The 255,882-nt window shown below is 39.9% G+C and overlaps 3 protein-coding genes across 7 annotated transcripts in view; 2 read left to right on the forward strand and 1 right to left on the reverse strand.

The window, feature by feature from the left end:
• tspan15 (tetraspanin 15) overlaps positions 1–84,592 on the forward strand; it is a 297,343-nt gene extending 212,751 nt beyond the window's left edge. Inside the window, exons 6-8 of the mRNA XM_039737676.1 lie at positions 37,722–37,772; positions 42,179–42,295; positions 83,900–84,592. Of these exons, the coding sequence (XP_039593610.1) occupies positions 37,722–37,772; positions 42,179–42,295; positions 83,900–84,064 (333 nt within the window). The 3' untranslated portion in view covers positions 84,065–84,592. The remainder of the gene's footprint in view (positions 1–37,721; positions 37,773–42,178; positions 42,296–83,899) is intronic.
• A 23,979-nt stretch (positions 84,593–108,571) lies between these two features.
• rufy2 (RUN and FYVE domain containing 2) lies at positions 108,572–198,598 on the forward strand. Of its 3 annotated transcripts, none has more exons than XM_039737700.1 (18): positions 108,572–108,676; positions 126,085–126,258; positions 132,225–132,342; positions 141,223–141,324; positions 146,368–146,491; positions 151,747–151,811; positions 159,977–160,042; positions 160,129–160,198; positions 161,130–161,231; positions 162,930–163,046; positions 165,539–165,706; positions 166,629–166,726; positions 172,536–172,655; positions 179,627–179,756; positions 187,689–187,783; positions 190,117–190,165; positions 195,439–195,519; positions 197,593–198,598. In XM_039737700.1, the coding sequence occupies exons 2-18, from the start codon at positions 126,099–126,101 to the stop codon at positions 197,734–197,736; spliced, it is 1,809 nt and encodes a 602-aa protein (XP_039593634.1). In that variant the 5' UTR covers positions 108,572–108,676; positions 126,085–126,098; the 3' UTR covers positions 197,737–198,598. The 3 variants fall into 3 exon arrangements, with proteins under 3 accessions (XP_039593634.1, XP_039593642.1, XP_039593625.1); XM_039737691.1 differs by lacking the exon at positions 108,572–108,676 and adding an exon at positions 109,355–109,958; XM_039737708.1 differs by lacking the exons at positions 108,572–108,676; positions 172,536–172,655; positions 179,627–179,756; ... (2 more) ...; positions 195,439–195,519; positions 197,593–198,598 and adding exons at positions 109,337–109,958; positions 171,876–172,414.
• On the reverse strand, positions 180,751–237,772 carry hnrnph3 (heterogeneous nuclear ribonucleoprotein H3 (2H9)). 3 transcript variants are annotated; one of them, XM_039737720.1, is made up of 12 exons: positions 237,587–237,771; positions 226,297–226,395; positions 220,250–220,405; positions 219,923–220,066; positions 219,350–219,488; positions 216,934–217,175; positions 214,367–214,459; positions 212,314–212,429; positions 211,754–211,889; positions 211,051–211,107; positions 203,001–203,090; positions 180,751–180,832 (listed from the first exon to the last, which is right to left on the reverse strand). In XM_039737720.1, exons 2-12 carry the CDS (start codon positions 226,382–226,384, stop codon positions 180,819–180,821), a joined length of 1,275 nt encoding a protein of 424 aa, XP_039593654.1. In that variant the 5' UTR covers positions 226,385–226,395; positions 237,587–237,771; the 3' UTR covers positions 180,751–180,818. The 3 variants fall into 3 exon arrangements, with proteins under 3 accessions (XP_039593654.1, XP_039593653.1, XP_039593657.1); XM_039737719.1 differs by lacking the exon at positions 180,751–180,832 and adding an exon at positions 198,734–199,236 and having other exon boundaries at positions 237,587–237,772; XM_039737723.1 differs by lacking the exons at positions 180,751–180,832; positions 216,934–217,175; positions 219,350–219,488 and adding an exon at positions 198,734–199,236.
• Between the last annotated feature and the right edge of the window lie 18,110 nt (positions 237,773–255,882).

Genomic DNA, 255,882 nt, shown 5'->3' on the forward strand with positions numbered 1-255,882 from the left:
TTACTATTCTCAATTTACATGCTTCCACTGGGATCTCTCATTAGGAAACATCATGTTAATTTTCACTCGTATGCAGATGACATGCAGTTATACCTTTCATTTAGATCAAAAGAAGTTTCTCCAATGTTGCCTTTAATTAATTAGTTGTGTTAGTGAATTAAAGGAGTGGATGGATGAGAACTACTTGTCTTTAAACACAGATAAAACAGAGATGTTAATTGTTGGAGGAAATGATGCTGATCACAACAATATTCTGTCATCATTTTAATCATTTGGAATCACCATTAATTTTACTTAATCAGCCTGCAATCTAGGAGTTATCTTTGACTCTAGCATGTCATTTAAAGTACATATTACAAAGATGTCCAAATCATGTTTCTTCTATCTTAAAAATGTTTGGAAATTAAGGCGCTTTCTAAATAAACCGGGTTCTGAGAAATTAATTCATGCATTTATTTCTAGTAGGATTGACTACTGCAATGTGGTGTTCACTGGATGTTCAAACTGTTCTTTATACAGCCTCCAGTTAATCCAAAATGCTGCTGCAAGAATTATTACAAGAACAAGAAAATACTAACACATAACTCCAGTTCTTAAATCCTTACACTGGCTCCCGGTTAAGTTTAGGGCAGATTTCAAAATCCCTCCTTTTAACATATAAAGCATTAAATGGCCAAGGTCCGGCTTACTTGTCTGAACTTATCATGACTTACAGACCAGAGCGCACATTAAGATCTCAAGATGCCTGTCTGCTTCTGATTCCAAGGATTAAAAGAATAACAGTGAGAGGTCGCATTTTTAGTTACAGGGCCCCTAAACTGTGGAATGGTCTGCCTGCTACTATAAGAGATGCCCCTTCGGTCTCAGCTTTTAAATCCCGGCTGAAGAGTCACTACTTCAGTTTAGCACACCCTGACTAGAGCTGCTGATTAACTCTACAGACTGCATCTCTGTTGTTAGTCATTAGCACTAAAACATAAGTAACATGATAGTTATAATTGGATATTAACCCTCACCTATTCTGTTTCTCGGTACTCAAATGTGGCACTTGGTGCCACAGCCCACCTGCCAAGTTGTTTTGCCTGCTTCAGATAAATTGTATCCCTGATGGAGGATTGCAGGAATCATGGGATAGAGGGGTCCATTCAGCTATTTCAGCTGTAGAATGGCCAAATGGGGGAGGCAGCTTGATGGATGAGGTCTCCAGGGCTCTAAACAAATCCAAATCGTATCATATGTGATATCATCTACTGTTAAATTCTACTCCGTACTTCTAAAATTTTAATTTTTATACTGTATTGAGGATTTGTTCTGTGTATTGTATTGTATTGATCCCCTTTTTTTTGACACCCACTGCACACCCAACCTACCTGGAAAGGGGTCTCTCTTTAAACTGCCTTTCCCAAGGTTTCTTCCATTTTTTCCCTACAAGAGATTTTTTGGGAGTTTTTCTTGTCTTCTTAGAGAGTCAAGGCTGGGGGGCTGTCATGAGGCAGGGCCCGTTAAAGCCCATTGTTGCACTTCTTGTGTGATTTTGGGCTATACAAAAAATAAATTGTATTGTATCTAACCTGCTGACTCTGACACCGCCCCCCACATTCCAGTGTGTCATTTTGTCACTATGTGAGCTATTTGTTTCAGGCAAATCCATTATTTTTAAGCTGTCCTTGGACCTGGAAACCCTGGCACCACTCCAGCATACTCATACTTTTGTCTTAACAAGACAAGTTAAATTTACTTACTTAACAAGTAAGTTAAATTCTTAAGATTCACATTTTACTTTTTTGTATTATTATTTTATAATTTGTACATGAAAATGGCACCCTTACCTCATCAAATTGCCCCACACAGCATGGGTGGGGTGGGGCTTAACAATGATACTTGTGGGGTCTTAGTCCGGCTAAATGACCCCTGGAGCCAGGCTTGATCAAAACCTCAGTATCTGTACCTCTCTTTGATGTCCACTGAGAGTTCCTCTTGCCTGATGTTCCCCTCATGTTCTTTAAATTGTCCATAAAAACCAGAGGAGATAGTTCTGTTGACCAAGCGTGTTTAGTAGTCTGATGAATATATTGTCCCAATATCATATATGGGTGTTTTTAAAAGTTCTCAGGGTTGCTACTTAACCCACTCTGTAGGGTTTTTTTGGGTGACTCTTCAACTGAAAGAATGCTGCTGGATCAGTTTGATGAATGCCTTTGTGAATTTTAAAGACCTGGATTAGGTTCTCACACTTCCATCTCTGTTTAGCACTGAAGAGGTTTAATTCATTTAGTGTATAAAAGCAGGACAGGTCATTTAGTCCCAGAATGCACTTGATTGCTCTCCTCAAGGCAGCTTCTCGTCCTGCTATTACCTTTTGTAGTATGATGACAAGAACTGGCTAACCAATGCACTATATGGTCAAAGTATAATGTCCCTTACATTATTCTGCAAAGACTTCTAAGTATAATCAGCTTGTACCTCCTTCAGACCGCGAGAGGGCGACCGCCCTGGTTATGTTGGGGGCCACGGGTAAAGGGCTTGGAAGCCCAGCCCTGTAGGAACCCAGGGCCACCGCCAGGCGGCGCCCCGGTGCCTGTAGAAGTCTGGAGTGGCGGAGGTGCTGGGGGGAAGAAGACAGGGGACACCCGGAGGGCTTCCGGGTGCGCAGCCGGCATTTCCGCCACACTGGGGCGTGTTTTCGGAGGAATGCCGGGAAGCTGCTGGAGCCCATCTGGGTTCCTATTTAAGGGGCTGCCTCCCTTCAGTCGAGAGCGGAAGTCGGGTGGAAGTGGACAGAGCTGGAGAGAGGATTGGAGGCGGCCAGGAGAAAGGCACAAAGACTGTGAGGTCTGGACATTTGGGGAAACGGTGCTGGAGGCACTGGGAAGTGCACTGACTTTATTTGTGTAAATATTGTATAATAAACATGTGTTGGGTGAACATAAGATGTCCGTCTGTCTGTGTCCGGGTTCAAGTCCATACATTATATTTAAGCAAACACAACATGATAGAGAAGTGGAGATTGTGTATGGTGATTAGTTGGCCCTCTTTACATCCATCATTAAAATGTGTCTCCTGGGTCCACACTGTGATCCAAAGTCACTTTCCCCATGCAAAATTCAAAGCAGCTTAAATGTGCATGGTTGTTGTATGAGAATCAAAAAATGCACTTTGCGTTTACATTTGTGTTAATTGTGGCCACTGTCTGTTTGACCACCCTCAGATTACAGTCTGAACACAGTTGGCTTTAATGTGGTGCAGTACTATCCAATCATGCTCGGATCATCAGAAACGCATGTTAATGGCAGGTATAAAGGGGCTGGGTGTTACGCACAGCTGGTGACATTGATTGCTATTTGTACACTAAGATTTCTGTAGGCTACCAATTGATTTTCCTTAAAGTCTTTTATTAGCAGAATCTGAGGAAACCAGACAATGTCAAGCACCATCCATCAGTATACCCCAAACCATATGAAGCTTGCAAGAGCCTGGTATTCTCATTCAAAATTTTTGGGTCTTGTCTAATTAGACTGCTGCCTTCTAGAGGTACTCATCTGTTGTACTCAATCTAGGGGCCTAATCCATCACCATTTTCCATCACCATTTGGTTAATCCAACACCCTTTCACTTCATCTAATCAAGTTGGTGGCATAACGGCTTCACGTCTGAATGCAAGACTATTCAACTGCAGCTATCCTGTGAAGGAGAAGCTAAGCAGGTCCAGATTATTTAATGAAAATGCACATTTTCAAAAGACCCCAGACATGAGTCGATTGGGTGCAGTTTGAATAGCTTAAGACAGATCATTCCACAGCTTTGGTACAAGAACTGAGAAGCATTGTCCAGTGTTGACACATCTGGCAAGAGGAGGGATGGTCAGCAGACACACACAGGCAGAATGAAGACTTCTTGATTGGAGAGACCAAAGACCAGAGATATTGAGGAGCAGAACTGTTCTGAGAATCGTGGGCCAAGACAAGTTTCATGGATCCTTGAAGCAACAGGAAGCCAGTGAAGAGACAAAAGAAGATAAGTTGTAGGAGCTTAATGAGAAACGGACAACACCAGTAGATCATTCTGGAGGAGCTGGAGAAGTCAGAGAGAAGCTAAAGGACACTCTGCCAGGAGAGAGTTGCAATATTGCATTTGAGAGAGGGCCAGTGTCTGAACAAGAAGGTGCATGATATAATTAGTGAAGAAGGGTTGAATCCTCTGAATATTATGAAAAAAGAAATTACATGATCGGGTCATTGAAGAAAATATTCAGTGAATGAAAGTGACGAGTCCAGAGTCACGCCAAGATTCCTGACCATGTCTGATTGAGAAAGAGGGACATCTTCAAGAGTAATCTGAAGAAGAAGAACCAGAAGGCAAATATGGGCTGTCTGATTTTGAAAGGTTAAGTTGAAGATGTTGAGCATTCATCCATGATGAGAAGGCAGAAAGTCATCTGGAGATCTGGGCTGAAACCTGTTGGTTGTAAGAGGAAAATGAGAGAAAGATCTGTGAATCATCAGCCCAGTGATGGTAGGAGAAACCATACAGATGTTCTCATCTTTAATAATAAGGCAGTTGTGGCTGTTAAAATGACATCTGTCAGGATTTCATAAAATAAATCATTTTTGTTATAATGGAGTCTTTGCTACGTCATAAGCACCACCTTTTTGAACAGTTCGGTCTCTTAAAAAACAAACAACACTGGACACTTGGAGCACATGCTACATTATGTGTAACATTGTGGTGGCTGCACACCTGGAAACAAATCCAGACCTTACAAGATTTAAAAAAAAAAAAAAAAACCATCAGCTTTGTAATGAAAGTTTTGAACATTGTTCTAGTGGTGGAGCTCTGGTTATATCCTCGGTCTGGTTTAGGACTCGGAATTTCATGAACAGCCCTTAAATTTCTGGCTCCTGATCCATTAATTGAGTCCATCTGGACTTTTATGGAAAATTCTGACACAACTCTGGGCATCACAGTTAGCATCTTGTCCATTAGAAGATCATAATCTGAAGAGTCAAGCGCAATGCCATAATCTGTTTTCCGCTGTCTTTATTTGCTTCTCATTCAGTGGTATGCAGCGTGCACAGTAAATGTGGTATGTTTTGGCTTTGAATTCCATTTTTTCTTTTGTGCTACGTGTTTATCTGGTTAATGTTAACAGTTTTCCCCATTTTTCTCCAAGTTTTGGATTCAAGTTGTGTTTTTAAGCATTCCATTTCTGGCAGGTTATAACAGTTATTTAGATGTTTGTTTTGGATGAGCTTGTCTTTTCGTTTAATAATTAAAAGTGCAAAAGGTCTGATGGCTTTAAAACAAATCCTGTTGTGAAAGAGAACATATGAAAGCTTTGGTGTGTTTGCTTTGTAAAATCACTGGGCCATTTAAAAGTGTTTATATGTAATTATGGGTTGAGGTATTGCAGTGATTGCTGCTGCTACCTCACAGCTTCAGACTCTTGGTTGAAGTCAAGGGTCCTCTGCCTGTGTCCTTCCACGTGGTATCCAAAATGCCTTAAGGCAAGTGCGTGATTTAGGATAATTTGTGATTTTAATAAATTAAGGTGAATGAATGGGCCCTGTTGGAGCAGCATGCCATCCAGGATTGGTATTTGTCTTGTGCCTGGTGCTGCTGCTGCTGCTCAACCCTGCATTGCACAAAACAGGTATGTGGCCTCCAGGGGGTGTCTCAGCACCCCAAACCACAGACACAATTGCACCACCAAAGTTCAAGTTCAATTAGGCTGTTTTAATGGCAACAATACCTTCTGTACTACACTACACACTCCCTCATCCACCTGTGACTCCAACTTTGACTAAGTCTTAACTGTGAATGCTGAGTCGAGTGGACGGCCAGCTTTAACTCCAGACCTGAGAGAATATTTTCAGTAATCAATCTGTTATTCCAGGTCTGGCAGAGGACCCCAACAGTTCTTTTGCCGTCGGTATTCCACAGCTCCCCTGGCAGCCCCCACAGAACCCAGCAGGACAAGCCCCTAGGACCCAACTCCTATGCTGCCCTGCAGGTGTCCATACTGGGTCCCTGCAGATGGGATGCTGCCAACCAGTGTATGGGGCAACGCTCTGCCCATAGCAGGTAGTCACCCACTGTCTTGGCGTTCCTAATACACAAGCTCAATTTGTATGTCCTTCCAGGGTTGCTGGGACACCAACCCTGGTGTAGCAGCTGCTGCAGCATCTTCTTGTGCCCCTGCCCTGGTACAGCAGGGGAATATCACTGCTGCCAGTTGTCCCTCTTTTCCCATGGCCTCTTGGCCAGGTAAGAGAACAGAGCCAATCCCAGCAAGGACACACATTTGTCCCTCGCAACGGGTATTGTAATGCATGTTTTATTGTTTTATACAAAAGACAGAATATAGAATAATGAATGATTGCATTGAAGCTGTCCACAGAGCTTCTAAGTAGCACGTTGTTTTATATTCAGTGTAAAGTTAGGGTGGCATCTTGGGAGATGTGAGTGTTTCAGTAATAAATGGGCACGGCAAAAAATCTTTGTAAAAACATCTAAAGGGCTATGATTTCCTTTTGCTGTGAGATAACACAGTTATTACATTAAAGAGCTGATAAAAATGTTAATTGACTGTTTAATCTGGAATAAATCCCAAGATTTCAGTTTATAAAAACAGCCCAGAGTTCTTAGATGGCTTGACACTTAATTGTGATGCCAATGTACTGCCTCACAACTTCAAACTGTGGGTTCAAATCCAGGATCCTTTGACTCTGTGGAGTATGTGTGTATTTTTTTTTATTCTGGATACTGTTGGTTTTTGTGTTTTTCTTTGTTTTTTTTTTTTGTTTTTTTTCTCCTTTCAAATTCTAGCAAATGCTGGGAAACTAACAAGAAGTAGATTTATCTGTCAATGCATCATTCCAAATTTTGTGTAAGGGGGGCCCATTTGTAAAAGCAGTGCTATTGTTTGCGATGCACTCTCTATTGGAATGACAAATGCAGTGCATTTTATTAATAAAAGTGTTGGTGATGTGCCATCTTTTGGAATGACAGAGACCTAGCAACCAGACGGTCACACAGAGAGACACACAGACGGTCATCCTTTTATTAAGGTGGATGGAAACACCTGCATGCACCTGCATAACAGTGATTATGAAATGGAGTGATTATATAATTTGTTTGATCAAATAAGAACAAACGGTGTGGTTCTCTAGTTATATTGGGATGAAGTTCACGGCCCTGTCTGATGTCTGTTTTTGATTTTGAGTTATTAAAGGTGCCAACATGGACATCTTTCTTATGTTAATGTTACTCTTGTTTATTGTCTGCTTTGTTTTTTTTATGTTTGTGCTATGTTGCATTTGTTTTGTGGGTGGTCCACCAAGAGTTGAGGTCACCCGCCAATCATTGCCAGGAACTGCCCTTCGCCCTATCAATCCAGAGGGTCTCCCACAGTTCTTGGTGGTTTGTTGTGAATGTTCTGGGGAATCATTGAGTTTACTTGTTTTAATGGTTATTCTTTGATTTGTCGGATTTCTGAATTTTCGATCTTCTGCTCTCTTTTTGACCTTTCCTTGGATTCACGTTAGAATCCCTTTTTGACAAGTCTTTTATGCCTTTTATGCTCTTCTGAGCTTCGTAGTGTGACAGAGCATTTTTGTGAAAATACACTTTTTATTTTATTATGATTCTGTGTTTACATTTAAAAACAAGGTCCTGAATCTCTGTGGTCATTAAAAATCCCTGAGCATCCTTCATAAAGAGTAGAGTGTATCCCGATGTCCTAGATAAATTGCCTTCCAAGGCCTGGTCATTTTGGCCCCCTAATCATCCCCTGTCTCCAATAGGCTATCTCTCTCACCTCTTCAATGTCTAACAGCTCATGTGTGATTAGTATACTGGTGCAAAAATGGCTGCCGTCACATCATCCAGGTTATATGAGTTGTTGTATTAGTTGATAATGTGGAGTCTTTGCTAATGTCATATCCACCACCATATTGGAAACCTTAGTCATTTTGAAAATGCTTATCACTGGGTACTTGGTGTACAAGCTATGTGACGTGTAACATCATGGTGGCTCTGCTATAAAATGGGGCTGCATCTGAAGCAAATACAAACCTTACAAGATAAAGAATAAACTCTGGTAGAGCTCTAATTATATCTTTAGTCTTCTTAAGGATTTAGAGTTTCATTAACAGCCCTTAAATCTCTGCCCCCGATCCATTAATTGAGTCTGTCTGGATTTTTATGGAAAGTTCTGACACAACCATGGGCATCACAGTTCAGCATTTTGGCCTCTAGAAGATCACAATTTGAAGAGTCAAGTGTGACACCATATTATTTCTTTCCTCTTATTATTTGTTTCTCATGCCAGGGTTTGACAGTAAGTCACCCCCTTAGTGGACATTTTTGGTTTTTGGATCTCTCGGTTTATAACAGTAGTCATCTTTAGGCTGTAATTCATAAAATAAAAACCAGCACATTAGAATAATGTTCACTTGTTGAATACTTTTGGGCTAACTTTATTTGGTTGTGGCAAATGTTATTGAACTAGGAAAACCAATCCAGGTGTGTGTTTATTGCTTCATTGCAGAAAATGTTTGCTCTTGTTTGTCCGTGTTTTAGCAACACCTCTTGAAAATTCTTAATCACAAGGGCTAATATTGTGATTGAACAGAATACGTATCACAGGCTTTTTTGGCTTTGGCAAAGTACCATATGATAAACTTCGCACTAATGCCAGGTCCGTGCAGCTAGTACATAAAGAACCCATGATTCCTTTCTTTGACCTGATTTTTATTACAAGGTTCTTTATTTGTGTGGGCCTGATGGCATGTATTTGTTATGCAACAGTTGTTTTTTTTTTATTTAAAAGAAAGTACATATAGCTGATATGCTCTTGGATGGCTTCTATCCAAATGAAACTGACATCCTTCATTTATAGAATGATCCTTTTCAGAATTTGTTTGACCTACAACAGTTGGAATTTGGACTTGAAACCACTTTGCATGCATGTATGAGAGATTCTGTGCATAGTGAGATTTTATATAACATCCTTGAGGGCACTTTACATGGTTAACAAGATTACACCTCAAAGCAACAAAACATTGTCAAACTCACTTAATCAAATTTTGGGTCACAGTGGCCTGTCTTTGGTAGCATTGGACACAAGGTAGAGAATAGCTGCTGGACAGGGTGCCAGTTCATTTATAGGGCCTGCTTACACATGTTAAATACCCACAATCCTCTAGCACCAATATAAAATTGCCAATTCGTTTAACATGTTGGCCTTCAGAGAGGTGTGGGATTAAAAACCATGTAGACTCTGGGAGAATAGAGAGTAAATTTTCTCAGGATTTAGACTGAGGATGATGTGTTTGTGAGGTGGCAGCTCTACTCACTGCAAGCATGCAGTTAGATGGGGTAAAGGAAAGGGATGATTGGACAGACTTACTGTGGCATCGACTCAGGTTCTGTCATGGGGAGCCCACTGAGTGAGAGGAAGTGTTTACTCTCTTTCTCCACCAAAATCAAAACTTTAATCTTCCATAACATTATCTGTCTGAGTCAATAGGGAGTAGCAGTGGCCAGAACTGTGATGTGGTTCTATCTTTTAAATTTTCAAGAGGTTCTGGTAAGACACTACATCCACTGAGGCCTCACATGACCAGTGCATTCTGCTGCAAAAAATCACGTCCCCCTCATAGCTAAGGCTTTGTCAATTCCCCACTACTGATTCTGACATTTTCCAAGTCACTTTCCCTTCCATCGAAAAAGCAATTATGTTTAGGTGAATTCATGTAAAATGTGAAAAAATCCTGCTGTCTGTCCACACAAAACAACTGGATTCCCATTGGACCAATTTTGCTAAAATCTGACGCCTTTATTCTTCAAGAAAATTAATAAGAGAAGTTTAATTTTCGCTGATATACAATCTTAAATACGGGGTGCTGGACACATTTTTGAAATCTGAAAGACTCCCTTTGAAAAAGTATTGTTGAATTTTCAAAATCATCTTAAACTAGAGAAGTCTGTACAAACTCGATTACAGATTAATACTGGTTATTTCAGCTTGTGTATTTTGCATATTTTTTTTCTTTTATACATCCAGTAGTCACAAATATTGGGAAAGCAAATTCTCCAGTACAAATTATCAAAATGGCAGTAGAGCCTCATGTGCTGATGGGAATTCTACATTATGTCATTCAGTGGCTTACGCAAATAAATCATACCAGATTAGTTAAAAGGTCTTTCTAAGCAAGGAAATGCAGGCAAAGAAAGCAAAAACTCACTGGTGTAAAAAATAAATGAAATGTGAAAGGAGCTCTCTAAGGGTGGCCCGCTGAGCCGTTACATATGCAGTTCATGAACGTGTACTTGGCTTTTACAACCATCCATCCATTATCCAACCAGCTATATCATGGGGGTCTGCTCGAGCCAATCCCATCCAACACAGGGCGCAAGGTAGGAACAAATCTCACCGCATGGCACACACACACACCCACACACCAAGCACACACTAGGGACAATTTAGGATCGCCAATGCACCTAACCGGGCATGTCTTTGGACTGTGGGAGGAATCCGGAGCACGTGGAGGAAACCCACGCAGACACGGGGAGAACATGCAGGGAGGACCCGGGAAGTGAACCCAGGTCTCCTTACTGCGAGGCAGCAGCGCGCTACCACTGCGCCACCGTGCCACCCACTTTGTTTTTACATTGCACTAAAACAACCTTAGTGCTACATTATCTGCCGACTAGAATGGTTCAGTATTTTACTGAAAGGTAAGGTCAGGTTGGGGAACATGCATTGCCGCACCCACCACATGATGAAACAACTCGGGTACAATTACTATACAGTTAAAACTAAATGTGTGATCAAAACACTGAAATGTGGACTGAATTCATCCACGTCACTGCTCAGGAAAGTAAGTCAAATCATCCTGGCAGACTCTGCAGCAGAAATGATTCACCAACATTTTAATGATGAATAATTCTGAATGTTGGGGATTTCACACAAGAGATCAAGTAGGTATTAGGCATGTTGAATTCATAGACACTACTGGCTGGACTTGCTCTATCCAAATATTAATGACTTTAAAGATATACTGTGATAGACGGCCAGGAGCCTTGCCCCACCAGGACGCCTAGAGGAAGGAGGGACCGGGAGAGCAGCACTTCTTTTTCGTGGGCAACCGGATGGTCCTTGATCCTTGGGGGGCAGTACCCTCAGATCATTTTTTGACTGCTCAAATTAATTTACAAATGATTCAAATACAAAATAATTGTGTATCCATATCTATCCTGAATCAGAATAACGTTGTTAGACGTTAAGACTGAACATCGCTATTATGAAAAATAAAACAATATAATCAGACATCAGAGTCCAGGTGTTCGTAGGTCTATATTGTTTAAAAAAAATAAACTATGTCGCCCAGGGCCATTTCTGAGCAACAGGTTGCGCTGTGCATAGTGCAGACAGTGCAACCGCTGCTGAGGGTCACAGTATAAACATTTCATAATGTTCCGGTCCAGACAGATTTTACTAAACAAAATAAAAATAGGAATCTCTACATGGGGCAACAGTAATGTGCCCTGACCACCGGAAACTTGCCTAGACCACCTATGCCCAGAAACAGCCCTGGTTGTGTGTTAATGACAGCAAATGGTTCCAACTGGAATGTCATTAATCTGTTTTATCATTGACGTATTAAGGGGGGGGAGGGTCTTGTGCCTCTGTTTCTGATGACATTTTTGCCACGCCAACTTTGGATATATGATGCCGCATCTGCAACACTGCATTCCACACACCAGCAGCATGTAAGGATATGCCTTTGTGTCACTTTCGCAAAGGACACGTCAAGTATACAGTACATCTGACCTGATATAACCTAGCCTCACATTATCATAATACATACATCACATCAATTAATAATGTATGAAATACAGCCGTAGGCAAAAGTTTTGAGAATGACACAAATATTTATTTTCACAAAGTTTTCTGTTTTGGTGTTTTTAGATCTTTTTTGTCAGATGTTTCTGTGGTATACTTAAGTAAAATTACAAGCATTTCAGAAGTTTCAAAGGATTTTATTGACAATTACATTACGTTAATGCAAAGAGTCAATATTTGCAGTGTTTGGCCCTTTCTTTTTTCAAGCCCTCTGCAATTCACCCTGGCATGCTGTCAATCAACTTCTGGGCCAAATCCTGACTCATGGCAGATCATTCTTGCATAATCAACGCTTGAAGTTTGTCAGAATTTGTGGGGTTTTTTTTGTCCACCCGTCTCTTGAGGATTGACCACAAGTTCTCAATGGGGAGTTTCTGGCCATGGACCCCAAATTTTGATTTTTTATTCCCCAAGCCACTTAGTTATCACTTTTGCCTTATGGCATGTAGTTCCATCTTATATTATATTATATTATATTATTCTATAATAATATTATTATAGAATAATAATCCTTTATTAAAAATATTACTGTAATGTGTCTGCTTACAGCAGCATTTTGATTTCATTTATTGTCATGAAAACATGAAGTTGTTAGTCGGGTCATGACTTTATTTTAGTTGTAGCCTATAATTCCCCGCCATCATGTTTGAGTCAAATTGGCACCCATGGCTACCATTATATGTCAGATTTACCATTTAGCCTCATGACAGGAGCCACATTGTTGGTTATTACACTTGTCACAAGCACATGTCACTCACAGTTACCCCTGAAGTCACTATAATTGCTCAGCGTCTGGCCTTTGTGGTGATAGCACATGCAAAACTAGTCATTTGAACACTTGAACATGCAGGATCTCCTGTGCTGATATTCATGTAATTACACTTGTAGCAGAGCATCTAAATATAAATGTAATGTTCAGAATTGGCGCTTGGTGTTCTACTGTTGCCATCCTGTTGAAATCCGCTGGTATTAGCAGTGCTGGGATGGGGAAATGGGACAATTTCTGCCTCAGGGTTTGATGATCTACATGGGTTGGAAAGCCTCTGCGGGAGCAGAGGTGCAGTAATCATAAATGGGTCCCCAGAAATAGAAATAAGTGAAGAGTGATGTTGGGTAGGCAGTGTATCTTAGGAGATTAGACACTGAACTGTGAATATGCTTTATAAAATAAAGAGCCCGCTTGTATGTTTGGGGAGTTGGGGGTGCAGCTGGTGGTGTTTTTTTGTTTTTTTTTTGTTTGTTTTTTTCTTTGTCAGACTAACTGTGTTCTTGTATCCTGATGCCAATTGGATAAATACAATGTTGTTCAATGAAAACTACTATATGAAATAAAGATGCATTGATAGGGCAGAATCCTGTTTCTCGCTCTCACAGATTCCTGTGTAGGAGATGCCTGCAAACTCTTTGGCCACTGCCTCTCGTGATGTGCTTTGATTTGTTTAAGAGAGTTTACTTCATTTTTTATTTCTATTCGCTGCTTGCTTGTTGGCTCATTTATGAGATGGCAGCCAGGTGAGGACACAGTAATAAATCACGGTGCTTGACAGTACACTGTGGATTATTTTGAATGACTTCAAGCTTTCAGTCTGACAGGTTTTTCCAAACCTCATTTACCCGTTTTATTTCTACTGACCAAATCTGTCTCCTAATTTCAAGGCGATTCAAGTCATCTGGAGTTCACTAAACTTGTTTTTTAGAAAGTTGCCACTAAATAGGATGCATCCATGTAAGAAGGTCCTGCTTTGTAATTTTTCTCTTTCTGCTGTGAGTTAAGGCAGAGAGGGTTTATGGAGTGACTTATTTTGGTGGGGTGCTGTACCCCTTGACAGTTTTTCTGGCATGCGAGTTTAATGACAATGGGGCACGGTGATACAGTGGTTAGTGTTACACATGCACACCTCTGACTGGCTTCATATCCCGGCCTGCCTACTATCAGTCAGTTGCGTGTTCTTGTACCTGTGTAGGTTTTCCTCCTATGGTTAACTGGAAACTCCAGATTGATTTGATGTGACCGTGTGTGGCTGACTGGCACACCATCTTTGGCCGTTTCCCTGCCTTGGCTTTGATGCTTTTCAATAAACCATCAGTTCTAATAGATTGATGATTGTGGTGATTATACATAACCCTTTGGCAAGTCTATTAATAAAATGATTGTTCAGAACCGTCAAAAATGGCAGTCTGTAACTTTTTACTTCAAGCCCAAGAACATTAGTAACCATATCCAACTAGGCCTCTGCTTCCAGGTTTGCTTGTTTATATTTTTATATGAATTAAAAATTTTTCATTATGGTAGCAGAATATAAAGGGACAATAACAATAATACATCACTTTATAAATATTAATTAATAGAGTTACTAATATGTGATAAATAATAAAATATAACTAAATGAATAGCTTAACTCTCTTACATTAAGTTCTTAACAGTAGGGTATCGCGTAGTTGTGGACACTTTCCATATTCAACATGTTGATGGGCTGTGGTCAGAAGCTTCTCCTCAGTCTCTCTGAAATGGTCTTCAGGCAGTCATACTGTACTTCTTCATCAAGGTGCCAATTTGCTTGCACCAGGTCGGGTCCTCCATGATGATAATAGAGAGGTATCTGAAACTGTCCACCCTCACCACATGAGTGCTGTTAGTTCTGAGGGGGTAGTAGTGCATTTTTCTCCAAAAGTCCACATGCACTTTATAACAGGTCATCCACCTGAAGCTTAGCATGTTCGGGCCTGGCCAGTCCTTGGATGGTAGACCATCTAGGAAAAGCTTAGGTTGCTGATGAGGCCAGCAGGGGGCACTTAACCTGTGGTATGTGTCTGTCTATGCCACCAGATCATATGCTTTTATAATATCTTTTAGAAATAACTGCATTAAAACTAAATGATCACTAATTCATATGTCTCTGTTTTTGGATTGTATTCAGGACATGTTTGCATCTTTCCTTACAGTCAATGCAAAATGACATTAAAAAGCTTGAAAAATGCTAAAGAAATGTTGGAAATTTACAGCATTCAAGTGTATATGGACCTATACAACTGTGATTTCTTGCCCTGCCTGCTGAGACGTAATGCATATTAATGAAATTATATATTTATATACACAAGATAGATATTAAAGAAGACACAGGGTGTCACAGAGTCCCAAAACCTGGACACAACTGGCATGAACACAGTCATGGATCCAAATATAATTTATTTATACCAAGTACCTTTACATAACACTGTATACAAAGGGCTGTAGAATCCTTCCTCATTCTTCTCTTCATCCCGACTCCTCTTCCTCCTGACTCTGACACCCCGACGTAAAGTGCAAGCCTGCTTTTAACTCCAGATGAAGTACTTCTGGTTCAGGTGGAAGTGTCATAATGTAGGGATGGTCCATCCCTGCAGCTCCCCCGGTAGCATTCATGACACCCATCAGGACTGTCCCATGAGACTACGATTCCCAGCTTACCCCATGGTCTGGAAAACAGGAAAAGCGATGCATGTATTCTGCCCCTTAGCATGTTAGGGGAGTACAGTGCCATATAAATGTAAAGAATTATTACTTGTTATTAATGTATACTCTGCATAGTATAGCTCTCCAAGTCCTTCCATTATACTGTCCTCCCTTCCTGGCAAGAGATCCTAAAGGATTGACTGGCACCCTGGACACTATACATGGAGCCATAACTCCGGCTGGAAAAATTCTCGATTATTGTCTCAGTCGGGGTGAAAGATTAATGGATGGACTAGAGGAGACTGTTTTTCAAGAGCAGTTGCTTTCCTTGTATGATAGATGGCTGTGTTCCTCTGGCATGGTCCCAGTATGGATACTTGCAGAGTTACATGGGATTTGTAATCTCTGTCAGTGTCCTTATGTGCTGCCAGAGGGCTCTGACAGGTGAAAACCTCCCTGTTTTGTGAGACTACCGCATGACCCCGAAGTGCTTCTGTCATCTAGTGATAAGGTACCAGAAGTACTCTTGGATCCAACATAAAAGAAGACACCTCGCTTCAAATGTGGAATCAGTCATAAGGAGTTGGATGACACTCACTAAGGAGGAGTGAAGGAAAGCATTTATCACTGTGCATTGTGCTAGACTGAACCCACTAAAGTATTGTTATTTAATAAACTAATATTTTAACCTGGAACTGTGTATGAAGTGATTATTTCTAGCTTGGTGGCACCCCTAGAGGCCACAATATTATGAAAGTGGGTCCTAAGTTTAAAACAGTGTTAAAAATAAAATGTGAAATGCCCAATGCTCTAGCTCATGTGACCTTAATTATGAAAATAGATGGATGGGTACAATAAACAAAGTTTCAGAGTGCACTGTAGATTTGTCCAACATTTTGGAAATGGAAATGACCACATGAAACTCTGGGTTAAAATAATAAATGTGATTTATTTTTAACTTTGAGTCTAAAATCACCAGGGCCCACTGCAATGATGCTCACTCATCCTAAGTGTCGGGGAGCTTGCCAATTGCCTTTAAGCTCCCGAATTCTGTGACTCTCAGTGTCCCAAATAAATCGGCTAAAGGTGAAAAGCCATTGCAATGTTGGTGTGATGTTTCCATTCTACCAAGTCAAGGGTCTGGTTTATTATTCTAACAAATGCTAAACAAAACTGTTTAAACAAATGTCTGCAAGATTTATATTTCTTTACCGTACCGCAAGTGGAAAATCCTCACAGGGTCACATTTACTAAGCTCATGTATGGCAGCATGGGCCAGCACAATTCTCCCCTTTAAATGGCATTGTTAGCAGTAGAGACATTTATGTCAAGCAGCAGCTGCAGTCATTGGGACATATGAAACCTTTTGATTAGAAGAGGCAATTCAGTCTGTGAACTGCCATTGAAGTTACATCTATGTTTAATCAAAATAGAACATTATTTGTACCCATGGAGAAATTTGGCCGTTTATAGAATCTCTTTAAATAAATACATACATAAATATGTAAATAAAGAAATATACACATACACTCTGGTCTAAAAACACACCAGAAAAACTAAAGAGAAAGAAAATTTAAAAGGAAGAAAACTTCTGAATGGCAGTCCCAGTGAAGTATCATGGAGGTATATTACTATTGTTATAAAGGAGCCCCTGTAGCATTTCTTCACCCACTTTATCTAAAAGTCCTCAGTGTTAGGGTGTCAGAGAAAGGATGTGCAGCATTGTTCATAATGACACTGTTTTCTTTTAATTCTTTCCTCCGCTGTGACATCTAGGGGGTCCAGAGTGTGTCCCATAACTGAGCCTGCCCTTTTAATTAGTTTGTTGATTTGGTGAGCCTCTCTTGAAGTGATGTTACTGGCCCAGCACACCATGGCACTGAAAATTACATCACAGAGTCGTAGAAGATGTGAAGGATGTCACTTCCCACATTAAAGGAACACAGTCTCCTAAGGAAGAAGAGCCTTCTCTGCCCTTTCTTCTCTAGTACCTCTGTTTTATGAGGCCAGTCCAACCTGTCATTAATGTGGACCCCATCTTTATCCACTCCCTGAATAGTGACCAGACATAGACGCGGTTTGGTGCGGTGAAAGTCAATAAGCAGTTCCTTTAGTCATTTGTGGTCAGGTTGTGTTTCCCTCTTGGGTTTTACTCATACACACCCTGTTTTGTGTTTCTTCTCTTCCAACAGAATTCCTTTTGTGGCGTCAGGGTTAGCGTTAGGAAGTTGTGTTATTGTTGTTAGTGGCTTTCATTGTTTCTAAGGAAAATGCGTTGAGTGTTATCTTCTGTATTAAATTACAATGAGCACTTGCTCACCAAAAACAAACTGACACAGAATGCTTTTGATGTAGAAATGCAATGCATTGTTATGAGGAAATATGAAAATGTACTGGAGAAAAAAAATGAGAAAATGATTAGCTTGTGTTAAAAACAATGTTAAAGTAATCAATCAGAGAGCCATTTGCCAAGACACCGGCCTCTACGATAGAACATGAAGGCTAGAAACTGTCATCCCATACACCCTGCCACAGTCTAAAGCAGATGTTCTCAACATTTTTGGCCTTGGAGCCCACTTTAATCAAGTTATGTTCGGTGATGACAGTAATTTTAATGTAAACTAGCAAATATTTTTTTCCTTGAATGGCCTCACATTATCAAATAACAAAAATCACATATTCAACATTTAAATACAATGTACATGAAAGATGACATTTAGCGTTCATTTGACTTTTTAATAGCTATACTGGATTGTCCGATTTTCACAAGTCTGTCAAAATCAGAGGTAACTGAAGAGAGTGCAGAGAGGAATATGTTTTTGTTTGCTGGCAGCAGACTCGGATAGAATTTGAGCACATACATCATTGTACAAGGCAAGACACAATGGTCTGCAATAGTGTGAGGTTTCTTACAGACGTGGACAAATGTGTTGGTCCCTTTACAGCTGATTGACAATCGCACCCCTAAAAGTGATTAAATGAAAAGTAATTGTCCCAGGTAGACCTGCATGCCTTTGTAAAGTAAAGCAAAGCAAGTGTGACAGGAGATCAATTATTGGTTATTCTACAAAGATATTTTGAAATGGCCTGAACACATTTGTTGGTACACGCTAGAAAAGATCCTAAAAAATTGGATTTGAGGGATTTTTTCAAACTTGTAGTTTCTTGAACTAGTGTCACATTTGTCTTTATGTATTTGTCCTGGGTCTCTGTTAAACTGCATCCAGCCTGCAAAGTAATTCTTCAGCATGCAGGGAAATCATAAGGTTTGGTGGCAGGATTGACACTCTAGCCACCATTTTAAAAAAAAAAAAAAAAAAAAAAAAAAATTGTGCAACACTGAAATAACAGAAAGGACTCCTTTCTTCTCTCTATGGGAGTAGCCCTGCTGCTGCCGCACATAGGAAGGCTGCTCACATTTTGAAGGGGATGGGAGAAAACCCTCGGGAGCCTCATCTCCGGCAGAGTCAACACCGTTGGGTGAGCAAATGGAGTTGGGCCTGTTTGGGATCAGAACTGGTGTGGTGCTGAGGCGTTGCCCACTGCGTGGTAGCACTTGGGTCCCAGTTTGACGTGACCCATCCAGGTTTAAGCATAGAACGTCTTGTCTCTCTGACATGATGATCATCTTCCTCTGCTGTCGGAGGAGCTTTGTAAACTCCACATTACAGTGGCAACACTCTCTGAGGGTGTGCAGACCTGGGACTTACCAGATCTCTGTAGGTGGGTACACCTTTTATTGGTCTGGTCACTCTGATGGCTGTCATGCTCAGGGAGTAGCTGTTGCTGTAGCAGATCTGCTCCTTCGGATGGTGTCTGATATCGCTCCTTCCAACGAGCATATTATGAGGCTCAGATTAAGGCACTGTCTGGGTGCCTTGTCTGTTGTCTCAGTGTATGCTCCGAACGAGGTGAGTGATGTCTCGGTGAGGGAGACATTTTATGTTCATCTTCACTCAGTGATTAATGGGTACCCGCAAGGTGAGATTCCTTTGGTCATGGGTGATTTCAGTGTGACCACTGGCACTGACAGGGCTGGCTATGAGGATTGTGTTGGTCCCCATGGGTCTGGTGAATGTGGTGAAAGTGGCTCCATGTTTCTTGACTTTACAAAAGGTCAGTTCTTGCACCCTGAGCCGCATTGTTGGACTTGATACTCCAAGTTCATCTTCTGCTCAATTGACTTTTCACAGTAACAGCCATTTTAAACTAGTTAGGCCCAAAATTTTGCATGCCACTGTAGGATTAAGCATCTAAAGTGAGGTTCCTGCTAAGAGATTTTGGACTCTGTGCCCATTACTGAATTTATGAGAAAGTATTGTCGTGAATTACAGGAAGCACCATTAAAAAAGGGGAGTGCAGGAGAATTCCCATGAGGAGAATTTCTTAGAAATCTAATCAGCGTTTATCTAATTTTTTTTCCCCCCTGTGTTCTGTTCTCAGGTGAACTCATAGTATGGGACAGTTGACAGGAGCCAGATAAGGTAGCTGCCATGTGTAGTTAGGGTGCCCCATGTGTGTACGGTCTGGGTACAGACAGAGCCAGAACACAGTGGAGGGATTAGATATCTCTGTTAGTTTGAGATATACATGGAATTGTGCATGAGGAGCAGGAAAATGTTGAGAGGATGGCCTGCACAGTCCAGATTGGGAAGGTGGCACCGCATCCCTCACCACAAAACAAAGTGAAATGAATCAATAAGTAAGGAATTGGAAACCGTTGGCATGACCACCACTTAATGGCTTTAAAGATTTATTTGCTTTTGTAAAGAAGAATTATTGAATTCTGATTCATGAAAGGTTTCGTTTCATCCAGTTATTCAGATTATTTTATAAATCAGAGTGTAGATTAGAAAAATGTAAAACTCACATATTTTGAGGCACTTCTTCAGCTTGTCATTCTGTGTTCTTAGAAGTCTGAGGGTACTCAAGGTCTACTCTTGATGCTGCTGCTTGGCTTCTTGTTCTATTGATATACTCTTCTATGTGATTTCCTAACATTTGTTTGAATTGCATTTTACATAACAACTCGGATATACCCCATTTATCCCTTTTGAACACTTTTATCACCTTTTCTCATCTTAAAAGGTGTACACACTAGGGGGTGCCCCTGATCCCCATACACCAGATACAATTAAGATTCAAGGTTAGATAAAAAAACTGATTACTTTATATCACCTCCAGAGGTTTAAGTCAGTCCAGCACCATATTATAATCGGAATAGCCCCTTCATCTTTTCCTCCTGCTCCTCTGTGACTCTGACTCCCTGATACGAAGCAGGCAGCTTTTTTGCCGTTGCCACAGTATGGCCAGGCAGAAGCCCTCCTAAATAGCGGTTGTGCTCCCCTGCAGCTCTCCATAGTGGCACCCAAGTACCACAATAGGGCTGCCCTTCAGGATAACAACTCCCAATACACCCCGTGGGTGTACAAATAGGTGTTCCACCCGAAAGATGGTGCCACCTTATGTGTAGAAGGAATATACTGTATAGTTCCAAGTAGCCTCCATGTGTCCTTCCATTTGGTTTCCTGGCCAGGAACTTTTTCAACAATCAACCCAGACAGTATACTTGTCCATCCACATCCTTCTATTTTGGAATCCTGTCCAGGCAAGCAATCACCAGCTGTCTCCAAGAGGATGCCAGTCCCTTCATTATGGCATTCACAAAGGTTAAAGCCTCATTCTCCACAGTTTGACTTCTGACCTTCTCTATGGACCTCCTTGAGTTATGAACACGCAAACTCCCCTCAGATGTGCTTAATTTCACTTGTTTGTGGATGTTGTTTAACAGCAGTGTGGACAGTGGTGATCCACTACAACTTCCAGGTATTTCTTAATAAAGAGGCATTTCTAGCTCCTGTTGTGTCATTATAAAGAATCTTATTCCTACCTTTAGTGACTCCCAAGATCGTATGAGAGCATCTGCGTAGCATGTATACTGTCACCATTGTGTTTTATGAAGCAAAATCTTAGCTTTTAAGTCAGCTTTTGGAAACAATGATACAGAAACAAATCACTAGTGTTAAATGAACACTGAGAGCCTGTGTGCGCAGCTCTGTTCCCACAAGTCATTTTTAAAGGTTACCTTAATATTGTAAGAGTTCACGTAACTAGAATTTGTTGACTTCTTAACTCTTCTTATAGTGCCTTTCATAGTGATCACCATCTCGTAGTGTTGTAGTGGAGAACAAACCAAGGTGTTAAATATGGAGGGCTCCAGTTATTCCTATGGACCCCTTGAAAGCTTGAAAATCAGTATATTGTTTGGAGGTGGTTCTTGGCAATAAATAGTAAGTAAATAAAAATTTGTTTGTGGCTTTTTAAATTATTCTGTGCCTATTTCTGAGATTGTGAGAAAACATTGTAATGAAGTACAGAAAGCTTTCCAGGCTGGATGGAGACACTTGAGGGGCAACAGACCATCAGCGGTGGGGGGAGTGCAACAGGATTCAACAGTGAGAATTTCTTAGAAGAATAATTAGTGTGCTTGTTGGCATTGAGCATCATCATGAAGAGGGTGACTACGAGTGGATTGGTGATTCTGTAGTACTGACAGTGTTCGTGAAGGGCTAGCCACAAATTTTTTCCAGTTCATAATGTTTGTTTTGGGGCCTCTGAAAATGGGGAAATAAATTCATTGGTCTTGTTAGGCTCTCTTAGAGCGTGGTGTTGCTATTTTATCATTGTTAACATATAATGGCAGTGCCGCTGAGAAGACTTCAACTCTCAGTGGCCAGCAGGAGAGTGTAGGGGCTGACGTGATGAGGCATTGATCAGTGCGGCTGTCAGCACAGTGGCAGATTTACAGGTCACGGGGCCCTATTCACAGACCTAGTTGGTGCCCTATTGTTTTACAAAAAAATGACAGATTTTAACAGACAATAAGGACATCATAATGTAATAATATAATACTATATTTCAAATGTATTGTACACAATTTTTCCATAATTTAACAATGAAACAAGTTGCTATCATTCAATCATCAAAGAACAGTCAGAATCAGAGCTCCCAGTATTGTTTTTATATCAGAAACCTCAATACAGTAAACATTTAAAATTCCATCCTCATCAACATTACATTAATTTATTTCAATTAAAGACCAACATTTGGCTATGTTGGTTATATTGGAAAAGTAGCTATTGTTTTTAACTAAATATACACTGTTCAAAAAAAATCAAAGGAACACTTAAATTGCGTATCGGATCTCAATGAATAAAATATTCAAGTCTTCAAATCTTTGCCAAGTAATATTGTGTAATTTGTTGAGAACAAAATGCTGTAGCAAAGGTGAGTGGAAACCAAAATCCCCAACCCATTGAGGGCTGATTCAACATCACACTGAAAGTCAGAAATTAAAATCACAGGGTAATGCAACTTTAATGAATTTCATCACGGCAAATCCTCTTGTGACTCAGTAGTGTGTGTGGCCCCCACGTGCCCAAATTCACTCCTGACAGCATCTGGGCCTGATCCTGATGAGATGGTAGATGGTGTCCTGGGGCCTCTCCCCCCAGACCTGGATCAGGATATTAGTGACTCCTGGACAGTCTGTGGCACTGCTTTGGGGCATCAGATGCACCAATACATAATGCCTTAGACTTTCTCGGTTCAATTCAGGTCTGAGAAATGTGCGGACCAGTCAATGGCATCAGTGCCTTCATCATCGAGAAACCACCTGCACACTCTAGCCACATGAAGGCTGGGCATTGTCCTGCACCAGGAGGAACCCAGGGCCCACTGCACCAGTGTAAGTTCTGACAATGTCTATGAGGATTTCATCCTGGTACCTAACAGAAGTCAGGGTACTTTTGCCTAGTATGCGGACCCGCCAAGGATATGCCTCCCCAGACCATCACTGACCCACCTCCAAATCGGTCATGCTAGAATAATGTTGCAGGCTGCATAACGTTCACAATGGCATCTCCAAAATCTTTCACATCTGTCACATGTGCTCAGTGTGAACCTGCGCTTGTCTGTGAAGATAAAGAGGTGCCAGTGACAGCTGTCGATTTGTGGTATTCTCTGGTAAATGATAATCAAGCTGCATGATGATGGGCTGTGAGCACAGGTCCCATTAGAGGTCGTCGGGCCTTCATGCCACCCTCATGGAGTCTGATTTGCACAGTTTGGTCAGACATATGCACACTAGTAGCCAGCTGGAGGCCATTTTTTTGGGCTCTGGCAGTGTTCCACCTTTTCTTCCTCACACAAAGGAGCAGATACCAGTCCTGCTGCTGGATTGATGTCCTTCTATGGCACAGTCTAACTTTCCTCACATGATGTCCCTTCCATGCTCTTGAGACTATTCTTTGGAATCACAACAAACCTTCTTGCGATGGAAGGATGGAGGAGTCAGACTACCTGTGCAACCTGAATCTACTGCAGGTGCCGCATTGTGCTACAAGTAGTGACAAGGACACTAGCAAAACACAAAACCTGGAGAATAATCAGTCAGGAAGGATAAGGAGAAAGCAACTGCCTGTGGCTGCCATTCCCTTTTTGCGGTTGTGTTGCTGTTGCCTCCCCAGGTCACCTGTTACTTTCATTTTGCACCAAAGCAGGTGAAGTTGATTCACATTCACTTCCGCTTCCTAACTGGACAGATTGATATTCCTGAAGTTTAATTTTCTTTGTTGTTAGACGTTGCAATGTTTAAGTGTTCCCTTAATTTTTTTTGAGCAGTATATATTTTTTTCGTAATTTAAAACAGATTAATTTTAATTATAGACAAATTCATAAAAATATAGCAAAGTGTAACAATTTTGCATTTTTGGAATATAATATGAGGGAAAAAATCTAAATGTGGTGGATCAGAAGTTTTAAAAACAGCATGGGTACTGCAATATTTTTATTATATGCAATATTTTTATAGACGCTTAGTTTTTTGATACAGCATCATTGTCTATGGAAATATAGCAATTATCCTTAAAATTCTTGCACAATGAAACAATTAACTGATATTGGCAGCTAAAGCGCTGCTTAAATGTAAGTACTCATGTATTTACTTCTTTTAAAACATTTAAATGTTAATTGTACTGCTGACTAACTGTTAAAATATGCAGCTAATGTAATTATTAAATTTTTTTTTTTTAAATTGTGTACTAACTAATCATTCGTAATACTTGAGGTGTAATTATAAGAATTAATTAACATTTTAATTCTCGTTATGCAGTGCTTCTTTCTTACCAGTCTTGGTAACAAACAAAAGTAACAAGCTCTGTACATAACCCATTTTATTTTGACTGTTTTGTCAAATCTTAATATTGTGCAGAGCTAGAGGTGCTGAATTTGACAGAAGTTTGTCGGTTTTAAATCAGGGGTTCCCCGGGAGTGCGAGATGGGATTTCAAAAGAGGAAGGTTGTGTCACAATTTGAGTGAGGTACATAATCAGGCTTCATTGTGGTGCAGTCTAGCAGTGTCTGTCTAGCAGTGGGCTTTGGACTTAAACCCTGCTTCTGACACTGTGTGACCCTGAGCAAGTCAATTCACCTGCCTGTGCTCCAATTGGGAAAAGAAAAGAAATGCAACCAGTTGTGTCTCAGATGTTGTAAGTCACTTTGGATAAAGGTGTTGGCTAAATAAGTAAATGTAAATTTATTAATTTGTGTTCCTGTTCTATGATATGAAAAGAATCAAACATTGCACACACAGTTGTCACCTGTGAATGAGCCGCAGAAATGAGTTGTTTTAAGAGAATGTAATTTGAACCTTGTAGTGATCCATAGAGAATGGCAACATTATTTTTAGGTTTGATTAACATTTTTGCCCTGTACGGACGAGGGGGGCTGAATTGGATGTAACACCTGCTGTTTACACTCAGCCCATCTCTGCTGCTGGTGGTCCTGGTAGTAGTGCAGCAATTTGAACTGTGTGGTGTGTCTGTTTTTGAACTGCACTACAGGTATTATTTGAGGACAAAACTCATTGACTGTGTTTCATCTCTTAGCGGCATGCCGGCACCCATTGCTTCATTTGGGGTCTCCAATCCTTCAAACCCCTCAATCGTTGATCATGTGTCATTTTCTCATGGCATACACATACATGTTGATATACCAACCCCCAGATCCTTAGTCAAGTATGTAAGGGAGCACATTTATAAGGTTATTGAGATTTATAAAGGTAAATTGCTCAGTTTATATTTAGTTTTTTTAGTTCAATTTGTTCATCTAGTACTGTATGTGTTTCAAAAATTCAAATCAAATATTACTTTGGTAGGGGGTGCAAGCGTAAACCAAAAATTTCTTGGAGTGAAGTTTCATATAAAAGCTGCAGAACCACCGAGTAAAGGAATGGAAGTCATTTTGGACCCTTACTGGTTGTATGCTGAAAGACCTTTCACCGGTTGCATTTCATACCAGTTAGGGCCTCTCTCATGTTCTGTTTCTCTGGTCTTTTTCCATCTTTCACTTTGATTAATTTTTACAAGTTATGAAAAACAACATGGTGTACTGCAGAGCAAACTGCCAGGTTCACTCCGAGAAAAACATCCCTTGTGGTCCTGAGCCCCACCACATGGTGACTTGGAATGTCTTGGTCAGAAATTACTTTTCTACCATCTTTGCACATTGTCAGCAGACATCTGCACAACAATTATGCAAGACTCTGTAAAGATGAAATCTTGAAATTTCTTTCACAATCGCAGTAAGTACAGACTGCTCGGTTACTAGTACTGTACATATATTAACAGCAGGTCATTTTTATTTTATTTTTTTTTTATTTGAAGCTGGGGTCCTACTTCTGTACACAAATCTGCCTCTGTGTCCGCTTTCAGTGGGAACACCATCTTTTACACGTTCTGTAGCGTGAAAATGCACCCGTGTCATGAAAAGGGGCAGTTTTGCCTGGCGCTGGTCAGAAGTACAAGCTGGTGTAGCTTTAGTTTGCAGATTTGCTCATCCATGTGTGATGCGATTTGGTGTATCCTAGCGGATGGTATTCTACATTGCTAATTTATTGTGTATATTCCATATTACCAGAGTAAGATTTCAGTGTTCAGCCAATATTGAAGCACTAATGGGGCTCTTAAATAATAATTCTTTACTTTTTATAGCTCTTCATCTCACTAAAGTGCTGTTTAGTGAGTAGGGAGCCACTTCAACCACCACTAATGTGTAGCATCCACCTGGATTATTACTGCAGCCATTTATTTTTAACCAGTATGCTCATCGCACATTAGCTGTTAGGTGGTGAAGTGGTGAGTGAGAGCCAATAAGAGAAGGGGATGATTAGGAGTCAGAATGACTAGGCCGTGGTGGACAATTTAGCCAAGACATTGGGATACACTGTACTGTTTTTTTTTTGTTTTTTTTTTTTGAAGGATGCGCAGGGATCTTTTATGACTACAGAGAGTCAGGACTTAGGTTTTACATCTCATCTGAAAGATGGGGCCAGTTTTTACAGCACAGTGTCCCTGTCACTGCGGTGGGGCACTGTGATCCACATTCAGACCACAGGGTAAGTGCCCCCAGCTGGCCTCACCAACACTTCTTCCTGCAGCAACCCAAGCTTTTCCTGGCTGGTCTCCCATCTAAGTACTGATCAGGCCCGACCATGCTTAGCTTCAGGTGGATGACCTCTTCTTAAGTGCATGTGTGTGGCTGCTGACTCCCTCAGTACTTTAGGGGCTCATTTCCTATTTGGTGTTCACCTACACATCATGTAAACTGAAGACTTGGTGAATGCCTGTCCAATAGAGTATCTTCCGTACACTGCCCTGTAAAACATTTATGACAGTTTGGGTCACTCTGCCATTATTCATCAAATCCATATGCCACGTCAACACCAAATGTCACAGTACTAAACTAGGTTTCAAATGCTGTGCCTCTGTGCTCACAAATCCATCATGTAGCCCTTCTGCTTTGGCAGTTAGCTCATCCATGCACTGCTTTCTAAGAAGCCATCCACTTTCTACCTCATGCCTGGACTACGCTAAGTGCCTCCAAGTCTGGATTCTTGATAAGGAGCATTTTTGAGGAAATGAAACCAAGAAGCATTATGTTATTTTCCAGTGAGTGTCAGGAAGTCTTTAATAAGTTATAGACTGTAAGGGTTTTTTTGTTATTTATTATACTAGCTGTGCTGCTTGCCCAAGACAGGATGAAATCTAAGTAATCCACATGGACCCCATCCTTAATGTTTGCAGTGCACCATGCAGTGCATATATACAGTGGGTATAGAAAAGAATCAATAAAGGATCACCCCACAATGTCAATATTTTGTTGAACCACCTTTTGCTTTAATGACAGCCTTGAGTCTGTTGAGATACTTCTCTATCAGCTTTGCACATCTAGATTGCAATATTTGCCCACTCTTCTTTACAGAACTGCTCAAGTTTGGTCAAATTGGATGGTGAGCCTTGGTAGACTGCTATCGTCAAATCTTTCCACAGATTTTCAATGGAATTTAGGTCTGGGCTCTGACTGAGTTACATGAGGACATTCACTTTTTTCTCCTTCAGCCACTGTGTGGTCAGTTTTGCTGTGTGCTTCGGGTTGTTGTCGTGTTGAAAAGTGACCATTCTGCCCATCTTCAACTTTCTGGTAAAGGGTAGCAGGTTTTCCCTCAAGTGTTTGATGGTATTTTGCCCCATCCATTTTTCCTTCTACCCTAATGAGAGCCCCAGGCCATGCGGCAGAGAAACACCCACAACAGGATGCTGCCATCTCTATGCTTTACTGGAGGTATGCTGTGCTGTGGATGGTGAACTGCATTGGATTTCCGCCAGGCGTACTGTTTGGTATTGAGGCCAAATAGTTTGATTTTGGTCTTATCTGACCACAAGACCTTTTTCCACTTGGCATCAGAATCTTCTAGGTGCATTCTGGCAAAGTTCAAATGAGCCGTAATGTGGCCTTTCTTGAGAAGTGGCTTTTTTGTTGCGACACTCCCGAACAAGCCGTAATTGTGGAGCGCTTGTGAAATTGTTGTCACATGCACACAATGACGACTCTTTGCCATAAAATTCTGTAACTCCTTCAAAAGTGTCCATTGGCCTCTTGGTACCTTCTCTTACCAGTTTCCTCCTGTCTCTTCCATTCAGTTTGGAGTGACGGCCGGATCCAGGAAGAGTCCTAGTAGTACCAAACACTTGACACTTGTTCATTATGGATTTTACTGTGCTCCTTGGGATTGATAAAGAGATTTTTTGGTATCCATCTCCTGCCTTATGTCTGTCCACAACTCTGTCCCTGAGATCTTTTGAAAGTGACTTGCCACCCATAGTCAGTTGTTTGCTGTCAGTTGATCTACCAAGCAAGGGAATGAATGCTCCAGGAACAGCTTCACTAATTGATCACAGGTGAAAGGAAGCCAGTAACCATGGTCTACAATGGGAATGGTGGGTACTCACACCTGATGGAGTTTAGGAGGAGGATGATCCTTTATTAATCTCAGTATTTCTAGTTATTTATTTATTTTTTTTTAATTCATCTAAACTGTATCTGTGATATCTTTCACTTGGATGTTATAGATTGCATTGAGTAAGTAAAGCTTGGAAAAAATATTGGTTTGTGTGTTTTCATTTAAGGCTGTAAAGCAAAACAAAGGGGGAGATTATTTTCTATATTTACTGTATCTGTTCTGTGCCATTTCATATGGGATTTGTAAAAGAAGTGTTAATGTTTGTGATGTGCCACCTGTTGGAATGACAATTTCAATGCATTTTATTACTATGAATGTCTGTGATTCACCGTCTGTTGGAATGAAAGACCCAGCAACCGGACAGACATCCGGACACTTTTTATTAAGGTGAACCTTTGCGCTTTATAGACCGTAGTATCCCCAAAATGCATTTATTTTAATTACTACTGATGAATCCAGTCATTATCAGATTTCATTGCAGTGTTATCAGCAAAAAATTGACACAAGAGATCCCGCTGACTTGCTAATAAGCTGAAAATGATTTATTTTTTTAAAAAAAACTGGGATTAGCTAGTTTCAAATGGGAAATGTTTAAATTGGGACTCGCAGTTTGAACCCTCCTCTTGAACCCCCCTATGTTCTTGCTGCTTTGAGTCAGACATTCAAACTGGCGATCTCAGTGGTGAGCAGCTGGTGCCTCTGTGGTCTGAAAGGCTTCATTTTTGGTTTTACCTTTTTTATCTTTTGATTATTTTACTTGCATACACTCTGGAGTGTTTTGTTTGTGTGTGTGTGTGTGTGTGCACATTTATATATCATGCCTATAAAAAGTATTCACCCCCCTTGGACGTTTTCACATTTTATTGTTATACCACGTTGAATCACAGTGGATTTAAGCATTGACACATATCAACAGAATAAGGCTCTTTAATGTGAGAAGAGTTCCCTGCAAAGTGATCCACATTTATTACAAAGATGAAGCGCAAAGTGATTGGTTACATTTAAGCATTTGCCCTTTTCGTGTCAATATTTAGTAGATGAGCATTTGACAGCCATGACAGCTTTGAGTCGGTTTGCTTAGGTCCCTGTCAGCTTTGTACGTCTTCACTCTGCCATTTCTCCTGATTCTTCTTTGCTAAACTGCTCAGCTCTATCAGGCTGCTTGTGGATCGTGAGTCAACAGACATTTTTCAAGTCTGGCCACAAGTTCTCCTATCAGATTGAGATTTAGACTCTGATTTTCCCACTCCTGAATATTAACGTTTTAGTTCTTTAAGCCATTCCTGTGTAATGCTCTGGCTTTAGGCTTGGGATTGTTGTCTTGCTGGAAAAAAATTCTTGTAGATCACATCAGCTTTTCCTTCAGGATTTTCCCCGTATTTTGCTGCTTTCTTTTTACCCTCACAAACTTTAACAGGACCTTCTGCAGAGAAGCATCCCCACTTCTTTTTAAGCAAAAGGAGATTAAGAGGTGACATGATTGAAGTGAAATTATGAATGGAATTAGTACAGTGGATCGAGACTTGTATTTTAAAATGAGTTCATCAAGAACACAGAGACACAGAAACTTGTTAAGGGTAAATTTCACACAAACATTAGGAAGTTTTTCTTTACACAAAGAACTATATACACTTGGAATAAGCTACCAAGTAGTGTGGTAGACAGTAAGACTGGAGGGACTTTCAAAACTCGACTTGATGTTTTTTTGGAAGAAATAAGTGGATAGGACTGATGAGCTTTGTTGGGCTGAAAGGCCTGTTGTCGTCTCGAGTGTTCTAATGTTCACCGCCTGTTGCTTCATTGTGTGGATGGTGTGTTGGCACCCAATCTGGTGGTCAAAAAAGCTGAAATCTTCATGGTGGAGATGCTGTATTTTTGATAATGTGCAATGCGACATGCCGTTTAGTCTGTTGGTTAAAGTGTTCAATTTTAACTCCTCAGACTCACGGAGCCTTTTCTAAGCTGACTTCAGAGTCTGCCGTGTCCCTTCTGGCAAACTCCAGCTGAGATGTCATGTGCGTTTGTTTGTTTTTTTTTTTTCCTTTTTGCCACTCTACCATAAAGCTGTGACTGGCGGAGCACCCGGGCAACAGTTTTTGTCTGTATAGTCTGTCCAATCTCAGTCACTGTAACTTTTGTCAGTGAATTTCAGCAGGTTTCACTCCCTCTGCCCAAAGAAATTTCACTACGGTACATTGTTCAACAATGTTACAATCCCGCAGCGGAGCAACCATTTTCATTTGACCTTGGCTTCATCTAGACCAAAAACAGAGCGCTGCTCTGTGCATATTCAAACTACACACAAGCCATCACAAACATGTTATATTGCATAAGCTTCTATCCGTTATGGTTACTGTGGAATTTTCAGATTGCCTTTACTTTTTGATTTAACCTCACATAAAGTAAAGTAGGTTTACAGTTGTGAGTACAAATCAGCCAGGGATTACAGTTTGAGCGGGTCTTTTGTGTAAAGGGATACTTGGACCTCTTTTTTCCATACAACTGTTACACAAGTCCTGTATCTTAATATGCTGACTTCTTCTATCAGCAACCCGGAGTTCCTCCACACTATGTCAAAACAGTGCATGAGTTTCTTAATTAACAATTATCCAATAGGTGGACAGGTCAATGGGGCCAGTGGAATGGCCACCACAATCACCAGACCTCATCCTAATGGACTTCTTCTTTGGGGGTCGAAAGGTAAAGTCTTTTCACAAAAACCACATACTGTAGATGATGATACGATTCATAACATAACAGAAGCATGTCAAATTGATGACAATAAGGAATTACTGTGCTTGAGAGTGTAGCAAGTTGAGTACAAAAATATGTAAATAATGAAGAAAGACAATTTGAGTACTTATGAGATTGTGCCTAAGTGCACTGTGCCATTGTGACATTCTTTTGAGTTAATATAGCTATTGTAATAATCATAACTTGCATGTCTTTTTCCATACGGACAACTGTAAACCTACTGGGTTTTGAACAAAATTGATGCAGTAAATGAATCCGCTACCTGGATAAACTATATATTCTACAGGTAAAGATAGAGAAAATATTGTGACAGGCTCAAAGTTTGAATCTCACAACTGTATAAAGATAGTCGTGTGTTGGATGCACTACATTTTTTAGTATATGATTGCTCTATATCAGCAACACTTGTGCAGATTAGTTAGTGTCAAAGTGTCCCCTTACAGACCCTGAGTGCATTATGCCTACAGAATGCATAAAAGCTTTATTAGCCGCCCTCCGTTTTTCTGATGCAGTTTTAAAGTAGTTGGGGCCGAAATCCACCCCAGCAGTTTCAACCCAAGTTCAAATAACATGAGATGAATACAACCACACTTTTATTTTATTTCAGTTCTAGGACCTTCTATCACAATCGCAGACCTTCCAGACCTACCCCTCAGACATATCTTCATCATCAAAACCCTGCTGTTGGCTTATTGGCTGTTTTTGTCACACTATAGTTGCCCTGCATTGTTGGCCTACATTAGGTGGCTGTCAAAGGGTAGAAACTGTTGCTTGCCAGTTCTCAGCTTTGAATGCACCACATAGACCCTGTTCACACTGCCCTGCGTGTCCATAGTGAATAAAACTGCTTTTGGACTGGTCGTGTTAGTCAGTTTTTAAAGGTCTTAAATGTCTTAAACTTCTACTCCTCTCTCTCCCTCCCTACCCAAAGATCACCAAGATACCCCACTGTCTCTGTATCTGGTTCTGGCACCCAAGCTGCACTGAGTGGAAACTGCTTATTCTGCTTGAAGGGTCCAGTAAAAGAGGTGGCTGTTAACAAGTCAGTGTGAAGGACAGCACTGTGTGAGCCATTGAGAGGACATCCTCTATTAAGAGGAAGCATGACAGGTTGTGATAATGCAGAGTGTCTCACTTGCAGAATAATATTTTCCTTAGGTAGCCATGCAATTTTCCATTATGACACTCAAAGTGTTGGCTTGCAGCAGCAAGTGCTGTTCGAGTGCTAAAATAGAATTTCACGCTTCACGCTTTTCAGTATTAATCTTCTGCACAGAGCAGCGGATAATCAGCGACAGGCAAAGGCAGCAAGGTGGAAAAGGGGGTCTTTTGTGTCTTGTGTAATTTCCCTGTCACCTCATGCCCCAGGGGAGGAAGGGGGGGTGCGATGAAGGATGGCATGCAGCTTTTCTTATTTGGCCAAAGAACGCAGGTAACAGTGAGATGTGGCCAAGGTTAAAATGTGTTGTCAAGTTCCAGTAAAGTCAGCCTCCTTTTTATGTGGTTATTTACACAGGCACAGCAAGAAAATCACCGCCTTCTAATTCGCTGGCCCAAGCCTTGACAGCTATGGCTGCCTTGATCTCATCACTGAATTAATTGGAGACGTTTAGCACTTCGGCAGGCCACAGAGCAAGTGTCATTTGAAAATGTAGCTTGTTCAGTCAAACAATATGTGTCATCATTAAGTACTTTACAAAGCCAGCAGCATTGCAACACAAAGAAACAGACAATACAAATTTTGATTAGAAGATGCTGTAAATAATGGCCGTATTAAGACAGTGGGTGGAGCTTGGGAGATTCTGTTATAAAATCAGAATTCCAAATAAACAAAAAACAAACGCACATGGGGAGTGCAATTTAGTAGACTTAACCACACTTCCTGTGGTAACCGCCATTGTAGCTGACTTATCACATACCTGATGCCCTGTCATTGCTTTTATTATATTTCTATAGAGTTGTCCTAGCAGAATAGTCACCAGTACTTTTTATTTTCATATTTACTCAAAGCCACAGGTACATTTTAAAGGGGAAAGCATCTCCCTTGCCATCTTCCAAAAGCAATGGATTCTTCACAAATTGGATGGCTGAATATTATGGCTAACCACCTTGGAAGGAGAAGTTAGCTTCTGGAGTACCATAATTACCCCACAGTTTCCTCAGAATCATCAGTTTAGCTTACGTTTGAGTGAAAAGCAGATTTGGCTAGTACTGGGCCCATTCCTCTCTGGGTAGGACCATACCAGATTTCCAAAACGTTGAGTTTTGCCATTCAAGTCTGCTTGGTAGTCACTACTGCCCATGCCAAGCTCATCATGGAAATATTTCCTGTTTGAGTTGTGCTGGGCCACCATATTAAACTTCCTTCTGGTCCCAGATTTCAATTGGACTTAATAAATTTCAACATTTATGGGTGGACATCTTAAAATAAGGAAATAAGGGACAGCCTTCATATGTGGCTTGAAAACGCAGGAGCTCACATAGCAACATCTTCACAGAAAGACTTTGGGATAACAAGTCTGTCTTTTTAAGTTTGTGTCCAAGTGAGGGCAATGTGCTCATCATGTATGGTGCAGTCAAGTGCAAGGAAACCATCTTCATGTAGCACCATCCTATAGGTAAAGGAGTACCCTGTCAAAACATTTTTTATATATTTTACTTATTCTATGTAGTTTTGTTTTGATGACAGAGAAAATATTTTTTATATCCTGTTTTAATGAATAACGGACATAACGCTGGACTAGTGTTGCGTAATCCACATGGCCAGTCATCCAGTCAAATGCTCACAACATGCTTAAAAGTGGGTGGGTACAAGTGTGTCATAAGTGCAGAGAGCACATTGCCTGGTTTAAAAAATTTACATAACCTATGTTAAAAATAAATATAATCTGATGCAAGAGAAAAACCTTTTTGTAGTATCAGATTATACGCTGGCTTTTGACTGCATCAATGAACGAAGGGTAAACATGAAAGATATATTGTCACAAGTGTTGTGTGTGCCCTGTGTTGTGCATCATTACAATGGTAGTGTGGGAGTTGATGTAAGCTCGAAAGATTTGGCATATATATTCATGAAAATATGAACTGCAAAATATACATTTGAAGTAAACACTCCATCAAAAGGGTTTCTGTTAAGACAGTGGATAGCAAAGAGCCACATGTGATGAGAATTCAGTCTTCAAAACACCTGAATCAACACTTCTACCTAACAGCACCAGTAAAGTCAAGGAGAAGGCTGCACAGCTTCCACCTTCTGACTGCACATCCAAACAAATAACTAAAGAAATTTAAGATTGCTGTCTGATTAGAAATGCAAACATGTTATTACAAAAAAGGCATGGCATTTGAACATAGTCTATATCCATAGACCACAATGCTTATTTAAACAGTGTTTGCTGTTATGTCATATAGTGATGCAATAGTTAAAATGATAGATATTGTAGCAGATAGGCAAGTCTCAAATGTGGGGAGACCAGTAGCTGCAGTGATCTTACGTAGTGTGCGTCTGTCTGTTTGACTCCACTGTTGCAGAACTTTACACTGTTTAATAACTAACACTAGAGTTACCAAAGCCTATGAAAAAACTTGTAGATCCGGCCCACCTTAAATCCGTTCGCACCTCTCCATCAGCGTCTTTTGTCCTGTAAATGTGCCGATAAAGACGAGCAGCAAGCAGCCTGCTATTTCATCCCCCCACTGTCGCAGAACGTGCACAAAGCTCTACCAGCTCATGCCTTGTTTGATTATCTGGGAGTAAAGTGCTTGAGTTTTGGTGTGGAAATAATAGATCGTTATTTGGAACACATGCATTTCATGTGTGTTCCATTTCTACAGTAATCTGTGTAAACACATTTTTAAAACAAACATTTTTCATATTTTAGTAGTAAATGACAAAATGTAGGCATAAACTATATAATGTGTGAAGGCTGAAGTCCAAAGATCAAATAAACATTTTCACAAAAGGTTCAAAGATAAGACATCAGCTTCTGTGGCGTAGTGGTAAGATTTGCTGACTTGTAATTGAGAGTCCCCGGTTTGATCCCGACTGCCTCCTATATTTGCCATTTTCGGTAGAGAGCTGCTCTTATTGTTAATTTTATACAGTACACACATACATTTGGTTTGCGTCTATAACAGCCGATGTACATTTATAGGACTTGCAAAAGTTACCGTTTTTTTTTCACTTTTATTCTCTCAGTCATGAACACGATACATACTACCGCCCTAGGGATCTGACGCTGTTAGTTTTTATTTGAAACTGGGAATAACTGTAGATGTCAATGGTGTTTTGAAGCAATGGAACTGGACATTCTCTGATCTAGAGTGATAAAAGCTGACACACAAATGCTGGTGAATCTGCCGCCTTCGTATCTCACCGTCACTTGATTTTTTTTTTTTATTCAGTTTTATTGAGTGTTCCTGCTCACGCTGAATTCATATGCACCTTATAGTCTGTTGTCCAAAAAAAAAAAAAAAACTGAGACATATGTATATATGATTTTTGGAATTATTAATTTTATGACCTGTATAGTATATTTCGGAAAACATTGTGGCACAGATGCAACATCATTCATATTATCCATATTCATTTGCATAATATCTTGCGGTTGTAATCAGTGACTGAGTGTTTCGCATGTTTTTTTTTTGTTTTTTTTTTCCCCCCGATCTTGCCAGTGTCCACGTTGCTGTATGGTGGAGTTTCTTTTGTATTCCAGGACATACAAAGGAAAGAATAGTATAGACAGGTCAGTTCAGTGCTATATGCAATCATCAAATTCAAATGTTAACAGTTCACACACACGCCAGGACCGTCCTTCCTACATTTACGACATGTGTACCTGTTGCAATGCACACACTTCTGTCTATGCTGTGGTTTCTATTACACACCTGAAAGAGACAATGTATGTGACATTTCAAAGAAATCATTTTATGACCTGAATAGTACCAATCGGAAAACATCATCGCACTAATGCAATATTATTTGAAAACGAACAGTGTCAGATCGGGTGTGAATTTATGTTGGCGCTGTTACTTAGAGTCAGATCAGGAGGGTTGGGTTTGGGTGGGGGATACAGCGTGATTGTGATTGAGAGAATAAAACTGAAAAAAGCTAACTTTTACAAGTACAATAAATCTATACCCAATGTCCCATATATTTGTCTCTTTCTTTTTTTCTCTGTGCTGCGTTGACATCGACACTATTCACTACACACTTTTTAATGTGTTGTCCCCAGACGTGTGTTCTTGTTTCAGAATCCTCTCTGGCCCCACAAGACTACTTTAGCTCTCACAATAACCTTCGTGTACCTGAGAGTGCACATAACAATGAGGAGCTTGTGTCATGGTTTTATATAGCACATTTCACAGATCACACAATCTGATGACATCTGCATAAGATGGAGTGCTGCTGTGTCTGTATTCTTGCAGTGTGAACACACTGACCAGCCAAGGGACTCACACTTGAGATCACGAGACAGTTAATGGTGGGGGTCTAAACACGGGAAACTTGTGATTATATAGTACGTTTCATGGTAAGTGCCATCTATAAATTACCCAGGTAACTTACTGAATATGCATTAGCCATTATATTGTGAATCCTTATTTGCTTTGTAACAGACCACTGTCTAAAATGAAATTGTCTGGTTGAAATATTTAGTTTAGATATATTCTTCTAAGATTTAAACAGTTTTATGTTAAGCATGGGTTCGCTTGTTTTGGAGTGATGTAAAGTAGACCAACCCTAGCTTTTCAGTCTAATTAATGAAAAATGTTCATCATCAGTCATTTATTTTTCACTGCAGCTGCCACAAAGCAAATTACATTCCTGTTCAGGAATGAAAGCAGGCTTCATTCCTCAATTTGCCACCTTCTCTCTGTTACCTCATAGAGACTCTGGGTGTTTTTTTTTTTTTTTTCATCATTGTATTTGTTTCACTCGTCTTTCCCTGCGATGGGAGTCTGATAGGATCTGCTTGTGTTGGGCAATGTATTTCTCCCCTGCTTTATTATTAATCACATTTGTTTATTTATTTATTTATTGGCCCATCTCTTAAATTACAATAGACCTCTCTGAAGTTAACCAGAGTTATCTGTTTTATCCTACAGCTATCATATTCTGACATGTTTTGAATCCAGAGTAGTAAATAATGGGAATGTGAAGAGCCCCATCTTGTCTTCACCTCATCTTATTGTATTTCAGTCTGTGACACTTCAGTTTTTAGTTGTGCTGTTGCAAGTGACACTGACCAGAATTTTTTTCTTTCCAGAATAGCACAGTTGTCAACACAATGTGTGGATACAAAACACTGGATAAAGAGGTAAGAAACCTTAGAGTATGATACACAGTTTTAAAATTTTAAACCGTATCTTTATAAAGATCCCCAGCTAAATTCACAAGCATCATCAGCTGTACTCCATTTTAACCCTGACCTCTAAAGAATGTGTACCTCTTGAAGAGTTTATCACCTGCTCCCCTATACATAGTCTAAGTCCTATTCCTTGCCATTCTTTTTTTGCAAGTCCAGTTTGAAGGTGTTTGCTTCTGTGTCAAAATCGATATTTTACATGTTTGTTTTTGGCCAAAACTATTATTACCACTCCAAAAATGTTCTCGTGCACTTGTGAAGTTTCACTTCATTGTTGATAGCCCACCCAGAAAGCAGAAACTTTTATTAGTCTGCTGGGGTACATTATTCACCAATGTGAAGGGTGAGAAGGAAATTCCACCAATCAGGTGATCTTATATTGGAGAATGAATGCTCCACAAAAGCCAGCATCATTTTTGTGGAACAAGTTGGTACATTTATGTTTCGGTCTGTCCTGAAATGGGACATCCGTCACAAAGCTTTCCAAACTAACAAACTTCAGCACTATGTTATGAAAGCATGTTAAACATCAGGTCAGGTCAGGTTGGGGAGCATGCACAGGTACACTGCAGTACCACACCCACCACACGACGAAACAGCTCAGGATCCTGGTTGGAAACAGTCCAGGCCGACACGCGGTCCAGTCAAAGCAAAAATAAATACATAAACTTCAGGAACAAATTGCAGCACCCATAGACATCTCTGACCAGCACCAAACAATTTATAAACTACATTGATGGTACAATGTTATCAGAGAACTTGAACTCACTTTCAACCTAAATTCAGATTTATATAAATCCTATATGGAGAACACCAGCAACCTTTTAGGCACTTAGTTTACTGTGTATAGTTGTATAGTGTGTATACCATGCATAGTCTCCACCAAAGAATTTACTTACACAGGCTCTACATTGATCATGGCAACAGAGATGTTCCTGTAGCCGCTCACTTCAACAGCCATGAACACTGTGAGATGGACTTTAAAGTCGCAGTACTTATGGCAAACTTCAGAACACAACAAAAGAGAAAAAAATGGGAAGTTTAAACTCATGCTAAAATTTAACACATTACGATATGGTTTAAATCAGTGGTCTCAAACTCGGGTCCTGGAGGGCCACAGTGGCTGCAAGTTTTCCTTTTAACCCTTTTCTTAATTAGTGACCTGGTTTTGCTGTTAATTAACTTCTTTTGAATTAATTGTAATTGACTTGCTTTTGAAGACTCAGACCCCTTAATTATTTTCCATTATTAACAGTGAAACAATAATGAGATACAAATGAGCCAAAACATGACCAGCAAACTGTTTCCACCATACAATATCTGAAAATAAACATAAAGAGATGAGATGAAGGTCTCAGGAATGCTGATCTGCTCAGGTCCCTAAAACATTTTAGCAGTGCTCTTAGAAAAGAGAAAATCAAAATGTCTGCTATTGCACAATGAGAGTAACAACAAGCCATGGAATTAAAGAACGAGTTTAATTAACAACAAGACTCGGCGCCTAATTAAGCAACTGGTTGGAATGAAATTGGTTGGAGTTTGAGGCTCTGAGATAGCTGGTCTTTTGTTGGCTCACTCACTTCACATTTAATTTGTGTTTGGGTGTCATTTAAGGAAAGAAAGGAAGCAATTCAGAGAAATGATGAAGAAATTCAGGGGAACACATCTCAAAAAACAAGTCTATTAAAATGAAAGGAAAAGGAATTAATTAGCAGCAAAAATGGGTTGCCAGTTAAAACAAGGGTTAGAATTGAAACCTGTAGCCACTGCGGCCCTTCAGGACCTGAGTTTGAGACCACTGGTTTAAATAAAGACAAGAGTTTTGTGGCCAGATATGAGGATTGTTTGCATTTCTCAGACTGACCCAGGCAACGTGATTTACAGATCCACATTGTATGGAAAAAAGTCACCAAAAACTTCAAAAGACTCTGTTGGACAGTTATCCTATCAAAACATCTTGTCTATACATTGTTCTCCTCTCTTGCTAAATGAATCTTAGATTGGAGAAGTCAATGAATTTTTTACATCTAAGATGTCTCACTTAAAAGTTTTCCAATGCTGTATCTGTTCTAGTGTCTATGTATAAAAAAATCTTGCCTGAAGAGGGGGCCTGAGTTGCCTCGAAAGCTTGCATATTGTAATGTTTTTAGTTAGCCAATAAAAGGTGTTATTTTGCTTGACTTCACACTATGTGTATAGTTGGTAAATACAAGTGTGTACAATATACTGTAAAATCACTTTTGTAGAACCCCATGAGCCATCCAAGGATTCCACCTGTGAAAAGCAGGAGTACTTAAGGCTAGTAATGAAGAAACCCAGTAAGTTCACATGGAATGTCTGCTGTATTTAATAGCTCAAAGTACAAGTACAGTATATACCGTAACATTTTATTCTCAAACACATTTAATTAATTTCTAGGAGGCAGGGGTCCAAAGTCTATCTGGGCACCGTCATACTCCAGGCAGGGAACAGCCCTGAATACAGCAATAGGCCATCACCAGGCCCACTCATGCACATAGTCACATATAGCCCATTCCCTATATACAATTCCAGATCTGAAGGACCCCAATATTATTTATGCACACTGTTTGCCTTATATTTACCAACTGTGAAGCACCTCTGCCTGTGTTGTCTGCTGTGCCCACCTGCTCTTTACAGGAGTATTTAAGGCTGGCACATGCACTGCCTGGTGTGATTGACAGTTAGATACAGAAGTGCTTTATATAACCTCTGATATGAAGAACCCCAACATCACATATGCATATTGTTTGCATTGCCTTGTATTTAATCAGAAAAATCTCTGCCTTATTTAAACTCGGCATTTGTTCTGTCCACCTGCTAAGTGCAGAGGTGGACAAGGATAGCTAAGGAGATACCCTTAGTGGGCGAAATTTCAGCCATTTAGCTACACTGATTTTTGACACATTTTGATATCCAGTGACTCTCCTGGCTCATTGTGAGTATAACCAAGTTGTGTCTGAACTTGTGTTGTCAAATAAGTGCTTCTGGATAGGTAGAATTTTATTTGTTCCCGGGGAGATTTGGCTTTTTACAGAAGCTCTTTAAATAAATAATTATATAAACAAGTAGACAGATAAATAAATACACACATACTGTGGTCTGAACACACACCAGAATGAATAAAAAGCAAGAAAATTATAAAAAAAAAAAAATGTCTAACTTGATAGTCCCAGTGAGGTGCTATACAGGCTTATTGCTGCTGGTTTAAAGGGGCCAAATAGCGTCTCTTGACACATTTTTGTTGAATGATTCATTAGCACAAAGTCCTCATTGTTAGTGCATCAGAGAAAGGATGTGCAGCATTATGCATAATGGCACTCAGTTTTGTTTTCATTCTCTCCTTTGCTATGGCCTCCAAGGGGTCCAGAGTATGTTCCCTAACTGAGTCTGCTGTTTTCATTAGCTTGTTGATTAGGTGGACCCCTCTTGAACTGATGTTACCAGCCCAGCATGCTACAGGTATGTTGGCCATCACAGAGTTCTAGAAGATGCAAAGGACTTCCCACACTAAAAGAGGGAAGTTTCCTAAGGAAGAAGGGCCTGCTCTGCCTTTTCTTTTATAGCTCCTTTGTGTTCCAAGACCAGTTTAACCTGTCATTAATGTGAACACTCAAGTACTTGTAGGAGTGGACCTCCCCTGCCTCCACTTCCCCAATAGTGACTTGACACAGAGGCCCTATGGTGCAGCAGAAATCAATAACCAGTTCCTTGGTTTTGCTGATGTTAAGCTGTAGACAATTCTCTTTGCACCACGAAACAAAGTTCTCCACCTGACTCCCCTCCTCTGTCTCATCCCCCTTATCAATAAACCCTATAAGTGCAGAATCATCTGAGAATTTCTACAAGTGACATGACCTGCCGCTATATTTATAGTCTCAGGTGTACAGAGTGAAGTAAAAAGTAGAGAGGAATGTTCCTTGAGTTGCTCTCCAAAGTTCTTGAGTCTCAAAAACTGTGGTCTGCCCAACAGAGAGTCCATTATCAGGACAGCACAGGCTCTATCAACCTGCATGTCTCTAAGTTTACCCACTTAAAAGGGATGTCTGGATTGTACTAAAGGCACTGGAAAAATCACATTGACGTCATTGTCACAGTGCTTCCAGCTTTGTCCAGGTGGGAGTAAGGCTCGTGGAGCAGATAGATAATTGTAATTGACAAACTGCAGTGGTTCCAGGTAGTCTACCAGCCTTTCAAAGGTCTTCATGATGTGAGACATAAGTGCCACGGGTCTGTAGTCATTAGGTGTTACAGGCATGTACCTTCTTTCCAACAGGATGTTCTATTAGAAAAGGAGCTATTTAAAAATATACAGACTGATTTTTTTTTTTTTTCTGCAGCGCCTTCAACTCATTGATGTTATCTATGTGCGGGGATGTACTGATGCTGTCCTCATCTGGTTTTTGGACAACTACAACATTATGGCTGGGCTCCTGCTTGGAATTCTGCTGCCACAGGTAAGTTGTGTGTAGCATATGTGATAGGGAGTATATCAGACTAAGGCCATGATGTGTAGTATGTTGATGTCTTTAAACTCATCCTGAGTCAGAAAGAAAGAAAACAACCTTTTACTGGGAAGAAATCTCATATATTGTAAATGAAATGCACAAATAGGAGAGTCAATAGAATTACTGCACCAGGAACAAATACCACACATGTTTATAAGTAGCAGAGTGGTTTATTGATGCTGAAATAAACCAGGAGCAATTTAAAATGTAGGTGGCACAGGGGGTAGCATTGCTGCCTTGCAGTAAAGGAGACCAGGTTTCGCATCCCAGGTCATCCTTCAGTGGACTTTGTATGTTCTCCCCATGTCTGTGTAGGTTTCATCCAGGTGCTCCGTTTTCATTCCACAGTCCAGAGGTGAATTGGTCCAACTAAATTGGCCCTAATGTATGTTTGCTTGTGGGGGAGGGTGTATGTTCACCCTAACATTAACTGGCACCCTCTCCAGGATTTTTTTCCTGCCTTTCGCCCTCTGCTAGCTGGGATAGGTTTCAGCACCCTCTGCAACCTTGGTCTTGTTTAAGCAGATTAGATAATGACTTGACAATACAAAATGGTATATTAACAAAACCATCTGCTAAAAATCTCATGCAAGCTTTGTCAGTGCCTATCTGGTGGGGTGAATTTCCTGCTTCAAATATAGCAATAGACCTCCTATCAGCTCCTGTTCCATCTTTGTAACTGTCTAAGCAAAAATGTCCCTGAAAAATCAACTGTCATGCACTGTCATAGAGTTGAACACTCAGATTAGAAGTGGGTCGACAAAACTTCATGTCACAGAGGCCCGGCCCTCCTTTTTTTAAACTGCAGACAGGGCACCATATGCCTTTGGTCACTCACCTCTCTTAAAAGATGCTATTCCAGTGGGTCATTTTTTTCTGTTTTCTCAAGCACTATTTGATGGTCTCCTTGCCTTTTTGTGAACTTCTATTGTTGTCCTGTTAGGCTGAAGTTGTCCATGCATGAATGAAATCCTCCCCTTACCAGTAAAATGATGAAACTCCAGGACTGGAACCAAAAACATGCAATGGCAATAAATATGTGGTCTTTAGGCATACAAAGTTTCAAATTTCATATTGCCTTTGTTAAGTGTACTCTGTCACAAGGTGCTTTACATGTTCAGAAGGTAACTTAAGATGCTTATGTTCTACAATATGGGTACAGGGCTGTCAAATTCTGAACATGAAAGTGGTTGCAGGTTTTTATTCAAATTTGCTAACCTATTACTGCTGTTAGTGAGACATTTCAACAGACTTGATTTTTAAGATTGAGAACCCTTCATTTTTTCTTGTTTCTGTTTGCTGTCAGTTTTTCTGTCTCTGGATAATAACTTGGTTTGGAGGAGAATAGCTGCCTGTCTCTGCAATATGTGATCACGTTGCCCCCTTTCTATCTGCAGTGGCCTAGACAAAGCATGGAGGTCTGGCACTGTTCCTTAATTTTCTACTCTCTTTGCTGTCCACAGCCTGCTGTGGTGACCTGATAGTTTGTGTCTGCCATCTTCTCCCTGATGCTGTTGACCTGATGTGGGGACCGTGCGGCATCTCGGCTCTGTAACCCCTGTTTAGTTAAGAAGCAGAAAAATGTTGCTGTTATAGCACAGCAAGGATGAAGCTTTATTTTCTTTCTTGTCCTATACATGTGGACTCGATTCACCTGTCATGCTACTATGCGTTTCCTCTCAGCTTGTTTTTTCTGACTGGCAAGCCATTAACTGCAGATCCCTATGGTCATGTCTGAGCTACTTCATGAACTTGGCATCCTAAAGCAGAATTATACACACTGAGGATCTGGAATTGGAATTTCCATTTACTGAACAATTGTCTCATCACTCCTGTATTGTATTGTATTCAGTCGAGGCATGCATGCTCTGTAGAAACGGGCAGACTTAATCCTGTGGTCATCCACAACAGCATTAAAGTTTCAGATTTGCCATGTTTTGTATTCAGTTGCTGACAAACAAATCACTACTGGGAAATGATTTTATCATTCAGCACAAACAAAATTGATTTCTTATGCCTGTTTGAAACCTGGCGCCGTAGCGGTGACTTTTTCCTTGTGTATGAAGCCGCTCCAGTGGGCTATAAATATTTTGAATTTGCTTTGGTTTGTGGTCGAGTGGGGGAATGGAACCAGAGGTTTGAAAAATTACTATGTGATAGTGTGATTTGGGAACATGGTTTTTGTTAAGTTTAGCATGCATGCAGTTTTTTTTTTTCTTTTTTAAACTACAGAAGCAGATAACATCTTTTGAGGCAGTTGTTAGAAGTATAGCTGTGACTGAAACAAGGGCACCATCTCAATCTAATTGGAAGAAGGCAGAATGTGCTAGGGGAGACTAATGCACACATAACAGTGATCAGTAGAACACACAAATAGCCCACTGAATATGCTACAGTGGCACATGGCAGAAGTGAAGATATTTAAGGCCTGTCAAGGTGCGTGGAAACTAGAAGCCTGTCGACAAAGATGTGATGTCAACCCTGTGCCAACAACCTCCATCCTCTCTACCGAAAAAGAACTGCAGTCATCAACAACTGCAACCACACCCCCCCAAACATAAAGGACAGAATTATAATAGCATTGTTCCAAAACCTTCTCTTTGGCTCTATTTGTACAGTGCCCTCCATAATGTTTGGGACACAGACACATGTTTCCCTTGATTTCCGCCTCTGCTCCATAGATGTGATTTCACCTCAATGCAGACTTATGCAGTTGGGGTTTTCTTGTTACTCTATGGAGTAGCTGCAAATGGAGGATTTAGTCAACAAATCAAACCTTACTTCATATAGTGCTTTTCTATAATGAACAACATTCTTCCCATTTTCTTAACTCACTTATCCAGGGTAGGGTCATCAGAATGCTGGAGCCTATTCTATGACACCCTTACCAATATACAGAAAGAACACTATATGCAGAAAGTTATACACAGAGCCCTCCATGACGTTTGGAACAAACACACATTTTTCTTTGATTTCACCCTCTGCTTCACAGTTTAAAATTACAAATCAAACAATTCAGATGTGATTAAAGTGCACATTGCAGACTTTAATTTAAGGAGATTTGCATACATTTCACTCACAGTGTACAAATGACAACACTTTTCCTAGGAAGTCCCCATCCCCACCGATCCCAAACCCCCCTATTTCAGGGCAAAATCTTTTGGACACAGCAATGGTGTGTTAAAGCCATTGTCACTTTTATCACTTTGTCACATATCCCTTGTATGCACTGACTGCTTGAAGTCTGCAATTCATAGACATCACCAGGTGTTGAGGATCTTCTCTGGTGATGATCTGCCAAGCATCTAATGCAGTCATCTTCAGCTCTTGATTGTTTCAGGGGCTTGTTCAATTGTATTTAACCATTGTAGAAGTTTCAATTTTTTAGCTTTGGAAAAACTCCAGTGTTGCCTTAGCAGTATGTTTGGATCATTATCTTATTTGTAGAATGAAGCACCGTCCAATGTGTTTGGAGGCATTTGCTGGAATTTGAGCAGATCAGATGTTTCTGCGCCTCAGAATTCACTGTGCCACTGCCATCAGCAGTTCCATCACCAATGAAGATAAGTGTGGCAGGACCTGCAGCAGCTATACATGCCCAAGCCATAACACCCCCAGCACCATGTTTAACAGATAAGGTGGTCTGCTTTGGATCTTGGGCAGTTCCTTTTTGTCTCCACACTTTGCTCTTGTTGTCACTCTGATGCAGTTTTATTTTTGTCTTGTCTGTTCACAATACCTTTTTCCCAGAATTCTGCAGTCTCTATTAAGTCCTTTTATGCAAAATGTAATCTAGCCATCCATTTTATATGGCTTACTAGTGTTCGGCATCTTACAGTGTGGCCTCTGTATTTCTGTTCATGAAGTCTTCTGCTGATAGTCGTCGTCCTGAAAACATTTCTGATCTGTCAGACAGGCGTTTGGGGCTTTTTCTTGACCATAGTGAGGATTCTTCTTTGGCGTACCAGTCCCTTTGTGATTACGGAAGTCACCATTGAGTTCATTCTTCTTAATAATATTCCAGCCAGTTGATTTAGGTCATTCTAAGGTTTTACGTATGTATATAATGTTTTTTTCTTGTTTTTCGGCCTCATAATGGCTTCTTTGACTTTCTTTGGTACAGTTCTTGTCTTCATGTTGAACAATGGCAAATACCGGCTCCAAAGGGTAGAAGCAAGCCAAAACATCTTATGAAGCAATGAAACAAACCTGAGGAATTACAAACGCCTGTGACGTCAATTGTCCCAAACATTATGGTTCCATGAAATGGGGTGGGGGGGAGCCATGTATAAAAAGTGCTGTCATTTCTACACAGCGTGACTGAAATGTATGCAAATGCCCTTAAATGAAAGTCTGAAGAGTGCATTTTAATCACGTCTGAATTGTTTGATTTATAATTTTAAATTTTGGAGAAGAGGGTGAAATCAAGCAAAAATGTGCCTTTGTCCCAAACATTATGGAGCGCATCGTATGCCATTCTTCACTGTGATAACACTGATTGGCTTAAATCTCTAAAAAGACTGGGCTATCAGCTTGAGCGTAGGTGGAAAAAATCAGGTTTAACCGCTGATCATCAAGCTTTCAAGGAACATCAGCAATCATATTGTTGAGCACTTAGAGAGACCAGGAATAAATATTACTCTGTGCTTAGAAATGCTAATAATAATGACTCCAAGCAATTGTTTTCCATAATTGGCCACTTGATCACGCCAATCTATTCCAATTCCCTGGTCTCATCTGATGACATTTATGAACAATTTCAACAGCACTTTTATTATGAGATTAGAAATATTAAGGCGCAGCTAAAGCTTGCCATTCTCACTGAGGCTAACTTGACTCTCCTGTCTCTTAATTTCTGCCTGACCTGTTACAATCCAAGCTTCTTCTCTGAGTTTGTTCTCTGTGGTCTCTGAGTCTGACTTAGCACACATGTTGTCTGACATGAGCTCCTGTTCTAGCTCCATGGATCCTATTCTCACTTTTTTCTTATGAACCTGTTTGGATGCAGTTTGTCTACCGGCATTTCTTTGGTGCAAGTAGCCATACCACATGTTTGGACCCGGCCAGTAGTTGGATGAGAGACCATCTAGGCAAAAGCTTGGGTTGCGGCTGGAACATTTTTAGGTGAGGCCAGCAGGGGCAGTTACCCTGTGGTCTGAATATGGATCCTAATGCCGCCGTGCAGTGATGGGGACACTGTGCTGTAAAAATGCCGCCGTCCTTCGGGTGATACGTAAAACTGAGGCCCTGAATTTCTATGGTCATAAAAGATCCCTGGGCCTCCTTCGTAAACAGCAGGGTGTATCCTGACACACAGGCTAAATTGCCCACTACGGGCCTTGTCATTCTGGCTCCCTAATCATCTTCTGTCCTTAACTGGGAAGCTCTCTCTCACACCACATCACCATCTAATGGTAAATGTGTGGTGAGCATACTGGTGCAAAAACTGCTGCCGTTGCATCATCCAGGTGGATGCTGCACATTGTTGTTGGCTGAAGTGACTCCTAATTGATTATGTAAAACGCTTTGAGTAGAGAGAAAATTATGTTTTAAATGTAATGCCATTTTCTACTTTCTTCTGGCAAAGTTCCTGCTTCCTTTACACCTGTTGTCATATTGTACACTGGGAAAAAACTGAACCTTTATACTGTAGGGCTGTTTAATTATCATATCATCTCTCACCACCTTTTTTCTCCCAAAGTTCCTTAAGAGGCTGTTGCCTTGCAGTTTCAGTCTTACTTGGCTGCTAATGATTTATATGAGGTCTTTTTTTAAGTCTGGCTTCCGAGCTGCCCATAGTACCGAGACAACCTTGATCAGAGATGTCAATGATCTTCACTTGGCAGCAGATCCAGGGTTGTGCAGTCTCATTATTTTTCTTGACCTGATTACCGCTGAGAGACCTTGGAAGTCTCTAGAACTGTCTGTCTCAGTTTATAAGTTATCTAACTGGATGCTGTTATTGGGAAACGTAAAACTAAATCCTATGTTGTTTGTCCTGCAGTTTCACAAAAGTCGGTACTAACTGCCATTTTTGATCTAATTATTACCCCCCAAAAATAATTTCCATCAGAAATACAAATCCTTCCATTGTTATACTGATGATATGGACCTCTCCTAATGTCGGTTTGGCTCTGACCTGGGCTAATTGAATGCTGGGATGACATCTGAAAGGGAGTGAACTATCTGCACTTAAATGGTAGCTATTTCAGTGGGTGCTCCCTGCCAGATATGTTGTTGTATGCTTTGCCATTAATGGCAATTTGATTCTGTTTTCCTCTATGCTTACAGGTAATTGGTTTGGAAATGAGAGTGTGGAGTCAACTGTGACCCAGAATGCTGTGATCTCCAAAATTACATTTTATTTTTTAAGGAGCACTGCTCAACTTAAACCGTATTTAGAAATGCATGCTTTCTGGCCTCCAGAGATTGCAATGCGTTCAAAATAACATTGTATGCATTGTACTAGAGAACAACACAGACACACACTCCTATAACTCCAGTTTTATCATCCCATCACTGGTTGTGTTTCAGAAGTGGATTTTTATGGCAACTTTGCTGCTTATCTTCAGAAGCTGCTCGCCCTATACATTCACTGGGAATTTTCTTAGGACCTCTGTCCTCATACTGGGTAGGGCATCCTTTTGCTCTCAAAACATCCTCAGTTCTTGGTGGCATGGATTCTACAAGATGTTAAAAACATTGCTTTGAGATTCTGGTCCATGTTGACATGATTGCATCACACAGTGTCTGCAGATTTGTCAGCTGCACATTCATGCTCTACCACATCCCAAAAGTGTTCTACTGGAGTCAGATCTGGTGAATAGGAAGACCACTGAAGAAAACTGATACAACACAAGCCAGTTTGGGTGTATATATTAATGTTGTTGGTGCCAGTCTCTGACTGTACCATCTAAGTGCCACAGTAGTAATCAAGATTCATCAGACCAGGCTACGCTTTTTCCAGTCTTCATCTGTGCAGTTTTCTGTGCCCACTGCAGCCTCAGCTTTCTGTTCTTGGCTACAGGGGTGGAACCCAACGTGGTCTTCTGTCTTCTCAAGGTTCGATGTGCTGTTGCCACAGTTGTAGAGGTTTGTTATGTCAGTGTGGAAGAAAATAAGCCACAATATTTTAAGTTAACTAAAGGATGCCTTCATTAGCATTAATGCTAAGCTAGAACGTTAACATTAAAGTCCTAAATACCCAATTAACCCCCAAACCCCCCAACTATTGCCATTCCATAAATCAATCTCAAACTGCTTAGTTCATTCTATAGAGGAGTTAGGTCATGTATGGTGACTTTTTGGTGACCCTTAGTTAGCAAATATTTATCAGCTTTATTACTTACATGGATCATTAATAGTCTTGCCAGCAAAATACTGTCCTTAAACTCCAAGATACTGCTTTAACAAAAACAGGACAGAAGCCACATCACCTTCACATAACACTAATGGCCCCTGTGGAAATATTTCATAAGTATGATATCCTTAATAATTACCTATGAAGATATAGATTTGGTTGAAACTTAAACAAAATAACTAGCATGAAACCCAGTTCACTACTTTTTGTTAAACAACAACATATATTTTGTTAGTGATAGGATTTAAAGTTAACATATCCACATAAATACAATACAAATTGAGTATATATTCTTCCACATGAGTTACTGACGTCTTTCTGTCAGGTCAGCTTAAACCATTCTAGACTTTCTCCTCTGACCTCTCTCATTCACATTTTTTTTGGGGGTCAGTCGTTCTTTTTTTGGCTTCTCTGGTATTTTGACCCTTGTTTGCCTTTTGGACCGCAGTTTCTCATTTCTCAGTCCTCTGCACTCTGTTTGTCACAACACTAGTATCTAACCTTCCTCTGTTCATTTCAGCTTGCCAATTTCCCCCAGAATGGTGGCTAGGCACCTGGTGTAATTCTTACTGCAGCCTTAATGGCACAAACAAACACTTCAGTGATTGCTGTGATTCTCTCACATAATCCTCAATTGCCGCAAACCAACAGCTATGCGCCTTGTGGCAAGAAGTCTCTGAAGCGCCTCTTCTGAAAAGAACTTGCTTGATCCTCTCAGAAGTCGCACTCCCACGTCCTGCTTCTTTCACACACTTCTCTCCTCTGTCCAAGGTTCACCAATGGCCAGGAGCAATCTGAGACATGTGACCTAGTGAAGACAATCACGTTAAAGGATACATTCAGTCATTTTAAAGTGAGAGTAGTTTTTTTTCTCATTCATCATGCAATCTTTGGTCCAGCACTGTTAAGTGAAGCTGTATTTACAATTTTTAAAAAAGTAAATGAATTTCCATAGTGGCGTACACAGGCAGCCAAAAAAGTCACCTGAAGAAAATGAATAGAAAGTCTTAAAAATGAGCAGATACTATGGCATGCAAACGTTTAGGCACCCTCACTTAAAATCTCTGTTACTGTGGATAGTTAAGTGAGCAGATTATGAACTGATTGCCAAAAGGTCTAAAGTTATAGATGACTCATTTCATTTTAGCCTTTTTTTATTTATAAATGTTCAGTGAAAAAGGAAAGGAGCTCCATGTAAAACTTTGGGCACCCCAAAGTATTTGATGTCTCAGATAACGTTTCCCAAGGTGGTCTCAGACCTTCAATAGCTCATCAGGACTTGTTCACAGTCATCGTTAGGAAACCCCAGGTGATGTAAATTGCAAAGCTATATAAATTCTCTGACTCCTCACAGCTTGTCCCAACAATCAGCAGCCATGGGGTCCTCCAAGCAACTGCCTAGCACTCCAAAAATTAAAAGATTTGATGCTCACAAAGCTGGAGAAGGCAACAAGTAGATAGCAAAGCGTTTTCAGGTAGCTGTGTCCTCAGTTAGTATTGTTATTAGGAAATGACAGCAAGAAAAGTGGAGGTCAAGTAAATGTCTGAAAGACCACGGAACCTTTCTGAAAGAACTGTTCATTGGGTTGCCTGAAAGGCAAATAAAAAAAAAATCCTGTTTGGCTGCAAAAGACCTTCATGAAGATTTAGCAGACTCTGGAGTGGTGGTACACTGTTTTACAGTGTAGTGAAACCTGAACAAATATGACCTTCATGGTAGAGTCAGCAAAAGAAAACCTAATTAGCCACACACATCTGCACCCGAAGTTTGCAAATGGACGTCTAAACAAGCCTGATGCATTTTGGAAACAAGTCGTGTGGACTGATGACGTCAAAATAGAACTTTTTGGCCACAATGTGCAAAGGTATATTTAGAGATAAAAAGGAGCGAAATTCCAGGAAAAGAACATGTCTCCAGCTATTAAGCATGGCAGTGGATCAATCTGCTTTGGATTTGTGTTGCAGCCAATCATCACACCATCTGTAAAAACGATGAAGTTTTAAAGAGGATGGGTCTTACAACAAGATAATGATCCGAAACTCGCCTCAAAATCTACAATGGAATACGTCAAGAGGCACAAGCTGATGGGTTTGCCATGTCACTCACAGTCCCCCAAACCAAACATCTTTGAAAATCTGTAGAGAGATTGCAAAAGAGCAGTGCATGCAAGATGGCCCCAGAATCCTACAGAATTAGAAGCCCTTTTTTAAGGACGAATGGGCGAAAATGCAGCAAGTAAGAATTGAAAGACTCTTAGCTGACTACAAAAAGTGTTTACAAGCTGTGATACTTACTAAGTACTGACCACATTGGGGGCCCAAATTTTTGCGTCAGGCCCATTTATTTGGTGTTTTGTACCTGTGAATGACAGAAATAAAAATGTAATCTTGCTTAAAACATTAAAGAAATGTGTAATCTTGAACTTTATGGCTTTATGGCTACAGATCATTGCAAGATCTTTTGCGCTTTTCTGTGGCTCATTCACAGGTGACAACTGCACACTCAATGCTTGATTATTTTCATATCATAGAACAGGAGCACAAACTAATAAATGACCTACAAATGACAGCACAAGTCACCAATTCCACCACGAGAAAGTCTGACAACAAACCTCACTCCATTTTGGCAAATCGTGATGTAGCCTTCCTCTGTCACACCCCCTGAAATGCCGTCTCGCATCCCAGGTTGGGAAGCCCCTGCTTTAAAGGGACTGAATCATTTTTCAAGGTGCTATAATTTAAGCTTTACCTTTTGATTTGTAAGTGACTTTGTAAAAATGTGTTGTCTGAATTAGGAAATTTAAAGGATAAACTATGAAGCAGGATGTAGCTGAATGAATGATCATGAACAGAGGGAAATGGCAGAAGCTTTGAAGTCTATACATCTGTCAGACACGGCATCTGTGACACAATGCTGAACTGACATCAAAAAGCCAGCAGCCATGAAAGGAAAGGCTTGATGGGCTTTCTCTTCAATAATGTGGCTTCCTTCACCTGCCCTCGTTACTTCACAGAGGTATTCATTCCTTTAGCCCAGTGTTTCTTTAAGCTTTTGTTTTCCTTGTGACCCAATCTTGCCCTTCTTAGCGTTTTTAAGACCCAGTCCATGACGACCATCATCTTGGGACTGAGGAAGGGGAGTCCTTCTTGAAGAAACACCACTGACAGTAATCCCTGAGAAAGGTGTCCCCCTAAGAGATTTATCACCAACAGTCCTAGCAGAGCAATTTTGATTGCTTAACCTGTCTGCTGTGACCCTTCACAAGACACTTCAGAAACTGTATGCGACCCTTTCCTTTTGAATAAAATGGTGCGTTATGACCCAAAAGTCAGCAACCTATGGCCTAATTTGGGTCACGGCCCATACTTTAAGAAATTATGAAGTCTGATTTTTTTTTTCTTCCTTAATAGCAAATCCTGCACTGTAATTTCATTCTGTGAGATCTTAATTTGTTTTCATGAGACTTTTTTGGTCTTATGTGTTGCACGTTGCAAAAAAATCTTATGCAAAAAGCAGATTTAGTTTTTTCTTAAGTATACAGTATAATCCCAAAGTTTTAGAAGCTCTCTGTAAAGGTTAAGAAACAACTGCCTAACAAATAACACTGTGCTTCCAGTTGGCCTCCATGAATCATTGAAATAACCACCTCATTGTCTGGATAAAAATTCCATAGTTCACAAGGTCATTGTGAATCTGAAAGACCGCTATGACAATGAAGACTAAAGGGCAGTGGTGTTTTTGGGATGAAAATGGTATTGATGCCTACTAGAATCAACCTATAGGTGTGTGCAGACTTCTCTAATGTTTACTTACTAATCAAGACTGTCCCTCTTTTGCAAATGCCTAGTGAAAAGTTCAAGTCCACTTACATTCATGTCACAAAAACATCCGAACAATGGGATGTTGGTGCCTGGTTTGTCTGGATTGAGATCAGATCGTTGGGATACTCTCTGACGTCGTCATCCTCTGACAAAATACAGTTAAGTTAAAGGGCAGCACCTCTACTTTAAAATTCAATGGCTTTGAGGTAGAAAAAAAGAAGCCCCAAGAACAGAACACACAGGCTACAAACACTGCTCATCTCAAGTCGCATACTGCATGTACGTCGAGCAGTGGCACTAGTTATTGTGCGGCCAGATGTGTGATGTCCAGAGCAAGAGCAGAAAACACCATTTTCTACAACCCCAATTCCTAATAATGTAGGATGCTGTGTAAAATGTAACTAAAAACAGAATGCAATGATTTCCAAATCTCAAAGTCATAGTTTATTCACAATAGAACACAGAAAACATATCAAATGTTTAAACTGAGAAAATGTACCATTTTAAGAAAAGAATAAGGTCATTTTGAATTTGATGGCAGCAACACATCTCAAGTAAGTTGAGACAGGGCCATGTTTACCACTATGTAGCATCCTCTTCTTTTAACAACAGTCCATAAGGCATCTGGGAACTGAGGAGACCAGTTACAGGACTCTTCGGAGAGTAATCTTGTCCCATTCTTGTCTGATATACTGTAGGATTCTTGCTGCTCAACAGTCCTGGGTCATCTTTGTCATATTTCTGATTTCACAATGCACCAAATGTTTTCAATCATGAAAGGTCTGGACTGCAGGCTGCCCAGTTCATCCCCTGGACTCTTCTTCTATGAAGCCATGCTGCTGTAATAGATGAAATATGCAAGGCCTTCCTTGAAAAAGGTGTCGTGTAGATGAGAGCATTTCTTTCTCTAAATCCTGTATGTACCTTTCAGTATTGATGGTGCCTTTTCAGATGTGCAAGCTGCCAATTCTATAGACATTAATGCACCCCCATACCATCAGAGATACAGGCTTTTGAACTGAGCGCTGATAACAAGCCAGATTGTCCGTCTCTTCTGTAGTCTGGAGGACACGGTGTCCATGTTTTCCAAAAAAGAATTTCAAATTTCAATTCACCAGACCACAGAACAGTTTTCCACTTTGCCGCAGTGTATTTTAAATGAGTTTTTGCCCAGAGAAGGCAGCGGCGTTTTTGGATCAAGTTCACACATGGCTTCATCTTTGCAGGAGAGGGCTTTAACCTGTTTTTGTTAATGGCACAGCAAACTGTGTTCACAGACAATGATTTCTTGAGGAGTGTTCCTGAGCCCATGCAGGGATTTCCATGACAGAATCAGGCCTGTTTGTAATGCAGTACCACCTGAGGACCTGAAGATCACGTGCATCAAATATTGCTTTTCGGCCTTGTCCCTCACACACAGAGATTTCTACAGATTTTTAGAATCCTTTGATGATATTATGTGCTGTATATGATTAGATCCTCTTAAGTCTTCGTAATTTTATGTTGAGGAGCATTATTCTGAAATTGTTCCACAATTTGTAGATAGTTTTTTGCAGATTGGTGAACCTCTGCCCACCTTTACCTCTGAGAGACTCTGCCTATCTAAGATGCTCTTTTTATACCCAGTCATGTTACTGACCTGTTGCCAATTAGCCTAATAAGTTGCAACATGTTCCTCCCGCTATTTCTTTTTAGTACCACTTATTTTTCCAGCCTTTTGTTGCCCCTATCTCAACCTTTCTGAGGCTTGTTACTGCCATCAAATTCAAAGGGAGCAAATATTTTTTATGAAATAGTAAAATGTCATACTTTCAACATTTAATGTTTTCGGTGTTCTGAATAAAATATGGGCTTATATTTTTGCAAAGGCTTTTTCCAATTTAACGTGGCTGTCTTTCAGCATGGTGATTAGTAAATGATGCATTGCTGATATCGATCTCCTTTCTTCCCACAACCCCCCAATTAGGGCTGTTCGATATAACGATATATATCGGATGACAATATGAAAAGGTCTGTCGCTGCACATTACGCTATCGTTTGTTCCGTGGTGTCGCAAAATAAACTGTTTACGGCAATATTTTTTTCATTGTTTTGATGGCCACCACGTGGATGCAGACACACTAGCATGGCTGATGAAGACGAGGCAACAACAGGTAGCTCCACACAGAAGGACCTTGTTCCTAAACGAGGGGCTACCTCTGTAGTATGGAGATGGTTTGGATTTGAAGAGTCTGACACGGACCAGAAAACGGTACTGTGCAAATTATGCTGCAAACCGATCGCTACCACAGACTCCAACACGACAAACGTCTTCTACCACCTCCGCAAAAAGCACGTGAGCGAGCATGCAGAGAGTTTACAACTGAGAGGCAGGCCACGTAGGATATTACAGTTGTAAAGGTACTATTTAAACGAGCATGTTAAAAGCTTGGAAGATTAATTGCTACCAAAACAATTTGCTTAAGGCATAATTTTCCCTGCAGCGTTTGCTGCCAGTGTTAATCTTGTTAAAATTACGTTTACGCCACAACTGCATTAACACGGCAAATCTCCGTTAACGAGTTACCGCGGATCGCCCCGTGCTTGGGGTTGGACGGCATCAACACGTTAGCGCCATCCAGTCCCACGCACGGGGCGATCAGCTGTAACTCATTAACGGAGATTTGCCACACTACGATGTGCAAATTAACATTTTACTAGAATGTAGCTTAAAAAATATTATATTTAATATTATATATTTAATATATTTTTGTCGTAAGCCTTATTGCTGCTACAGTTTGAAGTACAATGTATACATTTGGTTTTGACAGTTAATGTTAGACTTGTATTTATTTTGTTTAAAGGGTTTATTGGCCTTATATAGTTTAGTTGTTAGTGCTTTGATCCTTTTATATTTAATATATGTTGTGAGAGTTATTGCTGCTACAGTTCACATTTTGTTTGTCAGGCATTTTATATAGCAGTATTTTATATTGGGCCTTTAGTAATTTGTTTTTGAAAAGTGTTTTATATTTGATACATTAACATTTTATGTTTACATTCTAAGTCAAACATTTGCTCAAATGTTCTAAATAAAAGAACAGAAATAATTACAAGTTGAGTACTTCTCATTTTTGATTTTTTTTAATTTAAATGAAAAAAAAGGAGTAGTGATTATATAAACTATTCACTGAATACAAAGAAAATGTACTATATCGTGATATCGGGATATGAAATGAAATATCGGGATATAAGATTTTGGTCATATCGCACAGCCCTACCCCCAATATTACTGTAGCTACATTTTAAAGGGAGCAAATGGTATTGGTCTTTTCATACCTCTTCACTGACATGTGCTGCATGGACTCAGCTAGGAAAAGCTCAAACTAAACATTTAAACATGCGATTAAAAAAAACCCTCAACAGGTGATCTTTATTTTAATACCACTGATGACGTTCATGCCCCATTGCTAAACTGGACAGTTCAGGTTGTACAAGTGTATAGAAAACACTGCAGGGCCAGTTGGTCCAGTCCCTCAACAGAAAATAGGCTTGCAGCACCCAGCATAAAGACAGTTGCACATAGTGCAAGAAGCGAGGTTTATCTAGATAAGTAATTACATTGAACATATGACAGAAAACTGGGGGGAAAAAAATCTGTAAGTAGACCACTGGCCATGCACTCACTACTGCCCCCAGGGGGAACTTTGGCTTTTACAGAATCTCTAAATAGGTAGATAAGTGAGTGAGTAAATAAATAAATATACACCCACACTTTGGTCTGAACACACACCAGAATGACTGTAAAGCAAAAAAATTAAAATGAAAGAGAAGTTCTGACTTGGCTGTCCCAGTGAAACATTATGCAGATGTATTGCTGTAGCGTTTCTTCACACGCTTATGCCGAGTGATTTGTTGACTTGAAAGTCCTCCGCGTTAGTGTGCCACAGAGAGGATGACACTCTGTTTTGTTTTAATTCTCTCCTCCTCCGTGACCTCCGGGGGTCCAGAGTGCATCCTATAAATGAGCCTGCTCTTTTAATTAGCTGGTTCGTTTGGTCTGTCTCACTTGAAGTGATGTTATCAGCCCAACACACCATAGCATAGAAAATCGCACTGGTCATCACTGAAAGATGTGAAGGGTGTCATTTGTCCCATTAAAGGAATGCAGTCTGGAAAGGAAAAGATTCAGCTCTGCCCTTTCTTATATAGTTCCTCTGTGTTCTGACACCAGTAAAGCCTGTCATTAATGTGGACCACCTCTACAACCGTTCCTTGAAATGCCAAAATGTCACTGCTGAAGAGCACTTAAAATAAGTTACAGATCAAATGATAAAATGAATAATTTTGGAAACTGGTACAAAACAATATCAAAGTGTTTGGAAGTCCCAGTTGGGGTGTCATGTCTCGGCTTGGGTTCAAATTAATATTAAATGTCATTTTTGTTAATTTTTTGATTATTTGTGTTGGTTATGTATATCATAGTTTAGTTTTTGTTTTCCCTGTTTTTAAGCTGCCTTTATGTTCATTTGTTTTGTGAGTTTAGTTTTTGTTTTCCCTGTTTTTAAGCTGCCTTTATGTTCCATTGTTTTGTGAGTGGTCCCCCAAGAGATGGGACCACCTGTCAGTCACTGCCAAGAAGTACCCCGCCCTATAAATCCTGAAGGTTTTCCACAGTTCCTGGCAGTTCATTGTGAATACACTTGTGGTTGCAAACCATTTTGGGTCCCGGGTTGCCAACTCAACATTGTATTCGATGGCAAAGGGTCACGTATAGTTTGTGAAGTATGCTGTGGAGCAGAGGGGTAAATCAAGGAATATTGTGTCTAAAAAAAAGTTCTGTATGTAAGGATGATAGGTGGTGGTGGTGGACTGCAAAGTGCAGAGGAAACATTACTGGGCTCTGCTGAAAATGAGCTTTGACATCCAGTGTGGTACTCAGCTGCCCTTGAAATGCTCTTCTTTTATAGCATTCTGGTTTTACTGTCACAACTTTGTCCATATATAAAACTGAATGCTTTTTTTGTTCTCGGATTTCATTATTTTCTGTGACGTTATGCTGCCATTGTTGAGTAAAATGGAGTGCTTTAGTTGCCATGCCGATGGTAACTATGAAAAGAGCAGAAATAACAGAGTTGCCTAAATGGTACACGCCGTCTTCTTGGAGCCTTCATCACTGGTAGAGGACGCATCCTATAGCAGTGAAACTGAAACAAAGCTGAAAATATGCTCTCTGTGTGTGTGTTGTATGTGTGTGGCAGAGAAATTCCACAAAATCCAGCAGAAAATAGCAAAGATGACAAGGGACACCCACAAGTAATAAGAGAGGTGGGAGTCGCTTCTTTGGGTCCAGGTGCCCAAATTCATGCTTTCATTCTGCTATCTCTGAATGGTTTCATTTGAGAGGCTACCTGTGTACCCTGGCATTACCGACATTTTTATATTCACCCTGGTGGTCCCTATGACTAAATCATAAAGCGTTGATCATCCCTGTTTCTCTCTGTTCAGGTTTGTGGCTGCTGGGCCTGTGTGGTCAGCTGCCAGGCTGCCCAGTGGCTTCCATTCAGCAGATGGGCCTATCAGACCTGGTATCTGGTGATTGTTGTTGAGCTCATCCCATGCAATGTGAGTCTCTGCCTGTGCACTAAATACATAGAGAGTAGTGTCCAGTGCCCACAGGATTGCAGAGCACAAATCTTGATTGTTAATGAGTGGATCCTGTGGTTACAGATGCAGTGCCACTGTGGTCTCCAGTGGAAATTAGTCTTTAGAGTGTGTTGCAGTGGCTTAGAAGTGTCTCTGAGCTGCCATCTGGTATAAAACACATACATAGAATATGTAAAGCACCAACTTGCTTTGTGCTGCCACAGGGGAAGTCAGCAACTCAGTCGTGAGACATGCAGCATCCACAGCACTTTTTTCCCCCCCAGGTTTCCATTTCTGTTATGTGCTGTGGTGGCATCGCACCAGAGGGTTGGAGTGATGAAAAGGTGTGAATACAGTGTGGCATCCTCACATACCTAATCTCCCCCACCGTGTTATGTTCATGCCTGACTGCTCGCTACTCTGTTCATCTTAAAATGGCACTTTCCAGGCATTTCATCAGCCAACACCTTTAAGTGGGGAGATAAGTTTAGCTGCCAGCTTTAAGAGCATTGCTTTATCACCCTCCGCTTTCTCCATTTAGGTTTTTTGGAGGCAACAATAGGATGCCATCTAAGTGGACAATACACTGGGCTTATCTGACTAACAGTGAATAGAATCCCTGTGCCTCTTACAAGAGCTTGCATTATAGTGCCCGAGAAGGTGTTGGCAGAGTGTTGCTAAGAGAGACTGATTAAGTTTTAGTGTAAAAAGCGGAAGATTTTGAATTTGTGAAGTTCCTTTCAATTTAGAGTTGCCTCTATTCAGACCATTCGTTGTATGAGCAGCATTTATGGTGCAGGTCCTGCAGCTGGGGGTGGACTCCAACTGGGCATTTTCACTTTGTGAGATTTCTTAATTGCTTCTCTTAAGAAAGATCTTCAGGCACCATGCCTGCTGAGCTGCCATTGAAGAAGCCTCTGATTATTTTCTTCTTGCCCTTTTCCACTGATGGTGCTGGTGTGGGACAGTTATTTATCAACTCCCAATTGATTTTTCTTTTTTCTTTGTGCCATCCTCTGATGTGACAGGGAGGTGCCTTTAATTAAGAGTCCAAGATAGAAGACTCTGTAACCTTATGTGGCATATCAGTAGCAGCAAGATGAGAAGAATGAAGAATCGTTTCTGAGAGATAATTATCTTGTTAACTGGGCGGCATCCTCAAAGAATTCAAACTGTTCACTCCATCACTCATTTTATTGCACTTGGTCCATGGGCACGTTACTGTATGTGTGTACTTATTTACACATGTGCATTTATTTAGTGGGGGGGGGTGGAGCAAAATTTGCTGACCAAAAAGGATTAAAAACTTAGGAGAAGAAATTGATTGAACTATTGTGTCACTTCTGGGGCTGCTTGAACCCAATTTGTGAGTTTATGCAGCATAATTCAAGAATAGATCGATAGATAGCACTCTATGTAATAGGTAGATATAACTTTATTTGTCCCCTAGGGGAAATTTGGCTTTTTACAGAAGCTCCTTAAATAAACAAATACATAAACATATATATATATATATATACACACACACACATACTAGGGGGCTTTGCACCCTGCTCGCTTTGCTCACCAACCCCGTTTTTGTTTTTCCAGATACACACTTTTAAGATTTTTTTTTCTTTGAATTGTTGCTATTTCATTAGTTTCACTTTTATTTCAGAACTTCTGTAAAAACAATATTTGGAATCTTTCAAGTCCCAATCTGCTGAATCTTTTAAATGAGGTCAGTGAGACATGTGTTTAATGACTTTGTACAATAATTCTGGATAAGTTTCTCTGTTTGGAATTTCAGCACAGACAAAACGGATCTTCATCACCAGCAGTTAATAATTTTTTTGCAAAGTAACCAATAAATGCATGTGAGGTAAACCACGTTTTTGAAATTCTCTGACTTAAACTTCAAAGCCTAACAATATTTAAATACTTCTGACATATCACCTATAGTGCATCTGGAAAGTATTCACAGCACATCACTTTTTCCACATTTTGTTATGTTACAGCCTTATTCCAAAATTGATTCAATTCATTTTTTTCCTCAGAATTCAACACACAACACCCCATAATGAGAATGTGAAAAAAGTTTATTTGAGGTTTTTGCAAATGTATTAAAAATAAAAAAACTGAGAAATCACATGTACATAAGTATTCATAGCCTTTGCTCAATACTTTGTCGATGCACCTTTGCCAGCAATTACAGCCTCAAGTCTTTTTGAATATGATGCCACAAGCTTGGCACACCTATTCTTGGCCAGTTTCGCCCATTCCTCTTTGCAGCACCTCTCAAGCTCCATCAGGTTTTATGGGAAGCGTCGGTGCACAGCCATTTTAAGATCTCTCCAGAGGTGTTCAATCGGATTCAAGTCTGGGCTCTGGCTGGGCCACTCAAGGACATTCACAGAGTTGTCCTGAAGCCACTCCTTTGATATCTTGGCTGTGTGCTTAGGGTCGTTGTCCTGCTGAAAGATGAACCGTCACCCCAGTTTGAGGTCAAGAGCGCTCTGGAGCAGGTTTTCATCCAGGATGTGTCTGTACATTGCTGCAGTCATCTTTCCCTTTATCCTGACTAGTCTCCCAGTTCCTGCTGCTGAAAAACATCCCCACAGCATGATGCTGCCACCACCATGCTTCACTGTAGGAATGGTATTGGCCTGGTGATGAGCGGTGCCCGGTTTCCTCCAAACGTGATGCCTGGCATTCACACCAAAGAGTTCAATTTTTGTCTCATCAGACCAGAGAATTTTGTTTCTCATGGTCTGAGAGTCCTTCAGGTGCCTTTTGGCAAACTCCAGGCGGGCTGCCATGTGCCTTTTACTAAGGAGTGGCTTCTGTCTGGCCACTCTACCATACAGCCCTGATTGGTGGATTGCTGCAGAGATGGTTGTCCTTCTGGAAGGTTCTCCTCTCTCCCCAGAGGACCTCTGGAGCTCTGACAGAGTGACCATCGGGTTCTTGGTCACCTCCTTGACTAAGGCCCTTCTCCCCTGATCGCTCAGTTTAGATGGCCGACCAGCTCTAGGAAGAGTCCTGCTGGTTTCGAACTTCTTCAACTTACGGATGATGGAGACCACTGTGCTCATTGAGATCTGAGATCTTCAAAGCAGCAGAAATTTTTCTGTAACCTTCCCCAGATTTGTGCCTTGAGACAATCCTGTCTCGGAGGTCTACAGACAATTCCTTTGACTTCATGCTTGGTTTGTGCTCTGACATGAACTGTCAACTGTGGGACCTTATATAGACAGGTGTGTGCCTTTTCAAATCATGTCTAGTCAACTGAATTTACCACAGGTGGACTCCAATTAAGCTGCAGAAACATCTCAAGGATGATCAGGGGAAATAGGATGCACCTGAGCTCAATTTTGAGCTTCATGGCAAAGGCTTTGAATACTTATGTACATGTGCTTTCTCAATTTTTTTATTTTTAATAAATTTGCAAAAATCTCAAGTAAACTTTTTTCACGTTTTCATTATGGGGTGTTGTGTGTAGAATTCTGAGGAAAAAAATGAATTTAATCCATTTTGGAATAAGGCTGTAACATAACAAAATGTGGAAAAAGTGATGCGCTGTGAATACTTTCCAGATGTATATACACACACACACAATATAGTCTGAAAACGCACCAGAATGACTAAAAAAGAAGAAACTTCTGACTTGGTTTTCACATTCCCAATGAGGCACTATATAGAATTTTTGCTGTTGGTATAAAGGAGCCACAGTTGCGACGTTTCTTGACACACTTTTGCTGAATAAATGGCTTTGTTCATAATGACACTCAGTTTGGTTTTAATTCTCTCTTTTGCTACAACCAACAGGGAGTCCAGAGTGTGCCCTGTAACTGATCCTGCCCTTCTAACGAGCTTGTTGATAAGGTGGGACTTGTGACTGTGTGGTTCGGCTCCTAGCTCCCTCTTCCTTTTTGGGAGCCTCTTGAATCCAATACCATCAATAACGTAACCGAATGAGCTGTGCAATGAGGACATCACACAACGCAAGGGGAAGGTGCAAAAGTGTTAAAATGCTTTTATTAAAATAAATCAAAAGCAGCGTTCAAATAAATAGTACAGTGTTTCCAAAACGTCCATAAGTAAATAATCCATAAAAACGAGTAAAAGTGGAGGTTAAAAATTAATGCATATTCATTAAAACAAGGTTAAAATCAATTGGTTGGGAGTTGTCCTTTTTAAAAGCCCAGTGCACTCTCCTTTATCTGGCGGCTCCTCTGCATATTCCTCACGGGCCTCGCAGCAGAGGAGTAACACAAACAGCTGCCGACCTCACTTTACCACAGGACTCTATTGAAGTGATGTTACCAGTCCAGCACCCCACAGTGTAGAAAATCACACTGGCCATCACAGACTTGTAGAAGATATGAAGGATGTCATATTCGTATTTGTATAATTAATACGATCCTACTCTGTTTTTCTGTATTGTTCCTCTTTGTTCTGAGACAAGTCCAACCAGTCATTGATGTGAACCCCCAAGTACTTGTAGTAGTGGACCACCACTTCATCCACTCCCTGAACATTGGCTGGGCATGGAGGCTCTTTGGTTTGTCAGATCATGTCTGTGTGTGTTTGTGAGTGTGTCTATCTATCTCTTGATCTGTCTCAGAGTGATCTCAATTAATTATAAATATAAAACATAAAATTGTTGATTGTCAATTCAAGGTTTAGTTGATGCACCTTCAGCTGCCATGACAGCCTTGAAACTCTGTGCTCAGGTCTCTGTCATTGTTGCATATCTCCACTCTGCCATTTTTCTCAGTTCAGCATTTCTCAAGTCCAGCCACACATTCTCCATTGGACTGAGATCAGGGCTCTGACACGGCAGCTCCAGGACATTCACATTGTTGTTCTGAAGCCATTCCTGGCTGCCTTTGGCATTATACTTGGTGGTGTTGTCTTGCTTGAAACAAATCTTCTCCCAAGGCACAGGTTTTTTGCACACTGTATCCTGTTATATATACTCTAGGAATTCCCAGAATTTTACTGAATTAATTTTCCCTTGTACCCTCACAACGGGAGATTTTTGAAGTCAACTGGAAGCCCAAAATTGAATTTTTTGGCCTTCAAACTAAACGCTGTGTTACACTTTACATATAAAAAATCTCCATGCTCGCCACGACGCATGGTGGTTACAGCATCGGGCTGTAGTGATCCTGCTCTGTGCCACACCCTGGAAATCTTGTCAGGCTGTCATAGCTACCAAAGGTGCATTTATTAAATACTGACTAGAAGGGGCTGATGATTTGTGCGATCAATAATTGGGTTGTACTATAAATTTAAAATTAATTTAGACCACTTTGCAGAAAACTGCTTTCACATTAGGGAATCTTTTTCTGTGGATCAGTGTCATGCCAACAAGACTCTATTTCATAAAGTATAATTTATAAAAAATGTTACCTTTGTCTCTAGAAATTATGTTTAGCAGCTGACATACTCAGTCCAGCATAACATTTGGAAAGCCAGTGGGCAACCCCGCTTAATTTTAACAAAGCGACAAAATGTTGGCACCCCAACACTTCTTTAGAATCGCCCTGTGTTCCATCCACACACGTAAATAATTTTTGCGAAAAAGTTTAATTTACACGTAAGTGATGTGGGGACCATTCCATACTGACTTTTTTTTTTTTTTTTTATTATCTTGGTGTCATTTTTTTGTTCTTAATAAAATTTTAAATAAAAAAAAAAGCTAGACACCCTGTGTGTATTTAAACGAATGACGTGAGCCTCCTAGGATTCCTGACAGCACCTCATCATCTAAGCCAGCCTCAGTCTGCGGGTTTAATGGCTGTTTTATGGGTTCACCAAGTTGACCCATTGCCGTTCCTCAAATATAGTAGTGGAACAATGCTTTTTATAGAAGGATATGCTTCCTAATGCCAGCACCCTTTCTTCGCCTTTTACTCATGCATGGGGAGGGTGACCTGATTCTAATCCCAGGGCACAGGGATACAGGCGAGTCTCTTGCCATAAAGTAGTGCAATTTTTGGCATTTCTGTGATGTGGTTCCCTGGCATAGCAACACAACACAACGCTGTGCTACAGATCTGAAAAGGAGATCAGACTTATGGGCATATGATCGCAAGTTGTATCTTGCAAAAGCTGTCTTTGGGGATTGGTCATTATTGTACTGTTGAAACGGTGTTTGCAAGAAGCCCCATTTCTGAATTAAATGAAATTCAAAATAGTTGCAGAAAATTCACCTGGGTGTTTGAGGGGCGATCGTTGCTTTTTTAGTCCTTGCTGACATTTCAGACTTTTTGTTCTGTGACATTTCCCTGTGCCACTGAGGTTTCTTTGAACCCTTACTGATGAATAAAATTCATTTTGTTTCGTAGTTTTAAAGCTGATTTCAGTTTTTCATCACAATTCTAATATCTGACACACAGGTCTACTGAAAAAATTGCTGCACAAAAGAAAAAAAAATGATGACCTTGTGCTTATGCAGAAAACTCAAGTTTTTACATCTGTCATCTGCTTTTCATTCCCTTGTCCTTCAGCTTCAACTAATGATCCCATCTATAAGATCTGAACTCCATCTGTCGTCTTGTCATCATCTAACAATTGCCTAGTAACTCCCACAAGTGCCTGATCACGCACATGGCCTTCACATTGGCAGAACTTGTTAGCATTTAACAGCAGCGTGGGCAATGGCACTCTAATTCCTGACCATTAGCAGTGCAGGTATGACAAGACACCTCATTTGCCCATCATTACCATTTTAGCTGTCCTCCATTTGTACTTTTCCTCTGATTTGGCTGCTTGAGAATATACTGCACTCTTCCACCACCATGCGCTGGGGCACGACTGCTACTTTTGAACAGAAGTGAGCTGAAAACCTTAAGTTCCCTTCACCTTTCCCCCGACCATTCATTTGTGTACCCTTATGTTGTTTAAATCAAAAAGTGGGCACCTTTAGCAGGAGAGTCCTGCTTTCACAGGCCCGGGTCTCCACAAAACATTAAAATGCATGTCTACATCTCATGCTGATAATCGGGTTGGGCGAATGACACCCTGTGTATAAGCTCCTCACAGTGCACAGTGCAAACGTTTAGGCCCCCTCTCTTAAAATGTCTGTTACTGATCACCAAAAGTCATCAAGTTAAAAATGACCCATTTTTATCAGCATTTTATGCAAGATTAGTTTATTGTTTTTGTTGTGTACAACTGTGCAGTGAAAAAAGAAAAGGAGTTCCATGCCAAAGTTTGGGCACCCCAAGATATTTGAGGTCTCATAACTTTTCCCAAGGTGGTCTCAGACCTTCATTAGCTCATCAGGATTGATGAGGTCTCTGGTCTGATGAGACAAAAATCAAACTTTATAAATCACAATCACTTTGTAAATGTGTATTCATGAACACACCTCAATGCTAATCAACCTCATATATATACCTTCCTTCTGAAGTGTTGAGTCCCTGCCACCTGCATTCGAAAGCATCCGCCTTCACCTCTGCAACTGAGCATGTAGTCCGTGATTCATTTATTTTAAGGCAATGTAACTTATGCAGATCTCAGTTGTTCATATGTTCTGTGCCATTCGTTGCATCAGCTATTGTGTGATTACATGTGGCAGGTGATAGTGTTTGAAAATCGATGGGCAAGGTAGACACTGGGGGCTTCTTCAGAGGCAACCTGGCCAAGAAAAACTTGTTCAGAAAAACTCAAGGACAAGTGGCAGTGAAATCAGCAAGACCCAGCAGCTGTTTGCCTTTATACATTATTCACCATTAGAGGAGTCTGAATCCATTTTTTTTGGATGACTCTTCAAGAGTGAGCATGGACACCTGAATTAACAATCTATGAGCTGATCTCCTATACATCATTGGGTGCAAGGCAGTAATGAATCTCTACAATCCGTTGCAGGACACTCTCGCATCCTTTTTTTTTTTTTGGTTCAGCCCAATACAGTGACTTGGGCCTATCTGGAGTAGATGCCAATAATATGAATTGAAAAACAGAAACAAACCTTAAATGGGATGCCAGCTAACTTAACCTGCACACTTTCTGATGTGTGCAACACAACTGTGTACCACAAAGTGGAGATGCAGCATCTGAGCCAGGCTTTGACCCCAAGACCCTGGAGCTACGAAGTACAAGCACTAACCAGTATGCTAGCACCCACACTGGGTAATTCCAAATCATCTCAATAACAAACAAACTCCACAAAGAAGGCAACCCAAGCAGCCATCAGGCTCTGAGCCTGACCACCATGAAGAAGCCATACTAGCTGCTTTTCTGGTTAGTTTCTTCATTGTGGCTACAGATAATGAATAAAGCCACATGCAGTGACTGCCATCCTATGATTTAGTGAATTTCTGTCTGGTGCGGGCTACTCCTGAGCTCCAGGGATTACATAACAGAAGGATGAAGTGAGTGCAAGGCACCCCCTCATTCTCACATCGAGATAAAATTCATAAGGTGTCCTGAATGATATAGTTGGCCTTTCAAGCACACAGCCATTTTATTCATGCAGTTCACGGCCTTTGTTCCTTTCTTGATACGTTTTCAGCTTTATCAGTAACCAAATGCATTAACACTTCTAAACTATTTTCCTGCGTAGGGCTGACTATGCTGAGCAACGGTGTCATGTAATTAAATAATGCACACAGCAACTCCAATTTCTTCTAAGAACTTGACTAAAGGCAACCGATTTATCCACAATTAAGTATTCAGCTACAGGCCTACACTCAGCAATTTGGCAACAGGACCGCAAGCCATAGTCTGCGAAATCACTGGAAAGCCGCTCTCTCCGTTGGGTGAAGCCCGCGCGGTCGCGCTTTCAGCCACTTTCTCTGTAATTACATGCTGTTAAAGCAGTTCATTTTACTAAATGTCAGAAATAATGTTGCTTACAGTTTTGCATAATTATCTCCAAACTTGCTGCAATGATGATTGCCTTTGGGATACACCGACATACACACAGAGGCCAAGAATTTGCTTGTCGTCATTTGCTTGTTATTTTCTTGTTGGTTTTCCTGTTCATCTTCATAGCCACTCTACCCAAAAATGTAGCAGGAAACACTTTCAATGAAATGGCGAGTTGAAATTGACCTGCTGGGATGGTGGGTGTAAGCCCAGTGATGGCTGGCTGGGTTCCTGCTTTGCACCCATTGCTGCTGCACTGGGCATACGCTCACTGTGAGCTCATCATGTAAAGTGTGACTCAATAAGGGATGTAATTAGATTAAATAAACTTTATTAATCCCAAGTGGAAATCTCATTAAACTTTATTAATCCCAAGAGGAAATTCAAATGCATACAGCAGCAGAAACATAAAAAAACTAGCAAAATACCCACACTTCGCAGCAGAGAGGTATTGTGTTAAAGAAGTTATGAAAAAGAAAAGGAAACATTTTAAAAATAACGTAACATGATTGTCAATGTAATTGTCGTAGGCTTATTTTAGTATTGAAAGTGAATTTGATGATTGTAAAGGGTTTAATTTATGATTCAAAATGTTGCGTGTGAGAAATGCACATTTTTAGGATGGAAGGATCTCTTTGTTATCGACATTTGCAGTTCAGCCCTCAGGCTGCAAAATGATTGAGCAGTCTGCTGAGCTTACTCTTGAGCATGCAACGTACAGTTGGCCACGTGACATACAATCTTGTGTCAAGTCAATGCCGACCTTTTTTTAGAGTCTGGCCCTGTGACTTATTTATTGTCATAGCGAAGCAGACCCTTACTGGGAATTGGAGGCGTTTGAATTGGAATGGGAGGTCAGAGGATATGAGAGGGATGCGAGGAATAAATACAGTCTCCCCTGAGCCTGTTCCAGTGAAGACTCAATGAGTTTCTTGTGCAGAGATCTGAAGCCTGGTGCCGTTACAAAGTTTTGTTGGTTGTAAGTTTCGTAGTAACATAATTGGTGCGCTGACCTTCAAAAGTAGAGTATGCGGAAGCATGCCCGGAGGATTAAGAGTGTGAAGAAACTAAATGAAAAGGCAGGAGTCGCCAGCAGGAAAACGTGAAGCAAGGCAAACAATAACAGGCTTGAAGCGGTGGAGTAAAGGAGAAGGGAGCAGTGAGCATGACAAACAGCTGAGGAAAGTAAGGAAGTGAGTGAGGAGGCACATGAGCGTGGGATGTTGTTAATGTATATAGGCAGGGAGCCAACCACGTGATAGGTGTGCGGACAGCAGCTGTGCGGAAAAAGGGCGGGGGGCGGTCCTTATTGGTCTCTGCTGTGAAATCAATCCTCTGTTAACAGAAATAAGGAATGAAACCACCAAAAGGAGATGTCGGTTACGAAAGTTCCTTACAGCACAATGGTGAGAACTGCCAAAAAGAAGACTTATTTTCGAAAGTTCGTTACAGGGCACGGCGCGAAATAAAACATACATAACGTTTGTAAGTACAGTGTAAAGGATGAGCATGGGAAATTTGGGCTTCTTACTTATATTGGAAGTCGCAGGAATAGTGAGGAGGGGTTTCCCCTTTCTACATACAGTGGACCCTTGACTTACGAACTCAATTCGTTCACGAGGGCTGGTTGTAACTCAAGTTGTAAGTCAAGACAATTTTTCCCCATAAGAAATAATGGAAGTACCCATAATGCGCTCCGAACTTCCCACAGCAACACTTACTTAACCTTTTCATAATAAAAAAGGGTTGTATAATATGCATAATTTACCAAAACACCAATCATTTTTCTAATGTACTAACCAAAAAGTGCCTAGCCTACCAGAAACAACAATTTCATACTGTACTCGCCATTTAATTTGACATCTTTGGGCTGCAGGAAGGGAGGAGGAGGAGAATGAAACGGAAGGTGGTTATTGTTTAGAAGGAGCCTCCTTACGCAAATGTTTTCTTTGTAAAATTGTCAAGATGGTGGATTTCGACATGCTGTACATATTAGCGAGATCGGTCACGACCGCCACTCTCATATTTCCGCACAATTTCCTTCTTCATTTCAATTGTGGTCGCTGTTTCTCAAATTAATAATGACAGTAGTTGAGCACTCAGTTCAAAGCTGGCCGCGTTGTGAACTGCTGTAATAATACACTCCAAAGCAAGCCTGTGCTGAGTCAGCCCGCTAGCTAACATCCCTTAACAATCGCTTTCTTTACCTTCGTTACTTTCTCTTCCTTCCTTAGCAATTATGCGTCTTGCTTGCCATGGTCTTAGTGAATTATATATATAGATAAATCACTGCACTGACCGAAATTACGTCCACAAACACATGTATCTGGGCTCCAACTGACGCTTACGAACGCTCTCGGCTGTTTGTTTACAATCGCACAAGCGGATACACGTGACCGCAATTGGGTCATAACACAAGATGTTGGTCGTAAATCAAAACAAAAATTTTGGTCGTAAATCAAGTTGTTCGCATGTCAGGCCGGTCGTATGTCAAGGATCAACTGTATACAGTTTAGGGGGTGCACCCGTTACCCCCTTGGGTGTTGCAATAAGACATGAAACATACCTATTTTTTGTAAGTACACTGCAAGGAATGAGCATGTGAAATTTCAGCTTCCCACCTAAATGGAAAGTGGGAGAATTAATGGTGAGTCAGTGAGGGCTTTGCCTTTTATATGTATAGATAAGAATGCAGACTCAAAGGACAATAAGACGGACAATCAATCAATAAATAAATAAATAAAAATAAACTTGAGTACAGCGGGTGGGAGCTTTGAATTGCCTGATGGCACTGGGCAGAAAAGACTCCTGGGGGGTGCATCTTATCTGCATGTTTGTGTGAGCAGTCACAGTCATTGCAGCAGGAAATGTCTGTTGCCTTAATGCTTCGTTTGGCATTTTTCTACTCTATTCTCTTGTACCCACAGTGCCTTTAATACGTATTCGGCCCATTGTATGTTTTCGTAGCTTTTTGTTACTTAACATTGAATCACAGTGGATTTAATTTGGCTTTTATGACACTGATGAACAGAAGAAGGCTCTTTAATGTCAAAGCAAAAACAGATCTCTGCAAAGTGGTCTACATGAATTACAAATTATAAAACACTAGGGCTGACGTAGGTGATTTGGTAAGTGCGTGTCAAAGGGCTACATTTATATAAAAAAAAAAAAAAAACTGGAAATCATCTCAACTGATGATGGACACCATCACACACAGAACTTCACTCCAGTAAATCAGGGAGGAGGTTCACTTTGATAACCCTCACAGAAAGTCTTTTTAATAAGGAATACCAGAGATAGTAATACATAAATTCCAGAAGTATGACATTTTTCTTATGTAATATATACTAATTTTAGATAAAATGTCCAATCAAACTGTTAGAAGTTTTAACATTTTTCGATTTTCTGTGTAAGTTTTAACCTGTCTTGTCTTTTTTTGTTTGTTTTATTTCTTTCTGTCTCTTATTGGATGCAACTGAGAAGGAAAATTTCATGTTTTCTTCTTTAAACATGACTAAATAAAAACTTTGATCTTTGACCACTAAGTAATTGATTGCATTTAACTCTTCATGTGGTAGATGTGCCTGCCTTTGTCATCCATGAAATCCACAAGTCTGTGTGCTCAGGTCTTTCCTTCACTCCACTCTGCCATTTTTTCCCCATTCTTCATTGCAAATCTTCTCAGACTCTGTCAGTCATCCATGGAGATCATGTGTGAACAGACCAGCTAGAAATTCTCATCTGGATTGAGATCTGGACTCGGCCACTCCTAGACATTCACATTATTGCTTTAAAGCCATTCTTGCATAGCTTTAGCTTCATGCTTGTGGGTGTTGCCTTGATAGAAAATGAATCTTCTCCCAAATTGCAGATTTCTTGCAGACTAGGTCAGTTTTTCCTCCAGGATTTCCCCATATTTTTCTGCATTTACTTTACCCTCACAAGCCTTTCAGAACCTGCTGCAAAGAAGCATCCCCAAGGCCTGATGCTGCCTCATGGTGGGGATGGTGGTGTGGGATGGTCTTGATAATGTGCATTTAACCTGAAAGCCAAAGAAGCTCAATTTTACTCTTATCAGATCATATAACCTTCTTCCAGCTGACTTCAGAGTTTTCAGTTTGCTTCCTGGCATTTTGACATTAACCAGTATTTTTCTGTTCATCAATTTTAAAAAAGCCAAATTAAATCCACTGAGATTTAATGTTGTATAACAAAAAGTGAACCATTCCAAGGGGATGACTACTTTTTTATAGGAACCGGTGACCTTAAATGATGCCACACCCATTTGGAAGCTTGTCATTGTGTGAAACTGTCATGGTTGGTGATAACAAGTGTTGTGCCATACAGGTACCATCAGGTGACTGGTAGCATTTCCTATAACACGTCATGCAACTGGTCCTCCAGAGTGACAAGGGTTTATGATGGGTATGGAGTATGGCATGTCTCACGTGCCTTATCTTCATAAAGTAGTCATTCCCCGGAGATGTCAGGCAATGTCCTTTTGGAATAAGAACACCATTCAGGCTTCTCACAAATGGTTGTGAACTGCATTACACAGTCTGCTCTATACAACTCCCAGTCAAAGGAGTGCCTCATGTGTGATGGTGCCCCTCCTTGACACCCGCTGTTCTGATGGGGTGTCATTTGAGAATGTTGGCCGGATTCCACCGCAACATCTAATTGTGAACCTGAAGACAACTGCTGTAAATGAGTAGCTATAGTAAGTAATATTGTCATGTGTACAGAGTACAACGGAATGACACACCTTCTATCTGGCGCCATGATGACCAAAACTTCATTTAATTTATTAAACCATAATTCAGCTGGAGGCTGACAGGCAATGTATATTCTTGAACGGTCTTCAAAGTCCCAGTAATTAGTTCAGGCATGCCTTGAGCTTGCAGTTTATTTATATGTGAAACCTATACTGCATTTTGTTCCTGGGATGGACTGTCAAGGTTTTGTTTCTAATTCTAACCCCCCAACCGTGACTCAGGCCTGGATCAAGTGGGTTGGTGATGGAGAGCAGACATTGATGTTGAGGTTCCAAATAGTTACCCCACTGCTGCATCGACATCTCGGTAGACATCCTAATGCATTATGTGTTGTCATGTTTGGCTGACCACTACATCCACAATTCCAACCTATAACGCACGTGAATGATGATCCTCATAGCTAAGGCATTCTTGGTGGGCTGTAGAGCCATAAAGTCATTCCCAACATAACTAAAGCTGCCCGTTTATTGGCTCTGACAACCTTATGGACGTTGAGAGCATGATGGACCTGTAAAGCTGTAATTTCTTATAACTTTTTTGGTGCACATTGGTCTGCTGCTTCTAGACTGTCACCAAGTGGCATTAATGGTGAAGACTAAGCCTAAAATGTTGTACCCCATAGGTTAGCACTTTGGCCACTCAAAAATTGGCACTTGCATCCTCCCGTTGAGGCAACCTCAGCATTATGTGAATGTAATAAAGGATAGCCATGTCACTCTCTGCCGTTCAGAGCTGTTGTGTGGCGTCACTGTCTCGCCACTTGTGGGTCTGATGACAAAGCATGAGAATGGGAAAGCTGGTGCTTATCGGCTGTTAGCACAAGCAAATACAAAAGCAATTTCTTGGTCCTTTTGTAATTTGGTTTACTTTTCCAAACAAAAGAAAACAATGATAAGCACCCAAAAAGAGGCCACTGCATACACATTGCTAATCATGGATTTGAACAGGCGGAAGACTGGAGTGGTACAGTTTATTTGCAGAGGCCAAAGCAAACAATGAAAAAGTAATTGTTTCTCGTTTATGAGCAATCGGAACTCATTACTCCGGGAAATGATTGCTTACTCAGCAGTTAATGAGACTTGCAGCAGTGGGGGAACGTAAAAAAAAAAAATCACTCGACCAGCTGCCCATCAGGTTCAGGACCTTCAGGAATTCCTACTGCTCTGCCGGGTGGCGTTAGGTATGACAGAGCTGCCAGCGTTGAACTTTTTGGGCGTGCTGGAGCAATGGTGATATGGGTTTGTCTTGTATGGAACAGGCTTGTAAAAGAAGGAGATAAAGTATAAGGGCATGCAAAATGGTTGAAGGTGCAGGGAGTACTGCCACTGGTCCCAACCCCTATCATCATCTACAGGTCATTCTGTATATCTGCATACAGTATGTATTGACCTGTCCAGTCCACCACTGACATCAAGTGTGATTCTTAGTGTGTCACTTAACCCGACCATGCTCACACTGTAGACATGTGGAGAAGATGTACTGAGCCTGCAGAGTACTCTGGGAGGGAGTTCTCTGGAGAAAGACATTTTCTTGGTTTCTACCTAAGCCCTCACCATGAAATGACACTGTGGTTTTGAGTGGAATTCTTAACCTACCACTAATCACACTATAGAAATGGGAATAAACTGTTGTGTGTTCCGTTTGTTTTTTTATTCTCTAAAATACAAGACTAGTTACTCTTTCTTAGCTTCAAAGAACTTCAGACAGACTTCCCACATCACATGACTCACTCCAGTTTGTCTATTGCACAAACAATTCCACTGAAGATCCTGACTATTCTTCATCTTGGCCCTGTCCATTTGGACAAAAGAGACACTTATGCTTTTCATTGACTTCAGTTCAGCTTTCCACACCCTCAGAAGCTCATAGGCAAGTTGAGTCTTCTAGACTACAACACTTCCCTGTGCAACTGGATTCTGGACTTCCTGATGAGAGCCCCCAGACAGTCCGCGTCAAAAACACCATCTCTGTACCATCTCACTAAGCGTTTGCAAAACAACAAAGTGCAGCAGTATTTGCACTTCCTTCTGTGACTGAAACATCAATACTACCTCCCACCATTTTCACTACATTTACAGGGGCCACCATCGAGAGCATTTTCACCAGCTGCAACCTTGTCTGGTTTAGAAACTGCAGTGTCTGACCATAAAGCCCTACAATGAATAATGCACACTGCAGAAGAAATCATCGGGTCCACTCTGCCCTCCATTGAAGACATCTTTGTAAAGCATCAAAAGCGTTCAGTTTTATGAAGGACCACTCCCACCCCTCACACAGTGTCTTTCTCCCATTTTCATCTGGCACGAGGTACTGTAAAATCTGACCAGTTCTTCCAGGTTCTTCAACAGCTTCTACCCCTTGGCTCTCTGTGCTACCCCCTGCCTTCAGATCTGCCTCTAACAGCGAATTTATCTGCAGTACATATGTCACACTTCTTACTAGTGGTGTTTTTTAATTATTAGTTTTGTTGTTATACTTTATTTATTACTATTTCAAATGATTACTATCCACTTGTTATTGAAATATGTATCCATCAGTTTATAATATAGAATAGTTCTTTACCTCGCACTTTATGGATAACCTTGCACCACGGCACTGGAAAATGTTGTTTTGTGCCACTGTATGCTGCAATACAGTGTTTGGATGGTGTGACAACAAAGCCATGATAAATTAAACAGATATTCACAGAACAAGAGAGTGTTCAAACACTTCCTAAATACAGTAAGGGAGTCAGCAATGTGGATGGAGGTGTGCAGCTTGTTCCACCAGCTAAGATCTATTCACAAAGAGAGTCCAGGTTGGTGTTTGATGCCACACAGAGGTGGTATCACCAGATGCTGATTGCTAGGTAGGTGAGAAGTTGTATAGGACCACATTAGTGTCTCTATATTTGTGGGTGCTTGACCCAATGAGTACCCAGTAACTCCGTAACTTGCTGCTCCTAGAATCTGAAAAGAAGAGTGACATGTGGCCATCTTAGCTGGTAGGACATATACTGTTGTGTTTTAAATCATCTGCAGTGGCTCGGTAGCACATGCAGGTGCCTGTATTGGTAAGGAGTTACAATAGCCAAGCACTGACAGGACTAATGTCTGAACCAGATGTTGGGCTGCATCCTCCATCATGTGTGGGCTGATCTTGCAAATGTTATACAGAGTGAATCTGCATGAATGGGAGACCATTGCAGTGTGGTCAGTGAAGGACAGCTGGTGAATCATCGCCCCAAGGTTGCCTCCTGATGTTGGTGGGTGTTAGCGGGAATGTTGAATAGAAGGACTGGTTGGCATTACAAGGAGCAGCAGCTGTCTTTACCAGGTTAAGCTGAATATGGTGTGTCTTCATCCAGGGTAAGATACAGTAGATTCAGAAAGTATTCAGAATCCTTCACTGCCTACGGTGACCCATCGTAAGACACTTGACCACTTTTACATGACCCTTACCCATTGAATGCTACAGTGTGTCACCACTCTATATGACCCAAAAGGAGGCAAGACCCCTAGTTTAAGAATCTGTGCTCTAATTCTACACCATTGCTCTCTTTCCTTTTAGTCCTATTGGTCTTTATGTACAAAGTATGTTCCTTAATTTTGTGGTTCAACGAAATTTTCTGTGGTTGCTCATGGCCAGAGTGCATGGATATTGTTTGGTTGATGCATAGTAAGACTTGAAGTTTAAACTAGGGAAATGTCGTTTTTTTTTCTTCTTCAAAAAAAATAAAAAAAGAGTATATACGGTCGAGTAAGTCCTAAAAAAAAATTACAAAGTGCTTCTTATGTGGAATATGAAGACCTCGAGTCAGATTCTGATCACAGTGTTGGCTCTGTTGAGAATGAGGTGTTAGCTGAAGGACTCCATGCTACTCTTGATTTGTGAGTACCGTTTAGTATAACTTTGAAGTGTCGCAATGTGCAGTTTTACAGTTCAAGCATCATGGGTTCAATTACCGTACCCGGATGCTGCCTGCTGTACATTCTCCCTTTGTCAGTTTTCTGAGCAGTGCTCTTCCTGTTTCAGCTTCTTCATTACACTGTTCCCACCATAGCTAAAGTGTGCCACTCTGTTCTATGAGATTTATCCCATAGTACATAATTTTACTGAAAACTGAGTCCATGAATTAAAACAGCTGAAAATATAAAAACTATGCAAACCAGCTAATAGGGAGAACCTGACAGGAAGATGGGAAAGAGATAAGTGGAGACCGCTCAGGCAGACTATTAAAAAGTGCTGATGTGCTCCCCATTTGGTGATGACTAATGTATGGCCAACAGCTACTTTCTGCAGTTTAGAATTTCAGTAAGAATGAATCTCTCATTTGGCAAATGCATGTTCTTATTTTGGAAGCTGAGAAAATCATAAAGCTCTGGCAACTGCACTGAACATGAGAGCTCACCTACAGATGGATGGAAGACATCACTCCTGCCGTACCTAGGAAACGTGCCTCCCACACTCATGAAGTGGCCATAACCAACTGCAGGCGCCCGATGACTGCATCACGCTTTCGGCAGTAGATAACCTTCGAAAATTGTATTATTGTTATTGTCCAGCTGATATTAAAAGGAGCTAAGTGTATTCTTTCTTTAACTCTTTGAGGGCTGAATATTTTTTCCCAAAAACTCTGTTTTCTGACAAGCACACAAAGCAATGGTTTCACACATACGTCAACATAAAACGTCTGTTGCTATGAGCTGTGGCTGCATGTTTGGCATCTCTGGCGGCAGTGGCTGCATGGAGGCACCTCGATGGTCAGCAGCAATGCACAGTGAGCCAGCTGCCTGGCTGTCTTCGCACAGCAGGTGAGTGGCACTAATGGTCTCCGTGTGACGCACTATGCAAATATGCAAACACTGCTGTAGGCGCATCAGCTGCACAAAAGTGTTCAGCATCACGATCAGCTGGGGAACGATCAGATGATGCTGGTACCTCACTATCATTATTGATATACATCTCCAGATGACTTGCATCAAACTCGGAGTCCGACAAGTCAGAATCCTGTTCACCGAAATTACGTAAAACATCCACAGAGTATTTTGCTTTGCGCATTTGCTTTGGTCTCTCGCTAGATGTCGGTGCCATTTTAGAGGTTGTTTGCTCTTCGCTACTCAGGCACATATAGGGGATCGAGGTTCAATCAACAAAGCTATGTAGCTTCTAGCAAAGAGAGTCGAACTAAAACGTAAGGGTGAGTTTCGTTGCAGTTTACAGCTGATTACTGTCCTCTACTCCTGAATTTTGGCAAAAGTCGACATCAGCTCTGAAAGAGTTAATGTTGTTTCTTAGAATCACTCCATACCACTAGGGAATAATATAGTATTTTATTATTTATAATCTATGCTAACTGGCCACTGTATTAGGTACACCTTGCTAGTACTGGGTTGGACCCCCTTTTGCTTTCAGAATTTCTGTAATTCTTCATGGTATAGATTCAACAAGGTGCTGGAAACATTCCTCTGGGATTTTGGTCCATATTGATATGATAGCATCACACACTTGCTGCAGTTGAGATATGATGACTGTGGAGGCCATTTCAGTACAGTGATCTCATGGTTTTGTTCAAGAAACCAGTTTGAGATGATTTGAGCTTTGTGACATGGTACATTTTCCTGCTAGAAGTAGCCATCAGAAGATGGGTACACTGAGGTCATAAAGGGATGGATATGGTCAGCAACAATACTCAGGTGGCATTTAAACAATGCTCAAGGGGTACTACATGGCCCAAAGTGTGCCACAAAAATATCCTCCATTACACCAACACCACCAGCCAGAACCGTTGATACAAGGCAGGATGGATCCCTGCTTTCATGTTGTTGACACCAAATTCTGACCCCACCATCTGAATATTGCAGCAGAAATTAAAGGCTCATCTGACCAGGCAATGTTTTTCCAATCTTCTGTTGTCCAAGTTTGGTGACCCCATTTGAATTATAGCCTCAGTTGCCTGTTCTTAGCTGACAGGAGTGGCACTCGGTGTGGTCTCCTGCTGCTGTAGCCCATCTGCTTCAAGGTTCGACGTGTTGTGTGTTCAGAGATGCTCTTCTGCATACCTCAGTTTTAGTGAGTGCTTATTTGAGATACTGTTGCATTTCTATTTGCTCAGACCAGTCTGACCATTCTCCACTAGCATCAACAAGGCTTTTTCGCCCAGACAACTGCCATTCACTGGGTATTTTCCTCATTTCCGACCATTTTCTATAAACCCTAAAGATGGTTGTGCGTAAAAATCCTAGTAGATAAGCAGTTTCTGAAATCCTCAGACCAACTTGTCTGACACCAACAACCATGTCATGTTCAAAGTCACTTCAATTGCCTTTCTTCCCTATTCTGATGCTCAGTTTGAACTCCAGCGGGACATCCTGACAATCTCTACATGCTGAAATGCATTGAGTTGCTGCCATGTGATTGGACAATTAGATATTGGCATTAACAAGCAGTTGAACAAGTGTACCTAATAAAGTGGTATATATTACCACTTTTAGTTTAGTAAAAGCTTCAATCTCAAACCTATTCCCTGAGAGTGTCTGCCCCCTGCTGGATGCACACGCTCAGACTTTCATTTGAGGACCTCCACCTCACCCCCAATGATCGAATATCACTGAATCCCTTCGTGATGACCTGCCCTTCAGTCGAAATGTATCTGTACTGTGCCATGCAATGTCACTGCTCACAGTTTCTCGTAGGAACCCCCTCCCCCATACTATGATTGAATGGCACTGTTCCACTCCACTCTTTCTGAGTGTGCCAGTTTTTGAGTTTCATTCCAAAAGTGTGCTCTTTAGGTTGATTGACCCCTTTGTGACTGGTTTAGTTGTACGTGTGTGCCCACTCCTGGGCCATTTCCTTCTTTTTATTCAGATGCAAGTTAAGGTAAATGCTACGATGAAAGTAATTCTTTAATGTACTCCACTCTCATAAAGGAGTTTAGAAAACCTTTCCTAATGGGGCGATAAGGATCTAAACCTACCACATCAGTGTCTTTCCAGGCTCCATTCTTAAAATGCATCAAGGGCAGATGGCTCTGACATGCCCCGAGTTTTCTTGCCAATCTTCAGTATGTTAAGTGTGCTGGCCATCACCTTCCATTAAGGCAATAGTTGGCACAGTTTGTGGAGTGTGTAACAAAAACATTTGATCCTCTTGGCAGTAGAAAAGTTTACACTAACATCCATTTTATTAATTAAAGACAAGGACTAAGACTCACAGGTATTCAGAATTTAGGGATTTGTCACTGGGAAGAAGTCGCTCACTTCATGAGGCTGGCCCTGAATCTGAACCTGGGGCATCCGAGGCCATAAGCAGCAGCAAATTATGTCGCTCCAGTAAAGGAGAACTCGAGTAGTACAGTGACACAGAGTAGGCTACCACAGCTGCCGTCATCTCATTGGAGACTGGCTCAGGGGTAAGAGGTACCCTCACAAATAGAAACCTTTTGGGTTTCAGCTCCACTGAATGGAATGCTGCTTCGTGACTTTGAGATCCCAGATTCATGGTCAGCCTCTTAGCGTGAGGATGTGAGTCAGAGAGGTGCAGGGCTCTGAGTGATTTCTTGCAGGTGGTATACAGTTCTATGGTCCTTTAACTAGACTTCTGAATGTGCACCCATCCCACCCCGTACTGTGTTTGCCCACCTTTCCATCATCACCTGCTATACTAAAACGGCTAATGAACTGGCATATTAACATATACTTCCACAGTAACATTTGGACACCCTGGCCCACCTTGGACTTCCCACACCCCCTCATTCCAAGTTGTGATTTTGAGGAGTGATGTGTCACAGAATTAATTAAAATGTCAGGGGCAATAAACACAAAAAAAAGAAAACATGCTGTGCCTGCTGGGGTTTGTTTCTTCCTTGAGAATGTAACATCTCACCAGTCTGAATCTTCTTCATAAGCATTCACACTAATGTTCTGCTGAGTGGTACGCTTGATTAGAATTGATATCACAGCTGATCCTTACCACAAGCATTTACATTCACATTCCATCAGCATTTAACCCACTCCGCACTGCGTGCGTTTGCCCCAGAGAAGCACTATGACATGGCCAAGGGCTCATGGAAACGTAGTGTGGCAGGTGGAATGTCCAGCCATCCCTGAGCAACTGTGTGACTCATACAGAGATGCCCTTTCTCCCCTCTCAATGTCTTCATCTAAAGCCAATGTCACTTTACGCAACTTCTAGCCAGACTGGACTTCAAACCTGACCACTGCAGTTGCTGACCTCATCACCAGAGGATATGATTAGAAATTGAGGGCATGTGTCAAAAAAGATGCAGAAGGTCAGCAAACCTTGAGCACATACTGTCAACATGTCAGTCATGTTCAGGTGAAGGCATGACCAGATCTTGGCTGATGTGGCAGTGGACCTGAAGAAAGAGAGGGCAGAGAGTCAAAATAGCATCAAAGCCAAAGAACTCTACCTCATCGAGTTTTTGATGCCAGGAGAAAACTCTCTAGCAGGTCATCAAATGACACAGGAGTCCTGGCATCATCTGCTGTCTGGGAGAGAAGAGTGGAGCTCAACAAGTAACTGAAGTTCACAGATGAGATTATCAATCAGCTCAGTGCTCTATACGGACATACCTGTACTGTAGCTCTGTGGTCTTGGGCAGCAAAACAAAAGTGGTGCTCTTTGAGGTGACTGGACCTTGTGAGAAGTGGAAGGAGGAAGCCCATGAAAGAAAGTGTTGAAAGTACCAAGCACTCACCTTTGAATGCCAACAGCGATGGCTGAGCATGGATCCTGTATATAGGCTGCAGAGGATTTCTGAGGCAAGTCACTGTGGAGAAACTTTTCCATTTTGGAGATTTGAGGGTCAACATGAAAGAAAAACCCCAAAAAATAAAATCTGCCTCAAGGTGGCTGTGGCTGAAGTGAAGTGAACACTGGAAATCTCACTCAGGTGGAGTTGAGTGGATGTGAGGCGTGAGATGCTGGGATTCTCTGTCGAGGATCTCGGAAGTGTTGTTTGCTTAACTCGATGAAACACCTGGGAATGAGAGTTGCCATCTGAGGGCTCACACTATGAAGCTCCGCCAAGAAGTAAACTGGTGAAGGTGTGATTACTTGCTATTCATGCCATGCAAAGGTGCAAGCAACTTCCCTACTGATTAGACAACAACAATAATATTTATTTCTACAGCACATTTCCATACAAATGATGTAGCTCAAAGTCTCTTACAGGATGAAGAAAAAAAGACAAAAAATAAAATTAGGCAATACTAATTAACATAGAATAACACAAATTAAAATAGCATAGTAAGGTCTGATGGTCAGGGAGGAGACGGAAAAAACAAACAAAAAACCTCCAGACAACTGGAGAAAGACAATCATCTGCAGGGGTTCCAGGCCACGAGACCAACCAGCCCCCTCTAGGCATTTATCTAACATAAATGATCACCATCAGTCCTTATGGTTTTCAGGCTTCACATGGAAAAACTTGATGATGATGGTCAAGTGGACCTCTGGCCTTCAATCCATCAATGTAGGGACACCACGGTGCTTTGATTGGGTGGTCGAGGCGCAGATCAGCACCACAGAAAACCGGAAAAAGAACAGCAGAGAAAGTAGGGGGGACGGTAAAGATGAACTCATTGTATTCTAGGTATTTGTGTGTGTATGTGTGATGACTTCACAGCACAGTTTCACAGTGAAAAGCATCATGAACTTGCTGCCTGGTAGAGCTGGTGCTGTGTGAAGGCTTTATAGGCATAGCAGGACTCGCCCTGACGCCATTGGGCAGGCTCTGTGTGCATGTGAGAGCTGACAGCCAATGAGTGTTCAGCTGGAAGTACAATGCATATAATGGAAGTACAAGGAGTAAGGAATGCAGGTGTTTTGGACCTCGCAAACAGAAGAGAGGCTCATCTGCCTGCTGTCGCATGTTTTACGCACTGCAACAGAATGGGGGGAAAAAAAAATAAAGGGCTGAACTTGCCGTACCTGTAAAGCATTCAAACCACATCAGCTGTGTCCAGCAGCACATTATCGGCTGTCAGATAAATGGGACGAGCAAAGGATGCTTTGGAAATGTGAGACTGTCCTGGAAAGTCATCACGCCATTATATAATTTGTCACTCCCTGTGATTATTAGGCACGCAATTTGACGTCCTCGGGTGACTAGAAAAGCGACTGAAGCTGTCAAGTTTGATCTATTCGAAGTGACATCACATGGCATCGTCTTTAGCAGGTCAATTAATTTATTAGTTAACCGTGTTTAACCATCACAGTGCCAACTGTCACAACAGGGGGCTCCAGAAGTGGGCCAAATAACTGCCCATGTGGCTGTTCACAGTGTATAGCACCTTTCTGGTGAACATTACTATGTGCACTGTGCCAGGTTCCTGAAGTGAGCCAGGGACAGGCTGGGGGTCCCAATCCTTCACCTTGGTGTAGTAATGAACCAAACCAGTTGTAGAGCTCTTCACTGCTAGTCATTGCTTTGTTTCGCTTTCTGCTCAGGTAGTGCCCGGGTTTGGTACAATAGGGCAGCATTGCCACCTCAGCGTACTTGTGCTCCTCCAGACAAGTGTCCCTGCCATTTGGATTTCAAAAGACCTGTAGCTCAGACTCGCACTGTCTGGACAGCTGTCAGTTAGTCAGTCATTACCCAACCCGCTATATTCTAACACAAGGTCACGGGGGGGTCTGCTGGAGCCAATCCCAGCCAACATAGGGTGCAAGGCAGGGAACAAATCCCGTGCAGGGCGCCAGCCCACCGCAGGGCACACACACCAAGCACACACTAGGGACAATTTAGGATCGCCAGTGTAACTAACCTGCATGTCTTTGGTCTGTGGGAGGAAACCCACGCAGACACGGGAAAAACATGCAAACTCCACACAGGGAGGACCGGGAAGTGAACCCAGGTCCCCTTACTGTGAGGCAGCAGCACTACCATTGCACCACCCTGCTGCCCCTCTGGAGAGCTGGCATCTACTGAGTGCTGTAGTGTGCATTTGCTTTTGCTGATGGCGCCCCCTAAAGGCCGAACAGTACCACAGTTGTGAGTGAGGCTGACTTGCCCTCCATCTGCACTTTGCGTCCACAGCTTCTCCACACTTGGATCAGAACCCATCCAGGCCTAACCCCCATTCTCAATTTTGTGTCTTTCAGCTGTTTGGCATCATCATCACCTGGCTTTACGTAACCCGAGTGGAGGATGCTATTAATGAGTATGGCACCATGAGGGATGGACTGCTGGAGGGAGCACCACCGGGCAGTGGCGGCCAACCACAACGCAAAGGAGGGTGGTGTATGTGTCTGCCGGACGAAGAGTAAGGTGACAAGATCTGACCATTCAGCTGGCCTCCCAACGCTGTCACCTGCTACCCTCTGTGACCCCCCCACGAGACTGAGGAGAGGGGTGCTGCCCACACACCTCGTCTGTCCTACATGTTTCCCAGAATACCAGTGTGAGGGTAAATTTTACTGCAGACCACCTTTATGTCCCCTACGTACTGCTACCATTTGTTAGAACTGCAGAAGCAGCAGCCCACATTACCAATTCCATGCCCACACAAGGCTGGCACTGTGTTTGAACCCACACTGTTTTCAACTATGCAGACTGGGAAAAGACATTTCAAAGTTTCCAGGGATGAAATCACAAAGAATTTCACCGCATACTAGAAAATGAATTGTGTTTTTTTTTAAACAGTTTACATTCGGAGGGGGGCTGCTAATGTTTTCTTGAAAGGCGCTATATTTTAATAAGCAAAGGGAAGGGCAATTTTTTAAAGATGTGAGATAATCGGATTGTAGGGTTTTGTGTTTTTATTTTGGAATTACTCATAAACAGTTACAAACATGGCTGCCTGCTGTGAGTTCCTTTGTCCACCCCAACGATGTCTGCTGCTTCTGCCTTTGTTGTTGGTCTGGAAGACGTGTCACTTTCACGGTGGTCTTTGTGTCCACTTATGCTTATATTGCTTTTATGTATATAGTGCCCTTCACGGTTACGTTTACCATATAATACTTCACAGATACTGTATGGGACAATACGCCCATTCTGTGTTTGATAGGGCATCTTTCGTGATAAATCGGGCTAAGACTCAACGTGGCCCTAAAACTGGAGCGACTGGTTCAGTAGATGAAGGAAAAAAAACCACAAGACCCCTGAGCAGGCCAAGGAAGGTCTGGGTTTCCATGGTAACATTCTTGCACTCTCGTGTTGGATGGAGGTAGCCATGGCGATTGTGTCCATCACCTGGAATACCAAGTGGCTACCGGAACGTCTTAAGTGACCGGGCATCTTGATTGATGAGGTGATGTGGCATAGTGGGGCACCCAAAGGGCACATTTACAGCAGCAGGCTGACCACGGCCTTGTCTCTAAGGAGACCCTCCTGCTGGGTATGATGCTAAGAGGTGCTGGACACTCCAGTCTCGTCAGTTGTAGTGCCAGTCCCCATGCCACAGCATACCATGTTTCTCAGCTTGTACAGAAGGTGCCGATCTGCTCCATCACCCACCCAGGTTTTCATGCCGCACTATTCAAAGATTGGCAGACTATTACTCATTTGGTTGCCCACCTCATTCTCTTCTGCATAGCTTTTGGTGCCAGCCTCCTTCCATAGCTCCTGTGTTGCCAGCTTTCAACTGAGACTCATTCTTACTCCTCCAAGCTTGTGATGCTCACCCTCCACCAACAATGCCCAACAGATGCCAACCTCACTTGACTGCCCCTCCATTTAGAGTCTGCTACCAGCTTCATTTTTTTTTGGTGTTAGGCTTACTGCGCCTTGGTAAATAGCCACTTGATGATGCCAGCTCTTTTTAATGCCAGCCTCACCAATACATAGAAGTTTCCAAATTTCACCAGAGGAAGTGCCAGTCAGCAGTCCTTTAAAGGACGTATCGTGGTTCGCTGCTGACCATGCGATTGACCCTAAGCCCCTGTGTCTTTTGAAGTGTTTTCCTCATTTTAAGATGACATCCTGGGCACTGTAATGCTGCCTGTGACAATGCGAGTTCGGCTCCACGCTCCCATCCGTGTTCGGGACCCCTTGAACCCAACACCATCGATAGATATAACCGAGTTGAGCTAGACAGTGGAGGCAACAACTGAGCAAGGGGATGGTTCAAAAAGTGCAAAGTGCTTTTATTAAAAAGACAATCAAAACCAGTGTTCAATAAATAGTGCAGTGATTCACAAATCTTCATTAAATAAATAATCCTTAAAAGTCAAACATGGAGGTTAAAATACCAATAGAAAAAAACAATCCTTTAAAAAACGAGGTTAAAACGTTCTACAGGAAGCAGTTTTTAAAAACAAGCTCGGTGCTTCTTTTAACTGGTGACTCCCCTGCTTCTCCCTGTCCAGGCTTCGCAACAGGGGAGCCACTCTCTCTGCAGCTGCCCTTTTCCATTCACATCCGCCCGAGACTGGAGACCTCCCGATCCCTGGCTTCGGTCTGGCACTCATCCCAGCCTCGAGACTTGGTTCAATCCAACAGCCAGGACGCTCACATTGGATACTCCCCGATAAAGCCTCCCGACTCCCGCTGCCTTTCCGGCCTTCTGCGGCCAGTCGCCTTCCCCTGTTCACTCCCACTACCTGCTCGCTCAGCGGGAGCAACTTCCAACTCCAATGCCTGGGTGTCGGCCTAACACCCAGGCCCTCGCAGCTGCCCGCAAGCGCTCACCCACATGCTCTTTGTGGCTCTCTTTCTTGCACCGACATGCTTCCCTATAACCTCCGTCTCCTCCTTTTCTCTCTCGTTCTTTCTTCCTTCCTCTCTTCCAATCGACTCACACTTCTTTTATACAGCGAGGGGCCATAGCAGCTGCAGCACATTAACCACGGGAACAATCACGGATGTGGGCAGTTCCTCTCCTGTGCACTCGGTTAGAAACGCCCACACCGCAGATCGCCCCGTGGCTGGCTATGGCCCAACGCCCCCTCACTAAGCCGTGAGCGCGGTGATTATTTATTTAAAAACGGCCTTTGCTAAGCGAGCTGTGGACCCATAACACTACCCTGCCCTGTGCTTGAAGTGAACTTCCATCCAAGTAAAGTATTGAAATGTGAGCCCACCAGAACTGGGAAGACTGTGAGTGGCCCCTGTATTTGAGGGTGGTGATCTGACCTTCATCGCCTTGCAGGTTTAAGGGGGGAGGCCCCACTTACCCCACACCGACTGACTGAAAATGGCGATCAGCCTAAGGGACTCTCCACCTGGGTGTACCTTGTGGAGTGGTCTTGAATAATGGACTGCCGATTAGATACAAGACCCCCTACACCCCCATGGCATGCAAAGGCACAGCAGACTGAATCGGGTCACCGCCATGGCCAAGGTGTGTGGCCATCGAGCTGAAGCCTTCTGGGGTTCTCTTATGGAAACCTCAGTGGTGATGACGTCAGCGTGGATGGCACCTTTGTTACCAGAAATAATAAATAGGACGGTTCAACCAAACGGCCCATCTGGGCCACTGACTTAAGTTGGCAGCAGGGCTTGACCACCTGTCGATGCTGCCTCCAAAATACAGAAATGGGGGGCTGGAGTCGCATTGAGGCTGAAGAGTTGAGGAATCGAGGTGGTCAGTCGATGGATTACTTTCAGTGGTCTAGTTGGACTAAAAAGTCAGCAATGGCTAAAGGAGCCACTCCTGTGCCAACATCTCAAGGAAAAGTCAAGAAGACACAAACGTCTACAGTGCCTTTATCACTTAGCCTGGGCACTGTAAAGGGGGCAAAGTGTAACGTGAACAATAGGGGAGGGTACAAGGCAAGGACTGGAAGGGGAGCCCGCTCTGGCACGCTGGCATATTTATTTGGTATTGTTTTGCTATTTGGTATGCTGTATTAATCCCTGAGGTGACATTGTCTTTTCACATGACCTTTGGGGCTCAGAGTGTGGGGAATATTTAGAGGTGTCCGTCAACTAAAGATACACATCTCTGACATGGGAGAGGAGAACTGGAGAACATGCAGGCTCCACATAGATGACAGTCGATCCGTGAAGCAGCAGGGTGAAACCGCTTTCCAGTCCTCACATGTTCTCCTCTCTGAAATGACAGCTCATGTTTGCCTAATAGTAACAGTTCAAAGATGATGTCTTCCATTTCTTTCAGTACAACAGGTAAAATCATACTGGGTCTGGGGGTCCTTAGGTCTGCCACTGTTTGAGGGCCTGATATGAAATTATAAATATAATAAAATGCATTACTACAAATGTTTGTGATGTGCCATCCATTGGAATGACAAATGCAATGCATATGTCTCTGTTATATGCAATTTGGTATGGGATTCATAAAGGCAATGTTTGTGATGCGCCATCTGTTGGAGTGACAGAGACATAGCACCCTGACTGACACAGTTTTTTTGCAGCAATAAAATGCATTACTACAAATATTTGTGGTGCACTATCTGTTGGAAAGTGGTACTCCTGAAAGGAAGAGGAAAAAAATTGAGTATCCACGCGTAATAGGAAACGTGTGCAGACCGTGCAGCGACCAGCATGTGCCGAAGAAGGTGCCAGTCTAGTCTTCAAGGCACCGGGATTCAAACAGTAGACTTGCATGAAGGATCTGGGCACCTAAATATGCGTCACATAAAACCTCCACTGAACCACAAGCCCCTTTCCTTGTTGTTGCCATGGTAACTGCCTTCACACAGTCCCACCCTTCACCCTCCGTTGGCCTGGTGATAGAGGTGGCAGTTGGTTTGGGCACAGGATTGAAGAAGGGCGAGAAGAATCAATTTCATCAATAACCTTGAAACTCCATTTTGAGGACCTCGCTGGGCATCACGTCACCCATCAAACACACCTGCCGTCACCTGTGCCTGCAGACAAGTGACCAAGCACTGAAACAAGCGCCCGGAGGTCCATCTTTCTCTTACAAGGATGTACGGGAGCAGGAACTGATGGAATGACATGATCCATTGAGAAGAGTAATACAAGCAAGACACGGCCCCACCGATGGTGAGTTACTGGAGGACACCCCCTAAACCTGCTGTGTGACTCCAGCTTTCTTGTTCAAGGCATGGAGGACAAACGCCAAAACTATCAGATGGCATCCAGCTTGGTAACCTCAAGAAGATTAAAAATTCAGTTGGGGACACATGGAGGTGCACCTCATCCCTTTGCTTTCCTACTGTAGCAGTGCCCACCATGAGCCCTGATTAACATTAATACAGTTTTGTTTTCAATCCTATTTTTGGTACAAATTGATCTATCTGTATGGAATGATTACAATAAAATTATAATAAAAAAAACATTAATACAGTTAATGTTAATACAGAGATGTCACAGTGCTGTGGGGTTCAAGAGCATGCAGGGCTCCAAAGAGTGAGGGTAATACTTGCTTAAAGAGAAAGTGAAAAGTCACGGGCAGCAATCCAAACCTGGATCGGTGGGTTGAAAGGTAAGTCTGCTCACCATCACATTCATCATGGCGCAGCTTCTCTGTCAGCATCGCACTGGAGTGTTTATGGGCAGGGGACCAAAGCTGACTTACAGTGAACAGTAAGCCTGTGTGTGGCTGGTGAAATCATTAAAGAACTCTTGGGATTAATAAAGTATCTATCTATCTCAAGCAGAAATGATGTTTAACAAATACACAGGTGAAAGACATTATATCAAATACTAAAGGGTAGATCAAGGGTAGGACTTTGTGAAGCACCAGGCAGTGAAGGGGGAGTCACACGTGATCAGGGTTCAGCAGCCCTAGCATTCTATATCTAGTGACGCTACTTGAAGGGAGGTTTGTGGCGCTCCGTTTCTTGTGGGCTTCAGGACTTGCTGAAACGGCGGTCCTCTGGCTCCCTCTAGTGCGCATTCAAGAATATCGACCTGCGGTCCGCAGGCTCCATTTAGTGCGCGCACAAGAATATCGAACTGCGGTCCTCTGACTCCCTCTAGTGCGCATTCAAGGACATTGCAAGATTAACTTTTTTCTTCCGTGTTTTCACCGGTCCACTCCGACTCTCTAGACTGCATTGAAGTGTGCCACTGGATGAGAGCATTTTGATTCAACTAATTTGCTCAAAATTCTTGAAAAATGCCCCGGATGATACCTCATTTTTTGTTTGCCTGGTAAAGAGTAATAGAAGGGAGGCCTGGGGTGCAAGACAACTGTGTTTTTAATCCTGAAGGTAGGTAGGCTCAGCCTGTTTTTAGACATTCTAAAGGTACGGCATGACTTTCTCCACTTTATTTTATTTATTATTTTCTCCAGCCTAACTGGAGTTTTTTTTTTTCTGTCCTCTGGGCCATCCGACCTTACCTTTTTCTTTCTATGCATGCTGTATATTACTGCCTAATTTTGTTTATGTTTTATGTTAATTTCCTTTTATTTCATTTTGTAAAGCACTATGAGTTACAGTGTTTGTATAAAAACGTGCTATAGAAATAAATGATGCTGTTGATAACTCTTTAGGAAATCATTTCCTTTGATCTTTTATAGCGCCTTGTTCAAGCACTCTTTACAGGAAGAACACTTACAAGCTAAGTGTATGAGCCAGTGATGCGATCGGCAGAGAGGACCTTGTGATTCTCCGTTAATGCAGACTTGTGTTATGGCTGTCTTGTCTTGTCTTCTATTCATAGGTGTGCTGGAGTAGCTGTGAATGGAGGATTTAATCAGCAAATCAAACCTTACTTCATATAGTGCCTTTCTATAATGAACGAACTCCTCCCCATTTTCTTGCGCTTATCCAGGGCAGGGTCGCCAGAATGCTGGAGCCTGCCCTACAACACCTTTACCAATACACAGTAAGAACATTTGTATACACAGAGTCCTCCATAACGTTTGGGACAAAGACTCTGCTCCACAGTTTAAAGTTACTAATCAAATAATTCAGACGTCGTGATTAAAGTGCACTTTGCAGACTTTCATCTCTATTCATTTCAGTCCCACCCTGTAGAAATGACTACGTTTTTTTCCCGGGGGAGCACAGTTCAACAAATAAAAGTAACAGGTCACAGCACGTGGGCAGAATATCACATTTACCGACTGAGCGCCCAGTACCCTCGCGCTCGTGCTGCCTGATGTGCGAAGGGTCAAAAGCTGCAGCGCGTCCAGCCGCAGTCTCTGCTCATTATTTATTTTTTCCATTATGTTCCGGCGTGTAAACTCTGAGACATCAGACTGATGAGCTTCTCCTCCGTCTGTGAGAGGTTCTTTGTTCCGCCTCATCCCATTCGCTGAACGCTCATTGATTCTCAAACGGCCGGCGAGAACAGCGGACCTGTTTGATATTATCCTGAATCATTGGTCTCAGTAATTGGGTGTGTCACATGAGATGGGGGCGTGCCACCAACGAATGCCTCCGATTGGCTAAGACGATGTAAATGAAGGCTACGAGTGAAAATCGCAGGAAGAGCCGCCTCGTCATGTGTAGCGGCGGGCCATCTGATGTACTTTTTTGGGGAAATGTAAATAAACAGAAGAGGAGGCGATTGTCATTCGAGACAATGATACAGACAACCTTGTGATTCGCTGATATGCTCGATTTTATTTTTCTGTCATTCTTAAATGTTAAAGCCGTTAAATTTCCCATGTATGTACAACTGGTTGTCAAATTTTCCACTGTTCTTAATAATAGTTTTTTTTCATCTACAAACCGGATTCCAAAAAAGTTGGGACACTAAACAAATTGTGAATAAAAACTGAATGCAATGATGTGGAGATGGCAGATGTCAATATTTTATTTGTAATAGAACGTAGATGACAGATCAAACGTTTAATCCGAGTAAATGTATCATTTTAAAGGAAAAATATGCTGATTCAAAATTTCATGGTGTCAACAAATCCCAAAAAAGTTGGGACAAGTAGCAATAAGAGGCTGGAAAAAGTAAATTTGAGCACAACGAAGAGCTGGAAGACCAATTAACACTAATTAGGTCAATTGGCAACATGATTGGGTATAAAAAGAGCTTCTCAGAGTGGCAGTGTCTCTCAGAAGCCAAGATGGGTAGAGGATCACCAATTCCCACAATGTTGTGCAGAAAGATAGTGGAGCAATATCAGAAAGGTGTTACCCAGCGAAAAATTGCAAAGACTTTGCATCTATCTTCATCAACTGTGCATAACATCATCCGAAGATTCAGAGAATCTGGAACAATCTCCGTAAAACCATACTGGATGCCCGTGATCTCCGGGCCCTTAAACGACACTGCACCACAACCAGGAATTCTACTGTAAAGGAAATCACAGAATGGGCTCAGGAATACTTCCAGAAACCATTGTCAGTGAACACAATCCACCGTGCCATCCGCCGTTGCCAGCTGAAACTCTACAGTGCAAAGAAGCCGCCATTTCTAAGCAAGATCCACAAGCTCAGGCGTTGTCACTGGGCCAGGGATCATTTAAAATGGAGTGTGGCAAAATGGAAGACTGTTCTGTGGTCAGACGAGTCATGATTCGAAGTTCTTTTTGGAAATCTGGGACGCCATGTCATCCGGACCAGAGGACAAGGACAACCCAAGTTGTTATCAACGCTCAGTTCAGAAGCCTGCATCTCTGATGGTATGGGGTTGCATGAGTGCGTGTGGCATGGGCAGCTTGCATGTCTGGAAAGGCACCATCAATGCAAAAAAATATATTCAGGTTCTAGAACAACATATGCTCCCATCCAGATGTCATCTCTTTCAGGGAAGACCCTGCATTTTTCAACAAGATAATGTCAGACCACATTCTGCATCAATCACAACATCATGGCTGCGCAGGAGAAGGAACCGGGTACTGAAATGGCTAGTCTGCAGTCCAGATCTTTCACCTATAGAGAACATTTGGCGCATCATAAAGAGGAAGGTGCGACAAAGAAGGCCCAAGACGATTGAACAGTTAGAGGCCTGTATTAGACAAGAATGGGAGAGCATTCCTATTTCTAAACTTGAGAAACTGGTCTCCTCGGTCCCCAGACGTCTGTTGAGTGTTGTAAGAAGAAGGGGAGATGCCACACAGTGGTGAAAATGGCCTTGTCCCAACTTTTTTGGGATTTGTTGACACCATTAAATTCTGAATCAACATATTTTCCCCTTAAAATGATACATTTTCTCAGTTTAAACTTTTGTTCCGTGATTTATATTCTGTTCTGAATAAAATATTAGAAGTTGGCACCTCCACATCATTGCATTCAGTTTTTATTCACGATTTGTATAGTGTCCCAACTTTTTTGGAATCCGGTTTGTATTAATTTGGGGTAGATTGAGCATGATAAACACCTTTATTTCTTTAATACTTTTTTTTAACACCTTCAGTTGAAGCCCCAGTATAAAATTGCAACTCGGCTGTCCTCCATTTATATTCTGAGTTTAAACATTTTATTTTGTGCTTCACCTGAACCACAGGCACTGCTTTTATTTACAGAGATGGTGCTATCGTCGTTATAATGAAGGTGTTGCTCAGTGGCAGACTTCACCATCACACTCTGCTGAATCTGAAAGTTGGACCACCGCAGATGTCTCGGCGGAGACAAGTGACACGAGAAGTCTGCCAGGGTAAGCAGTTCATTTGTTTTTCACCTCGTCCTCATTGTATGAAACTAGCAAAGCAGTCTTGTTCACCTGTACATGTATCTTACGTTAATTAAGCATTGTGTGTTTTTTTCTTTTATATTTACATACACAGTGAAGGATATAAACCCTAAACACATTAGGGTCCGGATAACTGTACTGTAGTGGCGGCCTGGCTTGTCACCTCGTAAGCTTCTAGAAGAGGTAGGGTGATGCTGCGCACTCTTTATTTTATTATCAAATCAGAACGCCAGCCTTCTTAACAGATGTACACCTATTCCCATGGAATAAAATGTTTATTATATATATTTTTTATATTTTTATATACAGGGAGTGCACAATTATTAGGCAAGTTGTATTTTTGAGGATTCATTTTAATATGGAACAAACACAGTGCTATCAGTCAATCCAAAATGTTAATAAACCTGAAACCTGAATGTTTCACAATGGAAATGTGAGTGTGAACATCATCAGGGGAATACATATGTGCGCACAATTATTAGGCAACTATTAGTGTGCAGATTTATTATGCAACTAAAGGAAAAATGAAATTTTTCCCATCTCACTTGTTTATTTTCATCTGTTATAGTGAGAATAATAAACAAACACCTCAAAATTTACAAATAAACATCTCTGACATTTCAAAATCAATCAATCAATCAATCAATCAATGACCAATATAGCCACCCTTCTTTCCAATAACAGTCATAAGCCTTTCCATTCATGGAGTCTGTCAGTTTCTTGATCTGTTGACGATCAGCTTTTTGTGGAGCAGTGACTACAGCCTCCCAGACACTCTTCAGAGAGGTGGATTGATTTTCTCCCCCGTAAATCTAGCGTTTCAGAAGTGCCCACAAGTTCTCGATAGGGTTTAGGTCAGATGAGGAAGGGGGGCCATGTCATTATTCCTTCATCTTTAAGGCCTTTACTGGCTGGCCACGCAGTGGAGAACTTCGATGCAAGTGATGGAGCATTGGCCTGCATATAAATCATGGTCTTCTTCCTGCATCACTGTTTGAAGAAAGTGTCTTCGAAAAACTGGCAGTAGGTTTGGGAGTTGATTTTGAGTTCATCTTCAATGCAAAAAGGTCCAACTAGCTCATCTTTAAAAATACCAGCTCATACCAGTAATCCACCTCCACGTTGGAGTGGAGCTCTGTGCCCATTACTGATCCACAGGTCCATCCATCTGGTCCATCAAGAGTCACTCTCATCTCATCGGTCCATAAAACCTTTGAAAAAAATCTGTCTTCAGATATTTCTTGGCCCAGTTTTGACATTTCAACTTATGTTTCTTGTTCAGTGGTGGTTGGGTTTCAGCCCTCCTTACCTTGGCCATGTCTTTGAGCACTGAACACCTTGTACTTCTGGGCACTCCAGGTAGGTTGCAGCTCTGGAATATGAAAGTACTGGAGGATAATGGGTTCCTGGTAGCTTCACGTTTGATTCTTCTCAAATCTTTGGCAGCTAATTTGCATCTTTTGTTCTCAACACGTTTCTTGCGACCCTGTTGACTATTTGCGACAAAATGTTTGATGGTTCTGTGATCACACACCAATATCTTAGCAATTCCAAAAGTGCTGCATCCCTCTGAAAGACTTTTTACAATTTTTGACTTTTCAGAGTCAGTTAAATCTCTTTTTTGGCCCATTTTGCCCGAGGAAAACTAGCTGCCTAATAATTCTGCACACCTTGATATGGGGTGTTGATCTCCTTAGGCCACACCCTCCCTCATTACACAAATACACATCACCTAGCGTGCTTAAATCCAATAAGCATTCAAGTTAATACAGCTTGGAGTTGGAATATACGCATTAAAATGATGATATGGTCAAAATACTCACTTGCCTAATAATTGTGCACACAGTGTATTGTTGCACATGTGCGCATGGGAGACTCAAATGGATGTAACTTACATGCCAGACCAGGGGGTGGCTGTGTTCGCTGATCCTTTCTCTCTTTCCTCTGAAGACCAGCCGAAGGAAACCCCACCCGAGCCTAAGGATGTCACTTCTGGTTCCGGCCCTCCCAACATCACTTTCTCTAGTGCCCCGGTGTGACCACCATTTTCATTTTGTTACACAATTCTGTTTTGGACTCCAGTCTGGAAAGACATCATTTGCTTAGTAGACAGGATGGCCAACCCAAACCTTTTCCTGTTTTCTTGTTCTTTTTATTTCCACAGTATATCTATACTAATAAAAGGCAAAGCCCTCACTCACTCACTCACTCACTCACTCACTCACTCACTCACTCATCACTAATTCTCCAACTTCCCGTGTGGGTGGAAGGCTGAAATTTGGCAGGCTCATTCCTTACAGCTTCCTTACAAAAGTTGGGCAGGTTTTATATCGAAATTCTACGCGTAATGGTCATAACTGGAAGCAGTTTTTCCCCATTTACTGTAATGGAGATGAGCTTCAACGCCGTGGGGGAGTTTCGTGTGACATCATCACGCCTCTCACGTAATCACGCAGTACATAGAAAACCAGGAAGACCTCAAAAAGCGCTGAAGAAAACATGCATTATATAATTGAGAAGGCAGCTAAACAATAAGAAGCGAAGCGAGTGACATATACAACCATATTCATGAGTTCTGCTACTTCGGAAACAAAGCACGATGTAAACCTACACTTTAAATTAAGTTCATAGACAGGCTGCGCTGGCGCTTGTAATTTAGTGCCTGCCCATATAAGGCCGTCCGTCAGCGCAATCCAATAGCAAACTGCCACGGGTAAATATTCACGGGTGAAGGACTGTGCTTATGGAGAGGAAGATGAGATGGTCAGGGTGGTGTTTGACACAAACTCAGTGAAACTGCGAGAGAAAGTTTTAAGTGCCAGGACTAAGGTAACATTAAATACAGCCATGGACATAGCACGAGATGGCACCAGCACAGCTGGGAACCTTCGATGCATGTACACCGAGTGGCTCACGGAACTGACGCAGTGCACAGATAAAAGCAACAGTTCCAAAGAGCTGAACAAAACGAATTACACAATTGAAAAGGCAGCAAAAATATGAAGCGCCTCATACATACAAGCATATTCATAAATCCAACTACTGCGGAAACAAAGCACACGTTGGAAAAAGTCAATGTCCCGCTAAAGGAAGACAGTGTAAAAACCCGTGCATGCAGTGTGTCAGGTCTCAGATAAAGAAGAAGACGAGCTGTTTATTGATGCAGTAAGAAACGAATCGATGAATGAAACCTGTCATCTTTACAACGATTGACAAACACGGAATGTAACTTGAACACAACACATCCTACAAATACGAACCTGATTGAAAGAAATAATGATAATCAAATCCTTGATGACAGCAACACTCAGTAACACTCACAAAACAAATACTGTATATTGACAGTCATGTTACGCTATTTTTAAAATGTTCCCTTTTCTTTTCTAGCTTTTTAACACACTACTTCCGCTGCGATACGCTGGTATATATATATATGTATATATATAACCCGATCTACATACTCAATAATGGATACTTTATTCGCCATCAATGATTGTTTTGGTAAAGCCATACTCAGTGTATTCATTAGATGAACGGTAAAAAAGTAAGGGCGAGGGGAGGATGCAGGCTGTAGTGTGCGTCAACTCTATCTGAATTGCGCGATCACATTTGAAAAAATATATCTTTTCAAGTTCTATTTAGTCCATATGTGTCAAACTCAAGGGTCAGGCCACATCCGCCCGGCGTAATTATATCCGCCCGAGATCATTTTATATACTGTATTATTGTTATTAAAGCCCGGTATATGAAGCGCTGGTAACACAATAAACTACAGATCCCATAATGCAGCGCTTCAGCTGCCTTGCCAACACTTACCGCGTTAATCAAGTCTAGCTTATGATGCTGCAAGTTATTGCGGCTAGCTCACACGATGCTGAAGAGAAAAGTTGATTCTGAAAATAGAGCCTTTAAAACCGATGGGAGGCTGAGTATATGTTTACTGAACCCGTGTGTCTCATTTGTGGAGCTAATGTGGCTGTAATTACAGAATTTAATCTAAGACGGCACTATAAAACAAAACATCAGGGTAACCTGAAAGACCTGAATGCAATGCAGAAGATACAGAAAGCAGAAGAATTAAATAAGAATCTGACACTTCAGCGGACGTTTTTACCCGTGCACAATCACAAAGTGATTTCAATTGAGCTGCTTTTATGGGAGACACAACCACTTGCCCCACTTTCCCTGTTGCCAAGTAATGTTAAACCAAGTCGTCACTACGGTGTTCCCAAATACGCACTTTGCTGATAAACTGAGCGCACTGAGTTTGCACGGCGCTTTGGTGACTTTGAAGAACACAAAAAGTCCGTCTACATGCGGCTCGAACCTTGTGCATGTTTGGTAGCACATATCTGTGTGAGAAGCTCTTCTCAGTGATAAAGACTAACAAAACAGCACACAGGAGTCGCCTCACTGATGAGCACCTGCAATCCATCCTGAGAATCTCCACAACACAGAACCTCACACCAAACAGAAACGAACCTGTGCCAAAAAAGATGCCAGGCGTCCAGCTCTAAAATGACATATGAGCAAAGACAACTGAATGATTTGATTTGTTATTGCTGAAAGGAACACATTTTATTTATATTTCTAGGTTTTGTTATGCAGCATGTTCATATTTGAATTTGTATAATTTTGACAGGATATATTTTTATGGAGAGCAAAATCTTTTGGGATATTTAAAATCTAAGTTTATTTTTATATATAAAATTACATAAGAGTAAAGAAATTTGAATGTTTGTTCTTTTAATGTTTACTTTATTTCTAACTTGTATAATTTAGACAGGATATATTTTATGGAGAGCAAAATATTATAAGTTGTTTAAGGTTTGAGTTGATTTATTCAGGAATAATATTCCTGTCTGTTTTTACCATTCCTACCAAAGATATTTCTGTCGACTAAATAAAAATTCCTTCTATTTAAAATTTAAATAGAACTTGAACAAATACGATAGTTCATAATATCCACGCAGACTTGCACGTAAGAGCGGAGTTATCCGTTTTAACAAGCAGCGTATTGCACTGATCTGAAATAGCTGTGTGTGTATATATGTAGATATGTATGTATATGTATATGTATATGTGTGTATATATGTGTATATGTATGTATATGTATATATATGTTTATATATGTGTGTGTGTATGTATGTATATATATATATATGTATTTGTGTGTATATATGTGTGTGTATGTATGTATGTATATATATATATATGTTTGTGTGTGTGTGTAAATATATATATATATATATTTATATTTATATATATATATATATATGACAGCAACACTCATCACTCACAACAGTGACAAAACAATAACATTGACAATCATGTTACGTTATTTTCAAAATGTTTCCTTTTCTTTTTCATTGCTTCTTTAACACACTACTTCTCCGCTGCGAAGCGCGGGTATTTTGCTAGTTTTTTAATATATCTCTGGATTATAATAAAAAAAAAAATCCTGCGACGAGATGAGACTTTGGCCATGAGATTTTCACAAGTCCCGCCCTCCTCTCAACCATAGAAAACCACGCCCACGGTCCTCTCACCTCTCATTGGTCTGAATGCTTTTTTTTGACAGACGCAGTTCTTGCTCTCTCAGCTCTTATAAATTTTAACATTTTCCTCATTTTAAGTTCCCAATTAAAGAAGATATATTATGTCCAAATCTTATTGAAGAATTTCATCACGAAGGGTTATCAACAGAAAAAATGAGTACACGGGCAATCCTAGCATGAGAAATGGAGAAGTCAAACGAATTAATGCCAAAAATGTTGATCGGTTACACGGCAAATTGGTTAAATGCGTATCAATAGACTCTGCTGAAACGGTTGGTGGTGATGGTGTGGAAGATGAAAGCATCAACTTACGATATTACGAAGAATAACTGCAACCATTAACACCGTCTGGTCATCCACCACACGAATTACTGTAGAAAGAAGGACGTATCCAAGAAAGTAATGTAGTACATCTTCAGGGGATAATGTTAGACACCAAAGGAGATCTTGATATGCCATTTGTATTAAAACGTTTTTCAGTTTCCCGTTAGAATAGCTTTTGCAAAGGCAATTACCAAATCACAGGGACAAACATTCAAAAAAGTCGTTTCTTTTAATAGAGAGAAAGAAACGAAATTCAATCACGGGCAGTTACACATTGCGTTGTCACAATGAAAGTCCAAACACAAAATCAAAATTCAATGCGATATTGAAGAAAAGTTAATTAAAAAAATTGTTTTTACTGAAGTTTTATAATAAAAATTTAAGTTTATTTTTCATGTTAACTTAAAAGCCAAACAGAACAAAATCATATTACGCAATGAATAACTGTAACACAACATGAAACATAATTTACTTTCAAATTATTATCCATCCATCCATTTTCTAACCCGCTGAATCCGAATACAGGGTCACGGGGGTCCGCCGGAGCCAATCCCAGCCAACACAGGGCACAAGGCAGGAACCAATCCTGAGCAGGGTGCCAACCCACTGCAGGACACACACAAACACACCCACGGGCCAATTTAGAATCGCCAATCCACCTAACCTGCATGTCTATGGATTGTGGGAGGAAACCGGAGCGCCCGGAGGAAACCCATGCAGACACGGGGAGAACATGCAAACTCCACGCAGGGAGGACCCGGGAAGCGAACCCGGGTCTCCTAACTGCGAGGCAGCAGCGCTACCACTGCGCCACCATGCCGCCCTCGCTGTAATGTAAGATAGTAAATTGTTCATCCACATCCCCATACGCGAGCGGCAGAACTGCAAAGAGTCTGGCACATAGCGCAGGCCAGGGGGTTGGTGAGCGAAGCGAGCAGGGAGTTCCCTAGTATATACAGTATATATATATATTGTGAACGATAGGGGGCGCTCTCGCTCCCTTGAACCCCTGTCCACGACTCCAGACACCAGGTAAAAGTCCAAATGTTGACTTTATTTTTCTTCTAACTAACGACAGAATCTGAGAAGCAGGCTTTATTGACCCCAAGAGGAGACGCTTTACCTGCTCCAGCAGCACATCAAAACATTCACTCAATGCAGAATAAATACAGCTTGACAAGTGGATTACTGTATATGTCACTAGTAACAAGTCATTTTTCTTTTTCATAGACATTTTTGATATTGTTTGCTGTTGTCCACTGCTGGTCACCATCAGTGTCAGGAGTAGCCTGGCAAATGGAATGTGCATTATGTAGTCCGATTACATTTTAAGTAACAAGTAACCTTATTTGATTGAAACAAAAATATCTCAGTAATGCAGAGTTTACTACGTAAACTTATTCCCACCATGCATTGCCTTTTTCGCCTGCAGATGCTTGCTCAGGCTGTCTGGTGGCAGCTACTGAATGAGAGGTTAAGCCTGTGCATAGCATGCAGTCGAGTGAAAAGAACTGAACAAATGTTACAAGTACACATTTAATCTTACATGTGCTGACGGGCAAATTTAATCAGCCCAGTTTAGGGTCACAGGGAGCAACACTGGGAATGAGGCACGAAGCCACCATGCTTGATGGTACGTCAGTCCTTTGCTCAATCGCACAACTAGTCAGGAAAGAGTGGGCTGCGTGTGATCCAGCAACAGAAACCTGCAGATAAAGGATGTGTTTAGTTTTAATCCACCAATTTGCTATTGACAGGTTGAAATATTGTGATCCGGTGGTGGAACTGCCGGTGTTCATACCGTAAATCTTCAGAAGCTCACATTGAGGATGGAAAAAAGGGGTGAATGTTATTTACTTCACAGCACATGAAAGACTAAATGTGTTTATAAAACACAAGAAAACGACCAAGTGTGGCGGTGTGTCTGGTCAGTTTCATGAGGGTTCACATACAGGATTAGGATTTAATAACAAATGCTGGTCAGTGAAATGTGCAACTTTTTACACAAAAGAAGTAAAAAAAAGCAAAAGTAATGCAGTCTGTAAAGCATACATTTTATAAAAACTGTAGAAAAATGTAGTTACTTATGTAAAGAGCAATGTAATTAAGTTATTATTAAACTAGCCGTCCCCTGTGGTTCTGCCCACATAGAAGTGAAACAGGACAGTGAGGAGAGCCCTGCCCGGCTCCCCACTCCTGACGTCATGCTTCCCTCTCCCCTCGGCCCGCAGCCTCTGTCTCGGATTACCATGAATATATCACTCCTGCAGGCGAACTATGATTCTTAGCACGATGAGAGAAGTCGCAAAATGAACCTGAATGTTCGAGCAAATTATAGAAAAAAACCTGATCAAAATCCGTTAAGTACTTCTCTCGTGAAAAACGGACAGACAGAACGACAGACATTGGATTTTTTTATATATATATATCCTTATATATAATTTGATACTATCCGTATGTATGGTGTTCGCGTCAATACCTCGACTCAATACAAGTTAGAACATGACGTGGCAAACGCGGACGTAGTATTACATGATTGGCTAAGAATGTTTGAATGCTTGAGTGACGCTGCTGGACGGCCGAGTATAGTAAGTCGGCGTTGGTTCGAGCAGATAACAGTAAGTTCGGTTGGTTTTTGGAACGTTGGTTTGGTGGGGCGTACTTTCCAGGACTAACATCGTCGACTGACCTAAACCCTTCAACAGTTCCGGAGCCGTAAGTAATTTAGAACGTATCGCCATTTGCTTGATCAGTCAAAATCTATCTTTGGGCAGTTCGGTTTTGGCATCCATCCTTCTGACATCTACTGTTATTACTCCGACTCTAATTAGAGTCGTAAAATACGGTTTGTATTGAAAATTTGTTTGCCGCAAAAAATCAAATGAGGTGCGCAGAAGAGCTGAGTTCACGTCTCGCAGCCCCGTTTAAACAGGAAGCTCTTCATGACATTGGCCAAAAGGACTATTTTAAGCACAAATCAGTGCCATGAAAACAAAATCATTTCAAGAACTTAAAAAAACAAATAATTTGCGAAGAAGTAGTGTGTTAAAGAAGTTATGAAAAAAAGAAAAGGAAACATTTTAAAAATAACATAACATGATTGTCAATGTAATTGTTTTGTCACTGTTATGAGTGTTGCTGTCATATATATATATTTTTATACACACACACAGGCACACACACACATATAAACATATATACATTGTCAGGGATGCCAGGGGCCATGACCCGGCCGGGACGCCAGGAGGGACCGGAAGAGGGTCAGAGCCCTGCCTGGATCACGTGGGGTTCGCCTTCTGGGTTGCTTTGGGGGCCACGGGTCAAGGGCATGGAAGCCTTTCCCTGTAGGGGCCCGTGGTCACCGCCAGGAGGCGCCCCAATGCCTTGGGGACCTGTTAACCCAGCACTTCCGCCACACCAGGAAGTGCTGGGGGGAAGATTTATGATGGCGCCCGGAGAGCAGCCGGGAGGACAGCGGCACTTCAGCCACGCAGGGGCGTGGCCAGAGGAGGAATGCCGGGAACACCAGGTGCTCATCCGGGTCATCTATAAAAGGGGCCGTCTCCATTCATTCGAGGCTAGAGTCGGGTGGAAGGAGGACGAAGCAGTGGAGAGTGGAGGCGGCTCGAAGAAAGGCATTGTGGCCAGGACTTTGTGTGTGATTTGGGGTTTGTGCATGTGTCTGAGGTCTGAGTGACCATAATTGAGGTCTGAGTGACCATTGGACTGTGTCTTAGTGACAAAATACTTGTAAATACTGTAAATAAACGTGTGGTGGTTGTGCAAAACAAGATGTCTGCCTGTCTGTGCCCGGGTGCCGTTGACATCTGGCGTAGTCGGCAGGATGCTCCGCCTGTTGCAAGGGGGACCTGCAACAAACAAATTTGTTGTTGACGGCCGGGCGCAGCAGGGGACACCACCCACGTTCCGCAATCCAGTTACACCACAATAATGTACAACCCCACATGTCTTTGGTGACACCACAGGTCCTCGCACAAATGGGACGGTCAATGCTGTCACATCTGTCTTACAGCCCAGGGGCCTCATGTATAACGCCGTGCGTAGAACTCGCACTATAACATGGCGTAAGCACAAAGCGAAATGTGCTTACGCACAGAAAACCCAGATGCAGGAATCTGTGCGATCTAACTTCCACGTTCTTCCGCTACATAAATCCTGATCAGCGTGAAAACTAGCGCTCGTGCACACGCCCAACTCCTCCCAGAATTATGCCTCTTTGAATATGCAAATCAATTTAAATTGCCCTTAAGCGCAGCCTTCTGTGAAAAGACAATGGGAAAAGCACGGGGAAAATATAAGAATTTCAGCAAATACCAAGTGGAGGCAAAGGAAAAACATACTATTTTTTCAAATAAACGGTGGTATAATCAACAAAAGGAAGTTGATCGAGTGACATAGCGTGTTGGAGAAACTTGAAAGCTCACATTCACAAAATCGCACAGTGCCGGAAATAAAAAAGAAGTCGCATATCAAAGTCGCCGTGAAAAGAAGAGTTGTAAGCCCACTGTCTGAGTGTCATATGAAAGTTTATTAGGGTACAGAGAAAAAAGGCACACGGTGGGGAAAAAGCACGAAATGTCAACTTCAATCTCGACATTTCCACTTTAATCACGTAGTTTATTTTGTCATTAAAGTAGAACATCATAAACTTCATCTTAAAATCGTTTAATTAACCAGTTTCTCAAGTCACATCGTAATTAAAGTAGCAGGTTAAATGCTTTGTTTTGTATTTGATCTTCTATGTGCTCTATGTGTGTGAATCACTACTTGCTTCTTAAACCGACTCTCTTCCTCCAAATGGACACAGAATCCATTACATTCGTGATATTACAGCTCTCTGAATAACTAAAATACTGAGATGTATACGTGATGTCATTTTCATGATGATAGTTAAAGCATGTTATTAAACATGGGAATACGGTGACGCAGTGATTGTGTGTGACCTTCGATGAAATTATTTATTGCAGCAGTAGGCGGCTCTAGGCTTGTGGCGGCCCTGGGCAGAGGAAGAATCGGTGGCCCCTTCACTCGCCGATGTCAATATGGTATCTTATGCACGGTGGATGGCCACGTCCGTTGCAGACACTGCATAGCCGCCTCGTGCTCATGACACAAGCTTTTAACTTTTGCTGAAATTTGCCGCTGCATTTTTAGCCATGTTGTTATTTTCTCTTTCTGTTTTATATTTAATATATATTGGCGTGGCCACCCCTGCAGTCAGTGCTTTTCTTTCCCCAAGTAACCGATCGCCACACAATCAGCTCTGTAATAGACGTTAAGCCATCTGTAAGCTTAGAGCGCCGATTCTTCAAAACATTTAAGGATCTTCGTAGTACATGTTTAATTATTCTATCCTTCACGTCAGTCCCAGTGAAGAATATAGATTATTTAAATGAAGTTAAAGTTTTATCTGTATAATAAACATATTTTGCTGCATTTCACCTTAAAAATGATATTGTCATCATATGTAAATACGCGCTTTATAAAGTGGCTCAGGTTGTGAGATATTATAACTGTAGTGCAAGTTTACAGTGGGGTGATTGTACTTATAAGTACAAACAGTTCTACAAGGAGCAATTGATTGAGTGCGTTTATAGTTCTTTGGATGAAACTGTTTCTGAACCGCGAGGTCTGTACAGGAAAGGCTTTAAAACATTTTGCAGTGGCTGAGACAGCGTGTGCTTAAAGCTGTATACCGATAATTCTCTTTCCGATCAGCTGCTGCTGTGATTCACACTCAGATACAGTGACATAAATACTCCGAGTGGTGCAGTGAGAGTAATATGGAAAAAGATGATCCGCTGTGGCAACTGCTAACGGGAGGAGCTGAAAGAAGAAGAAGAAAAAGAAGAAGAAGTGAGAGTAACAACGCTAAAGCAGTTATGGTATTTGGTATACTGTGGCTGTTCCCTGGACCATTATATTGTTACAAGTTAATTACAATCAGATGCGTTACACTAATAAACAATATGCGGTTAGTTTCAGTGTATTTATAAAGCCGCGTCATGAAAATAAAGATGTAATCACACAGGAACAGTAGCACTGCTTTGACGCTGGGTGCCGGCAGTCTGCAAAACTGAGCGGAGAACTTGCGTACAACAAGGTATGAGGTACCGTGGAAAAGTGCGTGGCTTTACGCCACATGTAGGTTTTATACATCGCGATTTGAATGTGGAAAAGTTCTTACGCAACATTTCTGTGCGTACGCACCGTTTATACATGAGGCCCCAGGTCTGGCACCCTCAGCCTTTCACTTGTTTGGTCAGATGGGAAAAAAGCCCGGTAATGGTGCTTCAATGATGTAGGCAAAGTGGAAGGAGCTATCGGACACTGGCCCAGGAAGTGCCTAAAACAGGTTCTTCCAAAGTGGATTTGTCATGTGGGCTCAAAGGTGGTGCAAATTCATCACCACTGGTGGAGACTATTTTGTACAGAACCGTGTTGCAGACAGAGAGTGTTACTCTACAGAGGTTAATAATTGTGCATGTCTCATGTTGTTAATGAAGGAGATCTGACCTGATAGGCATTACTTTCAGCAGAACCCTTGTACAGGAGCTACGTAACATACACAGAATACTTTTTGTATGGAGTACTAATTTATTTCTTCGGCTAATTTGACAACCCTAATATGTTCTGTGAGGCTGATATGCATAGCTTAACTTCATAGTGTTGACTGTGAAGTAATTCAATACAGAAGATCACCATGAATCACTTTTGTTGGCTCTGTTATTAAACATAAAGAATTTTTTTTATTAACCATCTTTTAAATTGACTGATTGATAGAACTTCATTTGTCCCCAGAGGGAAATTTGGCTTTTTACGGAAGCTCTTTAAAAAAGTAAATACAGTGAAGGCTAGGGGGTACCAAAGTGCCCCAAACACGAATATACAAAGACTATCCCGGGTTCAAATAAAAGGCGTTTCATTATACAATACCTCAGTGTTAAGCACAAAAAGAAGTTGTTGCGTCTTCTCCAATTCAACTCTCCTCTCTCCATCGCACTGCCCTTCTCCAGCTGGGTGTTGCCTGCCTTCCTTCCTTCTTCCCAGCTGTGACTCACTTGGACGAAGGAGTGCAGTCTCTTTAATTTAGGACCTGGGAGTACTTCTAGTGCCAGGGCTGCTGCCCGCTTGAAGCACTTCCGGGTCACACTAAAGTCCCACACAGCAAGGAGTATATCTCCCTGCAGCACCCTTTTGTGGCACCCATGGACACCAGCAAGGTTGTGCTGCTGGACTACAATTCCCAGAATTCATTGCTAAATCCTGAATAGGTGCCATTATTGAGGGCCGCTGCCATCTAGCGACTTGGAGGAATAAACATGAGAGACAGTTCTTCCCTAACTTTGCTTTCATCCTGGCCAGGGAAGGTCCAAGAAATATGTCCAGTCGGGATGCCTATGTGTCTGCCTGCCTGGGTAAGGAGTCTTTTTTTTCCTGGTCGGGATATCCGGCCATCCTCCCGAGAAGACCTCTTTGGGTCTGGCACCTTGCTCTCCCTTGGCCAGGATGTCTGTCTGCTTGTCCTCAAGGATCCTCCCACCTGGGTAAAGTAACCATCCCCTCTCCTGGTCAGGATGCCTGTCCATCCTGTGTGGCACGTACAATACATAAATATATAGATAATAAATATCGATGACCTGAACACACACCAGAATGACTAAAAAACAAGAAAACTTTAAAAAGACTGTCAGTCACAGTGAGGCATTAAAAAAGTGTTACTGCTGTTGGTATAAAGGAGCACCCATAGATTCTTAACACACTTTTTCTGAGTAATTTGTTGTCCGAAAATACTTGGTGTTAGTGTATCAGAAAGAGGATGTGCAGCACTGTTCACTTGGCACTAAGCTTTGTTTTAACTCTCTCATTGGCACTCCAGCCACCATAAAAAAACCTCCCACTGTTCCATTCCATCTGAACTGGTGTGGTGCTGAGGTGTCACCCGTTGCATGCCTGGACTCAGGTGCTAATGTAAGAAAAGTCAGAGCTGACTATACTTTAGAAGGTTGGCGTCCTTCAACATCTGCAATAAGATGTTCTACCAGACGGTTGTGGTGAGTGCCCTCTTCTATGCGGTGGTGTGCTGGGGAGGCTGCATAAAGATGAAGGACGCTTCACACCTGGACAAACTTGTTAGGAAGGCAGGCTCTATTGTAGGAATGAAGCTGGACAGTTTGACATCCGTGAAAGAGCAACGGGCGCTAAGCAAGCTCCTGTCAATCATGGAGAATTCATTGCATCCACTGAACAGGATCATCTCCAGACAGAGGAGCAGCTTCACGACAGACTGCTGTCACCGTCCTGCTCCACTGACAGACTGAGGAGACCCCACACTATGCGACTCTTCAATTCCACCCAGGGGAGTAAACGCTAACATTATTCAAAGTCATTGTCTGTTTTTACATGCATTGTTATTACTATTTAATTTAATATTGTTTTTTATCAGTATGCTGCTGCTGGATTATGTGAATTTCCCCTTGGGATTAATAAAGTATCTATCTATCTATCTCTCTATCTATCTAATCTAGGATCCTGAGTTGGTTTATGATGTGGTGGGTGTAGCAATACACTGTATCAGTGTGTGCTCCTAACCTCTCTCTCTCTCGCTCTCTCTTTCTGCACTAGGACCTCCAGGGGGTTTCCAAAGTGTGCTCCATAACTGAGCCTGCTCTTTACATCAGCTTGTTAAATCAGTGAGCTTCTCTAGGAGTGATGTTACTAGCCCAGTAACACCACAGTGTAGAAAATTGCACTGGCCATCACAGAGTTGTAGAAGATACAGTATGAAGGATGGCACTGTCCACATTAAAGTCACGCTGTCTGCTAAGGGACAAGTGCCTGCTCTTCCCTTTCTTCTCCAGTACCTCTGTGTTCCGAGACCAGTCCAACCTGTCATTGATGTGCACTCCCTCTGCAGCCACTCCTTGAATAGTGACCAGACATAGAGGCTCTTTGGTGCAGTGAAAGTCAATAACCAGTTCCTTGGATTTGCTGGTTTTTAAAGATGCAGACAATTCTCTTTGCAGCCAGAAACACAGTTCTCCACTCGACTCCTCTCCTGTCTCATCCCCTCTATCAACACACCCCAAAAGTGCAGAATCATCTGAGAATTTCTGCAAGTGACCTCACCTGCTATTATACAGTATTTATTGATAGAGGTGTACAAAGTGAAGAGAAAAGGTATAACATTATGTTACTAATAACATTTATTTTATTTTTTTTAATAAAACGGATCAGGCAAACTTTAGACCTAGAACTTTGCGGCAGTGATGAGCCTCACAGAACCTTTGTCCTGCTGTATATTCAAATCCCATTTCCAGCTGGCATAGAATCCGCGCATTCACTCCGCACCTCATTAAATATGTGCTTGTAATGGTAATCTGTCACTCCCAGTTGGCCTGTGGCTTTATGTGTCAGTGGGCCTTGGACGGACTGGCAGCAGACTAGGGCTGGTGCCCGTGTAGGCTCTGCGCAACCTTCGATTGGATTGAACAGTGCTGGGAATATTACGTAAGTAAGCTGCATTTTCATAGTACTATGTATACACTACCAGAAATTTACTTGCTATAAACATTTATTATTCGAAAAATAGTTTGATTTTTCTCCCTAGCCAGGGCAGGGCAGGGCTTGGCTTATAATATTAAGGAACAGCCCAAGTCAGCATGTACGAAATTTTCCCTGGACGGTTGACTGAATCTTTGCATGAATAGCAAAAGTGTCTGTAGGTGTATTATGTATCATATATTTTTTCCTCAACAGACGGAACGAATCGGAAAAGTTAAGTATATTTTTGAGAGTAAGTAAATATTGGAGGATTTGCCTCCTGTAACGGCGCTTACTCAAAACGCGATCTTAAATCATGTTATGTATTGCTGGCCTATATCGTCACTTAACGATCGCAAGCTAGTCTTCAACCTGCCTACTATAAAAAAGCAAAAAAAAAATCATAATCTGCGCAAACAAACATTGAGAGATTGTTACCCACCTTTAATTCTTTCCTGAAGGCCGACTCCAGTGGTTTAGAATAGTAAAATGAGGAAAACGGCGAAAAAGTGTTTTTATTTGAATTGACATTGCATTTATTTATGTTGGTTTTCATTTCGGAACAGATACCAAAGCGAAAAACTGTACTCGCTTATCTTGTAATTGTACAAAATCTGAATTCCAACCGCTGCCTGGGTGACGTCACGTCATGAATTTGTTTCTGCGGGCAGTAGACATCGTTGCGCGCGCTCGTGTTTGCTCCCGAGGCGCCTGTCCACGCGCCCATTACGTATTGCTTTGTGTCCGCGGCCCCGCCTCCCCCCGAGTGAGCTGTCACAGACTTCCAGCTGCAGAACCGTAAACAGGAGGAGCGGCAGCCACCGGCGCGCGTGCAGAAGCGGACGCGGGTGGAGAAACATGTAGAAAGCCACAACAGGCGCAGATAGACGGCTCCCCCACAGCCTGGCATCGGTAGGGGCCGCCTGTGCAAGTCCTTCTTTACCATCAACGCCAGCGTGTTCCTCAAATGGTGCGGGAATAATGGCGTCCCCGGCGGAACAGGAGCTTACCTTGACAGAAGCAGAAAGTAGCAAGGAAAAAGACCAAGTGTTCGGCGTCCTCCGCTTGCAAGAGGAAAAGGCGAGCGAGAAAGCAGTGGGCAGCGGGAAGGCGGCCGAAGGAAGGTGGCAGGCGCCAATCTTTGCTCTGGCCAGGAAAGCCTCCGAAACGTTGTCGGGAGGTATCCATGTACTGCCCAAAACGGCCGAGCACAGGACGGCGTCGCTTTCAGAGGACTGGGGCGAACAGGGTGAGTAACCGAGGGGTGGCCTTGTGCGTTTAAAGGTGGGTCCATCATGAAATGCTGTGCGGCTATAGTTAAGAGACAGGCGCAAACTGACGGGAGTTTAGTGGTCGCTCTTACATCATCTTCTGCTTTCCCGGGAATAACAAGACTGTCAGGCCTACTTACGCCATATCAGTTGATCAGGGCTGGGTGGGCTGTCGTATTCTGGGCGGATTCACCTGCTGCCTACCTCATTTGCACGATTTTCTGAAATCACTTTTATTCGGTTTAGGATTCCAACTGGTACAAGGCCCTTACCCGCTACTACTGTATGGGCGCAAGCTGGAATCAAATCAGACAGCGTACACCAACCTGTCTGGGATACACTCTCAGACTCTAGTAGGTCATGACGATGTTTAACGTATGCATCTATTTTAACTTGGTTTAACTTGAAATGATCATGTTTGCTCTTATCACAAAGCAGTTTCTAGATATCTTAACACCATTCTCATAGATGTCCCATTAACACAATTAACTGACCATGAAACAAAGCCTTTAGAATAATTTCTTTTAAACAGAGGCATAATTCATTTCAGGGGTGATGTCATCATTCACTTATTTTAAGGTAATCATACTCAAAATTAAATTTTTATGCACAAAAAATTATACAGTATGTCAATTTTCACAGTACATAGTTAAGTTGGTTTAACTTAAAAAATATGTAGCATATAACTATAACGTTTTGCATATAGAAACACCCCAATTATTGCATTGTATTCCAAGAAATCCCCAGCACTTTGTACAAGTGAAACAAAAGTTAAAGACTTCTAGCAAATTGCTTTTTTCCCCAAATGCCTTGTCGATGCTGATTTATAATCTTTTTTTATATACTCCCTGGCAAATTTGTTGCCCACCCTAACATCACAAACACATTTTTTCTTTCATTAATTCTGGGATTACACTCCAAAATCTGTTTAAAAAAAATTTAAGACCATCGTCCTCTTTCCAGATGTCACGCCAAGCACCCTTCTTGCTGTCATTCTTATTACATCTGCTGTAGTTTCCCAGCTGTCTGGTAACTCTTCACTGCCACCCAGTACTTGTCTCACCTCCTCCCTAAAGTCAACCTTGCAGTCTTCATTTTTCAACTTCCACCATTTGATCCTTGGCTATGCCCTCACTCTCTCCCTCTTCTTGATCTCCAGTGTCATCCTACTGACCACCATCCTATGCTGCTTAACTACACTTTCCCCTGTCACTACTTTGCAGTCTTCAATCTCCTTCAGATCAACTCTTCTGCATAGGATGTAATCTACTTGTGTGCATCTTCCTCCACTCTTGTATGTAACCCTATGTTCCTCCCTCTTCTTAAAATACGTATTCACCACAGCCATGTCCATCCTTTTGTCAAAATCCACTATCCTCTGACCTTCTTCATTCCTCTCATTGACACCATACCTACTCCTCATCTCCTCTGTTCCCTTCACCAACATGCCCATTGAAATCCGCTCCAATCACCACTTTCTGTCTCTTGGGTACACTGTTCACCACTTCATCCAACTCACTCCAAAAATCTTCTTTCTGTCCAATTGCACACCCAACTTGTGGGCCATATGCACCAACAACATTCATCATCACACCTCCAGTTTCAAGCTTCATAATCATTACTCTGTCTGACACTCTTTTCACCTCTCACCTTTTCACTCTTGAAATACTGTTCCTTCTTAATAACTCTTACCCCATTTCTCCTCCCAACCATACCATGATAGAACAATTTGAATCCACCTGGCCTTTCTCCCCTTCCATTTAGTCTCTGCAAGCACAATATATCAACCTTCCTTTTCTCCATCATATCTGTTCACTCTCTCCCCTTACCAGTCATACTGCCAAAATTCAAAGTTCCTAACCTCAGTTCCACTCTCTTTACTTTCCTCCTCTCCTCCTGCCTCCAGACACGTCTCCCCTCTCTTCTTCTCCTTCTCTGGCCAACAGTCACCCGATTTCCACCAGCACCCCGTTGGCTAACAGTACTGGTGGCGGTCGTTGTTAACCCGGGGCTCGACCGATCCGGTATGGAAATTTGTATTGTTGTCCGCATATTGATTTGCCAAAATTTTACACCGGATGCCCATACTGACGTAACCCTCCCCATTTATTCGGGCTTGGGACCGGCACAAAGAAACACACTTGTACATTTCTTGAATAAATTTAAAAATGTTTGATTTTTGGTATCTCTTTCATGTCTGTACCCTCCGTGTTCCTCCTATGCCTTTCCTTGGTATCTTCATGTGTCTCAACTTCTCTTGCTTGGTGCTTCCTCTCACAGTTTGTTCCTGCAAAGCGTGCTTCTCAGACTCTGTTATTTCAAGGTGTCTTGCTTTCTTCCTGTACACTTTTGGACTACCATCCATGGTAAATGGCCTCCCCATTACAAGCTGGGAAAATGCCGTCTGTGTTTTTACAATTGCTTCCTGTCTTTGAAGGGCAACAAAGCTTGCACCTCATTGCTGTTTGGCCACCCATTGTTATTGTCGATTGAAATGCTCTTTTTTTTTTTTTTATACAAAAAAGTGAGGAATTGAACTTTGCATCCCTAATGTTTCTTGTCATTATCCCTACCACTTAGCGACCAAAGCCAAACTGACATATCAGATTTCTCAGAAGGATCAGACACACACATTTTATTATATAGTAAATATATAGATTATACAGTCATAAATAAAATGTGCTGCATGTTCTTTATTACTTGTGTTGATAAGAGTTTAAATGGTGGGTCTGAATAAAAAAATATCTGAATGTTTATTACCAATGTACCTGCCCAGCTTTAAGTAACCTGAGCGAGTTGTCATTTTTGGCATTGCTGAGTCAAATACATGTAGATTAACTAACTAATTTTATCATTTTCATATAAAATAATTGTATTTTGTAAACACAACTTATGTTTGAGTTGGTAGATTTACTTGACATGATAAAATTAATCACCTTCAAAGATTTACTTCTTTGAGTGTATCAGGGACTAAATCATGACAGGATGCCTGTGTACTACTGACCACAGATACCCACATGTATAAACCAGAGGCCAATGCTTCTTGGTAACCAACCATCTGGCCCTCTTGACAGGCTTTGAACTTTGGGCAAGCATATAACTTAACCAGTTGAGGGAAAGGGAAAGCAGCAGAACTAGAGCAGTTGTGTTTAAATTCTGTCCTGAGGACCCACCATGGCTGTCAGGTTTTTGCTCTAAGAAATTTCATAATCCATGAGTCATTTTATTTCTAAGTGATCGTATCTTTTACTTAACCCGTTTTTTTTTTTTTTTTACTTTTTCTGCATTCTGAAAAGCACAATAGTTTGAGGTTTACGTTTAAAAGAAATTTAGATATAATTGTATTAGGGATGCTCCGATCAGGTTTTTTAAGGCCAGTACCGATCACTGGATTACGTGTTACTTGATTGGCCAATTCAGACAATGATTCCGATATTGTTTAGTTTTTTCTGTAATGTACCTATCTGACTGCGGTGGGTTGGCACCCTGCCTGGGATTGGTTCCTGCCTTGCGCCCTGTGTTGGCTGGGATTGGCTCCAGCAGACCCCCGTGACTCTGTGTTCGGATTCAACGGGTTGGAAAATGGATGGATGGATGGTACCTATCTGAAACAAGGCAAACAGTAGTTTTCACCAATTCTCTAACCAAGAAAAAAATATATATATATATATATATATATATATATATAGACACTGCGGACAGGCAGACACATTAATGTCACCCACAACACGTTTATATTTACAAAGGTGCAACACACCCCCAAAGTCCTGGCCACAACACAGTGCCTCTCTCTCTTCAGGCCACCTCCAGCCATCATATGAAGGGAGGCAGCCCCTCTATATATGCACCCGGATGTTCTCCAGGTGTCCTCCAGTGACCTTCCGCCGACACGCCCCTGTGTGGCGGAAGCACTCCGGGTGTCCCTGATCCTCTTCCCCCGAGCACTTCCAGGTGTGGCGGAAGTGCTGAGGTCCAGGGCTCCAAAGGCACAGGGGCGCCCCCTGGCGGTGACCATGGGCCTCTTCAGGGTAGAGCTTCAAAGCTGTGTACCCGTGACCCCCAAAGGAAACAGGGCGGTCGCCCCCACATGGTCTGGGGAAGGCATAAGCCTTCCTCTGGTCCTCCTGGGCGTCCCGGCGGGGTCGCCACCTCCGACAATACATATATTGCGGAAGATTCAGCCTCGGATCACAGACAGACACAGGACACCCAAGTCCAAAACACACACATTTATTGTTTGTCTGCCTTCTACAGTACCATACAGTGCACAAACCCACAATGCTCAGTCCTTTATTTTCCTTTTCTCTTTCTTCACTGCTGCCTCCACTCCTGTTTTGCAAGCTCTATCCTCTACCTCCTGACTCTGGCTCCTTGAATGGAGTGAAGCGGCCTCTTTTATACTGCACATGGAAGGGCTCCAGGTGCTCCCCGATCATCTTCTGGCAGCACTTCCGGGTGTGGTGGAAATGCTGCAGACACAGGCTCTGGAGCTGTCCAGGTGCCCTAATGTAAACCAGGAGGGCCAACCTCTCGAGTCCCAGGGGAGGTACTGCTGTTGACATGTCCTCTCCCCTGGTCCTCTCTTCAGTAGGGTGTCCTGACTGGGCAAGATCCCCGGAGATCTGTTACAATATATATATAAATTATATGTTGTAAAAGATTGCCCGGCCACAGACAGACACGACTCCAGATGTCCACAACACACAGTTTATTTACACTATTTACACAATCCGGTTCCACCAACTCACACACGACTACTCAGTCCCTTCCTCTCTTAGGCCGCCTCCACTCCTCTCTCGCAAGCTCCATCTTCCTCCTCCCGACTCCAACTCCCCAAATAGAGTGAGGCTGCCCCTTTTATAATGCCCCGGATGTGTTCCAGGTGCTCTATGATGGTTTTCCAGCAATGCTTCCTGGTGTGGCGGAAGTGCTGCCCTTGCACCCGGAAGCACTCCGGGCGTACATAGTTCCTGGAGGGGCAGCACTTCCTAGTGTGGCGGAAGTGCTGTCCTCCAATAATAATAATAATTCTTTGCATTTATATAATGCTTTTCTCACTACTCAAAGCACTCAGCAATTGCAGGTTAAGGGCCTTGCTCAAGGGTCCAACAAAGCAGAGTCCCTTTTGGCATTTTACGGGATTCAAACCGGCAACCTTCTGATTGCCAGTGCAGATCCCTAGCCTCACCACTCCAAGGCTCTGGAACCATCCTGATGGAAACAGGGGGGCTGCCCTCTTGCACCCAGGGGAGATATTGCCCCTCTCCCAGCATTTCCCTGCTCCAGGCGTCCCAGTGAGGCAAGGTTCCTGGTCGTCTACTACAATGTATGTACAGTATGTATGTATGTGTATATACACATATATAATATACAGGTACAATTCTGTTACAATGAATATCTTTACAACAAAGTATTTTTATGGTCTTGACAGCCTCCCCATATGACACGAGTCTATAGAAATCTCGTTACTACGAAGTACGTTCAGCAGATATTTTCATTACAATGAAGTGCACAAAAGACCTTGAAATGCCTAAATGAATTATCCACAGAGCGGTTAGTTCTATGGCCGCAGCTCAGTTGTGCACAACGATCCCCAAACAGAAACACAAATTTTTTTTTCTTTCTTCGAACTTTCCTTGTAGTTTTTTTTATTTTGCCTTGTTTGTTTTCAGTGATACCTTTTGCTTATTGTTTGTCAACATTTGAAAAACATCCATTGGAATTTTACTCATTGTCACCCTCCTATAGAAACGGCAGATATGAAAAAACGATAACAGTTCATATTAGAGAGAGAAAAAAAAACTTACATTTTTTGCATCTCTCGATTGCGGCAAAAAGAAAAAAGACGTTGCCAATGAATTCAGAATTTCACCATCGACACTGTCAACTGTCACTGTCAAAGATCGAGCAAAAAAAGAAGAAAAATCTCGGGTTGCAAACATATGTAAACTGCTGCATTTGAAGTTGTCAAAAAAGCAGTTTTTATGTGGTTCAGAGATGCTCGTTCAAGAAAAATTCCGATTAATGCGGCAATCATTCAAGAAAATGTGAGGTTTGTAAATTCTCTTGGGAACCCCAACTAGACAGCAAGCCGAAGTGCGAGCTCCGAGTCTGTACAGGGCAACAGCAGACTCTCACAGCTATGCTGCGTCTCTCTGCCAAAGTAAACAGAAAAGAACTCAATGGGTGATGCAAGGTTAGGAGCACGGACATTGTAAATGCAGATAACAGGATTACTTAGTCACTGACCTGGCCATGACCCTGCCTGACTGCTGTGTCTGTGTATAGCAGAGTGGCACATCATGCTACAATAAATAACTGTGCCGTTCCTATTTCAAGCTGAATAAAGCTGATTTTGTTAAAGTACTGAGACTAAACCATGTGTTTTGAGGTGCAAGACAGGGACCTATAGCACAACGCTGATTTTTTTTATGATTAGCTTCTGTGGCGCTTCACTTCACTGCTATGGCCCTGCTCCAGCAACGGACAAACAATCTTCCACAGATGCTGCAATCGCGCTTCAGGACGCACTTCAGCGTGTAATTCCCATTTGGTGGGGGTGGGGGGGGATCCCAGGATCCCAGGATCCCAAAAGTGTTCAGAAACCACACAATATGAAGAAGAAGAAAAGGATGATTCAGCTTCTGATTGATAACTGTGCTGCACACAACATGTTTCCACATGTAGATAATGTAATCACCATGTATCATACATACATTTTTGCTGTGTTCTAGTAACAATGAGCTAACCCAGTCTTTCTAGATTGATATCAAAACATAGAAACTGGAAAATAATACATTACTAAAGCAGAAAGCCAATTGAAATTGGAAGTTGTTGGGATAAAAGCTTCAAACCTCTTTGGGCCCTCAGGATTGTCTGTAGCTTAACATCAGCAAAACCAAGGACCTGGTTTTTGACTTTCACTGTACCAAAGATCCTCTTCACCCAGTCGCTATTCAGGCATTGGATGTAGAGGTGATGCACTGCTACAGGTACCTGGGGGGGTTGGGGGGGTCTAAATTTAGAACATCAAGAAGAGGCTAGACTGGTCTCATTATACAGAGGAACTACAAAAGAGGGCAGAGCACACTCTTTTTTTCGTAGAGGGTTATGTTCCTTTAATGTAGGTAGTGACATCCTTTACGTGTTCTACAACTCTGATGGCCAGTGCGTTTTCTCTGCCACAGTGTGCTGGGCTGGTAGAATCACTTCAAGAGAATCCAACGGAATCAACAAGCTAATCAACAATTAAAAAGGCAGGCTCAGTTATGGGATGCATTCTTAGTCTACTGATGGTGTAGCAACAAAAGGAATGAAAACCAAACTGAGTGCCAATATGAATACTGTGACTGATTGCTCTTTTTATCTTTGACTAAGTAAGAAATTTTCCTCTTTAGTTATTCTGATGTGTATTTGGGGGCAGGGGGTGGTGTTGTGTGTTATACTGTTTATTTATTTATTGAGCTAAATTTCTAGTCTAGGACAAAGAAAGTGCCATTTATCTAACTTGAGAACCACTTTGCTAGAGTAGATGGTAATGCTTTGTGTTTTTTTTGTTCTCCTAGAGGACGGTGTATCTTTTTCAGTAGAAACCAGCTCTGGAAGGAGTTCTGTATAAGCTGGCCAGTTTAGACCCACCAATTACGTGTTATCATTTTTATTCACGATTGAGAAAAACTAGTATATTTTAATGTTTTAGAAAGATTGTATGATATAATGTTATTTCCAGCCTTGTATCCAGACCTATTGGGTTAGGGTCTGGCCCCTCAGTATATCCTCAAGCAGATTTGAGAATATTTGGGTATATTATGTAATACATTATCAGTAATGTCTAGTAGGTATTTTTGCCTTATTTCGTGTGTGGTATTATCCAAGGATAGCTCTGGTTGGCAGCATTTTATTAAATCGTTCTAATCTAATAACTTTATGAACTTTTATATGCTCTTCAGGAGCTGTAATTTGTCCTGTGCTTATGACAATGGATGGATAGACTGGTCTTAGAGAGCTGCAGTGGCCACTTGTTTTCATTCCGTGTAGTTTTACAATTGGAAAATAATGTTAAAGAAGAGTGCAGTTTAATTAGATTGTTTCTTTTATATCATTTTTGAGATGAAGAAGGAAAATATATTTATTAAAGCACCTACTTCAAAATAAACAGTTTGTATATTGAGGCTAAATGTTACCAGCTACATTCTACAGTTATTGGCTTGTTTTTACTGAACGGCATAATCTTTTACACCTAAAGGCATTCCCAGGAGTATACTGGTATATTGCCAGGTCAAGGGCTACATGCCAAAGAGACCAGGTCCTGTGCTTTTTAAAGTGGTTCATTTGCACTTCACTGGAGGTGCTTGCTCTGAAAATATGCTTTTACTTTTTTAATTTCTGGGGTTTTATAATATGCACTGTAGAGGTTTTACAAAGCGTTAGCTTGTTAGGATAAAGAAGATTGGAACTAACCATAGTGTAAATTACATACTTAAAATTGACCCTTAGGGTTATGTCCTGGGTATGTCTGTTGTACAGTACACTAATAGGACACAGTTGACACAAATAACACCTCTTGCTTTACTGGACTTTTCTTGTAGTTGCTTAGTGTTTCTTTAACAAACACATAGATTTATCAAGATCCCTAGTTTAATGTTTAGTCTCTTCAGGTTAAGATGGGCTACTTCTTTTTTTAAAAGTCCTTCTAAAGCTATCAGTGTGTTGTAATGTTTCTGTTTGACTTCTGATCGCACCCCCAATTTCTCTAGTCAACTCTTCATGGTCCTCAGTGTTGGGCCTGTTCCTGCTATGTTACCGGTCAGTTCTTCCAACTTCGAGCTTCATCATTGGTCACTTCACCTCTGTCCTCACCACATAGCTTATTTCATCCACATGAATCATTTCCCTTAGCTGCACTCATGGAGAGTGCCAGAGGGGCTTATTTGTAAAGCTGAGTGTGGTCCACATTCCACCTTTGCTACTAACAGTAAGTCTGTGTCCTAATCTACATTTTATTCATAAGCTAAGTATAGAAGAGTGTTACTTCATTGTTTAAAACACCCCATCTCTGAAGAGCTAAGATCACAATTGCTGTATGAGCATCCAGCACATCTTTTACCAAGTAAAGAAATATAAATGCACACTTGCCATATTCACAGTAGTCTTGCATTCTGAGGGCAGTGGTTTACATACCAGCTTTTTGTGCGAGTATATTCTCCTTCATTTCTGATTATACTGTTATTACCATGAAAAAGCATCCATTATTGCCCCTTACACTGCTTTGGTCACTACATCCTTAATTATTATCTATCGATCAGAACAGAAATGTTCCTCTAAAATCATATTTTCACTATTAATGATAATAGTTTGTTGGAGTCATTATCCACTGATCTGTTTAAGAATAGATCTCTAACAAAATGTTATAAGTTACCAGTACAATATTTGGAACACCTCAAAATGAAACATTATAAAAATGTTTTGTTTTAAAATAATACAAAATATTATTGGATGTCTGTTCTTGCTGACAGAGTAATCCAGTGACAAAGGCAGACATGATTGCTTTTTATTCAGCACAATATTGACTTAATCCTTTTTTGTAAAGCCATGTGCTTTATTCAGAGTTGCAAAGTTTCACCAGGTTTGTACTTTGGAAATAAATTACTCTACAGAGATACCATGAGTACTGCAAAGACATGCAGGGACCAGACATTAGACATCCAACCATGAATTTGAATGTGGGTACAAAAGTGCTTTCCTTTGGGCGTCTCAAAGTAAAAGTTCAAAACTGTACAGCCGTGAAGTCACTGCACCTGAGGAAGAGTGGTACAGGATACTAGTTTTCCAAAAATGTCAAAAGTTTATTTATTAACTATTTATTTATTTATTAAGTTAATTTATTAACAGATTGATTACAGCTTTCTTTTAATGAGGGTTCAGATTCTGTGTAATTTTGGGAATCAAGCTGTATTTTCAAAATTGTGCCTAAAAGCTTAAGGTTTTTTTTTTTTCTTTTCTAAACTATCTAAAGTAATATTGAAAATATATTCTTTGGGATTTTGACTGAAAAGTGTGACATAATAGTAATTTGTTGGTCAGAAGCTTGTCCCGTCAGTCCCCAGTACAGACTTAATTGTGTCACTTTGAGCAAGACACACCAGTCACTTTGGCTAATCAGACTGGCTGTATTATTATTATTAATATTAATATTAATTTTAGTAATAATAACAGTATATTTAATTTATATAGCAACTTTCAAATGTGTAAATTAAAAAAAAATTCTTACTTTTTGGCAAAGTCATTTCTTCTGTGTACAAAAAAAGCAAATATACAGGGAAAAAAAATGTATTTATCTATAGCAATTTGAATTTCAGTGTTTTTCTGAAATACTATAGGTAGTTCAACTCATTTCTATTCCAGTACCAGTTTCTTTCTATACCACTAACGGATATTACAACCGAGAGAGTTTTGTGCATGAAGCCTCTACAAAGGTGTGGCTGTTCCTCTTTTAGCTCGACATGAAAAACCAGACTAAATTAACACTTTTAAACTGCTTATATATGCAAGCCTGTAAATTACAACCTGGGTTGGAAGAAGGAGGTTTGTGTTTATAAGATTTGAAGCAAGCTTTACACACACAGTTTATTTACTCTGTAGTTAGGGCACGCTTGTCTGAAAAGCGCATATCAAAATGGCAAAGTATTAATTATGTTTAAAGCTTGTATCACCTAGTCTCTTATTGTAAAATGCAATATGCATAAACCTACAATTCCTGAATATTTCACATGACCGCTAAAAAAAGGAAAATAAAGTGGTCACTCTGTGAATTTATTAGATGCCCCTACCTAATAATGAGTTGTTTTCTCTTGTGCTCCCAGAAAAGCTTGCACAAGATATTTAGCATTTAGCCAGTGATGACTACAGTTTTTCTCATAATTATTGCTAATACAATGTTGTTGTATTTCTAGTCTAAACTTCTGCTCAAAATATTTACAGATGAAAACATTGTGGCACTAAAGATGTTAAATTGGTATACACCGATATTCAAATATTCTATAGTATTCAGATCATTCTCTTTTTATATTAAGAAACCAAACATGAAAATGCATGCTGCACCATTATATCCTTAGAAAAGTGGATCTATAGACCTTCGAGCTTTTTCTGTTATCCTGGTCTTCCTGTTTTGATGAATTAGTAAAAAGTGAAATGCTCCGTGCCCGAATGATGCTTTTGCTGTTGGTCATTCCTTATGTCTGACTCCTTTTCTGCAATCTGGTAGTAGTTCTACAATTGGCTGATGGACAGATGTTGTTGTTTTTCATTTATCAGAATTCGTCTCAATTTGTTTTTAATGTATTTAAAGAAAAGCCAAGCAAAATGACACCTTTTATTGGCTAACTAAAAAGATTACAATATGCAAGCTTTCGAGGCAACTCAGGCTCCTTCTTCAGGCAAGATGTCATGTATTTAAACAAATCTGTATCCTAATATGTGACAGTGAGTGGTGTAGCAGCCAAAGTATAAGGCAAGATCAAGCACGGGTAAAACGCGTGCCAAAAGAAATCTGTCTGTCCAAAAGTTTGTTTTAAAAATATTTACTGATAGTTAAAGGCAAATAATCCACACAAGAATAAAAAGAAAAAATAATTACACATGTAGAATAAAAGGAAAAATGTATCTTCTCTAAACTTAGCTTTTCTTGAGAAACTTTAGCTATTTCTGTACTTTAAAGTTCTTTACTTCTTCTTTTATAAAGATTCTTAGTTTCTTCTTCTGTATGCTTTAAACGTACGGCTATGCGCTTAAATAAGGGCTGTTTTACATTGCTTCACGCACTCAAAATGCCAGTTGGCACGAGCATGTGCCCAGGCATGTTTTAAACTTTATGCCTTCTACACCTTACACATGGCAAGACTGGTCACTAACTGAAGAATTATGTTTAGTCACAGCAGATAGAAATAGCCAGAATATACCAATTTCACTCAACTTATGGGGGTTTTAGGAACCTCCCATAGATTATGCTTTGTCATCTAGTAAAATATTCATGAATCTTATAGTCTTATACTTCTTCCTTTTTTTTCCATACATGTTTTTTTCTTGTATTAGGGAGTCAAGGCTGGGGGACTGTCAAAAACAGGGGCTGTTAAAGCCCTTTGAGGCATTCCTTGTGTGATTTTGGGCTATACAAGCAATAAATTGTTGTTGTTGTCTCTTGGCTGTCTGTAATCATGCCATGTTTTTGCTGACAAGAATTGAACTTGGTTGGTTTGCTGGCTGCCATACCCCAGATGCAAAAATTTGTAGTAGACTTATTCTAGTACCATTTCTAATACATCTGTTTTCATTGGCATTGTAGTCCGATGTAGTTTGACTAATTATAACACTTCTTTTACCTTCCCTACATTTAAACATCTTCTGACTAGCATTTTTATCAATTGCCTCTGTCTCCCTTTTATTTGGTTAGTGGACAATTATCAATACTCCTCTAAGTGATGTACAGGTACAGTGGATATAAAAGTATACACACCCCTGCCAAATTCACAGATTTTGTGTAATCAAAAATGAAACCAAGATAAATCCTGTCAAAATGTATTCCGGCTTTATTACAAATTTGCATTCTATACAAAGGTGAAAACAAATCAGAAACTGTTTAGTTCTGACAGGATTTATCTTGGTTTAAATTTTTCTTCACACAAAACCTGCAATTTTGGCAGGGGTGTGTAGACTTTTTTTTATCCACTGTACTTTAGCATTCCTCCTTTGGACCCCAGCATTTTTAAATTAAACAGTGCATTAATCTTAAAAAAAAAAAATCATCCTGATTGAATTTTTGAAGAATTGACTTGGTTGTTTTATAAATATTTCATTTTATAGTAACATTATTTAGATGGCTTGGTTACAAATCACAGGCTCACAGTCAAAATGTTTGGTTGTTAAAGCACAAGCAGGTGAAAAGATTTGCCAAGGCTCACACAATGACGCGTTTGTGGACATTTTGACTGAAAAATTAAGCTGTTGACAGCCATTATGGCCTCCTGTCTCAGTAGAGCTAATCAGTTATTTATCATATGATCCAAGAATAGGTGCACAGTTTAAATGGATTTACATTTCACCAAATGGGCCATTTTACCCAGAAGCACAAATCATTGGCTTTTTTTAATCAACAGCACATAGTGAACAAGTACTAAGACTACATTTCATTTTGTGTTGCCGATATTGAAAATCATATGATCAGGTTTTACAAGTCTGTCAAGGGAATTTCCTTTTGTTCTTGATATTATTTAAATTGCAGAGGCAGGAATTAACGAACTATATTCTGTGATCTGTAAGCAGGGGAGTATAAATCCTGACCCTTAACTGCAACTGTTAAAACTAAAATATAACAAATGTAAACAATGAAATGAGCAGTAGCGATTTACATCACATAAACAAATGAAGTGCTTCTGGCCTATTCTCCTATATGTAATTTTCTTTATTATTGATTAAAACATAGAAATGTCAACATATTTATTTTGTGCAGTTTTATCTGTAATCTGTGAGGCGAGACAATGTGCCCTCTGGCACTGAACAGTCTCTCTGGTGGTACACTGGTTGCCAGAGCATAAAGCTTAATATATCGGCCTTGGCAAGGTGAGGTAGCTCTGATGCATGGCTCTTCTAACCACATAAGTGGATCCTTTTCTGCTTTAATGGATGGCAATGAAAGATAGAATGTAATCTCAACTTTCACCTTTTCTTCAAGGGGTGGCAGGTTACACACATATAATTAAATTCAATATGTTTAAATTTATTTATAGTGTTGGTGAGAAAGGTTTTTTTGGGTAACATTAAACCAGCCATCTCCTCAAACTCCTGTAATTAATTCACACATTCAGCATGGCCTTAATTTATGAATATAGCCGTTATGGAAAATCACAAATTTTCCTGTTTATATATAAAAGACCCTTTATACTTTTATTAGCTTCTTTAGCAGTTTCTTTTATCTATTTTTAGTTGTTCACCTTCTTATACACAGCAAGTGAAAACACCCAAAACATAAATATGGATATAACCCTCTAATATTCCCTATGTAATATGTTACTTAAAGTGTACACCACGTTGTTCAGTCAGATCATTCTTTTTCAATGTGCATGTTTATTTGAATGTTTTTAATTGGAGTTTAGCTCTTTGTCAGTTCATAAAGCTGAACTTAAATGTAGGGTTTATTCTTACTTTGCGCCCGCAATCACTGACACAAATTTGCAGAGACACTGTCAGATCTTCTGTGTATTCACAGAGTTTAGAATTTTTCACAGTGTGTATTGGTCTTCTGTTTGGGAGATCTAGGCCAGCAAGTTTTGCAGCTTTCTCAGACAATTTAAAGCCTTTCGTACATGAAGGTAGCAAGTGAGAAACAAAATAAATGATTGCACACTTATGGGAAAACTCTTAACCAAGCCTTAAGACAGAATCATTTTTAAAAAATAGCATATTTATGAAAAGCATGCGTATTAGGGCTGGGATGATTCTCAGATTTGGCCAAAGAGTATACTCCTAGTTAGCTTCAGTGTACTGTAATAAGCTACAGGGGTATCCCAATTAATGTAGAAAAAGGACAGGTGAATAAATTAGCACCTAGAAAGAAATTAGCCTGACTAATCTGGCTAAGCTTTTCTTCCGAAGCAAAATACTGGTTTACAGAAGTAATCAGAAAAGAATGGAGGAACAACTAGACAGAATAGTTAAGTTAAAATCAAAGGTCCATTTAGTAGTAAATGTTAGTATTCAGTTACAACAGCTGTATGGCTTATATGTTTAGAAATGTATGTAACCAAGCCCTTCATGTGAATAAATGTTTTTTAACTATATTAAAAGTACACGTTTCTTACTAAGTCACATACAGTATCTCAGCCTTTAATTTCTCCCAAAAAGCAAATGTATCAGTGCAGATGATCAGTTATAGCCTAAACTAAAATTAAGAGAGATCCGTTTTGGTTGTAATAATTTGTGTCAGATTCCTTTGAGGCATTGATGGGTGTATATGACTTATCAACTGCCCTTCCATTTCCTTTCATTGCCAACCACAATTTCATGGAGTCACTTCCCTCATGAGTAACTGAAGTACATTTACTACCCAGGGTAGATAACAAAGATAAAGATCTAATCAAAAGCCAGCATTAGTAGCCATAATATCACTGCAACACACTTTTCAACAGGCATATAAATTATTTTCACCAACTTGTGCCTTCTCTGCAAAGGCTTCAGTTTTTCTGTATACAGTTGAGACATAAGAGCCTGCTTTAAAAGGAGTATTTACAATGTCTTCTATGACATGGTTTAAATCTTTGACAAAGTAACATTCATCAGTGACGCAAGTAATCATTCATTGATTGCTGGTAATATTGTTTATCAGCACATGTATGCTTAAATGAAAATGAGCAGAATGCAACATTGTAAATTTATGGCCTAGCCCAAAGCAAATACCAAAACTTAATCACGTGGGAAAGGAGTCTGCCACATGATGATGTGTGTCTTTGCATCTGGTAGATTATCAGAAACTGCTCATTGGTTGCTGAGAGCATTCAAGGCTGAGATTGTCCATCCTGCAAACGTTTCAGTAAGCTCTGGCTTCCTTTTTTTTTTTTTTGAAAAATAAAGTACAGAAAATTGATCTACATTGTTTTGTTTTTTTGCCATACCATTATTAAAAGTTGGACTAATGATGAAATAACTAAATAGCAGGTGGTTCCGAAACATTATTTCTTAATTGACACTATATTGTGCTTTTTTTTTTTTTAAAATGTACTGTAGTTCAACCCAAGAATCATACCGTATTTGTATGTTTTTTAATGCCTTATGGTATGTAATTATGGAAGAAGAGCACTCATGAAGTCTGCACAGGAAAAAATACCCTATATTTATGTTTTGTTGTAGTGTAGGCAGTGGTATATTTACCATCTACAAAATTTTGTGTTTAATTTGTTAGGTATCCACCTTTACCCCAGCTTTGTGTTTTGTATATTTCTTCATCAAAATTTTAAGGTTTTTTTTTTTCCCTTATTTTAATTATTTTTTTTATTTGAAAACATTATTAATGCTGAACTCTGGAGTACGCCTCTCTGACTCATTTTTCTTTTCCAGTTTTAAGAGAACCCATGGCACTTGAGCGAGCCAATTTACTAAACATGGCAAAGCTTAGCATCAAAGGACTGATCGAGTCAGCACTAAGTTTTGGCCGGACTTTGGACTCTGATTACCCACCTCTGCAGCAGTTTTTTGTTGTCATGGAGCACTGCCTGAAGCATGGCCTTAAAGGTAATTTAGTTTTCCTTTCTGTTTTGAACACGGATATCATTTACTGTATGTACTTATTTGAAAGCATTTATTTAATACATCCTATATGAAATAATGATTCTTTGTTGAGTATGGTGACACGTTTATTGATTTTACTTTCTTGTAGATTTTGTTAACTGGTAGTTATTGGGTGTATTATTTAACTATGGCTTATGTAACAGATGATGTAAATATTTATTCATCAAACCATTAAAACAAACAAAATACAATGAAATACATTATTTTTCATTATAGAAAGCAATGTCAAGTAGCTTTGCACTAGACTCAGAGCACTCTGTTAACAGGCTTATTAACCTTCAGTACTTTTATCAGTGGAAGCAGTAACTCCGATATTAGGGTAGGTTATAGTTAGGGCTATTGTTCTGTAATGTGGGAGTAATTATAATAATACATCTCCTGCGAAAAGGTAATTGCAGTTATTTACACTTTACTCTCAAGATGGCACAATGGTTAATGCTTTTGCCTCACACTAAAATGAATGCATTTCCATTGTAAACCTACAGCACCTGACTAAAATATTTGTGTATGATGCAGTTTAAATTGCAGCTATCGAGAACAGGTGGCTAAGGAATAAAAACTCCAGACTAAAATAATTTCAGCATTTTGTTGTGTTTGCTTAAATGAAATGGAGGTGTGGTCGTTTATCATTTTAAGCTCCACCTTGATGTTTAGATCTGTATGATAGGTGTGAACCAACCAGTTAGAATACAGAAACAGAAAGCAGTAAACGTCTGTCAGACCTGAGGCTGTACTTGGATTACTGTGAAAGAAAGGAGCTAAAGGAGTTTTAACAATATTGAAATGCCCTTTAAAATACAACTTTTGAAATATCCAACAGAAAAATAGAACACGTGGCATTTATTTTCCATTGTGGATGATTAGAAAGCCTGCTGTGATGCTTATTTATAAACAGAATACCTGTAAGTCAGACATCTCAGGCCTAAGGCAGTACTTATGATCTGTTGTCAAAGGCAAATTAGCTGACATTTACAAACACAAAAGTAACCTAAAAAAAATCAAACAAGTGAATATGGCTTGATTTTATTTGTCAGGATATTCAAACATAGCATGTATTATATTATCAAGATTTGTTGAATTTAGACAGGTTGACACAGCAACTAAAACTGGCAGATTGGATGTCAGTAAAATACAGCCAGTTCCTTCAAGAATATTGCACCATGTGAGTGAAAGTGAGCAGCCCCATGAACAGCAGTTGTTGGTAAAATTCTGACATAGAGAAGAGTAAGTCTCCTGGGACAATCAACATTTTGTGTTTAGAGCCATTGCAAAACCTTTTTATTCACAACAATTCAGTACACCAGGGGCATTTGTGAGTTTTTCTTTAGAGTGCTTTTCTGCAACATCATTTAAACCCATCACCTTGAAGATGGGTCACAAAATGCATTTGTAAAATTTTAGCAAAATTTCTGCCAAATATGGAGGTAAGCATGCTGAGGCAGCAGAAAAGTTTAAACTGAGGTAATGATCACAACTGAAACTCATAAGCTTCCACAAAGAAAATATAGAGATGTATTTTTTTTTTGTTTATTTGCGCTTGCTTCATGTAGTTTTTTCATGTTAAGGATATCTTTTCATAAAAGAAAGTGTTTGCATAAATGCAAGTATTTATAGGCTTTTAAACATATACTTGTATGAAGCAGTCCTAAATGTATACTTAGGGTTCTATTCACTGTACAGTTCATTTTTTTTAAGTTTACAAAACAAACTGTTTACATTTTGTAAAAAAAAAAAAATCACATTTGCCTGTTTATGCCATATTTCTAAAGAAACATATCTAACTTAGATATTTTTTGTTGTCTGGAGCTTTGCTGTGTGTGTGTGTGTGTGTGTGTGTTTGTAAAATATGTAGCTGGAAATCCATTATGGGAGAACATGAATTGCGTATCTTAAAGTAGTTTTTTATTCTTAAGCTTTCAACTCCTATCAGGAGTCATCGTCAGAGGAAAATGATTAGACATACAGGAATCCAAGGCAATATATAGCATATATGATCAATTCTTTGTCTCCTCAAGCAAATTGCAAGACTCTAGTAGCCTCTTTAGCATTAGACCCGAGCGTTACTCGGACTGTGAAAACCGCACTAAAAGCATTAGTCCCAAGTGTCACTTGGAACAGATACAGTACAGATGCATCTTGCGTAAGAACCGAAAATCACATGAGCTGTAAAGTGCTGTCAGTGCTGCCGTTCTTTGGAGAAATTATTATGTCTGAGCACAGGTTTTTTACTAATTATGAAACATCTGTACTTTACCAACAATGAAGACTTTGATGAGAGTACCCATCCAGCACCCAAACTGAAGAAAATTTGGGAGAAATACCAGGTCATTGTAGCAAAATTTCAGAGCATTTACATTCTGGACTGTGATGTCAGCATCGATGACAGTCTCATGGCTTATAAGGGCAGACTGATATGGATATAGTACATAGCATCAAAGAGAGCAAGATTTGGCATAAAGTTTTATATAAATGGGAAACATCTGGAATTTGGTTCTGTACACAGGGAAAGAGACAATGTTTGATATGAAATAAGATCGGTATGGCATTGCTACGTCATCAGTGCTGGCTTTGATAGATGCTCTACTTCATCAAGGTTACTGTGTAACCATGGACAATTTTTATACTTTGGCAGAGCTATTTCACATGTTGCTGTAAAGAAAGATTGGTGCATATGGAATAGTGAGTCCCAATTTGGCAGAGCTAAGTTACAGCGAGGTGTGCAAGTAGCTGGGCAAAAGGGTAAAGTGTTTGTGCTGAAATGGAAAGACAAGAAAGATTTTTATCTTAGCACTGTACATAATGCAGGTATAGTCACTGTACAGGCAAAAGGCAACAAGAAGGTTACACAGTCTTGTGCTGTGGTCGACTACAATAGCATGATGGACGACATAGATCAAGAATTGATTTTCTATCCCGTTATGTGTTTGTAACAAAAGAAATACAAAAAGATATTTTGTCACCTGGTGGAACAGTGCATTTGGAGTGCATTTGTCTTGTACAAACAAAAAGCTGGTGAAACTCTATCTCATGCAAACTTTACATACCAGCTTGTAGAACAAATCATTGCCACATGTCCACCGTCCACACAATTGCTAAAGAGATGCGGTCGATCCAGCACATCGCAGATCAATCCAGAGCATCTTATTGGTAGACATTTTATTGATTATGTACCTCCAGCAGATTAAAAAACAGAATCCAACTCATACCTGTGTAATGTGCTGTTCAAAAACTGATAAATCTGGAAAGAAAATCCAAAAAGAAGCACGCTATTGTCTTGGCTGTGACGTTAGATTGTGCCTTTCAACGTGCTTTAAGGTTTACCACACAAATAACTCATTTTGAGATTATATCCTGTTTTGGCATCATTAATAGTAGTAGTATTACTGTTATTTTTGTTTATATTGTTCATTTCATATTATTTTTATTCATCATTACTATTTTTATTTGTGTTATTATTATACTTTTGAGATTTAATAAAAATTTGATTTTTCATGCCAAAAAAAAAAAGCAACACTTTTTACATGCAATGCTAAGGACGTTAAGCAACTAACTGAGGATTTGAAAAATAAACTTATTGATGCCTACAAAGCAGGGGAAGACTATAAAAAGTTACAAAAACACTTCCACCTAGCCATTTATTTCCCCAGTCTGAAATACCTTTAAGAAATGGTTGTTAAGGGGAACCCTGTTGGTCAAGACAGACTAAGAAAGTGACAGATGGAACCGCTTGTATGGTGTTCAGGAAGGCAAAGCAAAATGCAAATATGACTGCAAGGAACCTGCAATCAAGTTTATCTGAGAAAAGAGTAGTGGTGCACTGCTCTACTCTGCAGTGTTACTTACTCACACCTTGAATCATCAGAAGAAAACTTTACCTTCAGTCTCTTCACAAAAAGCAAGGTCCTTATTATCTAAGACAAAATCTGCATAAGACTCCGACATTTTGGAACCAAGCACTATGTCAGTGAAAAAAAGAGGAGCAGAAAAGAACACTTTGCCAACTGTTTATTACAGGGGTGGATCTGCTATGTTTTGGGGTTGTGTTTGAATAAAGAAAGAATGGATCCTACTAAATATTAACAAATCTTTCATGAGAATATCAGTCCACCATGAGTCTTAAGCTTAAAAAAGGATGGTTTACGCAACAAGACAACAATCCAAAACACAATTTAGAATCAACTATGAAGTACTTTAAGTAACAGAAGCTGAAGGCTTTGGAATGGGCCTCTTCAGTCCTCAGACTTGAACATCATTGAAAATTTAGTGGATAATCTTAAACATACTGTACACACGAGGCACCCCTAAAATATCCCATAGCTGGAAGTGATTGATGGGGAGGAGTCCAAAAGAAGAATTCATAGAGTATAACAAATACTTTTGCAAGCTGTGATTTTTTTTTTTTTTTTCAAATAAATCTTAACTATACATTAACATTTTTATCAACTTATTTAGTTTGTTGGCTGTCTAAAGATTTTTTTTTACAGTTATTACTACAAATGCCAACAATACAACTATGCTACAGTAGACATTTAAAGAGAGACTTTGGAGTAATGAATCCATTACTTCATTATTTGCACAGTGTATATTTTACCTGTTTATGGATTGTTGTGCCATCCTTAGTATTTTTTCTATGTACTTGTAATAAAGTTCACAATTCTCCGTGTTTAGTAATAGTCCGGGTAATCTGATTAAAGCTGATTTAAAGCCCTACGTTTTTTAAATACAAGCAGAGAATTGCTTTAAAAAAATGAATAAACTGTGTGTGATGCAGACAAAAATTTGTCGAAACACATTTTACAGCAAGTTTGCAAATGTATACATGTTACATTCATTTGTGTCTTGGGACTTGGTTAATTGTTTTGAATGAGCATTATAACCTTTTTTAGTTCATCAAAGAGTTACTAGTTATGACATTCTTGTTCTTTAAATAATTTTTGCAAGAGTGAGTCATATTCATAAGAAACAGTGATGATACAGTGTAATGATAAGTGTTGGTAGACTGCAATAACTGCATGTTTTTAATAGTACTTTACATTATCAGTTATTTCATAGCAGTAATAACCATTTGCAACATTAGTAATGCCTTGGCTATATATTTATATCAATTTAATGGTAACTTGATAGAAAAATATAAATTTCTATCAAAAACATGAACATTTCTGGAAGAACCTAAACTTTTGAACATTTTTAGTACCCAATGGAGAGTTATATTAAATGTTGAGCTAAAATTGTTTGGCAGCATTGGGTCGTGATTATTTATGGATCATTGTGGCACTTTGTCAGTGTTAGAGCAATACTGAATTCTTACAATCTGCAGGTAATGCAACAGTCCGCTTGTTTGTAGTGTAACGTGAATGTTGAGTACATATTTATTCACTGTATGCATAAGGTGTCGACGAGACAGGCTAAGTGAGCTTGTTTTCGCTTTCATTCATTTCTACTTAGGTTGCTTGCCTTTTTTAACTTTAATGTCACAAAGATCGTTTCGCTTATTTCAAGCTGCTAGAGAAGTTAGCTAGTATGATTTAGACATGCACAGGTTAAAACTGCCACCATTACAGTCAGAGTCGGGCATAAGTCGCTGCTCGCACCGGAGTCTTTCTGTTTTGCTGCTTTCAATCAAGAAAAAAAGCAAACTATAAAATTTTAAAGTTGAATTACCCTCTCACAAAGAAATTTGAAACGGGAAGTCAATCCATAATCTAGGTTGCACAGATTGGACCATTGGGAGCCAAGTTGTAACGTGAGGACAAACAGAAGGAGTGTTTTTTTACATTATAAGCAAACATAACTAAAAAGTGATGCTGAGACTTCTTAATCCATTTTAAATACATTGAAAGCGCCTTGTGATATTTTTTTTTAATAAACTTCTGTTTTACCTGAATAACAATATGTTCCTCTGTTCATAGTAAAGAAGTCTTTCCTGAGCTTTAACAAGTCACTGTGGGGACCACTTGAACTTGTGGAAAAGCTGTGCCCAGAAGCAGGGGAAATCGCAGCAAGTGTAAGGGACTTACCGGGGCTAAAGTAAGCATTTTTGTTTTCTGTTAACATATTCCTTTCTTACTTTTTGTTTCCTGTTACATGCTTATAATTTAGTGCCGCTGCCTTGCGGTATGGAGACTACAGTTTGCATCCTGGGTTCTCCCTGTGTGGAGTTTGCATGATCTCCCTGTGTCTGTGTGGGTTTTCACTCTAGTGGGAGTGTGTGTGTTCACCCTACAATGGTTTGGCGTCTTGTCCAGGTTTTGTTCCTGTGTTGCGCCCTTTTCTAGCTCAGGTAGGCTGTAGCGGTTTAGAAAGAAAATTGCATGTTTTCTTGTAATGAGAATATTTTGTTTACCTCATCCTAAGAGGCATGCTAGTTCTTGGGTGTTTAATACCTATGTAATAGTGGACTAGTAATGTTCCAAAGAGGTCAGTGCTAGTTTCTTACTGTGTGGGTGGAAAAAATAGACAGTTGTTCTGTTAATGTGATATGTAGCTTATGTTAGCCAACATTTTCTTAACATTTTTAGTATTTTTGAATAAATTCTCTGCAAAACATGTAGTATGTAGCACAGAGGATGAGCTGTTAAAAGAAAAAAACTGAGAAGAAATTCCCAAAGGCTTGCCTCCCAGAATAACAATTGAAAAAAATCTACATTTCTTGAATGTCTATCAAAGGAAAATAAATTGTTTTTGTAATTTTAAACAATGCTATATAAGAATTGATCAAATTGAGCTGAGCTGAATTAAACTAAACTCTCAGTGTATTAAAAACATAATGTAAATGTTCAAATAAAGATTTTCTCTCTGATTTTAAGTAATTCATTTTACATTAAAAGTTCTGTATTTACATTTCCATAATGAGTATTTGGTTGACCTTTGTTTAAAGCAAAGCTTTTAGAGTTTGTTTTTATTATTTTTCAATTATCTTTGTTCAGAAATTATTCTTTTTTTAATGATTTGATGAATAAAATAATGACATTTCCTTGAGCCATCAAAATAGTTTATATGTAAGTCTTCTTACAGGTCACAAGACTGTTTAAAATTGAATTAGATAATTTTGTAGTCAATGTTATATAAAACAGTTTAGGTACCACTGTAGCATTTGCAGGCAGTGTGAATAAAATAACAATATAGAAATCTAAATTCCAAGTCAATTGGACATAACTGAGGCCTTGTTAATTTGTTCTTCCAAGAAATCAAAGTAGATAAATAAATAGCTATCGGTAAGGGTTGAGAGATTTACATTTACCAGCTATACTGTTCAGTGCTAAAATTTCCTTATCAATTAATGGGAATAAAAGTGAGTTCATACATCCAACTGAATAAGGATATAAAATTGGGAAGGTGATGGTTATGTTCAGAGAAGAAGACAAGCTGAAGACCAGAAGAAGATGATCAGATAGGCTAAAATGTTTTTTTTTTTGGGGTTTTTTTTTGAGAATATCATAAACAGAATGCAAATATGAAAATTCCCTTTTTACTTGGTCATAATCTGCAACACACTGGAAATGGTTACATATGTAATTGTGTTTCCTATGACAAGATATAATTTTATGAATCCCAACACAATGAAAGAATGTTGACAGCCAGGCCATAAGCCCAGACATTGAAAAATGGATTTCCAAAGAAATGGATATATAGCTGAGACTGGTTTAATAGAGGGATTGACAGAGATAAAAAAAAATAGAGCACAGGGTGAATAGGAAAGATCAAGAGAACTAAGGGAATGAGTGAAACTAAAAGTAAATAAAGGTAGAACTGCTGAATCATGTTTGAAAAGTGGAAAAAGAGGGCTGCAACACTAGAAAGATTAAGAAACACTGATATAAAGCAAACTGAGGAAGACAGCACATTAAACGCAGATAAAGGGCCACATGACAAAGGCAGGTGAAGGCATCAACCAAAAGTAATGTTATTCACTTCAAGCAGATCAAAACCTAATCTAAACAGTAATAGACATCTTATCAAAGCCTTAGTGTTACTAAACTGTGTTTCCTGTACCAAGACAAATTAAAACTCTATATTGCTGATAGGCAGCTGTGCTTTCATTTTCTCATATTTAACTTTTACCGTGCATCAAAGTTAGTAATAACTGTGACAATTAAACCTCTAACTTACATACTTTTGAATTTAAAATGTCAATGTAGAATACAAGAGGCCATACATAGCTTACTAGTAACATACGTTGGTTCAGTAGTTCTTGGAAAAAAATATTTTTTTTTATTATATTATGAGTACTATTTAAAAGATTCCTGACACCACTTTTGGCACTAACACTGTTAATTTTAACTTTGGTAGGGATCATTTTGTACAAATGCGGCAAAGTCTAAAAGAGATAAACTGGTATGAGCTTTTAAGTGTGGAGACAATCCTGGAACAGTGGAATAGGTTTAAAAACTATTAGGCATATAAGACTAATAACTCTAATGCTAATCTTAGGGCATATTAAATGGGTATAGATGGGTGCAGAATTGGCTAAAAGACAGGAAGCAAAATCGGGGTGCTTAAGGATGGTGTCTCACAGAGGTCAGTGCTATGGCCACTACTATTTTTTTATATATATATATATATATATATATATATATATATATATATATATATATATATATATACTAATAAAAGGCAAAGCCCTCACTCACTCACTCACTGACTCATCACTAATTCTCCAACTTCCCGTGTGGGTGGAAGGCTGAAATTTGGCAGGTTCATTCCTTACAGCTTCCTTACAAAAGTTGGGCAGGTTTTATTCGAAATTCTACGCGTAATGGTCATAACTGGAAGCTGTTTTCTCCATTTACTGTAATGGAGATGAGCTTGAACGCCGTGGGGCGGAGTTTCATGTGACATCATCACGCCTCCCACGTAATCACGCAGTACATAGAAAACCAGGAAGACCTCAAAAGCGCTGAAGAAAACATGCATTATATAATTGAGAAGGCAGCGAAACAATAAGAAGCGGCGAGTGACATATACAACCATATTCATGAGTTCTGCTACTTGAAACAAAGCACGATGTAAACCTACACTTTAAATTAAGTTCATAGACAGGCTGCGCTGGCGTTTGTAATTTAGTGCCTGCCCATATAAGGCCGTCCGTCAGCGGCAATCCAATAGCAAACTCCACTAAATATTCACGGGTGAAGGACTGTGTTTATGGAGAGGAAGATGAGATGGTCAGGGTGGTGTTTGACACAAACTCAGTGAAACTGCAAGAGATAGTTTTAAGTGCCAGGACTAAGGTAACATTTAAATACAGCCATGGACATAGCACGAGATGGCACCAGCACAGCTGGGAACCTTCGATGCATGTACACCGGCGGCTCACGTGAACTGGCGCGTGCACAGATAAAAGCAACAGTTCCAAAGAGCTGAACAAAACCGAATTACACAATTGAAAAGGCAGCAAAAATATGAAGCGTCTGATAAGCATATTCATAAATCCAGCTACTGCGGAAACAAAGCACACGGTGGAAAAAGTCAATGTCCCGCTAAAGGAAGACAGTGTAAAAAAACCCGTGCATGCAGTGTGTCAGGTCTCAGATAAAGAAGAAGACGAGCTGTTTATTGATGCAGTAAGAAACGAATCGATGAATGAAACCTGTCATCTTTACAGCGATTGACAAACACGGAATGTAACTTGAACACAACACATCCTACAAATACGAACCTGATTGAAAGAAATAATGATAATCAAATCCTTGATGACAGCAACACTCAGTAACACTCACAAAACAAATACTGTATATTGACAGTCATGTTACGTTATTTTAAAATGTTCCCTTTTCTTTTCTAGCTTTTTAACACACTACTTCTCGCTGCGATCGCGGGTATATATATATATGTATATATATATATCCCGATCTACATACTCGAATAATGGATACTTTATTCGCCATCAATGATTGTTTTGGTAAAGCCATACTCAGTGTATTCATTAGATGAGCGGTAAAAAGTAAGAGCGAGGGAGGATGCAGGCTGTAGTGCGCGTCAACTCTATCTGAATTGCGCGATCACATTTGAAAAATATATCTTTTCAAGTTCTATTTAGTCCATATGTGTCAAACTCAAGGGCGCGGGCCACATCCGCCCGTGTAATTATATCCGCCCGCGAGATCATTTTATATACTGTATTATTGTTATTAATGGCCCAGGTATATGGTGGTAACACAATAAACTACAGATCCCATAATGCAGCGCTTCAGCTGCCTTGCCGAACACTTACCGCGTTAATCAAGTCTAGCTTATGATGCTGCAAGTTATTGCGAAGCTAGCTCACACGATGCTGAGAGAAAAGTTGATTCTGAAAATAGAGCCTTTAAAACCGATGGGAGGCTGAGTATATGTTTACTGAACCCGTGTGTCTCATTTGTGGAGCTAATGTGGCTGTAATTACAGAATTTAATCTAAGGCGGCACTATGAGACAAAACATCAGGGTAACCTGAATGCAATGCAGAAGATACAGAAAGCAGAATAATTAAATAAGAATCTGACACTTCAGCGGACGTTTTACCCGTGCACAATCACAAAGTGATTTCAAGTGAAGCTGCTTTTATGGGAGACACAAATGCACCAAGTGCACCTTGCCCCACTTTCCCTGTTGCCAAGTAATGTTAAACCAAGTCGTCACTACGGTGTTCCCAAATCGCACTTTGCTGATAAACTGAGCGCACTGAGTTTGCACGGCGCTTTGGTGACTTTGAAGAACAAAAAGTCCGTCTACATGCGGCTCGAACCTTGTGCATGTTTGGTAGCACATATCTGTGTGAGAAGCTCTTCTCAGTGATAAAGACTAACAAAACAGCACACAGGAGTCGCCTCACTGATGAGCACCTGCAATCCATCCTGAGAATCTCCACAACACAGAACCTCACACTAACAGAAACGAACTTGTGCCAAAAAGATGCCAGGCGTCCAGCTCTAAAATGACATATGAGCAAAGACAACTGAATGATTTGATTTGTTATTGCTGAAAGGAACACATTTTATTTATATTTCCAGGTTTTGTTATGCAGCATGTTCATATTTGAATTTGTATAATTTTGACAGGATATATTTTTATGGAGAGCAAAATCTTTTGGGATATTTAAAATCTAAGTTTATTTTTTATATAAAATTACATAAGAGTAAAGAAATTTGAATGTTTGTTCTTTTAATGTTTACTTTATTTCTAACTTGTATAATTTAGACAGGATATATTTTTATGGAGAGCAAAATATTATAAGTTGTTTAAGGTTTGAGTTGATTTATTCAGGAATAATATTCCTGTCTGTTTTTACCATTCCTACCAAAGATATTTCTGTCGACTAAATAAAAATTCCTTCTATTTAAAATTTAAATAGAACTTGAACAAATACGATAGTTCATAATATCCACGCAGACTTGCACGTAAGAGCGGGAGTTATCCGTTTTAACAAGCAGCGTATTGCACTGATCTGAAATAGCTGTGTGTGTATATATGTAGATATGTATGTATATGTATATATATGTTTATATATGTGTGTGTGTATGTATGTATATATATATATGTATTTGTGTGTATATATGTGTGTGTATGTATATGTATGTGTATATATGTAGATATATATATGTATGTATATATGTGTATATGTATAGATATGTATATATATATGTTTATGTGTGTGTGTGTAAATATATATATATATATATATATATGACAACAACACTCATCACTCACAACAGTGACAAAACAATTACATTGACAATCATGTTACGTTATTTTCAAAATGTTTCCTTTTCTTTTCATTGCTTCTTTAACACACTACTTCTCCGCTGGCCTTGGTATTTTACTAGTATATATATATATAGATATATAGATATAGATATATAGATATAGATATATATAGATATAGATATATATAGATATAGATATAGATATATATAGATATATATATATAGATATAGATATAGATAGATATAGATATAGATATATATATATAGATATAGATAGATATATATATATATGAGAGAGAGAGATATGAGAACAACACTCATATCAATGACAAAACAATTACATTAACAATCATGTTACGTTATTTTTAACATTTTTCCTTTTCTTTTTCATAACTTCTTTAACACACTACTTCTCTGCTGCGCAGGTATTCTGCTAGTATATATATATATATATATATATATGCATATATATATATATATATATATATATATATATATATATATATATATATATATATATATATATATATATATATATATATATATGTATATATATATATATATATATATATATATATATATATATATATATATATATGTATATATATATATATATATATATATATATGTATATATATATATATATGTATATATATATATATATGTATATATATGTGTATATATATATATGTATATATATATATATATGTGTATATATATATATATATGTATATATATATGTATATATATATATATGCATATATATATATATATGCATAGTTGATTTGTATAGGAATATAAGCAGATAATACCAAGTTATGAGGATTGCTAGATAATCTAGAATCTATTGATCATTACAGAGGGATTTAGACAGCATACAGGCTTGGGCAGATTAGTGGCAGGTGAAGTTTAATGTAAGTAAATGTAAAATATTACACATAGAATGGGAGGTCTGAAAATTATAATACACCTTATGAGAAGGATTTAATAGTTGTGGTGTACTTGTCACTGTTAATTTCCAGATAGTATTAAAAAGTCATTAAGAAGGATAATAGAATGTTAGGTTACGTCCTGGATAATGGACTATCTGTTGGGCAGACTGCAGCTTGTGAGACTCGAGGACTGTGTTTTTGACATGGATGTGAGCAACACTAGAGCACCATACACAGCAGTCCTGTGTCCTTTTCTCTTCACTCTGTACACCTCAGACAATAAATATAACACCAAGTCATGTCACTTTTAGAAATTCTCAAATTGTTCTGAACTTATGGGGTGTGTTGATAACGGAGATGAGAGAGTGTAGGACTCAGGTGGAGGAGTTTGTTTGTTGGTGCAAAGAGAATTGTCTGCATCTTAACATCAGCAAAGCCATGGAACTGTTTATTGACTTTCACCGCACCAAAGAGCCTCTATGTTTAGTCACTATTCAGGGAGTGGATGTAGAGGTTGTCCAATGACAGTTTGGATTGGTCTGGGAACACAGAGGAACTATATAAGAAAGGGCAGAGCAGTCTCTTTTTTCTTAAGAGATTATGTTCCTTTAATGTGGGAAGTGACATCTTTCACATCTTCTACAACTCTGTGATGGCCACTGTGATTTTCTATGCTATGTTGTACTGGGCTGATACTATCTCTTCAAGAGAGGCCCACAGAATCAACAAGCTAATTAACAGGGCAAGCTCAGTTGTAGAATGCACTCTGGAACCCCTGGAGGTAGTAGTGAAGGAGAGAATTAAAATCAAACTGAGTGCCATTATGAACAAAGCTGTACATCCTCTTTCTGACACATTAACACTGAGTACCTTCAGCCAACAAATTATTCAGCAGTAGTGTGTCAAGAAATGCTGCTGCTTCTTTTTTATGCTAACAGCAATATGTCTGCATATTGCCTCACTTGGACAGCCAAGTCAGAACTTTGTTTTCAATCTTCTTGCTTTTATAGTCATTCAGATGTGTGTTCAGACCAAAGTGTATGTGTATATTTATTTTTTTAGCTAGCTATTTATTACTTATTTATTTAAAGAGCTTCTGTAAGAAGCCAAATTTCCCCCTGGGGATAAAATAAAAGGTCTGTCTGTCTGTCTGTCTGTCACAATCTATAGAGTACAAGTCAAAGGAAGAAGAAAGTGTGTGGGAGGGGGTGCATAATGCTGATGTGGTTAAGTGTGAAGTTAGATAGCAGCAGTGTAGTTACAGAGAAAGTTGGATGATATTTGTAGTGCTGAATGGAGTGAGGGCACATCAGTGATAGTTCGGCTGAGAGGTGCATAGAATAAATTCCAGCATCTGTTCGCCATTCAGACTTCTAATGGAGCCTCGCATGCATTGAAGGGAAAAGTTCATGAAAACTGAGTGAAGACTTGTATGCTCTGTGGATTGGGACCTGGTCTATGAAGGTAATAAAGGCAGAGCATGAAACAGAGCTGGGATGAACAGATATCAGAATGATCAGGTGGATGAGTGAAATTACATCCAGCATGTGTCACCAAGTCACTGCAAATTATTCATATTGCAGCCCCACATCTGGTGTTCAACCAGCCAAGGCAGCTGCCTTCTAAAACCATATGCTAGCCTTCTCCCTTTTTCAATGATGTAGATGGCTAGATACTGTCCTACAAGAAATGCACAAAATAAAATTAGGCCTTTTGTCTAACACTGAATTTACCAGAGTTTGTCAGTTCTCCTTGAGACAAACGAATAAACTAGGTTTTCAAGATCTGCTAACATGGTGAAACCAACTTCGTTTTGCAATATTTTTAAGATGGAGAAAGCAGATTTTTAAAAGTATAGAAATGTGACAAATGAATCACCCCAGGTGATTTGAGTGCCATTGTTCGATCAGGGCGTTAGAGGCCTTGCGGAACCCTGGGTGATTCAAGGGTGATCGTCAGAGATGTTGATTCATGAGTGATCATCGTAATGGTTCCCCCTTGATTATATGAGTCCAATCACAACCCACTGCCATTATAAACAAAACCAATTCTGGATCCACAGGTTAAGAAACACTGCTTTAGGTGACCTAAAGCTGAACCTGACATTTTACTTAAGCAGAAGTCTGTGTACACTTTGTAACATCAAATCTTGCACAGAAGAATTTTTTTTCAAAACCTACATTAGTTGGAATGCAGCTATTCATGGAATGTACAATATTTTACTAATACATGCTTTAAAATAAAGGAGATAGACTATTAAATAAGCTGCATATTTCTGTTTCATCATTACAGGACTCCCTTGGGCCGGGCACGGGCCTGGATTAGACTGGCTCTAATGCAAAAGAAACTGGCAGACTACCTACGGTGCTTAATTACAAGAAAAGACCTGCTCAGGTAGAGTATGTTGTGCATGCACAGGAAGGTATTAAAGCAATCCAGCACAGATCATTCCTGCCCCTGGTTGACACTCAAACTGCTGTTTGACTGCCAGAGGCAGAATGCTGTTTTTGTTAAATGAAGGTTCTCTAAAAGAAATAAAAAGGGACTGAGTTCATATAGCACAATCCATGCAGTATGTTCTGCCTGGTTCACTTCATTTCTATGTTACTACATGGAAGGTTTTTAAGATTATTATAAGAAGCATTGCATTTATACTCACCTGCAGAACTGTTATTTTCTTCTTTTGTTCTCCTTTCCTGACTAGGCATGCAATATGCAAACTATAGGGCAAATGCCCTATACATCATACTAGTTAGCTTCTTTGTTAATCAGGAGGCCAGATTGCAGCCATATCATTTCATAGGCATGATGTTTAGGTAGTGATGACATTTTTCCTTACCTAATTGTACTTTGTGCTGATATCTCTTTTCGTGGTAAATTTATTAATAAGAAAAGAAAACAAGCAGTCATTGGCCAATAATATACAAATAGCACATTATAAACGACTCCCAAACCCTATGAGCTGATAACTTTTAATTTACATTTTGTGATTTTTGACTAAATATTTTCTGCAGTTATCTTTTTAGATTTGGTCTAGCCCAGGGGTGTTAAATGTAGATTCCCGAATGCCACAGTGGGTATACTGTAGGTCTTCATTCTAGCCACATTCTTACTTATTAACCAGCTACTGCTATTAACTGAAAATAGTTTTATGTTTTTTAGAGCCATAACCTACCATTCAGCCACAGGGGGTTCACAAACCAGTGTGTTTCTTCATGCCAGTTCTAAGCCCAAATAAATGGGGAAGGTTACATCAGGAAGGTATCTAGTGTAAAATTTTGCCAATTTTAGAAATTGGGCTACTGTTGGCCAAAGAGGGAGAAGTTGTTTCCAGAGTCAGTTGGAGAGGAAGAAGTGAGGGAAGGGAGTAAGGCCAGGTGGATCTGAGGTGGGTTCAAATTGTCCTGTCATAGTGTGGATGGAGAAGAAATGGGGTATGGGTTATCCTGAAGGAACAGTATTTCAAGAGTGTTTTGGAGGTGAAAAGAGTGTCAGACAAAGTGATAATTATGAAGTTGGAAATTGAAGGTGTGATGAATAATGTTAGTGCATATGCCCCGCAATTTGGGTGTGCAATAGATGAGAAAGAAGATTTCTGGAATGAGTTGGATGAATTGATGGACATTGTACCCAAGGGACAGAGAGTGGTGATTGGAGCACATTTCAATTTACATTTTGGTGAAAGGAACAGAGGAGATGAGGAGGTGATGGGTAGATATGGTGTCAAGGAGAGGAATGCAGAACGTCAGATGGTAGCGGTTTGTGAAGAGGATGGGCATGGCTGTGATGAATATGTATATTTAAGAAGAGGGAGGAACATAGGGTGACGTACAAAAGTGGAAGAAGATGTATACAGGTAGATTATATCCAAAAGAGATTATAGAATGCAAAGTGGTGGCAGGGGAAAGCGTAGTTAGGCAGCATAGGATGGTGGTCTGTAGGATGACGGAGATCAAGAAGAAGAGGAGGAGAGTGAGGATGAGAGAGAGGATGGAAGCTGATAAAGGAAGACAGCAAGGTTGAGTTCAGGTAGCAGGTAAAACAAGCACTGGTTGGTACCAGTCAGCTGGGCAGCTACAGCAGAAGTTGTAAGGGTCACAGCAAGAAGGGTCCTTGGCATGACATATCTCCACATGGGAAGGAGGAAAAAGAAACCTGGTGGTGGAATAGGGAAGTGCAGGAAGGTATACAGAGAATGAGGTTGTCGAAGAAGTGGGGATAGTCAAAGAGATGCAAAAAGTAGACAGGAGTACAAGGAGATAAGGTGAAGAGAGAGGTGGCAAAGGCTAAAGAAAAGGTGTTTGATGAGCTGTATGAGAAGCTGGACACTAAGGAGGGAAAAAAAGGACCTGTACGAATTGGCAAGACAGAGGGACCAAGCTGGGAAAGATTTCCATTAGGTTAGGGTGATAAGGGATGAAGATGTAAACATACTCACAAGTGAGGAGGGTGTGCTGAGCAGATGGAAAGAGTACTTTGAGAGGCCGATGAATGAAGAGAATGAGAGAGAGAGAAGGATGGATGATGTGAAGATAGTGAATCAGGAAGTGCAACAGATTAGGAAGGAGAAAGTAAGGACAGCTATGAAGAGGATGAAGAATGGAAAGACCATTGATCTAGATGACATATCTGTGGAAGCCTGGAGGTATTTAAGAGAGATGGCAATGGAGTTTTTAACCAGATTATTTCATACTATCTTGGAAAGTGAGAGGATGCCTGAGGAGTGGAGAAGAAGAGTACTGGTAATGATCTTTTTAAGAATAAGGGAGATGTACGAAACTGTAGTAACTACAGAGGGATAGATTTGATGAGCCACAGCATGAAGTTATGGGAAAGAGTAGTGGAAGCTAGGTTAAGAAGAGAGTTGATGATTAGCGAGCAACAGTATGATTTCATGTCAGAAAAGAGCACCACAGATGTGATTTTTGCTCTCAGGGTGTTGATGGAGAAGTATAGAGAAACCCAGAAGGAGTTGCATTGCATCTATGGGGACCTGGAGAAAGCATATGACAAGAGTGCCCAGAAAGGAGTTGTAGTATTGTTTGAGGAAGTCAGGAGTGGCACAGAAGTATTTAAGAGTGGTACAGGATATGTACGAGGAAAGTGTGGCAGTGGTGAGGTCTGCTGTAGGAGTGATGGATGTATTCAAGGTGGATGTGGGATTAGATCAGGGATCGGCTCTGAGCCCTTTCTTATTGGCAGTGGTGATAGACAGGTTGATAGATGAGATTAGACAGGAGTCCCCATGGAGTGTCATGTTTGCTGATGACATTGTGATCTGTAGCAAGAGTACAGGTTGAGGAGACCCTGGAGAGGTGGAAATATGCTCTAGAGAGGAGAGGAATGAAAGTCAGTAGGAATAAGACAGAATACATGTGTGTAAATGAGAGGGAGGTCAGAGGAGTACTGAGGATGCAGGGAGTAGACTTGGCGAAGGTGGATGAGTTTAAATACATGGGATCGACAGTTTTGAATAAAATGGGGACTGTGGAAGAGAGGTGAAGAATAGAGTGCAGGCAGGGTTGGGAAGAGTGTCAGGAGTGATTTGTGACAGATTGGTATCAGCAAGAGTGACCAAATAACAGGAGACAGAGTTGGAGTTGACAGAGTTAAAGATGTTAAGAATTGTATTGCGTATGACAAGGATGGGACAGGATTAGAAATGAGTACATTAGAGGGTCAAGTCTGGTTAGACAGTTTGGACACAAAATAAGAGAGGCGAGATTGCATGGGTTTGGAATTGTGCAGAGGTGAGATGCTGGGTATATTTTGAAAAGGATGCTAAGGATCGAACTGCCAAATAAGAGGAAAAGAGGAAGGCCTAAGAAGTAGTTTATGGATGTGGCCAGAGAAGACAATGCAGATGGTGGGTGTAACAGAACGAGATACAGATGACAGGAGGATATGGAAAAAGATGATCTGCTGTGATGAACCTTAATGGGAGCAGCCAAAAGAGGAAGAAGAAGCTTCATTGTTTCTTTTTTCCTTAAATAAAATACCAACAAAAATGTGATGCAAAGGGATCCAGCAGATGATCAGATAATGTTTTCTCACTGAACCTTTTAGGTCTTCATACCTATCTTGATTAAATATTTTAAAAGGAAATAGTGAAGCTTTGAGAAATATTTGTTTGCTTTGGTCAACAAAACATTTTGATGTTGCTCTAAGTAAATAAAGAAAATAAACAGTTTCAGAAATGCCTTTTGTGGCAGAATGAGGACACTTACAAGCCATAAAGTTAATTGTTTTATTAATAGCAACAATTGGCTTCTAATTAATAAACTGGATGAAGTAAAAATGAGGGTCCTTCTGGAGCTACATTTTAGACCCCAGAATTAGCTGGTTAAGAATAAAAGAAACGATTAAGAGTTGAATCTTATAAAGCAAGCCAATTAAAATTAAGAAAAAAGATGTATGTTCCCTGCGGTGGGTTGTCACCCTGCCCAGGATTGGTTCCTGCCTTGTGCCCTGTGTTGGCTGGGATTGGTTCCAGCAGACCCCCGTGACCCTGTGTTCGGATTCAGCGGGTTGGAGAATGGATGGATGGATGGATGTATGTTCCTTTAGCATTAGTAACTGATTAATGATGTTAGTGATGTTGCTGAAATGAAAACCTGCAACAACTGCAGCCCTCAAAGATCTAAATTTGACACTACTGGTCCAGTCTAAGTTTTAATAGATAGATAGATAGATACTTTATTAATCCCAATGGGAAATTCACAAGAATATTTTATTTTTTATTATTAAAAAAAGAAGCACTTGAAGTTGACTACTTGAATAGACGAGTCTCGGTGTGTAAAAATCCATCTCCAAGTAGTAAAAAGCGTCCAGGGAATGAGTCCACATAAAAGAAAGTGGTAGGAGTTAACAGGGAAATAAAGAAAAGTAGAGAAAAGGGTAGAAAGATAAAGACTTTAAAGATAAAGTCATACACAGAGCTGCTGGAAAGGCTGACACTCGCATCGTCGCCTGAATCATATATATTTTGCATGTTAATTGTGTTGTTAGTATGTTAGTTTTACTAAGTAACTTTTTTTTAACCAACGTAATGTTTTCTTAATTCATTTACAAATAATCCTCACTTAATCTGACCATTATGCAAAAATGCTCAAACAAGTTCTGCATTTCAACAAGATAAGAAATCAATTTCTACTACTAAGAAACCCCAATAAAAAAAACCCTGCTTATGATGTTAATAAATCGCCATCAGTAACAATATGTGGGGATAAGGATGTTTATATAAATGTTAAATGAACACCAGGGTACAATTTACCATTATTCAGTTGGTACATGCAGTGCAGTTGATGTCCTCTTTTGTGTTCTGACACTAGCTACTACAAAAGTCTAAAACTGTTCAAATTTCTACAGATATTTGCTGTTTTTTTTTTGGTTTATGTGTAAACATTTCAAAACTTATCAATTCCTTTTGTATTTTAGTGACTTCTATGAGCACTATGCTGTCATGGTAGAGGAAGAGGGGGCTGTTATTGTTGGACTCCTAGTTGGGCTGAATGTGATTGATGCTAATCTGTGTGTGAAGGGAGAAGACCTTGATTCTCAAGTAAGTCTGCATTTTTCTCTGTGGTGTTTGGCGGGTTCCCCTTCCTCTATCCAATTCCTTTTTTATAAGCAGTTTCATAAGCAGTTGTCAGATTTGTTGCCAACAAAATAAACATTACCTTCCTCTAGAAAGGTTAATGTTTATCAAGAACCACTAAAGATGGTTGTCTGATTGCAGTCAGGATCTTTTCTAAATTGACTTTAAGCAGTGTCTCATATTGCACTTTGACCACTGTGTGTTGTCAGCAATGTGTAGTTCAGCAGCTGCACATTTGCATACTTTTATGGCTCAGCTGCATTACTGCACAGGTCAAATAATTAATTTCTTCAACAACAAATTTAACACCATGTCCTTCAAGCAATTATATCTCTTTTGTTAAGTGATGGTGTGTTTAGATTAGATTAGATAACTTAATTAATCCTAAGGGAAAATTCAGATGCATACAGTAACAGAAATATAAAAAACAAGGCTACAGATTAATAGGACAAATAATACAATCAATCAATAAATGAATAAAATATATTGTGAAAATGCAAAATGTACTGCATTGGATTGCCTGATAGCAGTGAGCTAAAGAGATTCCCAGAGGCACTTCTTAGCACACCATGATGGAATGAACCTGTGGCCAAAATTACTCCAAGATGACACCTCCCGGGGGGGATGGAGGAGATTTTTCAGGATGGAATTCAATTTTACCACCATCCTCTTTTCCAGAACAGCTTCCAGTGTGTCCCAGGTTTGCCCTGTGATGGAGCAGGCTTTCCTGATAAGTTTGTTCAACATCATGCATCTTTTGACCTCAAGTTGCTTCCCCAGGAGAATGCAGCATAGAACAATGCACATACACATTTCCAGCAGCTTGCTACATACATCGAAAGACCGGAGTCTCCTGAAGAAGTTCCGCCTGCTCTAGCCCATCTTGTACAGCACCACTGTGTTGTCACACTCACACCAGTCCAGTTTGCTATTTATATGGACCACCAGGAACTTCTAACTCTGCGCCATTTCCACATCCTCCTCCTGGAGGGGCTCTTTGGCACACTGGAGGCCACCACCAGCTCTTTTGTCAATGAGTTCTCCCTGCACCACAATACAAGTTCCTGCACAACCTTTCTGTACTCTGATTATTGCACTGGAAGTCTATTGTGTAGAAAGTAAACGGAATGGAAGGCAGGACACTTCCCTGAGGCGCTCCAGTATTATACACCATCATTTCTGTCCCACTGTCTCTGAGTCTCACAAACTGCTGTCTGTTGGTCAGAAACACTATAATCCAGGAGATTATGGGAGCATCAAGATTCAAAGCCTTGACCTTTTTCCTCAGTTGATGATGCAGAATGGCGTTCAAGGCACTGGGCAAAATCAAACAACAATATCCTAGCTGGTGCCAGCCTTGTGCAGGTAATGGTAGGTTCTGTGGAGTATGTAGATCAGAGCATCCTCCACTGTGTCTGACTGCAGAGGATCCACATGTTCTGAAACTAGGGGTCACAGCTGTTCTAGGGCCAGCCACTGAAAGGTATTTGTGATGTATGAAGTAAGAGCAACTGGTCTATAGTCCTTGGAGTATTTATGGCTTTATGAGCTTTATGGCTCTTTGGCACTGGGGCTACAGTGGATCATTTCCACTGCTAGGAAACCTTTTGCAAACTCTGGAAAGAGACAGCAGGTGCTAAAAGACTCATTGTATCCAGTCCTGCTACTTTTTCATGCAGAGTTTTTCCAGCTCTCTCCTCACTTCATCGTCAGAGGCAGATAGTCCTAATCCAGGAAGTGGAAGGGGGCTGTAGACCAGAAGTGTGATAGGGGAAGGTCATGCAGGTTACAGATGACAGTTGGTAATCGGGAACCACCTCAGCTAGCACCCAGAGGCTTAACAGTATTGGGAGAAGATGTTGACTGACAAGGGTGAGTCAGACTTGTCGAAGAACTGCTTCAGTTCATTAGCTCTATTCTTGTTCCCATCCTCTGCATGTTTTACTGCCTCTTTGTAGCCAGTGGTAGTCTTCATCTTCTTCCACACTTCCCTCATGTTGTTCTCTTATAACATGTGCTCCCGTTTGACCTTGTAGTAGGCTTTCCCCTCACAGAACTTCTTCCTATGTTCTGACTGCACCTGTTTGATTTGATCCTTACATCTCCAGACCTGAAGGCTCTCTTCTTTTTATTTAGTAGGGCTTTCAGTTCTTTAGTGATCCATGGTGTGTTGTTAGGAAAACGAGACACTGTCCTTGTGGGAACTGCGTTATCCACACAAAACTTCACGTAGCCTGTGATACAGAGGCTGAGTTCCTCAGTGTTTTCACCGGGTGACTTAACAAAGCATGTTCCAATGAGTAGTCTCAAAGACATCCTTTAAAGCTTCCTCAGCCTTCGTTGTCCATTCCTGTTCAGTCCTGGTGATGACTAGCATTTAGTAATATTATTAACAGTCACATCTTAGTGACATATAGTTGTGGCTATACAGTGCCAGAAATCCATTTTTCCTCTTGCAAGCACTGTGTTTCAGATGTGTGCTTATGACAACAAACCAAGTGGGCAATAATTATTTTAATTGCAATTTTCTAGCGTTTTCTTTTCCAAAGGGAGGATACTTTTTTTAAAAGACTTAAATTGGCTAGCTTATGAACAAACAATAGATGTGTGAAAGATACCTTGAGAGCTAATGTGACTCTGACATTGCAAAGTCTGAACATAATACCCATGTGCAGAATATAAAAGTAAAATCTGCAGCAGCTTTTATTGTCCGCCTTCAGGTTTTCTGTTATTTTAAAATTGTGACTTGTAGCACGTAAGTTAGATATAAAAGGAACATTTGGTAAACATTGAGAAATCTAAAAAGTTTGTGTTGCCCACTCTTAGAAGGACTGTACAAGAGAAGAAAAAATATGTTCCTTGTTGTCTGGCTTTTAAATACTTCCGGCAATTCCAAGTGCTGTCCAAATGAGTTGCTGTCCTGTAGCAGAAAAGGGAAATTGAAAAAGTAATACAGTATATAGTCTGCAGCATTTGCTAACATATTAAATAGAGACTTGTGGCTAGCACATAGCAGCTGTAATCAGGAAAAAATATATCGGAGCAGTACATAAACTTTGCAATACCAATAATGTTATCTGTCTGTCTAGTAGGATATGATGCATTATGTAGATTAACTCACAATAGATTGTTCTTATTGTGGTGAAGATGTTGTGTCTTAGTATCTAAAGCAATTTTATTTTTGGACTTTTTAATACATTTGAGTGCTTTAAGAAATTAATGAAGGTAAAAGACAATGTCTCTTTACATTACGTTAACAGACTGGAGTAATACAGTTGACTCCAATCAAATACCAAACTAGAATGGCTTCCAGAAAACATAGACATATGACATAACAATGGTTTTACTGGATTTCTTAAATTTATTTCTTTATATACTTTTTTAATAGAAACATGTCTCAATCAACAAAATATATATATATATATTTGTAATCTGACAAATATATTGGTTATTTACATGTAGCTAGTAGCATGCGCTTTTTGTTCAGTTTTTAGCATTTAATAATTTTTGAAGCAAGACAACAAGATGGTTTAGGGGCTAACGGTTGATCCAAGTCTATGTACATTGTGCACATTATTCCCATGTTACTTGAGTTGATTCAGTGCATGTACGTAAATGTGAATTCTAATAAACAGGTACAGTGTTCCAAATTGACAACCAGCTTTATGGCTCAGATAGAAGTTACACTGACTGGCAATTCAAAATTGTTTGGTGCGAGCAAGTGTTGGTGTACGCAAGACTGCATCTTCTGATGTACTGGCGACACATTCAAGGTTGGTATGTGCCCTGTGCAGATGCCTAATGGCCTAGATTAACCCCCCTCCATCCCTGCAATTAAATAATGAAATGCAGACAGTGCATACTGAAATATATACACTTTCATAATTATTTTATGTATCTTGTAAATAAATGAGAATTTAAATGTACTTATTTTGTAGAATCCAGCTATAAAATATGTTATATAAATTACTTTCCTTAAGGGTATTTGTAAAACATGCAGATAATGGTGTCATGTAGTTTGCTGTGCTAAATCAATATTTAAATACCTGCATTGTTAGTCTAAAACAGTACTTACAGCACTGTGAGGTATACCCTCATATTGGTTCTTACCACACCAGTACAGAAAGAGTATTGTATTGAAACTAACTCCAGTGTGCCTAAATGCTGCTCTGGAAAATGTAACAGCACATTACATTCAGATTTTTTTATTATTTCACCCACTTGTTCATTTCAGTGATGTGGGAATCTGGTAAAGCAAACATTTATGTGTTTCAGTAGAGAGTGTATTCATTTTTAACAGTGGTTTAAGTACTAGATGACAGTAAAACATTTACTGTCCTTTATAGAGTTTTATTTGTGCATTTGTGGTTTGTTTGCACCTTAAACCTTTGTACAGCCAGCAGCTTCTCACATTATTTAATGATGCAAACAGTTGTCTATGATGTTACTTTGAAATCTCCATGCCATATAGCTACTACTTGGGCATTGAATCTGTTTATGTATCCTATCCCATCAAACATATCTACAAACACACATAATGCTACCAGCTTCATGCTTGTGAGCAACAAATTTGAAAATTACACATGTATGGATAATTTTTGAACAGCAGAAATAAGCATTTGTAAAAAGTCACCTGAAAACATACTGTATATAGCCTGACTGGTGGAACCACAATCAAAGTACTTTTGCAAGTTCTGCTTTCAAAAAGGAATTTACCAGTAACTATGACCTTCAGAGAGAAATGTTCGTATGTCTGTTATTCAAAGAGTAATGTAAAATGATTTCCATACTTGTTTTATGCTAGTTATAGAGATGTTTTGTTTTTTTTTTAAATTAACACATATAGCTTCACTTCAAACAAGTGTCTGGGTAAATTAAACTATGCCAAGGTTCAATCTCAAAGATACTAAATTTATCCTTTAATCCATCTTAATTACATTTCTTTGGAATGCTTAGGTACAGATCACTGCACAAAAGCCGAATAGAACTTTTAATCAGGTTCCTGTTTCTTCTTTCAGAAGAGTTTTGTGTGTGTATTTTGGGGGGATGGGCTTAGGAAATTGAGGCAAAGTGGATTAATCAAACGAAACTCAATAAAACAGTCATAGGATCTGGAATAGAAGAACAGGCTAAACATATAGTGCTTCATGTTTCTTTACTTTGTGAATAACCATTCAGGAAATAATGGGCTTTAAAATCTGTTTTTGATTCCCTTATAGGTGGGAGTCATTGATTTCTCTGTGTACCTTAAGAATGACATTGATGATTACAAAACTGAAGAACGGTAATATTTACATTTTTTTTGAATGCTTGAACAGTTTACTAATTTCCCTTTACCATGCTAATGATGTATAGATTCAATTCAAATTATTGTCATGTGTAGATAGTGAAATTGACAGCATGCAACACATAAATATACAATATATATTTGCAAGATGAAATATTTATACATACTTCTTGTTATGTTACAGTATTTCAGTTGTTATGAGTGACTATTCAGCAACCTTACAACTTTTGGGTACAAGCTACTCCTGAATTTACTAGTGCCATTGGTCCTGTACCATATGTCTGATGGGAAATGTGAGAAAAATTTCTGAGTTCTTTAATTATACTGTTTGCTTATCTAAGGCAGATAGAATTATTTCTGAACCTGAAGAGAAGCCATCTGGGGACTGGTAATATTCTGTGTCGCCTTCACCACCCTTTGTAGTGCTTTTACGATCTTCAGCTAAGCAGGTGTAATATCAGGAGGTGAAACAACCAGTAAGGATAGACTCCACTATGCACCTGTAGAAGTTTATGAGAAAATATGGAGAAATGTGAGCTGTCCTCAGAAATCTGAAGATGTAGAAGAACCGGTGAACATTTTTTTTATAATGTGTGGTTAGTCACTCTAAGAAATTTTAAGCTGCTCACCCTCAACAGTATCTTCGGTTCTTGGGTTTGGTAATATTGATTATATTGGGAATAATGAATCAGCACATCGACCTTTTCCCTGTAACCTGTCTCATCATTGTTCGTGATTAAGCCTATGATGCTGGTGTTATCAGCAAATTTGAAGATGCTGTTGGGAGCTATGTCTTGCCACACATTACAATGAACAGAAAGTACTAAAATAGAACCTTGTGGAGTGCCTGTGCTGAGGGTCAGCATGGAGGATGTGATGCTGCCAGTCATTACATGCCGATGAATTTTGGTTAGGAAGACCAATTATAGAAAATTGTGCTAAATCTTAAATTGAGGATTTTGGTGGTCAGCTTTGATGATACAACAGTGTTAAATGCCAAGCTGTAATCCATAAACGCCAGGGGCCTCATGTATAAGTGGTGCATATGCACAAAAATGTTATGTAAGCCTGTTTCCACGTTCAAATCGTGATGTATAAAACCTAAACTTGGCGTAAAGCCACGCACATTTCCACGGTAGCTCATTCCCTGACGTACGCAAGTTCTGCGCTCAGGTTTTGCAGACTGGTGGCACCCAGCCTTACAGCAGTGCTACTGTTCCTGTGTGGTTACCCTTTCTTTTTTAGATCCACATCCCTGACGCGGCTTTATAAATACACTGAAATTAACCGCATATTGTTTATTAGTTTAATGTTACAATCTGATTGTAATTAACCTGTAACAATATAATGGTCCACGGAATGGCCAAACTATTCCAAGTACCATAGCTGCTTTAGCGTTGTAACTCTCACTGCACTTTCTTTTTCTTCTTTCAGCTGCTCCTGTTAGGGGTTGCCACAGCAGATCATCTTTTTCCATATTACTGTCACTGCACCACTCAGAGCAGCTGATCGGAAAGAGAATTATCGGTATACAGCATCAAGCACACGCTGCCTCAGCCATGCTGTCTATTGAACTGCTCTCACACGGCAAACGCTTCAAAACCTTTCATGTATGGACCTCGCGGTTCAGAAACAGTTTCATCCCAAGAACTCGAAACTCACTCCATCAGTTCATCAAGTGCTCCTTGTAGAACTGTTAGTACTTATTAGTACAATCACCTCACTGTAAACTTACATTACAGTTACAATCTTGCACAACCTGAACCACTTTATAAAGCGCATATTTATATATGATGACGATGATATTTTTAAGATGAAATGCAGCAAAATATGTTTATTATATTACACAGATAAAACTTTAACTTCATTTAAATAATCTATATTGTTAATAATTAAACATGTGAGGACACGGTGTCGCTGCGCTAGCAAGGATCTGGCGCTCCGTTGACTGATTGTTCCTGCCTCACGCTGTATGCTTGCTGGGACTGGTGTGTCACTGGAAGCATTGAAATATCTTTGTAGTACATGATTAATTATTCTATGTTCCTTAAAAGTTTGAAGAATAGGCGTTCAAATTTTACAGATGGCTTAATGTCTATTACAGAGCTGATTGTGTGGCGATTGGGTATTTGGAGAAAGAATAGTAAGGACAGGAATTGGAGTTGAGTACATTTGAAAGTACTGCTGTAATAAATTATTTCATCAAAGGTCACACACAATCACTGCGCCACCGTGTTCCCATGTTTAATAACCTGCTTTAACTCCTATCATCATGAAAATGATATCAAGTATATATCTCAGTATTTTTATTATTCAGAGAGATGTAATATTACGAATGTAATGGATTCTGTGTCCTGGCAGAAGAAGAGAAAGCCCAGAAGTGCGTAGTGATTCACACACACAGAGCACGTACAAGATCAAATACAAAAAAAGCATTTAACATGCTACTTTAGTTAGGATGGGATTTGAGAAACTAGTAAATTAAACGATTTTAATAAACTTCATGATTAAAGTGGAAATTTTGAGATTTTGTGCTTTTTTTTCCCCACTGTGTGGCTATTTTTTTTTCTCTGTACCCTAATAAGCTTTCATATGACACTCAGACGGTGGGCTACGACTCGTCTTTTCACAGCGACTTTGATATCTAACAACTTCTTTTTTTATTTTGGGCACTGTGCGACTTTGAGCTTTCCAATTTCTCCAACACTCTATGTCACTCGATCAACTTCTTTTTGTTGTTTATACCACTGTTTAAACCAGTGAAAGGCAAGCTTATTCGAGTTGCGGCGCACTAAGTCCAAAAATTTTCTTTCGCGGTGCACCTGAGGGACTGCCCATAAATAAAGTCGTGGCGACACAATCTATGGACAATCGCCAATAAAAACAGTTAATTTTACAAGTTTGAAAGACATTAATAAAGGAATCAAAGGATAAATCTTAAATTTAGTTAATGTGAACGCTGAGATTGTTTTTCAGCACATATGAGATTGATGCGAGGATCAATTTTTGAAAGACAGACGCGCATTTCTTTGTCGATCATTTGAAGTGTCTCGCGATTCTTAGACTTCATTTCCGTAAGTGTTCCATTATCTGTTTTTCCAACATAAAATTTTTTTTTAAACATTATCATTAAAAAGATTAATGAAAATTCCACGGCGCACCGGTTGCCTGACAATGGTTTAATCCAACAAATAGTACGTTTTTCTTTGCCTCCACTTGGTATTTGCTGAACTTCTTCTGTTTTCCCCCATTCTTTTGCCATTGCCTTTTCACAGAACGCTGAGCTTAAGGGCTACTTATATTGATTTACATATTCAAAGAGGCGTAATTCTGGGAGGAGTTGGGGCGGGACAGCAGGTGCGTGCATGTGCGTTACTTTTCACGCTGACTGGGAAAGAATGTGGAAGTTGATGCTCACACAGATTTATGCATCTGGATTTTTTTGTGCGTAAGCACATTTCCACTTTTGTGCTTACACCATGTTATAGTGTGAATTCTACGCATGCTGTTATGCATGAGGCCCCAGGTGAAGCAGGGTAGTATGAAGTCCATGAGATGTATCATTCGCTGTGGACCAGTTGTAGCATTATGCAAACTGGAGGTGGTCATGACTATCTGAAATATTCTGTTTAATATTTCCCAGCGCCAATTTGTTAATGTACTTTGTCACAACTGTAGTTCGTGCCACTGGTCTATAATCATTTAGATAGTGCAGTTTTGTTTTATTAGGCACAGGGATAATTGTCATTTTGAAGCAGTGAGGGATAACAGAAAGTCCAGTATTAATTATTTTAAATATGTCAGTAAAGATGTCAACTAATAGGTTGCTAAAGATTTTTGAGACACATCCTGAAATTCCATCTGGACCAGATGCCTTGAGGACATTTACTCATTTGAAAACTCCTCCTTACATCTGAGATGAATTATGCTTACTCAGTTTACTATTCTTAGTGAAGCAGAAACACCATGTATGCCACTGAAATATTCTATATACTTCTGTATTCTAGTGTTGTACAGGCACAATACATATGGGGAAGTGATACGATATATACAAAAACAATACAGCAAAAACTGCCTTCAAAGGAAAATGAAACATGGTTCACTGTAAACTACTAACTGCATTTGGGGAAGTGTACTCCTAACCCTTTAATAAAGCAAGTAAAAGATATATATTCCTGAACAACAGCAAAAGAAAAAAAATATAAAACATATCTATTAATATCAAACTCTGGGGAAAATAAAATAACTGATTTCTCTTCAGGTAAGAAGTAGCATTAAACAAACTTGTAGATGCAGTTGCCCTTATTTATCTGATGAAATCAGCCTTGGTAGGGAAAATTGTAATGTATGACACAGGCTGAGCACCAGAATTATGAACATGTCATCTGACACATTTTCCCTGGAAGTCAACCCTAACATTCATTACTAATTATCACTGTATAAGGTCTTTTTTCACATTATCTATTAAAATCCACACTTTACTGTAGTTACTGTTTCAGGTTTCTTTTTCCCCCAAGTAACTGCCCATCCTACAGTCTTGATTATATGAAATTATATTATGATTATGTAATTCTACAGCCAAACAAGTTAGAAAATGTATGAAAAAGTACAAATGTGAAAGAGCGTATATTTTTGTTTTAGTTACTTCAAGACTCGGTTATCACAATTTTGTTCAATATTTTTGTAACAGTGAGTCATTTTTAAAAATAGCAATAATGATAGAATGCAATTTCATGTGGTGTTAGACTTCATTAAATATGTGCCTTACGATGGCACTTTCCAGTGTCATGTACTGTAGTTAAAGATGTAGCTTAAATAGGCTGTGGAGGCTCAGCAGCTTTCGCACACAGCGGATTCCAATTCAAGTAATGTAAAAATGGTAGCGCTAGTGGTGGAGAGTCTATGACTAACTTATCTTAAACATTACATTTTTAAGAAGTATGCTGGGACTATACTTTCTCCAGTCCTTTTCAGCCTATATACATCGGACTTCCAATACAACTCGGAGTCCTGCCACGTGCAAAAGTTTGCTGATAACAATGCTATCGTGGGCTGCATCAGGAGTGGGCAGGAGGAGGTGTATAGGAACCTAATCAAGGACTTTGTTAAATGGTGCAACTCAAACCACCTACAACTGAACACCAGCAAAACCAAGGAGCTGGTAGTGAATTTTAGGAGGACCAGGCCCCTCATGGACCCTGTGATCATCAGAGGTAATGTGTGCAGAGGGTGTAGACCTATAAATACCTGGGAGTGCAGCTGGATGATAAATTGGACTGGACTGCCAATACTGATGCTCTGTGTAAGAAAAGACAGAGCTGACTATACTTCCTTAGAAGGCTGGCGTCCTTCAACAACTGCAATAAGATGCTGCAGATGTTCTATCAGACGGTTGTGGTGAGTGGCCTCTTCTACGCAGTGGTGTGCTGAGGAGGCAGCATAAAGAAGAGGGGCGCCTCATGCCTGGAAAAACTGGTGAGGAAGGCAGGCTCTATTGTAGGCACACAGCTGGACAGTTTGACATCTGTGGTGGAGCGACGGGCACTGAGCAGGCTCCTGTCTATCATGGAAAATCCACTGTATCCACTGAACAGGATCATCTCCAGACAGAGGAGCAGCTTCAGCAACAGACTGCTGTCACTGTCCTGCTCCACTGACAGACAGACTGAGGAGATCGTTCCTCCCACACACTATGTGACTCTTCAGTTCCACCCGGGGGGGTAAACACTAACATTATACAAAGTTATTGTCTGTCTGTTATACCTTCATTGTTATCACTCTTTAATTTAATATTGTTCTTTATCAGTATGCTGCTGCTGGAGTATGTGAATTTCCCCTTGGGATTAATAAAGTGTCTGTCTATCTGTTTAAAAAGTACCCAGTAAATACAAAGAAAAAAACTGTTAAAATCACAGTTATATCGCTATTAATATTACCCTTTGAAATGAGTAAAGCAACTGAAATAAGTTCCCCATCTAACTATTAATATTAGTTAAAACACAATAGCTAAATAAAAATTATATAAATAACTAATGACTATGAAATGACCTAATTTATTGTATAACAAGAATACCAAAAGGTGAAAATTATCTTAAAAGATTTTAATTACAGTCTGAGGAGAGAAAGAGAGTAGCCACAAAATTTTCTCAGTTGTTATTAAATTTATTCAAAGTCTTTAAATTTATGCCCTAACTGATTATACGTAATGTAAAGTAAAAATGTAAAAAATCTTTAGCTTTAAACAAATTAGTTTTCTCGTGTTTTTAAGAAGCTTCTGACATTTGTTAAAATATACTGCTCAAAAAAATTAAAGGAACACTTTTAATCAGAGTACAGCATCAAGTCAATGAAATTTCTGGGCTATTGATCTGGTCAGTTACGTAGCAGAGGGGTTGTTAATCAGTTTCAGCAGCTTTGGTGCACTAATGGAGCAACAATGAGACGACCCCCAAAACAGGAATGGTTTAACAGGTGGAGGCCACTGTCATTTTTCCCTCCATCTTCTCTGACTGGTTTTTCCCTAGTTTTGCATTTGGCTACTGTCAGTGTCACTACTGGTAGCATGAGGCCATACCTGGACCCTACAGACGTTGCAAAGTTAGTCCAGCTTCTCCAGGATGGCACATTAATATGTGCCATTGCCAGAAGGTTTGCTGTGTCTCCCAGCACAGTCTCAAGGGCATGGAGGAGATTCCAGAAGACAGGCAGTTACTCTGGGAGAGCTAGGCAGTTACTCTGGGAGAGCTGGACAGGATGGTAGAAGGTCCTTAACCTTTCAGCAGGACTAGTATCTGCCTCTTTGGGCAAGGAGAAATAGGATGAGCACTTCCAGAGCCTACAAAATGACCTCCAACAGGCCACTGTGTGAATGTCTCTGAATAAACAATCAAAAACAGACTTCAAGAGGGTGGCCTAAGTCTGGCCTGAGGACCTGACGTCCTCGAGTGGGCCTTGTGCTCACTGCCCTGCACCGTGGAGCTCGCCACTAGTAGCACTCTGTGCTTTTCACAGATGAGAGCAGGTTCACCCTGAGCACATGTGACAGTCGTGACAGGTTCTGGAGAAGCCGTGGAGAATGATATTCTGCCTGTAACATCGTTCAGCATGACCAGTTTGGTGGTGGGTCAGTGATGGTGTGGGGAGGCATATCCATAGAGGGACACACAGACCTCTACAGGCTAGACAACGCCATCTTGACTGCCATTAGGTATCGGGATGAAATCCTTGGACCCATTGTCAGAGCCTATGCTGGTGCAGTGGGTCCTGGGTTCCTCCTGGTGCATGACGATACCCGGCCTCATGTGGCAAGAGTATGCAGGTAGTTCCTTGAGGATGAAAGAATTAATACCATTGACTGGCCCCCATGCTCACTCGCCTGAGCTCAATCCAGTATTACACCTCTGGGTGGGACATTATGTTTCGGTCCATCCGACGATGCCAGGTTGCACCTCAGACTGTTCAGGAGCTCAGTGATGCTCTGGTCCAGTTCTGGGAGGAGTTCCCCCAGGACACCATCCCTTGTTTCATTAGGAGCACGCCCGATCCCCCCAAACCAAACCCTCAACAACCCCCCCACCCCCACCCCCGATGGGGTCAATAAAAATTACTGAGTACAATTTGGAGTTGCTACAATGAAATTTCAGCAAAATGGACTGTTCCGCCGCATCATTTTTTCCCTTTGATTTTAGGGGTGTCTTTGAATTCAGCCTTCTGTATGTTGATCATTTTCATTTCCATCAAACAATGTGGTATCCTTTCGTTCCTAACACGTTACCCAGGCCATATCAGTAGAGATATCCAGCAGGATTTTTTTTTCCCCATTGAGATCTGATGTATTTTTCAAAGTGTCCCTTTAATTTTTTTAAGCAAAATTTTTTAAAATTATTTAAATTTTTTGCCAATTAAGGAATTTTCTTTAATTACACTTGTTTCTGATTCTGAGTATTTCACTGACTTTGACATGAAAATAATAGCAGATAGAGCAGTAGCTCATTTAACAGATCATCCTTAGTATGGTTTTTAGCTAGTTTGTTTTAATTAGATTTCACATAAATAAATGTGGTATTCCTTTATATTTAACTATCATTTAGAAACAAATTCTTCAGCATGTTTTTTAGATAACGTAAAATATGCATTTATTTTATTTTTGTGTTATTTTGCAGAACTGGTCAAATTGCTGCTATTTTAGATCAGAAAAACTATGTGGAGGAACTGAACAGACAATTGAAGTAAGTATTATGTTGGAAAAGACCTCCAACTCCACTTTAATGTGGAAAATAATGACGTCTTTTTCTCATCTTTTTTAACTTTTAAGCTCTACAGTTCAGAGCCTTCAAGGCAGAGTTGACAGTCTGGAAAAATCCAACACTAAATTGATTGAGGAGGTATGTCTTTAACATCTACAAAAATACATTTTTGACCTTGTTCATTTGAAAAAATGACTTTTTAAAATGTGGAATTATGTTTACAAATCAGACAATTAGGTTTGTGATTTTCAAATCCCGTCTTTCACTTCCTGTGACAATACACTTTACTGGCTTGGTGAACTATTTGGCAGGATAGAGAGAACAGGCTGTTTTCCTGGTAACAGTGGATGGCTCCCTTGTTGCTGTACTAATTGAGGCATTTATTCTAAACCTTTTGATGTATAGAGAAAGGAATCCAGCATTGTAGAAATAAATGATAATAAACACTATAAAAAGATTTTTAATATTTTTTTATTGTCTGATCTCTTTCCACAAGGACAAGATTCATCACACTAGTTAACGTTTTTTTTTCTACAATTGAACAAGCAGATTAAAAGTTGTTAGGGTCACACAGTGGTGCAAACAGCATTGTGGTTTAAGATCAAATGCTCTATATGCAGCACTATTTGATTTACAAGAGTGCAGAGTGTTTGCATTTTTAATGTACAGGTTGTTTCAATATTTAATTCCTACCATTTCAACTGCATTGTATGATAGTTTATTCCAGATTCTTGTAACAGTTTTTATGAGAAATTGTTTTCTCCTCCTTAAATCCATTTCATGGCCAGTTTCCTCAAGTGCCCTTAAGTAATGCATCATTTTAATCAATGCATTTCAGAACTTTAAAGAAACGAATTGTGTTTTCTGCTCAAAAACTAATGAGATTCAGCTGTCTTAGAGTAGGATATTCCCTTCATTTCAAGAATGTACTTAACTTCTGCTCTCTACAAAAAATAAATAAAGATTAATCATTTGTACTGAAAAATCAAACCACTCTTCTTTGGTACTTATGCCATACCCTCGCATATTTACATGATTGATTGCATTATTGTTGTTTATTTTATCACAGCTGGCAATAGCTAAAAATAATATAATCAAACTACAAGAAGAAAATCATCAGTTAAGAAATGAGAACACTATCATTTTAATGAAGGCACAACAACACTTGGAGGTAAGTGCTTTCTGCAGTGGAGATCCTTATGAATGTTTAATTGACTGGGATGGAAAAGGGAATGTGATTATTCATATCACAATCCCTTACATTTTTATGGTACTGTATATTGGTATATATGTTGTGTGTCTGTCCTGCCAAAGTAGTTTTTTTTTAATTATTTATTCTGGAAAACCATTGAACAATTAAATGTTTAGACGGGATGTCTCAGGTTTTTTTCCTGGAAGTGTGGGGAGACTTAGACCTAAACTGGAAAATGTGGTCGACAAATGGAAACCCTGAAACTATTAGAGGACCGAAAAAATCCCCTGTCAGGCCTTAGGACAATTTTTATGGTTAAGAGTGCATCAGCCTTTAAAAAACACTGGAGTGACTAGGTTGCTTGGTGGTTGAAAAGCCCTGCACATTGTATGGATTCCTTTGATAAAGCATACAATAGGATTACCCATTTTACTCACAAACAGACTAGAAGTCTTTCACAAGCATTGAAAAGCTGGATCAAAATGTACAATGCCTTAAATGATTATTTGGGCAAGAATTCAAAAGGGAAATATTATTTATAAGGTTGTGTTTTTTTATATTAGTGAAAGAGAAATAATTATAACCAGCCTAGTTTGATGGATGGATAGTTTGAATCTTTCTGTTGTTGTCTTTCTTTAACAATATAAATTGTAATTTTATTTTTGCAAAGCAGAACTTTTAATGGCATACGTCTCAAACAAATAATTACATAACAGAGCAATTTACTTCAAAATCATGTTGTCTTTTGTTTTTGTGCGTTTGTACTTGTCTATCTTCTATAATTCTTGTATATCAATTATTCATTTTCTTTTAATTATTAAGTCTTTGGCCCCTCAGAACAGAGGATTAGAAAACAGTTATGTGGTTTGCTGTGAATGAAAGCAAATATCCATAAATCAAAAGTCATCTTTTACCCACAATGGCAGAGCCAGTGCTCTCAGCGTGGCAGATTAGAACTACCCTCAGTTTTTAGAAGGGGCAAAGAAGTTTGTTCTGTTTATTGAGCGGTCGTGCTCCTCATTCTCTCTATAGAAGAATCATTGCTCAGTAGTCACATCTCAGATCCAATGGGAGCAGTGTGAATTCTGACGTGGAAATAAAACACTTTAGTTGTTGTTAGTTTTTGTGTTTTTACTTAAAGCTTTATGGGAGTTTGCCAATCCTGTATACTCTTTAACTTAAATAAAGCTTTTGGCTGCAGGACCTCTTGTTATCTTGTGGAAGGGGCTAAGAGTATTTTAAAATAATATTTTCTGTTTACCAATCAACCTAAATTCCTGACTGCAAACGTTATAAGCATTTAGTGGCTGAAAGAGTAAGGTTCTAGATGCAGATGGTCAGATAAGATTTCTGTATAGAGTGGATGTGCTTGCTTTCTTTTATAGGGTAGGGAAATGGAAAATCCAGCAGGACTTTAGAGTAATGCCACACTTCACCTGACTGATGCCCTTCAGATGCCCATTGGTGGAGAATCATGCAGGGCCTATAAAGCAGAAATCACAGTGGTGGACCCAGGATAATTATATTATTAGTTAGATATTATTGGGAATAGAAAAGCCTTGTCTGGCAACCTCGCTGTAGTGCCATCATAGCCCTCATTGGGGAAAAAACAGAATAGACAAAATTATTTGTTTCAAATATGTAAAGTGGCTAGTTATACTTCTGTTCTCTTTTTAGGTATCACAGGTTGATGTAGATGCTGAGCTTGATACATACAAGCAGTCAAGACAAGGGTTAGATGAGATGTACAATGAAGCTCGCCGACAGTTGCGGGAGGAGTGTCAGCTTCGTCAGGTGAGTAAAATAATGAGATTAAAAGGCTGAAGCTAATTATACTTTCACGCTTTGTAAAATAATCAGTCTTTGTATTTGTTTCTCATAAGGTTTACTAAGTTACTTCACACTTGTGTTAGAAAAGATAAAGCAAATATCCTGTGTCTGCTTATCTTATCCTTTTCTTATTGTCATCCAAGAGTCTCCTTAAAGACTGTCACATTCGATGACTTTTCCAGTGATTTTTACATTTCTTTCTTAGTGGAAAGCAGTTGGCAGTGCAGGCCCATGAAGTCCATCTGTTAATGTGACATACCCAATTTCTCATTTCAATTAGTCTGTAATTGCCCCCAATAAAATCAAACCGGTCTCATTTTGTCTTGTTTGCATGAGAGCTAACAACCAAAGAATTCTTATCTAGAAGTACAATCCATTGAATGCAGTGACATTGGAATAAGGAAAGTGGGTGTTTTGGACCTCACAAATAAAATAGAACCTTGTCTGTCTGATGTATTGTGTTTTACATAACCTGTCAGAATGGAACAAAAAAAGACGGCTAAGATTGCAGATGAACTTGCCATAGCTGCTAATCCTTCGTATAGCAGCTGCTCCATCAGGCAACATGCTATTGGCCGTCAGGAAATGGGGTGACTTTTTTTAAGCCAAGGCCCCCCAAATCTTTATACCGTCTAGTTAAGTCCCCACTAATATAAACCTGATGCTGCAAAGTAGAGCATAATCCTGGACCTTTGTTACTGCTAACAGTTCTAACACAGTATGATTTGGGATAATAGTAGATATAATAAAATCAAAGTAAATGCTTAACTACAGTGCAGTAGACTTATGGGTCAAATGTTTGAAATCTCTAGGCCAGGGATTCTCGTTTTTTTTTTTGGCATACCCCCTCCAGGAATTGAATGTTTCAAAATACCGCAATTTGTTTGGTCTAATAATGTTAAATACTGAGCTATAACTAGGAACAAAAACTAATGGTGACATTTCTTAAATCCTCCATCCATAATATTGTATTTTGGGATTTTAATAAGTGATTACTGATAGGTTTTGTGTGGGAATGTGTCTTTTTAGTATTATTATGTAAGGCAAATTTTTTTTAATCGATTATTGTTTTATGTAAGAATAGTATTTTAATTTGATATAGAATAAAACAAATTGAAGGACTAAAATGTTTGTACTTTTAAAATACTAAAATTATACAGTGAAGGTGTGAATTCAGATCAAAATTATTTACGTACAGTGCTACTTGAGGTCAAAATAGCAAAACGGCTAAAAAGTCAATATGCAGGCTGTGTCTGCCTCTTGGTTATAGTCCTGGAGGGTCGCAGTGGCTGCAGGTTTTTGTTCCAACCCAGTTGCTTAATTAGAAACCAGTCCTTGCCAATAATTTAATTTCATGGCTTGTTAGTGCTTGTAGGAAAGATCTGTTAAGAAGCTATTTTTCTCCAAAATCCCTTGGTTTTTACACATGGTAGTGTTGCATTTGGGTTTGTTGAAAACAGGTGGGAAGTGAGAGGGTGGGGTTGCCGCAGACCCCAATTAAACAGAAGGAGACTTTTTTTGGAACAGATGTTGAATATGGGAGTGTAGTCTCACGGTAGGATCACAGTGAAATGGGGAGGAGCGGTGGAACTGAAGCATAGCCAAGGTTTAGCCACAGTGTTAAGGGCTACTTTTTCCCACTGTTATATTTTTTTTTGTGTGTGTGTGCACGCACTGCCCTCACTCTTCACTGAAGTGCTGCTCGTGTGTCGCACAGAACACAAGCAGCTCTGTTCAATAACTACATTGATATTAGGGCTTGTTTAAAGCAACAAGTGAAGAATATTTTGAGTTATGGTTACTTAAAATATAACTAGAACTAGTACAGGCATGAATCAGCCAAATTCCAATTTGGGAAACATCACTAAAATAAATCAATGTACTGTATATTAAAGGAATTCTCCACCTAACAGAGCCGAACAGCTTGTCACAGTCTTGTTCATTGTGCTCACCATGAGATGGTAGCCTACAGTGCACATAATTTTTGCTGTCCTGCAGAATACTTTGTGTTTTCTTTCCTATCTCAGTGTAGTGCAGATTAAAAGTGATCATGAATCAAATTGTATGAAGCTTGCCAAAAAGATGTCTAAGCAAAGTGTTATCCATTTACACTTTGTGGGAAAATCATTCAACATAGTCAAGGAACTAGGAGATTTGTGAAATATGTTAGGTTCCTGGAAATTGGTTTTCAATGTGCTGAATCAAAAAATTCAATTGATGTAAAAGGATAGATTAAAAGTCACTATATTGATTTAATCTAACGGCTCTACTTCTAATATCATGCTTCTCTGTAAGAGAGCCGCAATAATAAATACTGTATGGGTAATATATTCATTATTATGTTTTACCAAAGCAGATGCTATATCAAATTAAATTTCAGCTAGTAAAGTAATTTAAGTTTGGTTAATCTTTCCCATTTTTTGTTATTGGAATTTTGCATATTCTTTGTTTGGTAGGATGTGGAGAATGAGCTGTTGGTCCAAGTCAGCATGAAACATGAAATGGAACTTGCAATGAAGCTGCTTGAAAAAGACATTCATGAGAAGCAAGACACATTAATCGGTTTACGACACCAACTGGATGAAGTGAAATCAATTAATATTGAAATGTACCAAAAAATGCAGGTATATCAGCAGTAATAAAAATGAAATTATGCCAGTAAATAATGATTAATACATAGTTCTCTGGTGAGGTGTTTTAAGTATAACTAAAACTAACTAATGCTGCATTCTGGATACTTTCACTGAATGATTGGTCAGCTGCCTTTCTTTCAGATGTCAGAAGTTGTCTATCATTGCAGAAGACCAGACACATTTAAAGCTACTCTAAATATACAGTATAACTGCTAATTACCAATGGTAAATGATTTAGAACAATAGCAACAGATAGTGACATACTGTGAGGAGAGTTAAAAAGGAACAAAGTGGTATCTGTTGGCAGTCTGAAAACCTGGACACATTTTCTGAATCAGTGTTATTAATATCCTGGAAATTATTTTGAGGTAATAATATAGTTGTTTCTTCATGGAAGTAAAAAAAAAAAATGAACGAGTCAGTAATGACACTAGGGCTGGTATAAGTGCTGCTAGCTGTGGAGTAACAAATGTGGGATTTGCTGGTGAGGGGCAAGTGGGTGAGCACTGTCATAGCATCCCTAATACAGTCAATATCCTTACCTATTTGTAGAACATATTTTTTCTTTGTTTTTTCTTTTTCCTGCCTATACACATTGCATTCTTTTTACCAGTACTTAGTGGTCTTCACATGGCATTATGAGAATTTATTTTTAACAAGATCATAACATAACTAAAAAATTTAGTATAAGTAAGGAATCCTTTTATCTAATACCTTAGCTGTGAACCAAGAATAAAAAAGTATATGTAAGACTTCTTTTAAATCTCCATCTCACTCATGTCTTTGACAATTATGCATACTGTAGTATATATTTATATTCTTTGCAGTGTTTATTTTTATAGTTGTTGGGTTAAATGATTTTTTTAAACATTTTGTAAAATGGAATTTAAAGTAGTCTTGTGTAAACTTACAGTGTTCAGATGACAGTTTAAAACAGAAAAATGATATTATTAGTCGACTTGAGGAGAAGACAAACCAGATAACTGCTACCATGAAACAACTGGAACAAAGGTATGCAAACTATTTTGTTTCTTCATATCTCAGATATCTGATTTTTTTCCTTCAGGCTCCATGCATGATTTCAAATTGTAGCATTATTAACACTGCAGAAACTTCTGGTGCCAGGTAATATGGATGACATCTGATTTTAGAAAATACCCCCTTTATTATGAATACTAGTGAAGCTTATAGTAGGTTTATAAGTGTGAAGAAAATCTTTTAAGGAAAAAAAACACTATAAAATGAAATCTAGAGGCAGCTAGTATCATTACCCAAAACTAACTCTTCTTTTGAAGAGGAATCTAGATAAATGAGTACGAAATGCATGAGGCAAGAATTAGGTACTTTGACCTCCATGCTTTTAAATCATTGTCTTTCCTCTAATAAGAAGGGCTTAGTTTTTGTAATGGGATTGGGAATATTGTGTGTTTTAGATATTTTAGATATATTGATGATGTCTTCGTAATAAAACAGATTCAGTGTATGTGTGCCTCTGTCACCTATAATTTACAGCTAAAAAAACAGTTTAAAATTTTGCGACTATATTTAGAAAGACTGTGAACTGGGCAGTGCAAATTTTGAGAAAAAATGTAAATGTCGGTGAATTGCTTTAGTTGCCATGTGGGCATATAAAAACATATCTGCATGACCTAAAACAACAACAGCATTTATTTCTATAGCACATTTTCATACAAACTATGTAGCTGAAAGTGCTTTACAAGATGTCAAAGTAGTTACCTGAAAATAAACAAATATAGATGAGAATTCTAATGCATAAATAGTAGGTAAAAAGATAATCCACACGTACATTCGCTATATATATATAATTAAAAGAAATAGTCCTTAATTATAGAATTGTTTTTTTAAGCCATTAAATGACAATCCAGTTTTCAATCCAGAAAAAAACGAAAATAAAAAAACACAGGTTGGGGGAAAAAACAATCTATAGGGGTTCCAGGCCAAAATACCAACCAGCCTCAACTGGGCATTCCGCCTCACATAAATGTTCTTAAGTATTTATTTATTTATTTATTTTAGACTTCGTCTTAAAGGATGCGACACAGTGAGTCTGGTGGCAGATTTGAGTATCCACTTTCATTCAAACATCACAGGCGGCTGCAGAGGACTTTGATCAGGTGGTGGAACTAACATATAGTGCAAAGGCCAAAAGCGGGTTTTTAGGAAGTTGTTTTTTTTTTTTTTTTTTTAAATATAATGATTATCAGCACTTCTTTTACGCTTGGCTCTTAGAGTAATAAACGGACAGCTATTGGAAGAATATAAAATTTTCAGGTGTTTCCAGGATACACACTGGGTATTAATTAGAAAAGAAAAATCATCATCATGTGTTAAAACTTGTGGTTTTGGGTTATTTATTGATCGTAAAACAATACTTCAAGAAAAGGTTGATAGCAGTCTTAAAATGTTTTAGCATGCATTCAGAGGCTTTAAAAATGTATAAATCTGCTGCTATTGTGATAGATAATGAAAAGACTGTTCACAGAATATTTAACTTTTGGAGGTTTCAAGGTTTGTACAACAAATACTTTATTAAAAATTATAGCACCTGTATTTCTCAAAAACATAATTTAATATTGATTTGTAATGGCACAAGATTATTTCTTTACTCAATAATTCGGTTATTGAAGTCACAATGATAATTATGAAAGAAACTCAACAAACAGCATTTATTCTCCAGATACCTTTTCATTCAAGTCGAATTTCAGAACTTTCATCCAAGATGATTATGTTTGCATTTAGCCACTTTCTGCTAATGTTAAAATATTATTTCTTCTCTTCACAAAAAACATAATTACTTTTAAAGGTAAAAGCTCAATTAAAGAATGCTTTACAATAAGTGTAAAACAGCTAAAGAAGAAATCACCACATCATTACATTTCAAGTGAAGAGTAATTGTATTTTTGTTATGTACAATTGATCTTTATGTAAAAAAGGGCAGTATTGCTTAACCACATCTTTTTGCTGTAGATTTAAAAATGAGCCATTGTAAACTACCACTACCCCATTCACGTATGACGTAAATACCAGTATGTCGCCCAACTCTAAAATGTACACATATAGGAGTGCAGTTCCTTTACAATTTTGATTTGTTGCTTAATGATAAACATATTATTTTTTAAAAATACTGTCTTTATAATTTAAATATAATGTGAAAAGTGTGCTTATTCGAATGATTTCTGAAATTCAGCTAACATGGTTAGAAACATCAGCATATAATGTAAATATATGACAATATGTTCTGTTGTCATTGTTTTGTGTTCTATAAAGCTTTTTCTTATGTTGAATATCATACATTGTCTGTGACGAATGTGACAAAAGCATTGATCTAGATTATATGAAAAGTGGCATGGTACTCTGGAGTAGTCAGGACAGCAAGCGATTTGGTTGTCATGTCCACTAAATGTCATGACTGCTGCTAGAAACACATGTATTAGAATTGTGATAAAAGGGGAGTAACCAGACTGTGTCAGATCATAGTAATCTTAGGAACCTGGCACTGCCACTGAAGCACACCAGCAGTATCTCAATAACGTGATTGTCAGTTGTGCATTACCTCATTTTTTATTGCAGTGAGTTATGTCACAAAGCAGCTTTCCGGCCTTAAACCCCAAGAAAAAGGTCTAACATGTCAGTGATAAGGAAGGTAGGGAAAAAAAATTCTTGGATCAACACCAGATAATTAATGAACAAAGTAAATGTCAATATTATTTTACTCAATGCAATAGCAACTTTAAATGATAAGACACACAGAAGTGGGGATTTTGAATATTTACTCATAGGCCTACAAATGCCGCTTCACGTATTACTGTTACATACTCCGTGTACAAAAGTCATGATGCACAGATGCAGATTGTGATTGTTGCAGGAAGGCCAAATGTTTACTGTAGATAGATCTAGAGCAAGATCATTTTATTGTACATTTAGAGATTTGGAACTTCAGGGGTAGAATGTCTTTTTAGTCATACAACATCTGCTTTTCATTGCTCACTGTCACCATCTGTGTCTAGGCTACGGTTGGGTTCAGGTATTCTGAAATAGCATGAACTGGTGTCGAGACTCTTTTCACACAGTTACCTACCTCTTCATTAAGCCAGCCAGTTAATCTACTATATAATAAAAAACTAAAGGGCTGTGTTTGAGCCCAGATCCTCAGAGCATTCTGATTTGTCAGAGAAAGTGCAAGTGTGAGATACATAAGGAGGAGTAAAAACGTACAAGGCATGCTGAGAGATTTACTGCAGCAGATAGACGGTAATTTCTGGGGGGTGGTACTGGACCTCATGTCTTTCTGGGGGTATGCCACCCAGGATCCTGAGCTGTTTCGTTGTGTGGTGAGTGTGGCAATGCACTGTACCAGTGCATGGTCCCCAACCTGACTTGACCTATTAAATGTCTTCAACAGGTAGTGTGGATAGCATTTAATAAGTACATATACTGGTGAACACAAATTTAATTATTGAATATGCATTTTTAGATATGTGTTACAAATACTAAGTGTGACAGAAGTGAGATGAAGCCATGTCGATTTTACAAAAGAGTTATATCTTGATAGTGTTTATTATATTTGAAAATTATTCTGTTAGATTGGTGGAAGATGGTGCAAGGATATGCAAGATCAATGCAGCAGTTCGTTTTAAATATTAGCAAGCATAACATTTACAAGAATGCAATGCAATTAAAGTTTTGCCCACATAACACAGATAAAATATATTATTATTGTTTCTCAATAATGATTGTGAGATCAATTGTCTAAAGGCTGCTTTATATATTTTATTAAAAAGATATTAATCAAACCAGAACGGAAATCTGACTTCATCCAAGATCTTCCATTTCTCTGCATCTTGCTTTTCTGAACTGATTATGTGTTAAGCATTGCAGTTTTAGAATCTTTGAAAACAAATTGTCACCCTGTCTTTTAAAGTCAACTGATACTTCACTGGTGAAGTAGACCTAAACCGGTCCCGTACCTCATAAGGACTTAAACAATTAATTGTGGACATAAAGATAGTACCAGTTTTTTCTATTGTAATTGGAAGGTAACATTTTGTGGGTATTTTCTTTTATTACAGTTTATGTATATAAACACAAATATTCTTGGTTGAGACACCATGTGACTGCACATTCTGTACAGAAAAACACCCACACATTAAAAGGGGTATAAATAACATCTATACATGTGTACCAGTTTTTTCCATTAGTGGATTGTAAGCACTATGAGTCTGTTTCATATATATCAGACACACAGTAGAAATAACACAAATATTTGTCAAGTGCACTGGATATCACACTCATACACATATCCATACTTGTTACAAGGCCAGTTTAGTGCTGCCAGACAACCTAATTTGTATGTATTAGCAATGCAGGACAAAACCAAAAATCCAATTAATAGAAGACAGAAGTAGCCATGCCAGGATTTAAGCCCATCTCCCTAAGCTTGGGAGCCAGCAGTGTTCACAGGTATATGTTGTTCTGTAGTATCACCAATATCAGAAGCAGCATTCTCTATATCCTTTGAATTGTAGAGACAAAAAAGTTCACTGGTGGTGCAAAAATAAATACATCAGGGAGTGACTGAGATAAAGTGAGAGAGAAAGCAATGATTGACTGAGCATTTCACCTGCTGTTTGTCTTGTGTTGAATCTTTTGTTAGCTTTTTGTGAGAGTGATTGCTAGTGTACAATTATGTAGGAAAACAGGCAGATTAACAGGTGGGGGTTGAAACAGTATATATATTTATGAATATAGAGTATGATCTAATCTTTAATGCTAAAATAAATTTAATACAAGAAACACTTTCTGTCTTTCTTGTAAACTGCTCTCTTGACTTCCTTGTTAAACTGCATCCATGGCTCAATCACATTTCTATCAACTTTACCCTCTCTTGTCTGTTTATGATGTCATCTTTTGTAATTTTTTTTTAACTAATGGCTCGTATAATAATATGTTAAGGCTTTTTAGTAACATGAATTCACTGATATTGACATCCTCTCTCCCCTGTTTTCTTCCTCCACCCCCATCTTTTTTTTCTCATTTTATTTCATACATTTTTACTTTCTATGCTTTTGGTACCTTTCAACTTCCCCGATTTCTGTACCTTCTCTCTCACTCTATCTTTCGCCCCCATTGTGTGGTGTAGTGACAAAGATTTGTTGAACCAGACCAGAACACTTGCAATGTCATTTGTGAAGTGTGCCAGCAATGACACTGAGCACCAGTACAAGCTTGTTAAAGATATTTCATTCTGAGCATCAACAAACTGGATACAATCAGTCAGGGTTGCACAAACATGCAGTTTTAGCAGAACAATCTGATTACATAAAAAGGGAACTTTTATAATGTTTTTAAAGTTTTATAGATTGGAAAATAATGTGTCCTCAATGTTGTAATAACAAAATGTGTAAAAACATGTAGTAAACTAGTGCGCCATTAAAACAATAACAGGTGTAATCATGTTGAACTGTTACCGTACTTTTACTTACAGTTGAATAAAATTAGCTGTTTTTACCTTAATCTTTTTGTCCATTGAGTGCCCTATTTAGAAGGAAATAAAGTGTGCTGACATTGTGTGGGTCTTTGTCATATTGCTGGAATTTACTGATCTTCCCTGAAGCCTCTTCCTCAGCCCCCGTTCCACATACTATGCAGTTTGTTTTTTTTAGAAATGTTTCAGTTTCTTTCTTTTTTTTGCCTTTTTTGTGAGTGTTTTTGTTTTTCCTTCCTTTTTTGGTTTCTTCGCTCCTACATCCTTTGTTGTTCTAGCTTCCGTTTTACCCAAAGTTGATTTGAATTACACCAGATTGCAGCATACTGAGAAGGAGCGGCGAATGGCAGAAGAAGGAGCCAGGAAATTCAAACAGGATTTTGCCAGTAAGGCCGAAAACCTACAGAATCAGATTTTCCAAAGAGAGAATCAGCTGTAAGTACTTGATTGAATGATGCATACCAGAAAATGACGTAGGAGGTTGGAAAATATCAGTAAATCAGCTCAGTTTATATTGATGATCCAATAGCCAAGATATTTTATAGATTAAGTGTTTGGCATTGCCACACTTTTTATGAACTCATTACGTGTACAGTGGATTCGGGAAGTATCCAGACCCCTTCACTTTCCACATTTAATTATGATGGGCATTTAATTTTAAAGAGATAAATTTTAAATGTATCCAATTTTTCCTGGCAGATCCTCTCAACTTTTGTTAGATTAGATGGGATGCATCTATATACTGCTGTCTTTCGGTCTCTCCACATATTCTATGGGGTTTTTCTGTCTAGGCTATGGCTGGCTACTTGAGGACAGTCAGAGATTTGACAAGAAACTTCTCCAGCATTGTCTTGGTTGAATATTTTCGGATCGTTTTTGGGTTAAAGATGAAGCATTGTCACTGTCTGAGGTTGCATGCACTCCAGAGCAAGTTTTCTTCAAGGACCTCTGTGTATCTGGTTGTATTTATTCTTCCCTTAATTCTTACCAACCTCCCTCTCCATGATGCTGCCACCACCGTGTTTCACCTTAGGAATGGTATAAGACAGGTGATGAGCATTGCTTGTTTAACTAGGAATTTAGTTTTTGTCTCATCAGACCAGAGAATCATTTTCCTCATGCTCTCAGAGACTTTTAAATGCAATTTGGCAAACTTCAAGTGGGAGTTAATCACCTTAAACACCTAATTGATGAAGGGCTGCTGAGATTTTCGTCATTTCAACTTGTTCTCCTCCCACCTCAGCAGAGGACTTCTGAAGATCTGTGAGAGTAACCATTGTGTTCTTGGTCATCGCCCTGATCAAGGTCCTTCTCACCTGGTTACCCAGTTTGGCCAGATGGCCAAATCTAGGAAGAGGCCTAGTGATTCCAAACTTCTTCCATTTCACAATTATTGAGACCAGTGTAGTCATGGGAATATTCAAAGCTTTAAAAATGATTTTATACATTTGCCACAATCTATGCCTCACCACAGTTTGACAATGGAAGTCTGCAGAGAGTCCCTTGGACTTCCTAACTTTATGTCCCAACATGATGTATATGTAGAGGGATCTTATATATTAATTAATTAAATTTACAGCACAGTAAAGTGTGTGGAAAGGGAAGGGGTCTGAATGTTCTCTGAATCCTCCAAAGTGTAAAGCATTGTTGTTCTGTGATCATCTGTATCCAACAATCACTGTGAATATAGTTTTTCTGCTCAGAAAGCCTAAGATATTAGTGGAGGTGTGCTTCTCTAAAGCAGTGAAAATAACCAGTATAAGTATTATTACACTTCACAAAATCCCTTAACATTGTGATCAACATTGTTGCATTGTATAAAGAAATCAATTGTTTTATTTATGTTTGGCTTGTTGTCTGTCGTGTGACTGGTGTGTTACATTGAGGCACCTCCTCTTAGAATGTTGCAAGTACTACAGACAAGCAGTCTATTTCTACAACTCCCATATTCATCTTGTCAGTTAGTCAGCCATTTTCTAACCCACTTTGTCCTGAACAGGCTCACAGGGGTCTGCTAGAGCCTAACCCAGCAAGCACAGGGTGCAAGGCAGGGAACAAACCCTGGACAGGGTGGTGTGACGATGTGGGTTCTGCTTCACGCTCCCACTTAACTTTTGGGAGCCCTTGAACCCAACACCATTGGTAATGTCACTGGATGAGCTGGTCAATGAAGACATCACAACGAAGCAAGGAAAAGGTGCAAAGTGCAGAAATCCTTTTTATTAAAAACAGTAAAACCCATGTCATTGACCAAAACAGTGCAGTGCTTCTAAAAGTCAATAAATAAATAATCCATTAAAAACAGGGTGAAACAGAGGAGGTTAATATTTCCATTAAAAGCGAGGTTAAAATAATAGCTGGAAGCAGTCCTTTAAAAGCAAGATTTGGTGCCGCCTTCTGCTGGTGGCTCCCCTGCTTCTCCCTCCTGAGCTATGCACCAAGGGAGTCACCCTACCTGCAGCTAAACTTCTTCCTCTGGAACCCTTTTGGTCCCTGGCTCCGTAGGGCTCCGCCAGACCAAGACTTGGGTTCCCCAGTGACCAGGGCACTCACGCTGGGGCTTCCACCTCCCAAGCTTCCAACTCCCGCTGCCTTCTGTGACCTTATGCGGCGAGCCAACCTCCTTCCTGTCACTTCTGCTCCTCACAAGCGCTCAGCAGGAGCGACCACTACTTCCTGCCCCCGAGTGCCGGCCAAACATTCTGCTAGGGCTCTTCTCCGAGCTGCACTATTTGGGTCCGGCCAGCAAATTGGCCATATGTCATTCACAAAGTGTCATTGAAATTGAGACCTTGTGGGTCGCCGGTATGCATCCTTTAACTGCTGGTATGGAGTAGCAAAAACTGATCTTCAAATCTTGGTGGATTTATGCTGCATTTGTTAAGGCGGTTCATGCTGGGTACATAAGAATTACCCATGTGTAGCAGAACTGCTCAAAACAAACCATGAACGAGTCACAAAACATGTGAGACACTATGAAATAATAGTAATAATAATGAAAGATTTGTTACCATTTACAAGGCATTCCTGTGTTCTTGATGGAAGGAAATAAGTGTGAACCATCTGCGCTTCAAAAAAAAAAATACTGCATTAACATGTAAGGGTTGAAACCATATATATTTATTAATAAAGTATAATCTGTTACATTTGTGTGTGATAATTAGAAACACTGAGATCCATTCTTTAATGATAAAATACATTTAATATGAGAAATACTATGTCTTTCTTGTAAACTGCTATCTTAACCTCCTTAAACTGTATTCATGGCTCGATCATGTTTCTGTTAATTTACCCTCTCGTCTGTTTATAATGTAATTAATTAATTAATTATTTATTTTTTATAACTGAAAAATACTACGTTACTCTCATTGTCTCTCTGCATAGTATATCTTTCTTTGGCTGACAGTGCTGCTGCAAGTACTTAATAAACAAAACGCGTGTGGCCTTGGCACCCTGTTGTGGCTGGTTTTGGCAGTTGCTAGAACAGTATTATCCTATTATTTTCCTATAGCCCTTGGCCTTAAGTACAGATGGCCACAGCTTGGCCGTAAATCGGTGCATGAATGTGGTGGCAAGTAACTTAAAGAATAAGATTATGAGTAACATTTTAGAAATGTAACTCCTGTTCGGGATTACTCGGCTTCTTCATGATTAAGTGAAAAGTAAGCATAAGTAAACCCCGTGGAATACATACTGTCAGAAATGTTTAGGAACTTTGTCAAACATTGTGAAATGGGTTAAAGTTAATGGAGAAGGAGAAACTGAACTAGTTCTGAGTGGATTCTAATAGTGTCATGGTCTTAAGTGTCCCTGATGGTTAGGGAAACATCTGCCAATTGTGCTGGACCAGTTATTGTGGCCAAAAATCTGACCTGAACTGTGGGAAGAAGTGCTAAACCCTATACCACCATGCTTCAAAAAACAGAAGATACAGAACAATAATCGCAAACAAAAAACAACAAATCTCCACAAACTACAAATTAAAATCATTGCGCTTACAGAGTTTCAGGGCACTGATTGGCTGTGCCATTCAGCATTTTTGGAAGTCACGATTCCAAACAGCTGACATGTCTTATTTTTTGTTTCTGATTTTTCCATCAAAGAAAAAAAATGCCTCGTAATCTGTAATAAATCTTTCGTTATTATTATTATTATGGTTTATTTAAGATTTGTTTTGCTCCATTGCATGGCTAATTACACAAGCTTTTGGCTGGCATGCACAGTTAATTATGTGGCCCATGGGCAAGTAGGTAAGTGAGCGAGTACACAGGGATCTGTGTTGTATACTTGGTGACAGTGCTTGATTTGCACTGGATTCCCCATTTGAGCATCAGAGTATTGATAGTAAATGCATGTTTATCAGCACATCCACAGAGTGAGTAGTGCATGAGATCAGGATTGTACAGTGGGTTGAAAAAGTATTTGACCCCCAAGACAAAGTTCAGATTTCCTGTAATATTTTTCTTTGAAAATGCATCTTTAGTTTGATACTGTTACATATAAATGAGGTCCTCTTGGACAATACATTTTCACTAAAAATCATGAAAATCAAATTATGCTGCAACGATAAAGAACATATCAGTGAAATCTGCTGTTGAATAAGTATTTGACCCCTAATAGCTTGTAGACTGTATGATTGTTATCAGTGCAATAAGGGTAATGTAAACAGGTGTAAACAATCAAGCCATTAATCCTCTAGCGTGTTGACTGGTCTAGAAGTGATTATATAGGGCAGGTCTTAGGAACGTACAACTGAGAAATCAGTACAAGTGGCTTATTTGGTGAAACCTCAAAAACTGACCAAAATGAAGACAAGGGAACTTTCTAATGACTTGAGAGCCGCTGTGATTAAGAAGTTTAAAGATGGCAATCGTGCCAAGAAGATTGCCAAGCTCCTTGGCCTCAGTGTGTCCGCTGTGAAGGCCATCATAGTGAAGTGGAAGACAACTGGAAGCATAGTGAACCAGCCTAGGTTAGGCTGCCCTATTAAAATAGGGCAAGAAAATGTCAAGAAAACTAGTCAGAGAAGTAAGAGCAAATCCTTAGGTGACTCTCAGTGATCTGCAAAGCGCAGTATCTGCAGCTGGAATGGATGTGCACAAGACTACAATATCAAAGGTTTTGCAGAGAGAGGGGCTGTAGGGCAGAGTTGCTGGAAAAAAGCCACTACTAAAAAAAATGTCATCTGAAATCGATTTGAATTCATTAAAAGACATCTTGACAAGAGTCCTGCATTCTGGAGTCATGTACTTTGGTCTGATGAGACCAAAATTGAACTTTTTGACCTCAACACAAAGGTGTTTGTCTGGTGGATGGAAGGGCCTGCCAATGATCCAGCAAACACCATACCTACCATCAAGCATGGTGGGGGGAGCATCATGCTTTGGGGCTGCTTCTCTAGGGCAGTCACTGGGTCCCTTGTCCGTATTGAAGGAAGAATGGATAGTAAGAAGTATATCCAGATTTTGGTAGAAAACCTTCAAACGTCAGCCATGAAGTTGGGACTCGGATGACAGTACGACTTTCAGCAGGACAATGATCTGAAACACTGTGCAAAAGTAACCAAAGCATGGTTTGACAAAAAGAAGATCTAGGTTTTGCAGTGGCCTAGCCAGAGTCTGGATGTGAATCCGATTGAAAATATGAGGCGTGATCTCAAAATTGCAGTTCACAAACTAAAGCTTTCAAACTTTGCCCAGTTGGAGCAGTTCTGCAAGGAAGAATGGGAAAAATTGCATCCATCCAGATGTGCTAAGGGTATAGATGGCTATCCAAAGTGATTGCAAGCAATTATTGCCACAAAAGGTGCTGCTGCCAAGTACTGACTGTGTGTCATGTGAAGGGGTCAGTTACTTTTTCAACACCATTTTTCACAACATGACTGTCAGTTAGGATTTGTTTAGTTCACCACGTTTCAAAATACGTACACAGAAAGAAAAAAGTTCTGCATTTGTGACTTTTATAGGTTGTAATGATGTAAGATGGAAATACAGTGGCTTTCCAGAGGAGGTTGAATACTTTTTCAAACCACTGTATACTCGTTGAGTTTAGTATTGATACTATCATTGTCATAGCTCGAACTGCCTACATAGTGAGGAGCATAACCTGCTTAATCCAGCAGTGAAGACATAACATACAATGAATCTTTGCAGAACAACAAAGTATTTTCATAATGTTCTTATTATGGTCCACTAATGCAGCCCTCAAATGAAAATACTGCAAGTGTTTTATTTATTTGTTTGTTTTTTAAATACATCCGGGGCACAAATCTAGTTGGAGTACCAATCAAATAGTGACATCATGCATGCGTGAATATGCTTTAAATTATTCAGTATGTGCGATGCAGATGGGCAGCGCCGTAAAGTATGAGGTGAAGTACACTTACATTATGCATGAATTAAAGTTCTGTATATGAACAATCAGGTAGTGACATCCCCATCCAACATGGCTGCTACGGCTCAGTGATATAATGCTGGCCTCACAAAGCATCATGGGGTATTGGAAAAAAAATATTTGCCTGAGCCGGCAGATTTTCAGGAATTATTTTTTGAACAAGGTCGCTGGGTGAACTCAGCAAATTTTTTACAAAAAACACTTTGGTGACTTTTACCAATCAATAGTGAGGAGTTTAATATTTTAGCAGGAACTTGTGTTGTATCAAAAGAAAATGCTTTTGGCATGTAGTGAGAATACTTATTGGGTGCCTACTACAGTGAATGTACTATTCATGACCCACAGGAATAAGACTCACGTTATCCTGGAAGGGTGACATTTGTCTGGTGGTCTGGGAGCACCAAGAAATTATTTAAAAATACCTTAAGGCTGTTTGATAGTCAGGGCAAGTGTTTTTTAGAGGAAAGTGCATGTTTTATTTTAGCTTTTCGTTAAAACTTTAAACTCTGTAGTCAATCCAGAGTTTTAAATTACACCAAGGTATTTTGGTGCTAACACGAAAATCTCCCACATGATTTTTATGATCTCAAATGAATCCAGGTCATTGGTGTTTCTAAACAGAAGTTATGTTTTTTATGATTTTATGATGACTTTGTGTTGCTGATGTATGAAAAATATTTACTGTTACCAATCTGTTAAGATGTAAACAATTTCTGCTTTTTTTTTTTTTTGCCCTATGCAGACTGTCGTTGAAAGTTCATGATATCTTTTTCCATGTTAGACAGAAATGTTGATCATATCACACATGGATTGCGAAATGATTTTATGATAATTTAGGTAAAAGATTACATAGCACATCAAATATGAAGTAGAATAAAAATATGCATAGCATTTTGACCTCATTAGACGTTTTTTGTTTAATAGGTGTCTGAACATCTTACACCCTTTCTAATGAAGCTGTATTTTTTATTATTTTTGTTTATCATACTCTGTATATTTTTCCCATTTTGCAGCACTCAACTAGAGACTGACCTAAAAATACATGTCGAGTGGAGGCAGGTGCTTCAGAATGATCTCCAAGCAGAGAAGGAAGCTGTTTTGCAATTGAGTACAGAAGTGCAACAAATTCCACGACTTAAAAAGGTAGCTGTATGATGTGTTTCGCCCCCGTCTAAAACTTTTCCACTTTGTTTTGTTATTACCACAGTAATTAGATACGTGTTGAGCTCTTGATTCCTAAAATTTGGTCTAGTGTCCCTTCATTTATTGAGGTAGTGGGGGGATGGATGAATGGGATCTTCAGGATAGCGTAATTGGCACATTTGAAGATCTGGGAATCGCAAAGTGTTTTTTTCCCCCAAGATTTTTTTGTTTTTATAATAATTATAAAAAAGTAAAAGATGGGAAAAACTAATATCAACCAAGCTCATTTGTGTAGCCAAACACTAATCTCTCATCCAGATACTATTAAAAAGCAGTCAAGTTTTCTGCTTCAAATAGATGACACGGTAGTTTGTCACCGTTCTTTGATGCAAAGAATTGTTTCTTGTTTTAAGTTCACTTTCTGTTTATTTCCAGCTGTATCCTGGAGTGTGCGACTCACTATTTAACCATGTAGTGAATATTTTAAACATATAGCTCAGGAATATTGCTGTGAATGTCCAGATGTTAATGAATAACATGTTACTTATTTATCAGAGCCTCATTGCTTCTTTCAAATACACTTCACAATGAGAAGACCAAGTACGCAAGTTAATAATATTTATTTCTATAGCACATTTTCATATAGCTGACAAAGAAAAAGAAAAAGATACAGGCAAGAAAAAAAAAACAAATTAAAATTAGATAGGAATACTAATGAATAAATAGCATACAAAAAGTCAATAATACACACCTACATAAGATAGATATACAATTAATAGAGAAGTAAAGACCTTGAAGAGTGACCTGGTTTTTAAGTCTCTGAATGTGAATCTGATGATCAGCTCAGGTGGCCAGGGAGGACAGAGCTGAAGGAAAAAAACAACAAATATATCTGCTGGGGTCCCAAGGCCAAAAGACCATCCAGCTCCTACTGGGTATATTTAGGCTTTGTCTTCAAGGATTCAACACAGTGGGTTTCGTGGGAAATTAGGGGGTCCACTTTCAATCGAACATCATAGGCAGCTGCACAAGACTTTGATGATGTGGTGGTGGCACAGAACATCACCATGAAAGTACTGGAAAAGAAAACAGAGAAAATTAAACATTAATAATGAGTGCAGATTCATTGAAAAGTATGATAATTCTTTGCATATCTATGTTAAGAGTAGAATTATATTAAAGCTACAAAAAAAGCCAAATTAAAAAGTTGGTTTTCAGGAGGTTTTTAAAATGTTCCACAGTGTTAGCCAGGGTTATCATTATTGGTAAAATGTTTTTAGTGCATAACAGAAAAAGGCCGCCTCACCACTTTTTTTTTTAATACTTGGCTGTTTGTATGATATGCAGACCACTATTAGAAGATCTAAGGTTATAACTTGGAATGTAGGAAGGAGCAAGATTATTTAAGGTGGTATATACCAGTAATAGTATTTTAAAGTCAATTCTAAAGGACACAGGTAACCAATGTAACATGCAGAAATGGGTCAGATATGCTCAGATTTGCGACATTCTGAACTAACTGCAACCAACTGATGTCTTTCTTAGATAGACCAGTTTTGAGTGCATTACAGTAATAAGTAATCTAGGTGTATAAAAATAAAAGTGTGACTTCATTTCTCAGCATCTTTTGTAGTGGTGTAACTTTTGCAGTGTTCTTCGAATGGAAAAATGTAGCCCTAGCAATATGGTTAATATTCAGTTTAAAGCTTAGGTCAGAGTCCTTGATTGCACCTAAATTGTTTACTTCTGCAGACATTAGATCAGAGAGTCCATAGTATTGGGGTTATCTGGTGCTTTGGATAAGTAAAGCTGTGTGTCATCTGCATAATTGTGGTAGTTTGTTTTGAGATGATTTGGCCTAATGGGAGCATGTAGATTGAAAATAACAATGGGCTCATAAACAGATCCTTGTGGTACACCGTATACAATATCATGGATCCCTATACTACAGTCACCACAACTAACAAAGAATTTTCTACCTATTAAGTAAGACTGAATCCAATTTAAGACACTGCCTAAGCTGTCCACCCATTGGCTAAGATGATTTTAAAGAATATTATTGTCTGCTTTGACGAATGCTGCACTCATGTCAAGTAGAACAAGAACAGATATGTGGATGGTGTCTGCACTAACCCTCAAGTCATTTACTACTTTCACCAGTGCAAATTCTGTGCTATTATTTTCTCTAAAACCTGATTGAAATTTGCCAAGAGTAAAATGTTTGCTTAAATAGTAATTTATTACTGAAAAAATGCTTTTTTCTAAAATTTCACCTTAAAAATGCTTGTTAGAAATAGGTCTAAAATTGTGACGTACAGAGGAGTCGAGATTATTTTTCTTGAGCAAAACTTTAACTGCTGCAGTCTTCAATCAAGACTGTATCTAATGACAAGTTCACTATGCCAAGTACACTATCAATTAGTACATCGGAGACTTCTTTGAAAAAGCTCTTCTCTTCTCTTTAAAGGAGTGCGCGTCAGGAGCAGAGAATGTCAGAGACAGAAAAGCAAACAATCAAAAAATCAATACGTGCTTTTAAGTATGCCAAAGCACCGCAATAAAGCGGCATTTTGTAGAGGAGTGTCCGTATCCTCTGTGCAAACAGCCCCTCTGCTCACATCCCCTCCGTCAGGCAGAGAGAATGAGAGAGACAGAGAAGAGGAAAATCAAGCACCACGCGGGAAGAATATCGCATATCATTGAGGAGTTTTATTTATTATGTAATACATGCTCTGATTAGGTAGCATCTCAGCTATCTGCCAATAGCGTCCCTTGTATGTCAGTTGGCAAACCAACTGAGGAAGCATGTACCATAAATTAAAAGACACATTGTCTGCAGAAATCCGCGAACCAGAAAAAAATCTGTGATATATATTTAGATGTGCTTACATTTAAAATCCGCGATGGAGTGAAGCTGCGAAAGTCGAAGCGCGATATAGCAAGGGATCACTGTATAGCATTTTCTCTAAGATGTGACACCCTACATTAGGGCTGGGCCATATAAATGATATGTACACTTATCATCAGTCAGTCAGTCATTATCCAAGCTGCTATATCCTAACGCAGGGTCATTGGGTTTGTTGGAGCCAATCCCAGCCAACACCGGGCACAAGGCAGGAACAAATCCCAGGCAGAGTGCCAGCCCACAGCAGGGCACACACACACTAAGGACAATGTAGGATTGCCAGTGCACCTAACGTCCATGTCTTTGGACTGTGGAAGGTAACCTACACAGACACGGGGAGAACATGCAAACTCCACGTACAGTTGTGCTTGAAAATTTATGAACCCTTTAGAATTTTCTATATTTCTGCATAAATATGACCTAAAACAACATCAGATTTTCACTCAAGTCCTAAAAGTAGATAAAGAGAAACCAGTTAAACAGACGAGACAAAAAATATTATACTTGGCCATGTATTTATTAAGGAAAATGATTGAATATTACATATTTGTGAGTGGCAGTATGTGAACCTTTGCTTGCAGTATCTGGTGTGACCCCCCTTTACAGCAATAGCTGCAACTAAACATTTCCGGTAACTTTTGATCATTGCTGCACAATTTTAGCCCATTCCTCCATACAGAACAGCTTCAACTCTGGGATGTTGGTGGGTTTCCTCACATTAACTGCTCGCTTCAGGTCCTTCCACAACATTTCGATTGGATTAAGGTCAGGACTTTGACTTGGCCATTCCAAAACATTAACTTTATTCTTCTTTAACCATTCTTTGGCAGAACTGCTTGTGTGCTTAGGGTTGTTGTCTTGCTGCATGACCCACCTTCTCTTGAGATTCAGTTCATGGACAGATGTCCCAATATTTTCCTTTAGAATTCTCTGATATAATTCAGAATTCATTGTTCCATCAATAAAGGCAAGCCGTCCTGGCCCAGATGCAGCAAAACAGGCCCAAACCATGATTCTACCACCACCATGTTTCACAGATGGGATAAAGTTCTTGTGCTGGACTGCAGTGTTTTCCTTTCTCCAAACATAACTCTTTTCATTTAAACCAAAAAGTTCTATTTTGGTCTCATCCGTCCACAAAAGATTCTTCCAATAGCCTTCTGGTTTGTCCACGTGATCTTTAGCAAACTTCAGACAAGCAGAAATGTGTTTTTTGGAGAGCAGTGGCTTTCTCCTTGCTACCCTGCCATGCACACCATTGTTGTTCAGTGTTCTCCTGATGGTGGACTCATGAACATGAACATAAGCCAATGTGAGAGAGGCCTTCAATTGCTTAGAAGTTACCCTGGGGTCCTTTGTGACCTCGCCGACAGTTACACGCCTTGCTCTTGGAGTGATCTTTGTTGGTCGACCACTCCTGGGGAGGGTAACAATGGTCTTGAATTTCTTCCATTTCTACACAATCTGTCTGACTGTGTATTGGTGGAGTCCAAACTCTTTAGAGATGGTTTTGTAACCTTTTCCAGTGTGATGAGCATCACCAACTCTTTTTGTGAGGTCCTCAGAAATCTCCTTTGTTCGTGCCGTGATACACTTCCACAAACATGTGTTGTGAAGAGCAGACTTTGATAGATCCTGTTCTTTAAATAACACAGGGTGCCCACTCACACCTTATTGGCATCCCATTGAGTGAAAACACCTGACTCTCATTTCACCTTCAAACTAACTGATCATCCTAGAGGTTCACATACTTTGTACATTTGCCACTCACAAATATGTAATATTCGATCATTTTCCTCAATAAATAAATGACCAAGTATAATATTTTTGTCTCACTTGTTTAACTGGTTTCTCTTTATCTACTTTTAGGACTTGAGTGAAAATCTGATGATATTTTAGGTCATATTTATGCAGAAATATAGAAAATTCTAACGGGTTCACAAACATTCAAGCACAACTGTAGGGAGGACCTGAGAAGCAAACCCAGGTCTCCTTACTACGAGGCAGCACCACTACCACTGTGCCACCGTGCCGCCTACACTTATCATCAAATAAAATTTAAATGATAAAAAAAAATAAACTTCGATGAACTGTCGATAAGGAGCATTGCTTGATTGCACACATCAGCCTATTAACACCACAAAAACTAGTAAACGGACAGCCTATGCACCAAAAAAGGCTCAGTAAGTTGGTTGAGACAGCAGAGCATGCCAGTTGCTACTATTTTGGATACTCATAAGACTCATGAAAGGGATGAATGTTCATTTAGTGGAATCTTTAATTGTCAGTAAAGAAAGCAACATCTCAAAAGCCTCAAAATCTTAAACAACAAAAAAATAAATAAATGTCATGGGATAAACAAAGTAAAAACACATCAGCAGTATGGGGTCAGGGTCCTTTGGCTATTTAAAGTCTTCACATACAACTGACTGGTGCTGTGTACTGTACATTTTGTAGAAAACGTATGCCAAGTAAAACTGGAAACACTCCAAACCTGTTTTGCCACTTGAAGCATTGCCATCCAGTAGAACATAAGAAGAGTGCAAGCGCTTTTGCAGTCACAAGGCCAGCAACGTTAAACCCGTCCCCATGAACTAGCAGCGAGCAGATCACTGAAAAAAGCCCAGCAGCAAATCCAACTGTAAGCGATTTCTAGAGTAAGCCTGCTTGCAAAGTGGTAGTTGTGCGTTCTTGCAAGCAGCTTACCCTCTGAAAGAGTGTTTATTTAGCACGGGAGGTAATATTTTAACCTCTGACAGAGCAGCTTTGAAACCTGAAAAAGCAGACCGGCTTATCTATCTTGCTTGGAATTTGTAAGAAAATGCTCTTAGGTGTGGATTACTCTATTTTGGTCAGCAAATTGCCTGGGCCCTCCTTGTCTGAAGAAATACACACATGTTCTGTCTCAACGTGTGCTAATTCTTTTCAACATAGGCACTCTAAAACCAAAAGACACAGCTTACAAGAAACACGAAAAATACCAGAACAGCTATAGCCCTGCACCAGGCACCATTTAATGCCCTAGTTGTAACACCGTGTACATCAGGCATGAAAAGACTAACTTAGACATTAGCAAAGATCCAGTCCCTGCTATCTGTGAACCAAAGAGGACAAAGAAAAAAAAAAAGTGTGACTGGTATTTTCATAAACCAATATGCTCCATGGTGAGGTACAGCTACTGCACGTTGTCTTATAGAGATAGAGATCTGACTGAAGGGAGACTGAAGAGCTACCTGGAAATGGTGGTGGTTGACAAACAAGGCAGATCAATTAGACTCTCTACAATATTCTTTGCCTGTTCTAGCAGGCCAACATCTTTGTATTTCTGCTATTGAAACCTCATTTTTAAATAGTATTCAACACTGCTGATAACACTGCCACATACCACAAGACCAAAACTGTGATAATCAGCATATCTAGCTGCTAATAGTTTTTTCCTTCTTTTTTTAATCCAAGTATGGGACTTGATGCCACTGCTGTCATAGAATAAAATGTTGATTGATTAAGAACTTTAATCATTACCAGACTATCATGTGATTATACCACAATTATTGTCATTAGTCTGTATCGTGTCATATTCAAGGATACTCATTGGTGGATGAATAGCCAGTCAGACAGACAGACAGACAGACAGATTGAATTTTCCATAGGACTGTGGACTCTCTGGTAGTTTATTTTCTGCACGAATGGAACTTTTACTTCCCTACGTCGGTTTCTTGTATTCCTGGACTGTTTATATTCACTAAACTGATTTTTCAAAACTCTCCCCGTGGGGAACAGTTGATACAGACTGTATTGACATGTATCTTTAATTAAATGTGTATATGTAATATGTGCCACCTGGATTTGTACGTACTTGTGCTACAGCACAAATGGTTCACTCTGTACATTGGTCCTTCTGGTGTGTTCTTTAGTGTGTACTGTGAGATTTAACAAGGCCAGCTTATGCTTGTTCTGCACTATTTAAATTCTTAGAACAAGTGGATTGTTTTGGTTCTTTTTTTAAGCCAAATTATTTAGTTCATGAGTAAGTGTGTATTTTTAGAAAATTGTTTTAGGGTGGGAATCTTAAATGTAAACACAATATGCCATTATTTCTATAATGCATTTCACTTGCTTCACTCGTTCCTCCTGCTCTGGTGATGACCATGGAAGTACAGTAACTCCCTGAGAATGGCAAACAAAACCATGTGATCCTAAATCATGGTGTACTTGTAGAAAATTGCTAGGCTGTGGCAGTGAGAGAGAGAGAATTCCTCCATCATATGTCAGGTTTGCCTCTGAGTCTTCTGGTAGTGCCTGGCACATCTCTAGTGGATGGTACTCCAGGTGCATCCAAGCTCCGTTTTGTGGTTTCTTTCTTGATCCCATAAGTAGCGTTTCCACTGTGAGGCTTTCCCAACAACTCTGTGGAAGATCCTAATTTCAGTCACTTGTTACACACATTCTGTCCCCGTCTACCTGTTAATTTCCAAAATATTCATTTCACACCACAAAAAAGTGTGTTGATGCATGCACATCATGGCTGATTTTTGGATACAGTACATCAATATGTCCCATGAAATGTGCATTTTGTAGCAGCCTAAATCTTAAGAGACATGTCTGCAGTGCATTGGCGAAAGTAAACCAGAATGGCCAGGCCAGAGCAAACCTGCTAGGTGGATTATGTCAATCTAAACAGCATTTACATATTTTTGTAACGAATACTCCAGATTGGTGTAATAGTCTGCGTGATCAAGTGTCCATACCACAAATAAGTTTCTTTAACGATTATGTGTGCTTATTTTCACAGTTGACTGTGAGGCCCAAGCCAGTGCTATCAGTGCACATGTCCAGTTACTCGTCGGTTAGAATTCGGCAGCCTAAGCAGTAATTTGGAATTGATTAGTCCCAGCTTTAGAACACCATTAGAGTGATGTTGTTGACGCATTGTTTGGACCATATGTGAATTTGTTTGTCTATTAATGAATAGTTACCGTATTCATATATATAAAATCCTGAATTGCATATATGTTTCTTCTTTGCAGGAGTTTTCCAAGTTGCAAGATGAAAATGGGCAGCTAAGAAGAGTTTGTGAAGATCAAGAGCAAGCTCTGCAGGAGCTCGGATACAAACTGAGCGAGTAAAGTGCTTCCGTTACTGTTTGCATCACGCTGCACACAATGCCACACGGCACGCATTGTCTTTGATCCTGTAAACATCACAAAAGGTTTACTCCCAAGACCCACCCAAACTTACTAAAAAAAAGAAAAAGAAAGGCACACTCCTTGACTTGATTGTAGTGCTGTCTTACAATAGTTTTAACAATTAGAATGTTTCATTTCCCAGGGTGTGATTACAAATACTATTTCATTACATAGTATTTACCTACCTATTGCATACATACTTTCCATTCATTTCATTTTAATACACATTATTCATTTAACTAATACTATTTAACTGTATTTTGCCATGGTAGGGTCCCTGGGTGACTCAAACTCTTTCCTGTGTAGACTCAAGTCCAATCTGTAGCCCTTACTGGTTTACTCTTACCAGCCTGGTCACAGTCAGGGTTCAATACATCTGTAGCCCTGGGCAGTTAGACAGAGTACAGAACAGACGGGAGAGAAAGTCACACTTTCTATTCACGCATAAACTGACTTAAGACTTCAGATTGCGCACAAAATATAAGCATTGTGAAATGAGCGTTCAAAATAATAATAAGCAGTTGAGTGTGTAGGCTACAGGTTGGCTGTATGTTGAATGGACTGTGATGGAATGGTAGAGATGTAGCATGGCTGTCTGTTCAAATTGAGCATATGTAGGCCTAAAGTTATGCTTGTCCGGCTTCCTTGACGTACCTCCCAGATCAATTAGATGTCATAGTGCAGGAACGCGTTGCTGGTTCATTCCAGTCTTGTTTAGACACCACTTATTTAGCCCATATCCCGTCCCTGGCTAGACTGTCTTTCTGTCTCTTCTGCCTGTATTCCCCCAGGTTGTGTTCCTGGAAGGAGAAAGGTTGTTCATGCTTCTAAAACTTCTAAAAATTTTATGTCTGATGTCGGAGGGAGAGTATCAAAGAGCAGCTTTGTACTCAGCAGGGGCTGCAGGTTATAGTAAAGCATTCTTGTGCAATCTGTTACAGCCAGATCAGTGCAGACAGAGCCTTCAACCACGCTACCACAAGTTGTAGCCAGACCAGCTAAATGATGACTTGAGTATAATAATTCATTATCACAAAGCTCTTATTAGAATATTCATTGACGTGACAAACATATTACACCTCAAAAGTGATAATTATGATGATCAGACTGCTGCATATTTGTGCTGAAGAACTTTTTTTTGGTTTTTCGTCATTTTATTCTCAGTGAACTGGCCAAGAGTTCATAAATATTTGAGCCAAGCTTTAAACCATCACAGTCATTGCACAGAAGTCATTAACTGACCGGTGAGGCAATACATCAAGTTTTTGTATGGTGCGGGTACACATAACATAAAACATAATGTGTTAATGCCAACTTAAAAAGGCAATTACTTCACTCATATTGCAATAAGAGCCTCTAGTGAGAATTAAGATGCTTTTGTTAACCAAAAGCTGTTTCATTACATTAACACACAAGATGAGACTGAAAAACATCATGGCCATGGGTGGCTTTGGTCAATCCATGATTCGCTTATTTTAAGGCAGAGTAGCTTTGGCAGACATGATGGTGCTGTACATGGTGGCTGAGCCCTCAGTGTTTGAGTTGGCCCGTACTGTTACATGTGCCAGGTGATAGTGGCTACCCACTCAGATTCTGGTGCTTTTCTCTGACCCTCACAGTAGGAGAGACGTTGAGGAGCACAGCCAGCTACTCTTGAATGCAGGTGGCGGGGTCTTCGTGCATCAGGGGGGAAGCTGTTGTAGCAGCCAATGACACTGCACTGTCACGATTGGATACGTGCGAGTTTGATTAGCACGGTCCATGTATGGTTGTTTCCAGCTGGTGACCAGATGAGGTTCAAGGTATGTTCACGTATGCACATTTACAAGAAGAATGTGAGTTATAAATGGTAAAGTGCATAGAAATGTGCGTGCACAAGGTTTTATAAATCAGATTTTATCTTCTTTTTTTTTTTTTGGTGTACATATATTTTCATGCTTGAATCTACACAGTTCTAAAAATGAGACCACTGGCTTGAAAAACTCCCCACAAAGAAGTTTACCATCTTGATGTTTGTGTATACTGCAGCCGAGCTTCTTCTGCTACATTCCCCACTCCCTGCACCGGACCCTCGCCTCGTACTGTGTCTTACAAAACCGTGGAGGCATTGCGTACCAGTCTGTGCCTTTGAACTTTGGTACTTTTAATTTCAAACAATTCAAGGTCATTATGAAGACGAGGCCTGGCCCAAAACTTAGCCTGCAGGCAGGGAATGTGTTTTCTTTTTCTTTATCGAGTATTGAGTTTAATTGTAAAATGTCTTGTTTAGGTCAAAACTGAAGATTGAAGACATAAAAGAGGCCAACAAGGCACTGCAGGTGGGTAGAGTAATTGAATGCAATATCCAGATATTCCTTAAGGACAGTATTGGTTAATTTGGTTATTTTTATTTATTTTTTTTTTTTGTTTTGCGCCCTCCCCCACCATAACCTATCGTCTAGCTTTAGATTCGTCAAAAATTTCAATCTCCAGTTTCTGACAGATCTTGACATTTCAGGGTCCCCCGATATCGAAAACATTGATATGTCGATGATGGCTGTGTGTCTGTCTGTGTGTCAGAGCTAAAACAGCTGGACGGAAAAATACCAAAGTCGAAACTTAAGCCTGTTATGAGATGACGAAGTGCTGATCAAAAAGAGGCACCTTAGAGGAACCCTGAAATACCGGAATTAATTATGAATTCTTCTCATCAGTTGTTACCGTAATGGTCTGTTTTATGATCAGCAGTAAATAACTGCTGTTATTGAATAGTTCGGGTAACTTCATTCCTTGGGCACAAAGCCTACTGACACTCCTGTCCGAATTTTTGTTTTTCATTGATTTTATTACATTTTAATCCAAATACAGATGATAAACTAAGGGACCCTGACTGAAGCAATGTTGCACTTGTGATGCTGTCTTCTGTCTAAATGGAAATCCCAAAATCCCTGCACAAACTCATTTTAATGTTGTTTAAGCTGCACCAGTACATCTACCGCTGATGGTTGTGTGTTGTTTCCCGTAGTCAGTAAAACGTACGAGTAGGACAGCAACATGTGGATGGTGGGACGTGCAGCGCACTACAGCAGGTGACTACGCAGGGCGAGTGTGTCTTGAGCGCGTGAGTGAAGTGTACAGAAAGAGAGCAGATGGCTCAGTGACAGCATGAAATGAAGGGTTACAGGACGACTCCATTCTCACAACAGTCGAGTAAAGTTTTATGAGAAGTCTCCTCCCGTGTAATCTGTGCAGGGCCCCCATCACAAGTTGTGGTTTAGCCCACCCAGGGGATAGCAGGATGGAAACATTACTTTCCTTTTTATTCTCTATTTTAGGAATTCACCTTTTATAAGTGCCTTTCAGAGGAGCAGCACTGAATAAAACATATTCCTAGCCAAAAGACATTTTCTCGATTACTGTATATACTGTACTACGTATAAATCGGGTCTTGAAACCTGAAAAACCGATCATAAAATCAGACCCCGACTTATACGCCCGACACTTAATTTTTTTTCTTTTCTTTTTGCCTCCTCCATTCTTCTCATCAGTTTCTCAGACACATCGAATTTTGTTGCAGCAGCTCAGTTACCAATTTCTTTTGGTACTTCAACAAAGTTCAAATTAAAACCAGCTTCATATTTTCTTCTGATCGAATGCTGCACTGTAGATAAGGGATGCTCTTACGATAAAGGTGTGTGATGGGGCGAGATACAAAAAACACAAATCAGTGCAAACGTCACTTTGGAGTAGTTCAGGTATCACCGCGTGGTCTCGTAGACACAACAGAGAGAGAGAGAGAGAGGGAGGTTAGGAGCTCACGCTGATACAGCGCATTGCCGCACCCACACAGTGTGCCCCGTGGTTACTCTCTCAGGTGGGCATTAACATATCGTAATCTCTTGGACCAATAGCGTGAGTTTTCCACATTTGACTTTATAAGATACCAGAAATTATACAGTAAAGTCAAGTCCTGACTTACCTGCAAGTAAATATGGTAGTCCATTACCATTTCACGTGGGGCAGAGTTAACTGTGGGAGAGAGATTTGGGTTTACACCAGGCGCTGCTTTTCTTTGGGCTGTGCTTTCTCTGATAAACAGTAGCAACAGGTGAGATGGGTTTGTGCCCAGTCTACTCCACTAACAGACCATTTGAGATGTCAAAAAGTAAACTGGTCTTGTAATGGAAAAAAAAACAGGCAGGAAGGATTAGAAGACAAATGCTACTCCCTCAGAAGCCACATGGACTGCACACACTGTTCCCATTGTGGGAGTTGAGTAGACCTCCATTTATAAACATCGCTGCATGTAAATTTCAACCTCCATTTGTATGGAAAGTGGCGACCATTTCAGATTGAGTCCAATTTCCAGTTGTTTCAAATGACTGTTATTGAGAGACGAGCTACGTTCGGTGCTTTTTTCTGAACTACCTCTAGAGCCATACTTGTCATTGCCAGAGTCTCTTATGATTGACTGAGTGATGTTTGCCATCTTGTCTCACATATAACTGATATCAGCTCTGGCTTTATTAATTCTTCAAACAGTCCACAAGTGTAAAGATACCAAGAGGACCCCTGAATATGCCACCACAAAAGGGCTCAAACTGGCCTCTGGGTAATGGACTACAATCCAATCCAAAGTGTAATTTTGTGGTGGCGCAGTGGCTGGAGACCAAGGTTCACATCCCTGGTGGAGCACATTAGCTGGCCTGGTGTTGCTAAATTCTTGTGGGTGTGTGTGTTTGTTCAGCCCTGTGATGTACTGGCACCCTATCCAGGTGCTGTTCCTACCCAGTGTTTGCTGGGATAAGCCCCAGCTGCCCCATGACCCTGCCCTAAATAAGCAGGTTCGAACAACAGATGGATGTGTCGGATTTTATGTGATGTCCTTTTCCTAAAGAACAGATTACACACTCTTGACTCGGAAGGGAGACTCCAGTGCAGGAACTCGACATTGGCGAGTGGCCTGGGCACAACAAAGAACAAGGTGGAGCGCCCTGGGGATGTGCTTGCCAGAGGAGGACATGGCTCTTACTCCAGGGATGCACCTGTTTGCTTTCCATCTTGTCCTCACTTTAAAGTTGATTGGTGATGATGAGCAGTTGTATGACACACTGTGGTCTTCTCCTTCACACTGGAGTATTGCATGTTGGTTGATTCTGATTATGACACGAAATGTTAACATCTGGTGGTGGTCTGTTCATTCCAGTTTGGTTTCATTTTAGAGTTTGTCTGTGTTTGACACTTAGTACTGTCATTAAAAGAACTACAACGGGGGTCCTCAGTTACCTTCTTGGAGGGCCACAGTGGCTGCCAGTTTTGTAATTGGAAGCTGGGCCTAGCAGATGATGAAACTTGCCATCCATTTAAATGGCCTGTTAGTGTTTTCATTCTTTAAAGATAAATCTTAATTGATTACACTGTTGATATTTCATTTCTTTAGAATGTCATCCATACTTTTTGGTCCAGAACAGATTTGCACGTTTTGTTCACTCCCTTCTCTCTTTTTTCCCCCCAAACATCTTAGCACCACAGCTACTTCATTAAATGAAAGCACGTCAGGTGAAGAGCTGCTGGCTCCTTTGTCATCTGCACCTCATTATTAAGTGATGGCTGGTGAAGAAAACAAACAAAGCTAAGCCATAAAAAACTCATTGCTTTATTAATTAATAAATAAATAAATTAATAAGTTTTAATTAAGAAACTGGTTAAAGGGGTGTGTGGCGCTCCTGGTATCTCTGCAAAAGGATGAAGGTCCAAGTCTTCATAGAGTCCTGCTGCTTCCTGTTGTGCTATACGGTTGTGAGATGTGGATGCCATCCAGTGACCCGAGAGTCGGTACTGTGTGTGTCTGTGGAGGGTTTGCTTTGTGTCGATGAGCTCATGGAGTCCCAAATGAGGCACATGACCTGCACTGTGAGGGAGCGTCAGTTCCGGCACTATGGCCATGTGGCGTAATTTGGTGAGGGTGACCCGAGTGGCTGGACCAGGCCAAGGGGACTCCCTCATAACACCTGGCCACAGCAGATAGATGGTCATTTCTGGAGGGTGGGACTGAACTGCATGTCTGCGTGGGGGGTTACCAACCAGGCTCTCAAGCTGTTTCGTCGTATGGTGGGTGCGGCAACACGCTGTACCAGTGCAGACTCCCCGACTTGACTTAAAAAGCCTACGGCCACAGCAGCCCTCCAGGATGTAATCGAGCCCTGATGATTCACAAGATCCCAGGCCCCATTAATAGTTTTTCTTTGTTTTGTACTTGACACACACCCACTCTGCCTACTTTAATATTTATGGAATTTCTTTTGATCTTGGTCAAGGTGACTTTTTGAATTTGGAAGGCCTAAATGGCTTTGTGCTCCTAATAAGTAATTATAACTTTTTTGAAACCATCTCAGGTTTTGGTTTTTTTTTTTGTTTTTTTTTTTGGCCAGCACCTTCTGACTTAACAGAAGACAGACCTCTCTGGGGTTCCTCCTTATTTTGGGCCTTCTAGCCCCTCAAACCCATCACTTTTAGGCCATTTTGTGCAGAATATTACACCCTTATGGTAGAGAGTAAACCACTTGGTGTGTTCAGTGAAAATGATCAGAAGGACTTGAGGTCCTACATGCCACATCAACCAAGCCTTTATGGGATAGGAGGGCTCAAAGGTACTCCTTTTACAGAAAAATAGAAACTAAAATAGGGATCAGTAATACAAGCGTGTGGAGTGTTGTTTCATGTTGCTTCCTCAATTTAAATGCTTATTCAGATCCTCTAAGTGAGAATTTGATTTTTTCCAGTTTCAAATAGTATAAAACATCAGTTACCCACTGACTTAGAAGAGGAGAGTTAGGATTCTTCCAGTTGAGCAAAATTAGTCAGCGTGCCAGTAGTGTAGTAAAGGCGTTCACAGTTTGTTTGTCCTTCTCCACTTTAAGCCCACCTGGGAGCCCACCAAGCACAGCTGTTACTGGGTTAGGAGGGATTGGCACACTGAGGCTGTCTGAGAGGCGTTTAAAGATTTTGGTCCAGAATGATGTTCATTTGGTGCAGGCCCTAAACATGTGACCCGGTGAGGCTGGAGCTCGATGGCAGTGTTTGCTGTTCGGATTTTGCCCTGGAAACATTTTGGACGATTTTAAATGAGACAGATGTGCTCGATATATAATTTTAAGTTAAATAATTGTATGCTCGAGTGAATTCTCTGCATTGCTACTTTCCACACCTTTTCTGAGATGTTGAGTGAGAGATCTTTTTCCCATTATCCTCTTTGAAAGGGAGGGACTGTAAAATGGTTTTATAAATTACAGAAATGCTGTCTGTCTCCCCAAGACTGATCAATATTTTTTCCGCAATAGAGGGAGGTGAGGGTAATTGGGCAGGTTCTGTTTTAACAAACTTTCTGATTTGAAGATAGTGAAAGTAATGTGTTAAATTTGGAGTGTAATTGTTCGTAGGATGCAAAGATGTTGTCAATATAAAGATCTCTACGTGATTTAACCCCATTAAATTGAAGGAGACATTTTAATATTTCTGATGTCTGTTTGTTATGTACTTGTACTTTTCTTATGAGCACCCCGAGTTAGGGCACTTTACGCCAATTCTGACATGTTCTTCATTTCTTACCAAGGGAGGACAAGTGTGGCTTAAAGATAAAGATGCCACTCACTGCAGACTTTGCCAAGCGGAGTTCTCCATCTCCAGACGGAAGGTGTGTATGTGCAAGTCCTAAATCAGTCCAAGTACTCTACATGGTGAGAGCAGACTGGGTAGCCTTATGGGTTGGTGGTGGCGAGTGCCTTTCATGCCCCCATGACCACTGTAAGTCCTTAGGTACTTGTCATCAGTGGTCTGTTGTTTTAATTCATAATTCATCATTGGACCTTTTATGACATTTACTGGCCAGTTTCTTTAAAATACCATTCTTTAAAACTCCCATTTTATTAATTAAAAAACAAACTTTGTGAAAGAATGTGCTTTTTTTCAGGGTTACCTTGTCATGAAACACGTGTGTCTAAACAGATGGTGGCCACTACTTTACAGTCATATGAAAAAGTTTGGGGGTTTGGGAACCCCTCTTAATTCTTTGGATTTTTGTTTCTCATTGGCTGAGCTTTCAAAGTAGCAACTTCCTTTTAATATGACATGCCTTATGGCCACAGTAGGATTTCAGAAGTGACATTAAGTTTATTGGATCAACAGAAAATATGCAAAATTAGACAGGTGCATAAATTTGGGAACCCCAACAGAGATATGACATCAATCATTTAGTTGAGCCTCCTTTTGCTCCTTTGAGCCTCTAGACGCCTCCTCTAGCCTTTGACGGGTGTCTGGATTCTGGATGGAGGTATTTTTGACCCCATTCTTCCATACAAAATCTCTCCAGTTCAGTTCAATTTGATGGCTGCTGAGCATGGACAACCTGCTTCAAATCATCCCATAGATTGTCGATGATATTCAAGTCAGGAGACTGTGACGGCCATTCCAGAACATTGTACTTCTCCCTCTGCATGAATACCTTTGTAGATTTCAAGCTGTGTTTTGGGTCATTGTCTTGTTGGAATATGCAAGCCCTGCGTAACTTCAACCTTGTGACTGATGCTTGAACATTACCCTGAAGAATTTGTTGATATTGCGTTGAATTCATCCGACCTTTGACTTTAACAAGGGCCCCAGTCCCTGAACTAGCCACACAGCCTCACAGCATGATGGAACCTCCACCAAATTTGGTGTTCTTCTTCCACCAGCCATGCAAAGCGCTTTTTGTTCTGACCAAATAACTCAATTTTTGTCTTATCAGTCCAAAGCACTTTGTTCCAAAATGAATCTGATTTGTCTAAATGAGCATTTCATACAACAAGCGGCTCTGTTTGTGGTGTGAGTGCAGAAAGGGCTTCTTTCTCATCACCTGCCATACAGATGGTCTTTGTGTAAATTGTGCTGAATTGTAGAACGACGTACAGCTACATCATCTGCAGCGAGATGTTCTTGCAGGTCTTTGGAGGTGATCTGTGGGTTGTCTGTAACCATTCTCACAATCCAGCCCATGCCGCTCTTGTATTTTTCTTGGCCTGCCAGACCTGCTGGGTTTAACAGCAACTGTGCCTGTGGCCTTCCATTTCCTGATTACATTCCTTACAGTTGAAACTGACAGTTTAAACCTCTGAGCTTTTTGTAGCCTTCCCCTAAACCATCAGACTGAACAATCTTTGTTTTCAGATCTTTTGAGAGTTGATTTGAGGATCCCATGCTGTCTGTCGCTCTTCACAGGAGAGTCAAAGGGAAGGAAGCCCAACTTGCCATTGACCACCTTAAATACCTTTGACCACTCATGACTGGACCCACCTGTCTATGAAGTTCAAGGCTTAACGAGCTCATCCAACCAATTTGTGTTGCCAGTAATCAGCACTGAGCAGCGACAGGCATTCAAATCAGCACAATGACAAGGGGACCCACATTTGTGCACAGCCAGTTTTTCACATTTGATTTAATTCCATACAACTAAATACTGCGTCACTAAAAATGTGTTTGTAAAACACCCCAGTGCTCAGAAAGACATACCACCATTATCTTTTTTGTAGAGTCAATTATTATGCCGGCTGAGAGGAGTTCCCAAACTTTTTCATATGACTGTATGTGAATTTGCTTTTTGAGTATGAAGTGACTTTTCAGTCCCACTCAGTTGTAGTCAATGAAGTGACACTCCAAGTTAACTGGATATTTGTGTGATTTGCAAGTTCAGCTCAGTTTCTCTTCTTGCTAATGTTGATGTCTTTGGTTGCAGCATCATTGTAGAAACTGCGGTGAGATCTTCTGCAATAGCTGTTCAGACAACGAACTGCCACTGCCAGCCTCACCAAAGCCTGTGCGAGTCTGCAACACCTGCTATGGGATGCTCCTGCAACGCTGCTCATCAAGTGCCACGTGAAGTCTCCATGCCCAACAACCTCACAACTGGCACACTTTGAATCTGCTCGAGGACTTGCGTTCTTTACATTAGGGGTGGATCTTGAAGTAAATAGCCATCAGGGTCTAACAGCCTCCACATTTTATGCAGGTGCTTTCTGGGACTCTCCTGCACTTTACTACACTAATCATCTCCAACATGATTTCTCTGCTGTGCCAAAACCCTTCAAGGTGCTGGGCTGTCAAAGCCAGGAAGGTGCCACTCTGGTGAATTATCACAAAAGTGACCGCTGCCCCCAGGGCCATCAAGGGGATGCTGCCTGAAAACACGAGACGGCCTGAATGGATCTGCGGCACCGATGAGGCTAATCATGAACAATAGAAAGCCAGGGAGTGAAATGCTGAACCTTGGAGCGTTTATGTTGTTACTAAAATGTGGAAAATGATGTATTGCTGGACGTTATTGCCAATTAAGTTTGCTTTATACAAGAATAATAAGGACATCCCCATCACCTCCCCAAAATCAGACTGCACTGCTGGACTGATGGTACAGCAATATTAAACCTACATTATTAACATGGAGGCACTATGGTATAATAAAAAGAAAATCTGAATTTTAGATGTAGTGAGAAAAAAAATTATATAACGTGTTTTATATCTTTGTTTTATTTGCCAGTTAAAATTAATGAACAACAAACTGGAAGAAACGCTCTGCCTCTACTGGTTAGGAGTTTAACGCACTAATCCAGTCCAACTCGCCATAGGCTGCAGTTGTCTTTGAAAAGCTGTAATAAGTGGACTTTTGATGTTCATGTATTTTGTATGTTTTATTACATATTAATCAGAACACTGACTAATTTATATTAAATTTCATATTTGCTGTAGTTAGATGGCCACTGTTGCTTTGTCTCTTTCCAGCCTCAGACAAGGAGGCCGAGAACCTCAAAATGGCCACAGTGCCAAAACACAGAAAAAAAAAAGAAAAAAAAAAAAGTTAAAAACAATGCAAAACCAAACCATTTAAGAAACACTATTAAAACTTTTATTTCTGTAAAGGTCAGAAGGTTGGAAACAGAACCCATCTTTACTCTGAAGACAGCCACAGGGGTAAGTAACCAACTATAAAAACAGAGGAGCCGCAGCGAGATCTACCCTCTTCAAGGGTTCTTAGAAAAGTCTTAACATGAAAACACAAGCAGATCAATAGAAAAGTTTAATAAGCAAAATGTACAACAGCAGGCTTCTTTTATGGAGAGACCTCAAAGTGTCTTGGTAACATTCTAAGACACTGGGAACATCTTAAGAACGCACATCTAAAATGCATAATAATAAAAAACACTCCTCCCTTTCTTATAAAGAGTTTGAAGTACAAGTTTAATTTAGCCTGGTCCATTGGAAACAAAAACCTTCACTTAAAACAGTCCTCCTCGGTTGCCTCCTCGCATGCCCAGGGCTCCAGCCATACTGCTAAACCCACCGCCGCCGCCAACACCACCACCTCCTCCTCCTCCTCCTCCTCGACCTGTAAAACACAACAAGCCACATTCGTTATGTTCAGCAATGAGAGGCCAATCAAACGTGGACACCAAGGTAGAATGTAAGCCCCCCCATCACACCACATGACGTTTCAGTAATGTTGTGTTGTAGCCGTCGTGGAGTTCAACTTGCCCTGACCAAATCAAATCAAATGGGCACGTATGGAGGGTCGGTGCTGGCCATTCGTACCATCTGTGTGACCCCATTTGTCCACAAACAAACATGCAGTCTTTCTAGTGCACCACCACCTACTTACTGCCTGGCCATTCTCCAGGTTCACCACTTCTTATACCCTTATAACAATACTATTGTGGTGCCGAGAGTTGTGAGGGGGTCCCCAACATTTCTAGTCCTATCGTCAGACATGCTGTCCTGTCCTGTGCCTGCAGCTGTTATATAGTGCACTTTGGCCAGCATGCGCATTGACTTGACGCTCTCTTTAATGGACAGAAATCAGGGAGGACTTGAATGTTCTCTGGCTACTGAGGAGTCAATTGTGACCTACAAGAATTTCTGGAAAGTCTCCTCAGGCACAAATGTCTGCAGTTCTTTGGCTTGGCCCATTGGTTTGTGCTATCAACACTGCAAATGTTTGGCTCAGTTTTTTAGGAAATGAGAGAAAAAAAATTGCACTGTACTTCCAAACGCTCCTTACTCGTACTCCATTCTCACTACTTCAAAAGCACAAATCGACCAACTCATCATACCTCCTTAATGGAGTTCACAATCACACGTCCAGTAGAAACCAACCTGCATCTTCAGTCTAATGCAGGGCACACAATAATAGTACAGTGGCAAGGAAAAGTAAGTGAACCCTTTGGAAATAACTGCTTATGTATAAACGTGCCTTATAAATACTAACACAAAGCAATGGTTTCAAACATAAAACATCTGTTGCTGCCTGTTGTGCCAGCTGTCAGCGCCCGTTTGCAGCAGCAGCAGCTCGATGGCCTTGCGAGGTGCACTGGGGTGGCAGTTGCAGTGAAACGCAATATGGTTTGTACCTCCTGTCATCCCAGGCGAACGCTGCCGTCGGCGCATCAGCTACACAAACGTGTTCAGCATCACGATCAGCTGACGCCGGTACCTCACTTTCATCTTCGATTTCCATCTTCATATCACTTCAAAAATCAAAATCAGAGTCCAATTCAGCGATAATACAAAAAAAGTTTTGCTTTGAGCATTCACTTTGGTATCTCTCCATATGCCACTTAAGAAGCTGTTTGCTCTTCGCTACTCACGTACGCACAGCGAATCGAGGTCAAATCAACAAAGCTGACTTTCCTTCTAGCAAAAGTGTATTGAAAAGCGCTGTAATAAGAAGATCACTGATCTCTACTGAACGCTAGCAAGACTGAGGCTTTCAAAATAACAATTGTGTTAACGTACAATAAAACTGTCTGTGTTAATTAATGTGTGAACACGATAACGCTTTAACTTGCCCAGCCCTGGCAGAGAGAGAGATGGGCTGATCATCTCAGTTAAAATAACAAACACACACAGTCTGTGTTAACTAATAATGCTAACGTTTTTGCACTGTTCTTATACGGAATACAACATTCAAAATGAATTTTTGAGGGGTTTACATAAACCCCTAGGCTAATTAAGTCAACAAAAGCAATTTGGATGCCAACTGATGAAATAAAAGGTTTTAGTCGCTGAGCAGTAAAAACCCATTGTGCCATGGGTGCCATTGACATACAATAAGCATCTCCCAAGGTGAAGTGTCCCTCGTACAGAAGAGAAGATCTCTGATCAAGAAATGAAGCTGGAAAGGGTGAAAAAAATTTCAAGGGGTCTACTCACTCATCGGTGCACAGACAGCCAGCCTGTGCACAAACAGATGATTTAGTGCTGTGCCTGCTCTCCCTGGAGGTGGGTACCCAGCAATGACACCAAAGACAAAGCCGAATGCTTAAAGAACACCCCCCAGAGTAACTGCTATAAGGCTTAAAGGAATCGCTGGGACAGGTGAACATCTCCGTTCATGAATCTAAAATATGCCAAACACTGAACAGGCATGGTGTCCAAAGTAGGACACCAAGGAGGAAGCCTCTGCTCTCCAATTAAATTGCTTCTGCATTAAGTTTGCCAAAGGCCACCTAAACCCTCCAAAAGCTATTGGGAAAATGTTTTGTTGACCAATGAAACTACAGTTGAATTGTTAAGGAATAATATGCAGCAGTGCATAATGGTGAGCAGCAGGAGGACATCACCCTAACAGTAGTGGGTGACGTCAGGATTTGGGGCTGCTTTGTTGACACAGGACCTGGATAGCTTGCCATCATTAATGGGAAAATGAACACCCAAGTTTATCAAGGTATCCTACAGGATGGCAGTCCACCAGTTGAGAATGAGTAAAGGTACAAAAGGACAACGACCCTGAACACTGAAGTAAAACTGCAATAGAATGGCTTCAAAAACTAAAAGTGCTTCTTGGTGTCCCAGTCAGAGCTCAAACCTTAACTTAATGGAGATGCTGTGAGAGGTCCTCCATTGACACCACAGTTCCTAAGAATATGGCCAAGCTGAAGCAGTTCTGTGATAGAGAATGGTCCAGAGGTCCTCCTGAGTGTTGTGCAGACTGACCCATAGCTACTGAAAGTGTGACTGCTAAAGCAGCAATTCAAGGGTTCACTTACTTTTCCCCCCAGCAAACTGAGAACGTTTAGTACGTCTACTCAATAAAGACAGGAAAGATGAGAGATTGTGTGTCATTAGTGTAAGCATACTGGGTTTGTGTACACTTGTGTAAAAGGCTTCAAATTAACAGGAGCTTCTTCTGTGAATACTGGGCATATCCATGGTCTCCAGAATTAACAGGAATCCATTTAATAAAAATCTCTCTCTCATTGAGGGTGAATGGGGCGGGGGGGTAGCACTGAAGTGTGCATCGGATGGCTGCCTATTGAGTGGGGGCGATTCACTACCCGCCTTTGGCCACGCCGTGTTCATTCTCAGTGGGCAGACGCTGCAGGCAGCATATTGTAGTGGAAGTGAATGTGAGGTGAGCTGGTGATGAACCGCCCCTCGCCGCCCCCATTCATTCTCAATAGCAAGCCTCCTTGTACTGTTACGCAAATAGCAGGAAGTTGTCTCTCGTCAGTACATCAGACATGTTGACGACTGGTGCCTTCCTGCTGTGATAGCGTGTACAGTGCTGTGCAGAAGAGCTCATCTTAATCTTTTGTCTTCATACTTCAACAATGTCTCTGAAACACAAATCTGATGCAAGTGCTGGTGATACAGTAAAGAAGAGAAAAACCATCGCCATTGAAAATAAAGTAGAAATAATAAAAAGGTCAGAGGTGAAACGCCATCATTCATTGGCAGAGCACTTGGTTACAGTCAGTCAACAATAGCATTTATTAAATTTATGTACCTGTTCCGACTTGCATACAAATTCGACTCAAGTACAAACCTACAGTCCCTATCTTGTACGTAACCTGGGGACTGCGCATATATTTGCTTTTCACGAGAGAACTACATAACGGATTTAGATAATTGTTTCTTTTTCTATAATTTGCTTAACATTCCGGTTGATTTTGCGACTTCTCATCGCGCCAAGAATCATAGTTGGCTTGCAGGAGGGATATATTCACACTAATCCGAGACACAGGCTGCAGGCCAAGGGGAGTGGGGAGCCAGGCAGGGCCCTCCTCACCGTCCTTTTCCACCACTATGCGGGCAGAGCTGTGAGGCACAGCTACTTTTTACTAAACTGTTTCTGCCAACTTGTGACATACTTACCATATCCTCCCATATTGTCCGGGCTTGCATAGCCACCTTCGTAAGTTCCAAGTAGTCCAGTTTTACCGGAACTGTAACTCCATGGATTACCTAAAAACCACAGAAAAATAACTGATCACAATAATATCACGAAATCAACAAACCACATTGTTCAGTAGAGGATTTCTCTAATTCTAAATAAATAATTTATTTTTAATTAAAATTAAATCTTTACAACTATATGGTTTTGAATAAAATTAAACCAAAAAAGTTACACATTGTCTGCTCGGACACAATACAAAAACAGAAAGCCTGTATGAATAAAAATATTTACAGGACACCAAAATCACCACAAGACATATGCTTTGTACTGAAATATTTCGGATTCAAGGAATGTAGAGAGAGAGAGAAAAAAAATTGGGATAGCAAGCTGCAAGTACAAGAAATGTTTCAATTTCCCAAATGAAATTTGACCATCTAGAAGTGTACATCAATCAACATCACAAAATGTTGATTACTGCATTACTGGCCTCTGCCCATGCCGTGCTGCTGCCTGGCACTAAGGGGCCAGGGTTCATGTCCCGGATCCTCCCTGCATGCTCTCCCGGAGTCTATGCAGGTTTCCTCCCACAGTCCTCATGCTACTTATATTGGCATCCAAAACAGTCCAACAAACAATACAGATGGATTCCACTTGCCCCGATACTGCCGTTCCATTGTTGCAATGTCCTGGTGAACCTTCCACTCTGTTCATCAATAACTGCACTAAGATGAGCAAGGAAGAAGTCTGAGTATGAATGCAGAAAATTAACCTTCAGCGACATGTGTAATTTCATGGTTTTGAATGTCTGAAGTTGGTTGTCAATCAGATGCGAACAACGTGGTGCTGTGCAGTCGTCAACAAAATTCTCGATGACGACATCCTTGAAAGCCTTCCATATAAATTTCAAGTTTACTAGCAGAACTGCTGATCATTGATGACATGTCTGATTTATGGACCAGCAAAAAAAAAATCTGACTCAAATATCCAAATGCTTAAACTTCCTTGTTCTTTGCTTTCATGCAGTTTTTATTCAGTCAAAGTTCTGTTTAAAGAGGAGGTAAAACATCCGATTGGTTAACAAATGATTTACGCACGTGCAACACCTTCCTGCACTTATGGAGCGGTAACTTCTTTTTAATGTAATGCAACTCTTTCACATGGCTGTTCCGTTCACAGTACTTGGTGTATCAGAGCTCCATTCCTTGTGCCAGTGCACTACTTCTATCACACCACAGTTGTTTCACTGGTCATCATTGTACTGTACAAGTACACTTAGAATATGGCAGGACAGGAATTCTATTAACAAGAATGGTGGGTCTGAGGCTAAGGATCTGCACTGGTATCTGGAAGGTAACCTGTTCAAATCCCATTACTGCTAGAAGGAAGCAAAGACCCTTAACCTGAAAATTGATCCAGGGGTACCGTACAATGGCTGACCCGCAAAAAGACACTATCCCCCTCAGGGATTGATAGGAGTGTGTGTATATATATTAAAAACACAAATCTTCCAAAAATAGGAAGATTTAAAATATGATCAGCAGGCAAAAATTTCTAATATGCCCAAAAGTGTTAAGTAAAACCATTTTTTGTTGCCTAGTATAAACTGAAAAGTCTATACAGGATTTGTACGTTATCAGCTCAAAATGTACACTACCAAACCTAATTTTCATTTGTACACAAGCACTCTGCTAAAACGCTATGAACTGTGCTATACAAGCAGAGAGCGGATCAGCGAGCGGAAGCAGAGAGCGGCGGCGTCTCCCACAGGCACGTAGCCCTTTGAAAGCACACGAGCAAGTTCACCTGAGATAAAGCCGGCAGCTGACCAGTAGAAATAACCGGCAGTGAGAAATTAAAGTCGATCACTTAGCGGGTGGTGGAAACTTAAAAGCGACGGTGATTCAGCTCAACACGGAAAGCGCAGAAGCACCTATAAAACGGCAAAGATGACTTCAACATTTAATGTAAGTTCTATCTGCTCTCTGCCCATCGAGGGCACGGTTTATATGTTGTGTGTCCTGCAGTATGTACAGCTCAGGTTTTCCGGCCGACAGTGCAGATAGCTTCACCTGCCAAAAATGTTTAGTTAATTTAGAGTTGGTCGGGAAAATACGCGAATTGGAGGACCGCGTTAGGAATCTGATAGCGATTAGGCAAACCGAAAATTGGATCGACTCGGTTTGTTTAGACAATTCGGCTACATCTGATTCGCTTCAGTCTCTCCAGGTCCCACTGTAGTCAGTGCGAGGCCGAAATCAGCAGCACCAATTCAGCCACAGGGCGAGTGGGTAACAGTAAGACGGGGGTCTAAGAATCCAAAATTTAGTCCCCCAGCACCCAGGTCACCAATTCGGACCCAGAACAGGTTCTCAGCTCTCCGCAGCGCCTGTGGAAACTGAGAATAATAAAGTGCTCATAATTGGCGATTCCATAGTGCGGAATGTTAGAATTCCAAACTATGTTAAACCAGCAGTTAATGTTAAGTGCCTTGCAGGGGCCAAGATTTCTGGCATAAAGGCCGCATTGGACCGTGTTGCCGACGATGAAGTATCTACCTTATTGCTGCATGTCGGCACTAATGATATTTATTTACAGCAATCTGAGGTATTAAAGCGAACTTCATCTCTCTATGCACCAAAGCTAAAACAAAATGTCGGAATTTAATTGTATCTGGTCCCTTACCAAGATTGTATAGAGGGATGTGATTTATAGCAGATTGCATTCCTTTCACTGCTGGCTAGAAACCTGGTGTGCAAATAAAAGCATAGCATTTGTGAACAATTGGGATGATTTTTGGGAAAGGCCTGGATTTTTCAGAAGAGATGGTCTTCATCCTAACTGGAGGGATCTTATGTATTATCCCAAAATATGGCAGCAAAACTGCCTGGTTGACTGATTAGAGCACCATCCAGGCCGCAGTCATGTGATCTTAAATCACAGGCTGTTCTTTATCCCACCTGTTATTTTCCTGAAGCTGTTACCCATAATCCCTGTTGTGGGGCATCCAGTAAATTTAGTCTTGAACAAACCATAAATTAATTGATAACCAAAAATAAGGTGTATAATTAGACCAAGGGATAAAACCAGACACTCCACCAGGGGCATCTGTAATAGAAATTTAATTCAAATTAAAACAAAAATATATCAGCAGTTCAGAAAGAACCATGCAGTTTTAAATGCTGTTTATTGAACATTCGCTCTCTTGGCACTAAAGCTGTTTTGGTAAATGATATAATATTAAGTACAAAATCTGATCTGTGTCTTCTTACTGAAACCTGGCTTAGTAAATGTGACACTGTTCCCTAGCTGAGGCGTCACCAGATGGATACTCGTTCCTTCATAAGTCTAGAGATTCTGGTCGAGGAGGAGGCCTTGGAATAATTCATTGTAACAAAATGCAAATCACTCCTAAAAATTTAGGCAACTTTACATCCTTTGAGGCATTCATTTTAAATATTAAAACAGATTCCAACACAATTATAGTGCTAGTCTACAGACCACCAGGGCCATATTCATTGTTCATGACTGAATTTAGCAACCTTCTGTCTGATTTGGCTATAAATTATGATCACGTAGTTCTGATGGGGATTTTAATGTACACATTGATGTGGAAACTGACACTTTTAGCAAATGTTTTACTTATTTGTTAAATTCAGTAGGATTTTGTCAGATTGTCAAAGGTCCAACTCATAATCATAACCATACATTAGATTTAATTATAACTTACAAAGTTGAAATTCAAAATTTAAATATTACTCCATTAAATGTAGTTATTTCCGATCACTTCTTAATTACGTTTGATTTAGTTCTGCCCATGCCAGCGCTCGCAGATTAAAACAAAGACAGTGCGACATCTAGATTGTAATTCTGCTTCAAAATTTATAGATACCTTGAGTAAGTCGAGTGTAATTGTGGAAAACCATTTAGATCAGTTAACATCAAATGTAAACGTGGAAAACAATTTAGATCAGCTAACATCACATTATAATGTGACCTTGAGAGATGCTCTGGACACAGTGGCTCCCTAAAAACAAAAGTGATCAAAGCACATAGAAACTCTCCCTGGTTTAATGAAAACACTCGAGCTCTTAAATTAGAGTGTCGAAAACTGGAGCGCAGATGGAGAACAACAAAGCTACATGTCTTTCAAATTGCATGGACAGAGAGTGTTAATAAATATAAAAGGCCCTCTTTAAAGCTCGCTCAGAATACTATTCTACATTAATAGATAGCAATAATAAAAATCCTAGGGTACTTTTTAGAGCAGTGGCTAAATTAACAAATGGGAATTCAGATCAACAGTGCAAAATACCAACAGATATTAGCAGTACAGACTTTATGAACTTCTTCAATGAGAAAATTAAAAATATAAGATCCCAGATCTCAGCATCACAGTACAAACCAAATACTAGCTTAGCAGACCCTGCCTCACATTGTATTCAGCACTTTAATAATTTTAATCCTGTAACTGAGCAGGAAGTCTTAACTTTAATTTAAAATGAAGCCCACTACTTGTTCCCTAGATCCAGTGCCAACAAAACTAGTAAAAGTGCAATGGATGTTCTTGTAGCACCATTCTAAACATTATCAATAGTTCATTATTGCATGGCACAGTACCTGATGCACTAAAAGTGTCAGTCATTAAACCTTTACTTAAAAAGTCAGACCTAGACCCACACATACTAAATAACTATAGGCCTATTTCAAATTTACCATTTCTCTCTAAAATACTAGAAAAGTAGTCGCCAGTCAGCTTCAGTCACACCTTACCATTACAATTTATTTGAGAAATTCCAGTCTGGCTTTCGCACTGGTCATAGTACAGAAACGGCACTAACACGGGTTGTAAATGACATTCTGATATCCTCTGATGAAGGAAATTCCACTGTAATTATGTTGTTGGACTTAAGTGCAGCATTTGACACCATTGACCATTCTATTTTACTGCACAGGCTAGAAAACGATGTTGGGCTTACAGGCCCGTGCTCGCTTGGTTCAGTTCTTATTTATCAAATCGATTCCAGTATGTACAGAAATGTGCTGACAGTACTCCATCATTATACACAGAAGTTCAATATGGTGTCCGCAGGGCTCAGTACTGGGACCTTTACTGTTTTCACTTTACATGCTTCCACTGGGATCTCTCATTAGGAAACATAATGTTAATTTTCACTGTATGCAGATGACACCCAGTTATACCTTTCATTTAAATCAAATGAAGTTTCTCCGATGTTGTCTTTAATTAGTTGTGTTAGTGAATTAAAGGAATGGATGAATGAGAACTACTTGTCTTTAAATACAGATAAAACAGAGATGTTAATTGTTGGAGGGAATGACGCTGATCACAGCAATATTTTGTCGTCATTTAACTCAGTTGGAATCCCAATTAATTTTACTGAATCAGCCCGCAATCTAGGAGTTATCTTTGACTCTAGCATGTCATTTAAAGCGCATATTACAAAGTCGTCCAAAACATGTTTTTCCATCTTAAAAATATTAGGAAATTAAGGCTTTCTAAATAAACAGGATTGTGAGAAATTAATTCATGCATTTATCTCTAGTAGGATTGACTACTGCAATGCGGTGTTCACTGGCTGTTCAAACTGTTCTCTATACAGCCTCCAGTTAATCCAAAATGCGCTGCAAGAATTATTACAAGAACAAGAAAATATGAACACATAACCCCAGTTCTTAAATCTTTACACTGGCTCCCAGTTAAATTTAGGGCAGATTTCAAAATCCTCCTTTTAACATATAAAGCATTAAATGGCCAAGGTCCGCTTACTTGTCTGAACTTATCATGACTTACAAACCTGAGCACATTAAGATCTCAAGATGCCGGTCTGCTTAGGATTCCAAGGATTAATAAAATAACAGTGGGAGGTCGAGCTTTTAGTTACAGGGCCCCTAAACTGTGGAATGGTCTTCCTGCTTCCATAAGAGATGCCCCCTCGGTCTCAGCCTTTAAATCCCGGCTGAAGACTCACTACTTCAGTTTAGCATATCCTGACTAGAGCTGCTGATTAACTGTACATACTGCATCTCTGTTGTTAGTCATTAGCACTATAACATAAGTAACATGATAATTATATTTGAATACTAACCCTCACCTATTCTGTTTCTTTTCTCGGTACCCAAATGTGGCCATTGGTGCCACGGCCCACCTGCCAAGTTGTTTGCCTGCCTATGGTAAAGTCATCCCTGATGGAGGATCACAGGAATCATGGGAAAGAGAGGTCCTTTCATCGGAGCAATGTTTCAGCCGTGGCATGGCCAAATGGAGATGCAGCTAGATGGATGAGGTCTCCAGGACTCTAAAAATATCGAAACCTAATTATGTCATATCATCTACTGTTAAACCGTAATTCTAAAATTTTTATTATGCTGTCTTAAGGAATTGTTCTGTTGTGTATATTGTATTGTATTGACCCCCTACTTTTGACACCTACTGCACGCCCAACCTACCTGGAAAGGGGTCTCTCTTTGAACTGCCTTTCCCGAGGTTTCTTCCATTTTCCCTACAAGGTTTTATTGGGAGTTTTTCCTTGTCTTCTCAGAGAGTCAAGGCTGGGGGGCTGTCAAAAGGCAGGGCCTGTTAAAGCCCATTGCGGCACTTCCTGTGTGATTTTGGGCTATACAAAAATAAACTGTATTGTATTGTATTGTATTATACTCTGTTCACTGGATCCTAAAGGTTCAATCTTCTATACTTATGAATTCTATCCTGATTATTACAGAATGTTAAATTTAGACAGGCTTCATCTCTGTATTTTAAAACAGTCACTGGTTATGCCTAAAAATTACTGCAGCTGTACTTCACAAATTCTAAAGTTAGCCCAGCTTAGATCAGGGTGATTAAAATGCACCATAACTGTAACAACTGCCTTCTAAACTAACTGTGCACTTAAATTGTCTACCATGTGGGGTCTTGAACACACTCTCAAGATCAGGCTTCTATTCCTAAAGGTTTCTAGATCAATCCAGACATTCCCACTAATCAACCAATTAAAGAGGACTTGCACAGAGATCCTGTTTACATGACAGGAAACACCTACTACCCCCACCCTCCCCACTGCAACCCAAAAAAGTCTGTCTGTCCTGGAAATACAGTATGTATTCTTCATCTAAGTTATATTGACAGGTTTTTGATAGGATCATAATAATCACAATTACGCTCCACTACATACACTTTCATTTTCACATTTTTGATATTCCTAGTATTAGAGCAAGCTATTAATGTTTTACTTTGTCAATTAAAACTTCAGGCTATACATTTCCTTGTGAATATGTTTTTATCCTATTGCTTCCCCTTTATGCTAAGTTGAAAACCTGGCCTGTCCTAAACTGCCTGCCTCCATATTCCCTAGTTTAAATAAACCTTGTCTAAGCTATTCATTCGCCCCACTCAACACATTGGTGCCCTCCCAGGTTAACTGTAACCTGTCTTGACACAGAAGGGTCCATCTGTTCTAGAAGAAGTCCCAATGTCCCATAAACCTGTGTCCTCCTATTCTACACCAAGATTTGAGTCTCGTGTTATACCCTGTAATCTTTTTTGTCAGTGTAACCTGGACTGCTACTTAGCACAGGCAGAACTTCAGAGAAGCCCACCTTATTAGTTCAGCTTTTCAGCCTGGCACCTAATCCTTTAAATGTGGATTGCAAAACAGATTCTGCCCCTATATACCTCCTTTGTTCCAAAATAGACAAGGACTACTGGAACAGCACACTCCCCCATATCCTCCTCTCTATGCTCCTGTGCTCACCCTGATCAAAATGTCATTTACCCAAAGACAAATGTCTAGTGGTTTTAGATTTCCACAAGAACCTGCTGTAGATGCACATCATATTTTAATTGCATGTCACTGTTCATCACCTGTAGACTTCAAAGCAAATCATGGTCTTCCACTTTAATTGAAGTATCCAACATTAAGTCTTTGGCATATTCATTGTAAGAGATGTAATTGTATAATTGTGTAATTTCACTAGCAAAAGATAGATTTTTAGATCTCAAAAACAGTTACTAACCCATCTCGGAGTTACCGCTGGCAGTAGAATTCAAAAACAGCTCAATGTAGCGGTGCTCTAGAAACAAAAACAGTTAATAATTAGATAAACCTAATTCATTCGGACCATTGGCAAAGCGTGGGTTATTAGTTAAATTTATACTGTCATCTTAAACTAGTTATTACTATAATTCAAAATCTATGTGGTGATGCAAAAAAGTTTAACTGACCCAGAGATGCCAGGAAAACTGTTAAATCATGTGGCTAAGATAACCAAGTGTAACCCATGCAGGGATCAGCAATCATGGTGATGCTCGAGTTCTGCTAGAATGAAACCACATGGGTCTGTTTTGAATTTAGCTTTAAGATTTTTGGGTGTCGTCTCTCAAGGAAGCTGGTCTGTCATCTAATGAAAGTGAGACTGGATGAAAATGTGGTAGAGATTGAGGAAAAGCTAAATGGGGCAGGGCGAAGTGACAGCAAACATAAAATCAAAACAGCAAATGCAGATTAATCCACTACTACTAAGAAAGCAGGCATTATCTTACAAAAACTGGTGTAGTAGCAAAGCACATTCCTCAAGTGAAAAAGCTCAGCATGACAATTGTTCTTAAGCTACTAGGAGCATAATAGCAGTTTTCATGGACTTTACTATAAAATTGTACACTCCTGCACTCCTGATGCTACTGTAGAAATTTAAAACAAAAATACTCCTTAATACATACGCATGTGGTTTTTGTCTTTAGACATGGCTGATACTGCATCTTCATGTGTTCCAAATTCTACATCAGCTTCTCCAGTAGCCTTTCCATTGGGAGTCACATCGATGTTAACTCTCACGGGATTTAATGGAGAGAAAAACTAAAGAGAACACATTTAAATTAGCGTTAGAAATTATTATTCACTGTTCTGGAGAAACTAAAACTTCATAAACTGCAACTGGACACGGCTAATCAGTAAAAGGGGATTAATGAGAAACACAGCAGAATACTGAGTGACCATCCTGAACTGTTAACATATATAGTTAGTGAATCTCTATCCATTGTTAGGACTAGAACACAACTAAATGAATAAAAATAAACTTTTGTTCAATCACTGCTCCCTGAACTTTAGACCAATAGGCTGTCCCTTTAAATCCCAATTGTGATTGATTGTAGGACCCTGAACAAGTCACTTAACACCTGTGCACCAACTGTAAAATAAATGTAATGTTTCTGTGAACAAATTGTGTCAGCCAAATAATTTCTCAAAACTACTATCTTAGAAATGATACAAGTCATCATACTTTAGCAATATCTGCTTCTGTGGCTCTGAAAGGAAGGCCTCTCATATGGACAAAATGGCCACTGTGAAAACCAGAACTGGCATCTCCAGAGCCGCGGAAGCCCGGTCCACTCACACCTGGGGGAAAGAAAACAAAAATAAAAAACAACAAATACTATCGTAAAAAAGGGAACCAGTCAGTCATGCTTTTTCAAGAAACACTAAATCAAGGTAGCTCCATGATAGCTAATGAAGCCTGTGTAACCTATAAAATAGTAAGAAATTTGTTTTATTGTAAAAACCAAGACAACTGAGCTATGCACTTGTGAAGTTTAAATTTCTCCATTAGAATTTTACAAAATCACCATCTCAAATCATACATGGTCTCTTTTTAAAGCAACCATAAAATATAGTGCATCCGGAAAGTAATCACAGCGCATCACTTTTTACACATGTTATGTTACAGCCTTATTCCAAAATGAATTCATTTTTTTCCTCATAATTCTACACACAACACCCCATAATGACAACGTGAAAAGTTTACTTGAGATTTTTGCAAATTTATTAAAAATAAAAAATTGAGAAAGCACATGTATATAAGTATTCACAGCCTTTGCCATGAAGCTCAAAATTGAGCTCAGGTGCATCCTGTTTCCCCTGATCATCCTTGAGATGTTTCTGCAGCTTAATTGGAGTCCACCAGTGGTAAATTCAGTTGACTGGACATGATTTGGAAAGGCACACACCTGTCTATATAAGGTCCCACAGTTGACAGTTCATGTCAGAGCACAAACCAAGCATGACGTCAAAGGAATTGTCTGTAGACCTCCGAGACAGGATTGTCTCAAGGCCCAAATCTAGGGAAGGATACAGAAAAATTTTTGCTGCTTTGAAGCTCCCAGTGAGCACAGTGGCCTCCATCATCCGCAAGCTGAAGAAGTTCAAAACCACCAGGACTTCCTAGAGCTGGCCGGCCCTCTAAACTGAGCGATCGGGGGAGAAGGGCCTTAGTCAGGGAGGTGCTCTGTGGAGACAGGAGAACCTTCCAGAAGGACAACCATCTCTACAGCAATCCACCAATCAGGCCTGTATGGTAGAATGGCCAGACGGAAGCCACTCCTTAGTAAAAGGCAGCCTGCCTGGAGTTTGCCAAAAGGCACCTGAAGGACTCTCAGACCATGAGAAACAAAATTCTCTGGTCTGATGAGACAAAGATTGAACTCTTTGGTGTGAATGCCAGGCATCACGTTTGGAGAAAGCCAGGCACCGCTCATCACCAAGGCAATACCATCCCTATAGTGAAGCATGGTGGTGGCAGCATCATGCTGTGGGGATGTTTCTCAGTGGCAGGAACTGGGAGACTAGTCAGGATAAAGTGAAAGATGACTGCAGCAATGTACAGACACATCCTGGATGAAAACCTGTTCCACAGCACTCTTGACCTCAGACTGGGGAGATGGTTCATCTTTCAGCAGGACAACGACCCTAAACACACAGCCAAGATATCAAAGGAGTGGCTTCAGGACAACTCTGTGAATGTCCTTGAGTGGCCCAGCCAGAGCCCAGACTTGAATCCGATTGAACATCTCTGGAGAGATCTGAAAATGGCTGCGCACTGACACTTCTCATCCAACCTGATGGAGCTTGAGAGGTGCTGCAAAGAGGAATGGGTGAACCTGGCCAAGGATAGGTGTGCCAAGCTTGTGGCATCATATTTAAAAAGACTTGAGGCAGTAATTGCTGCCAAAGGTGCATCGACAAAGTATTGAGCAAAGGCTGTGAATACTTATGTACATGTGATTTCTCAGTTTTTTTTATTTTTAATAAATTTGCATAAACCTCAAGTAAACTTTTTTCATGTTGCCAGTATGGGGTGTTGTGTGTAGAATTCTGAGGAAAAAAATTAATTCAATCCATTTTGGAATAAGGCTGTAACATAACAAAATGTGGAAAAAGTGATGTGCTGTGAATACTTTCCAGATGCACTGTATGTGAAGTGGTACAAATAAACACAACGGCAAAGTTCCAAGATCTGGACAGCCAGCACAAAGAACAAGAAAAAGATTCAAAATCACCTCTGCCTTGGTCAGCCCTCATTCGGTCATCAAACATGCCATTGCCAAAGCAATAGTTATTGAAGCCATTAAAGTTGTCAAATCTTCCATAACCTTGAAGAAAAAGAATGAATTTGTATTACACAACATTAAGGCAGCACTCAAACAAATTAAGACAGTTTTAGAATTACATTAACATATGCACACACAAAAAAAACTAATCTCTAGATGTTGCAGATTTTTTGAAAATAAACTAGCATTGGTGACCCACTACACAAGTTTGAGTGGGACAGCATGTCAAGTTTAACTACTGCAGTTGGTGGTTCTCGTCACATTCAGGAGATCAGATTACACAATTATCACAGGGGTTAAAAAAATTCATGAATTGCTCACAATTTCTCAGCATCATCAAAATTTCACATGTGCGCTGCCTTGAGTGTTGGATGACTGCATTAATGTTTTTTTGGATATGGCAAGTTCAGGTTCACCCCAAATCTAGGCACATCCCTTTCTTTTATCCATTCTGTCATGGCATGACAAAACCACCACCGACGGATAAGCTTCCTTTCTGTTAACGCAGTTCAAAACAGTTTTTCTTCATTCCTTGCAATCATAATGTATTTACTGTACTTTTCAATGACCACTCACACACTCATTAGCTTTCGGACACACATACATCTCCAAAACAATCTGTTTAATTTTTTTTTTGCAAGGTACAGAATGCTACAACAGAGTCACTATTAGATGTCACACTAAGACTGGCAGTCACAGGCACTCAGAGTGACTTAATATAGATTAGATTGATAGATAGACATGAGTATACCGTTGGGGGGGGGGGTTGCAGATTAGGAGGAAATCATTAAGAGCAAACAGTTTTTAAAAGCCTAAGGAATGAGAAACAAATACTTGAACTGTATACCATGGATAAGGATTAATTTGTTCATAATGTTTTAATTACAATAGGCTATATCCACATAGTAGTGGTGACATACATCTGGTGAAATGTCAGCCAATTCTATAGTCCATACTGCAGTTGTAATTTTAGTTTAGTGACGAAAATGTCCAAGAAAAAGCAGCTTCGGTGTACAGACCGCTCTAAAGCTGAACACTTGGGTACCTTTGTGTTGAGCTTCCAGTTAGTACAACAAAGTACTCAGTTTTCATATATTTCCCACTGACGTGGAAACTCGATCTAAATGGATCATTGCTATCCAGAGAGAGAGAGAGAGAGCACACTAAAGTTAATCCCCATACGAGAGTTTGTAGCAGTCATTTAAAAAATAAATAAAAAAAATTGCAAGCCAAGGTCTGGGACAGGGCAGCCAATGTTGAAGGGAGCGGTTCCTGTGTTGTTTGAGTGGAACAATTTCTCTGTTACACTTTCAAGATGGGTTTGGAAGAGGAGAAAGCAACAGACGGAGGATGACACACCAGGCATGAAGGATGAAAAGAATCAGAGGACCACAACAGCTCCGCATCCTGCACTTGTTGACCTAGCATTTGATGAAAATGTCTCACGGAGAGGAGATCCTCCAGCTCGGCAAACAAATTGAGACCCTTACAATGAAGCAGTGGCTTAGCATTCACCGTTTTGCTGGTTCAGCCAGAGACAGACATTCACTTTTTCACAAGGGAAGAGGTCCAGCAGACTCAGATGGCTCAATATGCTTAAATGGATTGCTTGCCTTTTGTCACACTAGTTGGAAAAAGCACATGCGACTGTGCAGAGTTGCCGTTTTTAAAGGCAGTCCTGATATTGATGATGTAATGCCAGCTCACTCTCTTGGTGAATCAACCTTGGCCGATATACTTGTCTAGTGCTGTAAAGCTTACATAAATATTCATGTGTCCCTGAATAAAGTTTAATAGCGAATTACTGAAATTGTTTTTTTAAAGAAGCCTAATGTAATCACATTTGTCCCATGTAAGTTGTATGTATGTACATCCGCATCTTACCTTCGTAATTGTGGATATAGCTTGAAACTTACAGTTTAAGGCCTTTCTACTTCTTAGCTCCGGACATTAGACACAATGTTTGAATAATGCCCAGATTTATGGTAAGTGACGCAAGTCACATGTCTTGAAGCAATCAAAAAAACATCATAGCTAGTACATTTTGACATCGTACCAGAAAAGCAGCTGCTGGCTCACACGGAATCCGGAAGACAGTGCGCATATAGCCTATTAAACAGTAACTGACAATCACATTAATACCTCTGCATAGTTCTGGCCTCAGAAAAGAGAAACTGGTTTCATATTAAAATACTGCAATTACCATCACTTTTACTCAACAAAGTAGGAGACACACACTTAGCCAAGGCCCCCCAAGAACCAAGAATGTATTCGGCAGAATCTGCCAAATTACATCACCCCACACAAGTTCTGAAAACATTTCATAAATTAACATCCCTATGGAAAAAAAGGCACTAATGTCCTGAAATGCAGCTTATGAAAAAATTAAAGTTAAATGTGTGAACATGGTAACTGCAATAAAACATACTTGCAAAATGTAGGGATAGGTATTGTTAAATACATATATATTCACTCAGCATAAAGAGAGAGGTTTAAAAACAAAAATTGTAACAAACCACCACCATATCCACCCGGTCCGCGCATTGGATCTAACAAGCTTCCGCCGCTGCCTCCTCCTCCACCACCACCACCGCCACCTCCGCCTCCTCCTCCTCCTCTACCAGGCAAAGGTCCAAAAAATCCTCCACGCCCAGGCATTGGCCTATCGTATGGTCCAGGTCTTTGTACCATCATCCTTCGTGGCTGTTCATAGTATGCCTGAATTGCATTGCTACTGCTCTTGAAAATTTCAATGTACCTATCCAAATCAACATACCAAAAATTACAACAAGAAATATATATTTTTTTCATTTGTACATGTAACCTATTAATAAAGCAACATCTGAAAGCTCAGTGATTTACAGTTTTACTGATTGTAAAATTCTGAAGAGCTAGTTAAATGGTGGAGTAACATCAAAACAAAGCTCAAACCTGCTACAATGTGGTGGAACTCTACTGTACTAAAAAAATGTTACTAAAATATTTTATATATAACAACATTACAGAATGTGGGTAGAAAATTAGAAGCACTTGCAAATAATGGGACAAAAACCAAAGTTAAAATATTCAGCCACTTCACATACACATTTTGATCCATACTGTATGAATTTGAGATTGAGTGTTTTACACTATATATTTAATTCACTTAACCATATTTGTTTTGAATAAAGAGCTCTGTACTTATTACATGACAAGTGAACCAACAGAGAAAGGTCAACCTGCAACTTGCTGTTCTGCTGTCAGAATAAACTTCTATCACCCCCACAATAAAATGAAGGCAAAACCCATTACTGTGGAATGGAGTAAACCACGGTGTACAGACAGACAACTTCACCATTTTCTATACCACAGACACCTGACACTTTGCACAAATCTAAATCATTCCTATTGCGCAAGGCTGCATTAAAAGACAACTTGCTTCCTAATTATTAAATTTAAGCCATTAAGTACTGGCAATGGATCAGGTAGTGCTCACGCTTTCAAACCTGGGAGACAAAAGTACTAATTACTGGCAATGTGTAAAATCCTTAATTTAAAATTACTGACCCACATCTAACATGTAGCACAATAATCTTTTCAATACAACAACTATAGCTTTCCTTCACCCCATTTGACAAAAGAGGACCTCACATCAACTCTACTTACAAAGAGAAAAAAAACACAGCAATAGTGCATTCACTGTCAAAAACATGAGAAGAATACATACAAAACAACATTACCAAGCAAAACAATCCTGCAGCATCTGATGTTAACCAATGCAGGCTTTGGAATCCCAGTCCACCATTCTCATACCACAAAATAATCCCTTCTCTCACTGCCAGTAGGTTGGTTTTGTAAGAACAGACACATGTCCCATTTCATCACAATGGCACCTTTAAACCCCTTTGGGTGCCCTTCCAGCCAAGTCCTAAAACACACACACACTGTCTGTGGCAACCATACAGAGACAGTAGGTTAGCACTCCCTCAAGCAGTGCAGGACATCCCCAGCACATTTGAGTTGACCAGGTCTTCAAGTCTGTCTCTTTGCGGTCTATTCCCTAAATAGAGAAACCGGCTCTCCAATTTTAGGTTAGTGTGGTGCTATCTGTTTTCATTAGGCCAAAAACTACGGGCACCTGTGCCCTGTGTTCTCCCGTCTGGGCCATTTCTCACAATTCCTTGTATGGGTATGTCTGGCTACTACCCTTCTGATAATCCAGAACATGTGCACTCCCACACTGGGAAAGGTAACTGCTCAACCCTGCCCAATGTATTGGGTCTTTCTCCTGCAAATAAGACATGCCTACTTAAAAAATGATAAATATTAATATAACTGACTTTACCATCTATAGTGCCTTTTATAACAAGGAAATGCCAAGACATATTACAAGTACAGAGCTCTGTAACTGTAGCATGTGTAGTTTATTGATGTTCACTGAGACACAGAGGCTGCTGTTATTCCATAACAATAATTAAATATTTCCGACAAGCCATCAATTTCAGGAATGCCGAGACATTTAATTTTTGTGTAACTGGAGCGATTCCTTACTCAGCTACAAAATATACTAGCATGTCTTTTTTGAAGGGGCATAGAAATCAATATAGAAAACCCAAAGTAAGCAGGTGCTACTAATTTATATGATAGTACCTATATTTGCATCAGTCACAAATTAAACATTTATAAAAGGAGGACTTAGCAGATGAAACCATTATTGTGCACATCATATGTATTATAGAATCCCTAAATGATACAATCCTTCCTCATTACTGTCCATGAAAATTTGTGTTGCAACATTTCAAAATAAATTGGTAACTATACAAAGCACACCAATAAATTAATCATTTTATAATCTCATCTTAATTTGCATGACCCCTCCTCCCTCATTCAGCCCCCTCTATCACCCAAAGTAATTAGTAACATTAATTACCATCCCATTCTTTCCATCCCCACCTGTGCCCTATTCTTTCCTTGTGTTTCCCCAGAGCTTTTTCTGCTATCTCCTTTGAAGCAAACTGCACGAAGGCTTCCCCTGTGTTTCTCCCCTGGTAGTCCATCGGCAATGTTATCCCATTTGGCACGATTTTCAACCCTTTAACCCAAGGACAAATAACCCCATCAAGGGGTAACATGTTAAAAGCCGTGACATTCTCACTGTTCCCAACATTATAAATAATTAACTACAGCTCTTAAAACCCATTTTTACTGTCCTGTTTAAATTCAGAAAATCTATTATTAATGTCAGACTTTACATAAAATCAATGGTATGTTAATTTATATACATTTCTAACACTTAAAACATTTTCAATAAAATGGTACACACTCTAACCAATATTTTATACATTTTTAAAATGCGAGAGATTATAGATTTGTTTTTCACTTTAATAAAATTAAACAATTACATCAACCTTCAAGGAGAGACTAACATATCAAGAATTAACATTACAGACTAAAGTTATACAGAACAGCCAATCACTTCATGTAAACAAATAGTGTTCAAACAAATTTTTCGCAGAGCGAAGGTACCTGAAAAGAACTGCACAATTTCTTCCTTGCTGCAGCCAAATGGCAGTCCCCGAAGACGTACCATACAACCACTGCTGCTGTCATAATCACTGGGGCCACAACGGTTCAAGATCCAGTCCATTTCACTCCTATCTGACTTAAAAACTAAAAATATGAATAGGGGAAGGAATTAAAAATAATAGTACACTAGAATTTGTTTGTAGTCAATACTGGTTTTCACATCAAGATATACTGTGCCTAATGATCTGACACGACTCAATTTTTCCAAGGCACAAACAAGGTCAACTGGAGTTACTCGAAACCAAGAATGGGTATATCACTCCATACCTTCAATGTATCTATGGCCCATGTACTTTCGATCCTTTTCAAGAGCTGTTATTTGGTCTTCCGCTGTTGCCAGCTCTACAAAAGCCTCCCCACTTGTTTTTCCTTCTTTTGTAAAAGTAAAATTTATGCCATCAACTCCACCTAAAACTTTGCAATCTGGAGGGAAAGATGGATCATTTTCAGAAGACTAAAACAACAAAAAAAAATCTAAATAAAAAAGCACAGAATGAAAGGATTAACATTTTATACTTTGAAATTCATATTTTAAAACTCAATATTTGCTGCTGTTCATAAGCTTATGAAACATTAAATCAAAATCGCACAATCATGAAACTCACTCCAAAACGTCAGCCAAGTATTTACAAAAAAAAAATAAAAAACACCTCTATGCACTTTCCCCCACTAACGAAGCACATACATATATTTTTTTCCCCAAGTTTGAAGCACAGAAATATGAGGAAAGTAATCATTATGTAATCTAGAGGCTAGATTTAGTGTACTTACAGGTATAGTATTTGGACTATTGCCATTGCACTTAACATGTTGCTTATAGCAGATATGGTTAGAACAGGCAAAGAAGGCGGAGAAGGCTAGCTACTGGCTGTGTCTGCGGAGGATAGTTTTTGGGGCTTAACCACACAGAAAGGTCAGCTGTAGGGAGTGGCAGGGAGACATCCCCATTTGGCCACTAACACCCCCAAAATCTGGGTTGATGTACTGGGTAGGGGACCAAACAATAGTGAACGGTGTCACCAGCTGACACCACTGCAGCTGACCAAATAGGCACTGGTAGAAGTACTCCAGGGAAATGCCATGCAAGAATACCACCACCTGTACAATAAACTGTACACATAATGCCTGCTTTTACTCATATGCAAATGATACACCTAATATTCCTTCTAATATATCCTTCATTATTGTCGAGTTGGATGAGTAATAACTGCTTGTCCTTTATTATTTTTAAAATACAATAGAGCAATAAAGCCCTGTCACATTTCAGCTCAATGCGTCTTACCAAAAAGGCACAGAATTTAAGTGCTACCTTTAACACTGGCTACTCACATCACACACATTATAGCACTAGCTTAACCTTCCCCATCTTAACAATATAGAAAAAAACGTTTTCCCCAAAACATGAAGGATGTGAAGAAGTCAATTTATGCTCTCTCCTATAACCCCAAAGTCAAACTGACTGATGTAATTCATTATTATGCACAAGCTTTTCAAACTGTTCTACTTGTAGTTAATAGCATTTAAAAATGCTAATGCAAGAATCGTTATTAGAGCAGGGAAGTAGAACAACACAACTGCCATTCTTAAACACCCATTCACACTTGAGCACTGTTAATTTCCAACATTTGTTTGGATTTTTTCAAGCTTTTTTTTATCTAGCATGATTTTATTGGCCATTTCTCATGCGGTTTTCAAGATCTTGTCAATCATTTTTCTATTTTGGTTTAAAAGAAGCATCTGAAGGGAAAATATGATCGATATCATTTCCATTTTGTAGGTTGTGAGGTGTTGTGAATTGATTTTTGCGATTGTAGCCTGTCTATAACTTTATTGTTTCTTATCCTGGCAATTACATTACTGAAGAGGTGTCGTCAGCATCATGGGAATACATATCAAGTTCACCCTGTTCTACAAGAAAAGTAGTCTAGAGTAGGGGTGTGCGATATTGAGAAAAAAGGAGAAAAAAAAAAAAAAAACAAAATTGATATTTTCTGGGACTTTGACGATAACGATAATTCCAAGATAATGTAATGTATTATTTCAAATTATATTGAATTATATTTTTGTCCTCTATAACTTTACTTATCAGGTCCTTTTGTATTTTTAAACGTCATAATAAATAAGATCAATTTAACCTAAAGAGGAACCCCAAATTACACACCAATCGCAATATGAAGCCTATGCCCAAAACAAGGTAGCCTCTTCCAGTTATTAATCCGTAGTGCACTGACAACGTTAGCCCCGCTGTCTGTTGTCATGCAAACCATGCGGTCTTCTCACAGTGACCATGATACCAGCGCATCTTTCAGACCTTGCGCAATGATGTCGCCAGTGTGATCTTGTGGGAAGTAGGATGTTTGCAAACAAAAGCTTTGCAGTTGCCAGTTTTCGTCAATGAAATGCATGGAAAAGGTATGGCTCGGATGTTCGGCTTGACCACAAATCCGTTGTTGTGGCAAAATGTGAAACCATTTGCAGTTTATGCGTCAGAGTTTGGCGACACGAATCATACAACTTAGGCAGAGCTGTTTGACTGAAATATTTTCGGCCAGGCAGTGTGTTCCTTGGGTCTAAAGTATTCAATAGCTGTTTGTTCACTCATTTTGAGGCAGGGAGCGACGCTAACTTGCGGCTTGCTGGACGTTCACGCTTATGCAACTCACTTTGCGCACGCGTAGTGGTCTATACTGTTGCATTAGTGAATGAACTCATTCTTTTTTTTCCAAAGCAAGTTACACACTCGATATTTTAATTCCGCACATCGTTAATACAGCAATTAAGATATAATCGTAAACGATGTATATCGCACACGCCTAGTCTAGAGGACACTTTTGGACTCCCTATGTAGTAGGCAGCATTCTGGAAAATTCCATAAGTAATGGTATGCAAGAAAAAAAAAATCATTTATTTAGCAAAAATTAAAACGACAAAAACAGCTTCATGTGGTCATCTAGTAGCAACTAGTAAGGAAGGGATTATTGTGCACTCTGGTAATCAACTCAGAACAATTCGACATAGATTGTATTCATACATTTTTAATCCTGCATGGGCTGAGGAGTAAATTTAATCTGCATGGTTTCGGAACACCGAGAGTCAATGATTATCTCAATAGCACTGGGGTGTAGGGAAGCACCCCACTTGGGAGAAGCTGTACCCACCACTTTTAAGATTCAATTACAGAGTGAAGCAGAAAAGAGTGGGCTGTGTGCAATCTGTTAACAAAAGCATATTAATAAGTATGTTCAGTTTTAACACAGTTATATGATAAAGATATTTTGAAACAGCGTGATGTGGTGGTACAACAGCAAGTGCTCGCCCAAGACTGCGGATAGAAAAAAACAGCATGGATATTATTTACTTTACGAAGGACTCAACATACTTTCTTTATTGAGAAGAATAACTGACACATTAAGTATTTAGTATTGAAACAGATTAACAAGTACAGCTTAAAATGCATAATATCAATCCAGAAATGGCCAGGCACATGAAATTTCTCATATGGTGTTGTGAGGAAGAAGTCTGCACTACCACTTTGCCTATTTGTTAAAACATCTGCACTAAACTCTAACCGGATTATAACTAAATGTTTAACATTTGTTAAATTATTCAGTGGATTGCAAACTACATACCTTAATCATTAGCGGTCACTAGAAAACCAATGCACATGTGTGCACGATGACAGCTGCATTCCCCCCCCCAGAGTCAATGAGCTATAGGCTTCCTGTAAAAATACCTCCAAAATGGTCTTTTCATTTACAGGCATTTCGAGTATTCCTATTGATTTCAATGGGACAAGCATTTGGCCGAAAAAAAGATTGAAAACTACTACATGCACTGTTGCTAAAACACGTGAAGTGTCACTGAAAATAATAAGTAACTTTTTAAGTGGTTTAGGAGCGTTCTGGTGTAGAACTTAAACGCTACAAAAATGCTTAGGTATGAATGGGCCGCCAAGTCTTTACACTGGCCTTTAGTTAAATTAATATTAACAAAATTCTTCTTACATAAACGCTTTAAATTGCCTAGGCCACACTTCCCACAGTATATCCTATATTTTCAAAACATCAGTCTACTAAAGATTACAAGTATTAGGGTGGGCATTTAGAAGGGTTCCAAATCTGTTAAATTATCTACCTGTTTTTGTAAGAGACACTCAAAGCACCTCCGTGCTTAAATACAGATTGTAAGCCAATTATTTCAGTAGAACTGATAAGGACTGTAAGACTGAGAAGCTATTCAAATTGCAATTCTGTTCACCATTTCTACAACTGTGACGATCATTATAAACTGTTATGGAACCCAAATATTTTCTAGGAAGAAGATATCAGAGATACTGTAAGGCTTGGTGGCTCAGGTTCAAAGGATATCATTGACTTATTCAACTGCCCAGCACATATTTTTAATATTACTGATTAGAGTAAAATGACGCACAAGCTCCAGCAAGGAATATTTGTGAAACACTGTAGATTATGAAAGTCGCCAGCCTAATGTACTAAATATTTCTTTAATGGAATTACAGGTGCCGGTCATAAAATTAGAATATCATGACAAAGTTGATTTATTTCAGTAATTCCATTCAAAAAGTAAAACTTGTATATTAGATTCATTCACTACACAAAGACTGATGTATTTCAAATGTTTCTTTTAATTTTGACAACTAATGAAAGTCCCTAATTCAGTATCTCGGGAAAATTAGAATATTGTGAAAAGGTTCAATATTGAAGACACCTAGTGCCACACTCTAATTAGCTAATTAACTCAAAACACCTGCAAAAGCCTTTAAATGGTCTCTCAGTCTTGTTCTGTAGGCTACACAATCATGGGGAAGACTGCTGACTTGACAGTTGTCCAAAAGACGACCAATGACACCTTGCACAAGGAGGGCAAGACACAAAAGGTCATTGCTAAAGAGGCTGGCTATTCACAGAGCTCTGTGTCCAAGCACATTAATAGAGAGGCGAAGGGAAGGACAAGATGTGGTAGAAAGTGTACAAGCAATAGGGATAACCGCACCCTGGAGAGGATTGTGAAACAAAACCCATTCAAAACTGTGGGGGAGATTCACAAAGAGTGGACTGCAGCTGGAGTCAGTGCTTCAAGAACCACCAGCACAGAAGTATGCAAGACATGGTTTCAGCTGTCGCATTCCTTGTGTCAAGCCACTCTTGAACAAGAGGCAGCGTCAGAAGCGTCTCGTCTGGGCTAAAGACAAAACTGCTGCTGAGTAGTCCAAAGTTATGTTCTCTGATGAAAGTAAATTTTGCATTTCCTTTGGAAATCAAGGTCCCAGAGTCTGGAGGAAGGGAGGAGAGGCACAGAATCCACGTTGCTTGAGGTCCAGTGTAAAGTTTCCACAGCCAGTGATGGTTTGGGGTGCCATGTCATCTGCTGGTGTTGGTCCATTGTGTTTTCTGAGGTCCAAGGTCAACGCAGCCATCTACCAGGAAGTTTTAGAGCACTTCATGCTTCCTGCTGCTGACGAACTTTATGGGGATGCAAATTTCATTTTCCAACAGGACCTGGCACCTGTACAAAGTGCCAAAACTACCAGTACCTGGTTTAAGGACCATGGTATCCCTGTTCTTGATTGGCCAGCAAACTCGCCTGACCTTAACCCCATAGAAAATCTACGGGGTATTGTGAAGAGGAAGATGCAATACGCCAGACCCAACAATTCAGAAGAGCTGAAGGCCACTATCAGAGCAACATGGGCTCGCATAACACCTGAGCAGTGCCACAGACTGATCGACTGCATGCCACGCCGCACTGCTGCAGTAATCCAAGCCAAAGGAGCCCCAACTAAATACTGAGTGCTGTACATGCTCATACTTTTCATGTTCATACCTTTCAGTGGGCCAGCATTTCTAAAAATCCTTTTTTTGCATTGGTCTTAATTGATATTCTAATTTTCCGAGGTACTGAATTTGGGACATTCATTATTTGTCAGTTATAATCATCAAAATTAAAAGAAATAATATTTGAAATACATCAGTCTGTGTGTAATGAATGAATCTAATATAAAAGTTTCACTTTTGGAATGGAATTACTGAAATAAATCAACTTTGTCATGATATTCTAATTTTATGTCTGGCACCTGTACAGATTATAGTCAGAAGGAACAATAAAATGCAAGTAACTTAATTATCTTGATAAACTGTACATGTTGAACTTTCAGCAAAAAGCTTAATATGGAACACTTTCTATGAAAGACTAATTGCTCAGTTTAATGGTATATAAAATGATAGGATGAATATAAAAACTTGAAAAATAAGGTTTTAAAAAAGTGAAACCTCACAACCCGATAAGAGACACACCTGAAAAGAAATCAGCAACTTCTTCTGGAGTACAAGACCATGGTAATCCTCTAACCCGAACAATAAATCCATCCTCTTCTGAAGACATTTTAAAAAAACCTGTTGAAATAAAGATCTAATTAAAAAAGACAAAATATCTAAAGAAAATTAAGTGAAATACTGTATAATTTTATATCAATTTTCATTAAGATTATCATCACAAATGAAAGACAATGAGACCTCTTACTGACAAAGGCACTGATGCTAAACTACAAATGTAATGCCCCCCAAAAGAGAAGCAACATATCTCTCTCATATTATATATATCTATATCTATACACAGTGGGTACAGAAAGTATTCAGACCCCCTTCAATTTTTCACTCTTTGTTATATTGCAGCCATTTGCTAAAATCATTTTAATTAATTTTTCCCTCATTAATGTACACACAGCACCCCATATTGACAGACAAACAAAAGAATTTTTGAAATTGTTGCAGATTTATTAAAAAAGAAAAACTGAAATATCACACGGTCCTAAGTATTCAGACCCTTTGCTGCGACACTCATATATTTATATTTGTGTGGAGTTCACATGTTCATCCTTGAGATCACCTTCATTTGAGTCCAGCTGTGTTTGATTATACTGATTGGACTTGATTAGGAAAGCCACACACCTGTCTATATAAGACCTTACAGCTCACAATGCATGTCAGAGCAAATGAGAATCATGAGGTCAAAGGAACTGCCTGAAGAGCTCAGAGACAGAATTGTGGCAAGGCACAGATCTGGCCAAGGTTACAAAAAAAAATTCTGCTGCACTTAAGGTTCCCAAAAGCACAGTGGCCTCCATAATCCTTAAATGGAAGACGTTTGGGACGACCAGAACCCTTCCTAGAGCTGGCCGTCCGGTCAAGCTGAGCTACCAGGGGAGAAGAGCCTTGGCGAGAGAGGTAAAGAAGAACCCAAAGATCACTTTGGCTGAGCTCCAGAGATGCAGTCAGGAGATGGGAGAAAGTTGTAGAAAGTCAACCATCACTGCAGCCCTCCACCAGTCAGGGCTTAATGGCAGAGTGGCCTGTCGGAAGCCTCTCCTCAGTGCAAGACACATGACAGTCCACATGGAGTTTGCTAAAAGACATCTTAAGGACTCTGAGATGGTGAGAAATAAGATTCTCTGGTCTGATGAGACCAAGATAGAACTTTTTGGCCTCAATTCTAAGCGGTATGTGTGGAGACAACCAGGCACTGCTCATCACTTGTCCAATACAGTCCCCATAGTGAAGCATGGTGGTGGCAGCATCATGCTGTTGGGGTGTTTTTCAGCTGCAGGGATAGGACGACTGGTTGCAATCGAGGGAAAGATGAATGCGGCCAAGTACAGGGATATCCTGGACAAAAACCTTCTCCAGAGTCCTAAGGACCTCAGACTGGGCCGAAGATTTACCTTCCAACAAAACAATGACCCTAAGCACACAGCTAAAATAACGAAGGAGTGGCTTCACAACAACTCTGCGACTGTTCTTGAATGGCCCAGCCAGAGCCCTGACTTAAACCCAATTAAGCATCTCTGGAGAGGCCTAAAAATGGCTGTCCACCAGCGTTTACCATCCAACCTGACAGAACTGGAGAGGATCTGCAAGGAGGAATGGCAGAGGATCCCCAAATCCAGGTGTGAAAAACTTGTTGCATCTTTCCCAAGGAGACTCATGGCTGTATTAGCTCAAAAGGGTGCTTCTACTAAATACTGAGCAAAGAGTCTGAAAACTTGGGACCATGTGATATTTCAGTTTTTCTTTTTTAATAAATCTGCAACAATTTCAAAAATTCTTTTTTTTGTCTGTCAATATGGGGTGCTGTGTGTACATTAATGAGGGAAAAAATTAATCAAAATGATTTTAGCAAATGGCTGCAATACAACAAAGTGAAAAATTGAAGGGGGTCTGAATACTTTCCATACCCAGTGTGTGTATTGTATTATTTATATTTATATATATATATAATACACAGTGTTGTGAAAAACTATTTGCCCCCTTCCTGATTTCTTATTCTTTTGCATGTTTGTGTTTGATGATCAGAAACATTTTGTGTGACAAACATGCAAAAGAATAAGAAATCAGGAAGGGGGCAAATAGTTTTTCACAACACTGTATATATATATATAACTCTAGAATCACAAAATGCAATAGTGGATGCTATAAGCGATGATACCAATGAACAAAGGAATATAAGGGCTGTTCTATGTAATATTGACCACACTGGTTTAAAAAAAAATTAATGCTGCATCCAATTACCTGTTTTTTTACATTCTACTAATTACATTCAAATGAAGTTGTAACGCTGCCTGATTTGTCTGATCATTTGGTTTAGGTTCATCATACCACATTTCTTGAGGTACGTGCAAGGCACAATTGTGTGCCATATTATGCATCACACTACATACTTGAACAATGCAAAAACACTCTCTGTGATTACACAGGAGCATATTAATTGTGTGGAAATGCTTTCAATTTACATAAGCAAATTCATTCTCTGAAGGCGTCTTTAAAATGTAGCTTTGGCACCAAGCGCCACAAAGAATAGATTCTCTGCTCTTTACATCGCTCTCTGAGGCGACTTGCTATCCTTAAAAAGGACTGCTTGCCTTTTACCGCACTAGTTGGAAAAAGCACCTGTGACTCTGTGGAGTTGCCATTTTCATAGGTTCTCCTGTTACACCTGTACATGATGTTATGCCAGCTCATACTTTTTGGTGATTCATCCCTGGATTAAAGTAACTTGTCCAGCCCGGTTGCAGTTGCAATATGCATACAGCTGACTGCTCCAATTACATTTGGGAAACAGAACATTGCTGCAAATTATGCTTTGAGGTTTGCCTGTTTAACCACAGTATAAGGTAATCTTACATCTGAATGACAAGCGGATAACACCATCCTATACAGCTGGCATGGTATGACTTAGTGATGTTTATGAAATACCCAATTGGTCATCAAGTTCACATAGATAGAGCACAACTCCTCCAAGTCTGCCTTTGTAAAGCCAGCACTAGTTCAGCACACTGCTCCAAGAAGATAGCTCTTGGAAATCAAAATCAGCTTAGAAGCCATTCATCATCACCTAAAAATACCCACTCTCTTCCAATTCTTCCACTTGTGAAGTCTTCTAACAACACTGAAGTAGCCATGGTAGTGGGAATAGTTTGGCAATTCCATGCACCATTGCATTGTTACAGATTGATTACAATCAAGTGAATTAAACTTGTAAATGATATGGAATCAATTTCGATTTGATACATCCCAAGTCACTGATGTGAATGTAAAAAAAAAAAAGAATGGAACAAGACACAAACAGTAACACTGCTTTGACACTGGGTGCTGCTTGTTTGCAAAACCAAGCAGAAACTTGTAGATGCACAGTGCAAGGCTGCTGTGACAATGTGCAAGGCTTTATGCCAAGATTAGTTTTTATACATCTCAAAGTGAGTGTGGAAACGGACTTGTGCAACTTTCAGTGCATACACACTGTTTATGCATGAGGCCCTTGATAATGAGCGACATATGACCGCCCCAGCCAGCTGAACACCAAACATGCCGCTGCATTTTAAATGGATAAAATGGATTCTGACATTTGTATGCTAGGTAATTTTTGTATTGTGTGTCAAACAGCATTTTAAACATAAAATGCGAGTTTTTGGTATAAATTTTATACTAGCTGACAAGACAAAAAATTTTTTTAGTATTTTAACACAAAAATGAATTTGATCATTTTTAATATTCTTTATTACATGTCTTAGTATTTAAACTACAATCAGTAAGCTTGCAAAATTATTTTTCAAGTTTGGGACGATGAATACAAAAACTAATAAATCATGGTAACCAGATTTCTTTTTTCTTAGAATACTGAAACTTCATGTTACGAGACAGCATAACAGTGCCAAACCAGGTTTCTAATGGGGGGTAACACAAGTCAAAGGATTATCCTGGCAGCATCGGAAGCACGGCAAGAACAAATCTGGACAACCAGAATTTCCAGAAAAAAGTTCCAACACATTTTTGCTAACTTCACACAGAAAGTAACTGGGCACAGGATTCAACCACAGATGTGGATCTTGTGAAACATTAGCACTACGTACCACTTTTAAGTGTCAATCAGAATTAGATTCTGAAATGGTACGTGCTATTTAACTGTTAAGATGCAATAACACACACACGTAAAACCACCTTTTCACTATATTTTACACCCTTCCAACCAGAAGAAATTTGGACAAATTTAGTAACAAACAGTGACAGGTTATTTATGCTACATTAACAAAATAATACATTTTAAAAACAGGCCTGATTCTGTTATGTAATTCAATGCATGGGCTTAGAAACACTTAAAGAAATCAATTTCTGTGAACACAGTTCGACATGCCATCCACAAATGCAGGATAGAGCTCTGTCATACAAAGAAGCCGCCATATGTGAACTTGATCCAGAAACACTGCCATCTATTCTGGTCCAAAGCTCATTTAAAATGGACTGAGGCAAAGAGGAAAACTGTTCTTTGGCCAGACTAATTGAAATTCTTTTTGGAAAACACGGAGGCTGCATCCTCTGGACTAAAGAGGACAGAGACCATCTGGCTTGTTATCAGCACTCAGTTCAGAACCTGCCATTTCTGATGGTATGGGGTGTATTAGTACCTATAGAATTGGCAGCTTGCACATCTAGAAAGGCACCATCAAACCTGAAAGGTATATACAGGTTTTAGAGCAACATATGTTCTCATACAGACAACGTGTTTTATCAGGGAAGGGCTTGCCTATTTCAGCACAACAATGCTAAACTACATACTGCATCTATTACAACAATATGACCTGTAGTAGAAGAGTTCAAGTGCTCATCTGCAGTCCAAACCTTTCATCAACTGAAAACATTTAGTGCATCATGACACAAAAAATACAACACACACGACCCAGGACTGTAGAGCAGCAAGAATCCCATATCAGACAAGAATGGGACAACATTCTTCTCACAGAAGTCCAGCAACTGATCTCCTTAGTTGCCAGATGTTTATGGACTGTTGCTGAAAGAAGAGGGGATGCTACACAGTGGTAAACATGGCCTTGTCCCAACCTTTGAGACATGTTTCTACCATATTTTTTTTTTTAAAAATGGTACATTTTCTCAGTGTAAACATTTGTTGTTTTCTATTGTGAATAAAATATGGGTTTATGAGATCTGCACATTATTGCATTCTATTTTTATTTGCATTTTACAGAGCATCACAACTTTCTGGAACTGGGGTTGTACTACTTATTAAAGACTAGCAAAATACCCGCGCTTCGCAGCGGCGAAGTACTGCCTTAAAATTTTTATTAGGAAGAAAATTAAACCTTTTTAAACTGAGGGAAAATATACCAATAATTATTTGTTAAGATCTCTTTGTATACCACATTGTGAGTTCGGCCCTCCGGTTGCAATATGACCAAGCTGTGCGCCGAGCTTACTCTTGAGCATGCAACGTACAGTTGGCTATGTGAACAGTAATCTTGTTTCAAATCTCACAGCTTGGATTGCTGCTGTCATAATCGGTTTGAGTTTCATGGTTTGTTTCAATTACGACAGTATTTGTAGGACTTGTGTTGAAGAGACATTCGGCATCTGTCAAGCGTTGTGAGAATACAACCGGTTTCATTGATAACTTCACATCCAGCTTTTGAGAGTTTAAACATTCATAAACATCAAAGTGTCCACTACTGAAATCATCACCTGTCAATCTAAGATGTTTAAGAGGCATTGGCGGTTGTCGAAAGGTTTAAAATATTTGGCCATTTCGGTACACTTGAAAGCGACAACCGAACAATTCAGCGGCAGTAATCAACTCACATGCAGAACCATAGGTGAAGGGCTTAAGCATTTCACTCTTCTAGTGCTCCTGTGTAGTATAATTATCTCCTGTACCGTTATCAGTCCACACCTTGAACCTGTCCCAGTCATTCAATACATAAGACACAATGTTTCTCCAGATATCAAGAGTGAGCCTGACATGGCCGTGCAATATGTAACAAAGAGAATGAAAAAGATAGATGCCATCTCCGGGCATGGAAACCACTCAGTAAGTGACAGTTGTTTGATCGATGGTGATCACCTTGATAGACATGTTAATGGGGGTACGGTTGGAATGATAAAGGAAATGGGTACCTGAACAATGTAAAGTAAGTCTAAAATACCTATACGTACAATAACTATAATCGTAATAAATGAACAATAAAACAGCGGAGAAGCCGTGGATTAAATAAAAAGGCTGCAAGGAAGGGAATGAAGAGACTGGAGCGACGGGCGGCCTTATATAGGCAGGTAGCCAACAACGTGGGAGGCGTTGGGATGGGGACCCAATGCGCCTCACGTGACTGAGCTGCAGGCTATGGGGTATATATGTACGTAAGTAGGATTCAGTTAGCGTTGGGAACCTGTGTACCAAATTTCTTGAAGATGGGCCCATAAGTAATAAAGACTGTTGAAAAGTTCAATATGGCTGCCGTCAGTGGCATCATACCACTGAAATAAGTACCAAATTTCAGCCTTCTACCTACACGGGAATTTGGAGAATTAGTGACGTTGGAAAGTTCAATATGGTGGCTGACAGTGGCGTCATACCACCGAAATAAGTACGTACATTGATTTCGGTTAGCGCAGGGAAGCCACCTACCAAATTTCGTGAAGATGGGGCCATAAATAAGAAAGTTCAACATGGCGGACATTGTTGACCGTTATGCGTTGAATTTCAAAATGAAACCTGCTTAACTTTTGTAAGTAAGCTGTAAGGAATGAGCCTGCGAAATTTCAGCCTTCTACCTAAACGGGAAGTTGGAGAATTAGTGACGTTTGGAAAATTCAATATGGCGGCCGACAGTGGCGTCATACCAATGAAATAATTACGTACATCAGTTTTGGTTAGCGCAGGGAAGCCACCTACCAAATTTCGTGAAGATGGGGTCAGCCTTCTACCTACACGGGAAGGTGGAAAATTAGTAACGTTGGAAAGTTCAATATGGTGGCCGACAGTGGTGTCATTCCATTGAAATAAGCACGTACATCGGTTTCGGTTAGCACAGGGAAGCCGCCTACCAAATTTTGTGAAGATGGGGCCATAAATAAGAAAGTTCAACATGGCGGGCGTTGTTGACCGTTATCAACCGTTATGACCGTTACGTGTAGAATATCGAAATTAAACGTGCTTAACTTTTGTAAGTAAGCTGTAAGGAATAAGCCTGCCAAATTTCAGCCTTCTACCTACACGGGAAGTTGGAGAATTAGTGATGAGTGAGTGAGTGAGCGAGGGCTTTACCTTTTATTAGTATAGATTATGTGCAAAAGAAGCAAGTAAAATACTAGGTTATATAAAGAGCTCCTTTAGTTTTGCTTAGATTTCATTTACAAACATTCAAGATTACATCATTATTGGAATGTCCATTTCCAATGTAAGAGCATAATTAAGACTGCAGTTTGTGTTCTAGTGTGCAGCTCACATTCCAAATATTTCAGTGTGTTTTACATATTTTTTTTTTTTGCCAAAAACAAACTAACAGTTATATCCTTCTATATAAAAGCGGTCAGGATTGTCCTTCCGTCCCGTGAGTGCTACGCAGGCGCGGAGTTTAACACACGCCCCGTCCATTTTGCTGTGCGATGGGATTTGTAGTTTTGTTTTTCCAGGTAAAAGATGATTTTCTACTCCAGACTGTGCGATATCATCTTCTTCTTTCTTACTATATAAAAGCGGTCGGGATTATCCTTCCGTCCCGAGAGTGGAAAGCGTAGCGGTATTCCGCTCATCACAGACTTACTACTTGCAGCTTGCGGTACGAAGCGACATGATGTGAGCAGAGTTCTGGTGCTCCCATCGTTCCCTTGCTTTTGTGCGCGATGCCCTGGAAAAATAGACAAAATTATCCATCCATCCATCTTCTAACCCGCTGAATCCGAATACAGGGTCACGGGGGTCTGCTGGAGCCAATCCCAGCCAACACAGGGCACAAGGCAGGAACCAATCCTGGGCAGGGTGCCAACCCACCACAGGACACACACAAACACACCCACACACCAAGCACACACTAGGGCCAATTTAGAACCGCCAATCCACCTAACCTGCACGTCGTTGGATTGTGGGAGGAAACCGGAGCGCCCGGAGGAAACCCACGCAGACATGGGAGAACATGCAAACTCCACGCAGGGAGGACCTGGGAAGCGAACCCGGGTCTCCTAACTGTGAGGCAGCAGTGCTACCACTGCATGTCTCTGGAAATGATTCATGTTGATGGAGTACAAATGCCTCACCGCGTAGTAAATATCAGGGGGGTTCAAAAGGGCGACCTCAATATAGAAAAAAAGTTTAAATTTCATCACAAAAATAAACTGAGTATTAAAGTAATACCGCTCAAATGCAATATAACCAAATTAATGAGTTTGTATAAAATATCAAATTGATCTACATACCTTAAGAAGTGGTCAACTTAAAAGTCGGTCGCCTTAAAAGGCGGGTCAGCCTAGTAAAACAATAAACACATGCACCCCATACTGCTGCCTTATTACACTCATGCCAACTAGTAAGGACTGTCTCTCAAGACCCATGCCCTTGCCACCTGCAGTTTCTAGGTTAAAAATCTTCCTCTCTTAACACTTGTGCACGCAATTATGTAAAGCATCACAGAAATAACTATTGCACACACACAAAAAAAATTACCCAAATAAAATTTACATTCAATAAAATGCCGTCAGTCCTTCCCATGCTGTGAGGCAGAATAGAAGTCAGACTGGGATGATCATGTGCAGTGATCAAATAACGCTCTTTCCAGTTATTTCACTACACAAGTTTTTACTACACAAACATTACATAAAAAACTTATCTTCCTATAAATTATCATTGAATTGTTGGAGTATGTAGCTAACTTAAAGCTCCTGAATCCTCAAGGGCATAATCCTTACATGAAGTAATACTGCGTTTGTGTGTTGTAGTGACAAATGTGAAATAACTTTCCCTAGTGAGATGTTCAGCCTAACTGTGGTGTAGTCTGCTCCGATTCACTTTCTGTGTTTTGTAGTCTCAAGGTAGGTTTGTCTAATTGCCATCAAGACACAATGCAAGACGTTACTAAGGATGCAATATCTTGAGAATTTGTCTCCTTTTTGTGGTTTCCGGCACAAGGGGAGGAGGTAAAGGGTAATGAAATTGTTGGCAGGCTGACCAAACAGCCTGTGAAGTCTAAAAATATTGATATTCAAATTTCATTACATACAAATAAGTCAAACGTATTTAAGATCACATTTATGCATTTTCACAGATGATTACATCAAGGATACACCAATAAAAGCCTGGGATTTATTTGTGATGCAGCAATCTGTTAAAAGTACTTTTTGTGGGGAAGTTTGGTCCAGAAAGGTTGATGTCATAACAACATGAACCAGAACTGGGCTTACTGGTTTAAATTCAACATTTAAAATGGGCAAACGTATGTCAGGAAAATGCAGGTGTCAACTTCCAGAGACAGTATCTCATATATTCATGGAATGCTAATCTTATGAAAAGGATAGAATGCAGATTATTGGAAATTCGACGCGTTACCTTGAATAAATGTAAAAACATTTGCTATCTCTTGCCCTACATGTACCTTCAGCGTTAACTGTATGCCTCAGTATACACTTGTGCCAGAACCTCTCGCCTCCCTCCCTCCCTCGAGCGTGTTCCAGTAAAGCCTGCTTCTCAGACTCTTATTTCGGGGCACCTTGCTCTCCTCCTTGGTTTTTCACTACCACAAACAATAGACAGGCACCTATTACCCGTTGTGAATACATCTTTTGTATTTTGTGAACACTTCGCCAATTAGAAAGCCAGTTGGAATTTCAACCGAACGCCCAAAGAGGCAGGAAACAACGCTACCAGCCGAGTTGTGGCATAATGTTAACTCGTCACCTAGTCCGGTAATATAAAATAAAAATAACCAATAGGAAATCCAATTTTGTAATCACTGCAAACTTTTAAAAAAAGTGTAATTTTACTTTCACCAGAAAACTAATCTCTTATCTCTGACTTGTGCTGCATGTGTAAAATTAAATTGCTGATCTATTAAAGTGCCCACCAAATCATCCACATGAACGTAACAAAGTACGGAAGTAAAACGATTGTCGGCATAAACAAAGGACACAACGTAGCCCAATCATACACCGATAGATATTTAACGGACGGCAGCGACTATACAGTAATGCAATACTACGTCTCACTATAAAAAAAAAACTAATGTAAACCAACTTACTCGCACATGAAGCAGCCTAAAAAGTAAGCCAAACAGTGACGGCGAAATATTCTGCAAACGCACGACATGAAAAAAAAACGTACATGCCAAATTTGCCACCTCAAAGATGGCTTTTCATACTACAATTGCAGTAGAGTTTTTATCGGCTGAATACAGGTTTTGAAATGAAAACCTAGAGATAGGTTTCAACTGTAAACTTGTCCCAAGGAAAACAGAGCTGAGCTGCTTACAAAGAAGGTCTCGCGAGACATCATGTTGGACGGGGTAAAGGTCACGGACTTACAAAGACGCCTGTGTATTTGTATTTCTTTATGCATTAAAATTAAAGTATTAACCTCTTGTAAAACAAGACGTAGCGGACACTCATACACAGGCGCATATGGTACTGTCCAAAACGCTGTCTATTACGTTTTACTTCCAGTACATTTGTGGCAATACTATTGTGTACCCCCGCCTGTTGTTGCATAGCGTTTACATCTTTCCAAATACTAAATAATTATTCATTTTTGTTCGTAATTACCTAAACTAGTAGACGAAAACATCGCCCGAGACACGGTAGACGATACACGTCAATCGAAGGCTGCTTTCTTGAAAACGATGGTCATGACGGCGGCATCAAAATGTTATACAGCATTAACAAATCTACTAATCATGTTAGCTCTTTCAAGGCACTTTAGTTTGCGTTTCCAGTCACGCTAAAATACAAACTAAAGTTTAACCTTGGACCATCTATCCGTACAAAACGTCAAAGTATCTGCAGCCTCGGTAGCTTAGAGCTCGAGGAGTCAACAAAACAAATGGTATAACGCATGCGCACGCGAGACGCCCTTAGTTTAGCAATTAACATAAGAAGTGACAAACGAACAGATGGCGAGTGTAAACACAGCGTAGAACCGGCACTGCCATTAAGTTTTTTTAGTCTGTATACACAAAAGAAGCGTCGTCCGGTGGCATAAAATCGTTTTTTTCCCAAAGCCCAAAATATGAAAACAACTCTCACGACAAAAGAAGCCACTTACCTGTTTAACGTTATAGGAAAAAACTCAGCACTACAGCAAATTCTCACATCAAGAATGTTAAAAAAAAAAAAATACGCGATGTCTTTTACAAGTTAAAACTATTACTACAATAATAAAAAACGAACAAGCAGTGAACTACGGTATATCCCCTACACGTCACGATGCATGACTTTTGAGAATGCCATTACCTTTTCCGGTTCGCGCCGCTTCTAGTTGAGCTACCCCGGAAGTTACGCTAAAGAATGCCCGGATGTAGGAAAACTCGCGCGGGCTGTTCCTTTGTTATTGAAATAAACTGCTAGGGTTACATTCCAATTTAAACGATCACAAATTTATCTTAATAACAAAACATAAATATGTCTCTTATTCCCCAGTTTAATCTTTCAATAGTCGGTGGGCGTGGAATTTCTACTTTGAAAATAGTAAATTCTTCTTAATGGTCTAATTTTCATAAGCAATTTCTTTTAGTTTGGACGTGAATCTATGAACATAACTTTTCGGCAAATAGATACACCGTATGGAATAATAATGGTATACTATTCCAGAACAAATCTGTATTTTACTAAATATTTGAACCGTTGAACAGCTGATCCTCCAGCTAGGATGCTGGATATCTCTGGGTCCACAGTTCTTGACGCTGATCCTCCGATTAGCTGTGAACCACCCAGTCTCACTGAGATTGCACAGGTGGTGAACTAGCTGAGGGTTGGGGGGGGGGAAGGCTGCAGGGATCTGGGGTGAACTTCTCCAGGCTGGTGGTAAGGCTGTCCTCCTGGCATTGCAAGCAATCTTTGCTTCCATTTGGGAGACTGGCATCATCCCAACAGACTGGAAAACGGGACTTATCGTCCTATCTGGGAAAGGGAAGGGTGATCACCTGGATTGCAGCAACTACAGGGGAATAACACTGTTCTCGGTGCCGGGTAAGGTCCTTGCTAGGGTCGTCCTCAATAGCATCTGTGATCACTTCCTCACCTACCAGCGACCAGAACAGTCTGGTTTTACACCTAAGAAGTCTACCATCAACCGCATCCTGGCACTAAGGGTTCTCATGGAGCGCAGAGTTTCTTTGCAGCCTTTGTCGCTTTTTGCAAAGTGTTTGACTCAGTTGGTCGAGCTGCCCTGTGGAACATCCTGAGGGTTCGCGGGATCCCCTCGAAGTTGCTGGATATCATGGCTGGCCTGTACACTGGTACTGTGAGTGCTGTGCAGAGTGGAGGCAGGACCTCTGCATTTTTCCCAGTTGATTCTGGGGTTCGTCAGGGGTGTATTCTGCTCCTACTCTGTTCAGTGCTTGTATGGACTGGGTGTTGGGCAAGGTCGTGGGGTCCAGCGGCTTTGGGGCATCTGTTGGTGAAGAAAGATTCACAGATCTTGACTTTGCTGACAATGCTGTGATCTTCGCAGAGTCAATGGAGGCTCTGATCAGGATGCTCGAGAGACTGAGTGAGGAGTCAGAGTGTTTGGGCCTGCAAGTGTCCTGGATAAAAACCAAGATCAGGCTTTTAATGACATATTGGGCACAGCCATCAGCAGTGTGTCTGTTTGCGGAGAGTGTCGACCTCGTTGAGAGGTTTACTTACCTTGGCAGTGACATTCATGTCTCTGGTGACTCTTCCTATGAAGTCGGTAGACAGATTGGGAGAGCATGGGGGGGTCATGATGTCGCTGGAAAGGGGTGTGTGGCGCTCCCGATATCTATGCAAAAGAACGAAGGTCCAAGTCTTTAGAGTCCTGGTGCTTCCTGTCTTACTATATGGTTGTGAGACATGGACGCTATCCAGTGACCTGAGATGAAGACTTGACTCCTTTGGTACTGTGTCTCTCTGGAAAATCCTTGGGTACCGTTGGTTTGACTTTGTGTTGAATGAGCGGTTGCTCATGGAGTTCCGAATGAGGCACATTACCTGCATTGTGAGGGAGCGTCAGATACGGCACTACGACCATGTGGCGTGTTTCCCCGAGGGTGATCCGGCTTGTAAGATCCTCATTGTTGGGACCCGAGTGGCTGGGCCAGGCCAAGGGGTCGCCCACATAACACCTGGCTGTGGCAGATAGAGGGTAATTTCCAGAGGGTGGGACTGGACTGTGTGTCTTCCTGGGGGGTTGCAAACCGGGATACCGAGTTGTTTCGCTGTGTAGTGTGTGGCAACACACTGTACCAGTGCATGCTCCCCAACTTGACTTGACTTGACTATTTGAACATCTCATTTTATTTTTGTAATAGCTTATTAACAAATTAGGGAAAATGTTGAGCTAATAAGGGTACATTGTTACAAGGTCAGCTTATGATTTTGGTATAATAAGAAAATCAGTCCTGCAAAAGGCTGTTCTGATGGTTGGTTATCCCAGCAGTAGATGTCACAAGTGTCATCTTTAATCTTTTCTGATAGATGGAATTTATATTCGGAATTCCAAATGTAATAATAATTAACACCTTAGGAACGTCTGCTGCCAGTCATCTCCACCTGTTGCAGGTTTGAGACAGAATGCTATGTGATACTGACTGGAACAGAATACGGCTATTGCCAAATAAATACAGTATCAAGAATAAAGCGAAAGAAGAATCTTTTAAATTGACACATAGAATGTATTCTGTTTTCCTTGCACATATATTTAGAAATGAAACTGATGAGAAATGTGCATTATGTTATTAGGATCCAGAAACATTTTCCCTTCTTTTTTTGGGAATGTCAGCACTCTTCTGGATTGATTTACAAAATTTGCTGAATTACTCTTTTAATTTTGCTTTAAACCTGAATGATAGTGATATATGTTTGTGTTTCAAAAGGAAAAGATGTTTATCCTAAATTTAGATAGTTCACATTTTAATAATTCTTGAACAATATATTTTTTAATTAAATGGTTTAGAGGAAAAACAAAATGAAACTTTTTCAAAACTGAATTCAATCATTACAGCTGGAGAATTCACACACCATATCAAGTGCTGCTGAGGGGATAGTGGGGCACTGGACCCGAAATCTCCAAAGCTAAGACAATCTAATCAATTAATGGCTTTAAAAATGCCAAAGCAATGAGAGTGCTTGAATTTGTGAATAAATTCAATTTTAAAGCTGACACAGTTGTATAATGTGCCTATGTGGATTTTTTTTTTTCCTTTCCTTTTTATGTCTGGAATATAATTTCAAAGAATGATATACTCGGGATATGCCATGTTGGGGAGCATGCACTGGTACAGCGCGTTGCCACTCCGACCGCCACACGATGGTACAGCTTGGCATCCAGGCTATCAACCCCCAAGGCAAACATGCCAACAGAGTGTAATTGTAGACCACAGTACCTATGAGGTCAGTCATGTAATACCCTAACATCACGAAACGCCCTCAACGTCAGTCACGTAACACCCATCGCATTAGACCATAAACATAGCATTACTAGACGCCGCATGACCAGCAGCATCGTACGTCAATGACGCCGCTATATTGCGAGTGGCACTGCTGTGGCGTGAAGTAATGGATAAAGATGCCTCACGCATGTGCTGCTAGGGATTGTACAAACCGCTGTACGCTCCAAACCAGATGCCAGGGGATTACATTTCATAGGTAAGGCTGAACAATTATTTTGGTTATATTTGGCCATTAAAAAATCCCATTTTATAATCTTAACTTTAGCTATGCCAGGCTAAACTAGCAAAGCTATGCATTCATGTGCTCAAGTGAGCCTCCAAACAACGTTTTGGCTAAACGTATTTAGTCACTAACTATGTAGATTGCTGTTAGCTGTTAACATTTCTCAAACTTTGAAGGTTTCCCAAAGAACTCCACCTCATCATATGACCAAAGCTACCACTTGCTCACATTAAAAAACAAAGGAGGTTTGATGATTCCTTCTGAGGGTACAGTCAAGGTGGTCAAAGTAGCTGAGCGTGTTATCCGACAGTCGACATTTGGGCAAGCTGGCAGTGTATCTTTGATCAATCAGTTTGTTCGGGCTGAGATTGGTTCAGATGATGTGTTTTTTCTCAAGGAGCACATTGAGGAAACACAGTTTGAAATTGACAATCATCATTTCATGCTCATGTCTTTAGTTTTGTCTGTCTTCCACAAACTAAGGCTGCACCATATTGCCAGACTGAATACTCTCAAATCAGAGAGTAGCAACACACGGAAAAAGCTATGTAAGACAGTTCTGTTTCATGGATTTTAGATCCTATCCTGTATATATTTAAGTAACCACATTGTGTGATTTATGCACCTAAAATCTGGAATAGCCTGCCAATAGGAATTCACCAGGCTAATACAGAAGAGCACTTTAAAACACTGCTGAAAACACATTACTTTAACATGGCCTTTTTATAACTTCACTTTAACTTAATCCTGATACTCTGTATGTTCAATTCAGTATAATAACTATTCATGGTGGCTCTAAAATCCGTACTGACCCCAACTCTCTCTTCTGTTTCTTTTTCCGGTTTCTTTGTGGTGGCGGCCTGCGCAACCACCACCTACTCAAAGCATCATGATGCTCCAAAAATGATGGATGGATTAAAAGGCAGAAGTCTACGTGACCATCATTTTCAAGTCCTTCTGTGAGAACCCTAAATCCAAAGAGGGCTGTTTCATTTATGTTAGGTAGAATGCCCAGAGGGGACCGGGCACTCTAATGGTCTGGAATCCCTACAGATTTTATTTTTTTCTCCAGCCATCTGGAGTTTTTTTTTTTGTTTTTTCTGTCCACCCTGGCCATTGGAACTTACTATTATTCTATGTTAATTAATGTTGACTTATTTTATTTTCTTACTGTCTTTTATTTTTCTATTCTTCATTATGTAAAGCACTTTGAGCTACTTTTTGTATGAAAATGTGCTATATAAATAAATGTTATTGTTGTTGTTGTGTGTGCGTGTGTGTGTCAGAGAGAGAGAGATATTGAGAGAGGAATGAGCGAAATGTTTTTAGAAATTATTAAGCCAACTTGTATACAATAAAATTGTTTATTTTTGTCATTGAGTGTATCATTTCACTGTTAAAAGAAAGACCAGACTGCCAGTTGCAGTCTTACTATTTTGACTTTCAGATATTGGTCAAGTTTTAGTCTCAATAATAATAATAATAATACATTTTATTTAATAGGCACCTTTCTTAGCACTCAAGGTCACCTTACAATAAAATTAAACAACATTGGTAAAATAAAAACAAGAGAGTGATAAATCAAAAAGCAATAATTAGCAAACAAACATAGATAACTGGGAGTAACAGTGCAAAATTCACAATTGATATGCCAGTTTGAAAAGATAAGTTTTGAGGGTAGTTTTAAAATGTGTTATTGAATCGAGCAGACGAATATGAGAGGGAAGAGAATTCCAGAGTTGAGGATTTTGTATTGTATTTAGTATGTAACAGGGAGTCAGTGAAGTTGAGAGAGAATAGGTGTAATATATTCAGTGAATTTAGAAAAGGTTATTATCCTGGCAGCAGAATTTTGAAGAAGTTGTAAGTGATGGATATGTTTTTGTGGGATGCCAGAAAGAATAGCATTACAGTAATCTATATGTGATGTGACTCGGACATTAACCAATACTTCAGTACTGTGTTGTGTAAGAACAGGACGAAGTCTACAAATGTTTCAGAGATGGAAGAAGGCAGCCCGAGAAATGTTACTTATATGGGAGGAACTATTTAATAATAATTATTATTATTATTTAATTATTGACATTATTAGTGTATAAATGGATATAAATAATTGCATTTAAACAATTCGCCAAAATCTGTTGTATGTAAACGATACTGTTTTAAACGTTATTGTTTTTTCAACAGATTGGTCTCATCCATTGCGAGAGATGGATGTCTGAGCGGAGCTCCTTTAGCAGCGGTGTTATTTTTTATATTATTTCCTTATTATCCTGAGATATCCTGTATTTATCCAACCCGAGGGTTCCACTACAATATATGTAAGCATATATAAACATGGGCGGCAAGAAAGGGGTTCAGAAACAAATGGAAAAGAAAACTAAAGCTACATCCAAGCTCAGATCGACAAGTCCAAGTTCAAGATCAAGGTATGGCCTTTCAGAGACTGACCTGGAACACATGGGCGAAACGCCGCTGCATGTGGGCTTGTTTTGTTTTGGACGTGCTCTGTCTCTAGTTATATCAGAGGACCGAGACTTTGTGAAGTGGGGTCTAGCCTCACGTGGGGAGGCAAAATGGGGGGGTGGGGGGATAACGGGTGGAGAGAAAGAGAGCAGGCTATATTTAATCTATCCTTTTAATCCTTATAATTATAAATACCAATGTAACAATAGGCTGCATGGCAATAACTCGTGGGGAAATAGGAAATTAAGATTAAAGCTGTTTTACTTCCAGTTAAGACTATAACATGACATCAAAAATTCAGAGTCAATGTCTCCATGATGGGACAGTTAACTTTGTGAGTTGGAATGCTAAAGGCCTGAATCACGAATTAAAGAAAAAGAAAGCACTCTCTCACCTAACAGGCTTAAACGCTAAAATTATATTATTACAGGAGACAAACTTACCAAGCAAGGATCAGTTCCGGCTGCAAAAGGACTGGACTGGCCAAATGTTCCATTCTAGCTTTACAAAGAAAACTACAGGTGTGGGAATTCTCATACATAGAACAGTCTCATTTGTAGCATCAGATGTAGTATCTGATCCTGAAGGGAGATATGTGATGGTCATGGGCAACTTATTTAACTGTAAAATGATTTTGATAAATGTTTATCCACCTAATATCGATGATAAGGAATTCATACAAAATATATTTGCATCCATTCCCAATGTGAACACTCATAAAATTATAATGGCTGGGGACTTTAATTGTGTTTTAAATCCACTCTTAGATAGGACTCCTGTCACAGGGGGGGATGACATCTAACACTGCAAAGACAATTACACAGTTTGTAACTGACCACAACTTATCAGACCCCTGGAGGTTTCTAAACCCAAACTCAAGAACATATTCTTTCTACTCACCAGTACATCATTGCTACTCAAGAATTGATTATTTCTTTATAGATAATAATTTCTTGCCTACGATTAAATCTTGCAAATACGATGCTATTGTTATTTCCGACCATGCACCTCTGATCTTGGAGCTAAAGTCACTATGCCCCACACACTCACCTCAGAGATGGCATCTTAACCCACTTCTATTAGCAGACGAGAACTGTACAGAATTTATTTCCAAACAAATCAGTTTCTTCCTAGAGATAAATACATCCTCAGAGGTTTCTGCAGGAATACTCTGGGGAACTTTAAAGGCCTTCTTAAGAGGACAGATTATTTCATATCTCTCCCACAGGAATAAACTAGAAACCAAGAAAGTATCAGAGCTAAAAAGCAAAATTACTAAAATAGATGAAGAACATGCCAGGCTTCCAAGTGAGGCTCTACATAGGAAAAGGCAGGCTCTGCATTCAGAACTCAACCTCTTGACAACTAAACTGAACAACTAATTTATAAGTCCAGACATCATTACTATGAACACAGAGAGAAAGCTAATAAGCTTTTAGCTCAACAAATCCACAAGCAAGATGTTCGCAATGCAATCCCAGTAATCACCAACACGAATGGAGACGAAATCATTGACCATAAAAATATAATGCACACGTTTAAAAACTACTATAAATCCTTATATTCTACTGAGTTTAAAGAAGACAACACACAATCTAATGTATTTCTGGATACATTACAGATACCACAAATAAATACTTTTAGTGCGGAGGAACTGGATAAACCTCTGGCGCTATCAGAATTACTAGATGCTATAAAGTCACTTCAAGGCAGGAAAGCAGCTGTCCCTGATAGCTACCCTGCAGAATTTTATAAGAAATTCTCCGCTCAGCTAGCTCCCCTCCTATTAGCAACATTTACAGAAGCTAGAGACAATCAAATTCTTCCTGAAACTTTTCGCCAAGCATTAATCACCGTCTTTCCTAAACAAAATAAGGACTTATTACAATGTGCATCATACAGACCAATTTCACTTCTGAATAATGATGTTAAGGTAATCTCAAAAATCATAGCTAGAAGGATGGAGAAAGTGCTGCCTTTGGTACTATCACAAGATCAAACTGGATTTATCAAAGGTCGACACTTATCTTCCAATCTTTGACGCATGTTTAATCTATACTAATAAAAGGCAAAGCCCTCACTCACTCACTCACTCACTCACTAATATATATGTATATATATATCCCGATCTACATACTCGAATAATGGATACTTTATTCGCCATCAATGATTGTTTTGGTAAAGCCATACTCAGTGTATTCATTAGATGAACGGTAAAAAAGTAAGAGCGAGGAGAGGATGACTTATTGAGGCATGCAGGCTGTAGTGCGCGTCAACTCTATCTGAATTGCGCGATTACATTTGAAAAAATATATCTTTTCAAGTTCTATTTAGTCCATATGTGTCAAACTCAAGGGCCGCGTGCCACATCCGGCCCGGCGTGTAATTATATCCGCCCGAGATCATTTTATATACTGTATTATTGTTATTAATGGCCCGGGTATATGAAGCACTGGTAACACAATAAACTACAGATCCCATAATGCAGCGCTTTAGCTGCCTTGCCGAACACTTACCGCGTTAATCAAGTCTAGCTTATGATGCTGCAAGTTATTGCGAAGCTAGCCCACACGATGCTGAAGAGAAAAGTTGATTCTGAAAATAGAGCCTTTAAAAACCGATGGGAGGCTGAGTATATGTTTACTGAACCCGTGTGTCTCATTTGTGGAGCTAATGTGGCTGTAATTACAGAATTTAATCTAAGACGGCACTATGAGACAAAACATCAGGGTAACCTGAATGCAATGCAGAAGATACAGAAAGCAGAAGAATTAAATAAGAATCTGACACTTCAGCGGACGTTTTACCGTGCACAATCACAAAGTGATTTCAAGTGAAGCTGCTTTTATGGGAGACACAAATGCACCAGTGCAACTTGCCCCACTTTCCCTGTTGCCAAGTAATGTTAAACCAAGTCGTCACTACAGTGTTCCCAAATACGCACTTTGCTGATAAAGTTTGCACGGCGCTTTGGTGACTTTGAAGAACAAAAAAAGTCCGTCTACATGCGGCTCGAACCTTGTGCATGTTTGGTAGCACATATCTGTGTGAGAAGCTCTTCTCAGTGATAAAAACTAACAAAACAGCACACAGGAGTCGCCTCACTGATGAGCACCTGCAATCCATCCTGAGAATCTCCACAACACAGAACCTCACACCAAACAGAAACGAACTTGTGGCCAAAAAAAGATGCCAGGCGTCCAGCTCTAAAATGACATATGAGCAAAGACAACTGAATGATTTGATTTGTTATTGCTGAAAGGAACACATTTTATTTATATTTCCAGGTTTTGTTATGCAGCATGTTCATATTTGAATTTGTATAATTTTGACAGGATATATTTTTATGGAGAGCAAAATCTTTTGGGATATTTAAAATCTAAGTTTATTTTTATATAAAATTACATAAGAGTAAAAAAATTTGAATGTTTGTTCTTTTAACGTTTACTTTATTTCTAACTTGTATAATTTAGACAGGATATGTTTTTATGGAGAGCAAAATATTATAAGTTGTTTAAGGTTTGAGTTGATTTATTCACGAATAATATACCTGTCTGTTTTTACCATTCCTGCCAAAGATATTTCTGTCGGCTAAATAAAAATTCCTTCTATTTAAAATTTAAATAGAACTTGAACAAATACGATAGTTCATAATATCCACGCAGACTTGCACGTAAGAGCGGAGTCATCCGTTTTAACAAACAGCGTATTGCACTGATACTGAAATAGCTGTGTGTGTATATATGTAGATATGTATGTATATGTATATATATGTTTATATATGTGTGTGTGTGTGTATGTATATATATGTATTTGTGTGTATATATGTGTGTGTGTATATATGTGTATATGTATAGATATGTATATATATATATATGTTTATGTGTGTGTGTGTAAATATATATATATATTTATATATATATATATATATGACAGCAACACTCATCACTCACAAGAGTGACAAAACAATTACATTGACAATCATGTTACGTTATTTTCAAAATGTTTCCTTTTCTTTTTCATTGCTTCTTTAACACACTACTTCTCCGCTGCGAAGCGCGGGTATTTTGCAAGTCTATACTAATAAAAGGCAACGCCCTCACTCACTCACTCGCTCACTCACTCACTCACTTACTCACTCACTCACTCACTCACTCACTCACTCACTCACTCACTAATTCTCCAACTTCCCGTGTAGGTAGAAGTCTGAAATTTGGCAGGCTTATTCCTTACAGCTTACTTACAAAAGTTAAGCAGGTTTCATTTCAAAATTCTACACGTAACGGTCATAACAGTCGATAACGGTCGACAACGTCCACCATGTTGAACTTTCTTATTTATGGCCCCATCTTCACGAAATTTATTTTGATGGTATGACACCACTGTCGGCCGCCATATTGAACTTTCCAACGTCACTAATTTTCCAACTTCCCGTGTAGGTAGAAGGCTGACCCCATTTTCATGAAATTTGGTAGGTGGCTTCCCTGCGCTAACCAAAACCAATGTACATACTTATTTCGGTGGTATGACGCCACTGTCGGCCGCCATATTGAACTTTCCAACATCACTAATTCTCCAATTTCCCGTGTAGGTAGAAGGCTGAAATTTGGCAGGCTCATTCCTTACAGATTACTTACAAAAGTTAAGCAGGTTTCATTTCGAAATTCTACGCGTAACGGTCATAACGGTCAACAGAGTCCGCCATGTTGAACTTTCTTATTCATGGCCCCATCTTCACAAAATGTGTTAGTCGGCTTCCCTGCACTAACCGAAACCAATGTACGTACTTATTTCGGTGGTATGACGCCACTGTCAGCTGCCATATTGAACTTTCCAACGTCACTAATTCTCCAACTTCCCGTGTAGGTAGAAGGCTGAAATTTGGCAGGCTGATTCCTTACAGCTTACTTTCAGAGGTTAAGCAGGTTTCATTTCGAAATTCTACGCGTAACGGTCATAAGAAATTTGGTACGCAGGTTCCCAACGCTAACTGAATCCTACTTACGTACATATATACGTCCATAGCTTGCAGCTCGGTCATCGTGTCAGGCGGCATTGGGTCCCCCATCCCAATGCCTCCCACGCCGTTGGCTGCCTGACTATATAAGGCCGTCCGTCGCTCCAGTCTCTACATTCACTTCCTTGCTTCACGATGGGATTCACGTCTCCCTGCTGATAACTACAGCCCTTTTATTTAATCCACAGCTTCTCCGCTGTTTTATTGTTCATTTATTACGATTATAGTTATTGTTTAGGTATTTTAGACTTACTTTACATTGTTCAGGTACCCATTTCCTTTATCATTCCAACTGTACCCCCATTAACATGTCTATTGAGGTGATCACCATCGATCAAAGAACTGTCACTTACCAAGTGGTTTCCATGCCCAGAGATGGCACCTGCCTTTTCCATTCTCTTTGTTACATATTGCACGGCCATATCAGACTCACTCTTGATATTCGGAGGAACATTGTGTCTTATGTATTGAATGACTGGGACAGGTTCAAGGTGTGGACTGATGACGGTACAGGAGATAATTATACTACACAGGAGCACTAGAAGAGTGAAATGCTTAAGCCCTTCACCTATGCATCTGTATGTGAGTTGATGGCTGCCGCTTATTTGTTCGCTTGTCGCTTTCAAGTGTACCGAAATGGCCAAATATTTTACACCTTTCGACAACCGCCAATGCCTCTTAAATATCTTAGATTCACAGGTGACGATTTCAGTAGTGGACACTTTGATGTTTATGAATGTTTAAACTCTCAAAAGCTGGATGTGAAGTTATCGATGAAACCGGTTGTATACTTACATCGCTTGACAGATGCTGAATGTCACTTCAACGCAAGTCCTACAAATACTGTCATAATTGAAACAAACCATGAAACTCAAATCGATTATGACAACAGCAATCCAAGCTGTGAGATTTGAAACAAGATCACTGTTCACATGGCCAACTGTACGTTGCATGCTCAAGAGTAAGCTCAGCGCACAGCTTGGTCATATTACAACCGGAGGGCCGAACTCACAATGTGGTATACAAAGAGATCCTTAACAAATACTTATTGGTATATTTTCCCTCAGTTTAAAAAGGTTTAATTTTCTTCTTAATAAAAATTTTAAGGCAGTACTTCGCCGCTGCGAAGTGTGGGTATTTTGCTAGTGTAATATACTCACCAACAAAGTCAAACACCCTAGAAATATTATTATCATTGGATGCAGAAAAAGTATTTGACATGATTGAATGGAAATACCTTTTCACTACATTAGAGAAATTTGGGTTTGGCCCGAACATTTGTTCATGGATTACACTACTGTATACTGCACCAGTCCAGAAGCTTCAGTTTGTTTAACAACATTTGTTCAGACTTCTTTAAACTAGAACCTGGTACCAGACAAGGATGCCTCTTGTCACCACTGCTATTTGCAATTGCCATTGAACCACTGGCAATACACTGTCGAAATGCTGATCAGATAAATGGGATTATCAGAGAAGGACTGGAACATAAAATTTCTCAATAAATGCAGATGATATGGTACTGTATATATCAGACCCACAAAATTCTGCGCCTGCAGTCTTAACAGCACTTACAGAATTTCAAAAGATCTCTTAATCTGAATAAAAGCGTACTCTTTCCAGTGAATTCTCAAGCATATAATATTAGATTAGACACCCTACCTTTTATAATTGCAGATCAGTTTAAATACCTCGGGGTAAACATCACAAGTAAACATAAAGCTCTTTATCAACAAAATTTTGCCGTCTGTATGGAAAAAAATTAAGCAAGACTTGCATAGATGGTCAACCCTTCATCTCACTCTAGCTGGAAGAATTAACGTTGTTAAGATGAATATTCCTCCTAAGCTTCTTTAATATACATCAATAAATCATTTTTTAAGCAATTAGTTTCAACAATAACCTCATTTATTTGGAACTTAAAACATCCACGTATCCAAAGAGTGGCCCTACAAAGACAAAAGGCAGACTTTCAGTTTTATTACTGGGCAGCAAACATACAAGGTATAAAAACCTGGACACAAATAGATGAACATACACAGGCTTGGTCCGCAATAGAAGTAAAATCCTGCAGTACTTCTTTATATTCCCTGTTTTGTGCCCCAATAAATGCAAGTTATCAGCAATATACTAATAACCCAATTGTGCTTCACTCACTCAGAATATGGAACCAATGTCGAAAGCATTTTAAGATGGAGAATCTTTTATCTGTGGCACCTCTGCAAGAGAACCACCTTTTTCAACCCTCTCAAGCATATGAAGTTTTTTATATCTGGAAAAGATTTGGGATTAAATTTCTTATAGATATTTATATAGACAACATCTTTGCATCCTATGAACAATTACATTCCAAATTTTACTTTCCAGCTACACATTTCTTTCACTTTCTTCAAATTAGGAACTTTGTTAAACAGAACCTTCCCGATTTTCCTCATCTTGCACCCTCCTCCATGCTGGAAAAAATATTGCTTAATTTCAAGGTCTCAGACACCATCTCTGCAATATATAAAATTATTTTACAGTCCCTCCCTTTCAAAGATCCAAGAGGACACTGGGAAAAGATCTCTTAATCAATATATCAGAAAAGGAGTGGAAAATAGCAATGCAGAGAATTCACTCGAGCTCCATATGCGCAAAGCATACAATCATTCAACTCAAAATTATATATCGAGCACATCTGTCTCGCCTGAAACTGTCCAAAATGTTTCCAGGGCAAGATCCAACCTGCGAACATTGCAATCAAGTCCCAGCCTCACTGGGTCACATGTTCTGCGCCTGCACCAAATTAACATCATTCTAGACCAAAATTTTTAAGTGCCTTTCAGACAGCCTTGGACTCACAATCCCTCCTAACCCATTAACAGCTGTGTTTGGTGTTCTTCCAGATGGGTTTAAAGTGGAGAAGGACAAACAAACTGCGATTGCATTCACTACACTATTGGCACACAGACTTATTTTGCTAAACTGGAAGAATCCTAACTCTCCTCTTTTAAGTCAGTGGGAAACTGATGTTTTATACTATTTAAAACTGGAAAAAATTAAACATTCAGTTAGAGAATCTGTACAGAATTCTTTCAAAACCTGGCAGGATCTAATCAGTAATATTTTAGAATAAGCTCTTAAAGCACAGAGGAAGCAATTATCTCCTCATTTCTTTTTCTTCTCCATTCATCTCTATTGGTCTATCAATTTAGATATGTTCACAAGCCTTAAGTTTTACCCCGTTGGCCATGCTCTCTCTCTCTCAGGGGTGGGGGTCGACTTGTTTTTCAATCTCAATCCTATTTTGTTGTAAAAATTGATCGATTTGTATGGAATGATTACAATAAAATTATTAAAAAAAAAGAAAACCCAGTTTCCACGTCTACCTGTATTAGTTTAAATGGCACTTTTGCTACTTGCAATATGGCGGACATGCTGACATATCGTGTCAACTGGGTAACACAGTGAATGTGGCGTCTACCTATATATGTCTATGCATTAGACCAGAGGTGTCAGTGGCTGCAGGTTTTCATTCTGACCCTTATCCTAATCAACGACCAGTTTTCACTGCTAATTAACTTCTTTTCCCTTCATTTTAATATCCCTGATTTTAAGAATTCAGTCCCCTGAATTGATTCCTTTCTTCATTAAATGGCAGCTGAAATGAAATGAAATGTGAAACGAGCCAACAGATGACCAGCTAAAACAATTTCACTCCAATCACTTTCTTAATGAGAAGCCTATTCTTGTTGTTAATTAAACCCATTATTTAATTCAATGGCTTGTTGCTATTCTCATTTTGTCACAGCAGACATTTCCAAAATGGTTGATTTTCTGTTTTTTCTAAGAACATCGTCAAGATGTTTTGGTGACCAGAGAGATCAACCTTACCAAGACCGTCACCTTTCTTTATTTTTAGATAATGTGCGATGGGCGCAGGTGAGGTGGTCATGTGGCAGCTTGTTTTGTGTCTCATTATTGTTTGGCTGCTAGTTAAAGAAAAAGAAACAACTAAGAGGTCTGAGTGAAGTTAATTAAAACTGAAGCAAAAGAAAGTAATGATCAAAAACTGGTCAATAATGAAGAAGATAGTCAAAATGAAAACCTGCAGCCACTACGGCCCACCAGAACTGGAGTTCGACACCCGTGCATTAGACTATGATTAACATTAGGGACCTATTACATTATGGTTAAGATTAGGGTTGTAGGAGGTTTATCTGAGTCAAATAGCATTTTATGACTGACGTTGTGGGCATTACCTGACCTGTGTCATATATACAGTGTACTGCAAGCTACAGGTAGACCCTTCTCAGACACGCTGCATCCACCCCTACAAGTGGTTCTCCAACATGCAGGGAAGACTTGGGGGTTGGTGGCAAGATTAGCACTCCAGCCACCGTAAAAACTGCCAGCAGCTCCTAGACGGCAGACAGGACTCCTTTCTGCTCTCCATGGAAGTAGCTGCTGCGCTCTCGTTATGATGGGGATGGGGAAAGCCCTCAAGATCTTTACCCCCGGAAGAGTCGAAACCATCAGAGAGCCAACGTGGTGCTGAGGTGCCGCCCGCTGCGGCAGCACTCGGGTCCCAATTTGAGGTGGTCCATCCGGGTAGGCGTATGGAAAGTCCTGTCTCTCCTGCATGATGATCATCTTCTCTCATCATCTTCTCTCTGTGGTCAGAGGAGCTTTGTAAACTCAACATTTCAGTGGCAACACTTTCTGAGGTGAGGAGAACTGGGACTGGCCAGATCATGTATGTGGGTACACCTTTTATTGGTCTGGTCACTCTGATGGCTGTCATACTCAGGGAGTAGATGTTGCTCCTCCCGATGGTGCTGTATCACTCCTTTCAATGAGCTTATTATAAGGCTCTGATTAAGTCACTCTCTGGCTGCCTTGTCTGTCTTCTCAGTGTACGCTCCGACCGCGGTGAGTGATGTCTCGGTTAATTTGCAACTGTGCTTGGTGGTTGATGGGCGCACATGAGGTGACATTCCTCTGGTTATGGGTGAATTATATACTGTTGGCTGTGTTTTGTAACATTTTTCTTTGTATTTAAAAATATTAAAATAAGCTTTATTTATAAATAAAAAAAGATTTCATTATGATAAGTCATTTTTCCCCTTGTACTTGTTTATTTTTGTAAACCGGGTATTCTTAAGGATAAGTGAGATATTATAACAAGCTTATAACCTTTTAGTATTGTGGTAACCGGCCCGGACACAGACAGATGGACACGTCAATGTCACCCAACACACGTTTAATAGACATACTACTATTTACAGAATAAGTGCAACACGCCCCAAAGTCCTGGCTGCAACACAATGCCTTTACTCTTCAGGCCGCCTCCTTGCCTCTCCTCCCGAGCTCCGTCCTGCTCCACTCCCGACTCAAACCTTGAATGAAGGGAGGCGGCCCCTTTTATGGTCCCCCGGATGTGCTCCAGGTGTGTCCCGGCAATCTTTCACCGACACGTCCCAGTGTGGCAGAAGTTCCGGCTGCACCCCCAGGTGTGGAGGAAGTGCTGAGGTCCAGGGCTCCAAAGGCATAGGGGCGCCCCCTGGTGGTGACCACAGGCCCCTAGAGGGTGGAGCTTCAAAGCTCTGTACCCGTGGCCCCCAAAGGTACCAGGGTGGTCGCCCCCAAATGGTCTGGGGAAGGTGCAAGCCCTCCTCCGGTCCTCCTGGGCGTCCTGGCTGGGTCACCACCCCAGCCATCTCTGACAGTAAATATACCAAGAGTATGAGAATGTAAATGACAAACATAGAGAGACAAAACAAAAATGTATCTATCAGTCAGGTAAATAATTAGTAAAAATAGGTTTAAGGGCGGCGGCACGGTGGCGCAGTGGTAGCGCTGCTGCCTCGCAGTTAGGAGACCCGGGTTCGCTTCCCGGGTCCTCCCTGCGTGGAGTTTGCATGTTCTCCCGTGTCTCGTGGGTTTCCTCCGGCGCTCGGTTTCCTCCCACAATCCAAAGACATGCAGGTTAGGTGGATTGGCGGTTCTAAATTGGCCCTGGTGTGGGTGTGTTTGTGTGTGTCCTGTGGTGGGTTGGCACCCTGCCCAGGATTGGTTCCTGCCTTGTGCTCTGTGTTGGCTGGGATTGGCTCCAGCAGACCCCCGTGACCCTGTACTCGGATTCAGCGGGTTAGTAGATGGATGGTTTAAGGGCTCAAGTAAGAATTTCATGCTGTGCAAAAGTATTTGCCCCCCTCCTGATTTCCTCCACTTTTTGCTTCTTCACACTTGTTTCTGATCTCCGAACAAATTCACTATAATAAAAAGACACCTTGAGTAAACACAATGCACAGCATTAAATGATCATTTAATTGATGGTACAGTAAAAGGTTCTTCAACACCTTTATCACCAATGGCCCCCTTAGTCACTCATTAACCAATGAACCAAATTCAAATGATAAGGGGTAAGTTAGACTGGACACACCCAAGCTCGATTGCTGTCAGCCCCACTGAATCTAAATACCTCTTCAAAAGAACCTTTCCAGGAATGTGGATTGGGGCCCGACTGCAGCGGGTGACGCAGTTCATCACCACACTGGAACAGTGGGAGGTTTTTTACGATGGCTGGAGTGCTAACCCTGCCAACAACCCCTAAGTTTTCCCTGTAAATTGGAGGACCTGTTTGCTGTATACAGATTAATGCCATACTCAGGACAAAGCAATTGCAGCAATGTGAAGTTTGCCAAAAGGTCTCAACAAGCAGGATGCCATGTCTCCATGAAAACAAACTCCAATAAACCTAAGAAATGGGATGCACCTTGGACTCCCTATGGGTAGTAACAAAGGAGAGAATAAACAATTATGAACAATGCTGCACATCATTTCTCTGACACAGTAATACTGAGGACTTTCTGGCAATAAGTTATTCAACAGAAGAGTGTCAGGAAACACTACTGGAGTCATTTTAGTCATTCTAGTGTGTGTTCAGGCCATAGTCTATCTATCTATCTATCTATCTATCTATCTATCTATCTATCTATCTATCTATCTATCAGTCAGGAAAGTGTTACAAAGCAATCGCTAAAACCCTGAGACTTCACCAAACCACTGTTAGAGCCAACATATAAAAATGGAAAAGAAACTTGGAACAATGCTAATTCTGCCCAGGAGGGGTTGGTCTAGCAAAATTACTTTAAGTGGCCATAGAAATCACACCCAGGAAGTTACAAAAGAACCCAGAAGAACATCTAAGGAACTGCAAGTCTCCCTCAGCTCAGTTAATA

Source organism: Polypterus senegalus, chromosome 1 (assembly GCF_016835505.1).
Source record: "Polypterus senegalus isolate Bchr_013 chromosome 1, ASM1683550v1, whole genome shotgun sequence".
NCBI lineage: Eukaryota > Metazoa > Chordata > Cladistia > Polypteriformes > Polypteridae > Polypterus > Polypterus senegalus.

What these genes read in the sequence shown, in the direction of transcription:
- hnrnph3 (XM_039737719.1), bottom strand. Translation starts at nt 226,384, where the DNA reads ATGTCTTCAGAAGAGGATGGATTTATTGTTCGGGTTAGAGGATTACCA. An exon ending in GGGCCATAGATACATTGAAG is followed by an intron (nt 220,067 to 220,249) that starts GTATGGAGTGAT and finishes TCATATTTTTAG; the next exon opens with TTTTTAAGTCAGATAGGAGT. An exon ending in AAGGAAAGAATAGGGCACAG is followed by an intron (nt 217,176 to 219,349) that starts GTGGGGATGGAA and finishes TGATTTGGATAG; the next exon opens with GTACATTGAAATTTTCAAGA.
- rufy2 (XM_039737691.1), top strand. Translation starts at nt 109,691, where the DNA reads ATGGCGTCCCCGGCGGAACAGGAGCTTACCTTGACAGAAGCAGAAAGT. An exon ending in TTCCAAAGAGAGAATCAGCT is followed by an intron (nt 172,656 to 179,626) that starts GTAAGTACTTGA and finishes CCCATTTTGCAG; the next exon opens with CACTCAACTAGAGACTGACC. An exon ending in AGGCCAACAAGGCACTGCAG is followed by an intron (nt 190,166 to 195,438) that starts GTGGGTAGAGTA and finishes TTTCTTACCAAG; the next exon opens with GGAGGACAAGTGTGGCTTAA.